Source organism: Heterodontus francisci, chromosome 7 (genome assembly GCF_036365525.1).
Source record: "Heterodontus francisci isolate sHetFra1 chromosome 7, sHetFra1.hap1, whole genome shotgun sequence".
Classification (NCBI taxonomy): domain Eukaryota; kingdom Metazoa; phylum Chordata; class Chondrichthyes; order Heterodontiformes; family Heterodontidae; genus Heterodontus; species Heterodontus francisci.
In genome coordinates this window covers 71,700,823-71,989,180 of record NC_090377.1, presented here as the reverse complement: position 1 = coordinate 71,989,180, position 288,358 = coordinate 71,700,823, and the positions used below count along the sequence as shown (strand labels likewise).

The 288,358-nt window shown below is 43.4% G+C and overlaps 1 protein-coding gene across 1 annotated transcript; it reads left to right on the top strand.

Moving 5' to 3' along the window:
* The first annotated feature begins 166,446 nt into the window (after positions 1 to 166,446).
* col28a2a (collagen, type XXVIII, alpha 2a) lies at positions 166,447 to 283,830 on the top strand. Its single transcript, XM_068036274.1, has 35 exons — positions 166,447 to 166,600; positions 167,028 to 167,596; positions 177,672 to 177,692; positions 181,142 to 181,201; positions 186,498 to 186,551; positions 186,677 to 186,721; positions 188,924 to 188,950; positions 190,866 to 190,910; positions 191,120 to 191,164; positions 196,482 to 196,535; positions 212,177 to 212,245; positions 215,526 to 215,594; positions 217,024 to 217,092; positions 222,930 to 222,998; positions 230,077 to 230,145; positions 235,336 to 235,404; positions 240,395 to 240,463; positions 241,783 to 241,854; positions 244,533 to 244,601; positions 244,887 to 244,958; positions 250,251 to 250,319; positions 251,127 to 251,195; positions 255,449 to 255,517; positions 257,414 to 257,482; positions 258,422 to 258,490; positions 259,034 to 259,102; positions 259,259 to 259,327; positions 260,519 to 260,599; positions 263,957 to 263,992; positions 274,382 to 274,418; positions 274,895 to 275,452; positions 276,219 to 276,484; positions 276,760 to 276,949; positions 277,687 to 277,863; positions 283,717 to 283,830. The coding sequence occupies exons 1-35, from the start codon at positions 166,447 to 166,449 to the stop codon at positions 283,722 to 283,724; spliced, it is 3,606 nt and encodes a 1,201-aa protein (XP_067892375.1). The 3' UTR covers positions 283,725 to 283,830.
* Positions 283,831 to 288,358: the final 4,528 nt, after the last annotated feature.

Genomic DNA, 288,358 nt, shown 5'->3' with positions numbered 1-288,358 from the left:
ACAACTAACTGCAGGGGGTGGCTCCACAAATATCCCCTTCCTCGATGATGGGGGAGCCCTGCACATCAGTGCGAAAGATAAGGCCGAAGCATTTGCAACAATCTTCAGCCAGAAGTGCCGAGTTGATGATCCAACTCGGCCTCCTCCTGAAGTCCCCAGCATCACAGATGCCAGACTTCAGCCAATTCAATTCACTCCGCGTGATATCAAGAAACGACTGAAGGCACTGGATACTGAAAAAGCTATGGGCCCTGACAATATTCCGGCAATAGTACTGAAGACCTGTGCTCCAGAACTTGCCGCGCCCCTAGCCAAGCTGTTCCAGTACAGTTACAACACTGGCATCTACCCTGTAATGTGGAAAATTGCCCAGGTATGTCCTGTACACAAAAAGCAGGACAAACCCAACCCGGCCAATTATCGCCCCATCAGCATACTCTCAATCATCAGTAAAGTGATGGAAGGTGTCATCAACAGTGCCATCAAGCAGCACTTGCTTAGCAATAACCTGCTCATTGACGCTCAGTTTGGGTTCCGCCAGGGCAACTCAGCTCCTGACCTTATTACAGCCTTGGTTCAAACATGGACAGAAGAGCTGAACTCGCGAGGTGAGGTGAGAGTGACTGCCCTTGACATCAAGGCAGCATTTGACCGAGTATGGCATCAAGGAGCCCTAGCAAAACTGAGGTCAATGGGAATCAGGGGGAAAACTCTCCGCTGGCTGGAGTCATACCTAGTGCAAAGGAAGATGGTTGTGGTTGTTGGAAGTCAATCATCTGAGCTCCAGGACATCACTGCAGGAGTACCTCAAGGTAGTGTTCTAGGCCCAACCATCTTCAGCTGCTTCATCAATGACCTTCCTTCAATCATAAGGTCAGAAGTGGGGATGTTCGCTGATTGCACAATGTTCAGTACCATTCGTGACTCCTCATACTGAAGCAGTCCGTGTAGAAATGCAGCAAGACCTGGACAACATCCAGGCTTGGGCTGAAAAGTGGCAAGTAACATTCGTGCCACACAAGTGCCAGGCAATGACCATCTCCAACAAGAGAAAATCTAACCATCTCCCCTTGACATTCAATGGCATTACCATCGCTGAATCCCCCACTATCAACATCCTAGGGGCTACCATTGACCAGAAACTGAATTGGAGTAGCCATATAAATACCATGGCTACAAGAGCAGGTCAGAGGCTAGGAATCCTGAGGCGAGTAACTCACCACCTGACTCCCCAAAGCCTGTCCACCATCTACAAGGCACAAGTCAGGAGTGTGATGGAATACTCTCCACTTGCCTGGATGGGTGCAGCTCCAACAACACTCAAGAAGCTTGACACCATCCAGGACAAAGCAGCCCGCTTGATTGGCACCCCATCTACAAACCTTCACTCCCTCCACCACCAACGCACAGTGGCAGCAGTATGTACCATCTACAAGATGCACTGCAACAATGCACCAAGGCTCCTTATACAGCACCTTCCAAACCCACGATCTCTACCAACAAGAAGGACAAGGGCAGCAAATACGTGGGAAGACCACCACCTGCAAGTCCCCCTCCAAGTCTCACACCATCCTGTTTGGAACTATATCACCGTTCCTTCACTGTCGCTGGGTCAAAATCCTGGAACTCCCTTCCTAACAGCACTGTTGGTCTACCTACCCCAAATGGACTGCAGCGGTTCAAGAAGGCAGCTCACCACCACCTTCTCGAGGGAAATTAGGGATGGGCAATAAATGCTGGCCTGGCCAGTGACGCCCACATCCCATGAATGAATAAAAAAAATACACTCCAACCACCTTGCAGAACCATGGACAGTTTCCCCCCCTTCTCTCACCTAGGTACACCAAACTAGTTTTCCTGCCCAAAATATCACCCTTGCTGATCTTGGTTAACTCGGTCAAACTAGGAACAGGATCTAGGCTCAGACTAATCTGCATCGCTCAGCTAATCACTCACTTAAGTGTCATGCAGACCCCCACCTGCCAAAACGGAGGCATATTAATTTTTTCATATGAATATTGATTTCAAGCTGTTGCTGGAGTGGAGAAATGACTTGTTTGACGATCACCAGACACTGGGCTGGAAGGATATTTGCATATTAAGAGACGCTGCTTGTGGAGACAAAGGACTTTTCCCTGCTCTAATTAACCCAAATGGATTTTGATCACCAGACATTGAAGGTGTAAGGAAGAGCATTCCAGAGACTGCTAAGGTAATCCAATCCACAAACCTCACAGGAGAGATTGTTCCAAATAAGGAGCTAGTCACATGACTAACCTGCTGGGCAACCTGGGGTTTTTGGAATTGTGCCACAGAGAAAGGGGCAGAAGGCAGTTCGGAACTGAAGCTGGAACAAGCAAGTCTCTCGCCTTGCTGTCTCTCTCTATCTCTCTTTCTCGCAAGCCACTGGACCCACGGAAGACACGTAAACCTCAAGAGAGAAGAGACTCCGACATCTAAACAATTTTTAGTGTGAACGAGGCCCCAATGAATAGCAGGACTGACCGGCAACCAAAGACTCTAAATTGAACTTAAAGGACAGTAAATATCTGACAGATATTGCCTTAAATTGTTCCCCTTTATTCTTTTCTACTTTTTCTGCCTCTATCTGCATGTGTGTTTATCGCATATGTATGCTAGCATGGTTGGGTCGCATATTGTTAGTTGTTAACCGGATTAGAGTTTAAGATGAATAAACTTCCACCTTTTCTTGTTTCTAAGGAAACCTGTCTGATTTCTTTACCTTACAATTGGGGTAGTGAATAGTCCTCACTGAAGGGGGAACTAAAACAGGTGTTTCTAAATTTAAATGGTCTCATGGCTAAACCAGGCAAAGGCTGAGAGGGAATCCCTAAACCCCCTTCTCACCTGCTGGTAACATAACCAACTAAGCCATGGGAGCCAAATGTTCAGTGTGATTGTATGCTGTGTCATTGAAATGCTGTCCTTTACTTGAGATTTCCAGCAAGGGATAAAAGTTTTCTCTCTCTGTGGCAATTCCAACTCACTTCCCAGTGAGCACCACAGTTCATTAATTAGTATTAGTTGGGCAATCTCACTTGCAGGGCTGCTGTGAGAAATAGATGTATTATACTGATACTTTACCAGGTGGTGTTTGGAGATGCATTTAGAGTATTAGAAACTTTAACAAATTTGAATAGCATTACATTTGCACAAGGGGATGTTTTCACGCCAATTGATATTGTGATCATTGAGATAAGGGTGCATGAAGCAGTCACTTGGATGCATAATTATTTTTAAAATCATTTTATTAGCATTGTTTTGTTATATAACAAATACATTTTGTTATCCTGAGCATTCTGGTACAGCAAGTCTAAAATGGGGTTCAAGTGACAGCAATCAATTTGTTGAAATGTTAGCAATAATAGCTTGACATTCTGAAATGTTACTTGCCTAACTAATAACTTTCCATTTTATTATGTCAATTATCTGAGGCTTATATTTTGGAATGTAAAAAAATGTTGCTAATGTGAAGTTGAATTCAAGCTATTGGTTAAGATAAATCTTTAGCAACAGTAAATTTAAGTTATCTTATACTCCATTCTAATAGTTTGATAGGGTCTTGATGCAAACTAGACTTTTGATTAATTCACATTATTAAAGCTTTCTGTGTGTTAATACTCTTTAAAAATACATTTCTAAAAATTAAACATTTAGTAGGTATTTTAAGATGTAATGATTAAGATTACTGTGCAAGTCATACAAAAATATACTTCCAACGGGTGTTCAAAGCCCAGAATATTGAAATGCTGGAGTTTAGGGGCTCTATTTTCAGCAAGGTTCCTGCAGTCAAACTTAATATGGCATGGCTCATTACAATAAAGAAGGTAGGCTCCTGGTATTATTAATACTATCAATGGAGAATTTATCTTTGGTAGGGAAAGGAGACAGGAAATCTAGTACTGCTACCACTACTTAAATGCTGCAGCAGTTTAAAGGAAGAAGCAAAATTTTGAAAAATAAGATGTCATTGGACCCTAATTTGCATATTAAAAGATCCTACCATTCAAATCAAGCAGGAGCTCCATCAGTCCCGCCCCTTTCAGGATGGCAGTTGCAGGAGCACCAGCACAAACTGGGTGGTAAGTACTGCACAGATATATTAATGCAACTATCACCCTGCATATGTGCTGGGCAACCCAAGTTTAAATTTGCCCCAGTGACTCAACTTCAATATTAATTCACTCACCGCACATTGTTATGAGAGTGCTTCTATTTTTTGTAAAATATGTTTTTTAAGGACTTGTAGTTGAATTATGGACGTTGATTCATCTGGGAGCTTGAAGAGGTGCTGAACTTTCTGCTTTTTTTAAAAGAAATCACCAGAAGGTTCCTGAACATGGCTTGTAAACAAGCCTTTACTGAAAGGCACCTGTTTTCAGATAAAATACCAGCAGGGAGCTTATTGTTTTGACTTGGAAAAGATGTTTACAGAGAAGTGACAGGTCAAGATTTATAGAGGTCAGGAGGCTTGTCTCTTGTGGCATTGTTTATGGTTTCACTTTGGACAGTGAGTTGGAATGTAAACTGCTTGGAAGATGGTTGGTTTTTGCCTGCCAAGGAAACCCAGTTCATTTCTTTCTCTCTCTTGGAAAGAAACCCTGCGTATGCAAAGTGTCAGTCTCCATTTTCCTCCTGTACTTGAAGAAACCCTGCATATCGAATGTGTGGGAACTGAAACCCCTATAGCCATGTTTCTGCTGTAAGGCCTGTCTGAAGCCTCTGTAGCTGCATTTCTTGGAAAGCCTACCCAAACTGATCTTCAACATTGCCTGGAAAGAACTGTTCTAGGAAATTTCCAGTGACAGCCATCTATACGCAATTGGGACACCAAACCAAAACAAAGGACATCTTTCCATATCCTTTCTCTTTTCTTCAAGAATGAGTGCTGACTTGGGTTGCATTAGAGTGCTGAAGTGTGAGTTTTGTGACTGAGTGAGTTCGGTGAGGAGGGAGCGAGGAGCTCTTTTCATTTCCTACCAATCCTCAAAGAGCGTGAGGGGAGCCGAGAGTTTCCACAGAGCACAGCTGACTGGTGAATAAGTCCTGGTGGGTATTTTTCAAGCCGGATTGAATTGTAAGTCATTGTTTTAGCAAGACTTAGTTGATTTATTTTTATTATAATACTCTTCTAAAGTTTTAAATTTAAAGGGTTTAGTCATGGCAGGAGAGCTTAAAGCCGTGGTTTGCTCCTCTTGCTGCATGTGGGAATCCGGGAACATTTCCAGTCCTGGGACCAGCATGTGTGCAGGAAGTGTGTCCAGCTGCAGCTCCTGGAAGCTCGGGTTTCAGAGCTGGAACGGCAGCTGGAAACACTATGGAGCATCCTTGAGTCTGAGCAGCGTAGATAGCACGTATAGAGAGGTGGTCACACCGCAGCTGAAGGGACTTGAGGAAGGAAGGTGACCACCAGGCAGTCCAAGAAAATCAGGCAGGTAGTTCAGGAGTCCCCTGGGGTCCCGCTTGCAAATCGGTATTCTATTTTGGAGGCTGATGAGGCTGGTTCCTCCAGGGAGTGCGGACAGAGCCAAGCTTCTGGCACCACAAGCAGCCTGTCTGCACAGGAAGGGAGAAAGAGAGGAAGAGCAATAGTAATAGGGGATTCTATATTCAGGGGAACAGATAGGCGCTACTGTGGATGTCAACGTGATTCCAGGATGGTGTGTTGCCTCCCTGGTGCCAGGATCCGGGATGTCACTGAATGACTGCAGGGCATCCTGAAGGGGGAGGGTGATAAGGCAGAGGTCATGGTACATGTTGATACCAATGACATGGTTAGAAAGAGGAATGAGGTCTTGCATCAAGAATTCAGGGAGTTAGGCAGCAGACTAAAAAGGAAGACCTCTCGGGTTGTAATCTCTGGATTACTCCCAGTGCCACGTGCTAGCGAGTATAGAAATAGGAGAATAGCACAGATGAATGCGTGGCTTAAGAGTTGGTGCAGGAGGGAGAGTTTTAGATTCCTGGACCACTGGGACCGTTTCTGGGGAAGGTGGGACCTGTACAAGCGGGACGGTCTACATCTGAACCAGAGGGGGACTAACATCCTTGCTGGTGGGTTTGCTAGTGCTGTTGGGAGGACTTTAAACTAATTTGGCAGGGGGAGGAGACGCAGACTCCTAGCAGAATAGGGACACAGCTAAACACAGGAAAGCAAACAAGTCAGAGGGAATACAGCGGAAGTAAGTTTCAAGGGAGTAAGACCAGGATGGATAGCCTCTACTTTAATGCCAGGAGTATTACAGGTAAAACGGATGAGTTGAGGGCAAGGATTGACATGTGGGATTGTGATATAGTAGCCATCACGGAGACATGGTTGAGGGAGGGGCAGGATTGGCAGCTCAATATCCCGGGATATAGAATCTTCAGGCGAGACAGAGGAGGGGGTAAAAGAGGAGGGGGCATTACAATATTAGTTGAGGAATCAGTTACTGCAGTAAGGAGAGATGATATCTTGGAGGGGGTATCAAATAAAGCTTTATTGGTAGAGTTTAGGAATAAAAAAGGGACAGCCACATTGCTAGGTGTTTATTATAGACCCCCAGATAGTCAGCGGGAAATTGAGGAGCAAATATGTCGCAATTCGCAAAGGTGCGTAAAAATAATAATAGGGTAATTATATTAGGTGGTTTCAACTTTCCCAACATTAATTGGGATAGTCATCGTGTTAAGGGCTTAGATGGAGTGGAATTCTTAAAATGTATACAGGAGAACTTTTTAGCTCAATATGTAGAGGATCCAACAAGGGAGGGTGCAGTGCTGGACCTAATTCTGGGGAATGAAGCTGGACAGGTGGTTGATGTGTTGGTGGGGGAGCATTTTGGTGATAGCGACCACAACATGGACAATTTAAGCTTGTTATGGAGAAAGAAATAGACAAGTTGCAAAAAAGGTTTTGGATTGGGGAGAGCAAATTTTAGTAAAATAAGGCAGGATCTGGCCAAGGTAGACTGGAAAGAGTTACTTGTCGGGAAATCTACAGAAGAGCAGTGGGGGGCATTCAAAAAGGAAATAGGGAGGGTACAGGCCCAACATGTTCCCTCTAGGGTAATAGGTAGGAGCAACAAGCCAGAGAACCATGGGTGACCAGAAACATTCAGGGTACGGTGAGTAGGAAAAGAGAGGCTTTTAGCAAATACAAAGAGAGCAAATCAATGGAAGCATCAGTGGAGTACAGAAAGTGTAGGATGGAGCTTAAGAAAGCAATTAGAAGAGCAAAGAGGGGATATGAGAAAGCTCTGGCTAGTAAAAGTAGGGAAAATCCCAAGATATTCTATAAGTATATCAATGGGAAGAGGATAACCAGGGAAAGAGTAGGACCCATTAGGGACCAAGGGGGAAATCTGTGGGTGGAGCCAGAGGACATTGGTAGGGTGTTGAATGAATACTTCACATCTGTCTTCACCCAAAAGAATGAGGAAGTAGATATGGAACTCAGAGAGAGAGAGAGACTGAGGTTCTTGAGCAAATTGTCATAGGGAGTGACAAGGTATTGGAGGTTTTAGCAGGCTTAAAAGTGGACAAATCTCCAAGTCCAGACGATTTGTGTCCCAGGATGCTGTGGGAGGCAAGGATGGAGATTGCAGGGGCTCTGACCCAAATTTTTAATTCCTCTCTGGCTACGGGGGAGGTGCCAGAGGACTGGAGAACAGCCAATGTGGTCCCACTATTTAAGAAAGGTTGTAGAGATAAGCCAGAGAACTATAGACCAGTGAGTCTCACATCAGTGGTAGGGAAACTATTGGAGAAAATTCTGAAGGAGAGAATCTATCTCCACTTGGAGAGGCAAAATTTGATTAGGAATAGTCAGCATGGCTTTGTCAGAGGGAGGTCATGCCGAACAAATTTGATTGAATTTTTTGAGCATGTGACCAGGTGTGTAGGTGAGGGTAGTGCAGTTGATGTAGTTTACATGGATTTCAGCAAAGCCTTTGACAAGGTCCCACATGGGAGACTTATCAAGAAAGCAAATGCACATGGGATACAGGGTAACTTGATAAGGTGGATTCAAAATTGGCTTAGCTGTAGGAGACAGAGTGATGACAGAAGGCTGTTTTAGTGACTGGAAGCCAGTGTCCAGTGGCGTACCACAGGGATCTGTACTGGGTCCCCTATTGCTTGTCACTTATATAAATGACATAGATGACTATGTGGAGGGTAGGATCAGTAAGTTCGCGGATGACGCAAAGATTGGCCAAGTGGTTAACAGTGAGGTTGAGTGTCTTGGGTTACAGGAAGATATAGATGGAATGGTCAAATGGGCAGAAAAGTGGCAGATGGAATTTAACGCTGAAAAGTATGAGGTGATAACACTTTGGAAGGAGTAATGTGACATAGAAGTATTCAATGAATGGCCTGACACTGGGAAGTTGCGAGGAACAAAGGGACCTTGCCGTGTTTGTCCATAGATCCTTGGAGGCAGAAGGGCAGGTTAATAGGGTGGTGAGAAAGGCATATGGGACACTTGCCTTTATCAATCGAGGCATAGATTACAAAAGCACGGAGGTCATGTTGGAGCTGTATAGAACTTTGGTAAGGCCACAGCTGGAGTACTGTGTGCAATTCTGGTCGCCACATTATAGGAAGGATGTGATTACACTGGAGGGGGTGCAGAGGCGATTCACCAGGATGTTGCCTGGGATGGAACGTTTAAGCTATGAAGAGAGGTTTGGATAGGCTTGGGTTGTTTTCGCTGGAGCAGAGAAGACTGAGGGGTGACCTGATCGAGGTGTACAAGATTATGAGGGGCATGGACAGGGTGGATAGGGAGCAGCTGTTTCCCTTAGTTGAAGGGTCAGTTACTAGGGGACACAAGTTTTAAGGTGAGGGGCAGGAGGTTTAAGGGGGATTTGAGGAAGAACCTTTTTACCCAGAGGGTGGTGACAGTCTGGAATGCACTACCTGGGAGGATGGTAGAGGCGGGTTGCCTCACATTCTTTAAAAAGTACCTGGGTGAGCACTTGGCACGTCATAACATTCAAGGCTATGGGCCAAGTGCTGGCAAATGGGATTAGGCAGACAGGTCAGGTGTCTTTAATGCATCGGTGCAGACTCGATGGACTGAAGGGCCTCTTCTGCGCTGTATTATTCTGTGATTCTGTGAATGAGCAAGTATTCAGCCTAATTGTTTTTTCTTTTCTTTTTTTGTAACAGAGCTTTAAAACCAAAATCCCTTTTTTCCAGGTGTGTTGTGTGTGTGTTTTGTGTGTGTCTAATGTAAAAAGGGAATTGTTATACTTTAATCTGTGTGTTAATGCTTTGCTTCATTACTGGTTAAGACTTGTTTTATAATAAACTGATAATTTGGTTGTTTATTAAAAAAACCTGGTTGGTGTGTTTTATTCTGGGGAAAAATAGAATATATGATTTATCGGTAAGTGGGAAAATTTAAATATATGTTGTGACTTGTGGAGAAATGGAACTGGAATAAACAGTGCACTCCTCCCACCTCAGTCATAACAACATCCAGAGGAAGATATGTAAATAAATTTATATACATTTTGGCAAATGACAGTTGAATTGCACTTATTTGACTACTTCCTTACCAGATTCCTTTGTTCTTCCTTTTCATACATTGATTGCAGTCAAGATGGAGAACTGGCAATCTGTACATTGTTTCTGACTAACACCGTTAGGGAACAACAATCAGGAAATGCATGAAAGCAGTTAAAAGGCAGTAATCTCTGCATGGTATAGAATGCTGGTTAGACCACACTTCGAGTAAAGTGAACTACTCTGGTCTCCATATTGTAAAGAAGATATGGAGGCACTGGAGAAGGTACAATAAATATTTACTGGAATGATAAGAGAATGGAGCGGCTATATCTATCGGGAGAGACTGAGCAGGCTGGGGCTCTTTTCTCTCAAAGATAAGACAGAAGGGTGACCTAATAAGAGGTCTTCAAGATTGTGAAAGGGTTTGATAGGATGTAGAGAAGATGTTTCCACTTTCAGGGAAACTAGAACTAGGGGCCAGAACTGTAAGATAGTCACTAATAAACCCTGTAGTGAATTCCGAAGCCCAGAGAGTGGTTAAAATGTGGAATAGTTGAGGCAATTAGCATAGATGCATTTAAGGGGAAATGAGATAATCATGATGGAGAAAGGAATAAACTGATATGTTAATGAGGTTAGCTGAAGAGAGCTGGGGGGGGGGGGGGTGGTGGTGGCTTATGTGGAGCATTAACACTAGCATGGAACTATTGAACCCAATGACCTGATTCTGTGCTGTTAAGTACTACGTAATATGTAAATACAAGTTCGTTCTTTTATGTTAATAATTACAGTGCAGAGAATAATCTTGATCTTCTAGGATCCATTAAGACATTTGTATTTCTGATGGATACAGTATTGGGATGGGGGACTGCTTCAGAATAAAAACAGCGGCTGCCAACGGTTGAAGACAGTGCTGATGGTTTAGTTCAATTTTCTCAGGTAGAAGAGTAGTTTTTACAGAGGCACTCTCTTGTCTATGCTGTAGCTGGCTTCCAATTGTCTCAGCAGGGTTCAACTATGTTGGCTGGAACTGGTCTCTCTCTCTCTCTCTCTCTCTCACACAGCCTTGCTGGAATTCAAGATGGCTTTAAATATTTACCGTGTGGCTGAGGAGAGAATAGTCTAATCTTGACGTCTGAATTTCTGTACTGGCAAGACCCTCTTTGTTCCTCAAAATGATTACCATTTAAGGTGAACTTATAAGTTAGTTTTGCCCATGTGACTTTAGGTTTCAGTTCTTGCTTGAAAATATTCCCTCTGGCGGCCTGAAATGATCATGTAGCATCAAAATTGAAAAAGGTGGTGACCTTTACAGCCACTGACGTTGCAGTGCCGATAATGGAGGTGTTCTCTACATCCAGTACCAACATAAGGTGCAATTCATAATGACTTCACAACTGAAACACACCCTTTACATGAACTGGTCTTTGCTCAGATGGACATAGGGCACACTGATTGATGTATGTGGGTGTAAGAGTACCTGTAGGTGGAGGAAGCTTCCTGTGTTGTCCAGTGAGCCTGGTCTCCTTATGTTCCTCCTCATCATCTTTATCTTCTTCTCTGTAACAGAGATAGAAGGAGATTGCTCATAAGAAAACTATTGACTGCTCAGTGGAATGTGTGAAATACAGCCCAGAAGATAAGGCAGAAAGGTGCACATTGAAGCAGAACTTTTGAAGGGGAAAATATTGCTCCAAATAGTTGCAACACAAGGAAGTTCAGAAATTTGTAGCTTCGCGTCAGTAATTCTTTAAGTTTACTTCTGTCTCTTGACTAGTATCTAGCAGCAGTGGCCATCTCTTTTATCATGGCATTGTTAGCATCGGGTAAAACAAAAGTGGAAATGCAACTTGAATGCAATTTAAATACAGCCACCCCTTTGTTTATATTCTTACTTGGGATGTGGGCATCGCTGCTAAGGCCAATATTTTTTGCCCATTCCTAATTGCCCTTGACAACTTAGGCCATTGCAGAGGCCAGTTAAGAGTCAACTACAATCCTGTGGGTCCAGAGACACATGTAGGCCAGACAAGGTTAGGATGGTAGATTTCCTTCCCTGAGGGACATTAATGAACCAGATGGGCTTTTGTAACAAGCGATGGTAGTTTCATGGCATCATTACTGCGACTAGCTTTCAATTTCAGATATTTTGTATTAATTAATTGAATTTATTAATTAAATGAATTTAAATTAAAGCAGCTTCCATGGTGGGATTTGAATCTGTATCCCCAGGGCATTAGTCTGGGCCCCTGGATTACTAGTCCAGTGACATTACCACTCTGCCATCGCCTGGTTTTTGACTGCCACTGTTACTTCAAGCGAGAAACGTACTTCTGTGTGGAGATATGGTGTTACGTGTCCCTGCCTCATTTTGCACCCTGGCCATCCATACATGGGTATCAGGAGAACCTCATCGAAAACCGGGCTTAAGAATTTTGTCAAAGCCGATAGAATTTGAATCATGATGTAACTGCAATTTTAATTGATGGACTTAGCAGGAAACAGCAGTGGCTTTCCTGCCAGTTAAAGACAGCAGGGAAGAGGATCAGGGCCAGATGATGCCCAAACAGGTAATTGTTTTACTTTCCTTGTGGGGTCAGGAGAAACAAAAATGATCCTACTGAGTACACTAAGGAAAATTAAACCTCCCCTGCCGCAGACACGGTCCTCCTTCCAACTTCCGATTGCGAGATCCCCGTGAGATGGTCCCATAGCTGATCCCATCACCTACCTGCTGTTAGCAGGCGGCCTCTGAGCCACATGATTTTCTGTTGCTTCCAGCAGGATTTAAATGAGATCTGGCTGTTAAAATCAAGTGGCTATCATTCTGCAGTGGGCGAGTGGGAAATTAAGTCACCAGCATAGTTTCTTGGAAGAACTACATTGGGAATTAAAATCCAAGCCTTCGACGTTTTTTGCTGAAAAATCGATGGCACATCTTCAGAGGACTGTATCAAATATTTAGAAAAAAACCTTTGATGGCTCGCAGCTTCTGCTCCACATGTGGCTTTGTGAAAAAAATTAAACAGTTAAACAATTTACCATTCATTGATTGAATGACGACTGCCAGAAACTAACAGTCTATAGTCTTGATATTAATTGTAGTTTTGTAATAGTTCTTGTTATCTGAAAAGAATGAATAAGCGTTAAACATTAAGAACCTGGAACATTTAGAGTGATATATTAATGGCAATATTTGTAAGTTTTAGCACACTGAGGCCAAATAAAACTCTGGATTAAGGAACACTTTGTAATTACTTTTTGTTTCCTTAAACCACATAAGGACACAAACAAAACCATTATAATTAAAACATTTTTGATATGTTTTTGAATTTATTTTCCTACTAGTAAACTCATAACATCTAAATACAAAAAAAGCCTATTTTCACATACGTACAAAATTTGCCTCAGGAAATCAGTATTTTGATCCCAGAGAATCAGAGAAAAGGAGCCGTAATGACTACATACCTAATATATGCCAGCATTTTCCTTTGGAGTAGTGTATGCTGAACTTAGATTTCTGCTTGTCTTCATATATTAAATAGAATATTTGTACAACTCATGCCATGTGAAAACCTTCTATATAGGGTCAATCAAAGTCCTCCATGCTTTTGAAATAAAATACTTACTTGAAACAGAAAACAATAAATAATTTTCACAAAGTATGATTTTAAAAACCTTTACGTTCTTTGAATTTTGTTCATAAAATCTAACTTAAATATACTAGAACATTTCATTTAATTCAAATGTGCTCTGTAAAGAAGAATAATTTTGTAATATAATATTGTCACAAATGTTGCCCTACATTTATTAGTTTCCATTCCCTGTTAGTCCTTCTCTATGAAGTTGATCCTGTAATTAACCTTGTAGACTACAGCTTTCCGGAGAGCAGATTGCTTGCAGCACAATTCTGAGTGAACAGTAAAACATTTCCAGATGTGCTTATGGTAACAAATTACACGACCCCTAGATATACTTCACATGGAAAACATCACAACGCTACATTTACTCGCAAAACAGTCTTCAGGATCTGAGAAAAGTAAGGATGCTTAAAAATCTCTATAACTATTCTACTCCAGTCGAATTCTTTTACAACAATGGGTTCGCAAAAAGGACAAAAAAGAGGCACTGAGGATTGCGCTGTCAGTTTGAACTATTTTCAACATTGAAAAATATTTATTATTTTATTCATAAAACTGTTACAATACCTTAAAATAAATATAAAAAAGCAAACAGAATCATTTATGATACATCGTCCCAATTTTATGAGGTGCCTGACTTCATACATCGAAATTGCATCTTGGCCGATTTTCCAGTGAATGATTTGAAGTAAGAAAATGAGGCTACAATACGGACATGTATGGGCCTCATTTATGTTTAAATCAGCAAAAGAGGGTCCTTGCTGAATTTCACAAAGTTTATCAAAATTCCAGTCCCCGTCTGCCGATATAAGCCTAGAAACGGAGAGGGGACTGTTCTGCTTTGAAGTGTTTCTTCAAGCTAGTTTGTTATTATTATTGGATTCAATATTAAAATTTAGATGCTAGATTTGCCTGTACCCTGACATGAAACCAGAGAAGCACTGCCTTTGTCCAGATCCAGGAGCACTGGGATTTTTTGTTCCGGGTAATTATCTTTGCCCCCTCATCACTGGTCCACCCCTTGGCAGGGCTGAGCGTTGATGGGGGAGGCAGGAAAATATAACACCTGAAGCTCAGGTCACATCATAGGCACTTTCCAGCTGCTGATGCAGATGGAGATCAGAAATCAGAAACCTTCCATCACACCTGCACATCCTTGAATGGGAGGGTGGGGGGGGGGAGTCTATTGGGAAGCTGGCATCATGTATGTTGAAAAAGAAAAGTATTAATCCTGTTACTGGGAACTCCTCAGACCCTCCAGTTGTTGGAGAATTGGTGACAGTCCACAGCGTCACATCTTTTAGTCACCCCTGTGCTGGGGCACCCACTGAGCACCTTTTCCAACAATTCAGATGGGGAGATGAGAACCCTCTCTACAACCTCATGTGGGCCTGCATCTACTGGGAACTCCAGCTAGATGCCTTGCAATTTCATGGAGACCAGTCCTTTACAGTCCATAAAAAGTCCTATGCCACAATTCTTTTCAAACAATCTCCAAGTCGGTGCAATCCAACAGTGGCAAACTCCTGTAAGTGGCTGTCCACGGTCTCAGTCATGCATTCCCGCACTCATGAGGGAACATTGGTTTGAGTTAGTTCCCTTTCTGCTTTGGGGGTCTTTTGCTGATGGCTGCAAAGATATTATTCATTCCATGATACACTGTGGCTGAATTTACCGAGCTGCCCAGAAATGGGCACCCATTTCCATTTGCCACATGGACGGCCGTCCCACCACAATCGTGTGGCCAGTAGCCATTTTGTATACTAGAGGCACGGGACACCCCCAATCATGCAGCCGGGGTGTGGGGCAGGGGGTGGGAGATGAGACACTGAATACAGCGTCAGATGACTCTGGAGCAGGTCCAGACACCTTATTTAAAGGCCTGCTAGCCCTACATTCACTCCTGCCTGTTTTGAAAGAGTGCCTTCCTAAGTCCGCTGCTGCCCCAGGACCCCTTTCTGCTGCCTCTGTTTCTTGAACCCAAGCCTGCGGCAACCGAGCTGAAGGAAGACATCTGGTGGCCCCACGTTTAGCCTCTCAATATTCTCCTCCAGGCTTCAAGGGAAAGACAGAAGGGTCTCTTCCCCAGCGATGGTAAGAAGAGGTCCTCCTGCCTGACCAAGCAAGGCTGGACAGTGATTGCAGAGGAGGTCAACAGTCATGGGATCATTACCCCCAAACACAGATATAGTGCCGCAAGAGGGTCAACGACCTCACTCGTTCTGCCAAGGTGATTGTTCCATACCTCCCTCCATTTTAGGAATTGCATGTGGCTGCACAGGAGGAAATGGTACATGGGGAGGGAGGCACCACAGAAGCGCTGGCAAAGTGAGTTTAGCATCACCTCATCCTAACAGATGCATGGCAACACCTCGGCCACAGGCCACCTTCTTTCGCAGCTCACCCCCATTAACTCCCCTGAGAGCTGATGGGAGGATGAGCTATATAGGAAACCCCAGTAGAGGATGAGGGGCAGCCAAGAGCAGAGCTGTCATATCGATCCCTCTGGTACGTATCACTATCTTCCTCTTTCCATTTGTAGGACAAGAGGGCCCATAACAGCAGGGAGACATCATGGACTGGTGAAGGCATCCCAGATATCAGGCCTCTCTCCACAGCTGAGGAGGAGGCACTTGAACTAGCTGGGATCTAGGGCGGCTGCTTAATAGTGAATGGTGAGTTTGGAGTCTCCATGCAAGAGAGTGAGGATTGTCTTCTATCGACATACAGATCACTTGTGCAGACCCACATTACATATGGTTGGCATGATGTAATTTGCTCACATGTTTTTGTTCTATCATGCAGGTCAGAGTCTGCGGGAGACTCTAGTGGAAGAGGAACATAATTCTACCTCTGAGGAGGATCTGCAGTTAGAGGATGCACCTTCCACCAGTGCAGATACTTATACCTTTGTGGATTTCTGCTCAGCTGGTGAGAGCACTGTTGGTAAGTATCTAGTAAGTGATTAAGGTCCATTCTAATCCTAACATTTAAAATAGTAAAGGAACTACTAGTAAATTTAATAAAATATATTTTAAAAAAAAAGGAAAATAAAATAAATAATTGAATAAAATAATTAAATAGTCAATTAAAGCACATTAAAGATGGCAGGTCAGGTGATGCATCATGGCTGCATCATGTGGGAGTTCCTGGATGCCAGTGTGATGTAGGGTAAACACGTCTGCAGTAAGTGTTTGCGGCTTGAAGAGCTCCGGCTCAAAGTCATTGAACTGGAGGCCGAGCTGCAGACACTGCGACACATCAGGGAGGGGGAATTTTGCACCAGGAAACGGTCACACACCTTAGGATAGGGTCTTCTATTTGATCAGTGGTCAGGGGCAGGAGAGTGTGGCTGCAGCTGAGGCTAGTAAGGGGACCCAGAGGGCAGGAGTGCAGGAGCCTCAGCCTTTGCGATTGTCCAACAAGTTTGAGGTTCTTTCAGCTTGTTTGGATGAGAGTGGGGGCTGCAGGGTGGATGAGCAAACTGACCATGGCACCATGGTACAGGAAGCCATTCAAGTGGAGGGAGAAAAAAGGAATGTAGTGGTCTTTAATATATTTAGGGGGATTGACACTGTTCTCTGCAGCAAAGAGCGAGAGTCCAGACGGCTGTCTGCCTGGTGCCAGGGTTCGGGACATCTGCTCAGGGCTGGAGAGAAATTTACAGTGGGAGGGGGAGGATCCGGTTGTCGTGGTCCATGTAGGTGCCAATGACATAAGGAGGGCAAGGAAAGAGTTTCTGCATAGTTAGTATGAGGAGCTAGGCACCAAATTAAGAAGCAGAACCTCAAAGGTAATAATCTCTGGATTATTACCTGAGCCACATGCAAATTGGCACAGGGCAAATAAGATTAGAGAAATGAATGCATGTCTCAAAAACTGGTGTGGTAAAAGTGGGTTCCGGTTCGTGGGGCACTGGCACCAGTACTGGGGAAAGTGGTGGCTGTACCGTTGGGACGGTCTACACCTGAACCCTGCTGGGGCCGGTGTTCTAATGAGCCGCATAACTTGGGACGTAGAGAGGGTTTTAAACTGAGTAGTGGCGGCAAGGGATCAAATTTGAGAAGATGTGTTAAATCAAGGAGTAGAGATAAGGCAAGAGAGAAAGGTATTAATATGTGAAATGATAAACAGACGGTGACAGGAAGGGACAGAGCATACAAATCTAAGAGTAAATCAACAGATAAGGCTAGAGGTTACAAAAATAATAAAAGGACACAACTAAAGGCGCTGTATCTGAATACACGTAGCATTCGAAACAAAACCGATGAATTGAGAGCGCAAATAGAAATGAATAAGTACAATCTGATAGCCATTACAGAGACATGGCTGCAGGATGACATAGATTGGGACCTGAATATTGAAGGATACATGGAATTTAGGAAGGACAGGAAGCTAGGAAAAGGTGGAGGGGTAGCTCTGTTAATTAATGATGGTATTAGCGCAATAGAGAGGGATGACCTAAGTTCAGAAGATCAGGATGTTGAAGCAGTTTGGGTAGAGATGAGAAATCATAAAGGCAAGAAGTCACTTGTGGGCGTGGTGTACAGGCCACCTAACATTAACTACACTGTGGGACTGGGTATAAAGGAAGAAATAATGGCAGCTTTTCAGAAAGGTACAGCGAGAATTATGGGGGATTTTAACTTACATATGGACTGGAAAAATCAGATGGGCAGAAATAGCCTAGATGAGGATTACATAGAATCTTTTCAGGATAATTTCTTGGAACAGTACTTTCTGGAGCCAACCAGAGAGCAGGCTATACTAGACTTGGTATTGTGCAATGAGATAGGAATAATTAATGACTTCATAGTTAAGGCGCCCCTAGGTAGCAGCAATCATAATATGATTGAATTTTGCATTCAGTTTGAGGGAGAGAAGTGTGGGTCTAAGACTAGTATTTTAAACTTAAGTAAGGGAAATTATGAGGGCCTGAAAGCAGAGCTAGCTAAAGTGAACTGGCAAATCAGGTTAAGAGATAGGTCAATAGAGATGCAGTGGCAGACATTTAAGGGGATATTTCAGAATACACAAAATAGATACATTTCAACAAGAAAGAAAAATTCCAAGGGTGGGATCCGCCATCCGTGGTTAACTAAAACAGTTAAAGATAGTATCAAACTTAAAGAAAAAGACTATAATTGCACAAAGATGGGAGGCAGGTCAGAAGATTGGACAGAATATAAAAAACAGCAAAGAAAGACTAAAAGCTTGATAAGGAAGGTAAAATTAGAGTATGGGAGAAAGCCACCTAGAAATATAAAGACAGATAGTAAGAGTTTCTATAGATATTTAAAAAAGAAAAGAGTTAACAAAGTGAGAATTAGTCCTATAAAAAGTGAGTCTGGGGAATTAATAATGTATAATAAGGAGATAGCAGATGAATTGAACAGATATTTTGCATCAGTCTTCACTATTGAGGATACAAGTAACATCCCAGTATTAGCTGCAAGTCAGGAAATGGAAGGGAGGGAGGAACTCAAGAAAATTACAATCACTAGAGAAGTGGTACTGAAAAAATTGTTGGAGCTGTGGGCTAACAAGTCCCTGGGTCCTGATGGACTTCATCCTAGGGTGTTAAAAGAAGTGGCTAGTGAGATAGTTGATGCGTTAGTTTTGATCTTCAAAAATTCCCTAGATTCGGGGAAGGTTCCTTTAGATTGGAAAATAGTAAATGTAACTCTTTTATTCAAAAAGGAAGGGAGACTGAAAGCAGGAAACTACAGGCCAGTTACCTTAACATCTGTCTCAGGGAAAATGTTAGAAGCTATTATTAAAGATGTTATAGCAGGGCATTTAGACAAATTCAAGGCAATTAGGCAGAGGCAACATGGTTTTGTGAAAGGGAAATCATGTTTAACCAATTTATTGGAGTTCTTTGAGGCAGTTACATGTGCTGTGGATAAAGGGGAACCAGTGGATGTTTTGTCCTTAGATTTCCAGAAGGCATCGAAGGTTATTGCAGAAAATAAAAGCTCATGGTGTAGGGGGGTAACATATTGGCATGGATAGAAGATTGGTTGGCTAACAGCAAACAGAGAGTACACCTAAATAGGTCATTTTCTGGTTATAATGAGTGGTGTGCCACAGGGATCTGTGCTGGGGCCTCAACTTTTTACAATTTATATAAATAACTTAGATGAAGGGACCGAAGGTATGGTTGCTAAATTTGCTGATAACACCAAGATAGCTAGGAAAGTAACTTGTGAAGAAGACATAAGGAGGCTACAAAGAGATATAGATAGGTTAAGTGAGTGGCCAAAGACCAGGCAAATGGAGTATAATGTGGGAAAGTGGGAAATTGTTCACTTTGGCAGGAAGTATAAAAGAGAAGCATATTATCTAAATGGTGAGAGATTGCAGAGCTCTGAGATGCAGAGTGATCTGGATGTCCTAGTGCATGAATTACAAATGGTTAGTATACAGGTACAGCACGTAATTAGGAAAGCTAATAGAATGTTATCATTTATTGCGAGGGGAATTGAATACAAAAGTAGGGAGGTTATGCTTCAGCTATACAGGGCATTGGTGAGACCACATCTGAAGTACTATCTACAGTACTGGTCTCCTTATTTAAGGAAGGATGTAAATGCATTGGAGGCAGTACAGAGAAGGTTTGCTTGACTAATACCTGGAATGGGTGGTCTGTCTTACGAGGAAAGATTGGACAGGCTAGGTTTGCATCTGCTGGAATTTAGAAGAGTAAGAGGCCACTTGATTTGAAATATATAAGATCTGAGGAATCTTGACAGGGTGAATGCGGAAAGGATGTTTCCCCTTGTGGGAGAATCTCTAACTAGGGGCCACTGTTTAAAAGTAAGGGGTCACCCATTTAAGACACAGATGAGGAGAATTTTTTTCTCTCAGAGGGTCGTGAGTCTTTGGAATTCTCTTCCTCAAAAGGCAGTGGAAGCAGAGTCTTTTGAATATTTTTAAGGTAGAGGTAGATAAGCAAAGGGGTGGAAGCTTATCGGAAGTAGGTGGAAATGTGAAGTAATCCGTTCAACCATGAACTTATTGAATGGGGGAGTAGGCTCGAGGGGTTGAGTGACCTACTCCTGCTCCTAATTCGTATGTTCGTATGTACACACACCCGAGGAGCTGGCTGAAGCTGAGACAGTCAAGGCCTCTGACAGTCAGAGGACTGTGGGTGGCCAGGCCCAAGCTGAGCCCCAGGCTGATAACACGCCTCTAGTGTTGACAGCACAGGGCATGCTGGAGTTGCAGAGAAAGGTAAGGTAACATCTGGCGGAGATGCCAGAGGCAATGTGTAGCCATGAGCGGACGATGGAGGAGTGCATCCATGCCATAAGTGTTGCCATGTCTCAGGCACAGGAGCGCATGGTTTCCTTCATCAAGAGGCTGGCAACCCTCATAGAGTGCCTGATCCCACAGATGCACACAGACCTGCACACCATCACCTTGGCCATGAGCTTGACACAGCAAGGGCAAGGCGAGAAAAGGACAAAGCACCTGGGACTTCTCCAGCTCCTTGTCCTTCTCTGGTGAACAGGGAGAATCAGGTGAGCCTTGAAAGGGTGGAGGAGAGGTTGACCTTCACAGTTGTGGCTCCCCTCAGGGCACTCTGAGTGTGGGCACCGGCCCCTCAGCCCCTCCATCAGTGAGCCTAGCTCCAGCAACCGCAATGCCTGAGGAGAGTCCGGCACCAGTACAGGAAAACCTCAGGCTGCTGGGGCCTTCCAGGCCTCAGGCAACTGGAGGAAAGCCACCAAAGTCATCACAGGCCAAGGGTCATCCTGATCAGCAGCCTACCTCCAGCTGGCGATGGGTTCACATCTCATAGAAGTACTCGCAAATGTAGAAAGAAAAGCACCTAGACAACTTGGGGGTTCACGGGTGTTTGCTTTATGAAATGTGATGCTTCAGATAAAGTTCTTTTTTTCAAGCCATTAATGTTCATTGTGTACAAATGATTATTCTATTATGCCCTAATTGTGAGCTGCTGACTTCCTCCTTCCTCCTTAGTGGGATGCCAACATAACACCCTCATTAAATATGGTCTCCCATGGGCACTAGCATGTGTTTCAGCTGGGCGCTAGGCACGGAACACAAATGGAAAGGAGGTGACAGACTACATACTTTGAGGTCAGTCTTTATTGTTTTCTCTGTGATAGGCCATCAGGATGACTGGTAAGTAAGATTGTCTCTTGCCTCCTTGGCCTGTTGTTCAATGTGCAAGGGCTTCAACATCCACTGCTGCCTGTTCATCACCCTCCTCCAATGGCCCGCTCGATGGTCACTCGGGTGCAGTCCTGGCAAATATTGTACCTCTCGTCTGCTGCATTGCGACGGTTCCTCACAAGTGCCAGTGGCCGTTTCTTCAACAGGTAGCCCTTGTCCCTGAAAATCTGTCTCTGAAGGCGAGCAGGGGGGCCTGAAAAGCCGTGGCACCTTGGACTGTCAATATATGTAGGGGTGGTGGCTGCTTCCTGCAGAAAACACTTTCAGTGGTCGCAGACCAGTTGAACATTGATTGAATGGAAGTTCTTCCTGTTGATTAAGGTTGCTGGCTGACCCGTTGGAGCCTTGATAGCCCCATGCGTGCAGTCTATCACACCTTGTACCTGAGCGAATGCTGCAACGGCCCAGAATCCGATGGCCCTCTCAGCCTGACTGTCAGGGTCAGTCCATTAGCACACATAGTCACCAGCCCTCTTGAACAGGGCACTGGTCACCTCCTTGATGCAGCGGCAGGCTGTTGCCTGGGTGAAAGCACACATGTCTCCAGTGGATCCTTGGAATGATCCAGAAGTGTAAAAGTTCAGTGCCACAGTGATCTTCAAGGCCACGGGCATAGGTTTTCCACCAAATCCCATAGGTTGCAACTCGTCCTGCAGCAGGTCACATAAGTCGGTGACAGCCTCCCTGGAGCACCATAGTCATTGCTGACAATGTCGCATGAACATTTAGAGGTAGCTGACTCGAGTCCAGCACACTCTCTAGTGCAGGTGGGTCCTTCTTGGCATGGCCGGCTGCTGTTGTTCTTTTTGTTGAGCTTCACGGGCAGGCACAGTTGTCACCTGGCCCTCCCTCCATTGGAGGCACTGCATCATGCCACGGCATCCAAAAAGATAGATTGCATGAGACCCATGCCAGGTGATCAGTAGGCCTCTAAAGCGCGGTCCTTGCAGAGATTAACCTTCTTTGGCAGCTTTCCCTTTGCTATTTCTCCCACCAGACTGCCTAATGACCTTCAATGCCCACCCTTGCTGAATGCTGACCCTCCCCCTACAGCAGCATCAGCAGCATGGGCACCTGATACTGCCACCGAAAGCCAAGACCCCATTTCACAACACCCAACACTCAGCACCCCTTTGCAGACCACCGGAGAACCTGTCGACCCTTGCTCAACATCTGAGACCTTGCCAACCCCTGCTCAATACCCAAGACCCTGCCGACCAGGGTTAATAGGGGACCAAGAGGCTAATAAAAGTGGGCAACTTAACCTAATTACTATCACACAAGATCCTTCCCACCCATGCTGAGTGTGAGCACAGTAGACCGACAATGGCCTCCGCTTCCCACCCCTCAGCCCCTATGCAGTGCTGCTCATGGCTGCTGACCCATCGTGGCACTGAGGCCTTGCTTCAGTGAGAGATTTAGAAATCTAGGGCTGCATTTGAAGAACCTGCCGCCAATCTCAAAAACTCAGCAAAAAAGATCCATCTGTGGCTTATTAGAGAAGTTAAGAATAGTATTAGATTAAAAGAAGAGACTTAAAATGTTGTAAAGAATCATAGTTAACCTGGGATTGGGAGTGTTTTAGAAACCAGCAAAGAGCATCCAAAAAGTCGATAAAAAGGGTAAAAATAAAATATGAGAGTAAACTCGCCAGGAATATAAAATCAGACAGTCAGAGCTTTTACAAGTATATAGAAAGGAGAGTAGCTAAACTAAATGTTGGTCTCTTAGAGGCAGAGAATGAGGAATGAGGAAATGGCAGAGATGTTGAACAAATATTTTGCATCTGACTTCACAGTAGAAGGGAGATATTACATACAAGAGATGGAGGTTAACCAAGGGGCTAATAAAAGTGGGGGACTTAACCTAATTAATATCAGTAAAGAAAAAGTATTGGAGAAGCTTAAAGAACCAAAATCTGACAGATCCCCAGAACCTGATAGCCTAAATCCAAGGATTCTAAGAGAGTTAGCTGCAGAGATAGTGGATGCAGTGGTTATGATTTTGCAAAATTTCCTAGATTCTAGAATGGTCACAGCAGAATGAAAGTTAGCAAATGTAATACCGCTATTCAAGAAAGGAGGGAGAGATAAAACAGGGAACTGAAATGCTGGAATCCATTATTAAGGAAGTCCTAACAACGCACTTTGGAAATCATAGCATGATCAGACAAAGTCAACAAGGTTTTATGAAATGGAAATCATGTTTGACAAATTTATTGGAGTTTTTTTGAGGATGTAACTAGTAGGATAGATAAAGGGGAACCAGTAGATGTAGTATACCTGGATTTCCAAAGGGCATTCGATAAGGTGCCGCACAAAAGGTTAATAGGAAAGGTAAGGGCACATGAGGTTGGGGGTAATATATTAGTTTTGATAGAGAATTTAGTTAACAGACAGGAAGCAAAGAGTGGGCATAAATGGGGCATTTTCAAATTGGCAGACAATAAATAGTGGAGTGCCGCAAGGATCGCTGCTGGGTCCTCAGCTATTTGCAATCTATATTAATGACTTAGATGAAGAAGAGACAGAGAGTAATGTATCTACGTTTGCTGATGATACAAAGCTAGGTGGAAAGGTAAGATGTGGGAGGACACAGAGGCTGCAAAGAGATACAGACAGGTTAGGTGAGTCGGCAACAAGATGGCAGATGGAGTATAATGTGGGGAAGTGTAAAGTTATTCATGTTGGTAGTAAGAACAGAAAAGCAGAATATTTTTTTAAAGGTGTGACACTTGTCAACGTTGCTGTTCAGAGGGACTTAGGTGTACTCGTACAGGATCACAGAAAGTTAGCATGCAAGTACAGCAAGCAATTAGGAAGGCAAAAGTCATGTTAGCCTTTATTGCAAGGGGACTGGAGTACAAGAATAAGAAAGTCTTGCTACAATTGTACAGAGCTTTGGTGAGATCACACCTGGAGTACCGTGTCAAGTTTTGGTCTCCATATCTAAGGAACGACATACTTGCAATGGAGGCATTACAGCAAAGGTTCATTGGATTGGTTACTGGGATGAGAGGGTTGTCCTATGATGAGAGTCTGAGTAAATTATTCCTCTACTTTCTGGAGTTTAGAAGAGTGAGAGGTGATCTCATTGAAACATACAAGAATTTGAAGGTGCTTGACAGGGTGACACTGACTCTTGACAACCTCCGTAGCAGGCCTCCTCACATTAGTTTGCTTGGTGTTTTTTCTGACATGACTCTTTTGCTGATGATCTATGAAGTGCTATGTTACAACTATTATTCTCCCCACTTCAAATGTGTCATTCAGTTTCTGTTAAATGAAAGAGCATTGGAAAAGGGATAATGTTCTGTGCATGCATTGCAGATTATCTCCCTGATGCAACAGATAAATGTTTACATTGGGCCCATGCTTTGTAGGAAGGAATAGCACCCACATATACAAAGTTGCCTATAATTACCTTAGTATTTCTCTTTCTCATTTGTTCTCAGATGTGGTGGACATGAGACACCATTAATTTTGTTACGGTCAAGTGAGGAGGGGTCGAAGGGCTTCCCTCTTTTCCCTCTCCTTGTTTGACCACAACAGGTTTAATTCTTACTTAAAGTAGATGTACGGGACAATTCAATAGGTATTTGATTACTTACTTGCTATGATCATAATAAGAACCAATCGGACAGGTTTTCTTGAGTTGACAAAGAGGTTAACTTTATTGTACCTAAACTGAACTAATAAAAATAATAAACAACCGCCAACTTTCACTCTGACACTCATACTGGAGGTTTACACACACGCAAATAGGTTACAGAGTGGGGAAGGGTAGATTGGCTAAGTTAGAGTCCATAAAAAAAAGTATACAGTCTGTGGAGTTTGGTAATTCAGCTGGCTTCTAGCTGAATTCAGTGGTCCTGAGACTTTTAGTTTGAAGAGGTAGATGACTGGTTCGGTAGGTCCCTTGGAGATAGTGATGCTGATGATTTCCTCCAACAGGGTTTTGGTTTGTAGCCAGAGTATGCAAAGGTGGTCAGTCAACAATCAGGATTTGAAAGCTTTCAAGCTGGAATGGACAAAGAGAAAAGGACTCCTACTTAGGGTCTACTCATGTCAGAGTCCAGTTGCTTCTCCTCTGCTGCGGAGAAAAACACCAGCTTAAAAAAACTATAGATGGGGAGGGGCCTGTCACATGACAGTCACTCAGCGATTCAAACATAGCAGTTAGCAGTATTTCTCAGCTTGCTGAAAAGAACAGGTAGTTCTTTTAAACTTTCTGGGTCTTGATTCTTGCTGGGAAATGCACAGACATTTTGTTTCCCTCAACACAATCCTTTGCAAAGTAGGATACAGTGTAGCAACCTCGGTGATCATCTTAAGCTGCCAGCAGTCATCCTGTTTTAAATGTTCTTTTTCAAAAGGTCTTTTAAAAAAAAAAAATACAAATTCAGAACTCCAGTCAGTGGATTGAAGAAAATTATCATTCAACAAAACACATTGGCGTAACAATTTATTCTATTCCTATCACCACCTTTCTTGCATTAGCACTTTCAAGGAGTCATTAATGAAAGCTAGGTTCTTTCAGGCCACCCTCAATGCATGCATGCTCTATGTGAATTCCCTCAAACACAACAATTGCATCCAAACTCTTTGGCCTTAAAGACCTGCGGGTTTACTAAATTTCTGAACTGCGGTTGAGCACATTGTAGGTCTGATTCCCTGTGGACATTTTCTGTGTGCCAATGGTCTACTCGAATAAAGAGGAGGAGCTCACCTCTGAAAGTTTGGCACTGCCCACTCTACCTACTTCTGTCAGGTGTACTTACACCATGCTGGAGCTTGGTCCCAATTTTGTTGGCACAGCTCTTGTTTCTTTGCTGACCCACATCCTGCACAAATCGATCCCCAGGGTCATCACTATCTAGTTGCACCAGGGCCTGTAGACGTAGTTAGTGAGATCTTAGCAAGTGCAGCCAATCATGTTACACTTGACCAACATAACATGCCTTCTTTCACACAGTGCCACTGAAAGTATAACATAGCGATTGGAGTGATGCCAACCAAGTAGCCAACATTACAGTTAGTCAAGCATTCATGTATTTTAGTGATGCAAACGAGCCTGTTGTCTCTGTTTAATTTGGGAAGAGGAGCCTCCATTTGGAGAAATCATCATCCAAAGCAAGATCTGACTACCTCTGTATATGGCAGATAGGGACACAGCATGTCACGTACAATGTGACTCACCTGAGTTCCCTTTGCAGTTTACTGTTCTCTTATTCTAACACCTCTTTAAGGACGAGTGCAACTGGTCAGTGCTGAGAGTTTTTTGGTTCTACATGTTGCCTAAAGACTAGTATTTCTTTAAACCTTACCTTTATGTGGAGCTGGGGGCCATGGGGTTCAGGAATATCCTCCTGGTTCCACAGCCTTCATGAAGACTGATACCAACCCAAGATCACCTCTCAATGCGCTCCCAACGCAGTGCCTGCTTCAGGCCCAATAATGGACTGAAACTAATTTCCATCCCCACTGCTGTGAACAACTATCGTTCTATGCCAGAAAGCAAGTTGCTGAAGGATGATACCGGAGCCAATCTTTACTCAGTCGTACATTTATTTACAAGGTGAAACATTACAAGCATACACCTCATCACTCAACTCCATCACAATTTCAGTAAGTTCTCTTTATACGTCCACAAGTGAAACCCCAATTAATGCCCTCCACCTACATTTAATTAAACACAATTGATGTACGATGAACAAATGTCCTTCTTTCTCTTTAAAGAAAATGCACAAACAAATCAAAAAACTTTCATACTCTGCACAAAGCAATACATTGCAAGACCCATAACAATTTCTTCGTGCATGTCTTCTTTTTCTAAAACAGACAGTTGATGACTTGCATCCACCCATTTCATTTGAGATTTCCTTTCTCTCCAGCATTTGTTTCAAGCCCGCAAGGTCAAGCAGTAACCTTTTCTTACTCACATTTTTGTAGAGTGTACATTATCCCACAATGAATAATTAGATGCATAACATTCAATTGGTATACTGTCTTCATTAAGTCCATTATACAGAACCTCTCAAAATTTTTGACAAATAAAATCGCATATCCACTGCCACCACCAGAGCCAGCGTTGCAGCAGCTAAAGGACTTTTAACAAACCTTTTTATATTCTTAGCTTCCCAAACTAAAGGACAGCATTTCCCACTTTCACCCATCAGAAATATTATGATACTAGCTGCACTCAAATACCTATCAAGAAGATTAGTATGTGAAGCATTGCTAAATATGACTAGTTTCATGTTCCTTGGGTCACCCAAGGATAGGAACTTGACTACACATCTCTCCAGATTTAATTTTTTTAATGTTTTGTTTTAAGGGCAAATATTCTCGATTTAAGGATGTCTCATTGTAGTACTTAACTCCAGCACATCAAAAATAACATCTGGTCCAGTCTAACTGCCCAATCAGTTCAACTGTCCAATCAAGCTTTGCAATTGCTCTGTCTCTTTCGATATAACATCATCTTTCTGTGAGGACCTAGTACGATTAACGTGGATGGGAATAACACTCTCTAAATGAATTGTTTATTTAATTTAATTTTGATTTAGATTTAATTTTAATTTTTTTAGTTTTGATATACAGCACTGAAACAGGCCCTTTCGGCCCACCGAGTCTGCGCCGACCATCAACCACCCACCTATACTAATCCTACACTAATCCCATATTCCTACCACATCCCCACCTGTTCCCATATTCCCCTACCACCTACCTATACTAGGGGCAATTTACAATGGCCAATTTACCTATCAACCTGCAAGTCTTTTGGCTGTGGGAGGAAACCGGAGCACACGGAGGAAACCCACGCAGACACAGGGAGAACTTGCAAACTCCACACAGGCAGTACCCAGAATTAAACCTGGGTCGCTGGAGCTGTGAGGCTGCGGTGCTAACCACTGCGCCACTGTGCCGTTTATTCCAGTTATTCCAGACCTACTCTGCTTAATATCTAAACGAGTATATTTAAAGGCCCTAGAAGCCTGACTTCCTATTTAAATTCTACTTTAATTTTATTAATAACACATTTCTCAAATTCTGCAGTACCACCCCATAAGAAATCATCAACATGCATCATGACAATGCCTGAAAGTTTTCCTTTATGATACCGACAAAACATGGTTAGATTTGCTTTTAGTTGAACACAACCTATTTTCATCAAATCCGATCTCACCAAAAAATACCACATCCTGGAAGCATCATTCAAGCCACTGACACATTTGTTTAGTTTCCATAGTTTTCCTTCTGCATCTACTGCCTCTTTGGGTGGTTTCAGGAATATATCTCTGAAAAGTATCAGCCTGCAGAATGCAGCTTTTGTGTCAATATTCCCATGAAAATGTGACCGAAAGAGCTAAAAGATTTTCAAGATTACTTATCCAGCTGTGGGAGAGTCCACTCTAACATATGTGTCACCCAGTAACAAAAGCCCTAGCAAATAGCCTCACTTTAGCCTTATAAGTCCCTTCTGCAAGGATTTTTTCCAATACAAATCCAGATATGTGACAAGGCTGGCTGTCCCTTATCCGGTACCTCAAATAAACTCCAAACTCTCTCCAACTATCTAATTCCTTTTGTTTTGCCTCTCTCATTTATCCTCAATTTATTGGCAGCCACCAAAACTTCACAGTCATGAGGATGTCTGTTTCTAGTTGTGTTCTGAGACAGTTTTGTAGCTTTCATTTTATTGTGTAAGCTATTCAAGCTGTGGTCTCTACTTGCACTTTGATGTCTGTCAGGACCACTACTGTGAATGTGAAAGGGAGATCTATTGGAAGCACTTTTTCCAGTACGTGATTGTCTTCTGACAAGAGAGTCACTTCCATACCCATGATCAGAACTTGCACTGCACTTTCGTACTCTTCACTCTTTCACCACATTCTGCCAGTCCATGGACTTCGCTTCTTGGCCTTCACTCAGAGAATACAACCAATATATAAATTTGCCAGTAGATTTTCCTGCATGTCCCACAATTGTCTCATCCCTCCATTCGTTCATGGGATGTGGGTGTCGCTGGCTAGGCCAGCATTTATTGCCCATCCCTAATTGCCCATGAGAATTACAATTCTCTTTAGTGACCTCAATATGTTGGCATCACCAAACCTAAAGCAAGTAGTACTTTTCTACTCCTTAACCTTGCATTGATCTTCACTGTTTAGTGAATCTAGATAACATTTTAACCAATCTGTTCCACATACTGTCGAAGTGCAAGCATTATCCAGCACAGCACAGTTGAATGTGCCCACAACTAACACATTCTTCACAGGACCAAAACGCCATGTGGCTAGTACAATTCATTTGAATTCATAATTTTCTTCATCTTCCACCTCTTCATCATGTGTCACTTCAAGGACCCTGCCTCTCCACTTTGGATAGTTCTTTGCATAATGATATTTTGAGTCACACCTCAAGCATCAATTAACTGCTCCTTGGGCATTCCTGGGATTCATCTGCCTATTATTGCTGTTCCAATTGTGTCTTGTCATCACCAGATCTGCTAAAGGTGCTTCCATCCTCATTCCACCTGTCTGTAACCCTTTCATTGACTGATGCCTATGTCCTGTATCGGGACCATTTCGAAAGCCAGCAATCAATGAGTTCTCTATTCTTTATGTCACTGCAGAGTGTCCCATTTGTTCCACTATGGCTGCAGGAAATGACTGTTTCCCCATGACTTTTATCAAGGCAGCAGACATCTGATCCAATAGGGAGTCTCTCTCCAAGAACCAAATGCCAGATAGAACTAGGAGCCTGTCCTATATGATGCCTGAGCATAATCCAGCAATTTATATGCTAGCACTGAACCAGGGATCTCTAAATTGAATTTCCTCAGTCTTTTATACAGTCTCATAGAGTCCATGATATATTTCTTCATTGAATAACCAATGGTTTTCTGAAATCTATCAAAGTTTGACCGTGCCTCATAGGCATTTAATAGATCATCTTTCTTGTAAATTTTATCTGAGAACTCTAATAGAAGATCCAAACCTTCATCAATATCCCACTGATGGGCATCCAGCTCACAAAATACTTTATTTCTGATTTTTCTTCACGTAGGAAGCGACAATGCCAAGACCATGCCTTGTTTGCTCTTTGATAGTGACATAAACCATGTCCACTTCATTCTTCTACTGGTCATATGGTTCAGACTCCAAGAACATCAGAGAGTAATCATACCCTGACAATTTACACTTGGCTTTCTGCCATTTGTTACAATGACGACTAGGAATACAGTCGTCTTTTTGAATTTTTTTTTTTAGCTTCCAATCTTCACCTTTAGGCAACCATTTTCTGTTATCATATTATATTCTGGAAAGCCAATTCATGAAAGATGATAGTGGAGCCAATCTTTTCTCATTCTTACATTTATTTACAGTGTGAAATATTACAAGCATACACCTCCTCACTCAAACACAACAGTTTCATGAAGTGTCTTTATATGTGCTCAAGTGAAACCTCAATTAATGCTCCACCTGCATGTAATTACACACAATTGATATACAATTAACAACTATAATATTTACCTTTTATAACTGTCAATGAAACACAGGTGAGAAAATTAGTTGATTTCAAAATTCAGCTGTTGTCATTTTTGAAAATAGAACTCACATTAGCATGAGAGAGGGCTTTCTCTACACCTTAGCAAGCAGTGAAAGCCTGTAGAGCTCAAAGCAGAAGTTTCAACAAGCATGTAACCAGTAGTTTCAACAAGCATGTAACCAGTATGCTGTAAATCTTTCCCTTTCTTTCATACTGAAATACAGACACACCACACATGCAAAACACAAAATCAAAAACAGTCAATGTAACTTTAGGTGATTAAGTTCTGAAATTTGTCCTCTAGCTTTTCTTCGAAAAACTTTGAAAAACAAACAAGCTCCTGCTAGAATCCAAACAAAAATGTTATAATTATAGTGAACCAAACAGCATTGAGATACTGCGCATGATCAGATGTCACAATCCAAATTCAGCTCATGGCGTTATGGCCCTGGGAAAAAATATCAAATCCAGCCTAAGCTATTGGGAAAGGCTTCAGACTGCAAACAACTTTATGCAAAGCATCGAAAGACACCATTTTTTAGTGGATAGATTTATTCATGTTATTATGAAATATGCATTTTTAAAAAATGTTTAAATTCTTATTTTCAACATGAGAAATTTCAGTTACTGAGAAGACTAGTGGTTGAAATTTTTTCAGAAAGAATTTTGTGGGGATGTGCTAATATAGCACCACCCAGTGGACAGATTGTACAATTACAGAGTGACAAGCATCTGGTTGTTCTGTGCAGATGCAAATGTTTTGTCAGTGAATATGATCTCCCTCTTTCCTGTCTCTGCTATTTTCCTGTTGCTATTTCTCTGTTGCTCCTCTTTTGCTTCTATTTTAGTTTTTTATTTAGAGATACAGCACTGAAACAGGCCCTTTGGCCCACCGAGTCTGTGCCGACCATCAACCACCCATTTATACTAATCCTACATTAATCCCATATTCCTATCACATCCCCACCTGTCCCTATATTTCCCTACCACCTACCTATACTAGGGGCAATTTATAATGGCCAATTTACCTATCAACCTGCAAGTCTTTGGCATGTGGGAGGAAACAGGAGCACCCGGAGCAAACCCACGCAGACACAGGGAGAACTTGCAAACTCCACACAGGCAGTACCCAGAATTGAACCCGGGTCCCTGGAACTGTGAGGCTGCGGTGCTAACCACTGCGCCACTGTGCCGCCCCAGCTCCCAGCTCTTTTTGTTTATCTCTTTTTTCCCCTTTTTTTTGGGAGATAAGTGTTGCATCGGGCTGGATTTTCTGGGAGGTGTCAAGACACCTTGTCTTGTATATGTCAGCCCATATAAGGGGCACGAGCCCATCCATGTCAGCAGCATGCTTGCAAACACAACCTTCCAGTAGGTGGCCTCCTAATTGGCTGCCTCTGCGCTTGCTGTCCTTTTAAGAACGGCGGGCAGGCTCCTGAAGCTGCAGGCCCAATCAGAGGGCCCGCAGCAATGGCAGACTAGCAGCTCCACCAGGAGAGGTGGGTATTGCCGAGGCAGGCAAGTGAGTGTGAGGCCGTGATGTTGTGCATGCGGTTGTATGTGCATGTATTTGTGTGTGCTGAGGGTGAGAGTAACTTTGGCCTCTTGCCATCCATAAGGGAAGTGACTGGGATTGGGGGATGTGAAGGGAATGTTAAAGGTAAATTGAGCAGCATGAAGAGATGGGGAGGATACAGGGGATAAGCAAAGGACTGCAGTGGTACAAGAAGGTGGCTCACCACTACCTTCACAAGGGCAGTTAGAGATGGGCAATAAATGCCATCCTTGTCAGCAATGCCCATTTCCCATGAATGAATACATTTTTTTTAAAAACAGGTAGTTCAACAGGGAAGCAGTGATGGGAGTAAGGGAGTGGTAGGAAGTGAAGGAGTTAGTGTGAAGGGCGAGGAGAAATATTGGGAGGCAGAATGGGGAAAGCAGAAGTAACTGGGGTAGGCGTTAGGAAGAGAGCACCGGTGGGCCATATTTTTCGTACAACCCCCAGTCCAAAGACTTCCTTCAGGCCTTTTTGGCATCTTTTCCTGCTGCAACACAGACGATGGGGAAAAGAACCTTAATGGATTTCAAGAAGGAACCAGATAGGTTCTTGTCAACGAATGGGATTCAGTGTTGTTACGATTTCACCTATGGAATACTGTGGATAGATGGGCGAGATGTCCAAGTGTCGTCTTCTGCCTGAAACTATTACTATGGGCTGGATTTTCCCAGTTCTGTGGAGACGAAGAAAACTTAATCTAAATTTTACTTTGTTAAAGCTCATGAAACTTGATCTCTTTTCCTTCAAAAAATGTTGAAAAATGAATCATTAGAATCGAACAAAAATATTTAATCAGTACAGTTGACACTGCTACTTCTTGGGAAAATTAAGTATACTGTTAAAGTGGGCTAAATGATCCAAACTCAGCTCACAGTGTCACAGATTTGTGGGGATATATTATTGGAATAGGTGGCGGCCTTCAAGTAAATATTTTAATGAAGACAATAAAAAGAGTTCAATGGATAAAGTTTAACATATTACTAAATATTTAATTTTTTAAAAATCTTTTAAATTTTGTTTAAACCCTTATTTTGGACACAGAAATTTCAATTTGTGAGAAAGGAAATGGCAGTTGAAAAATTTTCAAAGGGGATATTACTTGAAAGCATTTTGAGCAATTTGTGGAGAAAAAACCCCTGCCAGCTGGTGGTCAGATTGTGTAATACAGGTTGAAAAGTTTATATTGGCCGTTTCAATTATAAATGTGACTATAAGAATTTATAATGATAAAAGTTGACACAAAAATGTACTGGAAAGAGAAGTTAGATTCTGCAGCCATAAAGGATAGAATTTCCATAGAATTCTTATAATCTCATGCTGTAATTTCATTGGATGATCGGTGGAAATCTGTGAAATCAGCTGTTTACACCATTTTTCCTGAGTTACAGTGTGAAATCAGGATAAGCTCTGTGAAAGTTCCAGACAAAGATTTTGAATAAGTATAGATTCCCTCCCCCATTTTCTTCCTCCTTCAAATCCACCACATTACTCCTGTCAGACATCTTTGCTGAAGAAACATCTGTAATTATGGGTGACTTTAATCTGCAAAGAGATTGGGCAAATCAAATTAGTCACAATACCATAGAGGAGGAGTTCTTGGAGTGAATACGGGATGGTTTTCTGGACCAATACATTGAGGAACCAACTAGAGAACAGGTCGTCCTAGACTGGGTTTTGTGTAATGAGAGAGGAATAATTGATAATCTAGTTGTGCGAGACCCCTTGGGGATGAGCGACCATAATATGATAGAATTCTTCATCAAGATGGAGAGTGACGTAGATCGCCAGAAATAACAACAGACCTGAGGATTGGAAGCAGTTTAGAATTCAGCAAAGAAGGACCAAGGGATTGATTAAGAAGGGGAAAATTGACTACGAGTGTAAGCTTGCGGGGAACATAAAAACTGACTGTAAAAGTTTCTATAGGTATGTGAAGAGAAAAAGATTGGTGAAGACAAATGTAGGTCCCTTACAGTCAGAAACAGGGGACTTTATGATGGCAAACAGAGAAATGGCTGACCAACTAAATGTATACTTTGGTTCTGTCTTCACAAAGGAGGACACAAATATCATACCAGAAATGTTGGGGAACACAGGGCTTAGTGAGAGAGAGGAGCTGAAGGAAATCAGTATTAGGAGATAAATGGTGTTGGGGAAATTGATGGGATTGAAGGCCAATAAATTCCCAGGGCCTGATGGTATGCATCCCAGAGTACTTAAGGAAGTGACCTTAGAAATAGTGGATGCATTGGTGCTCATCTTCCAAGATTCTATAGACTCTGGAACGGTTTCTACAGATTGGAGGGTAGCTAATGTAACCCCACTATTTAAAAAGGGAAGTAGAGAGAAAACAGGGAATTATAGACCAGTCAGCCTGATGTCGGTAGTGGGGAAAATTCTAGAGTCCATTATCAAAGATTTATAGCAGAGCACTTAGAGAACAGTGGTAGAATCGGGCAGAGTCAGCATGGATTTACGAAAGGGAAATCATGCTTAACAAATCTACTAGAATTCTTCGAGGATGTAACTAGTAGAGTTGATGAGGGGGAGCCAGTAGATGTGGTTTATTTGGACTTTCAGAAGGCTTTCGACAAAGTCCCACATAAGAAATTAGCATATAAAATTAAAGCGCATGGGATTGGGGGTAGTGTATTGCGATGGATAGAAAATTGGCAGACAGGAAACAAAGACTACGAATAAATGTTTTTTTTTCCAAATGGCAGACAGTGACTAGTGGGGTACCGCAGGGATCGGTGCTAGGACCCCAGCTATTCGCAATATATATTAATGATTTAGATGAGGGAACTAAATGTAATATTTCCAAATTTGCAGATAACACAAAACTGGGTGGGAGGGTGATTTGTGAAGAGGATGCAGAGAGGCTTCAGGGTGATTTGGACAAGTTGAGTAAGTGGGCTAATGCATGGCAGATGCAGTATAATGTGGATAAATGTGAGGTTATCCACTTTGGTAGCAAAAACAGGAAAGCAGATTATTATCTGAATGGCTATAAACTGAGAGAGAGGAATATGCAACGAGACCTGGGTGTTTTCGTACACCAGTTGCTGAAGGTAAGCATGCAGGTGCAACAGGCAGTAAAAAAGACAAATGGTATGTTGGCCTTCATAGCGAGAGGATTTGAGTACAGGAGCAGGGATGTCTTGCTGCAGTTATACAGGGCTTTGGTGAGGCCACACCTGGAATATTGTGTGCAGTTTTGGTCTCCTTATCTGAGGAAGGATGTTTTTGCTATAGAGGAAGTGCAGCGAAGGTTTACCAGACTGATTCCTGGGATAGTGGGACTGACGTATGAGGAGAGATGGAGTCGGTTAGGATTATATTTGCTGGAATTCAGAAGAGTGAGGGGGGATCGCATAGAAAACTATAAAATTCTAACAGGACTTGACAGGGTAGATGCAAGATGTTCCCGATGGTGGGGGGTGTCCAGAACCAAGGGTCATAGTCTAAGGATATGGGGTAAACCTTTCAGGACTGAGATGAGGAGAAATTTCTTCACCCAGAGAGTGGTGAGCCTGTGGAATTCACTACCACAGAAAGCAGTTGAGGCCAAAACATTGTATGTTTTCAAGAAGGAGTTAGATATAGCTCTTGGGTCTAAAGGAATCAAAGGGTATGGGGCGAAAACTGAGTTGGATGATCAGCCATCATCATAATGAATGGCGGAGCAGGCTCGAAGGGCCAAATGGCCTACTCCTGCTCCTATTTTCTATGTTTCTATGTTTCAAACAATGATAGTCTGCAACTTGCCATTTGAAGGTGTATGAAAGCAACCAGGAGTTCATTATCTAACTGTCAACCTTGACTTTCTGTCAGGAAGTGCACATGGTCCATTTACCATCTCTTTCTGAAGGCCTGGCTAAAATCAGAAACTTATCTTGTTAGGAACTGTTGGCATGACCTTACATATTAGCATTCTGAATCAATACAGTGACAGACTGCATATCTGGCCTATCTGTGAAGGAAAACTTAACTCAAAGAGCAAACACATTTGACCTCTTGTAATTAAAACCATAAACCCCTAAAACACGGTGCTGGACGTCAGAGACGATAATGGGGGGTAAATTGTTTTGTGATTTAGAGTTAACTGACACACTAATTTTATGTTAGCATTAAACACGAGTGCCCTTTTGCCCATGCTTCCAATATTCCTCTTAGATCAAGCCACCTCATACACATTAAAACAGTTATGATACCCGTGGAGATCAACAAACAAAAAAAACCCGAATTTACCAAACGGCCCCAATAAAAATCCCAATGGACAAGATTTCACTTTTATAACTTTAATCCAACAATCAAACCAAAATCAACATAAATTAAACATGAAATAACAGACAAATCACGGTCAATATATATAGTTTACAGATTACACGTTAATTATCAGATGCAACAAAAATAGATCTCAGGGTTTACTGGGCAGTCCTCTCAAAGATGCCACCAAACAGCCACAAAGTTCTTTCAAACTCAGAACTTCTTCAGGTAGATTTCAGACTCCTGTCCTCCAAGATGCAGACACAGATGTAATGCCTCTCATGGATGGCAAGTGTTGCAGTCCTCCTGTCAATGTTTCGGTCTTGCTGCCTCTCAGATATCCTTGGCCCTACTTATGACAGTTTTGATGGTGTGGTTCCACCAGTATTGCTTTAAGTCACTGAAAGCAGCTGCTGCAGCTCGTATTTGCCAGTAGAGAGCTCCCAGAATCAGCTTTCTCACTCTGTAGCTTGTCTGCCAAAAACCTGCAGCCTGCTTGAACTATGCAATCTTGAAATCTGAGCTTGGATAGCTCTGATCAAATGATTCTGTGTTTTACCTGATTCCAACCAGTTTTAGTTTCCACAGAAACCTGAAGTTTTTGGTTTCACTTTTAAGTTGCTTTCACTTTTAAGTTAGGGATTGTCTCTAAAAAAAGCTTTAAAACTAGAGTTAGTGCATTTAACAGAATTCAACAAGTCATCTGTTCCGAAAACAGTCTGTGCAAACTCCTCCACTGGTCTCGTGGACTCCATCTCAACACATCGAACTTGCATTAACGTCTTAAGTGCCAAAAGCAAAGGTACGAATTTTCACAAGCTTACATTTAGCTTACATCAAATTAATGATGCTGTCTAAAAAGTTACTATTTAAGAGGGGAAAGATCTGATAGGGGTTCAGCTGGAGTAGAGGAGATATTGTAGAGGAGATACTGTACAGAGACTTAAGTGTTAAATCCACACAGTAGCAGTAGCGCATTTGAAAGTTATGCTTTAATGGAAAAGGACAATAGCGAGAGGAAGGCCAGGAAAATATGAAGTCACAGAAGGAGAAAGACTCAAACAATAATCTGCCTCCTGTGATACAATTACCATGATCTTAATGAATAGTAATATTTGAGGAAATCAAGGAAGCCCATAGATGAATTGTGCTATTTCCTGGAACCTGGCTGGCAATCAAGAAACAGCGTGAACAAATAATGTCATCATAAGTAACAGTGGTATCCAACTTTTTTGCTACAACTTCCTTATCAGCAATGGCAGGAGACTTGGCAAGAATCAGTCAATTTACATTTCACCACTACATTACCTAGCTCACGAATGCCTTGTTTCAAAATGCAAATGGATATGCTAAGTCAGTACCTGCATGCAGCAACTGGAAAGACTGGCAGTGTTTTTCAAAAGCTGCGGCATATCTGGGATAAAACACTTTACTGACTGAATCCATTCAAGCATCTGTAAATCATCCTGCTGAAGAAAATATAACTCAATTAAAATCCAAATGCTCTTTTGCCACCAAGCAAAAAATTATGCAAATATATGCATGGATAGATTTTCTCCAGTGTGGGCATTGAGCACCTAGGTGGCAGAACACACTTGCTGACTGCCTGATAGTCCTGGCGAGAGCCCAGTCTATTTTTAGGGCTGCCCTCATTAGCATTTGGCTGGTGGGCTGCAGGCGGAAACCTAGCACTCAGTGTAGCCCTCCAGCTCCGTATGCCATAATATCCACCTGGACTCCAGGCCGGAAAACGTTAGGTTCATGGCTGGAAAAAGTTAGGTTCATGGCAGGGGAGAGAGGATCAGTTCTAGGGTGGGGAGTGGGTGGAACTCCTGCTTCTCCAGGCCTCACAAAAATACAATAAAAACCTACGTGTTCCTCTATGGCAGGACTACCTGCTTATACTAGGCGGTGTGTGCACAGTCCATGCTCTGCTCAGTCCTACAATGGAAAACAAGGCCTGATATAAGTCATATGACTTCAATTTCCAAAAGAGTAGGATAGGCACTCCGGCCATCCAAAGTAATGCTGCTGGACTAAGATTGCAGTGACCACAACGATGGAAATTGTGGCGGTAGGTCATTCCCCACCATTCAACCCTATTAACACTGTGAGGGAGGCCTCAAAAGTGCCCATGCTTTTCAGAGTATGCCCAGAACAACCATATATTAAGGAAATGATGGGTCTTTAATCAGAGTGCAAACAAGTTGGATGGTTGATTCCTTAGACATAGGGGATAGTGCTCCAAATGTGCTTCACGACCCCTGTATCCCCAGCAAAGACTCTATAATTATGCACATTTGAGAGATATAAAGATTATGAAGCAGACATCTGGTATGCTGTCTGCTGCACAGTACAGCCACCAACAAAATGTCAGATGTGTGTTTGTGGAAGATAAGGCCTAGGTGTTTTAATCCAGAAAGCCAGGTGGTGAAGCATAGAACTGGAGCCAATCTTTACACACTTTTATAAACTTTTATTTAGGGAGTTACACATTACAATGCACCATCTAAACCAACCACCACAGTTTCGGTCTCTTCCTATTTATAGGAGCACAATTGAATCCCCAGTTAATGCCCACTGCCTACATGCAATTAAACACCATCAATATACAATTAACAATTTTCCTCCTTTCTCTTTAAATAAAAAATAAGAGTTTATATGTACAACCAAAATTTCAAAACATATTAAACCAAAGTCCTCCATAATATGTACATAGCATTACACTGTGAGATTTTCCTCCTCTAGGAGCACTAACAATTTCTTCGTACATGCATTTCCTTTTGTAAAACAATAAAACAGTTGATGATTTGTATTCACCCACTTAATTTTTGAGATTTCTTTTCTCTTCAGCAATTGTTTCAAGCCTGCAAGGTCAATGCATATTCTTTTCTCACTCACACTTTTCGCAGAGTGTACATTATCCCTCAACAAATGGTTATCTATATGACGGGTATGCTATCTTCAGTACGACTATTGTACAAGATCTCACTTAAAATATTTGACAAGTAGAAGCTTATATCCACTGGATCTACAACAGCCAGTGTTTTGGCAGCCAGAGTATTTTCAACAGCACTTTTTATTTTCTGAGCTTTCCAAACTAAAGGACAACGTTTCCCATTCTCACTTATCAGAAATATTATGAAACTAGCTGCACTAGAATACTCATCAAGAAGATTAGCATGTGAAGCATCGTTAAAAATCACTAGCTTCATGTTCTTTGGATGGGAACTTGAGTATGCATTTAACCAGATTTAATTTTTTAAATGTTTTATTTGCCCTTAAAATATTCTCAACTTTGTAGTATTTAAATTCAGCACATCAAAACTAGCAGCTGGTCTAGTCTGAGTGCCCAACCACTTAAACTGACCAATCAAGCTTGGCAATTTTTCTGTCTTTGTTTTCGATATAACATCTTCTTTAAGTGATGACCTAGTATAATTAACTGGGATGGGATTAATACTCTTTAAATAGGATTGTTGATTTAAAGTTATTGCAGACCTACTCTACTCAATATCTAAACCAACATATTTAAAATCCCCACAAGCCTGACTTCCAATTTTAAATTCTACTCTAATCTTATTGATAACACATTTCTCAAATTCCACAGTACCACCGCATAAGAAATCATCAACTTGTATCATGAAGATTTTAGAATTAGAATTAGAATTAGAACATTACAGCGCAGTACAGGCCCTTCGGCCCTTGATGTTGCGCCGACCTGTGAAACCATCTGACCTACACTATTCCATTTTCATCCATGTGTCTATCCAATGTCCACTTAAATGCCCTTAAAGTTGGCGAGTCTACTACTGCTGCAGGCAGGGCGTTCCACGCCCTTACTACTCTCTGAGTAAAGAAACTACCTCTCACATCTGTCCTATATCTATCACCCCTCAACTTGAAGCTATGTCCCCTCGTGTTTGCCATCACCATCCGAGGAAAAAGACGCTCACTATCCACCCTATCTAACCCTCTGATTATCTTATATGTCTCTATTAAGTCACCTCTCCTCCTCCTTCTCTCCAACGAAAACAACCTCAAGTCCCTCAGCCTTTCCTCATAAGACCTTCCCTCCATACCAGGCAACATCCTAGTAAATCTCCTCTGCACCCTTTCCATAGCTTCCACATCCTTCCTATAATGCGGTGACCAGAACTGCACGCAATACTCCAGGTGCGGTCTCACCAGAGTTTTGTACAGCTGCAGCATGACCTCGTGGCTCCGAAACTCGACCCCCCTACTAATAAAAGCTAACACACCATATGCCTTCTTAACAGCCCTATTAACCTGGTTAGCAACCTTCAGGGATTTATGCACCTGGACACCAAGATCTCTCTGTTCATCTACACTACCAAGAATCTTCCCATTAGCCCAGTACTCTGCATTCCTGTTACTCCTTCCAAAGTGAATCACCTCACACTTTTCCGCATTAAACTCCATTTGCCATCTCTCAGCCCAGCTCTGCAGCCTATCTATGTCTCTCTGTACCCTACAACATCCTTCGGCACTATCCACAACTCCACCGACCTTAGTGTCATCTGCAAATTTACTAACCCACCCTTCTACACCCTCTTCCAGGTCATTTATAAAAATGACAAACAGCAGTGGCCCCAAAACAGATCCTTGCGGTACACCACTAGTAACTAAACTCCAGGATGAACATTTGCCATCAACCACCACCCTCTGTCTTCTTTCAGCTAGCCAATTTCTGATCCAAAGCTCTAAATCGCCTTCAACCCCATACTTCCGTATTTTCTGCAATAGCCTACCGTGGGGAACCTTATCAAACGCCTTACTGAAATCCATATACACCACATCCACTGCTTTACCCTCATCCACCTGTTTGGTCACCTTCTCGAAAAACTCAATAAGGTTTGTGAGGCACGACCTACCCGTCACAAAACCGTGCTGACTATCTCTAATGTACTTATTCTTTTCAAGATGATTATAAATCCTGTCTCTTATAACCTTTTCCAACATTTTACCCACAACCGAAGTAAGGCTCACAGGTCTATAATTACCAGGGCTGTCTCTACTCCCCTTCTTGAACAAGGGGACAACATTTGCAATCCTCCAGTCTTCCGGCACTATTCCTGTCGACAATGACGACATAAAGATCAAGGACAAAGGCTCTGCAATCTCCTCCCTAGCTTCCCAGAGAATCCTAGGATAAATCCCATCTGTCCCAGGGGACTTATCTATTTTCACACTTTCCAAAATTGCTAACACCTCCTCCTTGTGAACCTCAATCCCATCTAGCCTCGTAGCCTGAATCTCAGTATTCTCAACAACATTTTCTTTCTCTACTGTAAATACTGACGAAAAATATTCATTTAACACTTCCCCTATCTCCTCTGATTCCACACACAACTTCCCACTACTATCCTTGATTGGCCCTAATCTAACTCTAGTCATTCTTTTATTCCTGATATACCTATAGAAAGCCTTAGGGTTTTCCCTGATCCGATCCACCAATGACTTCTCGTGTCCTCTCCTTGCTCTTCTTAGCTCTCCCTTTAGATCCTTCCTGGCTAGCTTGTAGCTCTCAAGCGCCCTAACTGAGCCTTCACGTCTCATCCTAACATAAGCCTTCTTCTTCCTCTTGACAAGCGCTTCAACTCCTTTAGTAAACCACGGCTCCCTCGCACGACAACTTCCTCCCTGCCTCACAGGTACATACTTATCAAGGACACGCAGTAGCTGCTCCTTGAATAAGCTCCACATTTCGATTGTTCCCATCCCCTGCAGTTTCCTTCCCCATCCTACGCATCCTAAATCTTGCCTAATCGCATCATAATTTCCTTTCCCCCAGTTATAATTCTTGCCCTGCGGTATATACCTGTCCCTGCCCATCGCTAAGGTAAACCTAACCGAATTGTGATCACTATCACCAAAGTGCTCATCTCCATCTAAATCTAACACCTGGCCGGGTTCATTTCCCAGTACCAAATCCAATGTGGCATCACCCCTGGTTGGCCTGTCTACATACTGTGTCAGAAAACCCTCCTGCACACACTGGACAAAAACTGACCCATCTAAAGTACTCGAACTATAGTATTTCCAGTCGATATTTGGAAAGTTAAAGTCCCCCATAACAACTACCCTGTTACTCTCACCCCTGTCGAGAATCATCTTCGCTATCCTGAAAGTTTTCCTTTATGATACCAATAAAACATTACAGGATCTGCTTTTAGTTGAACACAACCTATTTTCAGCGAAACAGATCGCACTACAAAATACCATGCATCATTCAGGCCGCAGACGCATTTATTTAGTCTCCATGGGTTACCATCTACATCTGCTGCCTCTTTGGGCAGTTTAGCAAACACTTCTCTCTGAAAAGTACCTCTCTCCAGAAATGCAACTTTTCTGTCAATTGATCTACAGACCTATGAATATGTAGCCAAAAAAGCAAAAATAAATTTTAACATTTCTTTTCCAGCTGTGAGAGAATCCTTTCTAACATCTGTATCACCCAGTCACTCTTCAAAACCCCTAGCAACTAGCCTTGTTTTAGCCTGCTAAGTCCCATCTGCAAGGATTTTTCAGTGAAAATCCACCGATGCTTCCAATCCACCCAACTTCCCTTCCTGGTCCCTATGTTAGCTGATATTGTAAACGTTCTCTCTCTTCAGGTGTTGTCTCTCTCTCCTTTAAACCTGCCATTATCAACCCACTTCTCAAAATGCTAACCCTTGACCCCACTGTCCTAGCAAACTACCATACCATCTCAACCTACTCAATCTCAATCTCAAACTACCAACCTCCCTTTCCTCTCCAAAGTCCTTGAATATGTTGTCGCCTCCCAAATCCGTACCCATTTTTCCCAGAACTCCATGTTTGAATCCCTCCAATCAGATTTCTGTCCCACCACAGTACCAAAACAGCTTTTATTGAAGTCACAAATGACATCCTATGTGACTGTGACAAAGGTAAACTTTCCCTCCTCGTCCTTCTCGACATGTCTGCAGCCTTTGACATGGTTTACCACACCATCCTCCTCCAATGCTTCTCCACTGTCACCCAGCTGGGTGGGAATGCTCTCACCTGGGTCCATTCTTATCTATCTAATCATATCCAGAGTATCACTTGCAATAGCTTCTTTTTCTGCTCCTCACTGTTACCTCTGGTGTCCCTCAAGGATCTATCCTTGGCCCACTTCTATTTCTCATCTACATGCTACCCCTTAGCAACTTCATCTGAAAGCACAGCATTAGTTTTCACGTGTACGCTGACGACACCCAGCTCTACTTCACCACCAGTTCGCTCAACTCCTCAATCGTTGCTAAATTATCAGACTGCTTATCCAACATCCAGTACTGGATGAACAGAAATTTCCTTCAATTAAATTTAGGAAGATTAAAGCCTTTGTTTTCGGGCCTCATTCCAAACTTCATTCCCTCGCTACCTACTCCATCCCTCTCCCTGGCAACAGTCTAAGATTAAGCCAATCTGTTCACAACTTTGGTGTCACATTTGATCCTGAGATGAGCTTCCGACCTCATATTCATGCCATCACTAAGACTGTCTATTTCCACCTCTAACATTGCCCAACTGTCTCAGTCCATCTGCTGCTGAAACCCTTATTCATACCATTGTTTCCTCTAGACTTGAACAATTCCAACTCAATCGTGACTGGTCTCCCACATTCTACCCTCCATAAACTTGAGGTCATCCATCTCCCTGCTGCCTGTGTCTTAATTTGCACCAAATCCCATTCACCTATCACCCTTGTGCTCGCTGACTTACATTGGCTCCCAGTCAAGCAACAGATTGATTTTTAAATTCTCATCCTTGTTTTCAAATCTCTCGATGGCCTTGCCCCTCCCCATCTCTGCAATCTCCTCCAGCTTCACAACCCTCCAAGATATCTGCGCTCGTCTAATTCTGGCCTCTTGTGCATCCCTGATTTTAATCGCTCCACCATTGGTGGCCGTGCTTTCAGTTGCCCATGCCCTAAGCTCTGTACCTCTCCCTCCCTAGACCTCTCTGCCTCTCTACCTCACTTTCCTCCATTAAGACACTTCTTAAAACCTACCTCTTTGACCAAGCTTTTGGTCATCTGACCTAATCTCTCCTTATGTGGCCTGGTGTCATATTTTGTTTTATAATGCTCCTGTGAAGTTCCTTGGGATATTTTATTACGTTAAAGGCACCATATAAATATAAGGTGTTGTTTTGTTGTTTTTATGCTCAAAATGGGTTGACCCTTATCTGGTACCTCAGAATAAACTTCAAACTCTCTCCAGCTACCTAACTCCCTTTGTTTTGCCTCTGTTTTTAGTTTATCCTCAAGTTTATTGGCAGTCACCAAAACTTCGCAATCATGAGGACCTCTCCTTCAAGTTCCATTAGTTGACTGTTCTGTGGCCTTTATTTCATTGTGTAATCTATTCAAGCTACAGCCCCTACTTGCACTTTTATGTCTGTCAGGACTACTACTGCAAGATCTCCCTCTTGCGCTATTGGAGACTCTATCTCCAGTATGTGATTGTTTTCTGACACAAGAGTCACTTCTGGACTGACTATGATTACTTGCACTGCGCTCATTTCCTTCCAACATTTTCAGTTATTAATTCCTATGTCTACATTATAATGCAAACTGCTTATGTAAACTTATCACACTGTCATTAAACTTTCCACTGGTGACAGAGTTGTGCATGTTCCAGCTCCTCATAAACATCTATGCTCCAACTGACTCTACTTCCGTTTCTCAAATTGCCATACATTTGGCTTTTTAACTATAAATAATGTAAAATTGAAGTGTTATCTAAAAGTAAGGGTGGCAAGTGTGACTTCAAATTAGCAACTGAATTATGTCTGCACAGTCTGGGGTCCCGTTATCCCCAGCCTCGAACCTTGCTCCATGTGAGTGCAACACTTATTCTTGACTGACTGTATGCAATATCATGGGAGATCAGACACATCTTACATTTGCATGAACTTTCAATCTACAAAACCTTACTTTCTATTATCACTCTTTTTGTCACACACTTTTTCCATTATAAACTCTCATGTCCATGTTTATAATAGAAATCACCAATGTAAAATTGTCACTTTGCAACTGTGGAATTTGGCCACTGAGTAATGTTGCATTGTACTTTTCCTGCAAATTTGTCAAAATGCTTACTGATAGATTTTTATCTGAAACATTTTCACCCATCATTTTTTTCTCAGTAACTGTAATTGCTATTGTCCAAAATAAAGACTGAAACAAAATCAAATACATATTTCACAGTCAGATGATTGAATTTGTCTGTTGAACTTTCTTTTATGTCTTTCGATCCCTACATTAAAGATTTTACATGAACATTTCAAGCTGTCCCAAAAGCCTAGGCATGGGCTTGACACTTTTTATCCAGAGCTATAACACTGTGAGTTGAATTTGCATTGTACAGTCCAATCATGAGATGTATCAGTACCATTCAGTTGTTCTTGAAAATTATTTAAGAAAAGCTGGAAGATAAATTTCAAAAGCACAAAGTTTATAATTGACTGTTCTTTTTTAAAACAATGATGCTATGTGCATCTACACCGTGGGGCAGCGCAGTGGTTAGCACCGCAGCCTCACAGCTCCAGCGACCCGGGTTCAATTCTGGGTACTGCCTGTGTGGAGTTTGCAAGTTCTCCCTGTGTCTGCGTGGGTTTCCTCTGGGTGCTCCGGTTTCCTCCCACATGCCAAAGACTTGCAGGTTGATAGGTTAATTGGCTGTTGTAAATTGCCCCTAGTATAGGTAGGTAAGTGGTAGGGAAATATAGGGACAGGTGGGGATGTGGTAGGAATTTGGAATTAGTGTTGGATTAGTATAAATGGGTGGTTGATGGTCAGCACAGACTTGGTGGGCCGAAGGGCCTGTTTCAGTGCTGTATAACTAAACTAAACTACATAATAGTCTGCTGATTACATGAGTTTTGTACCTTTTGTTTAGCATTCTATTAACATCAGAAAGTGTATTAAACTGAGAGAGTACATTTGCTTATGTTGATGTTAGTTCAACTTTCAAGAAAATCAATTGATTTTGAAGCCAACTAAATATCTCACTTGTGTTTTGTTGATCATTTAAAAAGCATAGGGGCTGAATTTTACGCGGAGTTTGGGGATGGGAATGGAGGCAGGGACCACTAAATTGGGACAGGACAGACTGCAAGTCTGGTGACATGCCATCCCATCCTGATTTTATTGATGGTGGCAAGCATGGAGGGTGCAAAGCAGACATTGATGCGGAGGGCAGGCAATGAAGGTAGTTAAGAGGCCTATTGAGAGCAATTTTATTCTTAGTTTTCAATTTTATTAACAGCGCTCAGGAATCATGAGGCTTCAGAGTCTTGCCTAGTTGGGGAAGGCGACGTGGAGGTGGGAGCTCATTGCTGGCAGCAAAGGGAGGCCATCGGAAGAGGTAGCATCACCTGCAGGATGGGTGGAGAAGGGTGGGCATTGGGTATCGTTTGAGGAGTGGGGGCAAAGGTATCAGAACTGTGGGAGTGGGGGAAGGAGGGGCTGTTGGCAGTGAAGGCCTTGAACTCAGGGAGGCCACCTGTCATGGGCCTCATTCATCCAGACTTCAGGTACAGCAGAGCGGTAGGGAGGTTCAGGCACCTGCAGCAGCACCACAACGAGCTGTGAGCCCACAGGAGGGACAGCATTGGCCTCCAGACAGTGGAGAAGAGCGCAGAGGGGAAAGCCAGCTGCATCCTCAGCGCAGAAGAAGCTACCCTCCAGAAAGGGTCTATCGGTTGAGGCTCAACTCCATAGAGATGTCCACGAGGCAGTGCCAACAGACTCTACCTCTCCAGGAAAGCCATTACTGACCTAAACATATGATTCAGGACAAGCTGTGCCCCAGGGGACTTGGTGGAAATCCAATGCCAGTGGCACTGAAGGTCACGATGGCACTGAACTTCCGCGCCTCTGGATCATTCGAAGAACCCACTGGGGACATGTATGGGATCTCACGGTCAGCAGCCCATCGGTGCATTAAGGAGGTCAGGAATGCCCATTTCAGGAGGGCGGTGACTATGTGCGCTTCTGCACGGATCCCACCGGTCAAGCTGAGAGGTCTATAGGGTTCGGGCCATCACCAGGACTGCCCCAGGTGCAGGGTATCATCGACTGCATGCATCTGGCCATCAAGGCTCCAGAACACCAGCCAGCAGCCTTCATTAACAGGAAGGGCTTCCACTCCCCCAATATACAACTTTCCTGTAACCACCATAAATGAATCCTGCAGTTCTGTGCATGCTACTTGGAAGTTGCCACCATGCCTACATTTTGAGGCAGTCCCAGGTGCCAGAGATTTTCTGGCCTCCCACACTACAGAGGGGGGAGGCATTGAACAATGAGGATAGCGAGCAGCATGCTGCTTTCTCCAATGATGAGGATGTGGTCAAGCATCGCCACATAAAGGACCCCAGGGACAACAGAAGAGATACCATGAGATACCTGCAAGAGAGGCTCATGATGCCTTTATACATTCCATTACCTTTGATCCTTGCTGCCAGTTTTAGGTTGGTCAATAAAGATTTACATTTTTGCAGCCCTGTTGTCGCTTTCCTCTCTTGAGGAAGCATTCTCCCAGGGTCCGGGTGCATAGCGCTCAGCTGGCAAGACTCAAAACTTGACCCCTCACAGCAGGATCCCTCACCTTGAGCCCCTTGACAGAAGCAGGGTTAACATGAAGTGGTAAAGGCCATAAAAAATAGGAAGGAGGTCTTGTGTGTTAGAAAATTTATTTTTATTATCCCTGACAACAAATACTATCCTTTCTATCTACAATAAACATTCCCCATGTTTCTAGGTGCTCTTTATTCTTGTGCGTGCAGTCCTACGAGATGCTCCCACTGCACTGTAGGCTGAAGGGGAGGCAGGCTGCTGACTTTGCTGCCCCTTGGCTAGGGATAACTTTGGCAGTCGTCCTCTGGATGCCTTAGGCCTGGTGATCCTTGACATGTTGAGGGCTGCAGTGGTTCATTTGGTAGCACTCTTGTCTCTGAGTTACAAGGTCTGTGTTCAAGTCCCACTCCAGGGACTTGAAAATCAAAGCTGACACTCCACTGAGACAGTGCTGCACTGATGGAGTTGCCATCTTTTGGATGAGATGTTAAACCGAGGTCCCTAGCGCTTACTCAGATGGATGTAAATGATCTTAGGGCACTATTTCGAAGAAGAGCAGGGGAGTTATCCCCGATGTCCTGTACAATATTTACGCTCAATCAATCTCATAAAAACATATTATCTGGTCATTATCACATTGCTGTTTGTGGGAGTTTGCTGTGTTCAAATTGGCTGCCGTGTTTCCGACATTACAACAGTGACTACACTTCAAAAAGTACTTCATTGACTGTGAAGCACCTTGAGACATCAATACAAGTCTTTTTTTCTTTCTTTCGGTCATCAGGGATGAAGGAGGTTCTGGCATCCCAGGCAAAGGGGCAGAGGAACTGGTGCCAACACCAGGAGCACCCCGAGAGGAGCCCCCAGTTGCAGGGGACAGCTGCTCCTTCTCTTTTGTAATGCACACTTGTGCCTCCCTGCTTACCTGAGAGGATAGAGGACCTGGTGGTGATTCCAGGTCTCTCGTCCCCCTCTCATCTTGCCACGGCTGCCTTGAGATTTTTTTTAAATTTGTTTTGTGGGATGTGGGTTCTGCTGGCAAAGCCAGCATTTGATGCCCATCCCTAATTGCCCTGGAGAAGGTAGTGGTGAGCTGCCTTCTTGAACTGCAGCAGTACATCTGGTGCGGGTACACCCACAGTGCTGTAGGGAGAGAGTTTCAGGATTTTGATCCAGTGACAGTGAATGAACAGCGATATTTTTCCAAGTCAGGATGGTGTGTGGCTTGGAGGGGAACTTGCAAATGGTGGTGTTCCCTTGCATCTGTTGCCCTTGTCCTTCTAGATGGAAGAGGTTGCCAGTTTGGAAGGTGCTGGCGAAGGAGGTGTGGTGAGTTGCTGCAGTGTATCTTGTAGATGGTACACACTGCTGCCACTGCACGTCGGTGGTAAAGGGAGTGAATGTTTAAGGTAGTGAATGGGGTGCTGATCAAGGGGGCTGTTTTGTCCTGGATGGTGTCAAGCTTCCTGAGTGTTGTTGGAGCTGCACTCATCAGGCAAGTGGAAAGTGTTCCATCACACTCCTGACTTGTGCCTTGCTGATGGTGGACAGGCTTTGCGGAGTCAGGAGGTGGGTTACTCACTGCAGAATTCCCAGTCTTTGACCTGCTTTTGTAGTCACAGTAGTTTTGTGGCTGGTCCAGTTCAGTTTCTGGTCAATGGTAACCCCCAGGATGTTGATAGTGGGGGATTCAGCAATGTCAAGGGGAGATGGTCAGATTCTCTCTTGTTGGAGTTGGTTATTGCCTGGCACTTTTGTGGCATGAATGTTACTTGCCACTGATGAACCCAAGCCTGAATGTTGTGCTGGTCTTGCTGCATATGGACAAGGAGTGCTTCAGTATCTGAAGAGTTGTGAATGGTACTGAACATTTTACAATCATCAGCAACACTCCCACTTCTGACCTTATGATGGAGGGGAGGTCATTTTTGAAGGAGCTGAAGATGGTTGGGCCTCGGACACTACCCTGAGGATCTCCTGCAGCGATATCATGTGGCTGAGATAATTGGCCTCCAACAACCACAACCATCTTCCTTTGTGCTAGGTATGACTCCAACCAGTGGAGTGTTTTCCCTCTGATTCCCATTGTTTTCAATTTGGCTAGGGCTCCTTGATGCCATACTCTGTCAAATGTTGCCTTGATATCAAGGGCAATCACTCTCACCTCACCACTTGTCTTTCGTCCATGATTGAACCAAGGCTTTGAAGAGGTCAGGAGCTGAGTGGCCCTGGTGGATCACAAACTGAACATCAGTGAGCAGGTTGTTGCTGTTTAAGTGGCACTTGACAGCATTTTCAACAACGACCTCCATCACTTTGCTGATGATCGAGAATAGACCGATGAGGCAGTAATTGACCAGATTAACTTTGTCCAGCTTTTTGCGGACAGGACATACCTGGGCAATCTTCCACATTGTCAGGTAGATGCCAGTGTTGTAGTTGTACTGGAAGAGCTTGTCTAGGGGCATAACTAGTTCCGCAGCACAAGTTTTCAGTATTAAAACCGGGATGTTGTCAGGGCCCATGGCCTTTGCTGTACCCAGTGCCATCAGTTGTTTCTTGATATCACTCGAATGAATCGAATTGGCTGAATACTGGCATCTGTGATGCTGGGGACCTCAGGCGGAGGCCAAGATGGATCATTCGCTCGGCACTTCTGTCTGAAGATTGTTGCAAATACTTCTGCCTTATCTTTCGCACTGATGTGCAGGGCTCCTCCATCATTGAGGATGGGGATATTTGTGGAGCCACCTCCTCCAATTAGTTGTTTAATTATCCACCACTATTCATGATTGGACGTGGCAGGACTGCATACCTTAGATCTGATCCATTCATTATGGAATCACTTAGCTCTCTCTATTGCATGCTGCTTCTGCTGTTTGGCATGCAAGTAGTTCTGTGTTGTAGCTTCACTAGGTGGACACCTCATTTCTAGGTATGCCTGGTGCTGCTCCTGGCATGCTCTCCTGCACTCTTCATTGAACCAGAGTTTATCCCTTGGCTTGATGGTAATGATAGAGTCAGGGATATGCAGGGTCATGGGTTTACAGATTGTGGTTGAATACAATTCTGTTGCTGCTGATGGTTCACAGCACCTCATGGATGCACAGTTTTGAGCTGCTAGATATGTTCTGAACCTACCCCGTTTATCACAGTGGTAGTGCCACACAACACGATGGAGAATATGATCAGTATGAATACAGGACTTCATTTTCACAAGAATTGTGCAGTGGTCACTCCTACCAAAACTGTCATGGACAGATGCATTTGCAACAGGTAGTTTGGTGAGGACAAGGTCTAGTAGGTTTTTCCCCTCGTTATTTCTCTCACCACCTGCCGCAGGCCCAGTCTGGCAGATATGTCCTTCAGAACCCGGCTGGCTCGGTCAGTAGTGGTTCTACCGAGCCACTCTTGGTGATGAACACTGAAGTCCCCCACCCAGAGTACATTTTGTGCCCTTGCCACCCTCAGTACTTCTTCCAAGTGGTGTTAAACATGGAGGAGTACTGATGCATCAGCTGAGGAAGGGCAGTAGGTGGTTTCCTGGCCCATGTTTGACCTGATGCCATGAGATGTCATGCGGTCCAAAGTCAATGTTGAGGACTCCCAGGGAAACTCCTTCCTGACTTTATACCACTGTGCTGCTACCTTTAGTGAGTCTGTCCTGCCCGTGGGACAGGACATACCCAGGAATGATGATGGTGCTGTCTGGGACATTGGATGTAAGGTATGTTTCCATGAGTATGTCTATGTCAGGCTGTTGCTTGACTAGTCTGTGGGACAGCTCTGGCAATTTTTGCACAAGACCCCAGATGTTGGTCAGGAGAACTTTGCAGGGTCGACAGGACTAGGTTTGCCATTGTCGTTTCCAGTGCCTAGGTCGTTGCTGGGTATTCTGTCTGGTTATATTCCTTTTCAACTTTTTTTTGTAGCGGTTTTATACAACTAACTGGCTTGCTAGGCCATTTCAGAGGGCAGTTAAGAGTCAGCCATACTGGTCTTGAGTCACATGTAGGCCAGCAGATTTCCTTCCCTGAAGAGCATTAGTGAACCAGATGGGTTTTTATGACAATCGATAGTAGCTTCATGGTCATCATTACCAAATCTAGTTTTCAATTCCGGATTTTTTATTAATTAATTGGATTTAAATTCTTCCAGCTGCCATGGTGGAATTAGAACCAGTGTCCCCAGAGTATTATCCTGGATCTCTGGATTACTAGTACAGTGACATTACCATTTCGCCACCGTCTCCCCATCGTGGTCAAGATGAGGGTCTGCAGGTCTGCATGAATATCCTACAGACACTGAGTGCTCTGGTAGATGTGGCTCTCCAGGAGAGCTGCCAATCTCTCAACAGAGGACACCACACGTGCACCCGTCGGGAATCGTGCAACACTCAAGACCTGGATGGACTCCTCCATTGTTTGCACTTGGGTGTGCATTGCCTCTGGCATCTCTGCCAGATGTTACCTAACCTCTCGCTGCAGCTACAGCATTTCCCGTGATGTTGGCGACAACAGATGCATGTCATGAGCCTAGGGCTCAGCATGGACCTGACCTCCCAACTGTGCAAGGCCTGGACTGTCACTGCTTCCGTCAGTTGCTTGGGCGTCTATGCTGTGTTCACCAGGGTATGCCACCTACAGGGGTGGCAAGCTCTCCCACAGTCTTGGAGGCTGCATGTGAGAACAGAGACATTGAAGGGTCAAGGGTCTCCCTTCCTGACATAGAAAATATCCCTATGTTGGAGATTCCGATAGGCACTGGATGCCTGATGAGCAGCCTGGCTCCATTGCTGCAGATGCACCCTTGTGCCCCATGGCGACCTGATTCACTGTCTTAGGAAGGTGCCCTGTCTTTCCATCCACAATGCACCGTTCGTCCTGCAGCTTATGCCAGCTCCATGCCCTCCTCCTCCATCGGGCTCAAGACATGGGGAATTGGCAGTCTACCACCAGTCTTGGCCTGCTCTATGCAATTGTGTGCTACCTTTTCCTGCAGACACAAAGATGAATGTTGTTGGTCTCCCAGTGGAGACATGCCCAAGACTTATGCTGGTGGTTGTCCAGGGGGTAATGATGGGGACACACAGATGCCTCCTGCATGCACCCCCTTTCCAGGGACGTCGTGAGGATCTCCAATGACAAAAGGCCACCTTTCAGTGCCATTTAGCCATGCTCAGGCAGCTTGTCTGTATGCACTGATGCTTTGCCCATGTCTGGGTGGACACTCTCTCTCCACCCAACACACCCTCCACTGACAAATGGAAAGCCCAAAAGGTCAAGGTACTCACCTGCTGCCCAGGTGAGGTCATTGAGCATCCTGCAGCACTGGAACCAGGCCTTTAGTGTGACCCCACAGCTGCTGACCTTCTTCACTATTTGCAGCCAGGCTTGCTTGGTCAGGTGCCCCGATCTCCTCCTCCCAAATCTTGAGAAGAGCATCTCCTGCCTTTCCCTGGCAGCTGTAACAGAACCTGGAGGGAGGCATCACCAAAGGGTGGGGCCCCCTGGGGTCTTCCTTCTGTCATTGCTCTGCAGCCTTTCTCCCCTAAAGAAATCCTATACTTGGCAATGGAACATTGAATGCAAGTCTGGCAGCCCTTTAGATATGGTGCCTGCATCTGCTGCGGCATCAGCTGATATCAGCATCTCCACCTGCACCACCATCCACTGTATTGGATGGCCCCCATGCCCCATTCGCCTTAATTGGCCGGCTGCCATTTGATCAAATGGGGCCAGCTGCTCATGTCCCCAATGGAAGCTGCACCTGCTTCCAGTCCCAATGTTGGGATCTTTGGCTTCTGAATAAAATCTGGCCCTAGATGTCCTAATTGTTAATACTTGCATGACAGAATCTGACATAGAGCCACCAATAGAAACAGGACAGACAGAGTATCTTTCCTCATTCTAAATGATTTAAAAAAACACATATAGGTTGAATTTTGAAAGCAAACCAAGCATCTTTTACAAATAAGAAGGGAGGCTAGGACAGGGGAATGGAAGAGTGGCTTCTGGCCTATCATTATCCACTACTCGAGGCAGTGAATGAAGGGTTAAGGTAAGTTACAGCCAATGGGGAAGGAGGATACATGTTTAAGCAGAAAAATAAGAAGGACTAGTGGTGGGAGTGAGGGCATTGTGGCAAAGGATAAGTTAAGAGATAGGGGACATGATGGGATTCAGAGGGTGTTGGAAAAACATGAATGATTGTGGAGGGATGGGAAGAGAGAACCTCAGAGGCACATTTTCCCTGCAACGCTTATTCTTAATACAACTTACAGCCAATGGTAGTTCTTTTCCACACTGCACCATGCCACTGATCATCTCTCACACTAATGAGAAGAAAATAGAGGGAAAAAAGTTATGACGTGAGAAGCACAAAGGAAAAGGAATTGACAGAAGTTGAGAGATAAAATCAGAAACATGAAGACAAGAGAGACAGCTAAGAGAGAGACCACAGATGTAATTTTACTGACCTCCGGTGGCGGGCGAGGAGACAGGGGGCCGGTAAAATGCCGGAAAGGCGCATTAGGCTGGCACATGACAGAATCCCCAGCTGCTGGGAAAGTTTCCCAGCGGTGGGAATGGCGGCAGCTCAGCTGCCCACTGACCAGAGGTGGGCAGCCAATTTAGACAATTAAAGTCCATTTTCCCGTGCCGCTGGCATTTTGCTGGCAGCAGCGCTGCCCCTTGCTGTATGGGGAGGCCATCGGCTGCAAGGCTTCCCGGGGGTGGGTGGGGGGTGGGTGGAGGGGGTGTGGTGGTGTGGGCCATTAAAGCCAGAATCTCCATGGCCCAAGTATGGGGCCGCCAGCAGCAAAGGGCAGCCCTGCGGCCTCAATGCCGCCTCTGGAGGGGTTTCCCCTCCAATCACCGAGGCCTGCCTGTTTGGCCCCAGCAAAAAAAAACTCTCTGCCACCCCTGTGAAGGCACTTCAAAATGAAGTCACCCTCGCGATCCACTTGCTGCCTCAGCAGTGGCTACCTCTCTCCATGGCACTGACCAAGCTGCAGAGCTGCTGACTCTCTGATTGGGCCAGCAGCATGGAAGGCCAACCCGCCTTCCTTAATTCTGATGAAAGGTCACTGACCTGAAACGTTAACTCTGCTTCTTTCTCCACAGATGCTGAGTAGTTCCAGCACTTTTGGTTTTTATTTCAGATTTCCTGCATCTGCAGTATTTTGCTTTTATATCATTAATTGACTACCTCTCTCACCTGCTGGCTCTTGATTGCCTCCTCCTGGCAATATTGCAAGGGAGGTCCTGCCTCCCTCCCGAGCATGCTGACCACCAGAAAAACTCCCCGAAGACAGGACTTCCCCACTTCTGGGAAAATTCCACTCCATATTTTCTGACCTACTTTGTGTAATGCCATCGGAGACCGATGTTGACTTCATGTTAACTCTGCTGAATTTGGGAGGCCAATGGAAAGTCATCTCATTATAATTGGGCTTTAGACCAAGTGTTACATTGGGTGCATCATTATCACCCACCTGATCCATGCTTACCAAAACTCTGCTGTTGGTACATCCTGGGAGGCCTCCTGACCAGGCAATTATCCTCTCAATCCCCTGAGCGTGTGGGGTATGGGTGTGGGGGGGGGGGGGGGGGGGGGGGGGGTGGTCAGCAGGTGGCCCAGTTTAAAAAAAAATGTTTAAGTCTCCAGAGCTTTAAACCAGGTGAAGCCTCCACTCCCTTGATGTATCAGCCATCGCTACAATGCTCGGTCCCCATTGAGCCAGAGTGGGAATTCTTGACTTAGGTAGTCCTTACCTCTAGCTTTCCCCTGGCTTTCATTTGCTTTGTAAAACACAAACAAATGTTTTGCCCCTTAGAAGGGACTACTAATAATCACAGACATGGTGGGGATTTGGCGTAACTGAGTCACCACTGTTTTCCAAGGGTTCCACCTGTCTTCCACTGAAGTTTTGGTGGCAGATAAGCAGAACCCCTGTGGAATTTAATGGCCTGTAGTTTTTAATTCAAATTATCTGCATACTTAATTTTAAAAAAATATATTGGTTGGCCGTTCTTTATGGAATCAAAGTGAATTTTGATCACAATATATATTACTTAATTTTTTAAAAAATTAATATATATTGTGATCTAAATTCACTTTGATTCCATAAAGAATGGCCAACCAATATATTCTATATCATTTCCTATTAAAACTGTAAACACTCAGTATCTGTTTGCACTAAAACTGGCTTCAATTCTGGCAATAATGTTAATTAAAATGCTTCAATGAAAGTAATTTTTATGGGCTCAAATTTATGAAGGGCAATTCAAGCATTATAATACACTTTGTATGAAAGTCTTCTATTGTCATAAACATTCAATATATTACTTATTTACATGGGGGTTAACTATCTAATTAACTGTACTTTTAATTTAAAATTTTTAATTGAAAGCAAGTTTACAGGCTGCATGCAGCTTGAACACACAAAAAAATGTGACACCACAAATATAGTTTTGATTAAAATAATTTTACATCCTGCACATATTTGTAACATAAAAGAAAACTAAGCTGATAGACATAGTATAAGTTAATGTCTAAACCCTTCCCTGGGTTTAACCACTTCTGCTGATGTAATTAGACCCTTAAATTACATTTTTCTTCAAGTAATAAAACAGAACATTGTACATTTGCTATAAGGAAACAGCAGTCACAAATTATACATCAGCAACTTTATACATTGCACTGATTAAAAAAAGGATAAGCTTCTTTTGATGGGTCAGTGGGTTTACATGAGTAGTAACCACAGAATATCCCTGCCCACATCCTACCCTGTACTAAGTCCCACTCACATCCCACTCCCAACCTTGACGTCTTCCATTGCTCCCCCATCCTTCAGTGCATTGATATCAAAATTCTCTTTTTAATTTACAAGACCCTCCATGACCTCTCTCCATCGCTGATACTTTCTTGACTCACACATCCTAGCAATGCTGTGGTAACATCATTACTTACAGGTTCCTCTCCAACTCACACACCAACCTGACTTGGATGTATACTGCTGTTCCATCATTATCACTGGATGAATATCCTTAAATTCCTTAACCAGTATCATCATTGGGAGCATCATCACCACAAGGATATAGTAGTATAGCGGTTATATTAGTAGACTAATAATCAAGAGTCTGCATTAATAATCCAATGGGTTCAAATCCAGTTTTTAGAAATCTGGAAATAAATATTATCAGAAAAAAAAAGATGGTACCAATAAAAGTTACCATGAGCTGTTAGATTGTTATAAAAACCCAAATTGTTCACGAATGTCCTTTAAGGAAGGAATCCTGCCATCCTTACCTCATCTGGCCTATATGTAAGAACAGTTCCACACCAATGCAGTCAACTCTTAACTGCCCTATGAAGTCTGCTCGCAAGCCATGCTGTTAAAGGCAAATAGGGATGGGCAATAAATGCCAGCCTTGCTAGTGACGCCAACCTAAATCATAAATTGTTTTTAAAAAATCTGTTACTTAAAATACGAATTATATGAACGTACGAACGTACGAATTAGAAGCTGGAGTAGGCCGCTCGGCCCTTCGAGCCTGCTCCGCCATTCAATAAGTTCATGACTGAACTGATTACTCCACACTTCCAGCTACCTCCACAAGCAGGTCTACGCTGTACCCAGCATATGTGACTGAGAGTGCAGTCCTTTTTTTTATCAGCCCTGAAAACAACCCTCTAAACTTTTCCTTTCTAAAATGAGAACATGTTGTTCTCCAATGTACATGGAAATATTCAGTGCTACAAATGTTTAGTAACCAAAATATATTTGCCTTTATAGATGACTGACATAGAATCCAATCAAAACAACTGAGCTTCACAAGAGGTAGTAGTAATAAAATAACATGATCTGGTGCAGAAAACATGCTCCATTTGTCACATCAGAATATAACTTTTACATTAGGCATTCATGAAGCTTCTGTTTTTCAAGAGTCAGTTCTACTTATTTATTACTTACACTATCAATTATTATAAAACTCTTCTAAATTTTCTGGAGTCAAATAGTTATCTTCCAAATGAGCAACATGAAATCTTTCATATTATTTTGTTCACATTTTCTCAACTAATTCATCAAAAATATGGGTGTCTTTAAACCATAATTGCCCAGACAAGGTGATAGGAATATTGGGCTGAATTTTATCAGCCCTCTAGGGCCAGGCAGGGTGGTGTGGGGGCTCATAAAATTGCAAGGGAAAGAGGGGGTGGAGTGCCCGTCACCTTCCTGACGCCATTCAATTTAGTCAGGGGCGGGAACGCTGAGGATGGCCTTCCCGCCTAGTGGCCAATTGACATCCTTAAGTGGCCAATTAAGGGCCATATCTTGTGCCGCTGGCATTTTACCAGCAGCGGGGAGACCCTCTACCACATTAGGTGGCCACCGAGTAACACCAGGCGGCCTCCGTGTGGGTTGGTGGGGGGCCCTCCCACTTGGGCATGGAGGGTCCCCAGCAGCAAAGGCCACCCATGTGCCAACATCCACCCCACCCTCCCCAACCTCGCTGGGGCCTGCCTGACTGGCCCCAGCGGGTCTACCCCCCCTTACCTGCTCTCCAGGACTCCAGCAATGCCCTGATCCTGAGCCCACTCCAGTACCAGCACTGGCCACCACTCCCAGTGGCACTGCAGGGACTGCTGAGCTGCCAGCCCTCTGATTGGCCAGCAGCATTTGGCAGCAGGACCCCAGACCAGAAAGGGATGGGGACCCCAGTGCCTAGCAATTAATTGACTGTGCACTGCAAAATGCAGCTGGGGGGTTCCCCCAAACAGCATTTATATCTGCCAGTATAAATGTGACTTTTGTCAGTTTCCCTCCTTGCGACTATGTTGAATATTTTTCATTAACTGGGGCAAAATCAAAATGGAAGGTTAAATTGGGCTCCGTCCTCATGTCCTGATATATTCAAAGCTCTTGGTAATCAATCAAATAGCTATAGGCAAACATTCCAAATTCAACACTGCACCCCCACCACCACCCCCCACCTATCCCCTGGAAATGCTGTCTTTCCCCTGTACAAACCAGGAAGAAAAGAAACATAGAATGGGTACAGCACAGAAGGAGGTCATTCAGCCCATCATGTCCATGCTGGCTCTCTGCAAGAGCAACTCACCTGGTGCTATTCCCCACCTTTTTCCCATAGCCATGCAAATTACTTCTCTTCAGATAATTATCCAATTCTCTTTTGAAAGTCATGATTGCATCTGCCTCTACCACACTCTCAGGCAGTGCATTCCAGATCCTAACTACTCACCATTGATTCTTTTGTCAATCACCTTAAATTCCTCTGGTTCTCGTTCCTTCCGCCAACAGGAACAGTTTCTCCCTATCATTCTGTCTGGACCCATCATGAATTTGAACACCTCTATCAAATCTCCTCTTAATCCTCTCTTCTCCAAAGACAACAGCCCTAACTTCTCCAATCTATCCACATAACTGAAGTTTCTCATCACTAAAACTATTCCCGTGAATCTTTTCTGCACCTTCTTAAATACCTTCACATCCTTTCTAAAGGGTTGTTTCCCAGAACTGGACGCAATACTCCGGTTGAGGCCAAACCAGTGTTTTATACATCCTTGCTTTTGTACCTATGCCCCTATTAATAAAGCCCAGGATCCTATTTGCTTTATTAACGCCTTCGCAACCTGCTCTACAACCTTCAATGATTATGCATATATAGCCCCAGGTCCCTCTGCTCCTGCACCCCCTTTAGAATTGAACCCTTTATTTTATATTTCTTTCCGTATTCTTCCTACAAAAATGAATCACTTCACATTTCCCTGCATTAAATTCCACCTGCCATTTGTCTGCCCATTCCACCAGCCTGTCTATGTCCTCTTGAAGTTTATCATTATCCTCCTCAAAGTTCACAATACTTCCAAGTCCTCCTCGCAGTTCATAATTGAGGCAGACCTCAATATTATCCTCTGCATGTTAGCTTTAACTCGTTGTAAATTCATTGGGGGTGATTTTTTTTTATCAACCACCCCATTTGTGAGTGTCAACATGGTGATAGTGGGATGAAAATAGTAAAGATAAACTTACATCCAAGTTCTTGCCTGAGGTTCACCTGATGCAATTTTCGAGCAGACCTCGATTTAGGCAGCCAAAAGTCTCACCAGAAACTGTTGGGAGCCTCATAATTATATACAAATCGGGGTCTTGTGATATCTTTCAGATTCCACTACCATTTTTATTGTCACCTCCAAGGCACCTGATCAGCAGTAAACCCCCCCCCTGCTCATGGGTCTTGCAGGACAAGAAACAGTAGGCTCAGTGTAAATTAAGGGAATCACTGGATACAGGTCTGGGAATAATATTATTTACTGATTTGGCATTACCTAAATTGACCTGTGTGCCTTGATGCAAAGTCCTCAGTCCTTCAAATTATATCCTTTGCTACCCACCTCTCACCAATCTGTCCAGCCCTTCCCTTTAAGGTGCTGCTGCAGGCCTATGCTTAGTGGCTGCACTGATGGATTTCCTACTGTCCCAAATGGCAAACTGCCTGTCAGCACTTGAAACACATGGACAGGTGGTCAACCCATATAAATGAGGCCTGATGACCAAAATAGTTTGAGCCTCTCGCCAACGACATCAGCTGGGCAGTGTGATCACTCATGATATACAACAAAGATCAAAATCAAAGCTATTGTTTGTAAATGTGGTTATGAATTTGTTGAAACTACTAAATAGAAGATTTTTAGTACTAGACTTTTAGGTCAGTTCAAATATTAAGCAAAATCATACATTTAGACAATGTTCCTTAAGTTTTGTTTATCTCTTTGATGTACATTTATTTGTTATTGATTATTCACAGTTGATGATGTTGCCAGTAAATCTGATAAATGCATATCTCTGAAGGGAAATATAAAACCACAATTAGTTATTTCAGATTAGACCAGGCAGTTAGTTTTCAGCAAAAAACAGTCTCATTTGACAGTCACATCTGAGCTTGTCCCATGTAATGAGTTCCTGATTGTCTGGCGCACACCCAGTGCAGGCATCTCATTAAACTAACAGGAGGTCAGGAAATCAGTAATTTCATTTTATACTTTAGCAATCTTAACAGCTAACTAAAAAGCTTCATTTTTAAAAGCAATATACTTCTCTTCACAATACATAGATTGTCAGCCAGAAATCAAACTGCTTGTTCAGAGGATACAAAGAGAGTAAAATATATAAGACTGAGGTATATGATGCACACAGTACTTAAAATAAAGGACATTTAATAAGACAGATTCACTTTCATTTACTTTTCAAGAAGTGAAAATATGGTATACCATGGATGACATTAAGGTGAATAGATTTGGTAGCAAGAATTACTTCCCAACAAAGATCACATTTTCCAATAAAGTTGTCAAGTCATGTTATGTATCAATATTTAGTCACATTGATTACCTCCTTGTACACAGGAAGTGAGTCCAAAGTGTGATTGGTAATATACCACATTTAGCCAAATATGTCAAATCTAATTAGCTAATGAAATGTGTATTGCAAGTGCCAGCAAATTTTTAAATAAGGAATTGAAGAAAAAATTAACACATGAAACACATCTACACAGAAGTATTTAATGGGTGTGGAGCAGGTTTAAGGGGCTGAATGACCTAGTCCTGTTCTTATATTCCTCATATTCAAAGTGTTTTCTCATAGTTGTCGTCTTTTTGAACTCAAAAGGTCGCCCTTATGGGAATTTTTGACTTTACTGCAGTGACAACATAAGCACACCTTGATGAGCACAGGTCAGATACAGTTCAAAACTCCCTTATTATTGTGGCATAATCACAGGACAGCATCTAACCGACTGCCCGAAAGTGACATTTCTGCAACAGCCATCCTTTTCACTACTTGAAATGAGATGTACAAATATGAACAGAACTAGGGGAGACTGTTCCAGAACTAGGGGACACTGTTTTAAAATTAGGGGTCGCCCTTTCAGGACAGAGATATGGAGAAATTTTTTCTCTCAGAGGGTTGTGTGATTTTGGAACTCTCTGCCTCAGAAGGTAGTGGCGGCGAAGTCATTGAATAATTTTAAGGCGTGGATAAATAGATTCTTGTTAGGCAAGGGAATCAAAGGTTATCGGGGGTAGATGGGATTGTGGAATTCGAGACATAAACAGATCAGCCATGATCTTATTGAATGGTGGAGCAGGCTAGAGGGGCTGAATGGCCAACTCCTGCTCCTAATTTGTACGTTCATAACAGCTTTATACTGTAAACTACTGTTCATGAGATTCTGGGTTGAAACTATCGAGCGATTTTAACCCTGTCCGCTCAGCAGAAACTAGGTGGGTGGGCAGTTAAAATTGCCCAAGAAATTTGCCCCATTGACATCCCACTCGCATCCCACAGTCTTCTATTTTAATCTGGAAGAACACCCGCCAAAAAGCAAAGGAATCCTTTTTAAATATGCAGATCAGATTCCAGTGACGTAATCAGGCCACAACCGATATTTTAACGAGTGGCTTGAGTGGGGAAGTCAACCAAGAGGGCATCCAAACAGGTAAGTTTAAAAAAAAAATTCTTGTGGGTCCAAGAAGGGAAGGACTACTCCAGGCCCACAAGGGACGACTAGCTCTTTCGTGACCAAAGCTCCCTGCTCCCAGTTTCCTGATCACTAGCTCCTTCCAATACCCTCTCCCTGTGACTTATCTGAGTGCTGGGGACCATTCTTTCAGTCCTAGCCACCTGACATGCCACTCCCGTCCACCAACCAGCTCCCATTTCCTGCCGCTTTTGGGTGAGCAACTAACTGGGGGCTTGCAGATAAGGTCTTTCAGGCCTCTTGCTGCCAACCAGAGGACATTTTACCACCTTCTTTGGCCCCTGACTGCATAATTCCCATCCTGAATTCAAATCAGGAGAGATCTGACTAATTTTACTCACGAGCTTTAACAGCTATTATTGTGTAGATTTTATCCAAGTACTATTATCTGAATTTGAAGCCACATCTCAGAGGTGAAAGGATAATATTCCAACACATTGTGCCACCTATTTCCTTATATTCAATGATTTAATATCTTTTAACACTGACTCTTCCCAACCCAAGTCAATGCTTAAATCAATACACTTGAACCTTAAATTCAATAGTTTTGTTTACATTCTATAGTGACTCTGAGGCACATTCATTCCCTGCTGTATATTTTTTGACATGTATGTATCATCATGGCATGGATGCAAACATAAGGGTGATAAGAAATATTCTTACCAGCCACATTCCTTTAACGGTGTTCTTTCATTGCAAAACAAAAAGTGGTATTTAACTAATGCCAAAGGAGTGCAACTGGAGGGGAAACAACACCTTAAGAAGCTTCAGTCCCCACCTGGGCAAGTTTTGCAGCTTATTGGAAGACAAGCAAGAGTGGCTGTAGGAGATGGGAAGTTGGAGATAAAGTGCCAAGATCAGGTTGGTAAATGGTGGGCAAAGGAGAACACAGGAACTTTCAGCTTTATGTGGATTGTTAAAGGATAATTATAAGCATGCACTGAACCTTTGTTTCTTTAGGGAAACAAATACACACAGCTAAACAAGCTTTCGAAATTCTAGGTGATAATTTGGGAGAAGCGGCAAGCTGCTTAGATGAAGAGGTGGGCCCAAGATCCACAACCCCTGGCCTATCTTCAGCAACACCATCATGGTATCTTACCTGCCCCTGCACCAGCCCGGATTTTCCCATTTAGGAGGAAATAGTGAATTGGAAGGGTTTCATTGGGTGAAGAACAAGGTTCTAGTTAGCATGAGGACCTTGGAGTGGAAAAGAAGGAAGTGCAGTTCCTCCATGGAGGGTGGAAAAATGACTGCCCACAGCTGAAGAGCCTAGAGACTCAGATCTTAGAAGCTCAGAAGGACATTGGTAGTTTCTGGAATGGCAGCTACCACAGCTGCTGTAGATGATTTGAGGGCTAGATTGAACAAAACACATTCCCAGGGTTTACAAGACTTGATTAGGACAATTTGGTCTATAATAACATTACAGGTAAATCAGGGCTCTGTATCAATAATATGTTGCTGTCTCTCATGATAGTGACTGTGCTCCCTCTTTAAACTCCCCATACCCTACCACCCACCACCACCACCCCAACAATGCCTTCACCTGAGAGAGATTCAGATCTGCAAAACCTTGATAGCTACTGGAATAAAAACAAGAAATGCTGGAAATACTCAGCAAGTCTGGCAGCATCTGTGGAGAAAGAAGCAGAGTTAAAGTTTCAGGTCAGTGACCTTTCATAAGAACTGGCAAAGGTTAGAAATGTAATAGGTTTTAAGCAAATAAAGCAGGGGTGGGGCAAGAGATAACAAAAGGGAAGGTGTTGATAGGATAGGGTCACAGAGAATAACTGACAAGCAGGTCATGGAGCAAAGGCAAACGGTATTTTAATGGCGTGCTGAAAGATAAAGTGTTAGTGCAGAGCTACTGGAACTGTGCTCCTCATTGAAAGCAGCTTCACTGACACAAGAACCACTTCAGTTCACAAGGGCGCCAGAGGAATTTTCCCAGCCACCAACCTCTCAACCTTACATCACTCAAGCAGCATCTTGTAGAAATAGGAGATGAGGTGCTAGAACAATTAAGGGAGCTGTTATAAAGGGTACACATAATAATAAGTGTAATTCAGGTTGGAAATGGTGATAAGTGTAATTAGTGAAAGAAATTATTTGGAAACTTTTTGGTGAATTATGTTGTGGAAAGTATGACCAGATGGATTGCAGACTTAATTTCCATGCAAAACTGCAACTTAGTGGGCTTAACCGATGGTATGTGAGAATGTGGCTTGTGTATTATGGAAGCAAATTACAGAAGTCTCTGGCAATGCAAGTCTTTCTACGGTGGTTGGGGGTGGGAGAATGAACGAGAACAGGTGAAAATTTTATTTGGTTTCTCAACTTTTATTTGTTGGCAGCATTTGGTTCTAAGTCTCCTCTTGTTGCAGGCTGATGACTCACTTGCTCCTTCTCCTCTCCTTCCAGTGCACCCTCCTCTTGAAGTCAGGACGCAAAACCCTCTCCATCTTCTTCATCATCATCGTCTTCAGTTTTTGGAAGTAACAAACCTTTCTGCACTGTGATGTACAAAACATAGCAAGCTGCAACGATTCTGGAGACTCCGGCTGGACTGTATTTCAGGGCTGCACTAGATCTATTTGGGTGTTCAAAACAAACTTCAGAAAACCAATGGTCTGCTCTATCACAGATCCTGTAGCCCCATAGACCTCATTAAATTTGTTCTCCCCCTTTGTTTTGAAATTCTCTGATCACCAATCCACTACCCTGATATATGGTTTTGAGTCATCTGGGCTGGTATGGTGGACTGTTGCATGACAAAAGCACCATGACAGCTTCTAGGATAGCAAATATTAGCAATGAGTGGCACTAGCTGTACTTTAGATAAACCTTCTCCTGTCATATTCAGTGTGACATAAGTTTCATCACTTGTTTTTAGCACCTGTGAGAACCCTAACAATCAATAGAATTGGACTACAAACAGTTCTGATGAAAGGTCATCGACCTGAACTGGTAACTCTACTTTCCTCTCCACAGATGCTGCCTCATTTTCTGTTTTAGTTGGATAGAATTGGACTGCTCATCTTTGTTACAGAGAAGGCAATTAAGAAACTAATCAACTCAGAGTTGAATAACCATTGTGAAGTTTGTTTATAATGCTGAGCTACAGCCTGACTAACATGATAAAAATTATCAAAGGCTTCCTGCAAAGATACAGTGGCAACAAAAAAATCATAGCTTAATTTTTGTGGTCACTTTCATTGATGGAAACATAGGAACACAGGAACTGGAGAAGACCATTTAGTCCCTCAAGTCTATTCTGCCATTCAATGAGATCATGGCTGATCTGTAAACTAATTCCATATACCTGCCCTTGCCTCATATCCCTGAATACCTTTGGATAACAAAAACTATCAATCTCAGATTTAAAATTAACAACTGACCTAGCATTAATTGCCATTTGGAGAAGACAGTACCAAACTTCTAACACCTTTTTGCATGTAGAAGTCTTTCCTAATTTCACTCCTGTAAGGTCTGACTTTAATTTTTATGTTATCTTCCGTGGTCCTAGACTGTCAATCAGTGGAAGTAGTTTCTCCCTATCTACACTAACGGTTCCTGTTAATGACTTAAAAACTTTGATCAAATCACCCCTTAACCTTCTAAATTCCAGGGAATATAGTTTGTGTAATCGTTAACCCTTGGAGTCCATGTATCATTCAGTAAATCTAAGCTGCACTCCCTCCAAGCCAATACATCCTTCCTAAGGTGTGGTAGCCAGAATTGCTCACAGTACTCCAGGTGTGGTGTAACCAGGGCTTTATATAGCTGAATCATGACTTTTACCTATTGTGATATCAGTATAACAGTTTGAGTACTTCATACATCATCACCGGAAATGATGTCAACCAACATGTTGGAGTCATGTTAGTCACCTATTCACACATGTATGATAGAGCTGTCCTGTAAACTTGATACTTCACAATAAAGAACCCATTCAGCTCAATAATATAAAAGCAAAATACTGCAGATGCTGGAAATCTGAAATAAAAACAAGAAATGCTGGAAATACTATGAAGAAAGGTCACTGACCTGAAACATTAACTCTGCTTATCTCTCCACAGATGCTGCCTGACCTGCTGAGTATTTCCAGCATTTCTTGTTTCCATTCAGCTCAATATTGTTTGGTGCCTTATTGCTGAAGAAAACCATAATACAACACTACCCGTTTATATTCTAGTCCTGTAGATATAAAGGCCAACATACAATTAGTCTTTTCTTTTCCTGTGCATGTTCAGAACATTTTATGACCTATGTACATGGATCCCCAGTATGGATGTGGATGTGCTCCCGAGCAAGCTTTGTGCTTACTGATACCAACTCTAAATAAATCAGCGTGAAATCCAACACGAGTTGTGGGAAATCAGCCCGACTTGATGAAATATGGATCCCTGCCACTTTATAAAGTGGCCAATTGGGACCATCATTGGAGGCTCCTCCACAGCCCATTGAGGTGCACTGCAACTCCTGGTTTTCAGCTCAAGTGTGATCTCTGGAAGTAGCGGTGCCATTCCGACTCTCAATAGCAGCAAACGTCTCAGTGTTTGCCACTATTGGGATGGCAAAATCCGGGCCTATCAAATGCCTCTGGAAGTCCATATAAATAACATTCATAGACATTCCTCTGTCTACTACTTTAGTCACCTCTTCAAAAAAAAATGCAATTAGTTTCGTCTGGTATGACCTACCCCTTACAAATCCATGCTGGCTCTCTGATTAGCTGGAAAATTTCAAGATATTCAGTCGTGCTATCCTTATTTACAGACTCTAGCAATTTCCCAACAACAGATGTTATATAATATATAATTTCCTGGTTTTCCTCTCTCACTTTCTGCAATAGTGTAGTGGCATGTACAATTTTTCAATCTAAAGGAATGGTTCCTGAATCTAGAGAACATTGAATGATTATAGCACTGGAGAAATTAACGGGACTGAAAGTTGATAAATCCCCTGGACCTCATGATCTACGTCCCAGAGTGTTGAAAGAGGTGGCTATAGAGATAGTGGATGCATTGGTAGTCATTTTCCAATATTCTATAGATTCTGGAACAGTCCCTGAAGATTGAAAGGTAACTTCAGGTAAAGGTAAATGACAGACCTCAAACTAACTGCCTCCCCCCACTTCTTGAATAGAGGGGTTATATTTGCTACTTTCCAGTCTGATGGAACCTTTCCAGAATCTAGCGAATTTTGAAAAATTAGCACCAACGCATCTACTACTTCATTAGCCACCTCTTTTAAGACCCTCGGATGAAGTCCATCAGGACCCGGGGACTTGTCAGTCCGCAGCTCCATCAGTTTGGTCAGTACCACTTCCCTGGTGATTATAATTTCACCAAGTTCCTCTCTTCTTTCCACTTCCTGATTTACAGCTATTGCCGGAATGTTTTTTGTATCCTCTATAATGAAGACAGAAGCAAAATTCATTGCATCCACCATTTCCTTATTGCCTACTATTAGCTCCGCATTCTCACTCTCTAGAGGACCAACACTCACTTTACTTACTCTTTTCCAGCCTTGATTTTTGAGCTCAAGCCCTGGAGAGGGACTTGAACCTGGAACCATGTAACTCAAAGGTTTGAGTGCCACCAACGAAGCCACAGCTGACACTAAGCTGAGTGCAACATGAATAGATCTCAGTGAGAGGGATTTGAAAAATAAGGATGAGAAATTTAAAATCGAGGTGTTGCATATGTGGGAGCCAATGCAGGTCAGTGGCACAGGGTTGATGGGTGAATGGGATGTGGTGTGAGTTAGGACATGGGCAGTAAAGTTTTGCATGACCTTGAGTTTACACATGATAAAATATGGGAGGCTGGCCAGGAGTGCATTAGAATAGTCAATTCTAAAGGCAACAAGGGCATGGATGAGGGTTTCAGCACCAGATGAGCTGAGGCAGGGGTAGAAATTGGTGGTCTTAGCGATGGTGCAGATATGTGGTTGAAAGCTCATCTCAGGGTCAAATATGACACCAAGGTTGCAAACAGTCTGTTGTAGCCACAGATGGTTGCCAGGGAGAGGGATGGATTCGCTGGCTATGGAGCAAAGTTTTTGGCTGGAGCTGAAGACAATGGTTTCAGTTTTCCCAATATTAAATTATAGCAAATGCCTGCTCATCCAGGAGTGGATGTCGGAATAGCAGTCTGATAACTTAGAGATAGTGGAGTGTTGAGAAAGGTAGTGGTGAGGTAGAGCTGGTATCACTAGCATACACGTGGAAACTGACATTGCGTTTTCAGATGTGTTGTTATCAATCAATTTAATCAATCAATCAGGATCGACTGCAACCAATATGGTGGATATGTTGAGTTTAATTAGAGTTTAAGATGGTTATAACATACTGGTTATACAGCAAAAACATATGGCCATGCCAAGTAGCGAGTACTGGTCCAAGTTGGGCAGGAGTTTCCTTTCTTCTTCTTGAAAATTTTTCAAACTACCAAAGAATGTTAGACCAAAGTCAACATTGATCTACCCTGAGGAGCTCTCCAATCCACCAACTGCTGCGCTCGAAACTTTCAAAATCATTCTTAATGTAAACTTTTTTAGGGGGGGACCTGGGGTTCATTATTGACAAGACCTCATTGTCCTATAAAGGTTCACTTTAATACAAAATGCCCAATGGTATGTCAAATTCTTTATCTAAACCATGGCGTAAAAGCCTACCCTTACGTTATCTTCCACCACTCAAGAGTCCCCACTGCCCTTACACATTATTTTTGTTCTTAAGCATGTAGATGAGAAATAGGCCAGGGCCAAGGATAGATTCTTGAGGGACTCTGGGGGTAACTGTGCAGGAGCAGGGAAGAGAAGCCATTGCAGGTGATTCCCCGGCTATCATTAGAAAGATAAGAATGGAACCAGGCTGGACAACAGCAGAGAGGCATTGGAGGAGGATAGTGTGATTAACTGTGTCAAAGACTGCAGACAGGTCAAGAAGAAGGAGGGATATTGTTACATAGCATGTCATTTGTGGCTTTCATAGGAGCTGTTTCAATACTGGGGTGGAGCAGAAACCTGATTGGAGGGATTCAAACATGGAGTTCATAGCAACAATTGCAAATCTGGTGTTTATGATTCCTGCACCTGCATTTTTATAGCAACAGCCTGGTCCTTCCTTAGTGCTTTCAGTGAAAGTAAATGCAATTACAAGAACTTTAGTTCTTAGTTGATTTGCTAATGATTGTAGCTTATTGGAACAATAAAGGCATTCCTACAGTGAATATAGCTATTTTCAATATGATTTTGTAAACATAGATCTTTTGCAACTTATCATATCCACAAGGTATCTAAAATAATGTGTGAATAACAAAGAGGAATTGTGAGACCCAGGAAGCAAAGAGCATTAAGTTCCCGTGTCACTCTTATTTTTAAATACAGACAGCCTTTCTATATACCATAATATTACTATAATTTCTTCTTCTCCAGACGATGCTGTTATATAATGATTGATGACTCTTATTTAATCTGTCCAATTATAAAGTTCACGTCTTTCTATCGCACGGCTAATAGACAAATTAAAGAAACATGTTTTTTTTAAAAACCTTCATATCCAATGATTTAACATTAACCCCACATTGGTGGCAGTGATTAACTTTATTCAGCACAGAAAGACATGATACATTATAGTATCTGAGCAGTAGTTTACAGGATATAATTGAATGCTATATTATCTCATCATGCCTCGGGTAAAGGTCACTGCAACAAGTGCCTGCATCCTCTGGCCCAAATCTCTGGCTTGCCCTCTGAGTGTTGTTCAAATTCCCTGAATTCCTCTGAAGTCTTCTACACCTTTTGCCTGTTTGTGCCCCTTTCTGTAATTCAAAATCACAAAATTTCACCAAACCAATCACTGACTGAATCGTTCTGATGAAAGGTAACAGACCTGAAACATTAACTCTGTTTCTCTCTCTGCAGATGCTGCCAGACCTGCTGAGTATTTCCAGCACATTGTGTTTATTCCAAATACTTCACACTGATTTCTCTCGTAGAGTGCAGTTATACTATTAGTTTTCAAAAGTGACAGCATAACCCTTAAGTCAGATCTCATTATACTGTTAAAGTAGTCTACTCCATTGTCACATTAGGCCCCCACCTGCCAGGAATGAGGCACATCAACTTTGTCATGAACATTGATTTTTAACTGTTACTGGAGTGAAGAAAGGACTTGTTAATCAGATCAGCCATGGCTGGAAAGACATTTGCATATCAACAGTGTTTGAAAGGGCAAAGCAGCCATTCCCTGACACATTCAACCCACAATGGACTTTTGATCACCAGACTTTGAAGGTGGGGGAGCTCGCATTCCAGGTTGACTGCTAAGATGGCTGAATACACAAACAGACATGGTCAAACCAGCTAGTCACCTGCAGGGCAACCTGAGTTTTTTGAATTTATACAAACAGTTTGGGCAGATAGCCTGTTTGCTCCTGGACTGAGAAGACCTTTCTCCTATCTGCTCCCATATTTCTTTCTCACAAGCCTCTAAATCCACTGAAGACACATGAACTCCAAGAGAGAAAAGTCTCCTACAGCGAACAAGGTTTAAGAATAATACTGGGCCCCAACAAAAAGCAAGACCTACCTACAATCAAGGACTCTACAGTGAGCTTGAAGAACCATAACAACAACTCTTAAGATATTGCCTCAAATCTTTCCACTTTATTTTTCTTCTGTTCTTTTCTGTCTCTATTTGCATGTGTGTATTGCATATGCATGCTAGTGTGGGGCGTGCCATGTATCCATAGGCGTTAACCGAATTAGAGTTTAAGTTTACGTATAATAAATTTCAACTTTTCTTCTTTAAACCTAAGAAAGCCTGTTTGTGCTGGTTTCTTTGCCTTATAATTGGATTCACCAAGGGCGAGCTAAAAACACGGTGTGTTTAAAATTAAACCCTGTTACAATAAGACCAGGTAAAGGCTGAAAGGGAACCCTAGACCTCTTTCTCACCTGGTCGTAACACCATATTATACCTACTTGCATGGAACATAGCTGCAGTGTAGCTTCAGAGGTTGGAAAGTGCTCAGGCCATTCTGGACACTTCATCAACTTATTTAGACCTGATTTAAATCTTAGAAAGTAGACACTCTCTCCCAATTTCTCAAAGCATTTACATACCTGGAGTGGAAAACTGTATGTAAACATAATAGAGAGCACTCTCCTGGATGTGAAAACCTAAATCACGAACAAACTTTATCAACAAGGTACTGCAGACATGGAATTGATACTGCGAATTGAGGTTGGTAGCTACAGAATAACTGGACTCTAAATTGTTAACATCAGGACAGTTTCAATACAGTAAAAAATTAAAGCCTCTTACACAAGTTTATATGTGAGTCTCTTTTAAAGTAAGAGTAAATTAAATATAGAGATTACAAAGAACAAACACAAATTTTGGAAAGCTGAAATAAAAACAGAAAGGGCTGGAAATAAAAACAGAGATTGCACTATCTGCATGAAATACATTAACAATCATCTGGAATGGGACCCTTCAACTGTTCTGAAGAAGGATCACAACTGAAACATTAACCCATCTTTCTCTCACAGATGCTAACCCACCTGCATTCCCAGCCTTTTTTGTTTTATGTTAGTAGATTAAACAGCTATTCTTAAGGTTAACGTTGTTAAAGCAGTTGATAAGACAAACTCTTCAGAAATATTTGGTAATTGTCTGGACACAGCTACCAAGATAACAACAATACCAGATTACAGCTAACTTTTAACAGCAAAAGCAAGAAGCTTCTAGAATGTGTCAAAATGAATACATTGGACAAAAGCACATAGTTTGCCAATCATACAATAGTATATTCAAATTGGTAAAATGACATTTTTTTATATTTAACATCAGCAAATTGTACTTGAGATGTCTAAATGTTAAATTGTGACATAACTTTTGTTTCCATTATACAATATAATTCGTGAAACATCTAAACAAATGACACATTAGCGATTAGAAGTTTGATAATATTGTTTTAATTGAAATTTGCTGAGGATTATTGGTCCCCTATGAACTAATCCCTAAGGAAATGAATCGGAAATAGCATTATTGCGCCAGGATCACCAAGGTATCCGCATCCCATATTGGCGTGATGCAAGAAGATGCTCGTCAAAACAATCTCTGGCCCCTCCCAAGAAAATGATCCAAGACTATTTATACGTCTCCATCCGCCCCAAATTTCATTGAAATCTTCAGGTGAAATCGTACTTCCGAAAAGGTAACTGTATTACACATATTTGAATCTTTGAGTATTGCATTGAATTATACATTAATGCAAGAGTGTTTTATTTTTGTAAATACATGACTTTAGCAATCTTTCGTGCTCGGGAGAGTTTCCAAGATGATGAGGGCGATTGTGATTGCTGCTGTCATCTCTTTCCTAATAATGGAAGCAATGTGCTGGCGGGAGTCGTTAGAGAAGCAGGAAGACTCTGAACTGCCAAACCAGGTAAAAATAGGCCATAAATGGAAGAAAATGTTCAAGTTGACTAAGGGGATAAAAAGAGACTGAGTAGGGTTGTCTTTAAGGTATGATTAGAATTTTGTCAAAATGTTATTTATTTTTAACTTTAGAGAATCTTAGAGAACCAAATGGATGCATTTCCAAAAAAAGTTACATTTCGACAGTCACGTCAATTGGAAAATTCTGGCTCTGTTTTGTAATTTAGTTTCTCTCAACCCCAGCTTCTGCGTTGACAGAAATGTTAAATTTAAGGCTATGAAAGTAATGTTTTTCCTCGGGCCGGTGCAGTGCAGTCTGCTTTTTAGTTCCACTCTCAAACATAGCCCGTCCTCTTCTAGCCAAACAGTAAGACATCTAACTTCGGGAATCTTATAAAATATCAAGAAAACTAGAAATGTTGAAAGTGACAGCTGTAGGTCAGCAATGGCTAAACATACCCGATTGATGGTGTCAAGAAACTATGATGTGCCATCTCTACCTACCACTTTAAACAGGAATGTCCAGACTATTCTACTTACGGGTTGCCAAATGGCTTTGCTGGGTATTTTAAGACACACAAACCCCAAAGAACTCAAAAATCCAAATGAATGAACATTTTCGAAAAGTGCCGATAAACCCGTTGCATGAATTGTTCTACTGTAAAATTTGTCAGCATAAACCGGTGAACAATAATTGTTACCCTTGGTGGTTACTAACTAGCGTTTATAAACGTTAACGAACTTTATTAACCTCTCTGAACTCTGGAGAGTTCAGCTCCAAGGCCTCTTTGCGGTTCCCAGAGCGGCCACTGAACCAACTGGGGCTCCAGGCTGAACCTCTCGGCCAGTCTTTTCTCTCTGTGCCCCGTTATCCAAGCACGTGTTGATTTAATACACACACATACATTTATGTGTATGTTTCAATTTTTTCAAAATGTAAACAAATCTAACTTTAGGTAGATCCCACCTATTTTGCGCTTTTACACATGACAAGTATCACTGGTTATTTCAACAACACTTGCAAGTATTTGGAAAACGTCCCAAAGCGCTTCACATAGGCGTATTTCGATGTGAACATTCGCCTTTCATTTGCTTTGAAGGTAAATATTCCCACCCGGGTAAGGTCAGTGACAATAAGTTGCTTCTTGATTCTGTGATCAAGGTATCTTTCTGTCCTGTCAATATTCCCAATCCACGGTAATTGCAGTTTTCCTCGGTAACAATTGACAACAGCTTCTTGTTACATAGATTATTACGATTTCATGAATGAACCAGTTATGGAAGCTGCTTTCACTTTAAGTGCATTGATGCCATACACTTCTGTATGGCTGTCTTCCTGTAGATCACTGAAGACTTTGGGGAATGGTCGCCAGGAGCAGATAAATACGGAGCTTTGATAAAACGGTCTCAATCTGCCTCAAAATGTCCGGACGCTCCGGACTGTTTCGTGGCTCTAATGGGCAGAAGATCAATGAAAAGGACAGCAGGTAGATCTGGTAAGTTGCAAGGCGACTGGGGAACTTCGTGGTGATGATTATCATATTAAATAAAAAGTATGGCACAACCTGAGAGCTCCTGTGATAAACTAAAAAATAATCGTAATACTTTTTGAAAAACTGTTGGTCAAAATAAACCGTGATCCTTCAAAGAGTTACAGAACCGAGTGTTTTTCACAAAGAATGAATCAAGATGTCAACGCCAAGTTTAGCAATTATATGAGAGTATTTGTACTGACAATCTGAGTCACACCTGTATTATTATTATCTCGTAGGTCTTTCATACCGCAGTTTCTGGTTTTGAGACTGTCAGATGATTTAGATTAGTGTGAACCAGCAACACTGGGCTGGGTTTAGCAGAGGCACCAGGAGTCCCGCCATGGGGGCTGAAAGCAGGGAGCAATCCCGCTTTGGCAGGCGGCAGAATCCGGGGCCGCATTTTGTCAGCGGCAGCCAATTAGGTGGTTGCCATCCCTATTAAAGACAGCGGCTCGCCCCCAAGAGCTGCTGGCAGCTCAGTAGTACCATCACTTGTGGTGGCCACTGATGGGACTGCATCTGAGAATGAGGGTGCTTCAATGGCTATGCATCCTCAAAGTTGGGTAAGTGGGGTCTGGAGGCACTGGGGCCAGTCAGGCAGGCCCCGGAGAGGGTGACAGGGGGCGGGGGAGGGGAGTGGTTGGAGGGAGTCGCTGAGGGCAGGCAGTGCTGTTGCCATGGGAGCAGCCATTGCCACCAGAGGACTCTCCATGGGCCAAAGAGTGACTAAAAAGGGCAGCCCAAGCTTGCTGAGAGGCCACCAGGGTTTACCTGACAGTCTCCCCATACAGTGCGCCACCACCACCCCACCCCCCCCCCCCCCCCAGCTGCTGGTAAAATGCCAGCAGGTGTGGGAAAAGGCCCTTAATTGGCCTTCCCGCACCATTTTGCCAACCTTCCCGCTTCCCAGCCTGTCTCCAAAGGGTTGGTAAAATTCAGCCCAGTGAGTTACTTTGTTCAGTCTAACCCATACATCCTCTCCAGTATTGATTATAAACTAACAAAGGGGGTTATAATTTGTAGAATTTTTATTCAATGGCGAACACTAGCTTTAAAGCAGCATCAATGATAAATCAGTGCTTTTACGCCAGTGATTTTATCCAATATGATAATTTATTGGCCATGAATATAATCAGGGATTAGTTCCCCAGGTGTACTTAAACAGTGGGAGCTCTTAAGTGTGGAGACTTGAATCTTTGTGATCAATGCCTGAAAATACGATGCAACTACCAAAGCAAAATATCTAGGAACAGGGTTAATCTTAAATTCCTAATTCTGTGTGGTGGTCCTGCAATAGCAATTACGTTTCATACTACAATGCACAGGGTGAAGTATAATCTCTGAATTTAGTGTCCAGCTTCTTTTGTGTGACAGGAGACTTTATAGTGCAAAATAGATTAGAAACGTGGGTCACTGGTATCGGTGGCATTAAACAACTTATTAAAAAATCAAAATTCTCAATGTCTGGGGCATAATATTTGAGTGACTAAAGTACCTGAGTATCCTGGCCCAGACCCTTGAGAGGCTTAACCAGTGAAGATTTATTCTCTCCTTTAATTAGCATCCAATGATAAATTAGCTTTCAGATGTTTATTTATAAGCAGGTTCAACTTTGTGGCATATGCAAGAAGTGTACTGTTAACTGTTCTATAAATAGTGATTTGAGTAACAATATCTGAATGCAAAGCAACTTGCTTAGTAGGAAGGGCAATCAAAGTCTGTGGCAGGTTTGTGATTTTTGAAAAGAGGGGAGTACAGCAATCCATTGACCAACCAGCAAAGAAAGATGTTTCAGATAATTTCTTGACAGCGTGCTGATGGTGGCAATATTTTCTCGTCCTAAGCATACTTGCATTTAAAGTGGGTTTGTAAATATAGAAATGCAGTTAAGACGTTTGTCCTAATGTCAATTAATTATGCATCTATCAAGCATATTGCAAAATACTTTTTTTTTAAAGTGACAAACAAAAGGGAGTATTATGCAGCACAATATTGCCGAGAGTTTGGAAGTAAATTTGGAAATGTGATTAATTTATGACCATGAAAAAAATTATTGATTCCAGTTCATGAAGAAATGTGGGGCTGAAGTGACTGATCTTTTGATGCAGGGCAACAATAGTTGACTTAAAAAGTGTGCAGAATCCCAACTAAACACAAATAGTTGTTTTGGAAAAAAAGGCTAACAGTAGGTATTTAATGGTAAACCAGGTTGGTACATCAGTGTACTGGATCATAGAGGTGACACAAGGCTATTGTATAAATTTTCACACAATGCATCTTTCCCTGGCTGGATTGTCAGAGGAAGGTGCCTTATGGCGATTAGCTGCCCCTCCCAACCGACACCCCCAAAAGTTAATGAAAAATTATTTCCCCGATGTTTCTCTTTCACACTTCCTAGCTGCTGATTAGATTGATCTTGTCAGAGGATAAGAAGCAGGTCACTTACCTGCCCAAATGGTCAGGAAATGGTGTAGTAGCTCTACATGCCTAACCACACTCTGCACTCTCCCACCTATGACATTCTCCCTGACCTTCACTCTATCATCAATGACAGAATTCAGCCAAATTTCTCCACATTCTGGAGAACTCTCTCCCTAAACCCCTTTACCTTGCTTTATCTCTCCATACATATAGAAGCCTCGTTTAAACAGCCCTCTTCATCTGCACTTTTGTTCACCTCTTCTAACGACCTGTTATGTTGTTGGTTTCTTTTAACCTATTATCTCTAAATATATTCTGGCTCTGTATTATAAACTATTCTTGTAGATGAGCTCTCATTCCTTACATCACAAAAGAGTGTTTCAATTTGCTCTGCTATTTGGGTAGGAGATTGTGATTTGCCTGTGCTATTGAACAGAAGACATTTTTTAGATTACTCCAGTTACTGGTTCTATCCTGTCTCCTCAGAATTTTCCTTGTTTTCAAAAGTGGCAGAGGAACACTATATTGGATCTTGTTTTGGATTTAACTGTCAAGCAAATCTAAAAGCAGTAATAGAACAAGCCAATAATAACAATAAAAATGTTTTTAACAGTAGCATTTAAATGTTTCTAGCTATTCAGAACAGAAATTAATAAATAGTGATCAATGCTGTGTTTAACTAAATTTTTAGCATAGTGATTCTTTTTCCCTCTTTTCAACAACTATAGGAATTATTTACTTCAACTAATGCTCTTTGTAAGTTGCAGATAGACTGTCTTCAAAGCTCAGTGACCCAATCAGGCAGACTGAGAAGTCACTTTGAAACAACAACTAGAATTTGAATAATTCTCTGTTCAACTTAAAATGTTGCCAAACAGATACATACTGGAACAAATTAGGCAACATGTTTAAATTAGTTGGCTTAGCAGCTGCCGCAAGTAGTTACCCGGTGATCAGCTGACAAATTGATGCATAGTGTATTAGACTGTAAATGAAGCTTGCTTTCAAACCCCATGTACCCCATGACAGAATTAAAGAGGCTCATACAATGCTATATCTTAGATTTTAAAAAATCAATTTTGTCATAACCTTCTTCCAAGTCTCGCATGTGTCTGATGTCCATCTACATGCGAAACTACATTAAAGGCTTTGTAAGCATCAGTTATTGGGATAAGGTAGTCTTAGAAATACAGTTATCTTTGGCAGGTGTTAAAGGTGTGCTTGTAATAACCAATGCTCAAGTGTAATTAATATCATCCCTGCATGCAAAAAATTAGACTTTAAAAAGGGGACTCATTTCTACTGTGAAATAAAGATAATAAATGCTGGACACACTCAGCAGGTAAGGCTGCATCTGTGGAGAGAGAAGCTCAGTAATGTTTTGGGCCAATGATCTTGTGTCAGCATTTTCTATTTTTATTTCAGATTTCCAGCATCTGTAGTATCCTTTTTTCATATTACTGTGATGTGTGTTCAGATTTTCACCATTTGGATAGAATCAGAAAAAAAACATGTTACATAAACAGAGTTTCCAACAAACTACACCAAAGTTACACTGGCTAAGCAGGAAAAACTCAGGGGGAATTCAACCTCTGTTTCTTTTCATTTGTGGGAATGTTGGGGAATGTCATTTTTTAAAACTCAAAAGAAATTTTTGTTCAATCCATCAGCAAAGTGTTAGGCTGTGGCTAATTACTGATCAATCAATACATAATTGGTGACTCCCAATTAGCTAGTTAGAGTTGTTTTGTACATTCTATTACTTCATTCCCAATTTCATAATGTATTTTGCTATTCATTCTTTTTTTTTTAGAGATACAGCACTGAAACAGGCCCTTCGGCCCACCGAATCTGTGCCGACCAACAACCACCCATTTATACTAATCCTGCAGTAATCCCATATTCCCTACCACCTACCTACACGAGGGGCAATTTACAATGGCCAATTTACCTATCCCCTGCAAGTCTTTGGCTGTGGGAGGAAACCGGAGCACCCGGCGAAAACCCACGCGGTCACAGGGAGAACTTGCAAACTCCGCACAGGCAGTACCCAGAATCGAACCCGGGTCCCTGGAGCTGTGAGGCTGCGGTGCTAACCACTGCGCCACTGTGCCACCCAAACCTCTGCCTGGAAAGCAATCCTCCAATTCATAATGAACTACATGGTCATACCAAAACCAATTTATATTTTTCCAAAATCTATTATGGAAAATATTATCTCATGGAGTATTTGACACTGTGTTTCTTGCAAGGATTTATTGTTCATTACATGCTTTGTTAACATAATAAATAGTAATTGCAGAAATTGTTTTACCACAGATAAGAATAACAATACATGATTTATTACAAACTGCATTTAGTTAATTATTCACAAGATCTAACAAAATATACAGAAACAGAACTGCTCAACTATAAATGGAAGGTTACCATTTCAACTCTTCTCAATACAATATAAAAATGCTACACATCCTATATGTAATGAGTTTCTATGTGGGCCTCATTTAAACCTCAAATTCTGATTAAACATGCCACTAAAAACTGTTAATAAACTGTTTAAACATTACTCATCCATACTTCTTTATTAAAATATATTTGGTTCAAGTCCTGATTTGGTATTTAGTGTTGCATAACATTTGGCCTCTTTTCAATAGATTTGAATGTTTTATAAAGTGCTTCTATGTAGCAAAGGCATTGGAAACTGCAATAAACGAAAATGCACTTGATCTTCACTAGGGGACTCCACCAACCTAAATCAAAAGAGTTGAAAAGTGATCTTGCTGATGCTGTATAGTGGCTGAAGAAAAATAATTTCAGATGTTTACCTCGTTTTAAAAATTATTTCCATTCAGCTAGCTTCTGATCGGCACATTCTCTTGTTTTTCTTTTAGGTTTAAACATAGCAAAGTTTTTAAGAGGTCTACAGAACTACAACTTGAACCCACAATATGTTGAATAACATGATACTGACTACCCTGGAATGACTGCATCAGAAAAAGATGTAAACTAAGTTCAGTCTAGATTTTATATGATACAGAATTAGATTTGTAACAAGTAAAATTGCTTATTGCATACAGCAGACTTTTAGATTAAAACTGTATGGTTGATCCGCTTTCACTTTTTCTTGATATACTAAGGCTTTAATGTGAAACTACCATAAAAATACGTTAAATTTATTCATTATTTCATTTAACCACACTATATTTGAAACAATTTCCATGATATAGTTACCTAAAGTATTCTGGACTAATAATAAAGAAGACGCCTAATTTGTACAACATAATTCTGTGGCTGTATTTTAAAATATTTTAACAATGACATTAAAAATAGTGCTGTGTAGGTTCACCCTATACTATTCAGTCCAGACCATTTATGAATTAGGTTGGACTAGATTTATGATGCCTTCTTTTCTGTGTACTTTTAAATTCAAGTTATTAGTATGCAAAATTATGTATACATTGCATGATGATGTAATTAGAATTCAAAATTATACATTGAACATTAAATGTGGACTTGATCTAATAATAGTGGCTCTAATTACTCAGTGCATTTAAAATAGATTTCAATGTTTTACATCTTGCATAAAAACATAAGAAATAGGAGCAGGAGTAGGCCATTTGGCCCCTTGAGCTTACTCCACCATTCAATAAGATAATGGCTGATCTGATTGTTGCCTTTATTCCACGTTCCTGCCTGCCCCTCCATAAGCTTGGACTTCTTATCAATCAAAAATATGTCTAACTCAGTCTTGAATATATTCAATGACCCAGCCTCCACTGCTTTCTGGGGAAGAGAATTCCAAACACTAATGACTCTCTGAGAGAAGAACTTCCTCCTCAAATCCGTCTTCAATGGGACAGCCTTTAATTTGAAACTGTGCCCCCAATTTTAGATTTCCCCCATGACGGGAAACATCCTCTCAGCATCCCAGGTTGTAAATATTGCTATTCTGAAGAAAATGTGTGCAAGTTTAAAACACAACTTTTAATCAATTCTGTTAACCGGGACAGCCACCTTAAAAAAAAAAATTCTGTTAAAAAAGGTCATCAGATTAGTCTGTAAACTTTAAAACTGTTAGGAGATATTTACACCTTCCATCAATGTCCAATGTATGTATCAATGGAATAAAGCTATCTTCACTTGGTATGAAATTTGCAGTGACTGTTTTGTCAAAGACTTATGAAACTCGATTGAAATAAATTGTTTTGCAAAATCTAAACTTTTTTTGCAATATTCACAAAGTGAACATGATGTAGTGAGAATTTTGCTCATGCTTCATGATAACATTTTTAACAAAGCAATATTTGTACATGCAGTTTCTTAGTAGTAAACAAAAACCGAATCTTGAATCTCACTGCCTTTCTCATCATGTGGTGTGATACACCTAAAGACTTTCCTCATAATCTTGGCTGCTCTTATTGTACGATACAAATGATATCATATTCAAAAGACTGTTAATAGCCACAAACCTTTACTTAAATCTATATAAAAAGATGATAACACACAGCAAAATATTAATAACCTGGTAACGGCTTCTGAAAATGCTGTAATCATTTCTGAAAATGCTGCATAAACATTACAACTACAATATGTATTCACTTAACAAAATGCACTGATGCAGGAAGAATTACAAGTGTAAAAATGTTTCTAAATGCATTATTGCCTAAAATACTCATGAAATAAAACAGCAGATTGAAGTGTGCACCAGACTGCAACACAATCTTGAGTTAATGATGATTTAGTACCTGATACTATTAAAATTCACATGTATTATGCTGAACAATATACACAAAATATGTGATTGCCATGTACCAGTCATGGCTACAGCTCAGCTATTTACTCAACAGAGGCAGAATATGTCAAGAGGTTCAGATATCGTAAACTACTGATATTTATTAACATTTCAGTCTGAGCCATTTGGTAGACTTGGTGTGTTCTGTCAATGCAAATTGAGCCACCAGGAGTTTACTGTTCTGAGTATTAACTACATAATTCTTCATCGGTGAAGTGTATTCATATACATATATTAGCATATTACCAGCAATATTGCACATGATAAATTAGAGATTATGGGGTTGATATTAACACCTCTATGAGGGTCAGGCTAGGGTTAAAAATCAACAATCGTGGAACTCAATCCCACTCTCCCATGCTCCTGCCACCATTTTTACAGAGGCAGGTTGAGTGTGTGCCTGTGTCCATTTTGAAGAGACAGGACTCTTCATTATAATATTTAAATCAGGCTCCCATAGTGCAATTGCCAATCAAGTTCCCCAGGGCTCATGAAACCAGGCAGAGCTGTTGTCTGTAGCAGGAATGCTCCCCCTGGATCTTCAAGCACACTTTCTGTTGATTGCGACCTTTCCTTGCTGCTGCCATCAACCGACCCCTTCCTTTCCCTCCCTGCAATTTGCCAACTATCCCAAACCCGCAATCCCGAGCCTCCTTCCCCATAATTGTCCATCAAAACCTGTAATCCTGAGCATCCCTCCCTCCCTCCCTGCAATTATCTTCCCAAACCGTGATGCTGTGCCACCCTCCCTGTGATCCTCCCCCAACACCACAATCCCGCACAACCCTCCCTGCAATTTCTCAACATACCCCAAACCTGCGATCCTGAGCCTCCCTCCCTGCGATTGTCCCCCTCAAACCTGCAATCCAGTGTCTCCCTCTGATCTGCCACCTCCTCAACCCATGATCTTGCCCACCTTCCTTTCTGATTGCCAGTGTGACCTGCTCTCCATGCACAACAAACCACACCCCGCGCCCCCCCCCTGCCCCACCCACACAGCGATCGTTCCTGATTGTACAGGGAACTATCCCCAGTGGGTCCTGGTCTGCGTCTTTCTTCCACTGGCTTTCCCACCCAGCTGTTGGCCAGCCTGTCAATCTGGTTGACTGCCAAGTTGGAAATGGAATAGAAGAATGAATCCTTGGGATTTCTGGGTTTCACTCCTGAAACCATGCTTCCCCCTCCTTCCCTGCCTCCCTGTAAATATCAGTGCCTATATTCTCTTCCTTGACTGTCTCTGTTGTCTTTAAGGCTGATTTGAATCTGTCATGCACAATGGTAATGGGGTAGATGGGTGATTAAATTAGCTGTGGAGCTTGTTCACTCCATTCCTGACACACTCCTGCCCACCACCATCTCAGTTTATGACTTTGCCAAGGTGCCCGTCAGAGGCAGCTAGGAGCCTCGGGTAAATCAGGGCCCCATGATGCAATTAGGACCCCATTGCCATTTTTACATTAAATCATGGAGGTCACACCCAGTGCCCAATCCACCAGTAAATCCTTTGGGACTGGACACTCAGAGTTACAGAAATAGCATTTAAATGGGCACTCAGTTTCAGGTAATGGGATCAAAGGATCTTTGTGCTGTTTGGATTCCTAGGAGAGTTTCCAGCTTTCAGATCACTTCTTCCTATTACTTTTTGCCTTAAACTTTATCAGCGCATTATGGAGGCTAATATTGCTAGTTTCATTTGGATGAAGCAATATAGGGACATTAGGCTACTCAGCTCTTCAAGCCTGTTTCACCATTCAATTTGGTCATGACTGACTGAGTAGCTCCATTTACACACCTTGGTTCCATAATCCCTTAATTTACCCTTGCTTAACAAAAATCGATAAATCTCAGTTTTGAAACTTTCAATTGACCTAGACTCAATAGTTTTTAGGGGGAGAGAGTACCAGATTTTCACAAGCTTTTGCGTGAAGAAGGGCTTCCTGACCTCCCCTGTGTACAGCCCTGGACTCTCCCAATTGGAATTGGAATAGTTGGAGGAAAGAAACATAGGAACAGAAATAGGTCATTTAGCCCCTCAAGCCTGCTCTGCTATTCAATGAGATCATGGCTGATCTGCAACCTAACTCCATATACCCACCATTGTCCCATATCCCGTAATATCTTTGGTTAACAAAAATATATCAATCTCAGATTTAAAATTAACAACTGATTTAGTATCAACTGCTGTTTGCGGAAGAGAGTTCCAAACTTCTACCACCCTTTGGGCTGGATTTTGTGCTGGAGGTGGGGCTCCTGGCACCAGGCCAAAATGGCAGGGGGAACCCCGCCTGTGCCTTTTCGTGCCAGCCCCGGAGCGATCCTCTGGTTTTTTTGAATCAAAGTTGTAGGAGGCAGGATCCCCGTCCCTGCCTCCAAGAGTTGTTGGCCAATCAGAGTGCTGGCAGCTCAGCAGTATCGGCAGCGCCACTGGGAGTGGTGGCCACTGCCAGTACTGCAGAGGACTCAAATCCAGGCCCAGCGGTGGAAACCTGGACCAGAGGTAGATGAGGCAGGGTTGCCGAGGCCAGTCCGGAAGGCTCGGTGAAGGGGAGTGGGGGGTTGATCATGCAGTCCAGAGGGAGAGCGGATCCAGGGAGGTAAAGTTGTTCCTGGTGGTCCTCTGTGGGCCGCAAATTGCCCGCAAAGGAGGGACACCCCCCCAAGCTCGCAGGGAGGGTGCCTTGTATTACAAAGATCCCAGCGGCTGTGGGAACAGCCCTTACTTGGCTATTAATAGGCCACTTAAGGGCCTCAATTGGCCTCAGGGTGGGATAGGCCGTTGGCTGAGTGACGGGGAGGCGATGGGCCCTCCGACTCACCACCCGTCGCGATACTCTGTGACACCACGGCTCCGATATCACTTCAGGGGCCTCACAAAATCCCAGAATAAAAGCAAAAACCTGCAGATGCTGGAAATCTGAAATAAAAACAGAAAGTGCTGGAAATATTCAGCAGGTCAGGCGGCATCTGTGGAGAGGGAAGCAGAGTTAATGTTTCAAGCCTTATTCCATTCTGATGAAAGGTCACAAACCTGAAAGGTTAACTCTGCTTCTCTCTCCACAATTGCTGCCAGACCTTCTGAGTGTTTCCAACACTTTCTGTTTTTATTTCACAAAATCCCAGCCTTTGTGTGTAAAAGTGTTTACTGATTTTACTCTTAAAAGCTCTGGCTCTAATGCCCCCTAGTCCTAGATTCTCCAAACAGCAGAACTAATTTCTCTCTGTCTACCTTATGGCTTCCCCTTAATATCTGGAAAACTTGGATCAAATCACCTTCTAAATTTTAGGGAATGTAACCCCAGTTTGTGTAACCACTCCTTGTAATTTAAACTTTGGAGTCCAGGTATCATTGTGGTAAACCTACGCTGCACTCACTCCAAGGCCACTATATCCTTCCTTAGATGTGGTACTCAGGACTGCTCACAGTACTCCAGGTGTGGTCTAACCAGAGCTTTGTATAGCTGAAGCATGACTTCTACCTCCTTGGATTCTAGTCCTCTGGATTAAAGGCCAGCATTCCAGTAGCCTTTTTGGTTATTTTCTACATCTGTTCCAATTTTAATGATCTGTGTACTTGGATACTCGAGTCTCTTTGGTCCTCCACTCTTTCTAGTTTTTCACCATTTAGAAAGTACCCAGTTCTATCCTTTTTAGGTTCAAAGTGAATGACCATACATTTGCCTACATTGAAATCCATTTATCACAGTTTTGCCCATTAACTTAATCTATCAATATCTCTTTGTAATCTAGTGCTTCCATCTACATTGCTTAAAATGCCACCTATCTTTGAGTTATCGACAAATTTGGATATGTGGCTTTCTATCATCAAGGGATATGGGGATAGCGCAGGGAAGTGGCGTTGAGTTAAATGATTAGCCATAATCTAATTGAATGGCAGAGCAAGCTCGACGGGCTGAATGGCCTATTCCTGCTCCTATGTTCCTTTCCCATCATCTAAGTCGTTAATAAATATGGTGAATAATTGAGGCCCCAAGAGATCTTTGCAGGATACCACTAGTCACATCTTACCAGTTAGAGTACCTGCCCATTATCCCTACTCTCTGTCTCCTGCGCTCAGCCAATCGCTTAACCAGATCAATAATTTGCCTTCAATTCCAAGAGCTTCAACTTTAGCTAACAGTCTTTTATGAGGGACTTTACCAAATGCCTCTGGAAGTCCATAGAAATAACATCCATAGAAAATTCCTCTTTCCACAACTTCAGCCAGCCAGTTCAAAAATGAAATCAGGTTTGTCTGGCATGATCTACGCTTTACAAATTCATGTAGATGCTCTCTGATCAGCTGAAAATTTTCAAGGTGTTCCGTTACTCTATCCTTAATTATAGACTCTAGCAATTTTCTGACAACAGATAATAATAGGCTAACTTGTCTATAATTCCCTGGTTTCCCTCTTAAATACTGTAGTGGCATGCACAATTTTCCAATTTAAAGGAATGGCTCCTGAATCAAGCAGCAGCAGTGGCAGAAGCCTCAGCAACTTGCACTCACAGGATCTGGGCCAAACAGAAGACAGAAGTGAGGGGACTGCTTGTAGAAGGTCATACCCAGCCTACAGGGTGTACAGGCCAAGAGTCACTTTCATGGATCCTTCAACTGCACCTTCCAAACCTGCAACCTCTACCACCTAGAAGCTCAAGGGCAGCAGACGCATGGGAAACCCACCTCCTGCAAGATCCCCTTCAAGTCACACACCATCCTGACTTGGAAATATAAAGTGCCATTCCTTCACTGTCGCTGGGTCAAAATCCTGGAACTCCCTTCCTAACAGCACTATGGGTGTACCCGCGCCAGATGGACTGCAGCAGTTCAAGAAGGCAGCTCACCACCACCTTCTCAAGGGCAATTAGGGATGGGCAATAAATGCTGGCCTTGCAGCGATGCCCACATTCCATGGAAGAATAAAAATAAATTGCATGGATACCTTGCAGAAACTTGTATGATTATGTTTGTGATCCACCTGGATATTAATATGTGCTGGCTGGTTTTCTCATGCTCTGATGGCAAGATTTGTGCAGTCAATGATACTCTCGATGTGAGGGAAGTCAGCCACTGCTGTAAATCTCTGAACTCTCTCGTGTTGACTGTTGAGTTCAATGGGAGAGGTGATATACTGGCTAGCCTTGGCGAAGAGAACAATCGGCAACCTGCTTAATACGGCTGGGTACGGCAGACTGGGAGATGCAGGTGATGCCCCTTTCATGGACTGGAAGGAATCAGTGGCAAAGGAGTTAAGGGCTGTGTTGACTTTGACAGCTACTAGTCTACCAAGCAGCTGATCCTGTTGTAGGAGGCTGCAGAGGTCTGCAACAGCCAGCCTGGAGAAGTGCTGATGCACTGCTCATTGAATAGTGATGTCGTTAAAGATCAACTGGTCCTGAAAATGTGTATGCATAGATTGCCATCTTCCTTGCAATTTTTCTCTGCATTGGTTTCACTCTGCAAGTGTCATAATTTAGAGAGTCACACCTGATATATCTGATAAAAGCAAATTCTGTACTTAAATCGTTGACAGAAATTTCTGAAAAATATTTAAAACAGGAGTTATTTTGTACTAAAAATCAAAAATAAACTTTAAAAATGCACTTTATCAAAGTCAGCAATTGGGAGACAAATTTATGATTTCTTATGACAACATTCACCTTTGTGGCTCGCAACAGTTCATTCCGAAGATGCCTATTACTATTTATAGCCGACTGATGTATCACAAATGAACACAATTATTAGAAATGTTGCTTTGTTGCTTTTTTGTAAATAAAACCATAGTTTGAAAATTAAATTGCCAATTGATAGTCAATGTATTTGTCAGCTTGGTTTACTTGGTTGTTATATTCTCTCCTGTAAAACAAAGTCTTGTCTTATTCAAAACAATAATTAATACAAAGTTTGCTTTGTTCTGTTTGACTGCCTGAAAATAATCAGCTTTCCACAATATGATGCCCTGCTTAAATTTGTAATTGCCTTTATTGAAGCTTTGGAAATTTCCATTGCCATTATAATTCTATGTTTAGAATATCAAGCTGCCAGGTTAAATCTGCATCAACATTTATTCTCCAAGGCCATTGCATTTGTCCTGTTTGCACCATGGCATCCAAAAGGAAACATTTATATGACATTAATTTAACATTAAATGTCAAATCTGCTTGGGTAGTTTAATGTGGTAAAAATAAATTAAAACAAAATGTTTAGAAATGTTTAAAAGCAACTGTTTGTAAAACTTGCAGAAGACAGATAAAAGTTTATAATTTGGCTTTTTACTAGATAGCACACATCAGTGAATTCTTTAACTTTTCTTTTGCAGGCCAAGTCCTTCGTACTCAGCAAAGTTGTACTATAAATTGATTATTTTGGCTTGTCAGCAATAGTTAATTTTAAAAATTCAGTTCCAGAGTCTGCGTTGTCTCATAGCTGCAAATAGGATGCTCAGTTGTAAAACTTCATAAATCCTGTTATTTAACCATCACGCTGGGATCCTGATATCAGCTGTACTGCTGAAAGGTATACTATGTGAAAGTCAGGCAGTTTGAAATGTGGAGTTGGTTAGGAGCAGAGGTGAGGAAAGAACTGGCACAGCGCCTTTACTTGGATTCTGTTGTGCGTCTTCTAGTGCAAGATTCAAATTAACATCCGTAGAAGCATGGTAGCATGTCATTAGCCTGCCCTTTTAGTCACCACTGTAACTTGGGGATACCAAAGGGATAACAAAATAGTAAAATGTCAAATTCTCATAAAAATGCAAATTCATTCCTTTACAATTTAACACTTACAACTTAATTTCCGATTCTATCCTATTATTTCTTCACCTTCTGCTGCTGGTAAATTTTCTTTACTGTCTTGTAACATCATTGACTTCCCTTTAATTTCTGCTGCTATCTGTTTCTTCTTACTTCCTGCTGTCAGTTTTTCTCTACGTTTTACTGTTTACCATATCTTTTCCCTACTTCCAGCTGGTGTTTTCCTTCTTTCTTCTTCTGCTACCAGCAACCTGCTGGTAATTGCTTCTGCTTCTGTCTATACGTGTGAGTCTGGATCCTGTACTTCTAGTGGAGAAACCATCATTACAGGGAGCAGATTTGAGGTAGGTCAAGAACATTGTAGGCCTGACTATCCGACCTGCCCTTGCTGTGACTGCAGGTTCCCATGGGAAACATGGGATTGTGGATTGCCTTCTCCATTGCTTCTCCTTTTGCTGGTGTCTTCTCATAGCCACAAGCTTCTTTTTCACTCCTATGTTAAGTAAATTGATTTTTGGCCCATTACAAAATGTTTTCATCTGCATCAAAAGCAACAACCTTCAGGAATAAAGTTACCATATTAACTAGGTCTGTTATCACTAACTATAGTAATGATACTATGGAACAGAAATTAACTTTTGAAAATTTGAGTTCCAGTTTCAGCAGCAATACCTGAAATGCTTTCCTCAGTAATCACTTACAATCCCTTCAATGGCTATAAACTGAGACCTCAATGTGGCAGTAATTGCATTCAAATTTTTTTCAAGGGACAAGAGTTTACTTCTATAAAATCATACAATCAATCTGCACAATACAGTTACCACTGATGCTATTATTTTGTTAACACTAAAAACAGTTCGTGATTATAAAATTAATCTCTTTTACTTAATCATAGTCTTCTCAAATGAATAGTGGATTTTGTGAGACCTTGGGCTGGATTGTAAGAGCCTGCCGCCAAGCTCAAAAAATGGCAGCCCCCATGCCATGGCAATCTCCCGCGTGGCAGCTCATTTAAATAGCTGGCATGGCCCAACCCCCAGAATCATGTGGAGGGGGTGGGCTGTCCATCGCCGGCAATGGTGGCAGGCGCTGGTGCCAGTATTAAAGGGCAGCCAGCCCTGCCGGTACATATAAATTTTTAAAGATATACCCCCCAAAATTTACCAAATAAATTTCTAACGCCCCTTTCCCAACCCCCAAAAACAATTACATTAAGTATTTTCCCTTTCCCCCCCCAAAAGACTTACCTTTTAAATCTGACCTTCCCTCCACAGACTGCATTAAGTTTAAAGTTCACCCCTTCCCAACATCCTCTACACCCATTACGTTTATTTGACCCCGTTGCCCCCAGTCCCACACTGAAAATCCTAACTCCTCCACCCTCCCCACTAGTGTCACGCCGGCTTTCCCTGGATGCGGAATTGAAAGCGCGGGAGTGACGGCCGCCACGCTGAAGATCGCGGCGGGCCTGGAAGATTCCAGGTAAGTATATTTAAATTTATTTAAGTAATTTATTTAAATATTTAGATTCAGTTCCTGTCGCCTAGCAGCAGGGGGGCCGCCATGGAGCCTTGCCACCACTGGGAGGATTGGGCCGGACCCTCCTGTGTCGGCCTCCGTGGCGGGCTGCTGCCGGACCCATATTCCGGCAACCCCCCACCCCCACCAAAGAGCCCGATGTTGTGGGCTTGGTAAAATCCAGCCCCTCTTTAATTCATTCAAGATGTTGTATAGGAAGCAAATCGAGAAAATGAAACTCAACAACTGAGATTATCAGACTGATTAATGAGACATTGGGGTTGCTAATAGAAATCTGTCTACTAAGAGGTCAACTGTTCAGATGAAACAACTGATAAACCTGGCTACTAACAGAAGACTCAGACTAGCACTTCTGTGTTAAGGATACTGTGATCTTTCCGGCAATTAATTCTACTACCATGGGAAGTGATTGCAGATAATAATGAGATTATTACATGTTTATAAATGGCAAGGTTTTCCCCCCATCAATATCACAAAGAACAGTCACAAAATTACAATGTTTCCCTTTATTTAATTTGCTCGAATAAATTTGTAAACATGACCTAAGTGACGTCAAATATTTCATCTTGAAGTTAATGGGGAACAGTCCTGTCAGTTGCAATAATAGATAGAATAGAATATAGATGGCATTTAAAAAAGCAAAAAATATAACATGTGCTTTATGCATGCATTAATAATAAGGCAGACATTGATCTAAATAACAGGATATGTGTGCTTCAGTAAGCCAATTTCTTATGTAAGCTTTCATTTAATGCATTTCCCAAAGTTTTGTTCTTAAATCTCAGTACACTATGTTGAAAAAGATGAGCTGCACTATATATGGTTAATACCTGGAAACAGTTTTATGTAATTTATGGCGATTGCACAGTTTGTGACAAAATATTAACTCACTAATTGCTTGTTTTTAATGTCATGAAGTGTTTAATGAAAGAGCTTGTTGCCTGTTTTGTAACATTTATTAAAGTTCATTTTGTACTGGAGCATATGGTCTCAGTAGTTTACTGTCTGTAAAGCAACTTTTAGAAAATAAAGCTTTCAATAAATTTGTTGTTTATCAAGGATTAAAAAGAAGAATTTATGTACAAGGTAATGCTATCCTGAGTTGTTTTGTGCTACTTATTTGATTGACATAACTTATAGTTGTAACAGGGAGTTACAACTATGAAGAAATCCAAAGCAGTCAGTTTAGACACTGCTATGCTATCCAGAACATCTCCTGTGTAGCTATAAAGCAGAATTCTAAGACCTTCTATGTTCATGGATCTGCTGATCTAATCTCCTATGATATTAGTTAGCTTTATTATAATACTCTCTGCATATTTTACAAATATCTATTGAACACACTATTGTTTGAGATGCATTTTGACACCATTTTTGTAGATCAAGTACAATCTCCTACTTCAAACTTCATAACTAATTGTATGTATTTCCAACTTAACATTTGACTAAAATTTTAAAATTAGAGATTTTTTTCTTTGAGAATGGAAGGCTAATAAATAGGTGTGCAGACATCCTGCTTCTGACTAAACCTGGTCTTTCAGGCTGTGACTCTTATTCTCCTCCATAACCCAGTGTCTAATATTTAAATCTTTTGAATTTTTATGAATTTATTTAGAGAGCCTCAAATCAAAATATTTTAAATTTGTAACAACCTGCAATGGAATGGTTATGTCTGTTGTAATGGTTAACACTTATAGTGAAATTGGTTTTACCACTATAATCTTCCATACCTAGACTGTTAGCTTCTACAATGAATTAAACAGAGCCATAATGAATCACAGAAAATATTTTGAAAAACTGAACTAATTTGAGTTAGACTAAAATAAATTAGCCAACGACTCCTTCAATTTAGGGATGCGTCATACATGTCCAATTTTTAATAGATTTGAAATAGGGTCCAGTCACAATGAAAATGCTTAATCACAAAGCTGCTGTGTATATTGCAATATCATGTGATTTTATTATATTATATCATAAATATTATAATTTAATTTCATTAAGTGAATATGAAGATGATCAAAAAGCATTTTCAATGTCATCTAACCCTCAATCATTCCTTAGGGTGTGAAGCGGAGGAAGTTAGTGTTGATGGGGAAACATTAGGGGCAGGATTTTCAGTTTGGTGTCGGGAGCCTGATATCCAGATCAAATGCGGGTCCAGACCCTGCACCGTGTCGGGAATAGTCACCCGACAATGATTTTTACAGGATTAGCCAGTTAAAGGCCCAAGTGGGCACCTGAAGTTGGGGGGCCAATAGGAGACCCTCCAGTGATGCCACATCGGCAGCCCCATTGGCCGAGGTGAGGGTTGTCGATTCCTACATAGACAGAGAAGGTGTCTCAAGCTGGAGGCGCCCTCTGAAGACCAGGTAATAACATTTCAAGTAAAACAGGCCACTGCTGCCTGCCCGTGATCATGGCCCAGCAGCCATGATGGGTGCACGGGGCACTAGCGGGATGAAGCGTGGACCCCTCCTGCCGGGAGGATGCCTCGTTTAACTGGCCATGTTTCAGCTGCAGTATGGAGCCTGCCTGCCTGCTGACTAGAAAATTCCAGTCAGCAGATTAAGACCCCTTCATGACCTCAATTGGCTATCCTCCGCTTGCAGGCTGGTAGCTGTTGCGCTCCAACCTGTCATTCTCAAAAATGTCTCAGGGGCGGGAGCTGGAAAAACGGCATGCCGACCAGCAGTGGGAAATACCTGGTCCACCCACCTCTGGTCCCGCCCCTTCCAGGCCTCGAAAATCCTGCCCTAGATCTTTTTGACTGATGGATTGTTTCATGATTTTAATGAAAGTAAAACCAATTTTTTTGCCCTTCGAGGTAACTTTATGACAGATCTTGTAAATAAGGTGGATTCCTTTGCAGAAACAGCTTGTGCATGTATAGCACCTTTAACATAGTAAAACATCCCAAGATGCTTCATAGACTCTTATTCAGACAAAAATTGACACCTGGCTAAAGAAGGAGACATCAGGACAGGTAGGTTTTAAGCAGCATCTTAAAGGGATGGAGTTGGATAGACAGAGAAGTTTAGGGAGGTAATTCATGAACTAAGCACCTAAGACAGCTCAAGGCACTGTTACGAATTGTGAGGCAAAGGAAATCAGGGATGCACAAGAGGCCAGAAGTAGAGGAATGTTGAGTTATTGGAGGGTTATAGTGCTGGTGAAAGTTACAGAGATAGGATGGGGCAAGGCCATGAAGGGATTTGCACACAAAGATGAAACATTTAAAAGACTGGAGGTGACAAACTTAAGAGAACCTTAAGGCGCAAAAGTTTCAGAAATAATAAAATGTAATTTCCAGACCAGCTTCCAGCTTTACCTGACTGCAGCTTATGATCCCTTTATGCAAATTGTTGCCTTCCAACCTGTACCATCCATATTTTGAGGCCAGATTGAACAGGTAGGCAGTGACAGTGCTGATTAACACAAAAATAGGGCAGAATTTTCAACTGTCAGTCCCTGCCAATTTGGCAGGACCTGTAGTGGGTCGGGTACCCACTTCCTGCAGGAGCAGGCTTCGCCATGGCTGTTTTACTCAGTCACGGCAATATCATCCTGCTTCCTATTTCCTGGCCAATCAGAGAGGACAGGCAGGATCTCACGCTGGATCTGCAATGAAGGCTCTCTATTTAAAGGGACCCTGGTAGGTGGTGAATGGCTGTAGGAATTTGTGCCTGGGAAAAAAACAGATCACTGCATAATGGAAGAAAGATGTAGGGAGGCTGCACCCCCCCCCACCTCCACCCCATTCTCAGTCTCATCCCTAGAGGTCATGATGGAGGTGGTGAGGGTCAGGAAAAGGGCATTCTTCCCTGAGGATGGGAAGAGAAGGCCAGCCAGCCTAACAAAGCAGGCAGAGCTGAAGATAGCAGAAGATAGGAGTGTGGTACCAAGGACTTGGATCCAGTGATGTAAAAGATTCAACGCCTCATGAGTTCCAACAAGGTGAGTGTCATACCACTCTCAGCCAGCAGCCATTACTCTCTCACCTTACTAGCATCGCCCGCACAGCACTCCTCTGACCAACAGACATTGCTGTCATACACATTCCATTCCCTCCAGCTGCCTCCTCAAATCTCCATCTCAACAGGCAATACTCACACTCAACCTCATCCTTTGGCCCTGTCACACCCATTCCTCACAGTGACCCACCTCACATCATGTCATTCCATCCTCAATAAATATTCCACTTCTCACACTCATGATTCTCTGCTTTCTCTCAACACAGGAGAAGAGAGTCCACAACTCAAGGGAGAGGCAGAGAACCAGGGCATACCTGCAGCCATGGACACCTTGACAGTGATGGAGAGGACGCCCTGGAGTTTGGCAGGGTGGCACAAGTACTGGGCATTGGTAATGGAGAGATGGGGATGGCCCAGAAACCTGGTGACTGCATTAGATGATGCACTGCCACTTGGCACCTAACAGTCACTCATGTTGAATTGATATCCACAATAACTGAACTGTCATGATATGCACTATGCTGAGTTTGTACCCTTTTTCAATGTCAGCAGTAATTCATGCCTTTCATCTCTCACTGGTCCTTCATGGGTGATAATGGAGACGATGAAGGACCAGGTCAAGGAGTACTCAGAATAGGGCGAGCACTCTGAGGATGCATCATCACATGACTCCTGCCCACCCTCCACCAGTGCAGATACACACAGCTCAGTGGGTCCTGCATTAGAGCTAGGGTGGCACATGGTGAGGAGCACATCATATGTGAGCAAGAGCAGGTATTGCAGACAGGGTCAGCAGTGGCGAGTCACAGAGGCTGCAGAACTCTCCAAGCTCTGCTCTGCTGGATGTAGATGCTGAACCTCAGAGGTCATCAACAGAAATGGAACTTTTGGATGAGTAACAGAAAATGTGTGTGCTTCTGTCGGCATTTTCAGAGGCAGTGCGCACCCTTGCAAAGAGATTGGAGGAATATTTCAGGCATTTGCATTGATGTCCGCCTCATGGAAAGAGTGGCTGTCCTCATGGAGACTCTGAGACGGCAGGCCATGAGTGCATGCTGGCCCAGACCAATGGCCTTCACACATTAGCTGCCACTTTACAGAAGATGGAGCAAAGCCTTGTCTTGGTGACTCAATGTCTCACTGACGCGCAACCAAGTGCTCTCCCACTTTTGGCTAGCAGGGAAGTGCAGGTGGACCATGAGAGCAATGATGAAGAAAAGAGACATGGCAGTGGGAGCTCTTGCCAATTTCTCAACCCTTGCCCAGCCTCCCAGACAGAGCTGCACAAATTGCTTCCTGCCCCAGTGACCAAGTCTGCTCCTGCACAGGTGCATGTGGGGCAGTCTTTGACAGGGCCCTCACAGGCTCCAAAACCAAGAGGGCATCTGCCATGGGCATCTCATGTATCAGAGCAGGGAAATGAGCTTTGTGTCTCCACCTCAGCTGAAGCTACAGGGGTAGCAATACATATGAGGTTGGGGGTGGGGAGGTGTAGGAGGCACAGGGTTTCTGAATACATATGAAGTGAAATATGTCTGGATATGTCCGTCACAGGCTTCTCTGGCAGCCAGGTGTGCAGTTGCCAGAGCCATTGTCACATCTAGCTCCTTCTATTCCTCTCCCTCCTCCTCCTCCTCGGATGCCGGCTGCTCGCCACCTTCCTCTTGCTGCAGCTGCATTTATCTCTACAGCGTGAGGTTGTGAAGGGCACAGCAGACCACAATAATCCTGGTGACCCTTGCTGGGGCATACTGAAGAGCACCTCCAGATCTATGTCAGCATCTGAATTGCATCTTGAGCAACCCAATTGCTTGCTCTGTTATTGCTCTGGTGATGATATGGTTTCCATTATATCTCTCCTGTGGCTCAGTGGTAGTGTTCCTCACAGGAGTCAGCAGCCAGGTCTTCAGTGGGTAGCCCTTGTCTCCCAGGAGTTAGCCACTGAGGCTGTGTGGTGGAGAGAAAACCTGCAGTACATGGGACTGCTGAAAGATGAAGGAGTCATGGCAGCTGCCAGGATCTGGTAGAAATACATGATCACCTTCCTGTGGTCACAAACTAGCTGGACATTAAAGGAGTGAAAGCTCTTCTGATTCATGAAGGCTTCTGGCTGATCTGAGGGCGCCTTGATTGCCACATGCATACAATCACCTCCAGGGCCTGTGAAAATCAAGACACTGTAGCAAAGCTGACAGCCCTCTGGGTTTGAGTGCTCTCATCTGTGGCAAAGTTGATATAATACCCTCCCCCTTGAATGTTGTCAAGGTGAGTGAGTTCATCTTTAACCGGTATATCCAAACAACTGTCCCACCAGCCTCAGCCACTGCTCAATTCACCACAGCCCCCATCACTCACCTAACAACAATCTCTATCAATCAGTACTCTACCCTACCATTTACAGTTTTTACGTCACCCTCACATACTTAGCACTGTACAGCTCACACACACTGGCAGCTATTCAACCACGACAGCCTTATCACTCAAGCATATTGCATGGCACTCACTGACACACCTTTAAATGGATACAGACTATCTTTAATTAATGGCCCCTGCACTGGTTTCCCACCTTCCCAATTGGCAAGTTGCTACAAGAGTGTAATTAACACTGAAGAATGGCCAGCAGCCACAAAACCTTACTGCAGCACTCATGGCTGCACAAAGTTTTGTCGTCTGTTTTCTTCGGCTGTTAAAATCGTGCTGGCTTTCCTGAGGCATTATAGTTAGTGTAATGTAAGATCAGGAGAAAGGGAAGAGAAGGGTCCAAAATTTGTCTTTTAGTGATTAATGGGAAACTGCCTGCTTTTCTATGAAATAAGCAAACCACAAAATGCATTTTCATAAATTGAATACTTCCAAACATGACATTCTGTTATACCCCTGACAATCTTTTCACTGACTGACTGTAAACTGTGACCTCAATATAGCAGTGATTGCATTCAAATATGCTTCAAGAGACATGAGGTTCCTTTTCTTTACTTCCATAAAGTCATACAATCAAACTGCACAACATGATCACCAATTATGTTATTATTTTGTTAACACCAAAAGCAGTTTGTAGTTATCAAATGAATCACTTTTTCTTGATCACAACTATCTCAAATGACAAGTAGATTATGTGAGTCCTCTTCTCTAACTCATTCAAGATGTTGTGTAGGAAGCAGATAGAGGACATGCAACTCAACAACTGAGATTATCAGACTGATTAATGAGACATTGGGGTTGCTAATAGAAACCTGTTTATGGAGAGGTCAACCTGGCTACTAACATAATACTCAGACTAGCATTTCTGTGTTAAGAATATTATGATCTTTCCAGTAATTAATTCTACTTCCACAGGAAGTGATTGCAGATGGTAATGGGATTATCCCATGTTTATAAATGGCAAGCTTTTTCTCCTGTCAATATCATAAGGACAATCACAAAATTACAATGTTTGGCTTTGTTTAATTTAATATTTGCTACATTTGTTCCAATAAATTTGCAAACAAAACCTAAGCGAAGTCACTTGTTTCATCTTGAAGTTAATGGGGAACAGTCCTGTCAGTTGCAATACTAGATAGAACAGAATATAGATGGCATTTAAAAAATCAAAAAAAGGGAGTTATGCATGCATTAATAATAAAGCATACATTGATCTAAATATCAGGGTGTGTGCGCTTCAGTAAGCCAGTTTCTTATGTAAAGCTTTCATTTAATGCATTTCCCAAGAATTTGTTCTTAAATTTCAGCACAATGTGTTCATAAAATCAGCAACATCAAAAGATGAGCTGCATTATATATAATTACTAACTGGAAGCAATTATATATGATATATGACAAAATATTAACTCACAAATTGTTTGTTTGACTATAGTGAAGTGTTTAATGAAAGAGTTTGTTGCATGTTTTGTACTGTGTTAATTTTGTACTGGGTCATACGGTCTCAGTAGTTTTTTTTAGTTTTAGTTTTTAGTTTAGAGATACAGCACTGAAACAGACCCTTCGGCCCACCGAGTCTGTGCCGACCATCAACCACCCATTTATACTAATCCTATACTAATTCCATATTCCTACCACATCCCCACCTGTCCCTATATTTCCCTACCACCTACCTATACTAGGGGCAATTGCTAACGGCCAATTTACCTATCAACCTGCAAGTCTTTGGCATGTGGGAGGAAACCGGAGCACCCGGAGGAAACCCAGGCAGACACAGGGAGAACTTGCAAACTCCACACAGGCAGTACCCAGAAGTGAACCCAGGTCGCTGGAGCTGTGAGGCTGCGGTGCTAACCACTGCGCCACTGTGCAGCCCTAGTGTCACTAAAAGCAACATTTAATTGTACCTTGTACTACTTAATTGATTAGTATAACTTACAGTTGTAACAAGGAGTTACAACTATGAAGACATCCAAAGCAGTCAGTTTAGACACTGCTGTGCTATCCAGAACATCTCCTGTGTAGTTATAAAGAACTCTAACCTTCTATATTCATGGATCTGCTGATCTGATCTCGTGAGTTTTGTTAGAATTATTATACTTTCTGCATATTTTACAAATATCTATTGAACACACAATTGTTTGAAAGATATTTTCACACCAATTTTTGTAGATCAAGCACATCTCGTACTTCAAACTTTATAACAAATCCTATGCATTTCCAACTTAATCTTTGACTAACATTTGAACAATTACAGAAGATTTTTCTTTGATAATGGAAGGCTTTATAAATAGGTGCGTGTATAATCTGCTTCTGACTAAACTTGATCTTTCAGGCTGTAACTATTATTCTCCTCCATAATCCAGTGTCTAATATTTAAATCTTTTGACTCTTTATAAATTAACATAGAAAGCCTCAAATTAAAATATATTAAATTTGTAACAACCTGCAATGGAATGGTTTTGACTGTTGTAATGGTTAATACTTATAGTGGACTTGGTTTTACAACTATGATCTTCCATCTATTATTGCTACCTAGACTGTTAGTCCCCACAATGAATGAAACACAGGCATAAGAATCACTGAAAATTAAAAAAAAAACAACTAAACTAATTTAACTTGGACGAAAACAAATTAGCCTACAATTCCTTCAATTTATGAATGGGTTTTGCATGTACAGTGGTTAGTAAATTTTAAATAGTGTCCAGTAACAATGAAAATGCTTAATCACAAAGCTGTTGGATATATTCAGGTATCTATGAAGTTCATGTGATTTTATCATATTATCATATAATAAGTATTATAATTCAATTTCATTAAATAAATATGTAGATGATCGAAAATGATTTTCAATGTCCTCCAACCCTCAATTATTCCTCAGGGTGTGGAGCAAAGAAGGTTAGGGTTGATGGGGAAACGTTAGGCCTTTCTGACTGATTGATTGTTTCATGATTTTAATGAAAGTAAAATTTATTTTTTGCCTTCATGAGGTAACTTAAAGAAAGGTCTTGCCCTGTACAACAACAACTTATATTTATGCAACACCTTTAACAGAGTAAAAATTCCAAGGTGCTTCACAGAAGCTTAAATCAGACAGAATATTGACACTGAGCCAAAGAATGAGACATTGGGACAGGTGGCCAAAAGCTTGGTCAGATAGGTATGTTTTAAGGAGTGTCTTAAAGGAGAAGACTGAGGTGGAGGAGGCAGAGAGGTTTAGGGAGGTAATTCCAGAACTTAGGTCGTAGACAGCTGAAGACACTGTTGCCAATTATGATGTGAAGGAAATCAGGAATTCACAAGAGACCAGAGTTGGAGCAATGCTGAATATTCAGAGGGTTGTAGTGCTGGTAAAGGTTACAGTGATATGGTGGGGCAAAGGAGTGATTTGCACATAAGGATGAAAATTTTAAAAACCTGGAGGTGACAAAGAAATGGAGAAATGATAGCATAGAGGTGAAGGCAGGCAATGTAATGAAGGTGGAAGTAGGCAATCTTTGTAATTGAGAGGATATGAGGTTAGAAGCTTAACTCAGAGTTGCTAGCAGTTTGCTTTGTAAGACAGTAACAAAGTACCTTAAAGGAATAACATCAAAACTCGACCAAACTAACCAGCATGCCATGAGAAAGCAATGCTGATGGGAGAACTGCTTGTCTTTCCATCTTTTAAAATGAAACTTGCTAAGCTGGGGTAAATCATTGAAAACCAAACAAATGCTATCTGGAAGGAACAAAGAGATTGCAGTTGAGGGGAGACATCTATGTAAATAATGAGGAAGCAGACCTTGCAGAAATGAGGTGAAACAGAAGTTAATGGTCTGCTGCCCCTTGTGCAAAGACCTTATCTTGGAGTTTGCTGACTTAATTGTTGAGTCATAAGTAAGTTGTCCAATCAATCCATGACCCACAACTGTTACAACAAATGGTTAAAGGCACCCCCAATGTCTGGAAAATTACTTGAGGAAGTTTAAGGAAGATAGACAGCATCAGGGCAGGTTTTAACTCCATGGTTTAGACAAAAAGGTCAGCATACTATTGGACATTGTGGTGTAAGGCAATTGTTAATAGGTCAATAAGACCATGTCGATGTAACATCCTGTCCACTATTGAAAGAAAAAGCTATAAAAGAAACTGTTAAGGTAACCATGCAGCTGCAGTCAAAGGGAAGAGTGAATTGGTCAATCACTGGAAGACTACAATCAAAATAAAATTGACCGCTTATGTGTGATTGTTTAAATATGAAGCAAACAGAAATACCTACAATTTATTGTAAGTTCTAATTAGTCCGAAGTAGAGTAGAGCATTGTATTGCATGTTGAATGATTTTTCGATATTCAATGTAACTTAATAAAGTTTGATATCTAACTTGGAGCCTTGAGTGGATTCCATTACTCTCGCAATTCTTGTGTCAGAGCTAGAATGAATAAATAGACATAAAGTCTTACAGCTTTAGCATGAGACAGTGACTGGGCAGGAAGTATGGAGTTTGTGGTGGGGCCGAAGGCAATCGTTTTTGTCTTCCCAGTATTAAATTCACTACAATGGTTTAGAATTCCTTGGTCTAGCTCCTGATTTTTTTTAAATATCAGGACTGCATAAGAGACTTTCCAATCCTCATGTGCAGAAATAGTATTTATGAAGCACCTGAAAACATAAGCCAGAGCTTTTCTTTGAGAATTCCAGAATGTTTTCTCTGCAAGGTATTATACAGACATTTAATGCTCTGAGTTTCTTCATAAAGCATTCATTACTGACATCTACATTTATTATAAATTCCACAGATAGTTTTACTGCATCTGGAATCTGTCCACTCATTTCAGGTATATCATATCAAGATGCTTTTAACACTTCAACCTTCTCTGATGTTCCATGATATTTTTATTAAAACTATCTCTTAAAAGTTGCAGCTGATCTTTAAAATTCTGGCTATAGAACAAATATAAATGTATTGATCCCTATAGCTGCTGCAGATGATCCATCTTTTAATTTCTCTCTTACCCCATCTAATTTTAATAATTCTAAGAATCAACTCACTTTAATCTGACTCTCAAATGTCATTATTTTCAGCTACTTTTCTATCTATCTATATAATTCAAGGCCTGAAAGTACATTCACTTGCATTACGAGCTTAGGTGCAGATGGAGGGGAAACTCTAGAATTTCATCCCCGTACCAGTTCTGCGTTTGACTCAGACTTTTCAGTAGGGACTCTAAAGGCTTGCTGTGGTCCATGGTCAAGCTTCATTCCAATTTGGATTAGGGAACAGCAGATTGTAGTGGCAGGAAAATATAAAGAGCAAACCTAGCAGAAAGTAGTTGTACTTAAGAGAAGCTTAAAAGTTTCAGAAATAATAAAGAAAATGTCATTGCTAGACGTGCATCCAGCTTTACCCAACTGCAGCTTATGATCCCTTTAGCTAGTGCCATAAATGGCTGCCTTCCAAACTTTGAGATCAGGTTGAGGACATAGGCAATGACCACACAGATTGACATGAAAATAGTGTCTGGGTCCTAACGACATCATAGGACCCTCATTTTGATATGTTAAGGTGCCCTCACTAGTTTCAGGAATGACTTCTGACTGTCAAGATCAAGGCCCATTTGAAAATTGCAACCAATGGGCCTCCAGTGATAAGCTGGCAATTTCTTTTTGCGATATTGGTTTGTCCCATTACACCTTGTTCACAACGAGAAACGAAGCCATAGGGATATAAAAATCAACCCCATGGGCGGAATTTTATCTAAACAGACCCGTATGCACCGGGGATGCTGGTAGTAGGTTGGGAACCCGTTTGTTCTGTCAGCAGGCTTTGCTGTGGCTCTTTAACTCAGCCACGACATTAGCATCACACTTCCAGGTTTCCCAACCAATCAGAAAGGGCAGGTGGGACAATGTCCTGAATCTAGTTAAAGGGACCCAGCAGTGGTCAGAATGGTTGAACTGTACATTGATTCCTGAGGCTTCAGCAACCACAGGAATGGAAAGGAGACCTGGGAAGGTTTCTTCCCAGGCCTCAGACTCTTACCTGGAGGTCCTGCTGCAGGATCTGAAGGGCTGAAGTGAGGTGATGTTTGCCAAGGATGGGAGGAAGAGGCCAGCCTCTCAAACCAAGTAGATAGAGATGGATTTTTTTAACTATGTGCCTGTTTTTCATAGGACAGAGCTACTCGTTATTCCACTATTAACACTCTCTCTGGACTAATGTTTTGTCTTTCACCACAAACATTAACACACTCTTTGCCTTTGTCCCATGACAGCTTTGTTATTTAATCTCTCCTGTCCTCTGCCCTATCAGACACCTTCCCTTTTGTTCTATTCCGAACCACCACCCCCCACCCCCTTCACTTGCTTAAAACCTAATTCTTTTCTAACCTTTGCCAGTTCTGGTGAAAGCTCACAGACCTGAAACGTTAACTCTGCTTCTCTCTCCACTGATGCTGCCAAATCTGCTGAGTATTTCCAGCACTTTCTGTTTTTATTATAGACAGGGATGGAAGTGGCCAAGGAAGTCAGCAGCAGGAGTGTGGTCCTTTGAACCTGGAGACAGTGGCCCAAGAAGCTCAAGGACCTCAGGACGGCAGAAAAGGTGAGTGGCATAACATTTTCAGGTGCCAAGGCCCACACTCTGATTTTCCCAGTATTCTCCTATGCAACACTCCTCAGACCAACACACCTTGCAGCTCCACTCCTTCCTCTCTCCCATGGCACATCCCATCTGAACAGCTAACATTCACACTCACGCTTTGTGCCATTTCATACCCATGCCTCACAGTCATCCTCCACAGCGTTGTCCTTCCCTCCACTTCACGCAATCCATTTCTCACACACAGCTGTCTGCTTTCTCTCTTTGCAGGAGAAGAGAGTGCAGAACTCCAGGGAAAGACACAGGGGGTTAGGGGGCAGGGTGTGTGGGGTTGTGGGTGGAGAGGGGGCCCTCCAGTGAGAGCCACTTTGACAGACTCGTTGACAGCCACTGACAATACGTGCCCAATTGGCCCACTGGGAAGGAGGTCTTGTTCCAGGAGGCTGCAGATGTCAGCAGTGACCTGCCATGAAAGCCTGAGCCTCTTGAGGCATTGGTGCTCAGACATGTCAAGAAAGTTGATCCTCTGCTTGTAGACCCTTTGTTGAGGATTTCACCACTTGAGCTGGATCTCTGTGTGCATCCCCTGTCACCTCCATCAGCACACCTATGGAACCCAGCATGATGCAGAATCTGATGTCCAAAGTCTCAGTTTCCATTGCAGTACAGGCAGTTTCCTCCAAAGATCTAAATATTGCAGTGGAAGCTCAGACTGCTGCCATCATGACTCTGGATACTAGTGTTCAAAGGGACTTCCAGGCCATTACAGCAATCCACCAATCTGTTCTCCAACAGATATCTAGAATTACTGAGCTGCCGGCCTGGGGGAGTGGCAGTGGCTTCACAGAGTACAGAACTGTTGTCCTCTCTCAGGATGACAGCACTCATGCTCCCACCCTTGCCAATTCACCAGTGCCCAGACAGCTGCAGCCCACACTGAGATGGTGCAGTCAGAAGGCAGGAGTTCTAGGCCCAGAGATGCTTGAAGTTGCCTTCAAGGGCACCTACAGGCTCCTCAATTGAAGATTCGCAGCCTTGCACTATCCATGCTGCAGCCACTGAGAAAGTACCTCGTAAGAGCCCTAAGTAAGGCAAAAGCACATCAAAGAGATACTAAGGGAATGAATAAGGATGGTTAGTTTATTTTTGAGTGCATTTTGTTATGATTTAATTGATTTTTGTGTTGTCAATAAGATGTGATGGTCAGTGTTAGAGGAAAGGCAATTGAGAGTTGTGGTTTAGGTTACTGTCATCTCTCATGAGTTACTTGATCATATAGAGCCTGGGCAGAAACAGGCTCCCTGTTCCTTCTCCTCTTCCTCGTGCTCCTGCTTCTCAACTTCTTGCCTAATAGGTGGTGGCAAGGGCTGTTCCCTTATAATATCCAGGCTGCGTAGCATGCAGTACTCTACCACAAATCTTAATATCTGGAGTCCTGCAGGGCTCCTCCAGGCAACGGAAGCATGCTTCTGGGTGCCGATGGTGTGCTGTATAATGTTCTATGTGGCAGCATGGCTTGCATTGTAGGCTGTGGGTTCCAACCAGAGTCATGAGCCATGACATGAGAGGTTAACTGATACGGAGGACTGCCACAGGTTGAAGGAATCATGACTCTTGTAGGATAACAGTCATTCACCTGCATGATGTGCTGCTTGTGATGGCACATTGAGGGAGTGGAATCCTTTTTGATTCAGGAAAATGGCGGAGTTATCATGGGGCACATGCAAAGCAATGTGCATACAGTCAATGGCATCCTGCACCATGGGGAAGTCTGCAACATGTAACACCTTGTGCTCGCTCTGCCTGCTTGTCTTTGGCAAAAAGGAATGAGATGAAGCTGTCTCTCTTTGTGTAGAGAGCCTCGGTGACCTCCCTTAAGCAGCAGTGTACTGCAAACTGTGAGATGTTGCTTATATCTCCAGCAGCAGGCTAGAAGGAGCCAGATGCATAACGGTTAAGAGCCACAGTCCCCTTGATAGCCACAGGCAATGCAGTCTTTGCCCTGATTTGAGCTTGCAGTTGTGGCTGTAGGAGTTGGGAGATTTCAATCTCCACTTCCTTAGTGAAGCAAGGATGTCTCAAGCATTGGTCATCGCTGAATATGAGGTAAAAGGTTGCTCCCTAAAGACCCTCGGCAGATATGGCCTCCTGCTGAGAGTTCCTCTCCCCCTCCTCCTCCTGCTTTTTAGATTAGATTTAGAGATACAGCACTGAAACAGGCCTTTCGGCCCACCGAGTCTGTGCCGACCATTAACCACCCATTTATACTAATCCTACACTAATCCCATATTCCTGCCCCATCCTCACCTGTCCCTATATTCCCCTACCACTTTCCTATACTAAGGGCAATTTATAATGGCCAATTTACCTATCAACCTGCAAGTCTTTTTTTGGCTGTGGGAGGAAACTGGAGCACCCGGAGGAAACCCACGCAGACACAGGGAGAAATTGCAAACTCCACACAGGCAGTACCCGGAATTGAACCCGGGTCACTGGAGCTGTGAGGCTGCGGTGCTAACCACTGCGCCACTGTGCCGCCTTAATAATAGATTGCAGCATTTTCCCGACTGGCCTGTAGCTCTCGGTTACCTCTCTTCCTTCTGTGAATAGTGGTGTTAGCAAAGATTTGCTAACTTCCAATCCACTGGGATCGTTCTAGCATCTTGTCCTGCTACGCGTGGCCTCTCTTCACTTTCTCAGTCATGCTCAATTCCAAGAGGAAGGCATATCCAGTTTCCCATGTCTGGAAATAAATTGTTTCAGCAGAAGCCTTTAAAGCACCACAAAGTAATAATCTGTCTGCTCAACATGTTGCTGGCGGTCATTATGTGCGCTTGGTAGCTTGGATAGCGTCCAGAGCACATCCCAGCAAAAGAATGCACGCGCATCTTGGATGCCATTTTTGAGCATTAGGAGGCCATGTGGAGTCTAAAAATTGGGAGCTACAAAGCCTAATTTAGCTCCCGATATCTCCGTCCAGCACATGCAACTGCCTGAACCCCCAAATTTGTGAATGGTTGCAGCAGTATTTTGGGCTGGTGAGAGACATCAACATCTGTTTTATCAGTGGTGACTTTATCAACCTCTGAAATTGTGATGGCCTTCTACATTGATTCAATACTAGGTACATTGTGCTCATTTGTATTCATGTTAGAAATAATTTACATTAGACTTTGAAAATTGTATGGACTTCTGGTTGTTCTCTTGTAACATTGTTGCTGAAGGCAGAAATCAAGTAACAAAATGATTTATTTGCAACATAAATTATTGTCTTTCATGTCTTCATCTTGCTGGCATGGATATCACAATTACATTAATGGTTACAAGCAACAGCCTCAGAATCATTATTACACCTGACTTGTAATATTTATACACTTCTTTTCTCTTAGCCACCTTCTTTTGTAACTGGATGGTATAGTTTTGAAATTTCCAATATGTTCCAAATTGCAGCTTGAAAATATTTAACATCTCGTGAGTTTTAAGCAACAACTTAACTTGCTAACATTTTCAAAACCTTCCCAAGTTAGATGCAGTTTTCACAACTTGTGATTTCAGCATTCATGCATGCCTTAATTCTCTTATAGGATTCTTAAGAACATAAGAAATAGGAGCAGGAGTAGACCATCCGGCCCCTGAGCTTGCTCCGCCATTCAATACAATCATGGCTGATCTTTCTTGCCCTATCCCCATATCCCTTGATTCCATGAGACACCAAAAATCTGTCTATCTCACTCTTAAATCTACTCAATGATGGAGCATCCATAACTCTCTGTGGCCGACAATTTTCAAAGATTCACAACATTAAGTGAAGAAATTTCTCCTCACCTCAGTCCTAAATCATCAATCCCTTAGAGTCATAGGCCGGAATTTAGTTGGGGGCCACAACGATAGGCCCGAAAGCCGGAGGAAACCCTGCCTTGGCCGTTTGTGGGACCCATCGTTGTGGCCAGTCCCTTTAAAGGATGGGTCCTTGGCCCCAGGAGCTGCTGGCCCATCGGAGGGCCAGCAGCTCAGCAGTCTGATCAGTGCCACTGGGACTGCAGCTAGCAGAGAGGACGTCATGTGAGCATGTTAAATTTGGGGTTGCCGGGGTCAGTCAGGCAGGCCCTGGTGAGGGGTGGGTGGTGGATAGAGAGCAGTGGCAGGTGAGTTGCCGCAGGGGCAGCCATTGCACGAGGAACCCCATACGTGGGCCACAGAGTGCACTGAGCCCACAGGAAGGCCACCCAACGTTGGAAGAGACCCTTAATTGGCCACTTAATTAGCCTCTGGGTGAGAGGGCCATCTTCCATCTTCTCTGCTGTTGGTAAAATGCCATGGTGGCAGGAAGTTAGTGGGCTGTATATCCCAGCCTTCCCTCACCATTTTACAGCCCCTTCAGCCTCCCAGCCCATCCCTAGAGGGCTGGAATCCCATCCTTAGAGTCATGGAGTTGTGATGGCACAGAAGGAGGCCATTCGGCCCACTGAGTCCATGCCAGCTCTCTGTAGAGCAATCCAATCAGTCCCATTCCCCCACTCAATCCTGCAGCCCTACAAGTTTATTTCCCTCAAGGGCCCATCCAATTTCCTTTTGAAATCATCCATTGTCTCCGCTTCCACCACCCTTATAGTGAGACTGTGCCCTCATGTTCTAGATTCGTCAGCCAGGAGAAACAACCTCTCAGTCCTGTCTTTTCATCATTCAGGTCTGCCATATTCGTGACTGCACAAAGTTTTGTCATCTGTTTGTTTACTTCTGCTGCTAAAATCATGCTGGCTTTCTTGAGCTATCATAGGTAGTGTAATGTAAGGTCAGGAGAAAGGGAAGAGAAGGGTCCAAAATTTGTCTTTTAGTGATTAATGCAAAACTGTCTGCTTTTCTGTGAAATTGGCAAACCACAAAATGCATTTTCATAAATTGAACACTTTAAACTATGGAATTCTGTTATACTATCAGTAGGCTGTTAATTTCAGACAAAAGTGAGCACTCTTCATTTCTATCACAAGAATTTGGGGCCAAAAGTTACTTCTTGTAATACAACCCTCAGATTTTAATAACTTATGTACACCTGTTTTGCTAATACATCTTGATGGAACAATACTAACTATAATCAAATCCATATATGCAATTAATGGTTCCTTAAGTATTAATTCTAAAGAAAACCCATTCAAGTGTGGTACAGGGCTGGATTTTAAGAGCCTGCCATCGCTCCCAGCAGTGAGCTCAAAAGCCGCTGCGATGTCCCGGCTCATTTAAATAGTTGGGGCGGCCCGCCCCCCCAATCACATGGAAGGGGCGGGCTGTCCAACACCAGCAAAGGCGTCAGCTGTCTGTGCGTAGGCGTAGCACCATTTTTAAAGGTCAGCCAGCCCTACCGGCATATTTACATTTTAAAAATACAACCCCCCAAAATTTATCAAATAAAATTCTAATGCCCCCTTCCCACCCCCCCTACCACAAATACATTAACAATTTGCCCTATACCCCCAAAACACCTACCTTTTAAATCTGACCTTCCACCGTGCCCCCCTCCCAGACTGCACAAAATTTAAAGTTCACCCCTTCCCATCATCCCCTACAACTCATTACAATTATTTGACCCCGTCCTCCCCCCCAACCCCCAGCCCACACTGGAAATCTTCACCCCCTCCCCCCCCCCTCCCCACCAGTGTCACGCCAGCTTTCCCCAGATGGGGAATTGAAGGTACAGGAGTGCCGGCTGCCGCACTGAGGATCGCAGCGGGCCCGGTAGATTGTGGGTAAGTTCATTTAAATTTATTCACTTCATTGATTTAAATATTTAGATGCAGGTCCCATCGCCCAGCGGCGAGGGAGCTGCCACCGAGTCTTGCCGCCACCAGGAGGATTGGGCCAGGCCCTCCCGGCACCGAGCTCCGTGGCGGAAATCTGCCGCAACCACCCCCACCCCCCCAACCATAGAGCCCGATGTTGTTGGCTTGGTAAAATGCAGCCTATAATTTCATCTACAGCAAAGCAACATCTATTCAACTTTTCACCTGGATCACCCTTATAGTACTGTCAGTTCACAGCAGGCCGCCAACAGCTACATGTTATAAAGAGGGCATGCCAGAGCTTGTAGCAACAGTTTCAGTGACAAAGCAACTAGCAGAACAGTTAATGTAGTGAAGCAGAAAGGTATTTAGAGAAATATGGGCTGAGGCGGTGAAATTCTTGTGAGCTCTTTTTGTACTGTTTTGCTTGATAAAGAAGTTAAAATTGGTTTGAATAAACATTACTCATTACTTTTTCTTTATTTGGAGATTTTTTTTTTTGCTCTTCACTTTAGGCCCCTTGTCACCAACTATCTCCCTTGCCTGCTGTGACGAGGGAAGGTTATTACTTCATTAATGTCCAGGTAGCGTCCAATCACAGAAACAGGATCATGCCAGGCAGCTATCATGATGCTTTTATTTTGTACCACTTAATTATTCCCCCAAATTTGACCCTTCCACCAATGTTATGGAATTGCTGCTAGGGTACAAGGAAAACCCCCTACACATGGCTTATGACATCCCTCTGTTACACCACCATGCCTGAGCAAGACAGGTATAATATAAGCCAAGAGGCCAGAACATGATTACTGAACACACGATATGGTTGCTGAAATAAAGGGCTGGATTTTCTGCAGGTGGCAGGGGTCCCAAAGCTGGGCCAGAAAGGTGAGAGGAATCCCGCCTCTGTCGTTTTGGAGACCCCGGCTGCATTTCTCAGTGCTCAAGCAGTTAACTGCCCAGCACCAGGGGCTGCAACCTTTTGAGGACGGGGATCCTGCCTCCGAGATGTCAGCCAATCAGAGGGCTGACAGCTCAGCAGTCCTAGCAATGCTACCAAGAGCGTTGGTCACTGCTGGTACTGCAGTAGGCTAGGGACAAGGAGCAACCATGGAACTCCAGAGTGCAGGTAAGTGGGGCGGGCTCACCAGGGCCAGTTGGCAGGCCCTGGCAAGGGGTGGGGTGGGGGGGGCTGTTTGGGCAGGGGAGGGGGGATATTGGTGCAGAAGCGGCCTTTGCCGCTGGGGGCTCTTAGTAGGCCACAGATAGCCCAAGAAGGAGGGCCCCACCCAGACTGCAGGGAGGCCGTCTGGTGTACTGGATGACCTCCCTACATGGCGGAGGGTCTCCATTGCTGGTAAAATGCCAGCAATGGCGGGAAGAGGCCCTTAAGTGACCATTAATTGGCCATTTAAGGGCCTCAATTGGTCTATGGGCAGGAAGGCCATCCTCGGCCTTCCCCATACCTGACAAATGTGAATGGCATCAGGAAGGCAATGAGCACTCCACCCCTTACCTTCCCTTGCTATGTTATGGGCCCCCCTCCACCTCCCTGTCCATCTCTAGAGGGCTGATAAAATTCAGCCCAAAGGTTTCAGTGTCTGGACAATACTAAGGCTTCCCTACAGTGTGCTCCACACAGAGTCCCCCACATCATAGTGGTGTGCTGCATCCTGCACAACTTAGCTATCCAGTATGTCCTGCATTTGGAGGAGGCACAGCAGCAGCAGTAGTCCTCATCAGATGAAGAAGACTGCGAGGATGCTTTGAAGTAGCAGAAGGAGGGCCACCTCAACACCCTGCAGCAAAAGATGTGAAGGATGAGTTAATTGCTCAGTGATTCTTGTGACCTGATCATTCCGCTGCCCTGAAAACTTACAAAAAGCTTCTCTGCATTAACAGTCCTTGTTACATCCATCACCACCCCCTTTATCCTACATTAAAGAAAAATGAAACCATTCAGCCAACTTCTGCAGCAATGACGTACTGACAATATAGACTCAGAAGTTGCTATAGTCCACACTGCAGACCAAAGTGCCAAATGTGACAAAGATGATGATATTATTTCCTGACAATAATTACCTCCGTTCATTTCTTGACCAAGTGTCAACCCATAGTTCCTAGCTCTATAACTCCTACAAGGTGCTCCCCTCGTGGTCTCAGTTAAGCTAGTGGAAGGCTGCTGTTGCTCATCTAGGAAGCCCTGAAATGCTCAGAGCCAGTGACCTCTGTATCCTCGGGCCTGTGAGGGCCCAGCTGCAAACTGCCACGCCTTGTGGCTTTTTAACTCAGTCACCTCATTATAATTATACTTCCGGGTTTCCTGTTTAATCAGTGGCAGTGAGCATGATGTGAACCCACATGACGTTCTCTCAACTCCAGTATTTAATGGGACACTCCAAACATGCAGTTTGAGGGAGTTTGGAGTTGGAAACAAAAGAGAAACAAGTGGTATAGTGAAGTCCTGACGGGCAACGGCTGTACCTCGTTTTAGTGACGCTTCCCTAGGATGCTGTGGCCTGTGATGAGTCAGAGAGAGATACTCTTCCCTACCAACGAGAAGAAGAAGCCTGCAATGGAGATCAAGAAGACATGATTGGAGGTAATGGAAGAGGAAAGCAGCAGGATCGTGGTGGCACGCTCCTGGATTCAGTGTAGAAAGTGCTTTAATGACCTAAGCAGGTCAGGAAAGGTGAGTACAATGGGACATTAGCCAACATCCTGCTATGTGCATCACTCTACCCCCTTCCTCTGCCTTGTCAAGCCTACTCCAGCACATCACTCCTCCCACCAACTTACCTTGCAGGTGCCCCCATCCTTCTCTTTCTATGCACTTGCTCACATCCCCATCTGACCATCCACCACGCCACTCACTCTCATCCTTATGCAATGTCATCCCTCTCCATCACAGTCACCCTCAACAATGCACCCCATCCCTCAGATGAACACATCCTATTATATTCACTTATACGTCTCTTTCCTTCTTTGCAGGAGAGCGCAGAACACCAGGGATAAAAAGAGAACTGAAGTGGGGCCTCCAAATATCTCACAGCTGACAGATGAAGAGGAGGAGACACTGGAAATCGGTTGAGTTCCGGCATCCCTGGCTGTTGGCCCTGGCTCATGCAGACCTGCATCAGTTCAGATACTCACACTTTGGTGGGACCAGTAAAGCAGATAAAAACAGAAAGTGCTGGAAATACTCAGCAGGTCAGGTATCATCTGTGGGGCGAGAAGCCAAGTTAACATTTCAGGTCTGTGACCTTTCATCAGAAATCTTCTTCTCTCCCCATAAATACTGCCTGACCTGCAGATGATTTCCAACACTTTGTTTTTATTTCAGATTTCCAGTATCTGCAGTATTTTGTTTTATTTATTCCAGTAAAGCAGATAGTTGGGTTTTCACCAGACAACTCATATTTCACAAATGAGCAAGAGCAGATGGTGGAGTCAGGGACAGCAGTGGAGAGTCCGTGTTGGAGAGTGCAGCCCTCTCCAAGCTCTGCTCATCTGGATACAGATGCTGTTCCTTAGCGGCTGTTGATGAAGAGGACAATCATTGAGCAGCAGCAGACAGCGTGTAATGCTTTCAAAGTGGAATCACTTTGATTGCAGAGAGATTGGAGGGTCTACTGCAAGCCATGAGGGGGATAATTTCACAGGTCACTGAGATGCTGTCTTCTTCCATAGACATCACCATGGGCCATCATACACTCCAATTAGATGAGTCCATGCAAGCTTTCAATATCACCGCACAGACTCTGGATGCCCACATGTCTGCCAGCTTAACTAGGTTGACAGATAGCTTAGCTTTGGCCTTATAGAGCCACATTGATCAGCATCAAAGTATTCTCCAGCACTGTGGTAGCAGTGAAGTTAGGTGCAGCTGGTCCATTAGAGAGATGATGGTGAAAGGTGTCATGGAAGTAAGGATTCAGCTCAAAGGAAGAGGGGACTTCTCACCCACAGCACACTTCTCAGTCAGTAGCCCACATGCTCCCTCATCTCCTGATGGCTAATACTGCCCCTCATGGGTTCCAAAAGTGGGGGACGGCGGCCAAGAGCATCTCAGCACTCAGAGTAGGAATCAGAACAGCCTGTCTCTATCTCTGCTGAAGCTGCACATATTGCACCACGTAGCAGTGGCACAAAAGAGAAGGGTTAGGTTTTGTAGTTGCCCAAGGGTATGCACATGGATGTCTGAGAAAATGTTGTTTTGCTAAGTTTTTGTTCTTTATTTAGCTCACATAAATGTTATTTTTTCACCACATTCCCTTCTTGTCCATTTTTGGGGGTGCTTGGGTGGTAAGTGACCTTCTAACTTGTTTGTTGATGAAGGTGAGAACATGAGTTCATGGGGACCAATGGGGGATGTTGAAGGGGTAGTTGGTTGGTTGCAGAACTGTTTTGTGTCATTGGCATGGTGGGGAGGGGGAAAGGGAACAGTGGCCATTGTATTTTGTGGTCACATGGCTGCACTGCTGCAATCTAAGTGAACCTTGCATCCCTGCATGGGCATCTTTTTGTGGTTACGCACAAGCTGCACATTGATGGGTTCAAAACTTAAGGGACTAGCATCCCCAGGACCTGATGGCCTACATCCTAGGGTTCTAAAAGAGGTACATAGAGTGGATGAGCTGGATATGATTTTTTCCAAAATTACCTAGATTCTGGAATGGTCCTAGCAGATTGGAAGTCTGCAAATGTAACTCACTATTCAAGAAAGGAGGGAGAGAGAAAACGGGGAACTACAGGCCTGTTAGCCTGACATCACTCATCAGAAAAATGCTGGAATCTTTTTTTATTCATTCGGGGGATGTGGATATTGCTGGCTAGGCCAGTATTTATTGCCCATCCCTATTTGCCCTTGTGAAGGTGGTGGTGAGCTGCTTTCTTGAACACTGTAGTCCTTGGGGTGTAGGCAGTCCACTAGTGCTGTTAGGGAGTTTCAGAATTTTGTCCCAGTGACAATGAAGGAATGGTGATGAATTTCCAAGTCAGGATAGTGTGTGACTTGGAGGGGGACTTGCAGGTGGTGGTGTTCCCATGCATCTGCTGCCCTTGTCCTTCTAGGTGGTAGGGTCACGGGTTTGGAAGATGCTGGCGAAGGAGCCTTAGTGAGTAAGGCTGAGATAGACAGGGCCTCTTAGGGAATCACGGGATATGGGGAGCAGGTGGGAGAGCAGAGTTGAGGCCGAGGATCAACCATGATTGTATTGAATGGCAGAGCAGGCTCAATGAGCCGTATGGTCTACTCCTGCTCCTATTTCTGATGTTCTTAGAAGCCCTTGTGGTTCACAATTAATTCTAGTTATTGTGGGGGTGCCCAGATTGCTGCATGTGTGAGGTTGATGGTGCACTGCACCTTTGGAAGCCAACCAGAGCCACAAAGTCGGGCGCCTGCTCATTCTGACCATCATCATCAGTGGCAAAGTTGACATAATTCAAGCAACCCAACCATCACCTGTCTTATGCCATTGTACGCGGTCAGCTGGGAGATCCTGCATATGTCTGCGGCAGAGGCCTGGAAGAATCCAGAAGCCAAAAGGTTGAGGGCAGTGGTAACTTTGACAGCCACTGGTAATGCATGGCCACCAAGTCCAGGAGGCAGCAAGCCTTCTTCTAGGAGGCTGCATATGTCTGACACCACTTGATGTGACATCTGCAGCCTCCTTAGACAATGGTGTACAGACATATCAAAGAAGCTGAGTCTCTGCCTTTGAACCTGTTTCATGGGTAGTGCCTCCTGTAGGCTGCTAGACCCCTCTCTTGGTTCCCTTTCTGCTGGTCTACTCTCTGTTCTGCAGCTACAGGTCTGTGATCAGCAGGTTGCTGCAGATGCTGTTGCTGGTCATCTTGGTCTTCAGCTGAGGTCCAATCTAAGGCAGCATAAGTGGCACCCATCCTGATGTGATAGAGCAAACATCCAAAGTGTAGAAAGTAACCTCTAAATTGTACAAAGTAACCTCTCAGCAAAAGAACAATGAACAAAGCTTCTCCCACTAACAGGTAAGAAAGCAGCTGTGAATACGGAGTATTTATTGACATCGTGCCTGAGGTTGCTTCAGCTTCCTCAATTACAGCTGTGTACTCGTCTTGGTTTCACTGGTGTGTTTCAGGAAGCCCGGGAAACCTGTGGACATGAGGTTAAAGTGAAAACAGTGTGTTGATATCACACTAATTGAGTGATTAGTAGATGTTAATTGACAATCCACCTGTCTTGAGGGCAGGGGTGTTGCATGCAGGCAGCCCTAACATGCTGGAGTCAAATACAGAAGTCAACTGGTTGGACCTGGCTTCCTATTGCATTGCCAATTACGTCAGTTTTAAACCCTCACCCAAACCCAAACCCATGCACTCTTCTACATTAAAATTCAGCACTATGTGTCCCATGGCAATTGTCCACCCTTGATCTTAACCTTCCCTTCCTATTGTTGCTCCTCTCCCATTACCTACATCTAGTCCTCCCCACTGGCGCTGACTGCTTTGCCTGATGCTTCTTCCTGTCTCCTCTTATCTAACTCATCCAAAGTGAATGTGTCTGGGCTGATGCTTGCAGCTTCTGGAGTGTTTGGCTGATACTGATGTGACAGCGGCTTTCTCCTTCTCTTGCTCCATGGTGCCATATTCCTGATTTTGGGAGAACCAGATGAAAAGGAGAAAGGGAACATATATGCAATCAATGACTGTGCACACAGTAGCAAGGCCAAATGGTGCTTTGCAGCAGAGAGGCATGTGAGAATTCCTGTTCGTCACTGATTGAGTTTCAAGCGGTCGGGAGAAGACAAGATGGCAGTGAACTGCCCCAATGGTTCCAATGACATTTATTTGGAGGGCATGCTCCTCATCGTGGCTGAGGTGTTGCAGGTTGGCCGATCCAATACTAGTGAGGGTTCTTCCCTGCTGGTTACACACTGTCTTCTTTTTTGAAAAGAGAACAGAGGCCCTTTGAGCATTTAAAGGTAACACGAGGTAACATAAAATCCTAAATTCTACCTGATGTAAAAAAATGAGTAGAAAGCATGCAAGTGGTTATAGGAGCCAAATACTGAGTTAGTGAGAAAACATGGCAGAGTTATGACTGAAAGGAAGCCTACCCATCCGGCAGCCATCAAGTTAGAGATACAGCTTCTGATATTCAGGAGATTGAAGAAGTGAAATATGGAAATAGTGCACTGCAAGACGTAGTGCATATGTGGCAGCATAGTATGAGTGGAGTTCTTGATGTAGGCTTAAGTCCAATGTATCTCCTGCTTTAAGTGGACACCTTCCTTATCATGGCACTCTTCCTCAGTCTGAAGAACCTTTTTCTCATCTTCTCCCATGACTGCTGCACTGAGGAGATAGTATTTACTTGATTGCTATATATATATTTGGAGGATATCCCTCAGCCTCAAAACTGCAATTTTCTTTTGGGCAACTTCCAGTAATGACACCTCCAGGCTCTTTTCACTGAGTGGAACTCCTCTCACCATTCTGTCCCGTTAGTCAGCTTGACAAAAAAAAAATTTCCTGCCTCCTTTTATAAGTGCTGCAACCCATTAGGAACTGAGCCACTGACATTCTGCATGCACCCCCTCCCCCCACCCCCATTTCCAGGTAACTGAAGCCTCTTTGCACATAGGAAAACTGTAAAGACAGATTATTTAAATAATCCAAATTAACAGACTCCACAATATTCCATTGATTCGGGTTGCCACTCAACTGCTGCAAGTGAGCATTGTTATTAATTGACCGAACTGTACAATTGACAAAATGATATTTTTGTTTCCACTGATGTGGTCAATGTAATCAATGAAAACATTGAACTGCTAAAGTACTGACCGTGTTTTTGAGGCTGAAGCTTAAGCAGGCTTTGAACAATCTCAAAAGATATTGATTTGAAAACTGGTGTAAACAGCAGCATGGAAGCACAAGGAGCAGTTATAAAAGCCATATGGTTCAAACTTTTTCTTTAAAAAATTCACTTATCTTAAAACAGCAAAAATCTATGATTAAAAACTAAAAAGTGTTATTTTACATGTATTATCAAAACAGTCAAAGCAAATATTTTTGGAGGCAGGCTGGGGACTGGCAGGGCTGCCCACCCCCATGTCGTGGGTTGCCAATTAGGCTCATTAAGGGTCCAATTAAGGCCACTTAAAGGAGGCTGACTGGAATTCTCCAGTTTCCTGCACCGGCGGGGGCCAATTTAGGTGCCTGGAGGTGGGCATCCAGCGGCAGGCCAGGACTGGGAGGTGCCAGTGTTCCAGGCAGGCCTAGAGGCTAATCCCCTTCCCCTACCCTGCCCACAGTGATGGCCTGGCTGTTTATCTATTTTTTACTTAAAGATTTAAAAACATTGGAGAGGCGGCATATTCATGTTGAAGCACCCTCTCTGTTACTTACCATTCTTTACAGACTCCTGTTCCTCACTAGCTGGAAGGCCTCAGACTGGCCTTCCAGCTTTGAAAGCCCACTCACTGCCCTTAATTAGATGGAGAACCTGTCTCCAAGCCAATTAAGGGGACTCCCATGTAAAAATCCCAGGTCAGTAACTGTTTCTCCCAGGGGTAGGTTCGGGACCCGGAAACAGTCCTGATTTCTGATTCCTGCCCTGGGAGGGAAAATCCAGCCCCATATTGGTTTGGGTACTGCAGATGTGTCTCTGGTAGCCATCTAAAATAGCTGTTAGACCCTGTGAATATGCTAATATGGGGTATAAAGCCTCTTTTAGGATCCAAACCAGAAACTGATTTGGTCTGAATGCAACAAGTGTTGGGCCAGCTGCATTGAGGACTATCTGGTCCCTATGTGGCCTAGCCAGCGATCCTTAATGTGCTCCTCCTGACTCCACATTAACACTGTGGGCAGTTGCCAGCCACCACTTGCCATTACCACCCCCACCTCACCCCCTTCCCCTACTCAGACTCACCTTAGGTCCCCTGTTGGTGACTCAGCCAGCAAATATTTCTGTCCACTCATGATTTACGAGCTGCTTCTGTGGCCTTAATAGATACCCACCATGTAATAATATAGTACTATATTAATTAAGCCAGAGGACCAATTTTCTATGGCCTTCCCACCAGCCCCAATAGGTTTGTGCCCCAATTCTGGTGCAGCACAATTCCTAGACCAATATGTTCATCATAAAAATATCCCAACATTTCTCTTCTTTAAAATATAATACTGTATCTACATATGGTTGATTCATTTTTCATTCTGAGAGAACTGAGACACAGAAACTTTTTCAAAAAATTGAGAGGATCTCTGTATGTTTTAAGATTTTATCAATGTGGGGAAGCAAAAACTTTAAAATATTATAATACTTATTTTGGATCAGACCAATCTTTGAAAAATAGTATTAGACATCCAACACTGCCATTCTTTAAGCTGTGTGATTTTCCCATCGTCTTTTATATACAAATTACAGAAGCTTTTCATTTGAGGGTCACACAAAATTTGAACTTGTTTTGTACAATCTAGTCTTCTAGCACATTTTCTTGACAGCAAGAAACCTTTGACTAACCTATGGGTTGAACATGTGGCCTTAAAGGCTTTGCATAATACCCTATAAGTAAAGAATAGCTCCCTAAAGGGCATATAGATCAGGTAAGAATAAAGTATTTTAATCAATAATGTGAACACCTGGAATATTAATGTGAAAAATAATTGCAGGAATTTATTTATTCATATTTAAGAAGTTTATCAATTAGCTACCTGTTAGGTCTCCTGGGAATTTACCAACATAATTTTTTTGATATGTTTTCTAGATTCTATAGATAAAGAAGTGAAATAAGTGAAGTTCAAGACACACCTTAAAAAGTCTTAAACTGTCCCAAATGAGATATTTGTTTATCGTTGCAATGTTTTAACATGAGTTTTGTCATTTTTACAACTTTCTCCCCAAAGTAAGCCTATTTCTAGAATGCTCTTCTTGGTCCTTAAAGCAGTGCGGTCTTTTCTATGGATACCATCAATGCAACTCGAGTCAGCTCACCAGGAAGTATGACTAATATAAAAGAGGCAGGCATTTTCCCCACCTTCCCCCTCGGCAGTTGGGCTAAAAATGGCAAATGCATGACAGTCAGAGTATGAAGGATTGCAAATCAAATCTGATTCTTACTGTTAAAAATCCTGCACTCTAGTACTACTAGGCTGTCTATAATAAAGACTAACAATGGCAAAATTATTATACCTGCATGATTGTTTAGATCACAGGAAAAAAGTGGCTTATTGCTAAATTTGATGCTGGGCTGATATTAGGAATTTAAAAAAAAATCTGACTTACAAAGTATTTACCATTGTTCAGGTCAAGCTGAAGTACATCAATTATACAAAAGGAATAATAATTACATAATCATATACTTCATCCATAGTGAATGAAGCCACACTACATTATACAGTCTCTTATTACAGTGGCAGCATGGCATTTCGTCAGTGAAAACTGGTGTTTTTCATGATTTTTCACAGCATGCCAGCAATTCCATTCTGATGAAAGACCCCTGCAGTTTTTTTTACATTTCACTTGGTAAGCTTATAGTTTCCAAAGCTGAAAGGATGCACCACCCGAGATCATTCCAAAAATGTTATCTCTTTGAGCTGGATGGAAATTTGTTTTCCGGCATGAAGAAATGCAATAAGGTTAATGAAGCATACAGTATCCTGGGCTTTCTTAATAGGGGCATAGAGTACAAGAGCAAGGAAGTTATGTTGAACTTGTATAAGACACTAGTTCAGCCTCAGCTGGAGTATTGCGTCTAGTTCTGGGCACTGCAATTTCGGAAAGACGTGAGGACATTGGAGAGAGTACAGAAAAGATTCACAAGAATGGTTACAGGGATGAGGAACTTCAGTTATGAAGATAGATTGAAGAAGTTAGGACAGTTTTCCTTGGAGAGAAGGCTGAGAGGCAATTTGATGGAGGTATTCAAAATCATGAGGGGTCTGGACAGAGTAGATAGAGAGAAACTGTTCCCATTCGTGAAAGGATCGAGAACGAGAGGGCACAGATTTAAAGGATTTGGTAAGAGAAGTCAAAGTGACATGAGGAAAAACTTTTCACGCAGAGAGTAGTTAAGGTCTGGAATGCACTGCCTGAGAGTGTGGTGGAGACAGGTTCAACTGAAGCATTCAAAAGAGAATTAGACTGTTATATGAAAAGGAAGAATGTGTAGGGTTACAGGGAGAAGACGGGGGAATGGGACTGAGTGAATTGCTCTTTCGGATTGCTGGTGCGGACATGATGGGCCGAATGGCCTCCTTCTGCACTGCAACAATTCTGTGATTCTGTGATTCTCTGTGATCACGCCACAGGGATCCACAAAGACAGGGTGTATGAGAACGATGCCAGGTGATCAGCAGGCCTCCAGAGCACGGTCCTTTGCCTTTGCTATACGCTAATGGCCCTCAGTAGCCACGCTCGCTACTTGAGAGGCAACCCTCTCACCCGATAGTATGGCCTCACCCGTCAAGATCACCCAGCAGTATGGCCACCCAGTACTGCCACCCGGTAACACACCCACCCAGTAGTGCCACCCGAGACTACGCCCATACACACAATACTACCACCCAGCAACACACCCACCCGTGCAGAGTTCGCAGCACTACAGGCTGACAATAGCCTCCGTTCTCTCCTCTTCCCTATCGAATGCTGGTCATGGCTGCCTTTCCATCACGGCACTGAGGCCTTCCCACTCCGCCGCCACATTTCAATGGCCGGGAATTCAAAGGCATGTGAGGGCCGCCCATTGTCCACTTAATTCCCAGACCCCCATTGAATGACTTTCAATTACATGCAAATGTATTGTAACTACCTGTTTAGTAAATTAAATAGGAGTCCCATCAAGTCAGGGCACACTGTCACCTCGGAGCTTTCTCGCCACTGACTAAGTCTGCAACCGATGTCACGATGTCGGATTTCTGGATGGATGCATCCAATGCTAGTCTCCAGCCCCCCGCCCCCCCTCCACCATGCCTCCATTCCTGCTCCAAACGGCCTCACTAAATTCAGCCCAGAATCATAGGGTTATAATGGGGGAGTGTGTCTTTCACATGCAAAGAGCAGGCTCAAGTGCGATTGTTAATAAATCATTTCTGTTAAGCATAGACTAACTCCCTTTCTCTTCCATCAAGCCTTTGGCCCTGTGCTGCAACCCAGCCTCTGAAGATGCTGGAGGCAATAAAACATGCTGGGGGGGGGCGAGTTCAACACTGGAAACTGACCAGCTCTGTGCCAATGCATTCTTAAGGAAGGAGGCCTACAATATGTCTGCATAAAGGTAGATCTTTATTTGTCAAGCTACAACTGGCAGTACAGCTCAAAGGAAACGACAATGTATATGGACATCGCGAGCCTCCCTTGCATGTATCTCATGGGCACTCTCCTGTTGCCCCTGGGATCCTTCATCTGGCCTGGCTTGCCCATCTTGCCCCTCCGCATCCTCATCATCCAAAGAGGCAGTATGCTCCTCGCTATGCTCGGCATCATCGGCTCTCCCCTGTGCAGGGCCAGGTTGTGCAATGCATAGCAGACCACGACGTTACGTGAGACCCTCATGGGGGCATACTGAAGTCTCCATTTAGGCATCTAAATCTCATCTTCAGCAGACCAATGACCTACTCAATGGTAGCTCGTGTTGTCCCGTGGCAGGCATTGTATCTCTCCTCTGTATCTGTGTGTGGGCTCCTCACAGGCCTCAGCAGCCATGTTCTCAGTGGGTAGCCCTTGTTTCCAAGGATCCATCCCTGAGGGGGAGAGGTCGGAAAAGTTCTGGCATCTGGGACTGCCTCAAAATGTAGGCATCGTGACAACTTCCTGGGAAGCGTGCATAGATCTGCAGCATCCGTTTATGGTGGTTGCAGACAAGTTGTACATTGAGCGAGTGGAAGATCTTCCTGTTAATGAAGGCCACTGGCCAGTGCTTCTAAACCTTGATGGCCACTTGCGTGCAGCCGATGACCCCTTGCACCTAGGGAAATCCAATGATGGCCCGATCCTGATGGCTGTCTCGGTGGAAGCACACATAGTTGCCTGCCCTCTTGAAAAGGATATAGTGACTTCCTTGATGTACCAATGGGCCACTGACTGTGAGATCCCACATGTCCCCTCTGAATCCCTGGTATGATCCAGAGGCATAGAAGTTCAGCACCACAATGACCTTCAAGGTCACTGGCATCAGATTCTCACCAAGTTCCCTGGGGCACAGCTCATTCTGCTTCATGGGACAAAGGTTTGCGATGGCCTTCCTGAAGAGGTGGAGTCTTCTTTGGCACTGCCTCTCAGACATCTGCTGGTAGTTGAGCATCGACCTGCAGACCTTCTCTGGAGGATACCTCCTTCTGCTTGCGGCAGCTCCCTCTCTCTCCTCTGTGCCCTTGTCCACCATCTGGAGGCCGCTGCCGACCCTCCTGTGGGCTCATAGATCATTGCAGTGCCACTGCAGGTGCCTGGCCTGCCCTCCCACTCTGCTGCACCTCTTCTTCAACAGGGTCCCCAAAGCCTGGACGAATGAGGCACAGGATAGGTGGCCTCTCCCTGAATGCAAGTCCTTCCCTGCCAGCGGCACCCCTCCCTTTGTTGCCCCCATTTGTGAGCCTCACCCAGATGTTACTTGCCTATTATCCCCCTTGCAATGGCCCATCCACATTTCAAACAATCTTCCCCTCACTCTTCACGCAATGCGCGATGCCCTCGCTTCATAACCTTGTTAGGCCCTCGACTGTTGCTCTCCCAATGGCGTCCCATAGCAGCCAGCCATGCTCTCCCACCTCCAAGGAGGCGAGCCTCTGAAGCCCCGTGAAACCCATTAACCATTTCAAAAATCTCCAATCCGGACCATAAAAATCACTTTTAGTTGGCCTCTAAAGTATCTTAATTAACAGCCCGCCGCGTCGCTCTTAAAACTCTGCCCTCCATCTTTGCCACCATGGACAAAATCGGGATGGGATGTCACATTGTCAGACTTCCTCTCCAATATGTCCCATCCCAATTTTATGTTCCCCCAGTCCTCCATTCCCATCTACTTTGTTCCCTTAAAATTCAGCCCTATGCTGTAGGTATGCTCTCCAAATTAATCCAGAAATTACTATAGGCAGTACTAAGAGACAAATGGTTAAGATGTTCACATAAAATTCCTGTTGGCTTTTTTAATGCCTATGGTATCCCATTTATTTAAAATAGCGAATAACATCAAAGGACGTTATATTCTGTTGTGTTATTTAACTGTTGTTTCATAATTCTAAATCATTTTTGTCAGTATTTTAATCTGCCATAAATAAGAGACACACTTTGACACATCTGGCTCACCTTTGTTATCTGATGTACTTTCTTGAACCTCAACCCTGACCTATTGTGCAGTTCAGAAGAGGAATGTGAAAGGTAAAATGCACCAGAAGCTGTTAGTGTAGAAAGGTAGCATACGACTGCTGAACAAGGCAAGCTATGCATTAGGAAATATTTTCTAGTTGATAAAACTGTACAGAAATATAAATGGAAGTATTGAGTTTCTGAGGTCCACATAACATTTAAGTATGAGTGGAAGAAAGATGAGTTCTATGTGTGGATAAACAATATTTTGCTTCTTCTGGGGAGAATTGTGTGATTGTTGGTAATGTAAATATAAATTAATAAAATGGTAATATCTGACTGATGTGGGAATTGTCAAATTAAAATTGGCATTACTTAGGTTATTTTATGGGAGCTACTTTACCAATAATATTGCCATAGCAATTTAGAGAACAGTCATATTTTTGTTTCACATACCAAATTCTTATACTGACCTTTAGCGTGCGGCATCTTGTTCAGTTCTGGCTTGTCAGATTGATTTACACCAGAAATCATTTGGGTTCAGATCACCCACAAACGAGCAAAACTATACATAACTGGTAGGTTATCTTCCCCACTGCTGCAGCAGGAAGCTAAGGAAGTCAAGTAGAGTTTATAAGCTATAGGAATGATTGAACAATTTCATACTCCCAAAGAAGAAGCTGCTTTTGACTAGAGCACTGGTCAGCAATAGGGCAACGAGTTTGTAGCACTCTTTCTCCAACCTTTAAATTATAACTAGGCTGTTCAAGGTGATGGTAGGAATCACTTCTTCACACATCTCCCCAACAAAGCTGTTTCAGCTAGGTCAACTAAAAATTTCAAAACTGAGTGATAGATTTTTGTGAGGCAAGGGGATTAAGGATTATGGAACCAAGGGTAGTAGATGGAGTTAAGATACAGAGCAGCCCTCATTTAATTGCATGGTGAAACAGGCTAGAGGGGCTGAATGGCCTACTGTTCTTATGTCTCTTCCTATGTGCTTGTGCTCCCTGCAAGTGTGGCTCCCTGCTGGGAGTACAGTATCACAAAATTATCCTCAAATTTCAGCAATAATATATTTGTTCTAGCATGTTAAGGCCATCTATCATAATCAAGTGCAAAAAAAGCAACAGTTATAATAACTGATATTTTCTAATTCTTATCATGCAGTTGCATGGAAAATACACAAGGATTGTTACATCTAAGTAAGTGATAAGTTAATTAACAAAGCATAACTTATTCACTGGGAAGAGACAAGCTACAGCATCCAAAATCAAATTCCATACTCTCGCCACTGATTCAATTCTATTCGCAAGTCATTGTCTTAGGCTGAACCAGACTATTTGTAACTTTGGTGTCTTATTCAACTCCAACCTGTGTTTCCATCCTCATATCCTCTCCCTCACAAAGAAAGTCTACTTCCACCTCTGGAACATCACTTGCCTCCATCCTACCTCAGCTCATCTGCTGGTAAAACCCTTTTCTATGCCTTTGTAACCTCCAGTACTCTCCTATTCAGCGTCCAATTTACAACTTCTATAAACTTTAGCTCATCGAAAGCTTTGCAGCCCATATCCTATTCTACCCTAAGCCCCACTCACCCATCACCCCAATCCTTACTGACCTCCATTGGCCCCTGGTCCAACAACACCTCAAATTTAATTTCCTTCAAGGCTCTGCCCCTCCCTATCTCTGTAACTAAGCTTTCACTCATTTTTGTTGTTCATTATTCTGCCATGAGCACTCTCTCTGGACGAATGCTTTGTCTTTTACTACAGCTATTTAGCACTCCATTTGTCTTTTGTCCATGACATCTCTGTCATTTAATCTCTCCTGCCCTCCATCCTATCACAGATCTTCCCTTTTGTTCTTCTCCCACCCCCCCCCCCCCCGCCCTTTCACTTGCACAAAGGCTGTTACATTTCTAATCTTTGCCAGGTCTGATGAAAGGTCATAGACTTGAAATGCTAACTCTGTTTCTCTCTCCACAGGTGCTGCCAGACCTGCTGAGTATTTCTGGCACTTTCTGTTCTTATTTCAGACTTCCACCATGAGTATTTTGCTCTTATTTCGCTCATTTTTGTCTGATTACGCCGCTGTGAAATGCCTTGGGACATTTTAAAGGTGCTAAAGTGTTGTTGTACTGTTGTTTACAAATAATATGTTTGACACAAGAATACTAGTAAACTTCATTGGTAGCAAGATGCAATGTACTCACTGTTTTCTTTATATAACGTTATTGGGCTGGATTTTATGCAGCTGTGGGGGTCCCGATGACAGGCCCAAAAGGCGAGGGGAACCCTGCCTCGGCCCTTTGGAGGACCCCTTGCTGAATTTAATGGCACTATGGCAATTAACTGCCCAACGCCGGGGTCCCCATCCCTTTAAGGACAGGGGTCGCGCCTCCAAGAGCTGCTGGCCAGTCAGAGAAATTGCAACAGTTACTTGAAGAAAAGCAGCCATGTTGCCTCAACAATAGGTAAGCGGGGGCAGGCTTGCCAGGGTCACTCAGGTAGGCCCTGGAGAGGGACAGCGGGGTTGTATGTTACTGAGGGCAGGGGGGTAGTTGATGCCACAGAGATGGCCTTTGCCACCGGGAGCCCTCCATGGGCCACAGATTGCCCATGGTGGAGGGCCCGCCCCCACCAAGCCCACTTGGAGGTGGCCTTGAGTTACAGGGTAACCTCCTCACGTGGTGGGAATCCCACCAGCCACTGGTAAAATACCAACAGCAGCAGGTAGAGGCCCTTAAGTGGCCCTTAAGAGGCCTTCCCTGCCTTGGATTAAATTTGGAGGAATCGGGATGGCGACAGGCACTCTACCCTCACCTTCCTATGCAATTTTATCGGTTGCCCCGCTTCTATTCCTTCCCTAGGGGGCCCATAAAATTCAGCCCATTATTACAGTGTTCAATTCTAGCTTATAAATGCACAGCACTTCCGGCATCAAATGGAACAATGATTTGATCTTATTATTGTACATGGGACACAAAATACACTAATGGCAAATTAAATTTGACAATTAGCCTACATGTTGTAAGAGGTTCCATTCCCACTTCCCCTTATGATGGTTCTTGGACTTCAGGAATTACAAAAACAAAATGCACATGACACAGGGTTTGGCTCAACCACAAATTTGTTGTTTTATTGAACCCACTAATATCCCTAATACAGACACCTCTATGGTTAGTTGAAAAGAAATAAACAAAACTGTCCCCAGTACAAAACCTTCTGCAGTTTGTTACAACAACACACTGTTAATTCAGTCCTGCCACTTCACAGATCGTCTAACGTATCACTTTAAACTTTCCAAATTAAAGAAAACCACAGCCGAATTGAACCATCTATTAACCTGCAAATGAAGTGAACCAAACCAGGTGTCTTTAGATCAACAAATTAACTGTTTATTAGAGAAAACTAAACTAAATTCTTAAACACCACTATGATAAAAACAACATTTAAAATAGAAAAATTGGTGTCCTTGCAGATTTACGCTCCTGCCGAAATGGAATCTTCCAATGTGGAACTGTTCAAGGTTGCTTGAAATCCTCGCAGCCGTCTGATGGGAAAAAAAACAAGTTCCTCAACCACAGGAAATCCAGTCGCCCTGTTCAGCAGCCCAAGTGCCACTCTTTCTTTTCCAACAATGGACACCTATCAATAAATTTTGTTTTTAAAGAATTAATCTGGCTTGACTTTTCAGAATTCAGAGTGTATAATAAATAAGGTTTAAATAAACCGAGGGAGAGCTCTCCCAATTTCCTTGAGTACATGCTGGCAGCACAGTCTGTGTGTTAGAACAACCTGTCTCAATTAAAACCAGTTCAAAATTTAATCGCAACATTGTATAATTGATTCTCAGTCTCTGAGTGGCTATGCCAAGGCAACCAGAATGCACCTTCTGAAATTGGTAGGTTCCCTCTCTTTAGGGTTGTATCTAATGGCAACCAGAATGCACCTTCTCGATAACTCCTGATGCTTGCTTGTTCTTAAAGCAGTACTGATCCTTTGCTGACTTAAAGACACACCGCATTTTCCAGAGAAAAAACTACAGGATCATAACAAGTTACCTCAAATTGACACCTCCAAATCCCAGCTGGACCCTTCTGTGACTTGACTGCTGTTCCCAATTACCCAAACAAAGTCACTACAACTTGGTTTAAACTTACAAATCACATGCAAAAACACTATGCTTTTGTCCAAAAACCTCACAAAACCCTCAGACCAATATCACTACAATTTGGCTGAAACATTTACAAATTACAGGCAAAAACACTATGCTTTTGTCCCAAAACCTTATAAAACCCTCAGACCAATATCACTACAATTTGGCTGAAACACTTACAAATTACAAACAAAAACACTACGCTTTTGTCTTAAAACCTTACAAAACCCTCAGACCAATATCACTACGATTTGGCTGAAACACATACAATCCCCAACACGGCTGGTCATTACTGATGCTGATTGTAGGCCTGGATCTAGAGATGACCAGTCCCCATCCTTCTTCACCTGACTGCAGCACAGTCACTCTTATCTGCTTTCTGTTTATAATAAAATGACTCGGAACATATCAGACATAATTCCTGCTGTTCAGCGCCCAGCAGGTAACACCTTTTAGTTTATTCTATGCATAGTTCAGACGAATATGATCAGCTCATATTGGGTGCAACATTACAGTCCTTCCATGGAAGAAATAACCCAGATGAATCTACTCAGCTCCCACTTTGTTTAAACAGTCCTCCTGCTGTTTGAGGTAATACAGTATAAAAGCACTTGGCTCCGAGGTTGATGAAGATGTGAATGTCGCATCTCTCTCCTCGAGAGGAATTAATCATAGTTACAACAGCCAGATTCCAGTACCATTGTCTATGATGGTGGCCTTATTATCATATCACTGGCATGTCCCTTGTACCATTGTGCAGGGCAATCAGTCTCTGACGGGCATGACAGGCCCCCCATTTTACTTTTATTTTTAGTTATTTTTTCTTTTTTACAATTTTTTTAAAATGTTTATTTCATTTCATCTTAGTTTGTTCAGTTTGCTTACCCACTGTTTTTTTTTCATGTTTGTGCTTGCTGCTGTTCAATCTTCAGTCCGTTAACACCCTATCTGTACTAATGCTTTGTCTTTCAACACACCATTAACATATTGTTTGCCTTTGCTCCATGACCTTTCGGTCAGCTATGTGGCCTTGTCCAATCTACACCTTCTCCTTTGTTGTCTCTTGTTCCACCCTGCCTCACTTGCTTATAACCTTTGACATTTCTAATATTTGCCAGTTCCGAAGAAGGGTCACTGACCCAAAATGTTAACTCTGCTTCTCTTTCCACAGATGCTGCCAGACCTGCTGAGTGGTTCCAGCATTTCTTGTTTTTACTTCAGATTTCCAGCATCCACAGTATTTTGCTTTTAATCAGTCACTTAATTGCATTAGCCAATGGCATGTAATGGCTTTACTCTGGTATCATTGTTCCATGATTGCACTCAGTCAATGTCAGAATCCTTTTTGATGAGCTACTGTCTTTTACTAAATGTCCAAATTAACCCCTTGCTGCCCAGCCCTGTGCTGCTGGCTGCAGCTTGGTTTTTGTATTCTATAGTTCAAACATGAGGTCAAAACATGTCTGTGGGCCTGTATTCTAATATTTCATAAATTCCCCAGTTGGAGGGGATTCTGATCCTACATCTCCTCCCTCTAATATCTCTTTCACACTAGAGATATTACTTCCGATAAATCTTCTGCCATGAGTGTATTGCAGGTTCCAGCCAAATCATACATTTCTTAATACTGTCTATACATTCGAATCCATCACCCCAAATCCCTCCTTGAACAATCTTTCTGATTTTTCCCTTTTGACTTTATGTTTTAGCTTACATGATAACTTTAACACATAGAATATCACAATCAATTGTGCAATTACTAGCATATATGAAGCAATTCAAATCCAGGAAGGGATTTCAATATTAAACCCAATATCCCACCGAGGTGGTGTAGTTATTTCCCTGATCTCCCCTACCGTGTCCCTGTTTTTCTGTTTGACAGTATAATAATGCTTTTGGGAAAGCACCACTTCCTTTACCAGTTTTATCAAATGCTCAGGTAATGATGGAATATCATACCCAAAATTGGCTATGTAATCGTGGAGGTTTGGTAAAGCATCAGTCACCGTGAGATTTACTGAGGTGTGGTCCAAGGTGGGGATTCTTGTGAAATTTGAACTTCTTTCTGGGGTGTTAAACAAAAGGTTGAGTGGTAAACTGGGCACCATGTGTCATTGTGTACCCTATCCTAATTTGTACTAGTAGTGACACAGTAGGTTCCCTTACTCTCATATGCAACTTGGGGAGGGACATGGTTCTGAACCATCACCTCCATAGTACAGTTGATGGGCTGTGCACTTTGAGACTCACACCCACATACCAATCGGTCAAACTCATTTAGGTGATATGAACATGTGTGTCCTTTCCCCAACATTTACATTCCGACCCTCTCACACACACATAAACTCCCAGCTCCTTTTTCCACCACTTGTCCCAACACTATTTCACTCCCCCCTTAGTCCCCATAATCCATCTGTGTGAGTCGTTCCCCAATCTTTCCCAATCCGTGAATTCACCATCCTTAGCCTTGTCTGTGCACTGCAACTACCAGCAGCATCCCATGGAGATGCTGACATTCTAGTCACTTGTCTTCCCTCCTTCACCTGTACCTTGCTGGCCATGATACTTAATTTTGGGCAAGGCATTGATGCTTCACCGAATTTGTACCCAGTGTGATTAGAATACTTAGTGGAATTTGACCCCAACCAAGCCAGCCACTTTCCTTCATGGAAGTATATAGCTATCCCGCCAGTACCCCGTGTCTTACCACGTACTGTGTTACGGTGGGCCCGGCTCCTCCCATACACCCAAAGTAAATAAAAATCTCGATGTCCCCTCGGTCCATCTGTCCTGCTCCAATCAGCATTATCACCACACTCAGCCACAGGGTACATCCCATCTTGTGTCCTTGGTTCAACTTGCTTCGGTAGAAAGGAAAGAAAATAGCACCACTCTGTGAGAGGTCTTCCCTCCACAGGTCAGACTTAGGTTATGTACAAATTTACACTACCTGAGAGGTCTTCCCTCCACAGGTCAGACTTCCTGTCATATTAATTTACACTGTGTGCCGCAATTACCGCGTCCCCTATTCCTTTCTTCGAGGTTGCGACTTCTTGCAGTTTGGGGTTGGTATGCTAGGAGGTATCCAGGGCACCCTGGGCCGGGGTGTCTGATTACTCCTTCTTACCAACCCGCTCTCTGGGTCTTGCTTTTAAACAAAGCAAACTCCCTTTTCCAAAATTAAAACACCTTTATTTAAAAAAAAAAACGTTTTCCCCAAATTGTCTTATTTCGCCCTTTAAATTCCTTTTGTCAAATGATCCTTTGTTCTTCCTGCAGTCTGAGCTTAAAACACACAGTTTGAGTGTTTATTTTAAATCTCTAACTCGCATGTGTGTATTTCTGTCTGGAATAAAATCCCCACATGTTTAACAAAACAGAATTCCATACGAATTGAAATTTTGATCAGAAATTCCAACTTGAATTTATAACTTTGAACATTTACTTATTTCCATTATTTTCCCCCTTTAACTAGGTCACAATTCCCATTGTGAAATCCCCTTTAACCCAAAAGCAGTAAAACTTACTACTACAAAATCACAATTTCAGAAACAAACTAAGCACATACATCCTCCACACAAAACCTTTATCACATATACACATTCTCTTGCTGGAAGCTTCTCACTTGCATTCTCCATGCACGTATTTTAACCTTTATCAATTTAAATCAATTAACATAGCACATGTTTTAATTTAATTTTAATTTAGAGATACAGCACTGAAACAGGCCCTTCAGCCCACCGAGTCTGTGCCAACCATTAACCACCCATTTATACTAATCCTACACTAATCCCATATTCCTACCACATCCGCACCTGTCCCCATATTCCCCTACCACCTACCTATACTAGGGGCAATTTATGATGGCCAATTTACCTATCAACCTGCAAGTCTTTTGGCTGTGGGAGGAAACCGGAGCACCCGGAGAAAACCCACGCAGACACAGGGAGAACTTGCAAACTCCACACAGGCAGTACCCGGAATCGAACCCGGGTCCCTGGAACTGTGAGGCTGCGGTGCCAACCACTGCACCACTGTGCCGCCCTTAAGCTTGTTACTATTCATGGGATCAACAAGGTGCAAGTGGGGAACCAGATATCAAGAACAACCCCATTGAATCAGTTGAAACAAAAGAAAATAACTTAAGTCCTGGGTTCTCTGGTCTTCTGTCTTCAAGGTACCCTCGGAAGCAACTGTAAGTAGGAACTCAAGAAAATAATGGTGAATTTTCACAGTACAACATCAGACAAAATTTAAACCTAACAGCAGCCTCACACAGCATGGGAGAGGACCCCCTATATCTCTTTCTCAGAACAATGAACACAATTTTTTTTTGCAGTCCAATATCCATGTTATCATAACTTCTTTCTCACTTACCTAATTTAAAAAAATACAGCTACTGAAACACATTAAACAACCAACTGTTTTAAAATCACATACAAAAACAGTCCACAAGGGTTTGCAAACTCAGAGAAATCAGAGAGATATGGGTCACTCTCTCTCTGTCTCAGCACAAGAGCACAGCACAGTTGGATTTGAACATTTCCAACATCCACTCAGTGACAGACACTGAATACTGAAGCACAGACACACAAAATCAAACAGGATACTCCAATAAAACACACAAACAGAAACTGAACCCACTCACATACACACAAGATTTCCTTTTACCGTTCACACAGCATTTTAAAACCTACCATGTGAATCTTCCAATTAACTTCCTCTAACCATTATCTTTCAATCTGTGCACCTTTCCCTTTTGTTTATTCTCTTCCCCCCAGTCTGACTTAAAAGGCAGAGTCAGTTTCCTCAACACACCTGCCTCTGTATTTGTCACATCACCAGGTTCAAACCATGATTCCGTCCTTGCCCGATCCGTGGCAAGCAGTTAGCTACTAGGGTCCTCAACCAATGATTATACTGAGTCCCATCATCGGGCTCCTTTCTCTCCACATCCCAATCTACCCCAACTTCCCCCGACGCCATAAGACAAACCATACCCCCAGCCCTGGATAATGCTCGGGTCAGCTTACAAATTTTCCCATTACATGGCCCGTGATTGGCCTCTTCATGTACCCGATTTGGAGCTACTCTGTACGCCACCTTGATATCCTTCAGTTGTCCCTCAGCCTTGTCAGCTCTCTCCAAGTTCCAGGCACTTTCCTCGCGCTGATACTCCCTTTTACTCTCAGTAACCTGTCCTTGTAGGTATTTTATCATATTCCTAGAAGTTTTTTCTTGTGCCTTCCTCTCCTGTCTTTCATTTCTTAGATCTTCCATCAGCTGATTCACTAGGCCTCTCTGTTGCTTGCCCTGTTCTGATTCCCTTTTCTCCTCTTCGAACTGCTTAACTCTCTCCGTGAGAATTTGAATTTGTTTATGCATACACAGTAACCAAATTGCCTTTCTCTTTGATTGCTTATACTTGCTACTACCCGTCCACTCTGCTGCCTTCTCCTGCGGACAGTCAGAGTTCATCATTCCCAGCACCCAAGGCTCGGAAAGGTTTACCTTGCCACACACATATGCGGATATTCTATACTCCATTGAGGGTTTCTTGCCCTTGACCTTATCCATAATTTTGTTCTTAAACTTAGAGTCTGTTCGTGGTCACCAAGATTCTGTAAGAGGTTCCATTTCCATTTCCCCTTACAATAGCTCTTGGACTTCAGGAATTACAAGAACAAAATGCACATGACACAGGGTTTGGCTCAACCATAAATTTGTTGTTTTATTGAACCCACTAATATCCCTAATACAGACACCTCTATGGTTAGTTGAAAAGAAATAAACAAAACTGTCCCCAGTCCAAAACCTTCTGCAGTTTGTTACAACAGCACATTGTTAATTCAGTCTGGCCATTTCACAGATCGTCTAACATATCACTTTAAATTTTCCAAATTAAAGAAAACCACAGCCGGATTGAACCATCTATTAACCCGCAAATGAGGTGAACCATACCAGGTGTCTTTAGATCAACAAATTAACTGTTTATTAGAGAAAACTAAATTCTTAAACACCACTAAGATAAAAACAACATTTAAATAGAAAAATTGATGTCCTAGCAGATTTACACTCCTGCCGAAGTGGGAACTTCCAATGTGGAACAGTCCAAGGTTGCTTGAAGTCCTCGTAGCCATCCGATGGGAAAACAAACAAGTTCCTCAACCAAAGGAAATCCAGTCGTCTAGTTCAGCAGCCCAAGTGCCACTCTTTCTTTTCCAACGATTGACCTATCAATAATTTTTTTTTAAAGAATTAATCTGGCTTGACTTTTCAGAATTCTGAGTGTATAATAAATAGGGTTTAAATAAACCGAGGAAGAGCTCTCCCAATTTCCTTGAGTCCATGCTGGCAGCACAGTCTGTGTGTTAGAACAATCTGTCTCAATTAAAACCAATTCAAAATTTAATTGCAAAATTGTATAATTGATTCTCAGTTTCTGAGTGGTTGTATCCAAGGCAACCAGAATGCACCTTCTGAAATTGTTGGTTCCCTCTCTTTAGGGTTGTATCCAACGGCAACCAGAATGCTCCTTCTCGATAACTCCTGATGCTCGCTTGTTCTTAAAGCAGTACTGAACCTTTGCTGACTTAAAGACACACCGCATTTTCCAGAAAAAAAGACTACAGGATCATAACAAGTTACCTCAAATTGACACCTCCAATTCCCAGCTGGACCCTTCTGCGATTTGACCGCTTTTTCCCAGTTACCCAAACAAAGTCACTACAACTTGGTTTAAACTTACCAATTACAGGCAAAAACACTATGCTTTTGTCCCAAAACCTCACAAAACCCTAAGACCAAAATCACTACAATTTGGCTGAAACACATACAATCCCCAACATGGCTGGTCTGTCTGGTGTTGATTGTAGGTCCTGAGTCAAAATGACCAATCCTGACCCTTCTTCCAATTGCAGCCCCCACAGTACAAACCCCTTCAAGATTTAACTGAAAACTTACAATCACCCACACGGCTGGCCATTACTGATGCTGATTGTAGGCCTGGATCTAGAGATGACCAGTCCCCGTCCTTCTTCACCTGACTGCAGCACAGTCACTTTTATCTGCTTTCTTTTTACAATAAAATGACTCAGAACATCTCAGACATATTTCCTGTTGTTCATGCTGTTCAGTGTCCAGCATGTAACAACTTTTAGTTTAGGCTGCGTTTGTTGACAACACTACCACTAGGTGGCGCTGCAGTGGCACATGCACAAATGCAGCCTGTGCCACTAAAACGTCAGTCTGCGATGTCAGCAGCTGCCAGGACTAAAGATGGCACTGTTCAAATAATCACACGAAGGCAACATAAACACATGGCAGCACACAATGGCAGGAGGGAGAGAGCAAGCGAGTGGGCAGGCCGAGAGCGAGCGAGCAGTTGGGCCGGGGGTGGGGGGAGGGAGGGAGTGAGCAGGCGGATCGGGGAGGTGCGAGTGAGTGAGCGGGCTGGGGTGGTGGTGAGAGCGAGCGTGCGGGCTGGGGGGAGGAGGAGAGCGCACCCGCAGCCGCCACCAAGGTCTTCGGCCGCGCTCTGCCTGCTTCCCCCACTCCTGCTCTCTCCCCGGTTCCCCCACCCCCGCCCTCTCCCCGCTTCCTCCACCCCCACTCGCTCCCCGCTTCCCCCACCCCCACTCTCTCCCCGCTTCCCCCACCCCTGCTCTCTCCCTGCTTCCCCCACCCCGCTCTCACCCCGCTCCCCCCACCCCCACTCTCACCCCGCTTCCCCCACCTCTGCGCATGTGCGCAGATTGGCGCAGTCTGATGACGTCAGCTACCTGCTGCGTTGTCAATAATCACTTTGATTCTAATATTCCATAAATTTCCCAGTTGGAGGGGCTTCTGATTCTACAATGTGGACTTTAGCTTTCGCTAGTCAGCAGGAATGCTAAGGTGGGTAAGCTTGCTGGAAGTTTCACACTGCACTCCTGACACATTCCAGCCCCACACCAATTTTATTTACCACATTATACCTGTAGTTTTCTGGTGTCTACAGATGCCACAAAAGTGTCATGACCTATGTGTCCAGAAACCATACTGAGTCTTGCCTTTCTGGGGTTGATTTACTATGAATTGCCTTAAATGATGAGCTATTTCAAGAAATCTGGATAATAGTCAATAACTGCACGATCCCTTTGTCCACTGAACTCTCACAAATCCTCAGCAATCGTCTGCCAGTGTAATTCCAGTAATAGTATTACCATTAAAGCTTCTTTCCTCTGAGTTGGCAAAGCTCACATGGAGGCAATTTTGCTTTAATATCCTGGCTGATGCCAGGCCATGATATGGCTATGTTAACCTGTTCTGGCCGTCATTCCTTGATCCTCGTCATAGACTCATTCAAGATTGCCACTCCTCATTGTTGCAGGATTGTAGTCCTACCATAGTAGACAAATAATCAGTCATTAATGAGAGATCTACTTGTATAATGTAATATTCTCTCATTTCATCAGGAATAATTGGAACATATTTAGGCCAATCTCCTTTAGAGTATTTGAGGGGAATTTGAGGTTTTCTAGTCTGCAATAGTTGCTTCCCTTAATTGTATAAATTTCTCGCTAAAAATTGGCTTGCTTTGACATTAGTTCAAATCTTATTAGCAATATCAGATCTACCTGTAAGTTGAATCAGAATCATAGGGCTGGATTTTGTTCCCAGCTCAACGTCGAGTTTCGTGGCGGTGGGTGAGGTGGGGCGGTGGGTAGAGGCCTGCTCCCGACCCGAACCTGATGGGACCCGACGACATGTGTCGGGTTCGGGTCGGATCGGGTCTATCTTCAGGGTACGACATTCAGGCTCGAGTCAGGTCGGGCCAAGTTCAGGTCTGGCCAAGTCGGGTCTGGCCGGACACACACAGTAAGTGCTCTGCTGGTAAGTATTGAAATTAAAAAACTTACCTGAGCTGGGAGTCCGGGACGAAACTGATTCTATGCGGTGAGCGAGTGACGTCACAATGACATCATCACACATGCGCTGCAGCTTCGTGGAGATTCCGAGTCCGAAGGTGAGTAAAGGGATGGTCAGGTTGGGTCGAGGCAGGGCTCGGGGCAAAATCGAAGGGACTAGGGCGGGGTCAGGCTTGGGTCCGCGGTGGTTCAGTCGGGTTCGGGTCGGGTTCTTTTTTCCTGACCTGAGCAGGCTTCTAGGGGTAGGGGGATGGGCGCCGGAGAATGAGAGCAGCAGCAGCCGCCACAGAACCCAACATTGGGATTTCTGGGCCCGATCTTTCTGGTGGCAGGGAAGCTCTGTGGCGGTGTGGCGGCACCTGTGCCACTCTGTGACAGGCCCCTGGTTTAAATATTTAAAATACCTCTCTGCATGCATTACCAGGTCATCTGCCATGATCTTCCCATCCGTTCCCGATCCTCAGTGGAGGTGCAGCCCTCATGCACCTTTGTTTTCACATCCAGGAGAAGCTGGCGTCACCGAGGAGGGGAAGGGGTCTCCATTGCATTCAGAGTATAGATGGGGAGGATGCAGGGGTCAATTCTGCATTCTGAGTTTAGATGGGGGGGAAGGGCAACTCTGCATCTTGTGTAAGGATAAAGGGGGGACGGGGCAACTCTGCAATATTTTGTGGATATGGGGATGGAATGGGGTCAATACTGCATTATTTAGTGTCTTCTTCTTCTTTGGCCTCCTTATCTCGAGAGACAATGGGTAAGCGCCTGGAGGTGGTCAGTGGTTTGTGGAGCAGTGCCTGGAGTGGCTATAAAGGCCAATTCTAGAGTGACAGGCTCTTCCAAAGGTGCTGCAGAAAGTTGTTTGTCGGGGCTGTTACACAGTTGGCTCTCCCCTTGCGCTTCTGTCTTTTTCCTGCCAACTGCTAAGTCTCTTCGACTCGCCACACTTTAGCCCCACCTTTATGGCTGCCCGCCAGCTCTGGCAAACGCTGGCAACTGACTCCCACGACTTGTGATCAATGTCACAGGACTTCATGTCGCGTTTGCGGACGTCTTTAAAGCGGAGACGTGGACGGCCGGTGGGTCTGATACCAGTGGCGAGCTCACTGTACAATATGTCTGTGGGGATCCTGCCATCTTCCATGCCGCTCACATGGCCAAGCCATCTCAAGCGCCGCTGACTCAGTAGTGTGTATATGCTGGGGATGTTGACCGCCTCGAGGACTTCTGTGTTGGAGATACGGTCCTGCCACCTGATGCCAAGTATTCTCCAGAGGCAGCGAAGATGGAATGAATTGAGACGTTGCTCTTGGCTGACATACGTTGTCCAGGCCTAGCTGCCATAGAGCAAGGTACTGAGGACACAGGCTTGATACACTCGGACCTTTGTGTTCCGTGTCAGTGCGCCATTTTGCCACACTCACTTGGCCAGTCTGGACATAGCAGTGGAAGCCTTTCCCATGCGCTTGTTGATTTCAGCATCTAGAGACAGGTTACTGGTGATAGTTGAGCCTAGGTAGGTGAACTCTTGAACCACTTCCAGAGCGTGGTTGCCAATATTGATGGATGGAGCATTTCTGACGTCCTGTCCCATGATGTTCGTTTTCTTGAGGCCGATGGTTAGGCCAAATTCATTGCAGGCAGCCGCAAACCTGTAGATGAGACTCTGCAGACACTCTTCAGTGTGAGATGTTAAAGCAGCATCATCAGCAAAGAGGAGTTCCCTGATGAGGACTTTCCGTACTTTGGACTTCGCTCTTAGACGGGCAAGGTTTAACAACCTGCCCCCTGATCTTGTGCGGAGGAAAATTCCTTCTTCAGAAGACTTGAACGCTTGTGAGAGCAGCAGGGAGAAGAAAATCCCAAAAAGTGTGGGTGTGAGAACACAGCCCTGTTTCACGCCGCTCAGGATAGGAAAGTGATCCGATGAGGTGCCGCGATGTTGAATTGTGCCTTTCATATTGTCATGGAATGAGGTGATGATACTTAGTAGCTTTGGTGGACATCCAATCTTATATAGTAGTCTGAAGAGACCACGTCTGCTGATGAGGTCAAAGGCTTTGGTGAGATCAATGAAAGCAATGTAGAGGGGCATCTGTTGTTCGCGGCATTTCTCCTGTATCTAACGAAGGGAGAACAGCATGTTAATGGTCGACCTCTCTGCACGAAAGCCACACTGTGTTATTTAGTGTACGGGTTGGGGAAGTGGTCAACTCTACATTGAACTATTTGCAGGGCTGCCAGTCTTTTAAAAATGGTGCCAACACCTGCTCCGGTATCAGGTGACGCCATAAACAGCGTCACCGATGCCGACCCCGCCACGTGTTTAGGGGGGCAGCTGCCGTCAATATGTTACGTGGTCGCCCACCGCGTAATGACAGTGGCACAGCGGCCAGGCTCCCATGTGGGACGGCCGCCATTTTCTGCACGCACGGCCACTCCCGATGGCGGAAGAACAAAATCCAGGCCATACTGTTTCATCTGCAAATAACTCTTTTCCTTGAACATATTCACTCTTTATATTAAATCACGTAAAACCCACCAGAAGACTGACATCTTAGGGCAGCTTTACTCAAATTTTGGCTTTTGATTAGTGGTTTTTAAAAATTTCCAAAATATACTTTATTCATAAAAATCTGTAAAAAATACATTACCAAACAGTTCCAAACAGCACCAAGTCAAAAAATACAAACAGTGCAAAGGAGATCAGTTTCCTTCAATACAGCAGTGAGTTGCCTTACCACCCTTCCATTTCATTTTTCATGCCATATACATTTTACAGCAAACAAAAATTTTCCGGATACAGTTCGAGGGGTTTTCCATGGATCCAGCCCCTCAATTCAGCTTGGTGGGGGGACCTTACACAGTGGTCTTTGCCTATTGAGCCTTTGCTGCGGCTGCCCCAAGCTTTAGTGCGTCCCTCAGCACGTAGTCCTGGACCTTGGAATGTGCCATTCTGCAACATTCGGTCGTGGACAACTCTTTGTGCTGAAAGACCAGCAAGTTTCGGGCAGACCAAAGGGCGTCTTTCACCGAGTTGATAGTCCTCCAGCAGCAGTTGATGTTTATCTTGGTGTGCGTCCCTGGGAAGAGCCCGTAGAGCACAGACTCCTGTGTTTCAGAGCTCCTTGGGTTGAACCTCGACAAAAACCACTGCATCTCTTTCCACACCTGCTTTGCAAAGACACATTCCAGAAGGAGGTGGACAACCCGTCTCTTCCCCACCACAGCCACCTCGAGGGCATTGTGCGGAGGGGGTGAGACTTCGGACGTGCAGGAAGGATCTGACGGGGAGGGCTCTTTTCACCACCAGCCAAGCTATATCTTGGTGCTTGTTTGAAAGTTCTGGTGATGAGGCATTCCGCCAAATGGCTTTGGCAGTCTGCTCGGGGAACCATCCGACAGGATCCACCATCTCCTTTTCCCGTAGGGCCTTGAGGACATTCCGTGCAGACCACTGCCTGATGGATTGGTGGTCAAAGGTGTTTTTCCGCAGAAACTTTTCCATGAAGGATAGGTGGTACGGCACAGTCCAACTGGATGGAGCATTCTGCGGCAATGTGACCAGGCCCATCCTTTGCAACACCGGGGACAGATAGAACCTCAGCATGTAGTGACACTTGGAGTTTGCGTACTGGAGGTCTACACACAGCTTGATGCAGCCGCACACAAAGATAGTCATGAAGATGAGGGCCATGTTGGGTACATGTTTCCCGCCCTTATCCAGAGGTTTGAACATAGTGTCCCTCCGGACCCGGTCCATTTTGGATCCCCAGATGAAGCAGAAAATGGCTTGGGTGACCGCCACAGTGCAGGAGTGGGATATGGGCCAGACTTGCGCCACGTACAGCAACAACGTGAGTGCCTCGCACATGATAACCAGGTTCTTACCCACAATGGAGAGAAATCGCTGCTCCCACATGCTCAGCTTGTGTTGTACCCTGGCTACCCGCTCCTTGCAGGTTTTGGTGCACGCCCCGGCCCTTCCAAACCATATCCCCAGCACCTTCAGGTAGTCTAATCTAACGGTGAAGGGGACAAAAGATCAGTCAGCCCTTTGATTAGTGGTATCAAGAGTCCGTATACCGTAAATAACATGGAGGATCTCTAATCCATACAAGTATCTGGCAAACCGCTCACAAGTCCTTACACCTGAAAGTCGCTCTCTCAATTTCAGTATGCCTTTTTCCACTGCTTTCAAAGTTTTGGAACGAAATGCAGCTGTTAAAAATTTACCTCTATGTTGCTGCAATATGCAAACCATAATTGCTTGTACTTGCACTCACCATAAAGAAGTGATGCTAAACTTGTAGAGGCATTGGAGATGGTGCAAAAAAGATTTACAAGGATGATACCAGAGCAGCCAGGTTATACCTACCAGGAAAGGATGAAAAGACTGGTTTCTTTTCTCTTGCATAGAGAAGACTGGAGGGTGACCTCACAGTGTTCTTTAGTGTCAAGAATGTGGAACTGGCTACAACAGGGAGTCGTTGAAGCAAATATTATAGATGCATTTACAGAGAAGCTGGATAAGCAGAGGTACAAGAAAATAGATGGTTATGTTGATCGAATTAGATGAGGAAGGATGTGAGGAGGTTCAAGTGGAGTGTAATCATTGGCATGTATTGGTTGGACCATGTGGCCTGTTCCTGTGCTGTATATTCTATATAATCCTATATCTGCCTTAGTAAGCCAGCCATTGGATACATAGTAGATGACATATCTGGTAGAAATCCTTAAAACATGGTCTAATACAGCAAGTTCTTGAGGCAGGAAGCTCTGTAATAGCTTAATCTGGATCCAGTTTAATCCTATCTCCAATAATAAAATTTCCAAAATACTCTGGCTAGAGCCCATTCAGTCACAATCCTTACTTCAGAACATTGCTCAATCTTATTTTCAGAGCTGAGCTATGGTCTGTATCTGATTCTCCAAACATAAGGATATCATTCACAATGGCTATAGTATCTTCCAGTCACTTTGAAACTTCAATCAATTTACTCTGAAATATTACTGATACTGAAATGGGACTCGGTAAAACCAAAACCTAATAATGCGGTGCGAAAAATTGTGAATAAAGAACTGCTCCCTGCCACACTCCCACCTGTGTTGTGATGAAGGCCTGCACACTTCAATTCTGAAGTAATTTTGGAAATAGTTCCCACCTCCAAGGAAATCTTAGTTGAAGCTGAGGTACAAAGTGCCCAGTATATGGAAGCAAGCTCCAGGAATATTGTATAAATGATTACTGCTAAATTAGCCTTCATAATAAGTTATAAAATGATCCTCTTCGACTCTTCGATACCAATAATTGTAGGTAGCAGCACACAATACAAATATTCTTCAGTTTCTCTTAAACCACACCTTCAATCATGTTTTAGTATTAATTCCTTATTCCCATTAATTGACATCTATTATATGAGTCCTGTTGTATAGTAGCTTGCCAGTTTGATTGTTGAGAATGAATGTAAACATGGCTCTCATAAAAATCCTCAACTATTATCCTAAGCGTATTTTAGAGTTAAATTATTAAAAACATGGTGACGTGATTACAAGTAACTACTGACAATGTTAGTAACCATTACTGATAAAGCACTTTCAGAATGTGATCCCAGGTCAAATGACAACCCTGGAGTTATAATAAACTACATGCCTCAGATCGTTCCAGTTGAAGAAATGTGAATGAAAATGCAAGGAATGCTGAAGGAGCTTGGAAGGGCCATTAACTCCAAGGTTTTTTCTCTTTGGGAATCAATGATAGCAGAAGCTCATATTCTTCCCCGGACACTATAGTTTGATTCCTGATTCTTATTTCTGGAGTGACAGATTCAGATAGCAAGTATCCTTATTTGTGACCATGTTCCTCAGATCATTTAAAGAAACAAGATTGAGGTCTTATACCTCAAGTTGCTATTTATAAAATTAGCAAATTAGCATAGCCCGAAAACAATAAGACACCTTCTGTTTTATCCTGATCCATAGAACCATAGGAAAGTTACGGCACAGAAGAAGGCCATTCAGCCCATCGTGTCTGCGCTGGCTGAGAAAACCAGCCGCCCAATCTAATCCCACCTTCCAGCACCTGGTCTGTAGCCTTGCAGGTTACAGCACTTCAGGTGCATGTCCAGGTACCTGTTAACTGAGTTAAGGGTTTCTGTCTCCACCACCAATCCGGGCACTGAATTCCAGACACCCACCATCGTCTGGGTGAAAAAGTTTTTCCTCATGTCCCCTCTAATCCTTCTACCAATCAATCACCTCAAATTTGTGCCCCCTGGTAATTGACCTCTCTGCTAGGGGAAACAGGTCCTTCCTGTCTACTCTATCTAGGCCCTTCATAATTTTGTACACCTCAATTAAGTCACCCCTCAGCTTCCTCTGTTCTAAGGAAAACAACTCTAACCTATCCAATCTTTCCTCATAGCTGAAACTTTCAAGCCCTGGCAACATTCTTGTAAATCTCCTCTGTACTCTCTGCAGAGCAATTATGTCCTTCCTGTAATGTGGTGACCAAAACTGTACGCAATACTCCAGCTGTGGCCTAGCCAGCATTTTATACAGTTCCAGCATTACATCCCTGCTTTTGTATTCTATACCTCGGCCATTAAAGGAAAGCATTCCGTATGCCTTCTTCACCACTTTATCTACCTGTCCTGCCACCTTGACCTGTGGATATGCACTCCAAGGTTTAGAGATTAGAGATACAGCACTGAAACAGGCCCTTCGGCCCACCGAGTCCGTGCCGAACATCAACCACCCATTTATACTAATCCTACACTAATCCCATATTCCTACCAAACATCCTCACCTGTCCCTATATTTCCCTACCACCTACCTAAACTAGTGACAATTTATAATGGCCAATTTACCTATCAACCTGCAAGTCTTTTGGCTTGTGGGAGGAAACCGGAGCACCCGGAGAAAACCCACGCAGACACAGGGAGAACTTGCAAACTCCACACAGGCAGTACCCGGAATCGAACCCGGGTCCCTGGAGCTGTGAGGCTGCGGTGCTAACCACTGCGCCACTGTGCCGCCCTAAAAGTGAGAAGGTATCTCACTTCTTCTACCCCTCTAATATCCTCCCTTTTATTGTGTATTCCCTTGCTTTGTTTGCCCTCCCCAAATGCATTACCTACTTGTGTGGCATTTCAAACTATATTATTGTATACATATTTATTATAGACCCCTTAAAAATAACCAGGTGTTGTCTTTGTTCTCCATACTCAGCTAAGTGGCTGCGAGGAGTTTTGGGAGGGCCTCGCAATTGGAGAATGGGGAGAGGCCAGGGCAGTGGAGGCCAAACTTTCCACAACGTCATCGCGTAGGCCTCTGGTTAAAATTGCGGTTATGCCCTGATGATGTCATCAGAGCCCGATCTGCATATTTAAAGAAGGATCCCACCACCAAGTTCCATGGGTTTCCCTGTCATCTGCTCAGCAGGGCAGGCTGAAATCAGAACCTGGGGGAAGACAGTGGGACCTCGATGGGGAAGTCCCTAGGCTGAATTTAACTGCCCACCCATCCAGCTTCTACCATGCAGGCAAGGTTAATATCATTCCTAAATATTACATAAACACTGCGACCAGAGAATTCTGTGTTTGTGCTCAGCAACCCACAATTTTCCTATTCATTAAAATGAAGTCACGGGGGGAATTTTATCCTGGTGGTGGGGATCTCGAAGCTCAGAGAAACCAGCACCGAGATCCTTGCATCGCTTCTTTTCTGGAAGGCCCATTGAATTTAGTGCCAGTCAGGCACTGAATTGGACAGCAGCGGGCCTTCCATAGGATCTAGGACCCCATCGCCGGAAGTTCTGCCCTTGGAGAGCTGCTGGCCAATCAGAGGCCGGCAGTTGCAGCACCACCGCGTTGGTGGTGGCTGCTGCTGGAGCTGAACATACCAGAGGCCAAGGAGTATCGCAGGAACCAGACCTTACGTGGGTCAGGGCGGGAGGGGTCTTGCAGGGTGGGAGTCGCAGAGTGGGGGGGGTTGGCACTAAGGGCAGGGGGGGTGGCCCTCAGCAGGCCCCCCCAATCCCTCGTTCAGTTACTAAGTGCCGCCCCAACACCCAACCACAACCCTCCCGCCCACCCCCCCCAGAACCGGGAAGCAGCCCACACGGTTTTCCGTGCCATGCTTTCCATGCAGCAACAGGGCCACCCACCACACCAATAATTAGGGGAGGCGGTGGCGCAGTGGTAATGTCACTGGACTAGTAATCCAGATGCCTCGGCTAAGGGTCTGGGGACATGGGTTCGAATCGCACCAGGGCAGATGGTGAAATTTGAATTCAATTAATAAATCTGGAATTAAAAGCCAGTTCAATGGTGACCATGAAACCACTGTCGATTGTTGTAAAAACCCATTTGGTTCACTAATGTCCTTTAGGGAAGGAAATCTGCTGTCCTTACCTAGTCTGGCCTATATGTGACTCCAGACCCACAGCAATGCCCTCTGAAATGGCCTAGCAAGCCACTCAGTTCTATTAAACTGCTACAAAGTCTAAGAAAAGGAATGAAACCGGACAGACCACCTGGCATCGACCTAGGCACTGGAAATGACAATGGTAAACCCAGCCCTGTCGACCCTGCAAAGTTCTCCTTACTGAGGGCTTGTGCCAAAGTTGGGGGAGCTATCCCACAGAGTAGTCAAGAAACAGACTGACATAGTCATACTCACGGAATCATACTTTACAGACAATGTCCCTGAAAGCACTATCATTATCCCTGGGTATGTCCTGTCCTACCGGAAAAACAGACCCACCAGCGGTGGCAGCACAGTGGTATAAAGTTGGGAGGGAGTTGCCCTGGGAGTCCTCAACATTGACTCCAGACCCCAGGTCTCCAAAGTCTCATGGCATCAGGTCAAACATGGGCAAGGAAACCTCCTGCTGATTATCACCTACCGCACCCACTTTCCACCCCCCTCAGCTGATGAATCAGTACTTCTCAATATTGAACATCAAATGGAAGAAGCACTGAGGGTAGCAAGGGCACAGAATGTACTCTGGGTGGGGACTTCAATGTCTATCACCAAGAGTGACTGGGTAGCACCACTACTGACCAAGCTGGCCGAGTCCTAAAGGACATAGCTGCTAGACTGGGTCTGCGGCAGGTAGTGAGTGAACCAACTAAAGGTAAGAACCTACTTGACCTCGTCCTCACAAATCTACCTGTTGCTGATGCATCTATCCATGACAGTATTGGTAGGAGTGATCACCGCATAGTCCTTGTGGAGACAGAGTACCGTCTTCACATTAAGAATACCCACCATCTTGTTTTGTGGCACTACCACCGTGCTAAATGGGATAGTTTTAGAACAGATCTAGCAACTCAAAACTGGGCATCCATGAGGCACTATTGGCCATCAGCAGCAGCAGAATTGTATTCAAACACAATCTGTAACCTCATGGCCCGGCATATCCCCCACGCTACAATTACCATCAAGCCAAGGGACCAACCCTGGTTCAATGAAGAGTGCAGGAGGACATGCCAGGAGCAGCACCAGGCATACCTAAAAAGGTGTCAGCCTGGTGAAGCTACAACACAGCACTACTTGCATGCCAAACAGCAAAAGCAGCATGCGATAGACAGAGCTAAACGACTCCACAACCAACGGATCAGATCTAAGCTCTACAATCCTGCCACATCCAGTCGTGAATGGTGGTGTACAATTAAACAACTAACTGGAGGAGGTGGCTCCACAAATATCCCCATCCTCAATGATGTGGGAGCCCAGCACATCAGTGCAAAAGATAAAGCTGAAGCATTTGCATCCATCTTCAGCCAGAAGTGCCAAGTGGTTGATCCATCTCTACCTCCACCTGAGGTCCCCAGCATCACAGATGCCAGTTTTCAGCCAATCTGATTCACTCCACATGATATCAAGAAACGGCTGAAGTCACTGGATATTGCGAAGGCTATGAGCCCTGACAACATTCCAGCAATGGTACCGAAGACTTGTGTTCCAGAACTTGCCACACCCCTAGCCAAGCTGTTCCAGCACAGCGACAACACTGGCATCTAGCCGACAATGTTGAAAATTGCCCAAGTATGTCCGATACACAAAAAGGACAAATCCAAACCGGCCAATTACTGCCCCATCAGTCTACACTCAATCATCAGCAAAGTGATGGAAGCGGTCGTCAACAGTGCTATCAAGCAGCACTTGCTCAGCAATAACCTGATCACTGACACTCAGTTTGGGTTCCACCAGGGCCACTCAGCTCCTGACCTCATTACAGCCTTGGTTCAAACATGGACAAAAGAGCTGAACTCAAGAGGTGAGGTGAGAGTGACTACCCTTGACATCTAGGCAACATTTGACCGAGTATGGCATCAAGGAGCCTTAGTAAAACTGGAGTCAATGAGAATTAGGGAGGAAACTCTGTGCTGGTTGGAGTCATACCTAGCACAAAGGAAGATGGTTGTGGTTGTTGGAGATCAATCATCAGTCCCAGGACATCACTGCAGGAGTTCCTCAGGATAGTGTTCTAGGTCCAACCATTTTCAGCTGCTTCATTAAAGACCTTCCCTCCATCATAAGGTCAGGGATGTTCACTGATGATTGCACAATGTTCAGCACCATTCGCGACGCCACAGATACTGAAGCAGCCTGTGTCCAGATGCAGCAAGGCCTGGAAAACATCCAGGCTTGGGCTGATAAGTAGCAAGTAACATTCACACCACAAAAGTGCCAGGCAATGACCATCTCAAACAAGAGAGAATCTAACCATCTCCCCTTGATGGCATTACCATTGCTGAATCCCCCGCTATCAACATCTTGGGGGTTATCATTGACCAGAATCTGAACTAGATCAGCCACATAAACACTGTGGCTACATGAGCAGGTCACAGGCTGGGAATTCTGTGGCGAGTAACTCACCTCCTGACTCCCAATGCCTGTCCACCATCTACAAGGCACAAGTAAGGATGCGATGGAATACTCTCCACTTGCCTGGATGAGTGCAGCTCCAACAACACTCATGAAGCTCGACACCATCCAGGACAAAGCAGCCTGCCTGATTGGCACCCCATCCACCATCTTCAACTTTCACTCCCTTCACCACCGATGCACAGTGACAGCAGTGTGTACCATCCGCAGGATGCATTGCAGCCAACTCACCAAAACTCCTTCGACAGCACCTTCCAAACCCGCAATCTCTACCACCTAGGACAAGGGCAGCAGATGCATGGGAACACCACTACCTGCAAGTTCCCCTCCAAGCCACAAACGAATATACTAATTAGGAGCAGAAGTAGGCCATTCGGCTCTTCTAGCCTGCTCCGCCATTCACTAAGATTATGGCTGATCTGTTTGTGTTTCAAATTCCACACTCCCATCTACCCCGATAACCTTTGATTCCCTTGCCTAACAAGAATCTATCTAACCATGCCTTAAAATTATTAAATGACCCCGCCTCCACCACCTTCTGAGGCAGAGAGTTCCAAAGTCACAGAATTCCTCTGAGAGAAAAAAATGACTCCTCATCTCTGTCCTGAAAGGGCGATCCCTAATTTCAAAACAGTGTCCCCTAGTTCTGGACTGGGAACTATATCGTTGTTCCTTCACTGTCGCTGGGTTAAAATTCCTGGAACTCCATTCCTAACAGCACTGTGAGTGTACCTACACCCCAAAGACTGTAGTTGTTTGGGATAGAAATGCAATACTGTATTAATGTGCCTCCTGGCTTGCCATAGTCATGCGACCTCTACCATGAGGCACTCACCGCAGGTTCAATAAAGACACAGTACAAGCAAGACTGTTGTCCTGTGAGCTCATAACATGGTATTAGAGTGGAGCTGAGATTGAGTATTGAACAGCTGTATAGAAGTACAGCTGCTTAAAAGAGGATCACAGGAATGTTCAGAGCTGCTAAAAGCTGTTAAAATCCACAGGAAGCCACAGAAAATGAACAAAGAAACAGGTCATAGCTCAAAGCACTGGGTAAGACACAATGGCTGCAAAATTTTCTCTCCCAGCGCCAGTCGAAATGAAAGGTGATATGAAGCAGAGCTGGCAGTTTTTCTATTGCAATGGCAAAATTATGAAATTGCGACAGATTTAATTGACAAACCAGAGTTGCTACACTTTTATCACTGTTGGGGAGAGACTGTTACAAAACGTATTCCACCCTAAATCTCTTCGAAGAACAAAAAATCGAACAGCAGAAATTTTGAAAGCCTTGAAGGCACGCTTTGAACCCCAAGTGAATGTAACTTAAGAATGGTATGTGTTCAATATTCTGGCACAAGGTGAAAAAGAGTCCATTGATCAATATGTGACTGCATTAACACAGCTCACAGAATCCTGTGAATTTGTGCAACTAAAAGGTGATCTAATTAAAGACAGGATTGCATTAGGCATAAGAGATCCCGCTGTGAGTGCACGTCTACTGAGAGAGGAAAAACTTACTCTCAGGAAAGCTATCGACATGTCAGAAGTGCTGAGGTTGTAAATCAACAGCTAGAGCATATTCATGGCAGAACAGACCAGGCCTTGCATTATGCTGAAAGACATTCCAGGCCGAAAGGGCAGAAAGATCACGGGTAAAGGGCAGGATGCATATACTGCAGGAGACATCACACAAGGAAAAAGATGGCATGTCTAGCATGGGGAAAGCAGTCTTCTCACTGCAAGAAGCTGAATCATTTTACACACAAAGTGTTTGCATAGAAGGAAGCACAACAAGCAGGTACAGATGGCCACTGGAGAGATATCAGCCAAAGATTCTGGCGAATCAGTATACACCATACAACAGGTTGGTCCAGTCAGGTCAATAGGTGATAAATGGTTTGTAACTGTTGGAATGATGACTGCAGAAGGAGAATATCAAGTCAACATAAAGTGTCAGATAGACACCGGTGCGTCATGCAGCATCATGACCTTTACAGACCTGTGCGAAGTGGATCAACATGGCGATCCAAAAATGAAGCCCTCAAAAGTAAGGTTGAGACTATATGATGGCACCATACTAGTACCAAGAGGACAAATTTCTCTGCGAGCCCAATGCACTGAGAAAAACAAAAATCTGGAGTTCCAGATCAAAGACGGCAAGCAAAAGCCATTCATCTCAGCCAGAGCAAGTCTAAAGCTTGGACTGGTAACTTTCAACATGCAAAAAGAGATTTGCAACTTGTCGTAGCACACTAAACCACTGATCGCAGAACTGATCCTCGAGCAGTACACCAATGTGTTTACAGGTTTAGGATGTCTTCCTGGAGAATATCATCTCGAAGTAGATGAGAGGGTAAGACTAATTCAGCATCTGCCGAGGAAAGTTCCAGCTGCCCTCAAGGCAAGCCTGAAAGCCAAGATAGAAGAGCTGGAAAAGAAGCAAGTAATCACAGAATGGTAGCAGTAGCAACACGGTAGCAGTGAAACAACCTGGAAAACTGAGACTATGCATTGACCCAAAGGATCTAAATGAAGCTCTGAAGAGATCTCACTACCCCATGCAACCTTCAAAGGAATTGTGCCACAACTTTCAATGGCAAAAATCTTCACTACCCTAGATGTGAAGGATGGTTACTGGCAAGTAAAGCTGGGTGAAAGCAGCAGTTTTCTAACTACATTCTGGATGCAGCTCGGGAGATACAGCTGGTTATGCATGCCGTTTGGTATTTCCACGGCTCCAGAGGAACAGACAGACCTTCCTGGAGTGGAAGCTATAGTGGATGATCTGCTCGTTTATGGATGCGGAGACCCAATAGAAGAAGCCAATGCTGATTATGATCAAAATCTAGTGTGACTGCTAGACAGAGCTCGCCAGATAAACTTGAAGCCGAACAAGAAAAAATTGCAATTAAAGATGCCCGAAGTCAAGTACATAGGTTATGTACTGACAGCAAAAGGTCTTTGCCTGGATCCTGAAAAGTTGAGAGTGGTAGCAGCGATGCGGCGACCAACAGATGTAAAAGCAGCGCAACTATTTGTTGGATTCATCAACTATTTAGCAAAATACTTGCCCAATTTGTCATCGGAGTGTGAACCATTATGCTAACTCACTGCCAAGGACATGCAGTGGTATTGGGGCACAGAACAAAAAGCAGCCTTCACTAAAGTCAAGCAACTAATGACGGCAACGCCAGTGCTGAAATACTATGACATAAATGATGAAGTCACCCTGCAGTGTGATGCCAGGGAAACAGGACTTGGAGCAATCCTCATGCAGCAAGAACAACCAGCTGCATTTGCATCCAGGGCGTTAACACAAATGGAACAAAGCTACACTCAGATTTTTTAAAATTCATTCATGGGATGTGGGCGACGCTGGCCAGGCCAGCATTTATTGCCCATCCCTAATTGTCCTTGAGAAGGTGGTGGTGAGCTGCCTTCTTGAACCGCTGCATTCCATTTGGGGTAGGTATACCCACAGTGCTGTTAGGAAGGGAGTTCCAGGATTTTGACCCTGCGACAGTGAAGGAAAGGCGATATAGTTCCAAGTCAGAATGGTGTGTGACTTGGAGGGGAACTTGCAGGTGGTGGTGTTCCCATGTATTTGCTGCCCTTGTCCTTCTAGTTTGTAGAGGTCCCGTGTTTGGAAGGTTGAGAAAGAGTGCATGGCTATTGTCTTTGCTTATGAACATTTTCGTCAATACCTACTTGGAAGAGACAAAGTGACAATCGAGTCCAACCACAAGCCACTTCAAAGCATTTTCCTTAAGCCACTACTATCTGCTCCAAAGCGTCTGCAAAGATATTACTCTGGTTACAGAGATATCATCTGGATGTGACATATAAGCAAGGGAAACAGATGTACATTGCTGACATGCTGTCGAGAGCAGCACTCCCTATGAAGAAAGTAGAGGATGCTACGACAGAGTGTAAAATCTTCCGGATACAACATGAAGCTGCAGCTCAACATGCTCTGGAAGTCATCAACCCAGCAGAGACTTGAATCTGACTGCTCAAATCTAGTGAACTACCCAACAAGATTGCAACTCTTCAAGTGTTGCAAGAAGTAGTGATGAAAGGATGACCTGAAAGCATCAAGGACATTTCTGTGGTCACAAGAGCGTATTGGGCATACAGAGATGTATTGACAGCGCAAGATGGCATGTTGTACAAAGGAAATAGAGCGATGATCCTTAAGGTGTTGAGAGGAGAGATGCTAAAGTGCATCCATGCACGCCACCAAGGAATTGAGTCGAGTCTGAGGAAGGCAAAAGACGTGCTCTACTGGCCAAACATGAGCAATGAAATCAAGGACCACATCAGCCAGTGCAGTGCGTGTAACGAATACCAAGCTAAGCAAGCTAAAGAGCCGCTGAAGACACATGATATCCCAGACAGACCATGGATGAAGCTGGGAGTAGAGCTCTTCGCTCTTGCAGGAACTGATTATCTTGTCACCATAAATCACTATTCTGACTACTGGGAAGTACACCAGCTGACTTCGACGACTACCAGTCAGATTGTAGAATGCCTGAAAGCACACTTCAGTCGTTACAGCATTCCAGACATCGTGATGAGCGACAATGGCCCTCGGTTCACGAGAGAAGAATTCAGCCGCTTCACAAAGGATTGGGAAATTCAACACCATACATCATTTCCACCCCATCCCCAGTCAAATGGAAAGGCTGAGACGGCAGTGAAAATCGCCAAAGGAATCATAAAGAAAGCAAGCAAATCCAGTACAGATGTATACAAGGTAATCCTCGAGTGGAGAAACACACTTACTGAAGGCATGGAAAGTAGTCCAGTACAAAGACTAATGTCACGCTGCACCCAAACTACTCCTCCAATAGCAAAAAAGCTACTGAAGCCAGAAGTAGTAACAGGCATGAGTGACAATATCAAGGTGAAATGGCAGAAAGCCAAATTTCATTTTGACAAAACTGCCAAACCATTACCAGAATTGAGCATTGGAAAACCAGTAAGGGTGCCTGCGATGGTGGATGTAAAAGATCCCACGGCAGTATTTCGAAGAAGAGCAGGAAAGTTAGCCCCAGTGTTCTGGCTAATATTTATCCCTCAATCAACATCACAAAAACTGACATTCTGGTCATTATCACATTGCTGTTTGCGGGAGCTTGCTGTGTGCAAATTGGCTGCTGGGTTTCCCACATGACAACAGTGACTAGACTTCAAAAGTACTTAATTGGCTATAAATCGCGTTGAGGTGTCTGGTGGTCATGGAAAGCGCTATATAAATGCAAGTCTTTCTTTCTATAGAAACATTTACAATCTGTTTTATGTCTGTTGCTAGTCCACTCTCATATTCGCTTTTTTCATTCCTTATCAATTCCTTGGACCTCCTTTGCCTAATTCTAAAATCCTCCCAATCCTCAGGCTTACTGCTCTCTTTGGCAACATTATGAGCTTCTTCCTTTGATCTAATACTATCTTTAACTCCTCTTGTTAGCCACTTTTTCCATGGGGTTTTCTTTTGCCTTAAAGGAGTGCATATTTGTTGCAAATCATGTATTAATTCTTTAAATGCTAGCCATAGTCTACTATCATATCTTTTAATGTCATTTTCCAATCTACCTTAGCCAACTCGCCCCTCATACTTATGTAGTTTGTTTAGATTTAAGACCCTAGTTTTGGACTTAACTGGATCACTTTCAAACTCAATATAAAATTCTATCATATTATGGTCACTCTTCTCTAGAGGCCCCTTTACTACAAGTTACGAATTAAATCTTTCTCAATGCAAAATACAGAATCCAAAATAGCCTGTTCCCTAGTTGGTTCCTTGACATACTGATCTAGAAAGTTATCTTGTATACATTTCATGAACTCATTCTCCATGCTATTACTGCATATTTGGTTTGCCCAATCAATAAGAAGATTAAAGTCCCTCATGATTACTGTATTACCCTTGTTACATGTGCCTCTAATTTTCTGATTATTACTCTGCCCTACACTACTAGGAGGGCCTATAAACAACTCCCACCAATGTTTTCTGCCCCTTGCTGTTTGTTAGCTGCACCCAAACTGATTACGTTTCTTGATTCTCCAAGCCAAGATCCTTTCTCTCGACTGTCTTTATCCTGTCCTTTATTTTCAGGGCTACCTCTCGTCCTTTTTTTCCTTTTGCCTATCCCTTCTAAAAGTATCCTGGAATATTTAGTTCTCAACCTTGGTCACTCTGCAATCATGTCTCCTTAATGGCTATTAAATCAAACTATTAATTTCTAACCGTGTTATTAATTCATCTAATTTGTTGCGAATGATTTGCACATTGATATAATGCCTTTAGTTTAGACATTTTTCTAATTTTCCCTGATGTCACCTTAGTCACTAATGCTTTATTACCTTTCTTAATTTCACTGTCCCTCCTGACCCACTTCTGCTTATTTTTACCCAAAACGCAACTCCTCGGCCTTGACATTTCCCTTGCTGTTTTTGAATTTTTCCCTTTCCTAAATCCTCCCACTTGCCCTTTATTAGTTTTAAGCCCTGACTACCACCCTAGTTATTTGATTCTCCAGGACACTGGGCCCAGCTGGTTAAAGTGGAACCCATTCCATCGTTCCTGATAGAATGTCATGAGGAACATGCAGAAAGTAGCCAACTGTGCAACCCACCCCAGCATAGCAGTGCTAGGCCTCCGTGGTTACACTTCCAGTGGTGCTATGGCAATCATTTTCACACCCCAGCTGTCTTTTTCTCCTTCTCATTCTTACTCTACTTGTTTCAGTGCAGTACAATGTGTTTTACACTCTGACTTGAGTAAATACTTACACAGCTGGAAGCATTTGAATTAAAATATCCCAGCTGTCAAAATTTTATCTATTTTTCCTGTTAAATGTTTTGTTAACCTGAAGGATTCAAACTGTATTTATAACTACTTCTTAACACTGGGCTGGATTTTGTTGTTCTGCTGCGATGAGCGGCAGTGGATGCAGGAAATGGTGCTCACACCACACGGGACCTGCGCTGCCGTGCCACTGCGATTATGTGGCGGGGGGCTTGTTAACATATTGACGACGACCGCACCACTTCCCCCCCCCCGCCAATCATGTGACAGGGGCGGCATTGGCAATGCCATTCACAGCGTCATCTGATGCAGGAGCAGGTGCTGGCGCCATTTTTAAAAGACTGCCAGCCTGCAAACAGTTCAACATAATACAGAGTTGACCCCTTCCCCATACAAATCATGCAGAGTTGACCCTTCCACTTCAGTGGCACCAGCTTCTCCTGGATGGGAAAATGAAGGCGCTTGAGTGCCGCACGACAAGCTCAAGATTGAGAACTGAAGGTAAGATCGTGGCGAATTAAATTTAAATTTATGCAGAGAGGTATTTTAAACATTTAAAGTAGAGTCCCGTCACAGAGCAACGGAGGTGCCGCCACAGAGCCTCGCCACCACTGGGAAGATTGGGCTCCTTGGTGGCCGCTGCTGCTCCGATTCTCCGGCACCGCCCCCAACCCTCCGTCATGAAACCCGACATCAGGCTGAGAACAAAATCCAGCCCACTATGTGTACTCTTTATGACAGCTTTCTTGCTCAAACCCCTCACCTGCTACTTCTATGAGGTGATCCCTGAAGGAAACAAAGCTGAGCAGTGGGTGGCTGAGAACATTAGAAGTCTGAAGTGACTTTTGCCTCAGGAAATCAGCTGTCCCAAAACGACCAGTTTCTGTTAGGCTTTCACTTGTGTTGTCAAGGGATGCTGGGCCCACGTCAGAAACACCCTCGCGTGTAGGCATTTCAGGGATACATGGTCATCTCCACTTTCTGGAGAGACAGTAACATCTGTAACCATGCGACTTTTAGCAGGAGCATTATTTATTTATTTTAAACAAGTTATTCCCTATGTTAGAAAAGTGGGCAGAGAAGTATCACACAGGGATTAAATGTTCTCCTGCCAATATCATCAGTAGCAATTTCCAGTCTATTTTGTGCATTGACCTTTCATGTAGGCTTCAGGAGATTTCTCTAGCAATTATGTCATTAAAGAATATACCACCATTCTGTGCTTATCATTTTGTGCTGCAAAGGAATGAGTCTTCCAACAAAAAGGGCCAAAAATGATGGCGCTTTCATAAACATTTTAACCAAAGGGGCAAGAAAATGGAAAGAGAAAAACATCCGGAAGAATTATTTTAATAACACAAACCATGTCACTGCACCAGGCTGACTTAAAAGGTTTGGAGGTGCTCTGCAATAACTCTTTGTGGGACTTGCAACTCAACCAGACTGTGGTAGTTAAGCACTGAAAAAGTGAACTGTATTTCTAGGAGAGCTGGTCAGGTGTAGGCATGCCCTGGGAAATTGAGAAGTTAACATATCAACTCGTCCTATCTGGTGAGTTTTCCTATTTTATCTTTCAGAGGTACAATTTAGCATATAAGGCAAGGCTTTCAATTTGCATTCAGACAAGATCACTTACCTTATTTCATCAATTTTCTCGAGAAATGATTGAACATAACTTCAATCATAAATTTTACTGGGATCAATAAAAGTATGTTACTGTTACCCTCCCTGTCTGTGGTATTACGCTCTCCCTCTCTGTTACTTGTCCTGTCTCTTTGCTATTTCTTCCCTGTCTTTCTGTGTCTCTTTCTACCACTCTTCCCCTGTGTCTCTGTTTCTCACACTTATGTCTCTGTGTATCTTTTTTCTCTCTCTTATTCTCTCACTGCTCCTTGTACATTCTGAGTTGCTCCAGTGATCACTCCCAATTGCTGCATTTTCCTCCAATGATCTCTCTCAACTCTACCCTCCCAAACCTATCCATCCTTGAATGACTAATTTCTATATAAAACACAAATCAGCTGCTTAGGAGTTTGAGCAGTGGAGGAGTTTTCCATACAGCGCATTGATCAGTTCCTTGAACAGCCAGTCAGTGCTTAATATAAGATGCTCCTTCACACTCAGGACTCTTGAAGAGTTGGTCTGGATGAAATTTTATTGAGCAATTTTGCAAGATCACAAAGATAAATTAGAGTTGCATCAGATTAATATTGCTTGGTGTTGGATATCCTTTACGACAAGGACCCCTGTAACTGTAGGATTTAAAGATGACATTAGCCAGTCCTGTCACTAAATTGGAATTGTGTCATTGTGTTGTATGCTAATCAAAAATAGGAATAACATTTTCCTTCTAACTTTAAAGTGGTAACAAAGCCCCATAACATACTATGAAAAGTGTATACATTCTGTGAAATAACAAACATAAATACTGAATTCAAGGTTATAGTCAAATAAATAGTTTAGGTAATATTCATGAAATATGAGACCAAAGCCCTCATGATTTATATCACCATTTGAAGAACATAACTGTCGACAAGTAGTCATTATTCTATATATCTTAAATCGACCACAAGCATATAGAAGATTATAAAATTTGAATCGGAGGGCCGGAGGCAGATATTGATTTTCAGTCATAACTTTTCAGTTTATCATTCCTATCTGACAGCTTCATTATACCGATTGCTCCAAGCCTACAGGAGGTAATGAAACTCTACAGCCCAGAACACAGCTGTTTAAGGTAATAGTGACACTCAGAATTTTTTCTAGACAGACAGTAATATTCTAACCAAACACACATCATATCATATACACATGACCACAACTTATATGTTGATTAACCTCTGACCCAGCAGATGTTCACTTTAAACAAGATTGTAACCTGTAATACTAGCTAGAATGCAGTGCTAAATTCCACATGGCAAATGGTTTCAGGTAACCAGTTATTAGATAAATAACAACCCCAATTAGACCTGTCTTTACAAGTTTGAAGAACTGAACAGTGCAGTTCTATTGCTGCAACTACAGAAATTAATCACTAACTTATTTTCTCCAGATTTACACTGAAAAATTACATATAAGTTTGATCGTCATAGATAAAGGATATACACATCATAAATATTGACTGCAGTTGAAGGCAATAATTTAACAATAATTAAAATACTATAGGTTACATTTATTTTGTTAATGCCTACCTCACAAATGCCTTTATTGTGAATTTTGTGCTCATCACTTATGAATATTAATGCCTGGAAAGGAAGCACTCTTCTTTTCAAGCACTCAATGTCAGCATCAATCATTCTAGGTCTGGTATTGTACAGTTAGGTCCAGAGTCAGCTTCACCTTAAGAGCAACCATACTGTACCAGTTAACGTTTTCCTATTCCCCATGGTGTGGCTTTTGTGACTGAAGTTGCACATTTTGTGCAAATTAGTAGCTGTTCTGAGTTGGGAGCTCAAGCTCACGATGGACTGAATTGAAACGGTCCAAACTAATTCCAGATAGATCTCTTATGTCCAGCAGGCAGATAAGATTTGCACCCTGCATCGGATTTGAACTCAAGAGTCCTACCTAGTGCACCACCAAACCCCTTATAAAATTTCCATTTGTTACGACCAGGTGGGAAAGGTGTCTAGGGGTCCCTTTCAGCCTTCACCTGTTCTTACTGTAACAGGATTTAATTTTAAACACACCGTGTTTTGAGCTCCCCCCTTGGTGAATCCCAGTTCACCGCTTTCCAATTATAAGGCAAAGAAATGAGCACAAACAGGCTTTCTTAGGTTGAAAGAAGAAAAGTGAAATTTATTAAAACTTAAACTCTAATTCAGCTAACGCCTACAGATACACGCCGCATGCATACGTGATGCACACATGCAAATAGAGACAGAAAAGAGCAGAAGAAAAATAAAGTGAAGAGGTTTGAGGCAGTATCTAAAGAGTTTTTTGTTACTGTGCTTCGAGCTCACTGTAGTCCTTTTATAGGTAGTGCTTGCTTGTAGGTAATTCTTGTTTTTCGTTGGGGCCCAGTATTCTTCTTAAACCTTGTTCACTGTAGGACACTTTTCTCTCTTGGGGTTCCTGTGCCTTCAATGGATTCCAAAGCTGGTGAGAAAGAGTTGAGCAGAAGGAGAGAGATGTTCTCAATCCAGGAGCCAGGAGCTTTCTGCCAGTTCAAAACTCTGTGGCAAGTTCAAATTCCTGCAAAAGCTAGTTAGTCATGTGACTAGACTGGTTTGACCACGTCTTCTGTGTATTCAGCCATCTTAGCAGTTAACCTGGAATGCGAGCTCCTCCACCCTCGACGTCTGGTAATCAAAAGTCCATTATGGATTAAATTGGAGCAGGGAGTAGCCCCTTTGTCCTTTCCAAGTACTGTCTGTTAATATGCAAAACGCCTCTCCAGCCAAGGATCTATTGTGGGTTTTTTTTAACCAGTTCTTTCTTCACTCCAGTAACAGTTTAAAATTAATGTTCATGTGGCGAAATTAATATTCCTCATTCTTGGCAGGTGGGGACCTGCATGACACATTTAAAGGCTCAATTACAGAGAAGGTCAGCCATAAGAAATGGACGCATTGGCAATGAATAGAGTGTACCTTCTTGGAAAGTGTGTGTTGCTTTCAGTATTTCTTTTAAATTAAAACTTATATTGATTGCTCTGTAAAAATGCCAATTATATAGCAATCTATATTGGTGAGCAGTTTGCTGAAAAACAATGGCATTTGAACAATGAACACCATTATTAATATGCAAACTGGCCAGTGACTTGTACTGAGGAAGCAATACCTTGTGAATTGTGAATCACCACAACTTGCTGGCTGCTTTGCACAGCTCCACCATTACCGTCTCAATAATGTAACTCAGCTTTACCACCCTGTGAGTTCCATGAAGTTGCTGCATTTGCACATTAATTGCCCATTAAACATGCCACAGAAAATTAGGTCTAGCAATTAACAGCATAGTACCTCGTGATGATTGTCAATGACCGTGAATCAACCTCTCTGGCTCAGAAAGTGAACTATTATAAGTGTGGAATCTCATTCTTTCAGGTTATGAATTATTTTAGGAGATTTAAACATTTTAATTCAACATTTAATTAAACAAATTTTACATATTTTCTTATTTTTCTGTCTTTTTTTCCCTCTCTTTGGATGGAATCTTCCCAGTACCGTGGGGACAGGCTTGAAGGCAGGACTGGGAGGAAATTCAAACATTCTGGCCTTGGGTCAGTGGTCCGACGTGTTCCTGCCTCCAGGCGATTTTCCCGGAGGTGGGTCATCACTGGTAGAGGATACCCGCCTGGCAGTGGCGGGTAGCCAATATGAATAATTAACTGCCCATTTATGAACTGATTGGGGACACCACTGGATGGGCCCCCCACTGAAGGCCAAGCCCAGCAGGTGCCTGGAGGCAGCTTGCTGCCAGCTGGCTGGGGGGACCTGCAAGGCTTCCTATACTTACCATCATGGCTGATCTTGAGCTTCAATTCCAATTTCCACTTAAATTGGGCCTATATTCTCTGGAGTTTAGAAGAATGAAAGGCAATCTAATTGAGACATACAAGATTCTGAAAGGGCTTGATAGGGTAGAAGCTGAGAGATTGTTCCCACTGGTCAGGGAATCTAGAACACGGGGACAAAGTCTCAGGATAAGGGGACAATCATTCAGGACTGAGATGAAGAGAAATTACATCACTCAAAGGGTTGTGAATCTTTGGAATTCTCTATCCCAGAGGGATGTGGATGCTCCATCATTGAATACATTTAAGGCTTGGATAGATAGATTTTTGGTCTCGCAGGGAATCAAGGGATATGGAGAGCGGGCAGGCAAGTGGAATTGAAGCCCAAGATGGTATTGAATGGTGGAGCAGGCTCGATGGGCCATATGGTCTATTTCTGCTCCTATTTCTTGTGTGTTCTTATGTTCTTGTGAGCCACCCTCCACTGCTCTCCTCTTCATCTCCCTCTTAAATGGGAGAGGGGAAACATCCTCTCAACATCTATCCTGTCAAGTCCACTCAGAATCTTATACGTTTCAATAAGATCACTTCTCACTCTTCTAAACTCCAATGAGTATCTGCCTAACCTGCTCAACCTTTTCTCATAAGACAAACCCTTTATCCCAGGAATCAGCCTAATGAACCTTCTCTGAACTGCTTACAATGCAAGTATGTCCCTCTTTATTTAAAGATGACCAAAAACGTACACAGTGCTCTAGGTCCGGTCTCACCAATGCCCTGTACAATTATAGCAAGACTTCGATACTTGTATACTCTGTCCACCTTGCAATAAAGGCCAACATTCCACTTGCCTTCCTAATTGCTTGCTGTACCTGCTTGTTGACTTTTGTGATTCATGTACAAGGACACCCAGGTCACTCTGTACCACAGCATTCTGGAATATCTCTCCATTTAAATAACATTCTGTTTTTCTATTCTTCCTGCCAAAGCAGACAACCTCACATTTTCCCACATTATACTCCATCTGCCAAATTTTTGCCCATTCACTTAACCTATCTACATCCCTTTACAAACCCTTTGTATTCTCCTCACAACTTGCTTTCCTACCTATCTTCGTATCATCAGCAAATTTGGCTACAATACAGTCGGTCCCTTCATCTAAGTCATTGATATAGATCGTAAATAGTTAAGGCCCCCACATTGATCCCTGTGGCACCCCACTAGTTAGAGTTTTGCCAACCTGAAAATGCCCTATTTATCCCGACTTTCTGTTTCCTGTTAGTTAGGCAATCCTCTATCCATGGTGATATATCACCCCCAACACCGTAAGCTTGTGTAGTAACCTTTTATGTGTGACCTTATCGAATGCCTTTTTGGAAATGCAAATACACTCCATCGACTGGTTCCTCTTTATCCACCCTGCTTGTTACATCCTCAAAGAACTCTAATAAATTTGTCAAAAATGATTTCCTTTTCACAAAACCACGTTGACTCTGCCTGATTGTATTGTGATTTTCTAAATGTCCTGCTACTACCTCTTTAACAATGGATTCTAGCATTTTCCCAATGACAGACGTTAGGCTAACTGGCCTATAATTTCCTGTTTTCTGTCTCCCTCCTTTCTTGAACAGTTACATATGCGGTTTTCCAATCCGCTGGAACCTTTCCATAATCTAGGGAATTTGGAAGATTACAACCAATGCATCTACTATCTGTGCAGTCATTTCCTTTAAGACCCTTGGATGCAGGCCATCAGGTCCAGGGGACTTGTCAGTCTTTAGTCCCATTAGTGTTCCCATTACTTTTTCTCTAGTGATAATGATTGTTTTAAGTTCCTCTCTCCCTTTTGCCTCCTGATTTTCTATTATTCTTGGGATGCTTTTTGTGTCTTCTACTGTGAAGACGGATGCAAAATAATTGTTCAAAGTCTCTGCCATTTCCTCGTTTCCCATTATTAATTCCCCAGTCTCACCCTCGAGGGGACCAATGCTCACTTTAGCTACTCTTTTCCTTTTTATATATTTGTGGAAGCTTTTACTGTCTGTTTTTATATTTCTTGCTAGTTTTCTCTCATACTCTAATTTATCCCTTTTTAGTCACCCTCTGCTGTTTTCTAAAATTTTCCTAATCTTCTGGCCTACCACTAATCTTCGCAGTATTGTACGTCTTTTCTTTCAATTTGATACAACTGTTACCTTCCTTAGTTAGCCATGGTTGGTGCATCCTTCTGGTAGAGTCTTTCTTCCTCAATGGAATATATCTTTGTTGAGAGTTATGAAATATCTCCTAAAATGTCTGCCACTGCTTCTCTACTGTCTTACCTTTTAACATATTTTCTCAGTTCACTTTGGCCAACTCTGTCTTCATAAATAAAAACAAGAAATGCTGGAGATACTCAGCAGGTCTGGCAGCATCTGTGGAAAGAGAAGCAGAGTTAACGTTTCGGGTCAGTGACCCTTCTTCGGAACCTGTCTTCAGACACTTGTAATTGCCTTTATTGAAGTTTAAGAAATTAGTTATGGACCCATATTTCTCTCCCTCAAACTGAATGTGAAATTCTATCATGATCACTCCAGCCTAGAGGATCCTTTACTATGAGAGGTCTTTAATTAATCCTGTCTCATCACACATTACCAGGTTCAAAATAGCCTAGTCCCTATAGGTTCTAGAACATATTCTTCTAAGAAACTGTCCCGAATACACTCTATGAACTCATCCTCCAGGCTTCCTTTGCCAATTTGATTTGTCCAATCGAAGTGAAGATTAAAATTGCCCACAATTATTGCAGTACCTTTCTTGCAAGCCCCTAAAATTTCTTGATGTATATTCTGTCCTACTTTGTAGCTACTATTAGGGGGGCCTATAAACTACTCCCACCACTGACTTCTTTCCTTTGCTGTTTTTTCTCCACCCAAACTGATTCTACATCTTGATCTTCTAAACCAAGATCCTTTCTCACTATTGTACTGATCTCATCCTTTAACAGAGCCTCCTTTTCCTTTCTTCCCGTCCTTCTGAAATGTCAAATACCCTTGAATATTCAGTTCTCAGTCTTGGTCACCGTGCAACTATGTCTGGCTATCATTCACTCATTTATTTGTATTTGTCCTATCAATTCATCCATTCTGTTACGAATCCTGCAAGCATTCAGATAAAAAGCCTTTAATTCTGTCTTTTTTTTTAGAACATTACAGCGCAGTACAGGCCCTTCGGCCCTCGATGTTGCGCCGACCTGTGAAACCATCTGACCTACACTATTCCATTTTTATCCATATGTCTATCCAATGACCACTTAAATGCCCTTAAAGTTGGCGAGTCTACTACTGTTGCAGGCAGGGCGTTCCACGCCCCTACTACTCTCTGAGTAAAGAAACTACCTCTGACATCTGTCCTATATCTATCACCACTCAACTTAAAGCTATGTCCCCTCGTGTTTGCCATCACCATCCGAGGAAAAAGACTCTCACTATCCACCCTATCTAACCCTCTGATTATCTTGTATGTCTCTATTAAGCCACCTCTCCTCCTCCTTCTCTCTAACGAAAACAACCTCAAGTCCCTCAGCCTTTCCTCGTAAGACCTTCCCTCCATACCAGGCAACATCCTAGTAAATCTCCTCTGCACCCTTTCCAAAGCTTCCACATCCTTCCTATAATGCGGTGACCAGAACTGCACGCAATACTCCAGGTGCGGCCGCACCAGAGTTTTGTACAGCTGCAGCATGACCTCGTGGCTCCGAAACTCGATCCCCCTACTAATAAAAGCTAACACACCATATGCCTTCTTAACAGCCCTATTAACCTGGGTGGCAACTTTCAGGGATTTATGTACCTGGACACCAAGATCTCTCTGCTCATCTACACTACCAAGAATCTTCCCATTAGCCCAGTACTCTGCATTCCTGTTACTCCTTCCAAAGTGAATCACCTCACACTTCTCCGCATTAAACTCCATTTGCCAACTCTCAGCCCAGCTCTGCAGCCTATCTATGTCCCTCTGTAACCTACAACATCCTTCGGCACTATCCACAACTCCACCGACCTTAGTGTCATCCGCAAATTTACTAACCCACCCTTCTACACCCTCATCCAGGTCATTTATAAAAATGACAAACAGCAGTGGCCCCAAAACAGATCCTTGCGGTACACCACTAGTAACTAAACTCCAGGATGAACATTTGCCATCAACCACCACCCTCTGTCTTCTTTCAGCTAGCCAATTTCTGATCCGAAGCACTAAATTACCTTCAATCCCATACTTCCGTATTTTCTGCAATAGCCTACCATGGGGAACCTTATCAAACGCCTTACTGAAATCCATATACACCACATCCACGGCTTTACCCTCATCCACCTGTTTGGTCACCTTCTCAAAAAACTCAATAAGGTTTGTGAGGCACGACCTACCCTTCACAAAACCATGCTGACTATCTCTAATGAACTTATTCTTTTCAAGATGATTATAAATTCTATCTCTTATAACCTTTTCCAACATTTTACCCACAACCGAAGTAAGGCTCACGGGTCTATAATTACCAGGGCTGTCTCTACTCCCCTTCTTGAACAAGGGGACAACATTTGCTATCCTCCAGTCTTCCGGCACTATTCCTGTCGACAATGACGACATAAAGATCAAGGACAAAGGCTCTGCAATCTCCTCCCTAGCTTCCCAGAGAATCCTAGGATAAATCCCATCTGGCCCAGGGGACTTATGTATTTTCACACTTTCCAAAATTGCTAACACCTCCTCCTTGTGAACCTCAATCCCATCTAGCCTAGTAGTCTGTATCTCAGTATTCTCCTCGACAATATTTTCTTTCTCTACTGTAAATACTGACGAAAAATATTCATTTAACGCTTCCCCTATCTCCTCTGATTCCACACACAACTTCCCACTATTATCCTTGATTGGCCCTAATCTAACTCTAGTCATTCTTTTATTCCTGATATACCTATAGAAAGCCTTAGGGTTTTCCTTGATCCTATCCGCCAATGACTTCTCGTGTCCTCTCCTTGCTCTTCTTAGCTCTCCCTTTAGATCCTTCCTGGCTAGCTTGTAACTCTCAAGCGCCGTAACTGAGCCTTCACGTCTCATCCTAACATAAGCCTTCTTCTTCCTCTTGACAAGCGCTTCAACTTCTTTAGTAAACCATGGCTCCCTCGCTCGACAACTTCCTCCCTGCCTGATAGGTACATACTTATCAAGGACACGCAGTAGCTGCTCCCTGAATAAGCTCCACATTTCGATTGTGCCCATCCCCTGCAGTTTCCTTCCCCATCCTACGCATCCTAAATCTTGCCTAATCGCATCATAATTTCCTTTCCCCCAGCTATAATTCTTGCCCTGTGGTTCTTCTTACCATTTTGCCTACTCTGACATTTGCTTGGCAACTCATGTTCATGTATTTGTCACACTCTGGTTCTCATTAACTGTATCATTATCCTGCACTATTTCCTTGTCCTTTCTCTTTAACTTTCAAAATCTCCCCCCTCATGAACCCTCCCCTCCAACCAACTCCAACCCCCCCCCCAACCCCCATCCCCACCCCAATTTAGTTTAAAGCCTGAAATAAAAACAAGAAATGCTGGAACCACTCAGCAGGTCTGGCAGCATCTGTGGAAAGAGAAGCAGAGTTAACATCACTAACCCGAAACGTTAACTCTGCTTCTCTTTCCACAGATGCTGCCAGACCTGCTGAGTGGTTCCAGCATTTCTTGTTTTTATTTCAGATTTCCAGCATCCGCAGTATTTTATTTTTATTTTAGTTTAAAGCCTCTCCACTGCCCTACTGATATGATTCACCAGGACACTGATTCCAGCGCTCTTCAGGTGAAGGCCATTCCAACAGTACAGCTACCGTTTTCCCCAGTACTGGTGCCAGTGCCCCATGAATTGAAACCCATTTCTCACACACCAATCTTCGAGCCATGATCTCACTGCAACATTGGGGTGAAGGAAAACAAAAATAATCCAATTTTTCAATAATTTCTCTTGGCTTCACTTTGCATTTCCTCCACAGAAAGACAAGCCGTTTGATAGCAAACGTTTACACGATACTTTTAACTCTATTCTCCCCTCCCGTCGTCTTCCCCCGCCGTATTGCCAGCCCTCCCGCTGGGTGCCATTTTTCTTTATTAAGTGAATAATTACCGCAATTCAATTTCATAATACCTGGATCTTCTTTGTTCTTCCTTCCCTTTTCCATTTATTTTCAAATTAAATTGCAGTTCCACGTTGCAGCCAATTGTCTTCGTCATTCCAGTACCATCCTCGGGCTGTTCCGCCTTCATTTATAAAGCGGGAGAAGTTTAACCGCTCGATTTAAAAAAAGAGACAGATTGCTCAGAGAATGAACTGACACTCGACCAGTTATCCTGCTGATGCTTGTTTCTAGTGGAGAGAAAGGTAGTTGAGAACTCCACACAGGTAAATTTTACTTTGTATAATGTCCTATCTCCTGTAACTTTCAGTTAATTGAACTTTATTTCCAAAGTCATAGCAGCCTACGATATTTCGGTTGTGCACTTTGTAGTATTTTGACATTTTTACAGCGGGTTTCTTCAGCGCTGTCCCTAAAGTTAACTTCATAGTAGTTAGAATCTACCTCTAATCCATCAGAGTATGTTAATCTGTTCATTGAATGTGGCAAACCGTAATTTGCAATACAGCTACATCATTTCATATATCAAATCGGACAATAAATGGATTCGTGAACTTGATAAGTTGTGTAAGGACACTTCTAAATGCAGTTTATTATTATAGGGAGAATGAAAGCATTCTGTCAGCTCTGGTGGCTCCTGGTATGGACAGGATACCAACACGTTTTCTCACAAGACTATGAAGAACGTGGGGACGGACATTTGTTTCGAAGGCAAAAAATTAAGTATCTCTCATCCAATGCACCAGGAGAAAATGAACAAGGTCATATCAAACTTTTATTTAACTTTGTTGTTTATTTGACACCTTCTCGCACTCGTTGCTTTCAGTCGCTTTTTGCCCATTTTTCTTCATTCATAACTTCTGCTCTGTGTTTAACTGTGCACTGACTGGGTGTCGGGTAAACCCTGAGGCTGCTAATACAGAACTTTATACAATGCACCTGGCGCAATGTAAACTTGTGGGCAGTAACGACACAAGAAATGCTCAAAAGCCACTTTAAAATATGGTATAAACATTTGGCTGACAAACTGCTTGTCTTTCTGTGGAGCAAATGCAAAGTGAAGCCAAGAGAAATTATTGAAAAATTGGATTATTTTTGTTTCCCTTCACCCCAATGTTGCAATTCCTCGGGTCACAAAATAGGTTAACAGTTCCAAAAATTAATCCATTTTCCTTTCCCGCTTTTCAGAGGAGGACTGCAATTTGGAGATTGCATTCCTTTTGGACAGTTCAGAAAGCGCCAAAGACTTCAACCACAACCGGGAGAAGAGCTTCGTGTTGGATTTCGTGGACCGGCTACAGAAGCTTCGGGTGTCCAGCGGCCGGCGGCTGGTGCCCAGAGTGGCGCTGCTCCAGTACAGCAGCACGGTGCTCATCGAGCAGACCTTCCGCGACTGGAGCGGCCCGGCCGCATTCAGGGACCGCATCGCCCCCATCGGCTACATCGGGCACGGCACCTACACCACGTATGCCATCACCAACCTGACCCAGCTCTACCTGAACGAGGCGGCCCCAGGCAGCGTCCGGGTCGCCGTGCTCATGACCGACGGCGTAGACCACCCCAGGAACCCGGATATCTACGCAGCAACGGCCGAGGCCAAGAACCAAGGCATCAAGTTCTTCACGGTGGGCATGTCGCCCGTGGCCACCGAGCCGCCCAACGCGGCAAAACTGCGCCTTTTAGCCAGCCCGCCGGCCTCCCGCTTCGTGCACAACCTACAGGACAGCAGCGCCCTGGGGAAACTCGTCCTAGAAGTGGTAAAGAACATAGAATATGCCCGCGTACTCAGAATAACACACGCTGACAGGAACACACACTCAGGAACACACACTCAACCCCTCATCAACACACTCAGGAACACACACTCAACCTCACATCAACACACTCACTCACAGGAACACACACTCAACCTCACATCAACACACTCAGGAACACACACTCAACCTTAAATCAACACACTCACAGGAACACACTATCAACCTCACATCAACACACACTCAACCTCACATCAACACACTCACTCACAGGAACACACACTCAACCTCACATCAACACACTCAGAAACACACACTCAACCTCACATCAACACCCTCACAGAAACACACACTCAACCTCACATCAACATACTCACAGGAAGACACACTCAACCCCTCATCAACACACTCAGGAACACACACTCAACCTTAAATCAACACACTCACAGGAACACACTATCAACCTCACATCAACACACTATCAACCTCACATCAACACACTATCAACCTCACATCAACACACTATCAACCTCACATCAACACACTCACTCACAGGAACACACACTCAACCTCACATCAACACACTCAGAAACACACACTCAACCTCACAGAAACACACACTCAACCTCACATCAACATACTCACAGGAAGACACACTCAACCCCTCATCAACATGAACACCCTCACAGGAACACACACTCAACCTTAAATCAACACACTCAAAGGAACACACTATCAACCTTTCATCAACACACACAGGAACACACACTCAACCTTAAATCAACACACTCACAGGAACACATTATCAACCTCACATCAACACACTCACTCACAGGAACACACACTCAACCTCACATCAACACACTCAACCTCACATCAACACCCTCACAGGAACACACACTCAACCTCACATCAACACACTCACAGAAACACACACTCAACCTCACATCAACACACTCACAGGAAGACACACTCAACCCCTCATCAACATGAACACCCTCACAGGAACACACACTCAACCTTAAATCAACACACTCAAAGGAACACAATATCAACCTCACAACAACACACTCACAGGAACACACACTCAACCTTAAATCAACACACTCACAGGAACACACTATTAACCTCACATCAAAACACTCACTCACAGAAACACACACTCAACCTCACATCAACACACTCACAGAAACACACACTCAACCTCACATCAACACACTCACAGAAACACACACTCAACCTCACATCAACACACTCACAGAAACACACACTCAACCTCACATCAACACCCTCACAGAAACACACACTCAACCTCACATCAACATACTCACAGGAAGACACACTCAACCCCTCATCAACACACTCAGGAACACACACTCAACCTTAAATCAACACACTCACAGGAACACACTATCAACCTCACATCAACACACTATCAACCTCACATCAACACACTCACTCACAGGAACACACACTCAACCTCACATCAACACACTCAGAAACACACACTCAACCTCACAGAAACACACACTCAACCTCACATCAACATACTCACAGGAAGACACACTCAACCCCTCATCAACATGAACACCCTCACAGGAACACACACTCAACCTTAAATCAACACACTCAAAGGAACACACTATCAACCTTTCATCAACACACACAGGAACACACACTCAACCTTAAATCAACACACTCACAGGAACACATTATCAACCTCACATCAACACACTCACTCACAGGAACACACACTCAACCTCACATCAACACACTCAACCTCACATCAACACCCTCACAGGAACACACACTCAACCTCACATCAACACACTCACAGAAACACACACTCAACCTCACATCAACACACTCACAGGAAGACACACTCAACCCCTCATCAACATGAACACCCTCACAGGAACACACACTCAACCTTAAATCAACACACTCAAAGGAACACAATATCAACCTCACAACAACACACTCACAGGAACACACACTCAACCTTAAATCAACACACTCACAGGAACACACTATTAACCTCACATCAAAACACTCACTCACAGAAACACACACTCAACCTCACATCAACACACTCACAGAAACACACACTCAACCTCACATCAACACACTCACAGAAACACACACTCAACCTCACATCAACACACTCACAGAAACACACACTCAACCTCACATCAACACACTCACAGAAACACACACTCAACCTCACATCAACACACTCACAGGAACACACACTCAGCCCCACATCAACACTTAAAGGAACACACACTCAACCTCACATCAACGCACTCACAGGAAGACACACTCAACCCCTCATCAACATGAATACCCTCACAGGAACACACACTCAACCTTAAATCAACACACTCAAAGGAACACACTATCAACCTCACATCAACACACTCACAGGAACACACACTCAACCTCACATCAACACACTCACAGGAACACACACTCAACCTCACATCAACACTCACAGGAACTCACACTCAACCTCACATCAACACACTCACAGGAACACACACTCAACCTCACATCAACACACTCACAGGAACACACACTCAACCCCACATCAACACACTCACAGGAACACACACTCAACCCCACATCAACACACTCATAGGAACACACACTCAACCTCACATCAACACACTCCCAGGAACATACACTCAACCTCACATCAACACTTACAGGAACACACTCTCAACCTCACATCAACCTCACAGCATCACACTCTCAAAACTAACACACTCACTGGGAGACACACTCAGAGGAGCACACACTGACTCCACAACAACACACTCACATTCACAGGAACACACGCCCACCACCACGTCAACATATTCACACTGACAAGATCACACACCCATCAACATGTTCACACTCGCAGGAACACACACTTAAGACTAATGCACAATCATAGGAGGACACCGCACCTCCACATCAAGCCATTCACACTCACAGGAACACAAACTCAAGACTAACACAGACTCAAGACTAACACAGGCTGAAGACTACAGCTACTCACACTAACACACACTCACAGAAACACACCCTCACCCCCACATCAACACATTCACACTCACAGGGCTGAACTTTATGGCCCCCCCAAGACGGGGTTTTAGAGCCCGATGCCTCCCCATGACCAAACGGCTTTCCTAGGAGCAGGGTAGGCCAATGACAGCCTTCCCACCCAGGGGCCAATTGAGGCCCTTAAGTGGCCTATTAATGGGGTGGGGTGTCCCGTCTTCTTGGGCAATCTATGGCCCACAGAGGAACCCCGCTGGCAAAACCTACAACTTCATAGAACCACCCCCACCCCCTGCCAAGACTTCACGCCGATTCCACCTCACTGGGGCCTTCCAGACTGGCCCCGGCAATCCAGCCTCACTTACCCGAGGTCCTGGGTTCCAGCGCTGTGCCTGGGTCCAACACGCCTGCAGTACTGACAGTAGCCACCACACCAGGTGGTGCTGTCAATACTGCTGAGCTGCTGGCCCTCTGATTGACTGGCAGCTCCCGTTGCAGGATCCCCATCTTTAAAGGGACGGAGACCCCAGCGCCGGTAACCGCCTCTGGAACAATGGAGTATCATATGTAGAGGGCACATAAAGGCTGAACCTGCCTCATTGGCCCGACGCTGGGAGCCTCGCCTCCTCCACAAAATCCAGCCCACAGTGACACATAATCAAGACTAACACAAAGTCACAAAGGAATACACACCCTCTCCCACATCAACAGATTCACACTCACAGTGACACACATCCACCCCCCACATCACCACATTCACACTCACAGTGACACACACCCACTCCCACATTCACACTGACAGTGACACATACTCAAGACTAACATGCACTCACCCCACATCAACACCTTCGCACTCACAGGAATACATACTCACCCTAAGTCAACGCTCATGGAAACACACTCACTCACTTCCATATTAACAACCACTTGCACATAAGCACATTCACACTCACAGGAACACACATTTGTACCTCCACGTGCACAGATTCACACTCACAGAATAAATCCTTCATATTCACTTCTCTACATTAGCACACTCCTATTCGTACATCCTCTCTTATTCAGACACCTGCATCCACACACACCCTTACAGGAACACACTGCAACACACACATTTACATGTTCACACACTATCAGTACTCGCATTTATTGGGACTGATTGTCATACTCACAACTTCAGACACCTGGAGGCCTGCACATATTCACAATATGCACACTCATGCATTCACACCTGTAGGAACAAAGCCATGTCTGGAACTGCGCATCTATACACTCTCACTCATATCTTCACACATATGTGCATAATCATACCTATAGAAGTCTCACACCACCAATGTGGTTATGCACGCTTTTTTTAATATACACTGACTCTGCACAAGGCCCTGCCTATGGCATGAAGCTTCATAAAATGTATCCCTATAAATGTAACACCTCTGTGAAAGGAAACCATATGCATCCTCACTACAGTTGTAGTGTAAATGCACCCGAGGGTCACACATCTATACTTACAATAAAGCAGACACAATCATTTGAACATTATTTGCAGACTTACACTAAAGGGATAAGCATCGAGTTGATCGTCAGTTTTACATTCCTCTGATTTTACTCTCCATTGACTTCAAAAGAAAGTGAAATAGGGTGTGAAACTGATGTTTGACACGATCCCATCAGTTTTCTGTCAGGCGCATTAGGTTAAAATGATCTCTTGAGTTTTGGACCATCGCACTGATGCACAGAAAGATCTGTACTCATGCCTGAAGAGTCATAAAAATGTTCCCAAGCACACCTCGTCTACACACTTAATGTTCAGACCATCGAGTGGAAAGTACATCTGTTCTTGCTGGGTACATGATTTTAAAATTGTGGCCATACTTTCAGACAGATATTTACACTTATTTATGCTCTCATTCACACATTTACTTGGCACTTACAAATCTTTCTGGATCTCTTACATTTTACTGTTTTGTTCATTTTGTGAATGTTTTCAGAGATTCCTCATATCACTTTTTACTTAACTTTGATACTCCCAACATTTACTGTATCATTTCCATAGATAACCTGAAATTCTGTCGAAAGTTGTCCAGCTGGTGTCCGAGGTGCAGGCATTGCTGGGCATCAGGGAGAGGGAGAGGAAGAGTTACCTGGACACTTTAATTCAGGAAACAGTCATGCCCCTTAGGTTAGGTCGTGGTACAGGTCTGGTTAGTGGTCAGGGATGGCCAGGTGTGACTACAAGCCAGGTGCAGTGCTGGAGGAGCCCCAGCCTTTTCCCTTATCCAACAGATACAAGGTTCTTGCTGTCTGAATGAGGGAGAAGTCTTCAGGGTGGATGAGCAAACTGAGCACAGTACCATGGTACGGGGCCTTCCAAGTGGGGGGAGTGAAAATGAATGCAGTGGTGGTAGGGGACAGTATAGTCAGGGAGATAGATAGTGTTCTCTGCACCTGCGACCAGGAGTTCCAAAGGTTGTGTTGCCTGCCTGGTCCCGGGGTTAGAGAAATCTCTTCTCAGTTGGAGAACAATTGGAGTGGTTGGGGGGTGGGGGGCTGGGGGGGGAGAATCTAATTGTTGTGTTGCACATAGGAACCAACTCCATAGGTCGAACTAGGGATGCGGTTCTGCAGAGAGAGTTTGAGGAGCTAGAGTTCAAATTAAAAAGCAGGACCTCATCGGTAATAATCTCTAGCTTGTTACCTGAACCATGTACAAATTGGCGTTGGAGTATACAGATTATAATGTTAGATGTGTGGCTGTAAGAGTGGTGTGGTAGGCAGGAATTTTGATTCATGGGTCACTGGCACCAGTTCTGGGAAAACAGGGAGCTGTTCCTTTGGGACGGGCTCCACTTAAACTGGGCTGGGACCAGTGTCCTGGCGAATTAAATGACTGGTGCAGTAGCTAGGGCTTTAAACTAATGAAGGGTGGAGGGGGTAGGAGGTTTCAGGAAAGGGTAAATGTAAAAGCAGTAAGAGAAAAATCAAGGCTGTAGAGCAGAGTAGCGATTTGGGTAAAAATAAGCAGAGTGGGTCAGGAAGGAACAGAGAGCTTAACAAAGGTAATAGGGCATTAGTGACTAAGTTGACATCAGGGAAACATAGAAAAAGTTAAAGCTAAAGTCATTGGGCTGGATTCTATAGGCCCACCGCCAAAATTGGGAGGGGGAGAGAAAAATGGCGGCCCGCACACTCGGGCTGCACGTTTTGGAGCCACCGCAATCCTAAACGCGGCGGCTCATTAGCATGCCTGGGTTGGGCCACCACCCCCCTCCCCCCATCCCAACGCTGTGGAGGAGGCGGACGAGCCATCCCTGGCAACGGGGCATTGCCGTCATTTTTAAAGGGCTTAGAGCCCCAAATGACCGTTTCAAATCGTAAAGGCAAATTGCATTTAAAAGTATTAAAAATAATTTTAAAAAAATCTTTCCATCCCCTCTCTGACCCCCCCCCCCAATAGCCTTCTATTTAATTCCTTGCCCACTCACCCCGCAAAATACTTGACTATGTGACCTTCCGCCCCGCCCCCCACTCAAAGTTCATAAACTCTAACCCTCAAACCCTTCCCTCAATCTCCCCAACCAATCCAAAGAGTTTGACCCTGCTCCCCCACTCACGCACTGAGAAAAGTACATCCTTCCCCCTCCCCACAGGAGTCGCGCCTCGTTTCCCAGAACGATCCAAAGGCGCGTCGATGCCAGGATGAAGAGCTCAACCTGCTGCCTGAATCGCAGCGGCCTGCATGTTAATGAATGGTAATTGCCTATCTGCATATTGTAATGTGAGTCCTGTCGCCAAGTGGCAGGGGGGCCAACACAAGGCCTCGCCGTTGAGATCGGGATGGGCCCTGTCGGGGTCGGTGGCGGGCCTCATGCGGAGCAATCTTCATGCCCCCCCCGCCACCGTTCCTGACGTCGAGGACTCTATAAAATTCAGCCCATTACATCTAAATGCACAAAGCATTCACAATAATAAATATTGATGAATAAATATCACAGAAATAAATGGTTTTGATCTAATAGCCATTATGGAGATGAGGTTGCAGAGTGACCAAGGACTTTTAGAAGAGATAGATAAAATGGAAGAGGTGGGGGCAGTGGGTGGGTATCCTGATAACATGATATAAAGTAGAGAGAAAGGTTCTTAGATTGGTAAATCAAGATCTAGAATCAGTTTGGATGGAGCTAAAAACAACATGGGGCAGAAAACACTGGTTGGAGTAGTGTATAGGCTCCAAGTAGTTGTCGTGCCTGGCAGAGTATAAATGAGGAAATAGGTGAATGTAACAAGAGTAATACAGTAGTCATGGGGGACTTGGCAAACCAAATTTGCTGTAATCGTTGGGAGGACGAGTTCATGGAATGTATTCAAGATAGTTTTCTACTTCAGTATGTCAAGGAATCAAATGGCGAACAGGCTATTTTAGAGCTAGTGTTGTACAGAGACGGGATTAATTAATAACCTTGCAGTAAAGGGGCCCCTGGGATAGAGTAATCATAATATGATAGAATTTATATTGTGTATGAGAGTGAGTTTAGTATGAAACTGGAGTCTTAAAATCTGAACCAAGCAATCTACATAGGTATGGGGGATGAGCTGGCTAAGGTAGATTGGGAAACTAGAGTAAAAGATATGACAGTAGATAAGCAATGGCAAACATTTAAAGGTATAACTCATAAGTCACAATGTATATACATTGCCTTAAGGAATAAATACCACACTGGAAAAGTTGTCCAACTGTGGCTAACAAGAGAAGTTAAAGCTACTATTAGATTAAAGGAAGAGGCTTCTAATGTTGCTAAAAAGAGTAGTAAGCCTGGGAATTGGGAGAATTTGAGAATTCAACAAAGGATGATCAAGAAATTGATAAAGAGGGAGAAAATACAATCTGAGAATAAACAAGCAAGAGACATAAAAACAGGTTGTAAAAGCTTCTATAGGTATGTAGAAAGGGAGAGATTAGCAAATGTTAATGTGAGCCCATTAGCGGCAGAGACAAGTGAAATTATAATGAGGAATAAGGAAATGGCAGAGATATTAGACAAATAATTTGTATCTGTCTTCACGATAAAAGACCCAAAACACATTCTGGAAATAGTGGGGAACGAAAGGTCTAATGGGAATAAGGAACTTAAAAAAATTTGTATTAACAAAGAAAGTATACTGGAGAAATGAATGGGACTAAAAGCCGAAAAATCCCATGGACCTGATGGCCTACATCATAATGTTATAAGAGAGATGGCTACAGAGATAGTAGATGCATTGTTTTCATCTTAAGATTTCCCTAGATTTTAGAAAAGTCCCCATGGATGGAAAGGTAGCAAATATAAACCCGCTATCCAAGAAAGGAGGGAGAGAAAAAATAGGGAACTATAGGCTAGTTCACCTGACACCAGTAGTAGGGAAAATGCTCGAATTTATTATTAGGGACATGGTAGCAAGGACTTAGAAAATCAGAATATGATTTGACGGAGTCAACACGGATTTAAGAAAGTAAATCATGTTTGACTAAAGTTAACTAAATGTAATATACTTGGATTTTCAAAAAGCATTCGATAAGGTGCCACACAAGAGGTTATTACACAAAATTAAGGCTTATGGGATTGGTGGTAACATATTAGCATGGATTGAGGATTGGTTGGCAGACAGAAAACAGAAAGTAGGAGTAAAGAGGTCATTTTCAGGTTGACAGGCTTTAACTAGTGGGGTACCACAAGCATCAGTATTTGGGCCTCAGCTATTTAAATCTGTATCAAAGACTTATATGAGGGGATTGAGTGTAATGTATCCAACTTTGCTGCTGATAAAAAGTTAGGTGGAAAGTAAGCTGTGAGGATGACACAAAGAGGCTGCAAAGGAATACAGTGAAGTTAAGTGAGTGGGCAAGAATATGGCAAATGTGGCAAATGGAATATAATATGGAGAAATATGAAGATATTCACTTCAGCAGGAAAATAGAAAAGCAGAATATTTTTACCTTTTTATATTTTATAAATTTACCTTAACTGGCCTCTTAAGGGCCTCAATTAGCCTCTGGGCCAGAAAGCCATCCTCAACCCTCCCTGCTGCTGATAGAATTCCATGGCATCGGGAAGGTGACGGGCACTCCACCCCTCGCCTTCCCTCACCATTTTATAGCTCCTCCCCACCTCCCAACCCTCTCTCTCAGGCCCCATTAAATTCCGCCCCAACCTCTAACCCGATCCTCTTCTTGCAGTATCTGTATTTGATTACTAGTTGAGAAAGCATGGTAAAGTGCAGTTATGATGGTCCTCATTGTTGAATAGCCTGTTGCCACTTATTGTTCAGCCTCTCAGATGAAAAATGGTCAGTTTGGCAAGGAGCTGAGCAGAAATCCTTAACCACAATAAACTTACCCACGATAAACTATCTTCAGCAGAGGAGGGATAAGTGGAGAAAATCGGAGGGAGAATAATATGTTTGCTCTAGAATCTTTTAGTTACTTAAACAAATAATTTTGTGTAATGCTGTAAAATGGACAATATCGATTCAGCCGCCCATTATACATCTCTTTGAAATTGGGAGAAATGTATAAAGGGTGGCTGAATTGATATTGTCCATTTTACACAACCACCTAAAGTCAAAAATTTTCCCAACTGCACCCAAATTAAGTGCAAGCATTTTTTCTCCAAAGTCCTTTGTGGGTTCTGTTCAGATAGGCTGCTCCCAGGCTATGGCTGTGCAGCAGAGCTTATATCAAGAATGAAGCAATGTCAGTGAATTAAATCTGCCTCATTACACTTCATGGAATCATACATTGGTGTCGCAGCACACAGTCAGTGTAGCTTGCCACTCTGCCAGCTTTAAATTACTTTGTATTAAATGTATCATTCAGGTAAATACAGTGCCAAAAGTAATGAAATAGCAAATGTAGTTTTTTAAAGGTAAACTTCCCGATCCCGTGCTCCCAGCAGGAGTGCTATAGCCTTGATTCCACTGGGAGTGTGGAATCTGGTAGTGATGTTCTATATTGCAATTCCATTGAAGAAATTGTTTTTTTACTTTATCTTTTCAGGCAGAGTTGGCTGATGAAGGGGTAAGTACATTTATTTCCCCAAAAAATTAATTTGTAATTTTTAGATACTGTAGATGTCACAGGGAAATGTTATATATAATATTCTCTTGATAGAAGTTGATCATTCAATTGTTATCAACTTTTCACATGATTGAGATAGTAATGCAAGGACTGTAGAATGAGCGGGCTTATCTTATGGTACATGTTATTCTCAGGATGAGAAATGGTCATAAAGCTAGCCCCACTTCTTATTGTACGCATCCCTATATCCCTCATACCTACCTTCTACCTGCACCCTCACCTCCTGGAAGAAGCAAAGAATAGAAGACCCATGTCCAATTAAGAAATTCACTATCAGAGTTTCTTTCTGATTCCTCAAGGGCGATCAGGGTAAACCAGGAGGTCCAAAGTGTTGGTTATTATGCAAAATCTTACCTTTTGATGTGATCTTGTAGTTCTCCAAAATTGTGTCTAATGTCTTAGAGTCATGGAGTCACTATGGCACAGAAGGAGCCATTTGGCCCATCCAATCCATGCTGATTCTCTGTAGAGCAATTCATTCAGTCTCTTTCCCCTGCTCTAACCCTGTAGCCCTGCAAGTTTATTTTCCTCAAGTGCCCATCCAATTTCCTTTTGAAACCATTCATCGTCTCCACTTCCACAACCCTTGTAGGCAGTGAGTTCCAGGTCATTACCAATCACAGTGTTAAAAAAAGTTCTTCCTCACATTCTCCCTGCATTTCTTACCAAAAACCTTAAATCTGTGTCCTTGAATCCTTTTACCATCAGCTGATGGGAATAGCTTCTTTTTGTCTACCTTATCTAAATCTGTCATAATCCTGTACACCTCTGTCAAATCCCCTCAATCTCCTTTGCTTCAAGGAGAACAACCCCAGCTTCTCCAATCTAACCTTATAGCTAAAACCCCACCTCTGCATCCTCTCAAGGGTCCTCACATCCTTCCTAAAGTGTGGTGACCAGAATTGGATACAGTACTCTAGTTGTGGCCTAACCAGTGCTTTATAAAGGTTCAGCATAATATCCCTACTTTTGTACTCAATATCTCTATTTATGAAGCCAAAGATGCCATACACTTTTCTAATTACACTCTCAGTATGTCCTGCCACCTTCACAGGTTGATGCGCATGAACCACCCTCTGCCCCACATTTTAGAACTGTGCCATTAAATTTATATTGCCTCTCGCTATCCCTTCTGCCAAAATGCATCACCTCACACTTCTCTGTATTAAATTCCATCTGCCCATTCTGCTAGCCTATCTAGGTCCTGTTGCAATCAATTGGTATCATCCTCACTGTCTGCCACACTTCCAATTTTAGTATCATTGGCAAATTTTGAAATTTTACTCTGTATTCCAATATCCAAGTGACTTACATATATCAGTCTTCTTGAAAGTCTGTAAGAAATCAGTCCTCACTACCACTTCTGGAATCCTGATCTACAGGGTGATCACCCTCTCAGAAAAATAAAAGTTCTGAACATCCAGCCGTACTGTCTCAATTTTTGTGGCCTCTAGTTCTATCTGGCCTCATCACCTCAAACACTCGTGTGTTATTGATGTCCCTAATTATTTTAAATACCTGATTAATATCCCTCTGCTTGTGCCTCTCCACAGTACTTCAGTCGACCAAATCTTTATATACCCCTATTATCATGGCCCCGGTTTTATATTGAACAGTCCGAACAATTAGGGATCGGCAATGTGTCCGAACACGGACACCAGTGTCCGTGGTAAAGATTTTGAGGTGCGTGACTAGTAATTTCAGGGATGAGAAATGTCCCATTGGCTTCTTTTCTCAACTAGATGTTTTTTTTTAATCGTAGCCATCAGTTTTGAAGCTGACAGGTGTTCAGAACAGAGACGGAGTTTAACTTCGGACAAGTTCAGGGTTTTCCAGCAGGTTCCAATTTTTTTTTTTTTAAAGACCACCGGAAAACCACAAACTTGTCCAAATTGGAAGCGCTGTTTTTTTATTTATTTAGAGATACAGCACTGAAACAGGCCCTTCGAGTCTGTGCCGACCAACAACCACACATTTATACTAACCCTGCAGTAATCCCATATTCCCTATCACCTACTTACACTGGGGGCAATTTACAATGGCCAATTTACCTATCAACCTGCAAGTCTTTGGCTGTGGGAGGAAACCGGAGCACCCGGCGAAAACCCACGCAGTCACAGGGAGAACTTGCAAACTCCGCACACGCAGTGCCCAGAATCGAACCCGGGTCCTTGGAGCTGTGAGGCTGCAGTGCTAACCACTGCGCCATTGTGCCACCCTGCTCTAAACACCTGTCAGCTGTGAAACTGACAGCTGCGATTTAAAAAAAAATGGACCAATCACAAAGCTGAGAGTTCCCGCTCTCTGCACCTGTCAGAGAGAGAGAGAGAGACGGGGGGGGAGAGAGAGAGAGAGAGAGACGGGGAGAGAGAGAGAGACGGGGCGAGAAGCGGGGGAGATAGAGAGAGGGGGAGGGAAAGGGGGGCAAAAGAGAGGGGGATAGAGAAGGGGAGGGAGAGAGAAGGAAGAGAGAGGGAGGAAGAGAGAAGGAAGGGGGGAAGAGAGAGAGAGAGGGAAGGGGAGAGGGAGAGAGAAGGAAGGGGGGAAGAGAGAGAGAGGGGGAAGGGGAGAGGGAGGGATAGAGAGGGAAGAGAGAGAGGGAGAGGGAAGAGAGAGAGGACGGGGAGAGAGAGGGACAAGTGAGGAAAAAAGAGCGGGAGAGAGAGAGGGACAGGGAGAGAGAGAGGGGGCAGAGAGAGAGAAAGGGGCAGAGAGCAAGGGGGACGATGGGGGGGCGACATAGAGGGGGAGACGACACGGGGGGACAACACAGTGGGGGGGGGGTGCGAAACGGGGGGGGTTGGCACAGAGGGGGGGGGGGAAATGACACAGAGTGGGACGACACCGAGAGGGAGGGGGAGAGAGCGACACACAGAAAGAGAGAGACAGACAGACACCGAGAGAGAAGTGGGCTAGAGAACGGTCAAGATCACTCCTGACAATGGACATTTATCCGGAATACCCCGCATCGCTACAAGAAGTGTTCAGGCAAACATTGACTTCTTGAGCAAGCAAAAGAATGCCAGGTATCTCACTAAATCAGTGTCCAACATTGTAAGTCAATAAATTAGTCTTCTCATTTAAAGCTTCTTCACAAAAATGCACCTTTGTTGTTGTTTTGATTAATAGTAAGATAAATTTTAATGCCTTTATCTTTCCGAAATTGTCCCACCGGCCCCCCATGTTAAGACAAAAATTGTAATGTGGTCCCCCCCCACGTGAAAATATTGGGCACCCCTGCTTCAAGCCTTTAACCTTGTGTTTTAAAATAACCTAGCAGCAAAAGTAATTGCAAAAGTAATTTATATTGTCATTGCATACTGTTTTGCTTACTAGCTAGCAATGTGTGTGGGTAGATATATGTTTCTAATAATTTTTATTTATTTCAGTGCCCAAAAACACCAAAATGTATTTGTGAAAAAGGAGAAAGAGGTCCACCTGGTTCTTCTGTAAGTTTCTTGTTTTGAATAACATTTATTACCTCTGCTAACTCAATCTGAGGTTAATTTTATAGATTTGGCATTAATAGCAAGAAAGCAAGGGCCATGAGGTGCTGTGCATGGAGGGATATTACAGGATTATATATAGCCTGAATCCTGTTCATACAGAAAATATTTTCAATCCATTGAGAAAAAGCATTGAAAAGGAAGGAATTAAGAAAATTATTTTACATTCGTATTTTAAGCCTTCAGTTGTTATGGTGTCCCCATGTACACACCAGTTATTTGTTTTCCTATATATTCTCCAATATTACGTTTTCACGAATAAGATTTCCACCATTCATTTCTTGCAATTTTGACATGGAAATTGCTTCCAAATTTCTTTTGCATTTGTGTATTTGCATTTTTCCATTAGGCAGAGCCTACATTTATTTTGTTGGTGCAAGTTAGAGAACCTTTGTAATACTTTAATGCCATGACTAAACCATGTCCACCTTTGGAACAGTTGGTGTCATCGCTGACATAAAGGATCAGTTCTTCACCTGGCTAGTACAGCAAAAATTGTAAATTCAGCATGGTGAGCATTATTAGGAGAAGGTCATTTGACTCCCATCAGCTCCATCTCTTCGCTTCCTTCCAAAAGATAACCAGGCCGAGATATAGAATTTATCATAATGGCAGGCAAAATGACCTGCCCTACCACCAATAGTTTACCAACCTGTGAGAGATCATATTGTACCACCCTGTGACAGCATATTATAGAATCATGACCATTCAGCCAATCAAGTCTGTGCTGACTTTTTCAAAGAACAACCCAGTTAGTCCCATTTCCCCCTCTCTTGCCCCATATCCCTGCAATTTCTTCTCCTTCAATATTTATCCAACTCCCTTTTGAAGGCTACTATTGAATTTGTGTCCACCATCTTATTGGAGTTGGTGGGGGCGGTGGAGGAGAGGGGGAGAAACACGTTGGAGGCCTGGGGGGGGTGGCGGGGTTTGAAGTTGGGGAGATCGGAGGGGTTGGCGAGGTGTCCAATCATGGAGGCTTGGTGAGGCGAGGCATTTACCTCCTGGATTCAGCAGTCTTCAACTTCCTGTAGCTGCTAAGTTTCCCAAGAGCTGGGAAACTCAGCTGTCCAGAGTTAAATTATTGGAAATAGTGGATAAATATGAGGCACACAGCCTCATCATAATATTTAAATTGCCACCTGCCTCCTGGGAGCAGGTTGGCTGCCTGCCCATGCCCCCCCACTACCCCCCACCACCCCCCACCCTGCCCCATCCTGCCTCCATTAAAACTGGAAGTGGTTACATTGAGGTCGGGATTCAGATTTTTAACACTTTAACCTTCCATCCGCCCCAAACCTACCCATTTTTTGGAGGTTAAAATTTTCCCCTGTTCTATTTATAAAGCCTAGGATCCCACATGTTTTATTAACTGCTTTGTTAACCTGTCCTGTCACCTTCAAAGATTTTCCTTCAACAAATCATGAACAAATTCTTTATTAGGCCTTGCTTGTCCAAGTGACTGTCAATTTTCTCCTGGAGTATTGTTTCTATAAGCTTTCCCACCACTGATATTAAACTGACTGGCCTGTAATTGCCAGGTTTATCCTTCTCCCCTTTTTGATCAAGAGTGTAACAATGACAATTCTCGAGTAGTTTGGCACCTCCCTTGTATCTAAGTTGGATTTGAAGATTGTGGCCAGCACCTCTGCAATTTCTACCCTTACTTCCCTCAGCAACCTAGTGTGCATCACTTTCGGATTGGGTGACATCTACTGTACTGCCAGTCTTTCTAGTACCTGCTCTTTATTTTCATCTCATTCCATATCCCAGTTAACTCCTTGTTTACCAAAACTTTGGTAAAGTCCTCTTCTTTGGTAAACACCAATGCAATGTACTCATTTAGTACCTCAGCCATGTCTTCTTATTCCACCAACAAACATCCATTGTGGTCCCTAATGGGCACCACTGCTCCTCTAACAACCCTTTTCTGTTAACATGCCTATAGAGACCTTTGGATTCCCTTTTATGTTAGACAATCTATTGTCGTACTGGCTCTTAGAACTATAGAAAAGTTACGGCACAGAAGGAGGCCATTCAGCCCATCGTGTCTGCACCGGCTGAAAAAAAACTAGCCGCCCAATCTAATCTCACCTTCCAGCACCTGGTCAGTAGCCTTGCAGCTTACAGCACTTCAGGTGTATGTCCAGATACCTTTTAAATGAGTTGAGGGTTTCTGCCTCCATCACTGTTCCTGGCAGTGAATTCCAGACACTCACTGGGTGAAAAAGGTTTTCTTCATGTCCCCTCTGTTCCTTCCACCACTCACCTTAAATCTGTGCCTCCTGGTAATTGACCTCTCCACTAGGGGAAACAGGCCCTTCTTGTCTACTCTGTCTCGGCCCCTCATAATTTTGTACACATCAATTAAATCACCCATCAGCCTCCTCTGTTCTAAGGAAAACAACCCTAGCCTATCCAATCTTTCCTCATATCTGCAACTTTCAAGCCTGGCAACATTCTTGTAAATCTCCTCTGTATTCTCTTCAGAGCAATTATGTCCTTCCTCTCATTTCCTTTTCTACTTCTCCTCTATAATTTTTAGATTCAGGCTGATTCTCCCTTGTATTAACAAGCTGACATTAGTCATAAGACCCTTTTACTGCTTCATCCTACTCTCTATTTCTGGCTTTGATTTCCTTCCCTTTCCCCCTTGTGGGAATGCCTTGTCTGTACCCGAATCATTTCCTCTTTATAGGTTGCCCATTTCACCGTTACATTTCTGCCTGCCCGTCTTTGACTCCAGTTTACCTAGGCCAGATCCCTGCTCAGTTCACTGAAATTAGCTCTCCTCCAGTTAAGTATTTTTATTCTAGAATGCTCCATGTCCTTCTCCATAACTCATCTAAACCTTAACGATACTCTGATCACTATTCCCAAGATGCTCCCCAGCTGTGTGGGGAAATGGTGGTTTAGTGGTGTCACTAAGCTAATAATCCAGAACTCCAGTCTGGTGACACAGGTTCAAATTACAGCAGCTTTAAATTTAAATTCAATTAACTAATTAATTAAAAATATCTGGAATTGAAAGCTAGTCTCAGTAATGGTGCCATGAAACTATCATTGATTGTCGTAAAAACCCATCTCGTTCACTAATGCCCTTTAGGGAAGGAAATCTGCTATCCTTGTCTGGCCTATACGTGACTCCAAACCCACCACCCAGCAAGCCACTCAGTTATCAAGGGCAATTAGGGATGGGCAACAAATGCTGGCCTTGCCAAATGATGCCCACATCCCATAAAAGAATAAAAATAAAATTCTCCACCTGACCCATTCCATTCCCCAGCCTCAACTAGCTTGCTACATAGCATGCTGTACCAGCCTATGACATAGCACATTGTGTCACCCTGTCACAGTGCATTGTACCAACCTGTGACATGGCACATTGATCACTTTGTGACACAGCATATTGTATCACCCTGTAACAGTGCATTGTATCAGCCTGTAGCAAAGCATACTGTGCAGCCCTGTGACAGCACATTCTACCATCTTGTTACATGGTACATTGGTTGATCCTCTAACACAGCATATTGATCACTTTGTGACACAGTATGCTGTACATCCTGTGACACAGCATATTATACACCATGTGACGCAGCATATCGTACCTCCCTGTCACAAATAGAATTTTGTACTGGTCACTGATGGAGGACATCAATCCATTCTGTGACACAATGCATTGTATCACCCTGTGCCAGAATGCCTTTTACCAGTCTGTGGCACATTATTTTGTGCCACCCTGTTTTATACCACACTGTGCCACAGCACACTGCGCCAGCATTACATTACTTTACCCTACCACATACTATACATGGTATGACCCTGGTATTCCCTTTACACACATTTCGTTTGTAAAAAGTGATTTATCGCTTTATAACTTGAAAGAAACACTGCTCTATTTTTCCAGACCTTACAAGTGTCTTCTGTTCATCAAAGACTGGATTTCTTTCAAAGTGGACAGGTCGTGTGCCCTTTTAGGTTCCTGTAAAAAGTAATAAATCATCTCAGTAACTTAAAATGCTTCATCAGATTTTAATCAAAATTCTCAAGTATTCTGTCTTCACCAGCCAGGCTCCCTTTGAAAATGTTGTTCAACAGTTCAAAAAATGCCATTAAATATTTTCTGTTGATAATGATATTCCCTGTGCATTATTTTAACACATTCAAATTTATATTTCCACTGTTTGCTAATTTTAGCTAAGAAGTATATGCAAGGATAATGCTGAAAAACCTTCTGTAGCTTGTTTCATTGATCTGAATAATGGCAAGTGCTACTTTACTCAGTTTATATTATATTTCACTAATCAGCGTGGAAGCTGTTTGCTGGCAGTAATACAAAGGACTCAAGTTGAGACTTGCATTTGCTTTGAATAGTAAATACCAATGATTCTGTTCCAAATCATTCAATACTATCAAGTTAACTGCTGTTTGAGGAAAAAGGCAGCTGCAGTGCTGTAAAACAGGTGTTTGACAGTGAGATTCCTGAAATTCTCTCACATGTAATTTGAAGTATTTTACAATTAGAATGTCATCTGTTTAATGGCCAGAAAAAACTTCTAACTGCTATAAGACAACATTTACAACTTAACCCGGGTGTTTGTAAATTATTTTCTTATTAATTATCACTTCATCTTGAGAAGTGTGATGTGCTAGTAGGGAAACACAGGCCACACGGGACTGGGCAATTCCATCGTATTAGACTATTGGATATACATTATAGGTTCCCACCAGACACTGCTGTGAAAGACAGGCTGTTTCCACCTAACCAACATAAAAATGGGCCTGGCATTATTTAAGAATATTTCCTACCAAAGGTGATACTAGTTGAATTATAGGTTTTCGTGATAAAATATGATGAACTTTAGTTATTAATGGAATGGTAAACTGTTATAAATTGTTGATAATGGTCTTTCTGAGTCATAGGTTAAAGCAAACATGTGCTGATTAAATCTGTACACAAATTTATTCTTTCTTTCCCGGAGTTTATGCATGTGTTGCTGACACATGGTTGCTGGGCGGTGATATATCTCACTCAATAGTAAATTGTACAATATTAATAATAAATATGTCTCGTAGTGTTGGTCATTCACATGCACAGTTCATTAACCTATATTTATTAAGTGACATTAGTCATGATAAATAGAAAATTTATCATTTTCGTAACTGAATCATGGAATTTTGAAAGTTGGCCAGGATGATTGGTTTCTACTTTTTAAAAATGCTTATGTTAATTTTTTAGGGGAAAAAAGGGCGTCCCGGTGATGATGGTGCCCCAGGTCTAAAAGGACAAAAGGTAGGGATCTATTTAACTAATTGCACTAAATGAAGTAAATTGACAATCTGCCTTTTTGTACTACATTTATTATAATATGCTTCTAGCAACTTTTTAGCTGATATTTTTTAAATTGTGTTTAACAGGGAGAATCGGGCCTTAGTGGAATTCCAGGAAGGGATGGAATGGAGGTATAATTGATACTGTTTGAAAATATTACCTCGTCGCTGTGTCATTCTGTCAAGTTTGTGAGCATGAACATAAACTGGTCGGGATTAAGCTGCTCCCAAATAACACGCAAAAGAAGACACTTCAGAAATCTGTACAATCTGCTTGAATGAGGGATAAGAGAGAGAAAGGTGCTGTCATAACAAAGCTGTCAATGATTGGGGTGTAGCGACTCTGTCTTCATTTGAATTACAGCGTTATTTGCATTTCTTGGAGAAAGTCTGAAAGTACATGTGGAATAAAATATATGTTATTATCGTAATCCATAAGGTAAATTTTACAAATTCGTACTTCTGGCGATCAAAACTCCACACTGGGAATGCAAATTCATATAATTACCCTTAATGTCATTAATTAGAACAAAAGATTTCCAAAACTTTGCTTCAGTAATACAAAATGTATGTTGCAATAAATTTTTGTTCAATTTGATTAACTTACATGCAAGGTTCTACTAATCTAAATTAATATTATATAAGAAGCTATTACATTGTGGGGGTACTGTTTGAAAACTTATGGAAAAACAAGTACTTTGGGATAATTTTTGCCTTAAACACCTGGATAATAATCTGATGGAACAGATGGTCTATCCTTTGTCAACTCTGCCCGATTTTTGTTCATCCCATCAACTGGAAGGGCTTCCACTTGCTGAATGTGCAGATTGTGCGTGACAATATGTAAAGAATCCTACACATCTTTGCAAAATATGCTGGAAGTTGCCATGATGCAGTTCTATGACATCTTCAAGGAATAAAATCATGTCAACAGACGGCTTGTGGGTAGCAAAGCCTACCCATGCTACTGTGGGTAATAGCCCCAACACAAGTGGCCTGAACATTAGCAGACCTTAAAGGAAGCTTTCACTGCCTAGAAAGGCTGGGAGGGGCTCTGCAATAAACTTCAGATCGTGCGTCATGCATAGTTGTCTCGTGCTGTGTCCTGCAAAATTTTGGCAGACTAATATGTCTGAACTGTGACATTGCTAGGGAGGTAGCCATAGCTTCACTGGAAGCAGAACTATATGGAAAAGAACATCATGATTCAGAGAATTCCTCAGTGACTGCTGCAAGGGGCATCAGAAGACCTCTGAACATTGATGTTTTCTCGTCTGTGTAATGCAGCCTACCTTTGATACCAGAGCCTCCCTTTCTTGCTGCCCACTTTCAAACATTCCCCCAATCCGGTCGCCACACTAGAACATGAGATTGCGTCTGGCCTTTTTGCCCCGACTTGATCATGCCAATAATCACCACCTGATTGAATAAGTCAGTACCAAATAAATTTACCTGCTATGATATGACTCTAAAGTCTAGCATAACAAAGCGTGACATCAATTCACATTCTATATTATTACAAAAAGTCCAAAGTGAACAGGTTGCCACACTATAGGAAGGATGTGATTGCAATGGAGAGGGTGCAGAGGAGATTCACCAGGATGTTGCCTGGGCTGGAGCATTTCAGTTGTGAAAACAGACTCGATAGGCTGCATCTGGCAGCACAGATGCTGCCAGACCTGCTGAGTGAATCCAGCATTTCTTGTTTTTGTTTCAGATTTCCAGCATCCGCAGTATTTTGCTTTTATCTCGATAGGCTGGGGTTGTTTTCCTTGGAGCGGAGAAGGCTGAGGGGGGACATAATTGAGGTATACAAAATTATGAGGGGCATAGATAGGATAGATAAGAAGAAACTTTTTCCCTTAGCGGAGAGGTTAATAACTAGGGGGCATAGATTTAAGGTAAGGGGCAGGAGGTTTAGAGGGGAGTTGAGGAGGAATTTTTTCACCCAGAGGGTGGTTGGAATCTGGAGCACACTGCCTGAAGGGGTGGTAGAGGCAGGAACACTCATGACATTACAATGTATTTAGATGAGCACTTGAAAAGCCATAACATACAAGGCTACGGGCCAAGTGCGGAGAAATGGGATTAGTTAGGACGGGTGCTTGATGGTCAGGGCAGGTGTGTTGAGCCGAAGGGCCTGTTTCTGTGCTGTAAAACTTCATGACTATAAGTTAACCTGCTTTTTCCTAACACCTTGCTTACCCTTGGTGGCTACACTTGATTAATGAATCTGTTTTCATAACCTAATGCTTTTTTTAACTTTACTGATAGCAGTGTTTTTGTTGGTAAATATCTAAATTGCTGAAGTTTTTACTTTATTTTCAATTCTAGGGAAGAGCTGGTTACAAAGGTGAACAGGTATGTAGAATGATTGAAGGACTGTTTTGAGAAAGCTGAATGTCCTAGGCCCATAATGCAAAGCAGCAATAGCATTGAATAAAGTAAGAGATCAAGATAAATCCGGAAATAGCAATTATGTGACATTAAATTTATGCTTCCGAAGTCTGAAGATTTATTAAGTTATCTGATTAAAATAAAGTATGGTGATTAAAAATTAACCAACGTTTTCTTCAGTACAATTTGGAGATGAAATTGGATAAGAATGGGAACGTAAAGCAGACGGTTTTGCATTGGTTGCCCATTATCTGCCCCACCTGATAGTCAGTTATCGGGTGTGTTGTATAACGGTCAGCAAATGTGATTTTTTTGCTATCCCACCTATGTCAAAGTTCACCCCTTAATTGAAATGAACGTTAGTCAATGCAACAACATGCATCTATTTATGATAGGAAATAAATATTGTCATGACCCCTTATAAGAATATTCCAATTTTTCTCCTATTAGCCTCACATTATATATTTATTAAAATATTAATTTTAGTAAAATAGAGTGTTCTTTCAAGAAATTCACTATGGCAGTTTTAATCTAAAGGAAGATCAATCTGAAAAATGTATTTACTTTCTGAGGAAGTAACAATCAAAGTGGACTATGGAAAGTCCTGTGATGTGGTATACCTTGAGTTCCAGAAGACTTTTGGTCAAGTTCGACATGAAATTAAACTCAGTTTTGGGGATTCAGAGTAAACTGTGGGAATGGATAAGTAACTGTCTGGAGTAGGAAAGAACAACTATCCATTAGAGGAGTCATGTTGAGGTGGGGGAAAGTACAGATTGGAATGGCTCAGGGCTGTTTGTTGGTACTGCTGCAGTTTTGATTTTACATAAATGATCTGGATTCAAAAACTCATTGCAAAGTGGTCAAATTTGCAGATAATACCGATGGAGATGGGGCGGTGGAATTGAAAGAGGCAGCTCATAAACTGCAGAATGAGTTGGATGCATAATGTACATGGGTAGAACAGTGACAGATGAAAGTTAATGCTGACTAGTGTTGAATATTGGATGGAAAAATTGGTAACACACATTTTCCATAGCGTGTGTTGAAATAGCTAAGAATGGAACTTAAAGAAATCTAGAAATTTTAGTAGGCTTGGTGATGCACATGTCCAAACAATGCAGAGCAGGAATCAACAAATCAACTACATAGCCAAAAGTGTAGAATATGGACCCGATTTTAACTCATTTGAAACCCATCCACTTACACAGAGTTAAAATTAGGCCCGATTATAAGTTAGAGAAGGTAATAATCAAAATTTAGAGTGCTCTGATTGAACCATACCTCAAATACTGTGTTCAGTTCTGGTCACCAAGAAGCAAGAGAGACATTTAAGATCTGGAGGCAGTGCAGAGAAGAGATACGAGACTATCAGAGGTCTGAGATACAAGGAAACATTGGGATTTTCAGTCTGGAAAAGTGGCAAAAATGATAGTAAATGGAATGGAAAAGGCAAATTCAAAATGTTACTTTAAATTAAATTGTGGGAGTATAATAATGGTACATGCATTCAAATTAGCAAAAAGTATCCTTATTCTTAATATTGGGAAATTCTTTTTCCTACAAAGTATCAACACTCCGTATGGGCTTCCAGGAAGGGTAGTGGAGGTGAAAACCTTGGAATCACTTAAGAAACAACTCGGTGGTATAATGGGGCGGGGGGTATTTTGGAATCTTTTTGGATGGATGTATTAAAATGAGCTTAATGGCTTTCCTCATTCATAATTAGCTTGTGATCTCATATGTATTAGGAGAGCAATGCATTTTATAAAAAAAAAATGATTCTGCAATCGCTAAAGGAAATCTGGATAATTTAATTATCCTATATTGCTTTAGTAACAAATACTTTAAATTCTAACTTTGTTTTTTTAATTCTAAGGGTGAACAAGGCGAGTGTGGGCTTCCAGGAACAAAAGGTGATAGGGTATGTACCCTTTTTGCTCTTTTGTTTTTAGCTAGATTGTTAAAATTATTTACAGCACAACATAAAAATGTTGTGGAAAAAGATTAAATATTACTTACACATTTCACAGTTAATTGAAGCAGCCTCACAAATTTATTCACTTTTAAGTAACTATGGAATAAACCTCTATGCCCGTGCTGCAGTTCCAATGTTTTATCTTGTTTTTACAGGGCCCAGAAGGCCCAGTAGGCCCAAGGGGACTGAGAGGAATACAGGTAAAAAAAAGTTAAAACAAATTATTGATTGTATCTTAGTCTATATTATAAAGGTTACATGCTGACAATTAAAAACCTTAGTACCATGGGAATAGCTCATACTGTGTTATAGCATATGAAATGTTCAGAATAATAGCTTAGTGGTGTGGGGACAACTCAGTAGTTCAAGCAGTTGGATGCTTAAATCCTAAGCAAGTTTAATTATTCAATATCTCTTACTGCTAAATGAATGTGTGAGCATTATGTGATGAAAGCATCGGGTTGGCAGTGATGCACTCACTCTCAGTAGTCTGTAGCCATTCAACAGCTAGGTTCACACAGAAAGAACAACTGCCTGGGTGGGGTACCACCCAGGACCAATGGAATCAGAGGACAGTCCGAGACCGCGGACTCTGAGGACAGTCCGAGACCGCGGACTCTGAGGACAGTCCGAGACCGCGGACTCTGAGGACAGTCCGAGACCGCGGACTCTGAGGACAGTCAGAGACCGTTGACTCTGAGGACAGTCAGAGACCATGGAACTGTATTTAGACCTAAGTCAGTGCCTTGAGAACAGAAGAGAAAAAAGCACCTTGTCACTTAAAATACACCTTTTGCTAATTGATTATGAATGGCATAGAAAACCGACATGAAGAAATGATCATGCTAATATTGCGAAGTCGGCAGATATGGTAGATCCCAGAGCAGGAATGACACCACTTTGAGCTTTGATCAAAACTGCAAGAGTTGGTGACACAATACCATGTGAAGAGGATCTGACTGCCACTTGCCAGAATGCCACACATGCTGGAATTACACTCCTCAATATTCTCAGAAATGCTGTGGCAACTGCTAGGCAGGCTGTCCGATATCGCCAATAATTTCTGGTGCATATCAAGCAGTTTCCTTTGGAAGGATGGGACTCTGAAGTTGACATCTCTATCCTCCACAATAGAGCTAGGACCCGGGCTTGTCCTCTGGCGAGCTATCTCTTGAACTGTCCTTTAAATTAGCTCCTGCTCTGTTGTGCTCTGTGAATCACCTTGTGCTTCCCCTGCTAGCTCACTATCTATCCCAACAAGACTGCTGATTTCTATGCTTGGTAGTGATGGAGTGGGTGGTTGACTCCTCCTAAGACTTCTCTTGCAGGGTCCAAGTGATAGGACGTGCCTAGAGAAAAGGGATAAGTATCAGCATGACAGAAAAAAGATAGGCAGCAGCAGATGCTGGCAGTGCTAGGCAGCACAGGGATGCCACACTGCCTGTATGTACGATTGCTGGAGGAAACAGAGAAGGTAAAATAAAAAGACAGGAATCCTGCTGAGCCTTGCCTCTAGTCTTGCCATCATAGACAGTCCCATTATGGTCTTCACCAATGATGAGCATGGAAGGCCTCAAGGTGGAGGATTGACACCTCCAGAAGAATGCCTTTGGCCACTCCCGGACTGCTCTGAGCATTGCGTCCCCCTGATGCTGCCGATTAATTCAGCAACCTGACCTCTCAGCTGCATGAGGGCCAGGATGGAGATTGCAAGGTCCCCCCCTCCTCCCTATCCTAATCCGTTCCTTCTTATGTGCCAGCATGTCTTGCAAAAAGAGTTGAAGAAAGTTAGTGTGTGAATTTTGTAAAGTGTTTGACTATGTACATATTGCATGCTGAGGTGGCGCAGTTGGGAGAATGAGAGGGAGGTAATCATATGCAAGAGAATGGCTTCAGTGAGAAATGTGAATGCAGTTAGCAGAAGAGTGAAAGGTCTTTCAGTTGTGATCAATTGAACACAGACTGGTTTGTGCCTGTAATAAGGGCAGCAGCAGGTGAGTGTGTGATTGTAACAGGAGGAAAGATGATGTGATTGAATAGAGAGACATGTGAAGTTCTGAGAGACATGTTTGGAGTGCTGGGGAAGGGCAAAATCAGTTGTGACAAGGCCTAATGGAGAGAGATAGAGACAGTAAGACAATAATCTCACTCTTGCTGACCTGGCCAATTTGTTGAACCTCTTGTGGCACTGAATTCATGGGGCTGAATTTTCTCTGCCCCATGGAGACGTGTTTGTTGGGAGGAGCCCTCAAAAGCCGGAAAATCCAGCGGAACAGTTCCCTGATGCTGTACTGCGTCCAGGCTACTTTCCCTGGACAGGCTGCCACAGGAATCTGTAGCCGGCTCCATGGAGGTGGGCAGGCAATGAAGCCAGTTAAGGACCCAATCAAAGGCCATTTTCCCCCAGCACCGCAACTTTCCTGGCATCGCCTGGGCCCTCCCTCCCCACTGTGTTGGGAGCCCAGCAGCACTGTGGAGGCGGCCACTCACCCAGAGGTCATTGGGCCATGGGTGGCTGAATTAATTGGCTGCATCAGGGGGCTGCAATGCTCACAGGGGTCCAGCAGTTGTCAAAGGCACTCTTCTGGAAGCATCAACCCTCTGCCCTTAGGCTGCTGACAGTACTTTGTCATCTTCTTCACTACTAAAGAGGGAAGCCTTCGTGAGCACCTCCATTTTGAGGCCTCTTCCCCACCCCCAGCACTCTTTTCTCTAGCAGGGCTCACCTCTCCCAGTGGGGCTGCCGTCTGGACATTGTTGTGGGCCCAACTATTGGGCCTCCCACTTCCCTGCTCCTTAATTAGACGGCGAATCCAGAGGCTGCCAATTAGGAGGCTGCCTCATGTAAAGTTGCTCCAGTGGGCATGCTGAAGCCATGCATAGACTGGGGACCTATCTTCCCGACTTCGGAGTCCCGACGCCTGCACAAAAATTCAGCCCACGTCCTTGCAATGATGGTCTAGGTGTTTACTATTTCAACGCTCTCCAGGCTTGCTGTTTAGACATCTTTCTGCCCTCATCTGCTCCTTCCGGTTCTCCACCACTACATCACTGAACCTAGCGGCTCATGCCTTGACATTCTGCATTGAGTCTATAGCACAGAGCCAGGCCATTTGGCCCAACTGGTCTATGCCAGGATTTATGCTCCTCACCACTCTTTATCTAACCTTATCAGTATACCCTTCTCTTCCTTTCTTGTGCTTATTAAGCTTCCCCTTAAATGCATCTACGCTGTTTGCCTCAACTACTCCTTGTGAAAGCATGGCCCACATTCTTACCACTCTTCGGGTAAAGAACTTTCTCCTGAGATTCCCTATTGAATTTATTTGCAACTTTCTTATACTTATGGCCTCTAGCTTTGGACTCCTCCACAAGCCCTTAGCCTTCTCTTTTCTCGAAAAAAGAGCCCCAGCCTATTCAGTCTTTCTTGACAGTTCTAACCTCTCAGTTCTTGCATTATCCTTGCAAATCTTTTTTGCACCTTCGCCAATGCCCCATATCCTTTTTATAGTATAAGAGAAGGCTGAGGGGTGACCTAATAGAGGTCTTTGTGTTGATGAAAGGGTTTGATAGGGAAGATGTAGAGAAAATGTTTCCAGCTGTAGGGGAGACTGTAACCAGGGTCCATAAATACAAGATCGTCACTAATAAATCCAATATGGAATACAGGAGAAACTTCTTTACCCATGGAGTAGACAGAGTGTAAAATTTGCTACCACAAGAACTGGTTGAGGTGGATAGCACAGATGCATTTAAGGGGAAGCTAAATAAACTTGGGAAGAAAAGAATAAGAGATGTTGATCTGGTTAGATAAAGTAGGGTTGGAGGAGGCTTCTGTACAGCATAAATACCAACATAGATCATTTGGGCCGAATGGTGTGCTATATATTCTGTGCTATATATTGTATGTAATTCTATGTAATAATATGGAGAACAGAAGTGTTTGCAGTGATCCAAGTTTGTTCTGACCAAGATTCTATACAGGTTTAACATGACTTCCCTGCTTTTTAATTCTTAATTATCCTTCTTGAAATGAATTCCAGTGCTTGGTTTGTTTTTTTATGGCCTTGTTAACCTGCGTCGCTACTTTTAGTGATTAATATATCTGTATCCCTAGGTCCCATTTCTCCTCTATCCCATTTAGACTCTTATTATCTATGCAGTATGTGGCCTTCTCATTCTTCCTACTAAAATGTACTATCTCATATTATTGTTGCTAAGAAGAAATTCTTGCACCAGCCACAATTTTCAATTGATGAAATAACAGCTTTGTTTAAAATGTATGTTCACCCTTTAAATTTGTGCCAGGACCACAGGTAATCCCAGCTGCCAATCTGGTGGGCAACCCATCACAGCTGCAAACATATAAGTAACCCACCAATGAGATGCAAATTAGGCGTGGCCATCAAAATTGATCAGGCCTTGTGCTTGCGTGATCAGGCATCTGGTCTGATCGCCCAGCCCACCAGCAGCCAAAATCAAAATCCACCTCATCAATTTTTCATAATCAGCTACGTATTGCAGTAAGCTCACAGTGCTGGTGAAAAACAGACTCAAGCTAATGAAACCCCTTCCAGCAGCATGAATGCAGCACATCTCAACTTTCTGTGATTCGCTCTAATTTAGTGGAGGAATCAGTTTGTTTTAATTAAGGATAAAATAGAAACGTTGATGAAAACTAAATATTGTAATAAACATTTTCTAAGAAATATTAAATGGTAAAGTAAACCTCTCATTGATTAGTGGTTATACTGTTAATATTTCTCTTGGACAAGCCAACTAAGCAGATATTATAGGGAACAGATTGAAGTAGTATGTTTTGCCATTTTGGCTGATGTCACCTGTTAATGGCCGCAGTCTTAAGACACGGTGAAGAAAATCACCAGACTTCCTCAAAAGGATGAAAATGATATAAAATTGATTATTGTAAAATCACAGGGCTATTTTCACTCATATGGGGAACATTGCAACCCATATAATCTTGAGGTCATTGGCTCCAATTTTAAAAATGCTTTTGTCGTTTGTTACATTGTCTGCAGCCCTTCATTTGATGATCTCTTTCTAATCAGTCCCAGTTATACACTGTCACCTCTGCTACTTCCATTTACTCCCATTATATAACTGATGTAATTCAGCAAGCTTCAGGAATATATATTTGCTGTGTGAAAGTATGTAGCAATCAGTTTGTAAGTACTGACATGTGTCACTCAAAAGAACAAAATGCCATTGTTGAATTCTGCGATGAATAGTTTAATGCATTAATTATGTCTTTTCCTATTTAATTATTAAGCCATTCTTTGAAATTAGCATTGAATAAAACATCTGCTTAGTGTAATGGGAGGCTTGTTTGTTTGCTGTTAATTAAACTTGTGGCATGAATTATATATAATAATTATTTTATTTAAGTAAATATTCTCACTTGTTTCTATGGAACAAAACTGCTTCTGAAATAAACTCTGCAATATGTTGCACTAACATTCACAATATACTTTATTTTTATTTTGTGTTACATTTCAGGGTTACCCTGGATCCCCTGGGGACCAAGGACCTGAAGGTTTTCAAGGAAAAAAGGTAATTTTTTTTTTAGATTTTGTTACATTAAAACACAGAAAGAGGACATGGAATCTAAAACTTAGTGAGTGTTATTGGCAAAATACTGCATCCCAGCTCTGCCAAAGACTGAATTCATAGTAAGGTACCTAATTTCATTATTGCCTTTGAAATTTCCTGTTTTTAATTATGTTACCTTACGGTTTTATTGTAAAATAAGATTAGGACTGTGGCTATATTGTACAATGTATGTACAATGTCTAATCAGTGCCAGCAAAGAAAAAAATTGTTTAAAAATGCCAAAACATGATGGGCTGTTTGAATGCTTTGCATGGGTCAGAAGTTTATATGTACCAGGCTGAGAGGTCAAAGGATGTGGAGTGCATGCTTGCTTGTGCTACTTGGTATAGGGTACTCAATTCTGACAGCTTATTTCCCATTTGAATCCATATCTTGTGGTACTGAAGAATACATTCAAAATTGTGTTAACATCTTTCCATATATTAACAACTTTCGTCCGAGGTGTGTGCCCTAGTATCCCAAAGGGGGCACCTTTCCATCTTGCACATACCCTTTGTAGCAGGACCTCAGAATCTGGCAATTCCTCCATTCAAACTCTAATGCTGGAATTTTACGCCCCCCCCAAAGACCAGGCTGATGGCAGGGGCGGGGCAAAAAATGGAGTGGGAGGCTCGGGGAGCCCTTTCCGACCTACTCCCACCTCCACCGCCATTTTATCCAGGGTGGTGGCAGCAGGAAACAGTCTGCCCGCCCCAGGCCAATCAAGATCCTTAAATGGCCAGTTAAGGCCACGTATGGACCTCTGCCCTCCACCGCTGGGGATTTTACCGTTGGCAGGCGGGCGGCCCAGGCCCGAGAAAAGCCGCCTGTTAAAGGTAGGGGGCTTTCTGACGGCCTGGGGGGTGCCCTCCTGCTCAGGCACCCTGTACCCGACGGAGGGCCACCCCCGATGCCCAACCACCCCCAACGCCCAACAGGCCCCCCCCCCCCCCTCCGTTCCCCACCCCCGTCCCCACAATTGACCACACTTGCCATTTGCCTCGCCGGGGCCCAACAGATCATCCCCAGCGAGGCCCCAAAACCTTACCTTTTCCCAGGGCCGTCCTTCCTCTTCTTCTTAAAGCTGCTTGAAGCTGGGTTGCAGTCCCAGCAGTGGCTACCGGTCCCAGTGGTGCTGTTGGGACTAAGAACTGCCAGCCTGCTGATTGGCTGGCAGCTGCATTAGGTGGGAATTTCTGCTTCAGTGAGGTGGAAGTCCTGCCTAAGTCCTGGGGACTGTAAAATCCAGACTGAATCCCCAGGCCCAGTGGGAGGAAGGAGCATTACAGACTTTTCAGTCAGTAGACTGCTCCCGTCTGACAAGGGAAAAATTCCAGCCCATATTAGGTTGACTTGTTCTCCTTTCTCAAACAGACTCTGGTCCCCTTTAGTAGTTTTCTGGTGACATTTAAATACTTGTAGCAGTGCTCTGAAATGAGTATTTGGGTGGAAATAGATACCTAAAAGATAAGTCAGATAGCAGTCCTACCATCCATTGTTCTTACACTTGCTAACTCTGCCATCACAATTCTTTTGCCGCCTGTTTGAGATGTGCATTGGAAATTTCCATGGGTGTTTTCCAATCGGCCACGTAACTTCAGTGGAAACCCTATTTTTTGCGGTTTATTCGAAATTAAAGCAGCTGACGAGGAGAACCCCCCAAGGAAATTCCCGGCAGTGATAGTCAATCAGTTAAAATATTTTTGTTATTCAAAGTTGATCCACCTTTGAGATTCCAGGGATTGGAGGAAAATTTAGCATTCTATTTTACATTCTCTGATGATGCAGATACTGAACTAATGTGTTTGAATGAAAACGTCCCAACGCACTCCCAGTGGCTCAGTTCATAAACACACTGACAAGTATGGAGCTGAGCCATACAGTTTATAAAGACACCCAGCTTCAATTACCAGTCTGATGTCATCTGAGGTATCGATGGGGCCAGTACAATTGACCTCAGTGCTGCGGTTTAGGTAAAGGGAAAAAAATCAGCTTGTATTTCATTGCTGATAGTAATTAGATTAGATTAGAGATACAGCACTGAAACAGGCCCTTCGGCCCACCGAGTCTGTGCCGAACATCAACCACCCATTTATACTAATCCTACACTAATCCCATATTCCTACCAAACATCCCCACCTGTTCCTATATTTCCCTACCACCTACCTATACTAGTGACAATTTATAATGGCCAATTTACCTATCAACCTGCAAGTCTTTTGGCTTGTGGGAGGAAACCGGAGCACCCGGAGGAAACCCACGCAGACACAGGGAGAACTTGCAAACTCCACACAGGCAGTACCCGGAATCGAACCCGGGTCCCTGGAGCTGTGAGGCTGCGGTGCTAACCACTGCGCCACTATGCCGCCCGGTCAAGAAAATGCACAGTGGTTGTAGGGTGCATACAGGATCGGGTTTCACTGTGATTTCTCCTACTCCCATCTGCTGCACTTCAATAGCCTGCTTTCACCCACCACCCAGATTAACACATGAAGAATAAGACCTTAATCTTCTTGCAAAGCAGAAAGCAGCTAGTGTCCATAGAACAGTATGCCAATATGAGAGAAGAGAGCGAGAGAAGGAAAAAGGATCTTGTATTTTCTTTTTTTCTGTTTGTTTGGGGGATGTGGGCGTCGCTGGTTGGGCCAGCATTTATTGCCCATCCCTAATCGCCCTTGGAAGATGGTGAGCTGCCTTCGCGACCCGCCTCAGTCCTTGAGGTGAGGTACACCAACGGTGCTGTTAGGGAGGGGGTTCCAGGATTTTGACCCAGCGACAGTGAAGGAATAGCGATATAGTTCCAAGTCAGGATGGTGTGTGGCTTGGAGGAGAACTTGCAGGTGATGGTGTTCCCATGCATCTGCTGCATCTGTCCTTCTAGACGGTAAAGGTCATGGGTTTGGAAGGTGCTGTCAAAGGAGCCTTGGTGAGTTGCTGCAGTGCATCTTGTGGATGGTACACACTGCTGCAACTGTGTTTCAGTGGTGGAGGGAGTGAATCTTGAAGGTGGTGAATGGGGTGCCAATCAAGCGCGCTGCTTTGTCCTGGATGGTGTTGAGCTTCTTGAGTGTTGTTGGAGCTGCACCTATCCAGGCAAATGGAGAGTATTCATCACATGCCTGACTTGTGCCTTGCAGATGGTGGACAGACATTGGGGAGACAGGAGGTGAGTTACTTGCTATAAAATTCCCAGCCTCTGACCTGCTCTTGTAGCCACAGCATTTATGTGGCTGGTTCACTTCAGTTTATGGTTAATGGTGTCCCCCAGGATGCTGATAGTGGGGGAATCAGCAATGATAATGCCATTAAACATCAAGGGGAGATGGTTAAATTCTCTCTTGCTTGAGATAATCATTGCCTGGTGCTTGTGTGGCACGAATATTACTTGCCACTTATCAGCCCAAGCCTGGATGTTTTCCAAGTCTTGCTGCATATGGACCTGGGCTGCTTCAGTTTCTGAGGAGTCGCGAATGGTGCGAAACATTGTGCAATCATCAGCGAACATCCCCACTTCTGACCTTATGACAGAGAGAAGGTCTTTGATGAAGCAGCTGAAGATGGTTGGGCCTAGGACACTACCCTGAGGAACTCCTGCAGTGTTGTCCTGGGACGGAGATGATTGACCTTCAACAAGCACAATCACCTTCTTTTGTGCTCGGTATGACTCCAACAAATGGAGAGTTTTCCCCCTGATTTCCCTTGACTCCAATTTTGCTAGGGCTCCTTGATGCCATACTCGGTCAAATGGTGCCTTGATGTCAAGGGCAGTCACTCTCACCTCACTTCTGGAATTCAGCTCTTTTGTCCATGTTTGAACCATGACTGTAATGAGGTCAGGAGCTGAGTGGCCCTGGCGGAACCCAAACTGAGCGACAGTGAGTAGGTTATCGGTGAGCACTGATAGCTTGATAGCACTGTTAACGAACCCTTCCATCACTTTACTGATGATCGAGAGTAGACTGATAGGGCAGTAATTCTTCAGGTTGGATTTGACCTGCTTTTTGTGTACAGGACATACCTGGGTAATTTTCCATTTTGCTGGGTTGATGCCATTGTTGTAGCTGTACTGGAACACATCTAATTCTGGAGCACAAGTCTTCAGTACTATTGCCGGAATGTTGTCAGGGCCCATAGCTTTGCAGTATCCAGTGCCTTCAGCCGTTTCTTGATACCACATGGAGTGAATTGGATTGGTTGAAGACTGGCATCTGTGATGCTGGGAACCTCAGGAGGAGGCTGAGGTGGATCATCCTCTTGGCACTTCTGGCTGAAGATTGATGCAAATACTTCAGCCTTTTCTTTCGCACTGATGTGCTGGGCTCCCCCATCGTTGAGGATGGGGATATTTGTGGAGCATCCTCCACCTGTCAATTGTTTAATTGTCCACCACCATTCACGACTGGATGTGGCAGGACTACAGAGCTTACAGCTGATCCGTTGGTTGTGGGATCATTTAGCTCAGTCTGTCACATCTTGCTTCTGCTGTTTGGTATGCAAGTTGTCCTTTGTTGTAGCTTCACCAGGCTGACACCTCATTTTTAGGTATGCCTGGTGCTGCTCCTGGCATACCCTCCTGCATTCTTCTTTGAACCAGCATTGGTCCCTCAGCTTGATGGTAATGGTAGAGTGCAGGATATGCTGGGCTATGAGGTTACAGATCATGGTTGAGTACAATTCTGCTGCAGATGATGACCCAAAGCGCCTCATTGATGTCCAGTTTTGAGTTGTTAGATCTATTCAAAGTCTATCCCATTTAGCACGGTGGTAGTGCCACACAACACGATGGTAGGTACCCTTGTCGAAGTGAGCAGAAAGGCATGGCACTATGCTTAATGGGAAATATAGCCAAGTTAGGAATAGTAGCTTTGCTGAGCTTTGATTTTAAGTGGCAGAAACCACAATGAAATAGTTAAAAGTAAAGGCAGAGCGTGTGAGACTGTAAAGACTAGCCGACACCGGTAATTGCAAGGACATCTGTTCTTTATGGCCTGATTGTGTGACTCCCTGTGGTTTGGAACAAATGGACTCCTGTGAATCAAATGATGTCCATCCCTGTGTGAGTGATGAGGAGTGCTAGGCCCCTCTTATCTTCGTGAGCTGCCACTACTTGTAGCTGCAGACTGCACGAAACACTCAGGAATGTAAACCTAATAGAGATAGCAGGATGCAGAACTCATGATCCATGTAGGGAGTGAGACCAGCATGGTTATTGATGATTCCTATGCTCTTGCTAATTAGCTTGCTTGTCCGCTTTCTTTTATCTTGCTGGTACAAAACAATATTTTATTAGTAACAAGTATGTATTGAGAATGGAGTGTATTGTAACCTCAGTAACAGATGTACTGCATGTCACCACGTGGGTGAAGTCGAATTGTACCGCACTGATTGGTTAAACAAGGAGGTGTAGCATGAATCTTAATGTATAAACAGTAGTACCTGTATCAAAAACTTCACTTACTCTAGTGGACCAGACAGACTCTGGGTGGAGTCAGTGTCGTTGTGTTAGAGTAAGTCAGCCGGCTAATAAAGTAATTGATTTTACCTACACATCCTACTCAGTATATTTACTGAACCAGACTGAAGGCAAAAAGAACTCAGATTTACACCCTCAGTGTGAAGACTGGACTTCATCTGCACAAGGACTAAGCGGTGGTCACTCCTACCAATGCTGTCATGGATAGATGTATCTGCGACAGGTAGATTGGTGAGGATGAGCTCAAGTAGGTTTTTCCCTCTTGTTGGCTCCCTCAGAACCTGCTGCAGACCCAGTCTAGCAGCTATGTCCTTTAGGACTGAGCCAGCTCGGTCAATCGTGATGCATTGAAGTCCCCCACCCAGAGTACATTTTGTGCCCTTGCCACCCTCAGTGTTTCTTCCAATTGGTGTTCAACATGGTGCAGCACTGATTCATCAGTCGAGGGGTGGGGCAGTAGGTGGTAATCAGCAGGAGGTTTTCTTGCCATATCTGACCTGATGCCTTGAGACTTCATGGGTTCCGGAGTCAGTGTTGAGGGCTCCCAGGGCAACTCCTTCCTGCCTGTATATCACTGTGCCAACACCTATGGTGGGTCTGTCCTGCCGGTGGGACAGAACATGATGATGATGGTGTCTAGGACATTGCAAGGTATGATTCCGTGAGTCTGACTGTGTCAGGCTGTTGCTTGACTAGTCTGTGGGAGAGCTCTCCCAATTTTGGCACAAGCCCCCAGATGTTAGTAAGGAGGACTTTTCAGCGTCGACAGGGCTGGGTTTGCCGTTGTCATTTCCAGTGCCTACGTCAATGCCGGGTGGGGGGGGTTTGTCCAGTTTCATTCCTCCTCTTTGACTTTGTAGCTGTTTGATACAACTGAGTGGCTTGCTAGGCCATTTCAGAGGGCAGTTAAGAGTGTACCAGATTGCTGTGGTTCTGGAGTCACATGTGGGCCAGGCCAGGTAAGGACGGCAAATTTCCTTCCCAAAAGGGTATGAGTGAACCAGATGGGTTTTTAACAACAATCGACAACCATTTTATGGTCACAACTAGACTAGCCTTTTAATTCCAGATTTGTTAATTAAATTCAAATTCCACCATCTGCCCTGCTGGGATTCGAACCCATGTTCCCAGAGCATTAGCCTGGGGCTCTGGGTTACTAGTCTACTACCATTACCACTACACCACTGCCTCCCCACACTCTTCATTGAATAGGTATAATCTTTAGTAGATAGGCCTGCAAAAGTTGGCTTATTAGAAGCTAAATCTGTTGAGAAATGGGGTTCCATGCGGAAAACATGAGTTTCAGTTTCAGAGCAGTGTGCCACGTGAACTCGCTGACTTTGGTTGAGGTCTACTAGATATTGTCAAAAGGACAAAAGTTGCTCCATTTTAGAAAAGACAAACTGTCAGTGTGGGTAATTTTGATTTTGGGTGACAGTGTGAAACAGGCGACAGCGATTCAGCTGCCTGTTATTTGTCTCTTTTGATTTTCATTCAATGGAAATTATAATTGGGAGAGATGTGTAACAGGCGGCCAAATTGCTATCACACGTTAAACGCTTTCACTCCAAGTCAAGATTACCCCCAGTATGTTTGTTTGTTACTTTCATTGTGCCTCCTGTTGGCCTATCACTGATCTACACTGTCAGAGCTCTCAGAGTGTTCCATCCCACCCCTCTGATTGGAAGAGGGTGTATAATTGTGAATAATATCAAAGACAGAGTGTAGGGATATTTAATTTGCCAATTACAAAGTAAAATACTGCAGATGCTGTAAATCTAAAATAAAAACAGCAAACAGCAAAATGGGCACAATGAGGTCTAATTTCTAGTCCAAGGAGTTGTTAGATCTTTAGATGTGTTAATGATACTCAGTTAAAGAATGTTGGCTATGTTCTGTTGCCTGGAGCTACTCTGGCTAGACTATTTTCTCTAATGTTAACATTTTTGTTCCTTTCTCCATTTTTTTGAGTATTTAACAATATGTCCTTCAATAAAGTGTGCCAATTGGAAGTTACTTATCTACTTTATCTCTTCGTATAATTCTGTGCAAAGTTGGTGTTTGGAGTTGGGTACAAATTATTTTTTTTTGTTAAAATATTTAAAAATGATTTTAAAATGATTTAAAAGCCCAAACTTGTACCAGATTGACTGGGATGGGCTCCACTCTTATTTTATAAGTACATTATATCTATGTCATACTACAGTAAGCTCAAATTAAGGCAAACTAAAACAATCTTTTTTTTATTGAGACTCCAAGAAGTAGGGCTACAGTCTACAGTGCAGGACACCACTGAGTTTGAAAGAAGTTTAAAACAAAATATCATGAAGTAGTGATTAAGTGCAATTAAGCTTAGATTTTAAAAGCCTAAAAATTGCTAAAGGAAGGAAAGGTTGAGGGAAGTAAGTAATTCCATGATTTGAGGTTTTGGAAAGAAATTAGTTGGAATAGGAGACTATGATGAGTCTCAATGGGGGGCTCGTGGAGATGTTCAAACCATACTTAATAGATATTTGGAGTTTCGAAGGAACAGGCAAGAAGTGTTCAGAGGAGCTGTAATCACAGTATTATTAAGAAAATAAAGAGGCAGTGAGAGAGAGGTTGGAGAATGATATTGAGAAAACAATTGCCTATCATAGTACATAAACAGAAAATGCTGGAAACAATCAGCAGGTCTGGCAGCATCTGTGGAGAGAGAAACAGAATTAACATTTCAGGTCTGTGACCTTTCTTCAGAATTGATGAAAGCTGCTACCAGATTTGCTGAGTGTTTCCAGCATTTTCTGTTTTTATTTCAGATTTCCAGCGTCCACGGTGTTTTGCTTTTGTGTCATTGCCTATCATTGCCCTGTCAGGGTTTCAAGAGAGGTGCCAAGTAAGCTTCTAGGAAATTACTTCTAGTCGTCAATGACTGAAGGTTTAAAAAGAGTGAAGAGTTATTACAGGAAAAAGATGTGCTTGGCACAAAAGAGGTAACTGAGCTTGGAGTCTTTTAAGATAAGATGCTGGAATTTCATTTGAGGTCGGGGAGAAAAAAGTCAAGGATTTCAACAGATGAAGAATGACTTTAGGGCTGAATTTTATGACCCCCCCCCCCCCCCCCACCAATATGGGTTCTGAGGCAGGGGGCCCATAAAATTGTGGCAGAGGGTGAAGAGCACGTCGCCTCCCTGTCGCAATGCAGTTTTGTTGCGAGCGGGATAGGCCAACAACGGCCCTTGCGCTCAGAGGCCAATTGAGGCCCTTAAATAGCCTATTAGCAGCCACTTAAGGGCTGGCGGTGGGGGCAGAGGGGGAGGGGGCCTCCGCCACACAGGGAGGTCGCCCAGTGAAATGAGCCCTGCAGGCTTGGGAGGAGGGCCCTCCTCTGTGGGCAATCTGTGGCCCGTGGAAGGCCCTAGCCGGGAAAAGCTATACCAACCCAAACCCCCCTCCCTCAGCACTAAACACCCACCCTCCCATCCCTTCCCTCACCAGGGCCTGCCAGTCTGGCCCCAACGGCCCCACCTCACCTACCTTTGATCCGGGCTCCAGCGCTGGACCTGGATCCAAGGCCTCTTCCAGTACTGGCAGTGGCCACCACTCTCGGTGACTCTGCCAATACAGCTGAGCTGCCAGCCCTGTAATTGGCCAGCAGCTCTTGGAGGGGGGATCCCTGTCTTTAAAGTGATGGGGAACCTGGTGCCGGGCTGTTACATGGCCCGGCGCCGTAGAATCGAGGTGGGATTCACCCCGCCATTTTGGCCTGGCGGCAGGGGCCCCCTATGAGCACAAAATTCAGCCTTGAGTGTGGATCCATCAAAATTAAGCAGTGGTAGTTGTTGGTTAGACTTGGGGGAGAGATTAGACTTCGCCAAAAACGAGCACGAAGTCAGCAGTGCGCTGATGTTGACATGAGTCCAAAACCAAATTTTAGTTCAGGCCTCATTACCATTCTACAAGTGAGCTGCAGGATTCCTGGAAAAACATATGGCCCAGAGGCCTAACAGATCCACAGAAAGGTGGCTCACATTAATGTTGTGCCACCTCCTGCCCCCACAGCAATACTGTGGGCCACCTCTGCATTTGCTGACCTCCTGTTCACCTCCCCCCACCCTCAGGGCCTACCTGTGGACTGGCTCATTGTTTGGTTTTGAGAAGGCTCTGACTAGCAAATGTAGCATTGGGATATCCAGTTTCTAGCGCAAGATCAATTTCTTGGCAGTGGTGTATAAATGCAGTAAAACTTATTCAGTTATTTGCATTATGAATATTGTAGGATACTGCATCACAGCACATTGGGCCAAATTTTTAAAGTAATAATTAAATATCTGGGGTTCTTTTTTTAAAGGATTCAAATGGTAAACATCATTAAAACTGTTTTAAACCACTGAATCAATCATGGGTGTCACTTCACTACATGTGCTTGTATTTATAATTTTCAAATAAAAATGTATGTGCCTTCTTTTTCCTTAAGAAATGCAATGATTTATACTTCTCTTTGTCGGCAATGAGGGATGTCCTTGGCTCTTTTTATGTAGTGTAATTTCTTTGATCACCTACATGTCGAACATTTTAAGTAACGTGTACATTTCAAATGAATAGTGAGATAGACATTTTATCAGTGAAGGTAACATTCTCCTAAGGGATTTGAAATTCATTGGCAAGTTCAGGATCAGCATTTGCCTTCAGGCGTGGAATTCATAATTCAATGTTTCTAACTATCAACTTTACCAGACATTTTCAAGCATTGCCAAATATAATCTGTGGAGTATTTGCATTTCACTAAAACACCTTGGGGCAAAATTTGATGAACTGAATTATTACAGTTCCTGCCATAAGTGAGACTGATCAACTTTTGTGTAAATGTTAGAAAAAATTGTGGACTTGGCAGCACAGTGGAATTGAATGGGTTCAAATTTCAGTCCATCTCTCTTAGCTCCATCTCTCTTTTTCAGAAGTTGTGGTCCTCAGTGGCGCAGGTACCAACACGGCACTGTGTGAATAGCAAATCTGGAATTATGGCCGGGATTTTACCCTAGGTGGACGGGAACCGACCACCGACTGAAAAGTCGGTGGCAAACCCACTTCCGCCTTGCCTGGGGATCAGACCCATACTTTGAGGGTCGCCACGCTTCAATTGTTCCAAGGTGGGACTTCCACCCACTTGAGGTAGGGAATAGAGCATGGCTACCCGACCCGAACACGACAGGACCCGATGACAAGTCTCGGGTTCAGGTCAGGTTGGGTCGCTCTTTCGGGTCCAGCATTCGGGCTTGGGCCGGGTCGGACACAGTGACAGCCAGGACATCAAGGTGGGAAACACTCCGCACTAGTCTGCAGTGAGTGATTCCATCCAAGGTAGAGCACAACCTTTCAATAAAGTTGATTATATTCTGGTGGTCGGGTCAGGCGCGGGATAAAAAGAAAGGACTCGGGCCGGGTTGGGCTCGGGTCGGATGTGGTTCTGTTGGGCTCGTGTCGGGTTTCAATTGCAGACCCGAATAGGCCTTTAATAGGAAGTCCTGCCTAATGGAACTGCCGGCCAGTCCGCGGGCCAGCAGCTCCTAGACCCAGCAGCACCACCGGGAACGGTGGCCACTGCTGGGACTACAGCCCAGCTGGAAGTCAAGATGACGTGGAACCTGGACGGCAGGTATGTTTTGGTTGCCTCGCGGGAGGTATTCAGTCGGCCCGCAGTGAGGCAAGGGTGGTCGGTTGGGGGGACGGGGGGGCTTGTTGGGTGTTGGGGGTGATTGGGGTAGTGGGTGCGACCCTCCATCAGGCACAGGGTACCCGATCATAAGGGGGCCCCCCCCCCCGGGACGTTCGAGACCCGCCTGGTTTTATCAGGCGGCTTCTCTCGGGTCCAGGACACCTGCTTGCCATGTGTAAAATTTGCGAGGAGGCGGGCGAAGGCCCTTCAGTGGCTGATAAATGGCCACTTAAGGGCCTTGATTGGCCTGGAACGGGTAGGCCGTTTTTTGCCGGGGGCGGGAGCAGGTCGGGAAGGTCTCCCAGAGCCTCCCACTCCATTTTATGCCACCACCACCGCCCCCCACCACCATCCCGGTCGTCGGGGTGGCATAAAATTCAGCCCTATATCTCTGTGCATCGAGACATACTGGGGGAGGGTTTTATGCTTTTTCAAAAATTGCACTGCTTTGTGAAATAGTCACAGTGCCATCCTGGCGCGTTAAATAAAGCTGTAGCAGAGATCTGTGGAGCAATTGCAGTAGTCCTGGGACATCTTAAAGGTGAATTAATTGGGGTAATTTTAACCCCTACCAGCCCCTCCAACCGCCCCCCCTTCCCCCAGGGAAATGTGAAACCTGACCCCCAACCTATTTCTGGTTTAACCACAGCAGGTTTGGGGTTGGCTGAGTAACCTGCTCTGGAGAGATGGGCCGGTGTTCATAATATTTAAATGAGACTCCATTCATTAGATTTTGGAAGGCATTTAAGCTGAAGGGAGACGAAAGCTGCCAGATCCACCAGGCAAGTTCTTTTCCAGCAGTGCTTGTGGGCCAGGAGGAGAAGGAGTACTTCCCCATCCACCTCCCCACCACAGCCCTTCAAGCAAACCTACTGCTGAGATCACTACCTCCCTGCAATCAGCTGACCCCTCTCCACCAGCAGTCCCTGCCAGTGGCTTTGTACTGCAGGTTCTCCTGCCCAGCACCCAGCCAGCCTTTAATCAAAAATTCTAATGAGGTCCCACAGTTAAATTATTTCCCAGCATTTCTAGATTTCCCGGTCGCAAACATGTTCCCTTCCTGTAAATATCGGGGCTATTGAGTCAATGCAAATAACAATCAGGAGAGATATGCAAAGAGCAGCTGAATCACTATAGCCCATTTGGCACAATTGCCCAAAACAAAATTATCCCCTCATCTTCATGTTCTTTGTCTGCCAGTTTTATTTTTATTTTTGTGACTTGAGTTTCTGTGTACATTTTTAATGTGAAGTGGAGCAGAAATTTAGGGATGTTTGATCTTTAATCTAAAGATTCCAGACGTTTTTCATGGCCACACCAGCCTTCAGCACCCTTCTGCTGCGATCTTGCCTCTAACTTCATACAGACTCTCCAGAATTTGGAGAGCTTTTTCATCTTGTGGATGATTCCCCCAGTGATATTTCTCCGGTGCTATTTGTAGGCCAGCTTTTTCCTTTGATAGGAGAGAAGACAGTGTTATAGGCCTGTGAGTGTCATGGCCTCTTATCTCATGCGTGCATCCCATGATGATGAGAATTGGAGCTATCTTGTTCCTATAAATGAAATGTCCTTGAAGATTAGCAGTAGCCTTTGTGGCAGGCAAAATGAGTCATGAGAGCACGGGTGAGTGTGAATGGTATTTGGAGATGTTGCCCTTTGCATTAGTGAGTTCTGCTGACACCTAGGTGCTGAGAGAAAGGGTATGAGAGTCAAGAGATGAGTTGTGAGCAGGTGGTTGGGTGCTGTGACTTAAATACATTTTAAATCCTTAGTCATTTCACTTCCTCCAATGGCAGCAAAGATGGGCTTTGTGCACTAGGCTCATAATGAAAGATGAGATTAACCTTTTCTGTGACTCCTGCAGGGTAGACTGTGCCCCAAATAAACCAACTTTCCTATGCTGCACCTCTTTCAGAAGATCCTACAAGAATGAATCCAAAATGAGGGACTGTCCTACCTCTTGGTCTAGACCTCCTTCCATCTTAAACTATCCTTGAATTGTCATGAACAAATTTCAGCCTCCCAATACAACAAAACTCATTTTAATGGCATCATTGTTACAACTCAGAGCCAGGCAGTGAACGATAGAACTAGAGCCTAGTCTTCATACACTTACAAATCTTTATTTACAGGGACACGCATTATATATTGTCCACTTCAAGATTCATTCACCATAGTTTCAACCTGCTCCTATATATGAGCACAGGTGAATCCCCGGTTAATGCCCACCACCCGAACACAATCAAACACCCAATTAATGTACAATTAACAAGCAACAGTCCCTTATAAATTGCTGTTGCGTTGGATCTGCTACACTAGAGAGGCAATTTAAACTTCCTCTGGCTGGTAGAAATGGGGCAGTAGTGGATTTAAAATTGAGGTGGTCGACTTACTGCCTGTTCCCATACCATTGCCAATTTAACTCAGGTCTTGCACAGGATGGTTCAGGTACCTACCTGAATCAAGTGGGAGCCTTATTAATTAATAAAAATTAAGGTCCTAAGATGTTCATAGGATCCCATTGCAATTTAGAGTTTGCTGTGTCTTCTGTAGTTGTTCCACTCAGTAACACCTGGCGGTGGGAAAAAAGCTAAGTGCAAAATTATTTTTGGTGGGACCAGGGGGAGCAGAAGTGCTTCTTGGCAACCCACAAATATACTGATGCCCCCAAACCACAACGTTTGCCTTCCCTCTGACTTAAATTTCATCTGGCAAATACAGCATTCAAGCCACACAGTATTGTACCAGCCTGAAGTCAGTGAGCTGGAGCGGAATATTCATTCAGAGAGTGCTGCCCACCCATGGTATGTTATTGAGGCCCAGGCATGGAAATGGTTCACTCCTCCCAGCAGAGGTCCACTGGTATCATGCTTCTGCTGCCAACCTGCTCCCTGCACAGGTCCAAATCAGCCTAAGAACCATGAACAATGATGTAATTGAGCATGGGTGGAATATTACAGAAAGTCCACTTCTTGGGCTGTCATTGTGAGCTACGCTTGCAGAGTTCTGGTCCTCACTGTTAGAATCAGAAAATCTATCCTGTAGGTTTTCCTTCTAACAATATCTGGGTATAGTAGGGTGGCACAGTGGCGCAGTGGTTAGCACCGCAGCCTCACAGCTCCAGCGACCCGGGTCCAATTCTGGGTACTGCCTGTGCAGAGTTTGCAAGTTCTCCCTGTGACCGCGTGGGTTTCCTCCGGGTGCTCCGGTTTCCTCCCACAGCCAAAGACTTGCAGGTTGATAGGTAAATTGGCCATTATAAATTGCTCCTAGTATAGGTAGGGGAATATAGGGACAGGTGGGGATGTGGTAGGAATATGGGATTAGTGTAGGATTAGTATAAATGGGTGGTTGATGGTCGGCACCAACTCGGTGGGCCGAAGGGCCTGTTTTAGTGCTGTATCTCTAAATAAATAAATAATTCACATGATATTTGTTCCATATTTCAGGTCAAAACATCGTAATTGTAGATTACCTTTATTACATTTTCTGTCATACTAGAAAAATTGTGCAATGCAAGTATATGTTAATCATAAATTCGTAATAGACAATTTGGTGTTCAACTCACAATTTAAAATCACTATGCGCTGAATTTTACAGAACCCCCGATGTCGGGGTTCGTGGCGGTGGTGGGGAGGGGGGCGGGGGTTGGGTGTGGGTGGGGGGGAGCTGGAAAATGCCTCCAGGAGAGGGCTGCCACTCACCCTGACGCCAGGAGGGTCCGACCCAATATTGCCGTTGGCAGCAAGGCTTCGTGGCAGCCCCCCTGCCACTCACCGACTACACCGCCATTTAAATATTTAAATCAATTAAAATTAATGAATGAATTATACTGGCGCCACTGCCTTCCGTCCCGCTGCAATCTTCCTGCTGCTGGCCGGCACTCCCGCGCCTTCGGATCCCCGTCCGAGGAAACGAGGCAGAACACATGTTGGGAGAGGGGAGGAGGTAAGTTTCTCAGTGCGGGGTGGGGGGGTCTTTGCTGTAGGGGATGGTGGGAAGAGTTTTGGGTTAAAGTTTATGCACTTTCTTGGGGGGGGGGAAGGTCAGGTGGACAAGATAAGTGCTTTGGACGGGGAGAGGGCAGGTAATTCATTTTATGGTTATTGGGGGGGATGGGAGAGGGGCAAAATAAATGTTTTTTTTAACTGCATCTTTAACTACTTAAATTTAACAGTAGGGCTCAAAGTCCTTTAAAAATGGTGTCAGTGCCTGCGCACAGGCAGCCATTGCTGGGGACGAATAGCCCGCCCCCTCCACGTGGTCAGCTGAGCTTAGGATCGCGGCAGTTCTGCGATGTGTGGCCACATTGTTTTCACCCGTCGCTGATTTCAGTGGCGGACTTGTAAAATTCAGCCCTATTTTTCTCTTTTTAGAATTCACTAATCAACATTTCTTTGCGTAAGAAAATAATCAAGTGTTCTGCTTTATTAGGGTGAACGTGGACTTCCTGGACCACCTGGACTAACTGGTGAAACTGGAATCGGCTTTCCAGGTCCAAAGGTGAAGAAATATGTTTACAACTACACAATTACAGGTCTCTAAAACAAAAATTGAGTTATTCATTTACTGGAATTAATATTTACCAAGAACAGAGCAATATCAATATTATTACTCTTTCTTGGTTTTGGAAGTATGGGGAGATATGTTTATAACCCCATACTTTTAAATAGACGCAGAGTACAAAAGCAAGGAAATTTGATGAACCTTAAAAATGATGAACCTGAACAGGTTTGGCTTCAACTGGAGCATTATGTCCAAATTTGGGCACCACACTTTAGGAGGGATTTGAAGGCTATAGAGAGGGTGCAGCAAAGGTTTAGGAGAATGGTTCCAGGGATGAGAGACTTCAGTTATGAGGATAGATTGGAGAAGCTGGGGATGTTCTCCTTGATGAAGAGAAAATTGGGAGGAGATTTTATGGAGGTATTCAAAATCGTGAGGGGTCTAGACAGAGTAGATGGAGAGAAACTTTTCCCATTGGTGGTATGGTCGAGAACCGGTTTAAGGTGATTAGCTAAAGAAGCAACGGTGACATGAGGAACACCTTTTTTATGCAGTGACTGCTAAGGATCGGGAATGCACTGCCTGAGAGTTTGGTGGAGGCAAATTTAATTGTGGCTTTCAAAAGGGAATTGGATAGCACCTGAAGAGAAAAATTTGCTGGGCTACAGGAAAAGGGCAGGGAGTGGGACTAGGTGAGTTGCTCTTGCAGAGAGACAGCACGGACATGACAGGCTGAATGTCCTCCTGTTCTATAACCATTCTATGATACTTTAGTTGTTTATGTTTCAAGACAAACAGACTTTTAAAAATTACTTAAAATCTACCCCAATGTGTGGAATTTAACTTTTCCCACCAGACGGTAAACTTGGTGTTGTCGATCAACAACCTCTTATACACCCTGTCTGATATTTCTTTCCATTGACTTCAGTCCCTGTAAATAGTGGCACCATATCGTATGCAATCAATCTCCTCAGTATCAACTTCTTTAAAGGGAACAGAAGTATAGTCCTAAAGTCAAGCCAGTGAACAAAGCATGAGTTGGAGAAAAATACAAAATTATAATGCCATATATGTAGCAACAAACTTTGAAAAGTACCAAATGCTAGTGTTTTCCCCTGTTTACTAATATGGATATGTGGAGTCTGAATTGCATTCAAAGAATAAGGAAGACAGTATCTCTGGTAGGTAATCTAATTTTTTAACCTTGGGAATGCTTACAGGTAGATTTTACAAACTCCCACTTCCAATATAGAGTTCTGTGCCCCAAGAGCACATATTAGGAATTTGGGCTCAGAGGTCAGTGGGCCCCAAAGGATTTTCCATTAATTAAAATTAATGGTGCAAAATGCTGCAAGGCCTGTTGACCTCCATCTGAATTCCTGATATGCACTCATAGCACATGAAGCTCTTCACCGGAGGTACAGATTTGTAAAGCGTACCCTTTAGTGTTCATTCACAGTTTTAGTATTACTGTAATAGAAGGCAATTCTGTGTTCAATTACAGTAGCAAAGCTACTCTTAACATTTGAGTAGCACTGGCAGTACAATGTAAAGTGTCTTTTCAAAATCATGATTTGTGAAATGAAACGTTTACAACATTGCCTTACGCAGGGAGTTAAGGATTCCCTGGAGTTGCTGGTTGTCTATTGATTAATGGCTGCTTCTCAGTTTTCCTTTATCATGGTGTAGATTGACAACCTGGATGCTGTAAATACAAGAGACTGGCAATAGCTGAAGTGTAAAATCACTTCAAACCCATAATAAAATCAGCTACAAAAGGACTTTGAATACCTTGCAGCAATGGTGCTATCACTTAGATGATATTCACCTTAAGAGAACACACTCCAAATGTTATTTACAGATATGACTTTTGATTTACTAAGAGGTTGAGCAGTCACTGGAAATGTTGCAACAAATGTTCTCTATATTGGAAGTGTTGTTTTGTAAAATCTACCTGTGAGCATTCCCAAGACTATAACATTCGATTACCTACCAGAGATACTGTCTCCCTTACTCTGCAATTCAGTCTCCACATATCCATATTGGCAAACAGGAGAAAACACTAGCACTTTTGTTGTAGAGAGCCATAAGTGAAGACAAAGATAAGGACTGAGTTGTATTTAATGTGAAAATAGATTTTTTTTAAACTTTTTGAAATAATCTCGTGTTGAAAATCAATGTGAGAATTTGCTCTTTAGTAAAGTGCATTGATAAAAGATTTAAAGCATGTTACGACCTCAGTAAAACCGTTAATGTTAAAAATGTGAGATATGAACCCCCCAGACCAATTTAAAGAATTACATGACAAGATTTCATGTTTTAAGACTTTGATTATAACAACTAACCTAAAAGAAATCCCCATTGATAGCATTTTGTAAGTAGCTGATACCCCAAATTACAAAGAAAGGTGTTTTCTTATTAAAATACTTGAAAACCTGATACCACACTTATACATTATACAGTCCTTTTTGCGGGCGAAATCTTTGAGTTAAAAGCCCCAAACTCCTCCCAGTTGCAATGGTTTTGATATCTCAAATCTTTTCAAAATCATTGACCTCTTCACTCACTTCTCTGAGCACTTTCGACCTGGACGTCTGTGAATATGGTGATTCCTGGTGATCCTGTTGGGCTGCTACTTTTCCCCAAACTTCAGCTTTCAAAATGGGTTCAAGTCTTCACAACCTTTCGCTGTATCAGACCTCAGAGAGCAAGTGTTCTCTCTCTCTCTCTCTCTCGGCTGCCACCACTGGCCTTCGGTACAGCCTGCCCTGATTCAGAAATTCTGCGAAACCAAATTCCGATAGTGAATTGTCCTTTTCCATCTGGGCCTTCCATTGTTTCCAGGTGTTAACAGTTACCTGGTACATTTGCACCCTCAGAGCCAAGGACTCCTTGTTTACAATCTGAAAGTCTGGGAGAGTGAAATCCATTGTTCTTCAGACATTATACCCCCACAGACTCTGTTTTTTCAAAAAATTGTATTTGATCCGTGTTCTTTGTTGTCCTGGCAACCAAGATTTCTGTCTTGTCCTTCAGCAGAGTGGATGTGAGGTCACCTGACTTCTCATGCCATCTTAAACTTTTAAAAATCAGTTTTTAAATTTAAAATTCTAAAGTTTCTTTTACATTGCATGATACATTTGAATGCATATCAATTCTCTATTCAGTCACCTCAACAAGAGACGATTCAATTTTTAAGAGAAGTCAACAAGATTTTTGTCAAAACTTAAAGGGAACAAAATAGTATTTTGTACTTAATTCATCTTTCTTTCTTTAGGGTGACATTGGTTTCATAGGAAGGCCAGGGCCTGTTGGCCCACCTGGGATTGGTGAACCTGGATTACCAGTAAGTTCCATTATACTACAAAATAAAATACTGCAGATGCTGGAACTCTGAAATAAAAAAGAAAATTCTGGTAATACTCAGCAGGTCAGATGAACGTTCATTGACCTGAAATGTTAACTTTATTTCTCACTCCATTATGTTACAAATTGTGTTTGAAAGCCATGCCCAAAATTTAACATAGACAGTTGAATAGATAAAATGAAAATGTTCCCAACTGATTCAGACTGCAAAGGTACTGGATATTAACAATCAAATGTAGAGAAGTAAGATAAGGTAGGAACGATGGCAGGCTTATAATGGACTCTGCCCTATTTCCCCAATTTCATGACCCAAAGAAAATCAGTTGGGCTCCTTGATGGGCGCGAAATAGAAACACAGGAAATAGGAGCAGGAGTAGGCCATTCGGCCCATCGAGCCGACTGCTATTCAAACAGATCATGACTGATCAGCTACCACTTCCCCACATTAGTGCCCAGAAATCTACCGGTTTCTGTCTTGAACATGCTCAATGATTGAGCTTCCACAGCCTTCTGGAGTGGAGAATTCCAAAGATTCACCACCCTCTGAATAAAGAAATTCCTCCTCATCTCAGTCTTAAATGATCTACCCCTTATTTTGAGAATATGGCTGGAATTTTACCCCCCCCACCCCCCAAGCAAGCTGACGGGGCGGTGGTGGTGGTGGGCGGGTGGTCATAAAATTGAGTGAGGGGGGGGAGGGGGGCCATTCTCAACGCCTTCCTGCCCCACTGCAATTCTACACGGGGCGGCGGCGACAAGAAACGGCCCACCCGCTCCAGGCCAATCAACGCCTTTAAGTGGCCAATTAACTGCCACTTAAGGGCCTCCTCCCGCCACCCCTGGCAGCGGATGGCAAAGGCCCCAAAACACCACCAGGTAAAATCAGCATTTATTGTCCATCCCTAATTTCCCTTAAGAAGAATCCCTTAAGAGGATTGAAAATCCTCTGCTGCTGCCCACCACCACCCACCAGCTGTGCCCCTTTTGATGTGGGGGATTATGTTTGGGTCGACAAAGGTTCTGCCTCAAACAAGGCTTTGTATATGCTCGCATCAGAGGCTAGGACCTGGCACATTCAGATTCCAGCCTAATTTGCAAGCCTTCCACCACATGCCAGTTTGACTCACAGCAGAGTTTACCAGAAGGCTCTTCAATTTTCAGAACCAAACTTTATGGAAGGAACTGATGGGCAGCAGGTGAGTGACTATTATTTTCTGTTAAGCAGATTTTATGTGCCACAGTTCACCAAGTACTAGGTAATTTGGCTGTTTGCAAGTCCTATTCCAGTATATTGAACATTTCCCCCCATTGTTCAGCAGCAAATAACAGTTGTTATTGCAACTGTATAGTGGATCTAGGCATTTATTTTGTCATGGGTCATAAATTAATTTTCTGTTCATTTTGTACAGGGACCTCCAGGGCCTCAAGGTCTTCAGGGAGCTAGAGGTTTACCTGGAGAAGGTTGGCCTGGATTGAAGGTACGAGTAATTCTAAACACATCTTTACACACAGTATCTGTCTTCCCTGTAAAACATTCTCCTGAAATCATCTAAACATTGTTTCAACATGTAGGAAAGGAATTCCGCACCAGCAGGGTACACAAACATGATATGTTTTTGTTCAGGACATGTTGCCAATCTAACATTAATGCAAGGGTTGTTGAAAAAAGTAGGAAATCTACATTGTGCAATGCTGTAAACAAAAATGGACTGCGGATAAAGCTAAGAAAATGTGCTTCACCACATTGTAACTTGTTACTGGCTGTAGTGTCGCTAAGAATCCAACACACTGTACTCAATCAAACCCACTGTACACAATACAATCACACTTCACATTTCTAGTAATGTTTAAAATAGATACCGTGTATTTGTATAGGAATGTATTCTGAAGAGCTACAGCATGATAATTTTGTTAATTCTAATACACTATTAGATACTATAAAATGACTGCCTATTTACCTTAATATAGTTCAGCTATTGTTATTAATGTATATCCACATGATCCCTGTTTTCTGTGAGCTTGATGTTTGTATTGTTTTGCACTTTACCTGTTTCTTTTTTTCACCTCATAATCTATTAATGAGGCCGATTACGCTATCACATTGCTTTAGCAGAGTGATTGCCCTGCATTGGCACAGATGGCATAAAGTAACAGAACTGCTGACCTTGCACTGTTTTGCAAAGTTGTCTCATTTTAATAATTTCCACCGCTCAGGTTGACTGATGTGCAGGGAACACACTGGGGTTGATTTTTTAATTCTGGGTGGCTTGTTGAAGGATCCAGCCGGTCAAATGCCCGTACCTGTACCCATGACCATGTCCCCATGATTTTGAGGCCTGGGCCTCATTTAAATCAGGCCAGCAAACAGTGGGCGCCAAACGGGAATACCAAGGCAGCTCATTAGCCTTGTCCTACAAGAATGTTGGCCAGCTGGGATGCTGTATGTATGGCCTGGGAAGAAGGGTGGAGCTGAAGCTCAGGGGGGCAAGTCCAGACCGGAGGTGGCTTGCAGTATTTTTGCGAGGTGTGTGAGAGCAAAAGTGCCTCTCAGGGCCACACAAAAATATCCTCACCAATACTGTCTTATCCCACATCCGGTGAAAGTATCTAAGCTGGTGCATGGAAGTAAAGAAGCAAGTAATTCAGGGGTGAGTTCAAGGGGATTGAGGCAGAGGCACATGGGGTAGAAGGCCTGTGCAAGAACTTTTGGCAGTCCTAGAGTCTGACTTCAACTCTCTTTCAACATCATTGTCCTCACTTTCCTCATCATCATAGTTCATAAGGAGATAATTGTGTCTCTGTTTCTGCTCCTTCTCATCATCCTCTTCCTCCTCTTGTATTTCCACTGGTTACTGTGGTAGATCTGCTGGAAATAACAGTACAAGCTATGGATAGTTGAGCATTACCCCCTTGGCTTCAGAGAAGGTAGCGAGGGTGGGGGATTTGGAACCTTGTGGCTGTGTAGTTCTTCCAGGGATGCCACAATGACATTGCAGGCATTCAGTCACTGACCTATGCTTGAATCTTGCCATCTCTCATGGGAAGAGCAAAGCCTCCCCACAAGCTCCATTGCCTGCTTCTTGTGCACCCTCTGGGTTGCCTCTCACAGGCATTATGCACCATTTTCTCCTGCAGCAAGATTGAGCACATAAGGCAAAGGCTGGTATGAAGAGCATGTGCCAAGGGGTGTGCAAGAACTGAAATAAAAGATGTGATGTTCTAACCCTGTTGAAGTGGAGGAACAGGTTTTAGGCTTATGCAGGCAAGGAATTGCTGTTAGGAGAAATGACAACCATACTGTAAGGTCCTCTGTCAGTGTCCCCCTTATTCAGAGTATATTGTAAAGGGTTAGTTGTACAGCTACTGCTTTTAAAAGATGAACAATGTGCCGGTGTCTAAGAAAGAAAGGGAAGATTGGCCAGTGTTATCATCTTGCTTGCCCTGGTCAGGTCATTGAACTTTTTGCAGCATTGGTCTGGAGTCCTGAGGGTGAGAGATTTGGCACTCCGTTCTGTCTCTCCTGGGTTCAGTTTTAACCAGGAGGGTTTCAGGACCAGAGTAAAATTGAGGCATCTTCTTCTCTGCCTCTGTGCCCTGCCCTGGTCCCTTTTTTTGCCCCCATGATCTAAGTGAGGGCAAGCTCATAATACACTTGCCCATTTATGATGGGATGCAATGAGGGAAATGTATTAAGTAACACATTTTCTGCCATTTGTGCCCCAGTAATGCTGAGCACAAGGGATATCAGGCCTTGACAAGACCTGAAGGTGGATTTGCACTTTCAATGGCTGGATTCCCAAAGGAGATCAAATGCAGAACAATCAGCTGCTTTCAGGAAACTCAAGCTACAGCAGCAGCAGGATTTTCTTTGAATATCTTGAGCCAGTAATCTAGATGGATTTGTATTGGAGACAGGCTCTGCAGCATGTGTTGGTGCCATTAATGGCACAAGCACTTATATGCAAATACTCTTGACCCTGGGATTTGGGATGGAGTCAGGAATGAAGCCAAGGGTGGGTGGACATTCCACTCCCAAATCTGCCCTCCAGAATGCTTGCAGTTTCAGTTACTGTGATACTAAGGCCAGGATTTTACACCCTCCAATCGAGCGTGCTGGTGGTGGGTGGCGCGGAGGGTGCGGGGTGGGGGGGGATGCGGTAGGGGCATAAAATTGAATGGGAGGCGGGGGGGCCGTTCCCAACCCCTTCCCGCCCCCGCTGCAATTTTTATGCGGGGCAGCAGCAATGGCCTGCCTGCCCCAAGCCAATTAAGGCCTTTAAGTGGCCAATTAACTGGCACTTAAGGGCCTCCGTCCACCACCGCAAGTTTTTTATCCTTGGCAGCCGGACGGCAGAAGCCTCAAAAAGCCCATATGGTGAAACCAGGCAGCCTCCTTGCGGGCTGGTGTGAGGCCTTCCAGATCAGGCACCCTGTGCCCCACGGAGGGCCGCCCCCAAAGTCCCAACCTCCCTCAATGCAAAACACTCTCCCCACCTCACCCCTAATGAACCCCCCTTGCCTTACCGGGTTCCGTCCGATTGTCCCTGGCGAGGCCCTAAAAACTTACCTTAGTTCCAGTGCCATCCTTCATCTTGCTTCCAATGGCTGGGTGTAGTCTCAGCAGTGGCCACCGCTCCCAGTGAGACTAAGAGCTGCCAGCCCGCTGATTAGCTGGCAGCTCCATCTGGTGGGACTTCCTGCCTCAAGAAAATTTAAGTCTCGCCCAAGACCAAGTAAGAGCCTGGGGAGTGAAAAATCCCAGTCTGGCTCCCCAAGCCCAGCAGAGGTGGGCTCGCCACTGACTTTTTGGCCGGTGAGCAGGGTCTCCCGCCCATGAAAAATTCTGGCCTAAAAATCTATTCCAAGCATGAAGTGAAATTTAGTGCCAGCAACTCAATATTCAATTCATTTGAATGTGTTCCAAGCACATTTTCAGAGTGATGCATAAACATTACACCAGTGGGCTGATATTTGTGGTGCAATATAGCACAAGGTGTTCACTGCCCACTCCCTGTCCCTACCCTATCCTAATCATAGCATGATGACCAAACAGAACCACTGCCCTAGCATTGGCTGCACAGCACGACTGGTACACAAACCTCTCGATACCTGTATTGGCAGTTGTGTTACTGTGAGAAGATCCAACAGCACCACATGGGGAAGGAGAAATGATCAGAGGGTCAGTCACCACCGATCACCTTTTTGCATCGCATAGTTTTCTGTGATTTCTATTAGTGCAGGAAGGTGGAATTAGGCTGGGTAGCTGTTCATCGACTGACATGGACATGATGGATTGAATGGTCTCCTGTGCCATAAATGTTCTATGATTTCTAGCAGCAGATCCAGTCTCAGGCACTGTGATCTAGAACATAGAACAGTACAGCACAGTACAGGCCCTTCGGCCCACGATGTTGTGCCGAACCTTTAACCTACTCTAAGATCAAACTAACTACCTACCCTTAATTCTACTATCATCCATGTACCTATCCGAGTCGCTTAAATGCCCCTAACGTATCTGCTTCTACTACCACCGCTGGCAGCGCATTCCATGCACCCACCACTCTCTGTGTAAAGAACCTACCTCTGACATCTCCCCGAAACCTTCCTGCAATCACCTTAAAATTATGCCCCCTGGTGATAGCCCTTTCCACCCTGGGAAAAAGTCTCTCACTATCCACTCTATCTATGCCTCTCATCATCTTGTACCCCTCTATCAAGTCACCTCTCATCCTTCTTCGCTCCAATGAGAAAAGCCCGAGCTCCCTCAGTCTTTCTTCGTAGGACATGCCCTCCAGTCCAGGCAGCATCCTGGTAAATCTCCTCTGCACCCTCTCTAAAGCTTCCACATCCTTCCTATAATGAAGCGACCAGAACTGAACACAATATTCCAAGTGTGGTCGAACCAGGGCCTTCTAGAGCTGCAGCATAACCTCGCGGCTCTTAAACTCAATCCCCCTGTTAATGAAAGCCAACACACCATACGCCTTCTTACCAACCCTATCAACTTGGGTGGCAACTTTGAGGGATCTATGGACATGGACCCCAAGATCCCTCTGTTCCTCCACACTACCAAGAATCCTGTCTTTAAGCCTGTATTCCGCATTCAAATTCGACCTTCCAAAATGAATCACTTCACACTTTTCCAGGTTGAACTCCATCTGCCACTTCTCAGCCCAGCTCTGCATCCTGTCAATGTCCCGTTGCAATCTACAACAGCTTTCCACACTATCCACAACTCCAGCAACCTTTGTGTCATCGGCAAACTTGCTAACCCAGCCTTCCACTTCCTCATCCAAGTCATTTATAAAAATCACAAAGAGCAGAGGTCCCAGAACAGATCCTTGTGGAACACCACTGGTCACCGAGCTCCATGCTCCATACACGGCTTTGTTCTGTGCTGTATCATTTTTTGTGTCATTTTATCATCTGAAGTGGCAGTAACAGAGACCTGGAGAGAGGTTACCAGCCAAGGAAGTTACATGGTTCAGATCAAGGTCATGCAAAATATTGTTATGCATCATAGTTACAGTAATAATACAGCAATAGATTTCTACTAACATCATAATCTATTTCCAAATTTAATTCGGTTATGTCAAATACTTAGACAACATGCAGCAGGGTCTCTATACTTCTCAGGAAATTCTTGCATATTAATACTGCACCCCGATTAACAGCTCCACATTGGAGTTCTGTGATTTCTGAGCACCTTTCGCTTTTTACTGCAGCTTTTTGGCACCAGCCACTATTGGCTGGCCAGAAGGAAAGGCTCTCGGGTCCTATGGATTGGAAGGGTGGACCCTGTTGAAAGCATTGAGTTCACCTCCTTAATACCGATAATGTTTCGTTAGCTGCAGGAGAAACATGCCTGCTGCTAACAGTGTGCTATTGATATAAAATTGCCCAGAGATATGGAAATAACAGTTCTTTGTGTACAATCTGATCGGTGCTAAATTTACAGTAGCTGCCCCAGGTCTCTGTGTGAAACCTTCTGACAACATGCCAGTCTTCTGTCTTCACTCTTGAACAAAACTGAAACAATACTCAGTTTGCACTGCATGGAATCTTTCTAGCCTCAGGCACTGCACAGCTGCACAGTTTGGGCTACCACAAAACATAATACCATTTCTTCTAATCCAGTTTCTCTGATTTTTACACACTGCTGCTATCTGGGTGACTTTCTTGTGGTTACTGCTCCTTTAAGCATCAATTGGTGATCTCATATTTCTCATAACAAGCTTTATCAAGGTTTTTTTAAAGATTAGGAATAACATTGGAAAATAGCACAGGCGCTACAATGTTTTATATTGTGCTACAGGGTGATCGTGGATATGAAGGACCAAAGGGACCTCGTGGAGCTCCAGGCGTTGGTGTTAAGGGTGAGAAGGTAAGGCGTTGGTATGCCAGATTTATAATGTAACACTGCTTGTGACTGCAGCAGGTGATTAAATGAACTGATGCAAACCTTTTAAGAACAAAAAGGCTGATTGAGACTAGTTGGACTTTGTCATATATTTCTTCCAAGTTGACATAGTGGAAGCTGCTCAGTATGAAATGACTCTGTAGGACATGGAATGTTCATGCTGTTTTTAGGAAGAAATGAAAACAATGTGAAAAGGCTTGTACAACATAAGAATATTTATTTAAAGGTACATATTTAAGAAGCAGTAGGTTCTACTGGCTGCAGTGACAATCTGCAATCACTAAATGGCTGCCACAAGTTATATATATGTATAATGCTAGATTGTAAGTCGACCTGACCATAGTTGGAGGAATTTTACCAATTGTCTCAGGGACCCAGAAACAATAAGAAGATGGCAGTTAAACATGGAAAGATGTGGGCCTAAATTTTTCTTTGGATCCCCAATGCATTTGGAAATGTGGTAGGTCACGAGTTTCAACCACCTATCATATCAGTTCTGATTCCCTGGCTCAGGGTCATTTTTTTATTAAGCGTGGGTGCCAGCACCATTTATGGCACTGCTGAGGTGCCCACCTCAAGTGGTTGGGTGGGAAATTGCTTCAGTGTCATGTCAGAGCTTAATGTAGCTGGCAGTGCCAGCTGAAGAGAAACGTTTTTTAATTTTAAAATCTTAATGATTTTCAATCAGTTGTCTTTGTCAAGAGGAACATTTAAATTTTAAATCCTTTTCTCTAGTCCTTAGCTGTACAGGAATGCAAAAATCTATTTTCCTCCTCTGATTTTGGCCATATGTCCATTCTAAGGGGTGTTCCTGGTTTTGGGGCAGATCCACACTATGCTGATGACTGGTTCAGAACCTGAGTATATTCCAGATTCAGTTATGTGGAAGTGCATGGAGATATTGAGATGGAAGCTTTCCTCCCTTGCCTAAATTCAACATAGAGGAACACAGATGCTGCCTCTATGCAAAAGAAATAAATACCTTGGTTCAATTAAGTAAAAACTTGCATTGTTGTCAAGAAGAGGTTATTTTGAACTTTAATATATAGAGATATCCAGATAATGACGTAAACTATTCTATTCTCTGCACACCAAACCATTAACGAAACGATTCTAGGGGAAGCTCTGTTCGAGAAATCTGGGAAATTAACTGTAGTTTCCAGATATTAACACTTCACCTTACAAGGTGTAATGATTGTTAACCTCTCAGATTCTCTATTTATTTCAAAGGTATTATACAAGATATTATACAAGAAATCCTAGCGCATCAGGCATAGCCCTAAACCTTAGGGGTTAGTTCCGGCAAAGCAATCCAACCTTTATGTACAACAGCAACACATGCAACATCTTTTGAAGATCAACTGAGATACAAACTTGCCTCATTATTTCAAATATTCTGGAGCAAACACCATTCTTTAAAAGGTTATATTAACCCCTTGTGGATTGATTCCAGCTTCAATGTTTTTAAGTATTGTGCCGTTGGGATTCTTGCGATGTCTTTTGGCATCTGTATATTATTTAGTGTGAGCAAATCCGGTAGTCTTAGCATGTATGCATTGGTCTGGTGGTGTTATTTTCCACCTTTCAGGAGTGATGGTAGGTAGTCCAAGTGGGCTCGGGAAAAAGCTCAAGCTTCAACAACTTGAAATAAAATTGATAGCCTTGACTTTTCATACACATTGAACAGTTTGAGGGTGCACTCCAGTTTCATGAACAGCTAATTAAATTTTATCCATGGATTACAAACAGGATTTCAATAAAGCGACCTAAATATTTTTCTATATATATTTGAGAAAATGTTTGCTGAATGTTGAAATTATCAGGTAATTCTGTTCAAACCAGTTATATTAAACATAAGAACTTATAAAATAGGAGCAGCAGTAGACCATTCGGCCCCTTGAGCCTGCTCTGCCATTCAGTATGATCATGGATGATATTCTAACTCAAATCTGCTTCCCAGATTCCTTGACTCCCTGAGAGATCAAAATCTATCAATCTCAGTCTTGAATATACTCAACGATGAGGCATCCACAACTCTCCGGGGTAGAGAATTTCAAAGATTTGCAACCTTCTGAGTGAAGAAATTTCTGCTCATCTCAATCCTAAATGATTGACCTCTTATCCTGAGATTGTGCTCCCATGTACTGGAATCATCAGCCAGGAGAAATAACCTCTATGTCTACCCTATCAAGTCTCTACAGAATCTTGTATGCTTCAGTGAGATCACCCTTATTCTTCTAAACTCCAGAGAGTATAGGCCCCAAATACTTAGCCTCTCATCATAGGACAGCCCTCCCATCCCAGGAACCAATCTAATGAACCTTTGCTGTACCACCTCCAAGACATGTCTATCCTTCCTTAGATATGTAGATCAAAACTGTGCACAGTACTCCAGGTGGTCTCACCAAAGCCCTATATAATTGTAGCAAACGGCTTTCTTATTCTCATACTCCAATCCCCTTGCAATAAAGTCTAAATGCCATTTGCTTTCCTAATTGCTTGCTATACCTGCTGTTGTGGGATGACCTTAAGAGCCGACCACCTTAAAGGCTGTAAGTGAAGATCACCGGAGGAAGTGATGTTGCATCACACATGATCAGTTAGTTGTGGGTGTGGCCCAACAGAGTGAGAGTACAGCTTTCATTGTTTACACAGCTGTTCGTTTCTTTTTTAAACTCAGAGCTGTTTTTAAACAGAGTTTTTTTAAAAGAGAGCTGCAGCTTGTTGTATCAGCAACTGCCACAGCAAGTCTTTTACTTTGCGCTGGACTTCCAGTGACACTGTCGAGTTCTTCCCACTCATTTCGGCTTAGACCCCACCCATGAAGCAAAAAACAGGAAAAGTAACACCATAATGGCTGTAGCTACTGCTTTTCAAATTCCTTGACCCACTGCCAGATTAGTTGGAAGCTCTAATCTCCTGTCAAATTGCCTGCTGTACTCAGAGTTCCAACACCTCCTGGGGTCCTGTCTGTGGTCCTAACATGCTGCAGTCTTGTGGAGTCTCCTGCTAACTGCTCTCCTGCTGGATCCTTAGCCAGTCTTGGTAAGCAACCTGCTGTTCCTTATTCTTCAGGAACAATGAAATGTTGCCACAATGTAATATTTGGTGGTCTTCAGATAAAATGTATCCTACCACTGCCACCATATAATACTACTTGTTCTTTTGGTGTCTCAACTATTGTAAGGCTCACAGGACTCCAAGTAATATCCAAAGAAAATGTGGGTTTTTATTAGTTATTAACTAGAACATATATATACAAACAGTTACTGCACGAGCACATCTAAACACATCTCACTTTGTCGGACCACATCCACAACTAACTGGTCATGTGTGACACACATCACTTCCTCTGGTGATCTTCACTTACAGATCTTACGGTGGTCTGCTCTTAAGGTCGTCCCACAACACCTGAATGCTAACCTTGTGTTCCTTGTACAAGTTCACCCAAGTCTTTTTGAACATCAACATTTAAAAGTTTCACGCCTTTTAAAAAACATTCTGCTTTTCTATTCTTGATACCAAAGTGAATAACCTTGCACTTCTCCACATTTATACTCCATCTGCCCACTCACTTAACCTGACTATATCTCTTTGCAGCCTCCTTGTGTCCTCTTCACAGCTTACATTCCCATCTAACTTTGTATCATCAGCAAACTTAGATGCATTGCTCTCTGGATCTTCATCTAAGTCATTAAGATAGATTGTAAATAACTCCTTGCAGCACTCCACTAGTTACAACTGCCAACTTGAAAATGCCCCATTTATCCCCACTCTCTGCTTCCTGTCCATTAACCAATCCTTTATCCAGGCTAATATATTTCCCCAACACCATGAGTTGCATATTAACCTTTTGTGTGGCACTTTATTGAATGGCTTTTGGAAATCCAAGTATACTACACCTAATGGTTCCTCTTTATCTACCCTACTAGTTATAGCCAGTGGTGCAGTGGTTAGCACCGCAGCCTCACAGCTCCAGCGACCCGGGTTCAATTCTGGGTCCTGCCTGTGTGGAGTTTGCAAGTTCTCCCTGTGTCTGCGTGGGTTTTCTCCGGGTGCTCCGGTTTCCTCCCACAAGCCAAAAGACTTGCAGGTTGGTAGGTAAATTGGCCATTATAAATTGCCCCTAGTATAGGTAGGTGGTAGGGAAATATAGGGACAGGTGGGGATGTGGTAGGAATATGGGATTAGTGTAGGATTAGTATAAATGGGTGGTTGATGGTCGGCACAGACTCGGTGGGCCGAAGGGCCTGTTTAAATGCTGTATCTCTAAACTAAAACCTGAAATAAATTTGTCAAACACAATTTCCCTTCAGTAAAGCCATGTTGACTTTGATCATACTATGATTTTCTAAGTGCATTTTTACTTCCTTAATAATAGATTCCACCATTTTCAGACAACTCATAACTGGCCTATAGTTCCCTGTTTTCTCTCTTCCTCCTTTCTTGAATAGTATTACATTTGCTAACTTTCAATCTGCTGGGACTGTTCTAGAATCTAGGGAATTTTGGAAAATCATAACCAGCATATCCACTATCTCTGCAGCTACCTCTTTTAGAATCCTAGGATATAGGCCATCAGGTCCTGGGGGTTTATTGGCTTTTAATCCCTTAAGCTTCTCCAATACTTTTTCTCTGCTGATAGTCATTACCTTAACTTCCTTACTCTTACTAGCCTCTTGGTTACCCTCTATTTCTGGTATGCCTTCTAACTGTGAAGACAAAATATTTGTTCAGCATCTCTGTCATTTCCTCATTCCCCATGATGTCTCCTGTCTCTGCCTCTTAGAGACCAACATTTAGCGATTCACCTCCTTTTTATATACTTGTAAAAGCTCTTACAATCTGTTTTTATATTCCTGGCTAGTTTACTCTCATTCTAATTTACTCTATTTATCAACTTTTTGGTTGCCCTTTACTTGTTTCTAAAACACTCCCAATCCTCAGGCTTACTACTATTCTTTACAACATTAGACGCCTCTTTTAATCTTATACTATCCTTAAATTCCCTGGTAAGACACAGATGGATCTTTCTTGCTGAGTTTTTGCTTCTTAATGAAATGTACTTCTGTTGAACATTTTGAATTGTTTCTTTAAATGTTTCCCACTTGTTAGTTACCGCCATACCTTTTAGTCTACTTACCCAATCAAACTTAACTAGCTGTTCTTTCATACCTATGTAATTGGCTTTGTTTAAGTTTAAGATTCCTGTTTGGGACTGGTGTATGTCACTTTCAAAATTAATATGGAATTCACTTGTATTATGATCAGTTTTTCCTAGAGGATCTTTTACTATGAGATTTCGAATTAACACTGCCTCATACACCGTACTAGATCTAAAATAGCTGTATCCCTGGTTGGTTCTACTATAGTTCCAGGAAACTGTCACAAAAACATTCTACAAACTCATTTTCCAGACTGCCTTTGCCAATTTGATTTGTCCAGTCTATACGATTAAAGTCCCCCAAGATTAGTACATTGCCTTTGTTACGAGCTCCAATTATTTCTTGCTTAATGCTCATATAACCACTGTTGGCTGGCCTATAAACTACTCCCACCAGTGTTTTCAGAACCTTGTTATTCCTAATCTCTACCCATACCGATTCTACTTCCTGACCATCTGAGCCAAGATCCTTTCTCACTACTGTCCTTATGTCATCCTTTATTAGCAGGGCTATTTCTCTTCCTTTTACATTGTGCTTGCCTTTTTGAAATGCTGTGTACCCTGGAATATATATTTCGCAACCTTGGTCACCTTGTAACCATGGGCTCGATTTTGTTCTCCCACAGGCATCAGGGTCCGTGAGGAGGGGGGGTGGGGGTGAAGGTGCCTCCGGGAGAGGGTCGCCACGCATCCCGAGGCCAGGAGGGCCCGGCCTGATATTACTAGTGGCGGCGAGGCCTCGTGGCAGCCCCGCCCCGTCGCTCAGCGACGGGACCCCAATTTGAATATTTAAATAAATTAAAATGAATGAGTAAATGATACTTACGCCGCCGCCTGATGTCCTGCTGCAATCTTCGGGCCGCTGGCCGGCACTCCCGTGCCTTCAGATTCTGGTCTGGGGAAACGAGGTGCCACACTGGTGGGGAGGGCGGAGGAGGTAAGTTTATCAATGCAGGAGAGCGTGGGGGAGCAGGGGGAAGGGGTCAAATTAATGACATGGGTGTAGGGGATGGTGGGAAGGGTTGCAGTTGACAGTTTGGGGGGTGGGGGGGGAGAAGGTCAGATGGTAAAGGTTTGGCAAGGTGGGGGAGGGAAAATAATTAATTTAGTTGTTATGGGGGTGGGAGAGGGGCAGATGAAATGTATTTATTTGTTTCAATTCACTTTACTTTTCAATATTTAAATTAGCCAGTAGGGCTAACAGCCCTTTAAAAATGGCGTCAGCGCCCGCATAGGCAGCTGACGCCATTGCCGAAGACGGACAGTTAGCCTTCTCCATGTGATCGGGGGGGGGGGGGGCACCCACCCCGGCTATTTAAATGAGCTGCCGCATGGAAGATTGCAGTGGCTCCGTGACATGTTTGCCCCCCACTGACATTGGCGGTGGGCACAGCAGATTCAGCCCCATGTGTCTGTAATATGAGTAGATCTAAACTATTTGTCTCCATTTGTGCTGCGAGTTCATCTATTTTATTACAAATGTTTTGTGCATTCAGATAAAGAGCCTTTAATTTTTACTGCTATTGTTTACTACTATTTTTGCATGGACGTTATTCACTGATGCAATATTACCATTAAACTCTCTGTCCTATCCTGTTCCACTCTGCTTGTCTTTACCCAAATTGCTACATTGACTTTTCTCTTCAGACTTCTAAATTTAAAATAACAGCAAATGCTGTGCATGTAATGTCTGACTGCAAATAGGACATTAAGGCATTTGGATAGTTTAAGATTATTCAAGAATAAATATCAAGAACAGAAGACAGAACTAGCATGTGAAATCTGTTTGGCATACAAAAAGAATTTCAGATGTTTAAAACTTTTTTATTGTGTTGTGTTAATGTGCTTTCAGTTTTATTGTCTTTTGTACTACATCAGGGTGAAGTAGGTTTCCCTGGATTACCCGGCCCTATTGGTCCATCTGGCGTTGGATTCCAAGGTGAAAAGGTAAATATTTGACTTGTGTTTTCAGTGCTAACAGCCAAGAATTCCCCACACTGCGCAAAGCTCCATACACACGTGACATCCAACTCAAGCAAAATTGTAATTCTGGGTAAATATTTTAGGTAATATCAGACCACTTAGGCATCCGCTGGGAAGCAGAAAGATGTGACACTGGACAGCCACATAGGAAGGCCCTCTCTCTTCTCTCAAAAGAACACAAGAAATAGGAGCGGGATTAGGCCATACAGCCCCTCGAGCCTGCTCTGCCATTCAATGTTATCAAATCTGATCTTCTACCTCAGTTACACTTTCTGGCCCTATCCTCATATCGTTGATTCCCTTAGGTGCAAAGATGCTCTGCTGGGTGTAAAGTGGGCAGCTGATCTGAACCTGTTAATTTCCTTCCGGGCTTAAATTTAGATTAAAATTACCTCCTAGGGGCCAGATTTTATTTTGGCGATGGAGGTTCCGATGATGGACAGGGAGGTGTGGGGAGATCCCACCTCAGACCTCGGTTGGACCTCCGTTGCTATCTCACAGCGGGCAGTCAATAAATTGCCCACCATCTCTTTAATGGACGAGCTCCTGCCTCCAGAGCTGCCGCCAGTTAGAAGGCCAGCAGGTTTTCAGTACCAGCAGTGCTACTGGGAGCAGTGGCCACTGCCAATACTGCTGTAGGCCCTGCAGTACCGAAGAAGAAGACCCTGGGGACAGGTAAGTGGAGTCAGGGTCGCTGGGGTGAGTGAGGCTGGCCCCGGTGACAGGTTGGTCAGGATTGGGGGGAGGCAGCTTTTTGCTACTTGGTTGCCCTCTGGAGGCCCTGAATTGCCCCGAAAGGAGGGACTCCCCGACTCCACGGTGGTGGCCCCTCTGCCTTCAACAAAATTGAAGTGGAGGTAGGAAGAGGTCCTTAAGTGGCCATTAATTAGCCACTTGAGGGCCTCAATTGGCCTGGGGCGAGAAGGCCGTCCTCTGCCTTCCCAGCCCCGGACAAAATGGTAGGCCTGGGCAATGTGGGGAACAGCACCCCATGCCATTTTGTTTGCCTCCCTGCCACAATGCCCGTCTCGATTATTTCCTGCCCTTGGTGTTTCCATGTCCTGGCCAAGTTTTCTCCACCGACCAAATGTCTTGCATCCACTTTATCCTCTCCTTCCACCATGTCCCAGGCCCTGGAGTGGTGTTTGTTTGAAAACTGTTCATGTCTTTATCATGATTTAACTATATTAGCATTTCAGGAACATAGTAGGCCTTTCAGCCCCTTAAGCCTGTTCCACCACTACCTCAACTTTATTTACCTTCAGTCCTTTTCCCTTGATCTGTTAAAAATCTGCCAGTCTCATCCTTGGAATTTCTATTGACCCAGCATCCACAACCTTTTAGAGGAGAGAATTCCAAATGTTCACTACCCTTTGTGTGAAAAAGTGTTTCCTGGTAGATTTTCTCCACCATCCAATGTTCCCAGAGATGGCCTGCTCCTAATGTTGCCAACTGTCTAGGATTTCCCTAAGTATTAATTATTTAATGGTATTCAGGTGGTGGGCGTGAACTGGGTGATTTTACTCCTGAGTGGCCTGGGTCTAATTTTAAAATTGTGCTTTATTCTGGATTCCCCCACCAAAAGAAACAGGTTCTGAATATGATGCTTGAAGCCCTGAAGCAAATGGCAAAGCTGGGAAGTTTGGAGACGTGGAGGCTCAGCCAGTTTTAATGGCCGGTCCTCATTTCCATAAATGTTTCCAGAGTCCTGCCCAAACAGGGCCAAATCCATGACCTGAGCAGCAGTCAGGAGGAAGAATTCAGCAGCAGTCAGCTGCAGCTGGGGAGTTGTGGGAACGCTCTATGGCAGTCAATTGACAGAGGATGGACTCTGAAGCAATCGGAGGAAGGGGAGTGTCCAGACTAAAGGAGGTCTCAGGCTTCTTCATGAGGCCTGGAGGAGCATTTCGGCTCCTTCTGGCCCACAAGGAAACCCAAAATAATATTTTAAAACTTATCTGCCTGGACCTCTTCTGGCCCACAATCTACCTCCCAGCAGGTCTGGCCTGGCAGAAAAACTGTCATTGCTCCCCCACTCTGGCCTCCAACTAACGTTGGGGAGTAGGTCCTCATGACATAATCGAAAGCCAAACTGCATATTTAAAGAAGGACACTACTTCCTTCCTGCAGTTGTCCCGCTTGCATGCTCAAAAGAGCAGGTTAACATTGGGACACGACGGGAAAACAGCAGGATCAGAGGGGCCTTGTGATTGCCCTCATTTTAACTGCCGTCTCAGTCTGTGCCAAATGGTGAGAGTTAAAATTGGGCCTTTATATCTACCCTATCAAATCCTTGGATCATTCTAAATACCTTGATTAGATCACCCCTCTATCTTCTAAACTCAAGAAAATATAAACTACGTTTAGACAACCTCTCCTCGTAATTTGACCCTGTAAACTCTGGTATCATCCAGGTGAAAATCTGCGGTACACCCGCAAGGGCAATTATATCTCTCCTGATGTTTGGTGTCCAAAACTGAACACAGTACTCCAAATGAATTCAATGGAAATAATAGTCTAGAAAGATGTAAACAGGCGGTCATTTCGTTATGCTTTACACTATCACACAAAGTCAAAATTATTCTTAAATATATTAATAAAAACTTTTAGCTTTGATTTCCCTTGCAAGTCTTATTCACATTCCCTGTTGCACTTTTTATTACTTTACTTGTGTTCCTTTGCTGTTTTTTATAGCTCTCCTGGTCTGCTGGATTTCCATTCTCCCTTACATTTGTGTAAGCCTTTACTTTTAGCTTGCTACTGTCTCTTGTTCATTGACCAAAGTTGTTTTAACAGCACAAGTATAGCTTTTGCCTTTTATGGGTTGTGTGTTGTACCAAAAGCTTTCCCACTGTTTCTCTGTAGATTTGTTTACACATTACCAGCTCAGCTCAGTTTAAAGAGACAAATTTATTTCTCATCCATTCAAAGTTTGCCTTTCTTAAATTTAACCCCAAGGTTTTAAATATTCGCCATGGCAGCAGGAAATAGGAGCTGGGTTTGAAACTCGCCTCTGGTGTGAAACTGATGAAAGTTAAGATTTTCACGTGGGGAAGCCTTTAATTGGTATGGAGACGGGTTTCCTGCCCACTTAGAGCCAGAGGGGCTGGAACAGAGGCAGGTCAGATGAAGTGTTCCACTGATTTAGACTCCCACAGCAGCCATCACTGAGGCTACTTTTTGTCTTAAAGGAGAGATCTGCTGATTGTGCCAAAGCCTTCCACAGCACCAGAGGAAAGCGAGATGTCATAAGAGAGACAGAGACCTGGCACCCAGGGCAGGCAGACCCTTGCTTCATCAATGCAGACCTGGATCTAATGTTGGATGCTATGAGGGAGAGGAGGGAGGTCCTCTTCCCGGAGGGTAACAGGAGGAGGCCACCTTGTTTTGAGCAGGCACACCTCTCTATTCAGCATCATTTCCCTTTGCCTTCTCTTCCTCCTCCTCTCTCACCTCCTGCTCCTCTCCCGATGAGCTGTCACCTTCCAGGGCCTCATTGTTCTTAGGGTTCACACCTCTCTGGAGGGCCAGGTAATGGAGGGTGCAGCAGACCACCACAATGACTGAGACCCTTGCAGGAGGGTATTGTAGGATGCCACCGGGTCATCCCAGGCACTGGAATCGTCTTCAAAAGCCCAGTGGCCTGTTCAATGGTTGTCCTACTGAGCAGTTGGTATTGGTTGTAGTGCCTCTGTCTGGGACTCCAATAGATGGGTGAGTAGCCATGTCTTCAAGTGATATCCCTTGTCCCTAGGATCCATCCACACATTTTGGGGGTTGGAGTGAGGATCTGAGGCAGCATGGACTGCTGGAGGATGCAGGAGCCATGGCAGTTGCCAGGAAAGCAAGCGCACACCTGGAGGAAGCTTTTGTTGTGGTCGCAGACCAGTTGGACATTGAGGGAGTGGAAGCCCTTCTTGCTGATGGATTTGAGTGGCCAGTCACTGTGTGCCTTGATGGCCTGTAACTGGGGATTTCCAGCAGTGGAGGCAAAAGGCAATGCCCTCTGATCGAGCAAGGCCTTGTCTGTCGTCACATGAATGTGCTCTCCAATTCTGGAAAAGAAGGCATCAGTGACATGTGGGATGCAGAGGTGTGCAACCGTTTGCAAAATGCCACCAAGGTACACAGGTGATCCTAGGAAGGAGCCAAAAGTGAAGAAGTTCAAGGCCACAGTGACTTTGACGGCCATTGGTAGGGCATAGCGAGCAGTGCTGTAAGGACTTCGGTGGCGAGGGAACAGTTATCTGTGACCATCTGCCTGGAGAGTCACAGTCCCCTGCTGCACTGGGTTTTGTCCATATCAAGGTAACTCCATCTTTGGTGGTAGATCCTCTGTTGAGGGTATGGCCTCCGTTGCCTTGCTGCCCCTCTTTCCTCTCCCATGCCCTCCTGCTGCTCGGGGTTCTCCTGCCCGTGGAGGGTGTTGCCCCTCAATGACACTGGGTCCAAAATCTGACAGTCATGCCCCCATTGCCAGCTGCAACCTCCCTTTTGGACAGGGGACCACGCTATTGTGATTGGCAGCCTTGTCCCTGCTGTACTGCCTCTGCGATCCCAGGGATGTGACAACCCCATTCGATGCCTGAGCGCCGAGTGCCTACTCTCCCTACCACCTGCACAGTGCCAAGGGCACCTCCTTACCAAATGCCAAGCTTCTTTTTGCCCTTGTATGGGGCCAGGATGATGCCAGACTCCCCCACGCTGTACCCATCTCCTTTCAGCTGATCAGAAACTGACAGCTCCTGAAACCCATTTGCCCCTTTAAATATTCCACCCTCCCTCTCCAACAAGCACTTAATGATCTTTTTAATTGGCCTCAATTGGTAGGCGAGCAGTATTGCTGTCCCACTCTCACCCGCCCTGCACCACCACCGCCCCCTCCCCCCGGCCCTGGTTAACATTCCAGACACCGGGAATGGTGTCCTTAACTGACACCCTGGCCAGCACCAGTATTTTTGGGGACCTCCCCCCCCACCCCCCCCCCCCCACCCTCCCCACCTCCATTCCCACGTTTGGTGGGGGGGGAACCACTGTGAAAATTCAGCCCTTGGTTTGTGGCTCCCACTTCTGCTTCTCAAAGCTACTTAATGTATTATAGAATTACACTAATGGAATTACATTGAATTATGGCATCTTTGCATAAATCAACAGGGAGTACTGGGTCCAAGAGGACCACCTGGCCCAAAAGGACCTCCCGGTGAAGGCTTGCCTGGATCAAAGGTAAGGACATCCTCAAGGTGTTAAAGAAATTCATTATTTTTACTAACTTAAAAGCAAGCTCTGAATTGAACTGTAACTGGTTATTTTTAGACAGCATTTGACGATCAATTCAATAGATCTTCAATATGTTTAATTTCACAACAACCACTGAGGCCCAGGAAAACAAAGACATGAAGAAAGTCTATTAAAATCAACAGTTCCATCATGTCCTTCCAGAAGCAAATTCATTAACTCCATGCAAGTGGGTGGGTTTTGAATGGATTAAAATCAGGCCCATGGAATCTGCCTAATTCATTTAATCTCCTGAGTGAAGATTCTGCTAAGTTTCTCGCTGCTGCCGGTAATAGTGAAGCAAATGTCCAGACATTGCACTTCAACTTACCTCGCATATTATTCATCCTTGTCTGGTTGTCTTCCTTGCCATGACATTGCTATCCCAACATCTCACATAGTAGTGAATGGTTGTTTTTTGGACTGGAGGAAGGTATATAGTGAGCTTTCCCCTGGGTCAGTATTCGGACCACTGCTTTGCTTTATCTATATTGATGACTTAGATTTGGGAGTGCAGGGCACAATTTCAAAATTTGCAGATGACACAAAACTTGGAAGTACTGTGAACTGTATATAGAATAGTGATAAACTTCAAGAGGGCATAGACAGGCTGGTGGAATGGGCAGACATGTGGCAGATGAAATTTATTGCAGAGAAGTGTGAAGTGATACAGTTTGGTAGGAAGAATGAAGAAAGGCAATATAAGCTAAAAGGTACAATTCTAATGGGGGTGTAGCAGCAGAGGGACCTTGGGGTAAATGTTCTCAAATCATTGAAGTTGGCATGACAGGTTGAGAAAGAAGTTAATAAGGCATATGCGATCCTGCGCTTTATAAATTGGGACATAGAGTGCAAAAGCAAGGAAGTTATGGTGATCCTTTATAAAACATTGGTTTGGCCTCAACTGGTGTATTGTATCAAATTCTGGGCACCACACTTTAAGAAGAATATGAAGGTGTTAGAGCGGGTGCAGAAAAGATTCATGAGAATGGTTCTGGAGATGAGAGACTTCAGTTATGTGGATAGATTGGAGAAGCTGGGGTTGTTCTCCTTAAAGAAGAGAAGGTTGAGAGGAGATTTGGTAGAGGTGTTCAAAATCATGAGGGGTCTAGACAGAGTAGATAGTGAAGGGTTGAGAACTAGAGGACTGTACTAGAGGAAGCTAGTTATGGTTGTTGGAGGCCAAACATCTAAGCCCCAGGACATTGCTGCAGGAGTTCCTCAGGGTTGTGTCCTGGGCCCAAGCATCTTCAGCTGCTTCATCAATGACCTTCCCTCCATCATAGGTTCAGAAGTGGGGATGTTTGCTGATGATTGCACAATGTTCAGCATCATTTGCAACTCCTCAGGTCCTGAAGCAGCCCATGCCCTCATGCAGCAAGACCTGGACAACATTCAGGCATGGGCTGATGAGCGGCAAGTAACATTCACACCACACAAATGCCAGGCAATGACCATCTCCAATGAAAGAAAATCTAGCCATCTCCCCTTGACATTCAACAGCATTACCTTCACCGAATCCCCCCCATCAACATCCTGGGGGTTATCATTGACCAGAAACTGAAATGAACCAGCCATATAAATGCTATGGCTACAAGAGCAAGTCAGAGGCTGGGAATTCTGCAGCAAGTAACTCATTTCCTGACTCCCCAAAGTACATCCACCATCTGCAAGGCACAAGTCAAAAGTGTGATGGAATACTCTCCACTTCCCTGGATGGTGTCAAGCTTCTTGAGTGTTGTTGGAACTGCACTCATCCAGAATAAAGCAGCCCACTTGATCGGCAACCCATCACCACTTTAAACATTCACTCCCTCCACCACCAGCGCTCAGTGACAGCAGTGTGTACCATATGCAAGATGCACTGCAGCAACTCATCATGCCTCCTTCGACCGCACCTTCCAAACTCGCAACCTCTACCACCTAGAAGGACAAGGGCAGCAGATGTGTGGGAATACCACCACCTGCAAGTTCCCTTCCAAGTCACACACCATCCTGACTTGGAACTATATCGCCGTTATTTCACTGTCGCTGGGTCAAAATCCTGGAACTCCCTTCCTAACAGCACTGTGAGTGTACCTACACCATATGGACTGCAGTGGTTCAAGAAAGCAGCTCACCAACACCTTCTCCAGGGCAATTAGGGATGGGCAGTAAATTCTGGCCTAGCCAGCGATGCTCACATCTCAAGAAATAATTTTTTTTAAACCGATTTAAGATAAGTGGCAAAAGGACCAAAGACAACCTGAGACAAAACTTTTTTATGCAGCGAGTAGTTATAATCTGGAATGCACTGCCTGAGAGTGTGGTGGAGGCAGATTCAATCGTGTCTTTCAAAAGAGAATGGATAACTATCTGTAGAGAAAAAATTTGCAGGGTTATAGGGAAAGGACAGGGGTGTGAGACTAGCTGAGTTGCTCTTGCGGAGAGCTGACACTGACACAAAGGACTGAGTAGCCGTCTTCTGTGAGAGTATCATACAATGGTTACGTCATCTCCAATGTACAGATTATTTTATAATCTCCAATCTTTAACTAGATGCTTGGTCAGTTACTTTTAAAGATGTTAATAATTCATTTGCAGTTCGTAGATGTTGACAATTCATATCAGCACATATTTATTGCATCAAAACCCATTTTCACACTCTGGCCCTGAAATATTTAGAGGGAGCAGAAAGCCCAATTCCTCCCTGTGATAGCCAGGTATTTGAGACAGAACTTAGTTCCACCTGGAATTCTGACCCTTTGACGTTCAATGGGTGAGAGGGGACTATGGGCAGATCTCTTGCCCACACTCCCTACATCAAGGGGATATGTGTGGGGAAGTTCCTGAGCTTCCTTGAAAAATTCCAGTTTGACACCCTTCATAGGCATCAGTGGAACCCATGCCAGATGACAACTGGTGTGAATATCACTGAGGCCCCAGTTTCGGCTCCAGAACTCCTGAGATAAAGGTGATCAATCTCAAAAGTATCGTTTTTTTTAAAATGGTGTTTAGCTTCTCTCAGAACTGAAGATATTCTTAGTTATTTTCCCTTTGACTCCAAGATTGAGCTCATGCCTGCCTCCAGCAAAATGGCTTTAGGCCACTCCACTTACTGTCAAGTCGATTGGGTCAGTCGCTGCTGAAGTGCCATTGCAGACAAGATATACTACTCTAGTTATGTAAACGACCCTGTCCCAGGGATTGAGGATTATGTCTCTTGCTCAGGGTTAGGATTAATGGGGGTGCCGATTCATTGCACTTGTGCTGGTGGGCCAGGCCCCCGAAAAATCAAGGGCTCCAATACAACTTCTACCAGGGAGATTTTATTGGTGCTTATTGATATGAAGTGTGTAATTGCAGTGATGTGTGCATCAGCTATGAACAGTTTTAGTGCACAAGATTCTCTGAAAGCATATGTGCACTGTCACTCCTCTTAAGACTTACTCCTGTTGATTAATGTTACAGCAGAAAAGCAGATCATTGTTAACTGAATTGGTGTATAATGTAGATAATTGTAAATAATGTTAAACTTTGTTGAGCTTGCCAAGTTTCTAGTTAATTATAGCCCTGGAGCCTATCAGTCTAAATTGTTTTATTTTAGAGTCATAGAGAGATACAGCACTGAAACAGGCCCTTCAGCCCACCGAGTCTGTGCTGACCAACGACCACCCATTTATACTAATCCTACATTAATCCCACATTCCCTACCACCTACCTACACTAGGGGCAATTTACAATGGCCAATTTACCTATTAACCTGCAAGTCTTTGGCTGTGGGAGGAAACCGGAGCACCCGGCAGAAACCCACACGGTCACAGGGAGAACTTGCAAACTCCACACAAGTGGTACCCAGAACTGAACCCGGGTTGCTGGAGCTGTGAGGCTTCAGTGCTAGCCACTGCACCACTATGCTGCCCCTGCACCACTATGCTGCCCCAATTATTCCACATGATGTAAGGTTGATCCATAAGTGTGCTCTCTTTCTGATTTGATATTAGTTCATTCCATGTGAATGTAATTGTTCCTTGTGATGCAAAGAAGCTGTAATTTGGGGTAGAAGCCAGATACACCATGTTTCTGTCCCGTTGATAAAGAAATTACAATCAAAGAGGACGTGTGCTTCTTCTGCCTTGCCCCCAGTATGTCGCAACTGCAGATTTAGGCATTTCTAGCGACATTCCTAGGCTTTATCACAAATTCACCCAAAGTGACCCAATAGATTCAGTGGGACCTTGGCTGCTGAGAGCAGCTGTAGGTTCTGTTCTGGACATAAACTGGGCCTGAAACTGGAAAGGCAGGCATTGCCTGAAAGATCAATTGCTGCTGTTTTGGAACTATTGAAGGGCTCAATAAAAAGTAGTAAAAATTGTTAAGCCATTGTCTTCAGCCCAGTCGAAGCTGTAGGCTTCCATCTGTTGGAGTGGTGTGATGTTCCTCTGCAATAAAATGCTTCCACGGGGCTGGCGCCTCTGCTGCTACAGACCAAGGTGCCCAATTCGATTATTTAAATGATCCCATCCCATCCCTAGGATCTGGGACAGGGTCATGGGCTTGTGAAAGTGGCAGACTGATATCACGTCCCACCATACTGAAATTAGGTGCTCTCTTCCATGTAGCTCCTGTGGCTGCATTCACGTCCCCGCCCCTTTCCAATGCTATCACTGATGACACTTCCCCTTTCAGATGCGTACACCTTTAAGTCTATGGCAGTTTCCCCGTTTCCATGACCATTATCTCCCCCACCACTTGTGCCCAATCACTAGTAGTTTGAGACTAACATGAGTGCACCTCGGGAAATTTGGTCCCGTTTCGGAAAATCAAGCTAATTCAGTCTTAAGAATGTGGAATTGAATTTTGTTTATATATTTGTTGCATCATGTTGTGCTCAGGTTATTTGAACAAGGCATGTATTTTCAGTGGATTTAAACATAATTCCCAAAACTGATTTCTGTAGGGTGATCAAGGTTTGCCTGGAGAAGTTGGAGCTCCAGGAGAAAGAGGAATTGGAGAACCAGGACCAAAAGTACGTGCCTGAAGAGCAAATCATTATAATGATAGAGTGCAGTCATGAATGCTTTATTAATAGTGGATATATAATACCTGTGAGAAATACGGTTGGAATCATTTGTCCATTAACTCTATTTCAATCATGCAATGCAATACAATACAAAACTGTTGACAGGTATGAACTCTCGAAGCTGAAATACCTGTCTTTGCTAATTTTAGCAAAAAAAAAAGTTTTTGACTTGCTACTTTTTCCTTTCTCTGTGTTTGCTAAAATTAGCATGGTGAATTTCAGCCAATTAAATTCTTGCGCTCCCGGGCAGTGTGCACTTGCAACCTGCATCAGCCTTTGCTTTTACATATTGTTCCATCTACTGGCTATTTACAGGAACTGCACCTCTGATTTTTCTGTGGATCCTAAAGGAGTGACTAGTATTTCTGCAACACATTTTCACAATTAAAATATGTTTTCATTACATCTTACATTTTGCAATCCGTACAAAAATGCTTTTTGAATATATATATTTACAAGGACCAGCATTAAACCATTGAATACTGAATGACCTTTGTGTATTCAACAAATGCATATTTTCATTAATGTATCACCTTAAAAATGATCACCTGTAAATTTCTGACAGGTTTATTATTTCATGAACACGGGAGGTTGTCACCTGAAATTTGCACTCCTATCATTTATTTACCCCCAATCACATGACAGGAAGTTGAATTTCTCCCCTGAGAAATATTGCAAACTTTAGAGTTTACTCTTTTCCCTATCTCACATAGTTTTATTACTTTTTGCTTTCCTTCTCCTCATTCATTTTATTTCTTCCAATTTTCTTTGGTCGGCTAATATTTTATTTATTATTTTTAATAAGTGGGTAGAGTTTAGGAGCCTTTTCGATGCAGATGACTGCATACTTGAATTTATTCCTCAAAGAAAACCCTCCATAAAAATCAAAACAATATTTGGACACCCTTGACTTCTGCGCCTTCTTGTGTATAGCATTTCCTATGTCTCTTGCACCTGGTGCTACTCGCTCCCCCCTCTTGGGAAAGCACCTGGTACATAACACACAGTCACATGCCCTTCTCTGGTTGCTGATGCCCAAAAATATGATGCCGGTTTTGCCAGCATTTCATTAGAGACATCCCCTGAACGGCAGTAAATTATCCCAAATGGCTGACCTCACTTTATCCACCATTTTTGCCTTGAAGCATGCAGTGCCATTGTGATGCTGGTGCCACTGGGGTAACGTCATACACCAAATGACAGAATGTTTGGCCCCAGTATGTTCTGCTGTTTTCCATGAAGGTGTTGATTTTTGTGTTTGTTAGGGTGAACCTGGATCCTCGGGATTGGCAGGTCTCCCCGGTCTTCCAGGAGAAGATGGAGCTCCAGGACAAAAGGTAATTCTAAGGCTGCACTAATTTTGCTTAAAATGGCTTCTGATGGTCTCTAAAATGGTAGCCAGACTTATGACAGTTCAAAAAAATGTAAGTTTAAAAAAACTAAATATTATGAAAACTGACACTGATGCAAATCAGTGTGAACTAATAGTTGCATTCTTTCCATAACTTCCACAACTCTGGTCACAAGAGTTAACTCTTAATGTGGGATGAAACATGTTTCGTGTTTAAGCACATCAGGATAATTTCAGTGCCGCCACTCTCCCAGTGGGCAGTTGCTCAAATGGTGTGTGAGACTACAATACTACAACTGCTACAATATTGTAAACCTATCTCTGACCTTTGTTCCATTCAAGCGACTCAATCAGAGAAAGTATTAAATTTATCCTATATTTTGCTCAATAAAAATCTTCTTGTTGCAAAACTGCTGTTGAAAACTAGTCAGAGGTGGTGGTTGCATTAATACAGTTCTACAAATGTCAGTAACATGACTTTAGCAAGAAGTTGTATTGACACATGAGCTTTGGATGTGGGAGCGGGTTCTTTGCTAAATTACTAAATTCGCAGGCTTGGAAGTTGGTTCAAACAGGTGCTGGGATCAACTTCTGCGGCAGAATGGTTGGCTGAAGACCTACACGATATGGAGCTCGGGCCTCATTTCCATCAGCTTGCTGGGCATTCCCAGGCAGGTTGCTGGCGAAGGCCATTTGAATTTTGGGCCACTGCAAATCTAGCAGTGACGCTCAGGTAGGTCTTATAAGAGGGGGGAGCGATTGGGAGTGGGGGGGGAACAACTGGGAGGCAGACAAAGAGACTGAGGCCTAGAAATGCCTGTTTTACAGCTTAAAATGGGCGCTGAATAATGTAATATGATGGGCGGTATGTGTCTGAACATTCTGAACAAGAGCTGTGCTCCCCATCGTACTGGTACAAGCATCAAAACTGGTGGCCTGTGCCTGAAACAGGCAGTCATCTATTTACATATGCAAATAAGGGGCCTCATGTGGTTTTGATGCCCTTAGGCTGTCAATCTGGGCATGTGCCAGGATCCAGCCGCCAAGAATCTCCACTCTTGGCCCCACCACAGAATGTGGGATCAGGGGCAGGTTCCCTGTTTAAATATTTAAGGCAGCCACCTGTACTACTATAGTGAATCTCGGATGTCTATCATTGCAGGGCTGCGTTCAGGTAAACCAAATCTACATGGTCCTTAAAAAGTAAATTCTTTAAAAATACTTACAGGAGTACTCCTTCCAGCTCCACATTAAAACCACAGGCCACTGCCAGTCACTGCTCGTACCAACTCCCCCAACAGCTGATCGCTGCCTTGCTCCCCTCCCAATCGCTGCCTGTCCTCCCCAACGATTGCTGTCTCGCTTGCCTCAAAATTGCTGCCTTACCTCCCCTACCAATCACTGCCTCGCCTCAACTGCCTCACCCACAATCATTCAATTGTTATCACTTCTCCTCTTGCCCCTACCAATCACTGCCTCACCTCAACCGCCTCACCCACAATCATTCAATTGTTATCACTTCTCCTCTTGCCCCCACCAATCACTGCCTCACCTCAACCGCCTCACCCACAATCATTCAATTGTTATCACTTCTCCTCTTGCCCCCACCCCCCACCACCAGAGACCAGTCAAAAAAACCCACAACTTCCAGGAATATGGTATTTGTGGAGTCCACAGGATGAGAAGTGGTTTCCTGGCTCCACAAGTCAACTGCAGGCCACTGTCTGTCCACCCTCACTGTTCAATAGATTTTCTAAACTGGACCCAGGTCCTGGGGATGATGCTACAGATAGTGATCCTCTTAGCCATGTCGATGAAACGGTACCTTCCTCCCTGACCTGACTTCCTCCACAAGGACCTCCAGGGAGCCATCAGAAATCCTAGGAGCAGCCCTCCATCTCATTACTGCCAAGATAATTGTCTCCATGCTGTTTGAACGAAATGTAAAAGGAATGCAACCTCAATTTAAAGAATTTAAAGTGCATTCCCACTTTAAATAGGCAGCGAGCAGTTCATTGGAAATCATGCAGAGAAAAGGGGTGGGCTGCCCGTTTCCCAACACAATTGTGGAAATGTGGACCAGCAGTTAAAATCACCTGGGCCTCATGCTGGCAATGTCCAGGGATAGGTGGGGGGGTGGGGGTGGGGTTTGCCATTGGGGTAATGTTGGAGTCCCTTTTAACATTGCAAGAGGTAGTAGTTGTGCTATCATCTCACTTTATTAATGTTGCACTTCAAAAACTGCCAGGGGCAGAATTCTTGAGGTGTCTGCTCCTGACATCTGAAACACAGAAAAATGAAGCAAATCACTTTTTAAGTGGGAATGCACTTTTGCATGATCATACTACCCACAGGATATTCAGTCAACTCACTTGTTGAATATTGTTGCCATTCAATGAGTCTGAAAGAGAGTCCACATACAGATAAAATGTTAATTTGATTGATTATTCCTTACTAACATACTGACAGTTTTATCGATGTACAATGGTGTTATAGTTATGATAATCTCAAGTGATCTTAATTGTTCCTTCCATTTTCTGATAACAGATGGCTGACGTCCAAATGGTATTTGAACAATCAGCAGTGCGATCTCTGAAATAAGTGATCTTAAGATTATTACAGGAATCATTCACCATCTAGATTTTTCCTTTATTACCGTTATAGGGTGAACCAGGATTGTCAGGTCCTCGAGGGGCTGAAGGTGCCCCAGGCATAGGAATTCAAGGAGAGAAGGTAAACAGAACATGTCATTTGTACTGAGATATGGGGATAAGTTTCTTTCTTCACCGCTTAGATGGTAATCTGGCACAGTAGTTCCCCCCCCCCTCCCCACCCCCACCTCCCATTGGTTGTAGGACACACAGGATTTACATTCCATCATGGAAAAAAAATTGTGTAGGTTCTACAAAAGGCGGGCGATCTGTTCCATTGGATTACCACCAAGATTGTAATTCGGTAATACAAAACGAAAAAGCTGTGGCTCTTTCTCGACAATGTTTGTCTTCTTGTTTTCTGTAGGGTGATGTAGGTCAGAGGGGGCTGCGAGGTTTGGCTGGTCCACCTGGAGTAACAGGACCAATGGGACCGAAGGCAAGTTAACTTCTGTACTGAGTTGTAGTACATATCGGCATTTTTGAATTACATCAAGCTCTGCCATCTGGTAACTTTTGATGCTTTTGTGTACAATGTTTCTTCACTCCTTTCAAAATGCAGAAATTTACGTTCTGGAATAAATCTACAACATTAAGTTCCATTTATACAATAACTTTTAACATAACATATGTCACCAGTGCTTCACAAGCTGGACATAAATGCGAAACTAAATACTCACTGATACAACAAATATATATTCTAAGACGCAAGAACCCAATAGGAAAAATGATTCAATGTGGCTAACAAAAGAAGTAAAAGATTGCATTAGGTCAAAGAAGTGGCTTATAAAGTTGCCCGAAAAAGTGGCAAGCCCGAGGATTGGGAGCAATTTAGAATCTAGCAAAGGATGACCAAGAAACTGATAAAGAAAGGGAAAAGGGAATATGAATGCAAGCTAGTGAGAAACATAAAGGTGGACCGTAATAGCTTCTTTAGGTATGTGAAAAGGAAAAGATTAGCAAGGACAAATGGTGGAGAAGGGGGAGGAGGTACGTTACAGGTGGAGACAGGATAATTTATAATGGGAAATAGGGAAATGGCAGAGAAACGAAACAATTACTTTGGGCTGGATTTTACAACTCGCTGCTGATCTTGGCGGCAAGCTTCAAAATTGGCAGGGCGCATGCGCGAGATCTCTGTGGAGCCGCAGCGATATTTAGCGCGGTGGCTCATTTACGTGGTCGGGGCAGTCCGCCCACCCCCGATGATGTGGAGAGGGCGGGTGCTTCGTCCCTGTGCAGGTACCAGCACCATTTTTAAAGGGCTTCCAGCCCTTCAGTGTAATTAAAAAATTTTAAAGTTACAGTAGTTTAAAAATTAAAGTGAGAAATTTATTAAAAATTTCAATCTCCTTGCCCACCCACTCCCTCCCCCCCCCCCGCCCCATGACTAACCAATTTATTAATTGCTCTCTCCCCCAAAAAAACTAACTTTGCAATCCCGACCACCCACCCCCGCCAAAGCCTATAACCTTTTACCTTCAATACCTCCCCACCATCCCTTCCATCCCTTCTACCAGTTTTCCCCACTCCACCCCCAGCACCCATGATGTTCATTTGACCCCGATTCACACCCACCCACCCGCCCCCCGGTCACTGATAAACGTACCTCCTCCCCCTTCTCCACCAGTGTTGTGCCTTGTTTCCCCAGACGGGGATCTGAAGGCACGACAGTGCCGGTCACCGGGAGGAAGTTCGTGGCAGCACTTCAGGAGGTGACGGGAAAGTTATTAATGCAGTTAAGTAAATTTATTTGAATATTTAAAGTACAGTCCCATCTCCGAGCGTCAGGGGGAAGCTGCCACGAGGCATAGCCACTATCGGCAATATGGGGATGAGCCCTGCTGGCATCGAAGTTCGTGGCGGGCCTCATCCGGGGCAATCTTCATGACCTTCCCCCCCCCACCTCCACCATGGATGCTGACTTCAAGGCCTCAATAAAATCGAGCCAATAGTTTTTAAATCTTAAGGGTCCACATGTGTGTTGTCGTTGGCTGTTCATCTGGGTGATTTTCCTTCTCTGAGGAGTGTCGTCACTTGTTGTTGCTGCGGTAACTGTTGTTCCATTTCCGTTGTTGGGGTGCTACGGAATTCTGGGACTGGTGGTTGTGTGGTCTGTGCCATAGTGAGTTCACATCTTCCTGATCGGGCGCCTGTAGTTATCGCATTCATGGAATTTGAGCATCGTTGGCTAGGCCAGCATTTATTGCCCATCCCTAACTGCCCTTGAGAAGGTAGTGGTGAGCTGCCTTCTTGAGCTGCTGCAGTCCATGTGGGGTAAGTACAGTCAAAGTGCTGTTAGGAAGGGAGTTCCAGGATTTTGACCCAGCAACGGCGATATAGTTCCAAGTCAGGATGGTGTGTGGCTTGGAGGGGAACTGCGGTTGTGATGGTATATCTGGTCATTCACTTCCACTGTGTATCGTGACAACTGCTCTCTGCAGGTCCCAAGTTACCACTTTGGCTGACTCTTGTTAAGAATATTGAAGGTTTGTACCCTGACTGGTTCTCCAATGCTCAATTCTAGCAATGGTTTGGCAGTTTTGTCAAAATGAAATTTGGCTTTCTGCCGTTTCACCTTGATTTTGTCACTCACACCTGTTACTTCTGGCTTCAGTAGCTTTTTTGCGATTGGAGGAGTAGTTTGGGTGTGGCGTGACATTAGTCTTTGTACTGGACTACTTTCCATGCCTTCAGTAGGTGTGTTTCTCCACTCGAGGATTACCTTGTATACATCTGTGCTGGATTTGCTCGCTTTCTTTATGATTCCTTTGGTGATTTTCACTGCCGTCTCAGCCTTTCCATTTGACTGGGGATAGTGTGGAGATGATGTATGATGTTGAATTTCCCAATCATTTGTGAAGCGGCTGAATTCTTCACTCATGAACTGAGGGCCATTGTCGCTCATCACAATGTCTGGAATGCTGTAACGACTGAAGTGTGCTTTCAAGCATTCTACAATTTCACCAGTAGTCGTTGAGGTTAGCTAGTCTACTTCCCAGTAGTCAGAATAGTCAGTTGCTGCAAGAGTGAAGAGGCCTATTCCAAGCTTCATCCATGGTCTGTCTGGGATGTCTATTAGCATAATTTGAGGCCTGGTCTGTTCTGCCATGAATATACTCTAGCTGCTGATTTACAACCTCAGCGCTTCTGCACATGTCGATCGCTTTCCTGAGAGTACATTTGTCTTCTCTCAGTAGACGTGCTCCCTCTGTGGGATCTCTTATGCCTAATACAATCCTGTCTTTAATTAGATCATCTTTTAGTTGTGCAAACTCACAGGATTCTGCGAGCTGTGTTAATGCAGTCACATACTGATCAATGCACTCTTTTTCACCTGGGGCCCTAATATTGAATACATACCATTCATAAGTTACATTCACTTGGGGTTCAAAGTGTGCCTCCAAGACTTTCAAAATTTCTGTCTTTGTTTTGTTCTTTGGAGAGAGTTAGGGTGGAATACACTTTGTAACAGTCTCCCCAACAGTGATAAAAGTGTAGCCACTCCTAGCTGCTCTGGGTTGTTAATTAAATCTGTCACAATTTCGTAATTTTGTCATTGCAAGTGGAAAAACTGCCAGTTCTGCTTCATATCACCTTTCATTTCAACTGGCGCTGGGAGAGGAAGATTTGCAGCCAGTGCTTTCAGTGCTTCTTTGTTCCTTTTCGGTGGCTTCCTGTGGCTTTTAGCAGCTCTGAACATTCCTGTGTTCCTAATTCAGTAGCTGTGCTTCTATACAGCTGTTCAACACTCACCTCAGCTACACTCTGACACCATGTTATGAGCTTACAGGACAACAGTTTTACTTGTACAGTGTTTTTATTGAACTGAACTTGTTATGGCTGCCTGCAGTGAGTGCCTCATGGTAGAGGTCACATGACTCCTTAGATAGCACCTTCCAAATACGCGACCTCCTTAGAAAGCACCTTCCAAACCCGCGACCTCTCCCACCTAGAAGGAGAAGGGCATCAGTTACATGGGAACACCACCACCTGCAAGTTCCCCTCCAAGCCACACACCATCCTGACTTGGAACTATATCGCCGTTCCTTCACTGTTGCTGGGCTAAAATCCTGGAACTCCCTTCCTAACAGCACTTTGACTGTACCTACCCACACATGGACTGCAGCAGTTCAAGAAGGCGGCTCACCACCACCTTCTCAAGGGCAGTTAGGGAAGGGCAATAAATGCTGGCCTAGCCAACGATTCCCAAATCCCATGAACGAGATAAAAAAACTACGGCAAGCCAGGAGGCACATTAGTACAGTTTTGGATTTCTGTCCCAAACAGCCGTCATTGCAAGGGGGTTTGAATACAGGAGTAAAGAATTCTTGCCGCAATTGTATAGAGCCTTGGTGAGACCGCACTTCGAGTGTTGTGTACAGTTTTGGTCTCCTTATCTAAGGAAGGATATGCTTGCCATAGAGGGAGTACAACAGAGGTTCGCCAGACTAATCCCTGGGATGGTGGGATTGTCTTATGAGGAGAGATTGAGCAAACTGGGCCTGTATTCTCTAGAGTTTCGAAGAATGAGAGGTGATCTCATTGAAAAGTTACAAATTTGTGACGGGGTGTATGTAGATAGGATTGTATCCCCTGGCTGGTGAGTCTTGAACCAGGGGACATAGTCTCAGAATAAGGGGTAGGCCATTTAAGACTGAGATGAGAAGGAATTTCTTCACTCAGAGTGTGGTGAATCTTTGGAATTCTCTACCCCAGAGGGCTGTGGAACCTCAATCATTGAGCATGTTCAAACAAAAATCAATAGATATCTGGATACGAATGACATTAAGGGATATGGGGATAGCGTGGGAAAGTGACATTGAGGTAGATGATCAGCCATGATCTGATGAAATGGTGGCGCAGGTTCGATGGGCTGAATGGCCTACTCCTGCTCCTATGTCCCTAAAAGAAAGGAGAGCTTTAGGGTGGGTGACTGACAGCTTGATTGAAAAGAAATTTAAGAAAGAGAGAGATGGAAGGGTTTAGGGAAGAAGTTCCAGAAAGAAGAGCAAAGGTAGCTGAAGACTTTGCCATCAGAAGTGGGGCATAGATGGGTGAGGCAAGGAAGTCCTGTGTCAGAACTGGAACAAGCAGGAGGGGGCATAGGGCTAGAGGATATTGTGGAGTTAGTTAGGCAAGCCATCAAGAGCTTTGAAAGCAAAGATGAGGATTTTAGATTTAATGCATTGAGGATGGAGATTGGTCAGTGAGGCCAGCATATTGAACACTGTCTTACACCATGCATGTGGTTAAGGAGGCGAAAGTCGTGGTGAAAAGGGAGAGCTTGGCGTCATCATCTATTACAGAATTGTGAAAAGTGATATATTGCCGTGTTAAAATGCTGTGATCATAACTTTTTTATCCATGTTAAAATAAAATGTAAGTTGTGATATTTTGAAAGATCAGCAGAAGCAAGCTCACATCAACAGTTTGATATTGACACTGAAAGATGTTTCCAGGAAAAATTACCAGGTCAACTCTTTCTGCCATTAGTAGGGCAGAAGTGAACATAACTGCCATTAGCAATGTCATTCCTATAGTGGAAAATGGCTACAAGAATTCTTGCAGCCAATAACAACACTTTACAACTGCCTCCATGTCAAACCGTATTTGAACTTGAAGTTTTTTTATCAAAGGAAATGGAACAAAATTTGAAGGGATTACACATGAAAGCCATTGTTCATTATATTTTGCTTGTTGACAAACTGTTTTCTGATACAATTTGCAGGGTGAACTGGGTGCTGTGGGTCGCCTAGGAATGCCAGGCCTTCCAGGCCGTGGCATTATGGGACATAAGGTATGCACAAATGTTTAGCCTTATTTTAGTAGCCTATTAAAATTCCTCTTTTGTGAAATCAAGTTGGTGAACAAATGTGAAGTCAGTTGTTTTCTAACACTCTATACAAGTCAGCTTTGAAATATTTGGTTTTGCATATTGTCCTCCCCTATATGTTAAAATGCTGGGCTAAATCTTACAACAGACAGCAGATAAAATGGCTTAACATTAATTAATTCCTGACACCAGGAAGATTGATCAAAATTATTGACAGCTTAGCAAGTTCATCATTTTAGTTAATCTGAACTGTAATTTAAATAATTATGTGGTTTTGTCCATTCAGTTTTATTATTTACATTTATTGTATACAGAATTAAGAAGTCAATTTTAGTTAATTTTCTAAAGTAAGTTACAAACAACAAACCAGAATATATGAAAACTATCGTAAATAATAGTCAAAATAATGTGAACGTAAAATAAAAACAAAATAAGAATGAGATTTTTTTCCATTGTGAAATGATCATTGATGGATCAGATTTTCCTGATAACTACAACAAAATAGGTCCACAAACTGAAGTTGGGCGTTTAGGCATTTTTGTATCATTAAAATGAGAGTTACTATATTAGTTTCTTTCCTTCCAAAACACACATTAAAGGGCCGACTTGCTCGGATTCCTTCTGCCTCATTTAAATGGATTTGTTGGTCCTGCCAGAAAAGTCCTGAAAAGGTCTTGTTTCCTTTTCTTCATCTTTCCCACCAGGGAACAGAACTTAAATCTTTTATTTTATATTTAATAATAATTTATTGATGAATGTTTGTTTTTGTAGGGTGATCCAGGTCCCCTTGGTCCCACTGGCCCTGTAGGTGAAACTGGAATAGGAATTCCTGGTCCCAAGGTGAGAGTTATTTAATTTTTTTTTAAAGAGTATTGCAAATGAGCAGAAAATCTCATGGTTTTCTGATTTCTGTGGAAAAATGTTGTACAATTCAGTGAACGATTCAAGAGTTTCTGGTTACCTCTCAGGCTGTAAGTTTTACTTGTGCACATATGTTGATTTCCACTAGAATTGGGAACCAACTGATCACTGAATAACATTCCAATTGGAATTATTGCTGCTAGATCAGTCATGATCTCATTGATTGGCTGAGCAGACTGGAGGGGCTAAACGGCCTACTCCTGTTCCTATTGTACTTCATAGGATGAAGATAAGCGCCAAAAATCCACAGGGCCATTTATACCATTTGGTGTGCACCCCAGAGGTGGTACTTCCACCCAACGATCCTCTCCAGTGCTGACCCTATAGCAAATCAAAGGGCCAGCTCATGTGCACATCTGGGAGTCCTGCACTAGAGGAATGAAAATTGCCAGAGGAGGCTTTTAAAAGGCCTAGAGTGGCTGAATGTTGCTACAATCTGCTGGAAAGCAGCAGGTAAGTAAGAAAGCATCTCACTTTGTGACTTAAGTTGCCATGACAACACTATAAAGCAGCATACAACCGTAAGCTTCTGAACTCTTATCTGTCTCCTTAATCCTAAAGGGGTAATTCTCCTACCTGAGCCACAGTGAGGAATAATGTGTGAGATGTCTCTGCTTCAGTAAGGACATCCTCACTGAAATTTGTCGCCTGCTGCAGCCACAACTGCAATTTGAGCCACCACGGCAAACCAAAGGGTGGCTACTGAGTGACTAGTGCCATCCGCTGACGACATGATTAATGAATCCAGTGTGTTATACATACAAACGTACACAGTATGCATACAATGAAAGCCTGACAGCCACATGAAATGTGATAGAGTAGACCATTGGCATGCTGAAACAACCCTTCCACTGTGTGGACCCCTTTGGAGGACCCCTGCAGTACTGGACAGAGCAGGTGTCATTATTGTGGAAGTCTGCTTCATGCTGCAAAACCTCACCATGAGGGGACAGCCCTTACCACCAGCTATACTGCAAGCACCTTAGGAACTGAAGCATGAGGAGGAGGAAGAGGAAATGAGGAGGCAGCCTAGGCTGTCCCTTTCTGGCCAGGCTGTCTATGACGAGGTCAACCAAGTGTGACGCCAGTAACTGTAACCCCAATTTCCCCATTCACCAACTGTCCCACACCTTGCCTTCCCTCTCACAGACCATCATAGCTTCCACTTGGTCACAATGCAAAAATAAATGCCACCACAAAATAAGCATTCCAAAACAAATTTATAAATGAAATGATTCCATATTGCATACAAAGGTTAACTAATAACCTTTGTGCATTCCATAAGAGTCTGCCTTTCATTTGCTTTTGCCTGGCCTAGTGCTGCTACGCAGTGCTACCCAGTGGCTGCAGCATGGTTGATAGAAGGCTGCTGACTTTCAGTGGGAGAGACTGCAGATTAAAGGCCTGCTCGGGTCTGTAAATGAGACCCGACCCAAGCCCGACAGAACCCCATCCAAGCCTGTGCCCAACCCCGCCTGAGTCCTTCCATTTTATCCCGTGCCCGACCCGACCCAACCATCAGTTAACCTACCTTCCGTTTTTCACTTTGTTCCTTACGTGCACAAGCTTGAAATAACTGTAGCAAAACTACCTTTAAAGTCCAGAAAGTAAATTAACATTAAAGTCACTTATCTGAGGTGGTGATAGAGCATGTCTGATCTGGCCCGACCCGACCCGAGCCTGAATGCCGGACCCAGAAGTGCGACCCCACCCGACCCAAACCCGACACATGTTGTCGGGTCCCATCGGGTTTGGGTCGGGTAGCAGGCCTTTACTGCAGATGGCTTTAGAGGACAACCGCGAGCAGCTCTGAGCCAAGACGGCCCAAATGCAGGCTGTACCTTCTCAGCATGGGCAGCAGCAGTCTGTGCTGGCTGGCTGACAGGCAATAGAAAGCGCACTGGAGGAGTAGCAAGGTTCAGAGAACAAGTGCTGACTTCCTGAGAGGACAGCAGGTTCATGCTCCTTGGAGTCTCTCCCACTGCCCCAGGGCAGTGCCTCAGCAACACTAGTAATCTGTTGAAGGACAGATTTCAGGACTGCTGTGACACCCTGCAAGCCCCTTTGAATACTGTAATTCACAGCCATGATGGCAGCAGTCTGAGCTTTCATGGCAGCAGACTGAACTTGCATAACAGCATGCTCAGATTTTGGGTGGCTGCTGCTTGTGCTGCAATGGAAGCTACAACATCGGTCATCAGACAGTGCATCTTGGATGGGTCCAAAAGTATGCCCATGGAGTTGGCTGCCACTTTCACACTGGAAAGAATGGGCTCTAAGCTCTGTGCAAATTCCTGGGCCAAATTGGCACTGATCTCCTCCAAGCCCCTTGACATTGGCCGCAGACTTTCTGGCAGGCTTCCCAATGCACCAAGCATTTTGTTGTGCGTACCTACCAGCTTTCTTCTGTAGGCTGTCCCATCAGAGGCATCTTCAGCGGAACTCGTGTATGACATCTCCCTCCAGCAAACTGGCACCTGTACTATCCTTGCCCCCTGCCCTGGCTGCAGGCCACTCATGCCTGGTGTCTCACCACATGCAGATCCTGCCTCAGTGCGAACCTCTAAGTTATGTGCAGTATCAGTATCTGAACTGGTGGCTGCAATTGTGAAATCAGATGCTGTGTCTTCATCATCAATGTTTTCTTGCTTTTCCGCCACTGTCTGGTCAGGTTTCATTTCTTGGGTATCTGAATGGGGGAAAAAAAGTACAAAACAGCAAACAAACAAATCCCCATTGGGAATCCCAGAACTGGTAATGCAGGTCCTCTGTGTGGATGGGCCAAAAGTATCCTCGTGGTCTTCTTAGACTGTCAAAGTCTCTATTCAGGTGCAAAGAACAGTTTAAAAGCTCTTTTGTAACTCCAGAAAACACTTTTCAAAGTTTAATACAAAAGCAAAATACTGCAGATGCTGGAAATCTGAAATAAAAAGAGATGTTGGGAATACTCAGAAGGTCTGGCAGCATCTGTGCAGAGAGAAAGAGAGTTAATGTCGATGGTTAAGCATTTCCATCATTTTCTGTTTTTACTTCTCAAAGTTTCATCAGGCTGCAGGCTCCAAAGTAAAGCGCTTTCTCTAATCTCTGCTGCTACTGGCTACAGGCATGGCTTATCTAACAATGGAGCACAAGTCATGGATTCTGAGCAGTCCAATGCGGCTATTCTTGTTTTAATGCATTTTGATGAGCTTCCAGCAACATCGGCAAACACACAAATGGAAAGCCCAAGATCGCAATGAAAATAGGGTGCTGTCATTATAGGGTAGAATCTGGGTGGAAATGTACCCCACCCTAGAATTGAGCCACAAGATTACCAGTATGCTGCTCTTTGGCCCCAAACTTGACCAAAATGGTGAGTCAGTTTGGAGCTGTATTTTTTTAATTATTGGAATAATTAAAATGGCCTCATTGAGAGCTTCAGATTATGGAAAAGAGCAAAAGCTCAAGCAGTTTAAAACTGTTACCTTACAAGTACATGTTGTCTTGAAATGACAGAATGTTTGTGCATGTCCATGTGTGTTTAGTTTAGTTTAGTTTAGTTTAGCGATACAGCACTGAAACAGGCCCTTCGGCCCACCGAGTCTGTGCCGACCATCAACCACCCATTTATACTAATCCTACACTAATCCCATATTCCTACCACATCCCCACCTGTCCCTATATTCCCCTACCACCTACCTATACTAGGGGCAATTTATAATGGCCAATTTACCTACCAACCTGCAAGTCTTTTGGCTTGTGGGAGGAAACCGGAGCACCCGGAGGAAACCCACACAGACACAGGGAGAACTTGCAAACTCCACACAGGCAGTGCCCAGAATTGAACCCGGGTCGCTGGAGCTGTGAGGCTGCGGTGCTAACCACTGCGCAGCCCCCACACTGTGTCTGTACTAATGTATAATGCTAATTTACTGGAGTTGTTTTCAGAGCTTTATCTTTGTCGAACTTTTACTTATGAATAGGGTGGATAGAATCCATGTTGGGGCAAATTGAATCTGGCCTAGAGAAGGAACAGGATTTTCTGATTCTGCTTTTAATTTTCTTCTCACACTTGGAGTATAAAAGACCATCAACTCGAAATGACAAAACCTGGTCTATTTTACAAAAAAGTCTGTGCAATCTGTTGCCGTCTAGTACGTGAAGTCATTTTTCTCTATGGTATTCAATATTAGGGTGAACGTGGCTTCCCAGGACCACCAGGGCCATTTGGACAAAAAGGAGACGGCTATCCAGGAGCACCTGTAAGTATTTGTACTTCAAGACCTAATGTTGCAAAATTAAGTTTTGGTTCACACACATCTTTTCCATTTGCCATAACAATTTCTTTTAATATTATGGCAGTTTTATGTCAGAATGGATGAATAAAGTACTTTCACCATAACGTAAAATATTTTTATAATAACTGCAAAAATAAGTTACTGAGTTGTGATTTACTGAATTACTGAATAAATGTGACAGAATTTCTTAAAATTGTAATGCAAAAAGTAGCCATGTTTAAACATTTACATCTAATTACTTCAAAAACAGAAAAACTAATTCCACTCAATATTACATTACTTCTTTAAAAAGCCTACTTCTCTGTGCTAGACCAGTTGAAAAGTTTCCGATTTATTTTCTCTTAGTAGATCTTGCTACAATTCTATGGAACTTTGATGAGACCAATGGTCTCCACATTCAAGGAAGGATATATTTGCATTGGAGGCAGTAGAGTGAAGGTTCACTAGATTGGTTCCTAGGATGAGAGGGTTGTCCTGTGATGAGAGATTGAGGAGACTGGGCCTGTATTTTCCGGAGTTTAAAAGAATGAAAGGCGATCTTACAGAAACATACAAAATTCTTAAAGCAATAGACAGGGTGGATGCAGAAAGGATGTTTCCCCTGGCTGTGGGGTCTAGAACCAGGGGACACAATCTCAGAATAAAGAGCAAGGACTGAGATGAAGAGAAACTTCTTCACTCAGAGGGTGGTGAATCTTTGGAATTCTGTGCCTCAGAGGGTGGTGGAAGCTCAGTTACTGAGTAAATTTAAGACAGAGATCGATAGATTTCTAGTTGCTAATGACATCAAGGGATATGGGGATGGTCGGGAATATGGCATTGAGGTAGACGATCAGCCATGATCTAGAATGGCAGAGCAGGCTTGGAGGACTGAATAGCCTACTCCTGCTTCTGTGTTCCTATGTTCCTAAATTGGACCTTTACTCACTGGAGTTTAGAAGAATGAGAGATGATTGCATTGAAACATACAGGATTCTGAAGGGGCTTGACAGGGTGACACTGAGAGGTTGTTTCCCCTGACTGGGGATTCTAGAACACGGGGCACAGTCTTGGGATAAGGGTTTGATCATTTAGGACTAAGATGAGGAGAAATTTCTTCTCTAAGAGGATTGTAAATCTTTGGAATTGTCTACCTCAGAGGTTGTGGATGTTGCATCATTGAGTATATTCAAGGTTGAGATAGATTGTTGGTCTCTCAGGGAATCAAGGGATTATGGGGAGTGGGCAGGAAAGTGGAGTTGAAGCAGAAGATCAGCCATGATCATGTTGAATGGCAGAACAGGCTCTTTTTTTTTAATCATTCATGGGATGTGGGTGTCACTTGCCAGGCCAGCATTTATTGCCCATCCCTAATTGCCCTTGAGAAGGTGGTGGTGAGCTGCCTTCTTAAACCGCTGCCGTCCATGTGGGGTAGGTATACCCACAGTGCTGTCAGGAAGGGAGTTCCAGGATTTTGACCCAGCGACAGTGAAGGAACGGCGATATAGTTCCAAGCCAGGATGGTGTGTGACTTGGAGGGGAACTTGCAGGTGATGGTGTTCCCATGCATTTGCTGCCCTTGTCCTTCTAGCTGGCAGAGGTCGTGGGTTTGAAAGCTGCTGTCTAAGGAACCTTGGTGCCTTTCTGCAGTGCATCTTGTAGATGGTACACACTGCTGACACGGTGCGTCGGTGGTGGTGGAAGTGAATGTTTGTAGATGGGGTGCCATATGATCTACTCCTGCTCCTCATTCCTATGTTCCTATGTCCTTATCAAAAAATCACTTTTGTGGATATCTGGCAGAGTTATAAGTTCTTAGTGAAAATGTAATGGTGATTGGTGGAGAAAACCTAAATATATTTTATATGTTCTAATTGGAAGGGCTTGCCAGGCCTTCCAGGCCCGACAGGTGAACAAGGACTTACAGGAATTGGATTCCCAGGGCCTAAGGTATGTTAACCTACTTGTTTATTTATTAGTATTGAAAGGAATTTATTTTAGCATTTTCCTGACAAATTATACAAATCTAACTAGCTACATGTAATTACAGAGGCATCCTCCTAATTAAGAGTACTAATTATTTATTTTGCCATTAAAGCTGCATGACAGTTCAAAATATGACTAACCAAAGTAAGTAGCTTCAGCAAAAAAATGCATAATTGTTCAATATTAAAATGAAAACATTGGAAGTTATATTAAAATGATTTTTGTTTTATGTGGTGTGTACCTTGCCCTCCATCAATTGTGGCATAATGTCAAGGTGAGTGGAAATAAAATCTGTTTATTTCCTGAGTATGATCACGTTGTAAATTTTGTCTGGATCTAAAACGACAATGAAAAACCATTAATGGTCAATTTTAATCCACCCCCACCTGGCAGGAACGGGCCAAGGTGGTGGCTTTAAAATACCATACTGCCCCATCTCCGCTGGAATTCCATTGCCAACCATTTAAACTGGTCACTAGTTAGCTGAAGCAGATGCCAGAAGCAGATGGGAGCCTCATAAATTTATGCAAGTCGGATTCCAATTATGTCAGTGGGATCCTGATTGCATAATAACCCAGACTCAAGAGGGGAAGCTGCAGGTGAAGGCAGTCATTGGAAGGATGAAGAGGCTCCCAAGGTAAGTGGAAAACTTTCCATTGTGGTAAGGCTAGGCAGAGCTTTTCTGGGCCCCACAGATGATAACAGATGATCCCGCCAGTAGAAAAACCTATTTCTGCCTTCTGAATGAATTTCTTAAACTTCTAGTGCAAAAATTAACCACATTTAAACACTCATATCATTATTACAAAATATTTTGCATTTATTCGTAATAATCACTGAGCATTCCGTATTCATTCTGCTGTTTGAATTTATGTATTCTCACTGATAAATTTTATGTTTTAGGGAAATCCAGGAGCAAGAGGGCCAAATGGTGTAGCTGGACCTCCAGGGGAAGGACTTCAAGGTCAGAAGGTACCGCAAGTTGTCTTTACAGTTTATCCTTTATTTCCTCATCAAAATCTCTTGCATTGACAGACCCTCTAGCTTGGAGATTACAGCAGTCATGGCTATGACTTCTCAGCAGTCAGAAAACTACTTGAGGATTAATTAACAGGAGTTGCACTTAATGCAGGATAAGAAGACAGTGTAACGTTTTATGCTTTTATTTTTGTGGCTTTCCCTTTTGCTTAGCTATTCCTTTCATTTCCCCCTGTACTTCAACTCCCGACATGGCCTCATATTGCCAATACTAAGGATAGCTCAGTCCGACTCTAATATACATTAGAGCCACAGAGATTAGGATGGACCCTGCATCGATCTCTGAGTTGCCTGATCTCAACTGAACCAAGATAGGTGGTCAATCAACAAAATAGATTTCAAAAGGAAGGAAGCATCCAAGTAAACAAACAAATCACACTAATACAACTGCAGTTGAACATGCGTGAATCGGTTGTACAGCAAGTGTTAATTATGCTTATGTGAAACAAATTTATTAACGTCTTCCTTACAATTTAGGGAATAGCGGGGAGACAAGGACCACCTGGTCCTCAAGGCCCTCCAGGTGAAGGCATTCAGGGACCTAAGGTATGTAGAATAAATGATGTAAATAAAATTACATGTCTTATATTGAATTTATAATTACATTGGATATTGTAATTGATCTTTACAGTAAATTGATGGTGTTATTAACATTATATCATTGTTGAATACAGAATCAAAACTAACATTATTACCTAACAGGGTGACCAAGGTGTTCAAGGATTGCCAGGACCTCGTGGGCCACCAGGAGAAGGGCTTATGGGACCTAAGGTATGTGGACAATTTAGGGCCTTGTGTTAAATTCCTCTTGATCCATAGCCAGAATTGCCACCTCCCTACTGGCAAGCAAAGCCCTCTCCTTTCACCACCCCGATGCAGTTTGAAGGAACTGTCACTGCTATCTGTGATGATGCATACCCCCAACAGTGGTGGAGTTCAGCCTCTCCCACAGCAAATTTGTGAGTGAAACATCTGTGAGATATATTCCAGTCAGATAGAGCGATGTATAGTCACCACCTGTACCTCAGGAAGTACTAAGCAGCTGGAGAGTTTTCCAAGAAAGCTACAGGTCCTGCACTCCCCAGCCACCCCCACCCCCACTGCCATTGCTTCAAAGAGGGGAAACTCTGCTTCTTCCTCTGCCAGTCACGTCAGAAGCAATCAGTTGAGAGCCAAACATACTTAGCCTCTGGGAGCAAGGTGTTAGTGCCAGCTCAGGATCCTCACTCTGCTGCAGAGCAAGTCAATATTAACTAGTAGTCCAAGAGCAGCAGGAACACGACACAAAACAGAGAAAAAGCATTGAAATGTTCAAGTGGTCAATCCTGGTATGACATCCCCGCCCTAGTGCCGTGGTGTTAACAGTGCCTTGAGATGTTTGCCCGACAAAAGTATCGATCCAGGTGCATTAGCCTCACGCTGAACATGGCCATTCCTCCAAACTGAGGGCCAACATCATACAGATCTTTAAAATAATGAAAAGTAGAAATAATGTGATAATAAATTATCTAACTTAAACAATGAATATAAGATAAGAAGACCTGAGCAAAAAAATTACAAGATTAGAGTTTAGAAAGAAGTTTTTTTCTAGTTAGCGGGTATGTGGAACAGAGTAAAGCAATTGGTTCAAGGGTCAATTGGCACTTTTAAAAGCGAGCTGAAACAATATATGTTGAGAATGGGAAATAAGGGTTCTAGCGATATTAATTCATCTTACATGAACTCTAGTTGGATTTGGCTTTGTGAGGCAAATAGCCTTTTCTCACTTCGGACATTTTTGTTCTTAATGAGGTAGAACTTTCCTGGAAAATGTAGATCTTTCAGCTATTTCTAATAATACAATGTCTAACTTAAATAAAAAAGACTGTTAAATTTAGCCAATATATTGTAATTCATTATGTAAAATTGTAGAATCAAAGCAAATGATCTTAAATCAACATTATATTTTGCTTTATATTACAGGGTGACCGTGGTCTAACGAGTGAAAGAGGTCAGAAGGGAGGTAAAGGAGATGTGGGTGATTCTGGTTCACCTGGTACACCTGTAAGTGTAGAATTGTTCCTGTTTTGAATGAATCATTTTTGTTGTTTCATACCAACATTTTCCTGAAAATGAAAAGTCGTAGCAATCAATCTGTTACACCAATAGTGTAGCATTTGGTGTTCATATTGAAATCTGTATTTCATTCATTTACACACGTCCACCCTTATCAGGGACTTCTTTCATGGTTTCTGAAAAGATGCTTTAAATCTCTTCTACCATGTTATGCATTACTGAGCAACACCTGTTTGTTAAACTGAAGAAACCAGGGTGAAACCAAAAGTAGTATAAAAAAAAAATAGGCTGGAAGGGGAGTACACTTCCCTTTAATTTTAAAGCTTATTTTCTATCTCTCTTCCCACTGCCCTTCATTTTCTGGAGTTGGATTTTTCTGAGCCATGATCCATCTTGAGATTGGAGTAACAACTTGTCCCCAGAGTCCTACCAACACCAATCTTTAGTCAGCATCAGTGTGATGATTTGCATAGCAATTTCTTTGGAATTCCACTCTTCCCATGGGGATGGGAGTTAATTCCCAACCTCTGTCTGTCACCTCATGCAGGATTAAGATTGAGAACACAATGGAGTGGGAAATGGAGCAAAGGGTAGGTTTTCTGATGAGCTACACTGGCTGCATAGGCACAGAGAGCTTGAGAACTGGGTGAGCACAGAAGTTAGGGTGGATTTTCCTCCACTCAATGGAAATGGAGAGGAGCCAGCTGTGCCTTCCTAGAGGATGGAGAAATAATTGCCCTCACATGAGGACTCTAGGAACGTGAACGTTCGAGGCCCAGTTTTCAAGGGACGAATGATCAATGAGCATTGATCTCATGGTTTTCACACATTTGTTGGAAATGATGGATAAGTTGGAGAGTCCACTATATGGATCAGTTTACTTTTAAAGATAAATTGCAACTCCAGGTGCAACTGCAGGGGGTATGGTAGTTCTGGAACACTGCATCAGGAAAAATGCTCTCGGGCACCTAATAGGAGTGGAGGTCGGGACTATCAGGATTTCCTTAGTGATCCAGTTCTCTTTTTATTTGATGATAAAGGTTGGACTGACCCTTTCCCTAAGAGAATAAAAAATATATTGCTAGTTTCAATAATGGTTAGCAGTGAGCCATGCAAATGGTTATCAATTAGATTCTCTGGAAATGAACTGCTTCATATTGACAAGATATTAGTTGGTGATTTTTTTTCCTGCCCATCTGTTACTGCTAACAGCAATTTAATGTACCACCTCCTCTTCCATTTGGGCTCACATGTGGTGGAGTAGGTTCAGAGCACGCCATTGTAGTCTCGTTCATAAGGGGGTAGAGGAAGATTCTGGCAGGCATTTTTGGGGTAGTGTTTTCTGGCATTTGTGACACAATTGGGCTTTTTTCCCTTCATTTGGAATGAGCTCAAGAGAAGCTTCATGTTCAGTAGAGTTCTTAAATGGGAACAGGCTTTGTATGTTTCTTTGTTGTAATACTTACTGTATTTTTTTGGCAACATGTTGTTTTATTAGAAATAGCAATATTTCTAAAAATGTTTAATTAATTTTTGGGAGACAATTTTTATTTACTTATCATGTTAAGTTTGTTTCTAAATATCCTGAAAAATAATTAATTAATATCTACTTTAATCACTGGAAAGCAGACTGCAAGTGAAGCGTGAACAGGAAAATGGGGAGCTGGATTTCATGTAGGAGGCGGGGCTCCCAACGCTGGGCCCGAAAATAAAGGCAGTCATTGGCTTATCTTGCCCCCAGGAAGGTGGGGAGCCGATGGGCACTCTACCCCTCCCGACACCCGTCAGGATTCTCCATGCCCCTCCCCCCCCGCCTCCAGCCCTGCCTCAGGGGGCCCATAAAATTCAGCCCAGAGTTTTCCAATACCAATTTTCTTGGGAGATCAGGAAGCAGGAAGGCAACTAGATGCAAGCTGCAAAGTCCCATAGCAGGCACATGAAAGCCAAGTAAATGGGTTCATTTGGATGAACCCAAGAACCCAAGATACAATGAGTTAAATTTTCATCTTCACCACATGGACAGTAATCTGACAGAGTATAGAATCCATCCGATTTTCATTCTATTCTTGGGCAATAACAGCTGGTTATCTGCTTCACCAGATTACTGCCCGTGTAGTGAAGATGAAAATTTATTAGAAAAGAAAGGCATGTTAAGGAAATCCGTAGGCACCACAGTCAGACTGGCAAAAACCAAATCCGCAGACTCCAGTGCACATATATGGCAATAACCATGAGGAACTATGGAGCCCAACCATTATGAGCATATAATCTAAGCTGGCACCCCAATGCAGTGCTGAGGGAGTGTTTTCAAATGTGACGTTAAAACTGAGTCTTCTACCAGTTGGAGCAGACAATAAAGGTCTCATGGTATTAATCAATGTAGAGTTCTTCTGGTGCTTGAGTAAACATCTCTCACTGAACCAAATGAAGCGTAACTGGTTATTTATTTCAGTACTTTTTGAGATGTTATTGTGTATAAAAGTCTTACTATGCTTTGCCCATATAACAACCTCTGATATTGATTGTGAAGTGCTTTGATAGATAAATATATTCAAGTCTTCCTTTGTAGACAATTTTAACCCATCCTGCCGAACAGAATCAAAATGTGTGGGGGAAGTTAAAATCTTGAGTTTGCTTACTGACCCGATGCCACACCATTCCCGCCTAGCGTCATTTTAACTGTCAGGTTTCTGGCATCAGGTGTGGGTGGGCTGTTGCCACAAATCACAGGCAGACAGAGATCTTACCAATATTTAAGCGCTGAGGTCCGATGATGTAATTCAGACCCTGATGCAATTTTAACTGCCAATCGAGACAGTGACGCCATGCCAAAGTCACTTGTGAAAACTGGCAGCAAGCTGGAGAGGCCCAAGTAAGTCGTTTACATTATTTTTAGGTTTTTTCATTGGTTGGGAGAAGCAGGAGTGTTCCTCCAGGTCCCAGAAAGAAACCTTGGATCTCCCCTTCCCCAGACCTCCCTTGATTGCAATCGCCTCTGGCTCTGCACCCCTCACCGCTTCGCTTATACCAGGGACTGTTCCCTCCGGGCTCCAGTGGTGGTTTCATCCACGAACCACCTTGTCATTCCTGCGGGAGTCTGCACTGCTACATAATATTGAAGCAAATCAGCCGGCTCACTCCGATTTCTTATTCCAGGTCTGCCACACCTGTCAACCCGCTTCACACATTGATCCCAATCAGAGTTAAAATTGCCCTCAACATCTTTGCAGTATTTTGTTGCAATTGTATTTCTAGGTAATATGTTGAAATAATTCATGGCATTATCGTCTTGTTAAATTATTGTGCTTATTCTAACTATTTTTGCCATGATTTACAATTGCTTAGGGGCGACCTGGAGTAAAGGGTGATCCTGGCTTAACAGTGAGTAACTGGTGTTTTCACTTATAGTTATATAATTATGTCTATATCAAAAGGCTTTTCACAAAGTATCATGTAATAGACATTCGCAAAATTAAAGCCTATACGATTAAAGGGACAGTGGCAGTGTGGTTACGAAATTGACGATGGGACAGAAAGCAGGGGCTAAATTTTATGAGCCCTCCGGCGTCGGGGGTCATGGTGGGGTGGCCGGAAAATTCTTCCGGAGAGGCCTGCCATGACCTCCAACTCTGAGAAGGCCCTGCCGCATTTTACCGGCGGCGGCCTCGGTGCAGCCCCCCGCTGCTCGGTGGCAGGGCCTTCATTTAAATATTAAAATCAATGAAAAAACATGCAAATCAATTTATCTTGTCCCAGTGACCGTCCCAAGCCAATATTACGGCCGCTGGCCGCAATTCGCATGCCTTCGGAACTCCATTCGGAGTTCAGAGGCCTGATACTGGTGGGGAGGGGGGAGGAGTGAAAATTTCAGGGTGGGGGGGAAAGGGAAATACTGCTCCGATTGGTTGCGGGGATGGTGGGAAGGGGTTTAGGGTGAAAGGGAATAAAGTTCGGGGGAGAGCGGTTGTGAGTGAAAACTCACTTTTTTGGGGGGGGAATAAGACAAAAAAATCAACAGATTATCCATCGGGGGTGTGGGACAGGGAATTGAAAATGTGAATAAATGTATGTTGGCAATTTTAAGCATTCTGTCACTTTCAAACTTTTAATGAGACTGAAGGGCCTGAACCCTTTAAAAATGGCGCTGGACGCCGGTGTAGTGGATGGAATGGCTGCCCCCCTCTATGTCAACGGGGGCAACCGCTCTGCCCCGTCCATTTAAATGACCCTCACGCGAAGTATCGGGGGGCTCAGCGACAGTGCATGCGCGCCTGAAGGCCGCCGACTTCAAAGCATGCCACCGCGATGTGTGGTCTGCTCATAAAATTCAGCCTCAGAAATTAGTGGGAATGTATGTTTCTCAGCCTGGAGGGAAGTATACAGTGATGTTCCCCAGAGGTTGGTGCTAGAGCCACTACTTTTTTTGATATATATTAATGACCTGAACTTGGGGATAGAGGAAATATGCGGATGACACGAAACTCTGAAATGTGATTAACAATGAAAAAGATAATAACAGACTTCAGAAGAACATTGTTACGACCAGGTGAGAGAGGTCTACGGGTTCCCTCTCAGCCTTTGCCTGGTTTAACCATAACAGGGTTTAATTTTAGAAACACCGTGTTTTTAGCTCCCCCTTAGTGAATCCTTGTTCACTGCTCCAATTGTAAGGCAAATAAATCAAACAGGCTTCCTTAGATTTAAGCAAGAAAGGTAGAAGTTTATTAATCTTAAACTCTAACCTGGTTACTGACTACGAATATGTGACGCGACCACACTAGCATGCATACATGATAAACACGCATGCAGGTAGGGAAAGAAAAAGTAGAAGGAATAAAGGGGAAAAGTTTGAGGTAATATCTGGTAGTTACAGTCCTTCAAGTTCAATGAGGAGTCTTTGGTTGCCGGTCAGTCCTGCTGTTTGTTGGGGCCCAGTTCACGCTTCAACTTATTTCAATGTCGGAGTCTTTTCTATTTTGAGGTTTACGTATCTTCCGTGAGGCCAGTGGCTTGGGGAGAAAGCGAGAGAGAGAGAGAGTGAGAGAGAGGCTTCCTTGTTCCAGGTTCCAGTTCAAACAGCCTTCTGAGTCTTTCTCTGTGGCACAATTCAAAAAAAACCCAGATTGCCCAGTGGGTTAGTCATGTGACTAGCTGGTTTGACCACTTCATTTTGTGGATTCTGCCATCTTAGCAGTCATCCTGAAATGTGAGTTGCCTCACCTTCAATGTCTGGTTATCAAAGTCCATTGTGGGTTAAGTGAACCAGGGAATAGTCCTTTGTCTCCACAAGCACTGTCTGTTAGTATGCAAATGTCCTTCCAGCCAAGCGTTTGGTGATTTTTTTTTAACAAGTCCTTTTTTCGCTCCAGCAACAGTTTAAAGTCAATATTCATATGACAAAATTAATATGTCTCATTCTTCGCAGGTGGGAGTCTGCATTACACCTCCACACCCGGTGGAATGAAATGCAATTTTTAAAAAAGAGCATTTCATTAAAAGGCACTAGAGAGAAGATAAGGACAGGAACACAAACTCTCTCATTCATTCAGAACCCTAACAATTGTTACAGCCTGTCTTTACTTGGTGACAGTGCTGCTTTAAATGGCCCTTTCTGGCATCCCAATAAACATGAGGTTTTTGGGGCAGTTTTTTTCAGTTTGCACATTTCCATGACTGCCTAAAGGCTTTTGTTCTTTTTGAGGTTTGCAGGGGGAGGATTATATTTAATTAGCCCTAGGTTGGAGTTCTGTTCAGGGGCGGCAGCAGTGGGCGGTTCCCCTCTGAACTCTCTTTCAGTGTCTTGAGTCATGCAAGGGCTTTTCACTTCAGGGGATGGCTGGTTCCCTTTTTTCCTGACTGTGGGGGCGGATTCTTTGGTAATCTTCCCTTTGTCCTCTGGGACACTCCTGCTTGCAGGTATTTGTCCAGTTTTTCTGCCCTTTTGAGGACTTTCTTTGTCTCTGCAGGTGCCTGTAAATGCTGTTAACAACTCTGGTGGGGCGATTCTAGCGTCTGCATTTACATAGGAGGATGTGGGAACTAATCTTTCCAACATTTCAGGGTTGGCTGATCAGACAGTAGGAGTTTTCATCCGGGATTCCTCTCGGACTTCCTTTAACCTGCCCTTTTGGTTCCCTTTTCCCTTTCCTTTCTAACCTGTTGCTAGCCATGTGCTTGCCTGTCCCCTTTTGTTCTCGGCAGGGGTCCCTCACAGTTCACCAGCCCTCTGCTGGAGGGTCCTCCAAACACCAATACAGGACTTAGGGGTTCTGATTTCACTGTAGGTTGGGGTTTCCCCTCAACCAGGCACATGTGGCAACTCCTACAGTACTCCACCACATCTTTGGCAAGTCAAACGGCTGTCTTATGTGAGCTTTGGTTTTTCATATACCGACGTATACAGCCACTGCAATCTCATGGGCCATTCTTACTATTTCTCTCCGGTATCTCTGCGGCACCACTAACTGGTGAACCACTATCCATTCCCTGCTGTCAGGTATGAGAGTAGAACTCCATTTCCTTATCAGTACCCCATTCTTTAAATAGTATAAATCAGGGACTCCCTCTGCTTCAATTTCAGACTGGGCAGCCTGTGCTAACCCTTTCAATATTGAGTCCGCTCGCTGAGCCTCAGCTAGGGAAGATCCATTTAACTCATTCCCTGGGTCTTCTAACTTTACAAAGAAAGTCTCAGATAGACAAGCCTCATGGCCATCTGCCTGCAGTGCCAATGCAGTCTCCTCTGGGGGAGCTGGTTTGATCATGGCCTTACTCATTACACATTCAGGGAAACTGCAAGGGACCGTCTTCTGCCACTGCGCTGTCTCTCTGACCTCCTGCGGGCTCTCTTTCACTGCTGAGGAAGCTACTACCTTCATCCCTGCCAGATCATTACCTAGGAGCAGGTCAACACTGCCCACAGGCAAACTAGAGACAATCCCTACGGTCACAGGTCCCGAAACTAGGTTGCACTCCAGGTGCATCAGGTGTACAGGTACAGGCATACACTGCCCTCCAATACCATTCACCACCATTCAGGAGTTTACTGCACTCTCTGGGGGAAAGGTCAGACCTTTTCCCAGTAAAAGTGATCTAGTGGCCCCCGTGTCCCTGAGGATTACTACGGGCTTGCTTGCCCCACTCGAGGGATATGGGGTTACTCTCCCTTCAGACACAAAACCCTGATAACCCTCAGGAATCCTATTAAATTTTCCTGCATTTGCAGCCGTGTGCTTCCTGGGTCTCACTCATTCTGCACTTAAAGCCGCAGCTTCTTCTACTGTTCTTTTCATCAGGGTCCCTTCTTCACTGAGTGGGTGTGCCCTGATTAACCCTGCAGGTTTTCCCTTTAGTTTCCAGCAGTCAGCTCTTAAATGCCCTGCTTTATTACAGTGGAAGCACACAGGTCTCTAGGTCTCACTCCTACTCACAGCATCTTCCTTTTTGTCTAGAGGAGGGCCCCCTGTGTCTCCTGCTTTTCATTCCCTCCCAGGACTGCTTGGGCTTCTATTAGCTTCACACCCTTTGTCCTTTTCGGATTTGTGGGGGTGATTACGAAAGGTTTTGCCCTGGGAAACCACTTATAAATTAGAGCAAACTCATCAGCCAGGACTGCTGCCTGCCAGGCTTTATGAGCCTTTTGTTCCTTCACATGTGTCTTTATGGAGAGTAGGAGAGAGTTTTTAAATTCCTCTAACAAAATTACTTCTCTGAGATTTTCATAGCTGAGCTGTACTTTAAGAGCCCTCAGCCACTGCTCAAAAGCCAGCTGCTGATTTCTTTCAAACTCCAGGTAAGTTTGATCAGCTTGCTTTTTGAGGTTTCTAAACGTTTGGCGATAGGCTTCCGGTACTAACTCATATGTCCCAAGGTAGCATTTTTTTGTCAGTTCATAATCTGATGAACTCTCATCTGGCAACATGGAATAAACCTCATGGGCTTTTCCTACTAATTTACTTTGTAACAGCAAAGTCCAAGCCTCAGCTGGCCACTTTAACTGCCTTGCCAGTTTTTCAAAAGACACAAAAAACACTTCCACATCTCCCTCATTGAATTTTGGGATCAGTTGGGAGAGTTTTAACAATTCTGTAGCCAGCCCTGAATTACGCTCCTCCATATTGGCCATGCTCTGTCACCCCCTAGTTAACTCAAGGTGTCTCAGTTCTCTTTCTTCGTATTCTTTCTGGAAGGTTCTTTCTCTTTCTCTGTCTTCTAATTCAAATTTCCTGTGTTCCAGTTGTATCTTTGCTAACAATACCCTGTCAGAGTCTATTTCTAACCCTGTTTCTGCTTCTTCAGATTCAAGGGAAAAATGGTTGGCCACTAGTCTTAGGAGTTCAGACTTCCTAGCCTTGCCACGTACAGTGATCCCACACTGCTCAGCCATTTTCCTCAACTCCTCCATAGACAGTGCTTTTAACTTATCCCAAGTTACTTCACCCTGGTTTGGGGAGCTACTAGCTTCAGTCGCAGGCATGTTAGTATTCTAGCACACACAACCACAAGAAAACCTAAATTGAAATCTTTTCTCTTTTGTTTGGGATCAATTTGGCTTCTCATATCCAGTTTTCTCATTTGTGGGTAAAATTCTGGATGGTAACCCCCAAATTTCTGTCTTATAGAGTCATAGAGTTATACAGCACAGAAAAAAAATAATATGCCTCATTCTTGGCAGGTGGAGATCTGCATGACAAACATAGACTTGTGCAGTGGGCAGACGAAAGTTAATGCAGAGAAGTATGAAGTGATACATTTTGATCGCAGGAGAGGCAATAATAAATAAGAAGAAATTTTTTCCAGTGGCAGATGGGCCAGTAACTTGAGGACACAGATTTAAGGTGATTGGCAAAAGAACCAGAGGTTACATGAGAGAATATTCTTTTACACAGAGAATTGTTGTGATCCAGAATGTATTGCTTCAAAGGGTGGTGGAAGCAGATTCGATAGTACATTCAAAGCGAATTGGATAATAGCCCCTTGGACAGCCGGCATGGATTCGATGGGCTGAATGGCCTCCTTCTGTCCCGTAAATGACTCTATGACTCTAAATACTTGAAGCAAAGAAAGCAGGTCTATAGTGCAAGAGCAGATGAGTAGGAAGAATTGGATAGTTCTGCCAAAGTGCCAGAACAGGCACAATGAGCTGAATGGCTTTTTTCTATGATTCGATGATATCATATGACATTTAATTACATCAACTTAATTGCAACTACGAGGAATAGTGAGTTACAAATACAGTTGTAGATTGTAAAATAGCCACAATCCCAACAGTTACCCGGGGTCATACCCACTGGTATCCTCTAGCACTCTCCTCATTGGAGTTTGTGCAGTCTTCAGGAGGGCTCCTAATTTACATGGGACCATAACAGGCACCCAACTTTCCCATGCATCCAGAAAAACTGGAACCTCGCTGCCTTCTGAGGCTGGCAAGGGCTGCCCAGGCCTCCTCCAGACTCTATGGAGCCTCTCTTGGCCTTCTGTATAAGGGGGACAATGCCGATTTTTAAATAAAACATTTAAGGGCTCCAGGCCATTTCTATTGCAAGGCAGCTTGGAAAATTCTAGAAATGGCGAGGACCTAATGCAGCTGGGGCATTGCCTTTTTCCAGCAGATGGTATGAGATTCCCTGCTGAAGTTATGACAGCAGTCCAGCAGAACCCCCAAGGAAATTCATTTATCCTTAGAACAAAATGACTATATACAGCATACTGGGCAAAATATTATTTGCTCAGAACTAGTACTGTGTAGATACTGTACTTTTATTCAACACATTCGGTAAACTGTGTACCCAGCATATGAGTGCATTGGGCGACTGATTATGATACTAGACTAGCAACCCCGAGATTGCAAGTTCAAATCCCACCTCAGCAAGTTGTAAAATTGGTTATGTGTAGGCTAATGTTAGAAAATACTGAATGGTTAGTAAAATCTGATGGTTCACTAATGTACTTCAGAGAAGGTAACCAACCACCCCTACCTGGACTAGCCGACATGTGACTACACCCAGACTTTCACTGAATACCCTCAGGGGCAATAAATATTGCCTTCCTAATGTTGCCTACAAAACAATACACAGAAGATGAAATTTGAGAACAGATTAGTTTATGTTAGTAATATATGACTCTCACAATTTTAAGGTATTGCCTCAGCTATTCTGTCAGATACTGTGGTGCTAGACACTGCTGTAAGCTGTCTGAGCATTTTAAATTTATGGGTGTGCCCATTGTAATCAATATCTAAAATATACAATAGTGAACCCAGGGATGTAACAATAGTACCCCCTTGTAATCTGAATTGAATATTTGTGTCATTCACACGTTTGTTTTCAATCTCTCTGAAGGCAGACTGAGCAAATAATTGGTGAAATGAGCCCAGATACAAATCATTAAGCTGCTTTATTTCACAGCGAGTGAACATACTTGACCTCGTCCTCACTAATCTGCCTGCCGCAGATGCATCTATCCATGACAGTATTGGTAGGAGTGACCACCGCACAGTCCTTGTGGAGACGAAGTCCCGCCTTCGCATTGAGGATACCCTCTATCGTGTTGTGTGGCACTACCACTGTGCTAAATGGGATAGATTTCGAACAGATCTAGCAATACAAAACTGGGATCCATGAGGCACTGTGGGCCATCAGCAGCAGCAGAATTTTACTCGGCCACAATTTGTAACCTCATGGCCTGGCATATCCCCCCCTCTACCATTACCATCAAGCCGGGAGAGCAGCCCTGGTTCAATGAAGACTGCAGGAGGGCATGCCAGGGGCAGCACCAGGCATACCTCAAAATGAGGTGTCAACCTGGTGAAGCTACAAGCCAGGACTACTTGAGTGCCAACCTGCGTAAGCAGCATGCGATAGACAGAGCTAAGCAGTCCCATAACCAACGGATCAGATCTAAGCTCTGCAGTCCTGCCACATCCAGACGGGAATGGTGGTGGACAATTAAACAACTAACTGGAGGAGGTGGCACCACAAATATCTCCATCCTCAACGATGGGGGAGCCCAGCACAACAGTGCAAATGATAAGGCTGAAGCATTTGCAACAATCTTCAGCCAGAAGTGCCGAGTTGATGATCCATCTCAGCCTCCTCCTGAAGTCCCCAGCATCACAGATGCCAGTCTTCAGCAAATTCGATTCACTCCGCATGAAATCAAGAAACGACTGAAGGCACTGAATACTGCAAAGGCGATGGGCCCTGACAATATTCCGGCAATAGTACTGAAGACCTGTGCTCCAGAACTTGCTGCACCCCTAGCCAACCTGTTCCAGTACAGCTATAATACTGGTATGTACCCGGCAATGTGGAAAATTGCCCAGGTATGTCCTGTACACAAAAAGCAGGATAAGTCCAACCCAGCCAATTACTGCCCCATCAGTCTACTCTCGATCGTCAGTAAAGTGATGGAAGGTGTCGTCAACAGTGCTATTAAGCTGTATTTGCTTAGCAATAACCTGCTCAATGATGCTCAGTTTGGGTTCCGCCATAGCCACTCAGCTCCTGACCTCATTACAGCCTTGGTTCAAACATGGACAAAAGAGCTGAAATCAAGAGATGGGGTGAGAGTGACTGCCCTTGACATCAAGGCAGCATTTGACTGAGTATGGCATCAAGGAGCCTGGGCAAAACTGAAATCAGTGGGAATCGGGGAAAATGCTCCGCTGGTTGGAGTCATATCTAGCGCAAAGGAAGATGGTTGTTGTTGTTGGAGGTCAATCATCTCAGCTGCAGGACATCACTGCAGGAGTTCCTCAGGGTAGTGTCCTAGGCCCAACCATCTTCAATTGCTTCATCAATGACCTTCCTTCAATCATAACGTCAGAAGTGGGGATGTTCGCTGATGATTGCACAATGTTCAGCACCATTCGCGACTCCTCAGATACTGAAGCAGTCCATGTAGAAATGCAGCAAGACCTGGACAAGATCCAGGCTTGGGCTGATAAGTGGCAAGTAACATTTGCACCACACAAGTGCCAGGCAATGACCATCTCCAACAAAAGAAAATCTAACCATCTCTCCTTGACATTCAATGGCATTACCATCGCTGAATCCCCCACTATCAACATCCCGGGGGTTACCATTGACCAGAAACTGAACTAGAGTAGCCATATAAATACCATAGTTACAAGAGCAGGTCAGTGGCTAGGAATCCTGCAGCGAGTAATTCACCTCCTGACTCCCCAAGGCCTGTCTACCATCTACAAGGCACAAGTCAGGAGTGTAATGGAATACTCTCCACTTGCCTGGATGGGTGCAGCTCCAACAACACTCAAGAAGCGTGACACCATCCAGGACAAAGCAGCCTGCTTGATTGGCACCCCATCTACAAACATTCACTCCCTCCACCACCGACACACAGTGCCAGCAGTGTGTACCATCTACAAGATGCACTGCAGCATTGCACCAAGGCTTCTTATTAAGCACCTTCCAAACCCACGACCTCTACCACCTAGAAGGACAAGGGCAGCAAATAGTTGGGAACACCACCACCTGCAAGTACCCCGCCAAGCCACACACCATCCTGACTTGGAACTATATCATTGTTCCTTCACTGTCGCTGAGTCAAAATCCTGGATCTCCCTTCCTAACAACACTGTGGGTGTACCTCCCCCACATGGACTGCAGCAGTTCAAGAAGGCAACTCACCACCACTTCTCAAGGGCAATTAGGGATGGGCAATAAATGCTGGCCTAGCCAGCGACGCCCACATCCCATGAATGAATTTTTAAAAAGCGATGTTCCAGATTAACTTAGTTCTTCAATTGTTTTCGCATAATAATATAAAATAATGAATATGCTGTGTTTCCCCACATCAGCAGGTCATGTTTGACATCAACAAAAGAATTTTTAACTGGACCCCTGTATTCAGGTGCAGAGTTTGCTGAACTTGATTGACTTTGTAACCTTTGCTGCACCTGAGTTACCTGCCTTTTTATCTCCCTTTGTTCATGGCTGAAAAAGAAGACCTGTCAAACCCCTTGACTGGTGCCCAGGACTTCCCAACACAATAACTTTCTAATTTGTTTACAGTTTTTAGAAAGAACAACTTAATTAGCATATTAATCACCTATCATCTCAGTACCTTTTTTCTAACTTGTGTGAATATACTTTGCTTTGAAACATAGCATTTAAAAGTTTTTTCCAAAGCACTTTTGAGGAAAATGATCCAAAAAAATCATGGAACATAACAATGGCATTATATATTCACCTTTTTATTTATTTTGGGTGACATGTACATCAAGTGGAGGGATGCTGGTGCTACAGTTTCTACTTCCCACATCTGTTGTGAGCATTAAATACTCCCAAGTAAGATATAGCACTGAGATCGTATGCAGATTAAAATACACTCCACTCTGCCCCCATTGTATAGCTCAATAATGAAATGTATTGCAGGAAGCATCTCGCACATGCTACACCCCACCTTTAAGTACATAATGTTATAAGTGTGTCGAGAGATGGAAAATAGTCAGTTTCTCAGCATCATCAATCTTCACTTTTATTATCACAATTCACAAACTGCATTAAAAGAAAACTGGTTCAAGGATTAACTTGTGAATATTTTTTCATCTTGTAACTTTCCAAGTACAGTTTCCCCAGCAATGTTCACACATGTCAGTAGAGAGGTTGTTAAAAAAAAATCACTCCAAAACTTTTCTGTTCATGACATATACGACTAATATTTATATGCATGCCTGATATTAACAAAAGAAAATAGTATGCAAATATATTAATTATTTTCATATTTCATTTATAAAAATATTATTAGAGGGAGGACATCATCAGAATGATAAAGGAAATCTGTGGTAAGTTACTTGTCATCTTGTGGCCTACTGATTATTTTATGTTTTCAGAGTACTATCCTAAGTAGTTAGAGCTGGTAAAACCAGATGAGCCTTAACAGGTGACTAAATAGAAACTTAAGATATTGTTCCAGATTTTACTTCTTAGATATTCAAATCCAGAAGTAGATTCGATTTTTTTAAAAATTATTATTCTTGTGTACCTGCACATTCTTTTGAACTGCATTAATGATAAATGTACTCAATGTATAGCCACTTCTACTATCGAAATTGTTGCCTGACTTTCAGCAATGACAGGAAGTTTATATGGAGGTTGTTCAGTACAAACGTTAATCTGTCATTTCTAAAAGCACCACCCTCATTATCAAAAATTTGATTGTACTTTAATATTTTAAATACAACTTTGATACACTGACACTGTTTAAATACTATCTTTTCAGGTTTAGTCAATGTATTATTTCAATTATTTTTCTTAACAGGTTGTGGAATTAAATGTAAAGAAAGACCAATGGAACTCGTCTTTGTGATTGATAGCTCAGAGAGTGTCGGACCAGATAATTTTGAAATCATAAAAGATTTTGTCACTGCACTTGTTGACAAAGTAACAGTTGGTAGAAATGCCACCCGAATTGGTCTTGTGCTCTACAGCTTGGAAGTACGATTAGAGTTTGGTCTAAGTCGATACTTGACACAGCAAGATGTCAAACAGGCAATTAGGAAAATGCTGTACATGGGAGAAGGCACATACACAGGAACCGCTATCCGCAAAGCAACGCAAGAGGGATTCTATGGAGCTCGGCCTGGTGTGAAGAAAGTTGCTATAGTATTAACAGATGGACAGGCAGACAGAAGGGAGACTGTTAAACTGGATGTTGCTGTGCGCGAGGCTCATGCTGCAAACATTGAGATGTTTGCAATTGGAATTGTAAATACCACAGACTCAACTCAAGCTGAATTCTTACGTGAACTGAACCTAATTGCTTCAGATCCTGATACCGAGCACATGTACCTCATTGATGATTTCAATACTCTTGCAGGTTTGTGCCATGTCTGTTGTATCATCACTTGCCTTTTCCAACTGTGAGGATACTAAGAAGAAAATGTTACTGTGTGCACACTTCGGCGGGAGCAGGGTAAATAGAACAAATTATTGCTTAGCTAAGAAATCAACAGTAATCACACTTTCGTATTGGACTCTAAAACTAGAGATCAAGCTTGAACTTTAGTCTCCATTATTTTAGAGTTATTATAAGGCATAATATTTCTCATCTTTGTCAAGTCAGATATGTGCATTTGCAAAACTTAGAGGAGGTCTCTTTTACATCACATCAAACACATCAAAAAATTGGAATATCATGACTTCCAGCTCATAAGAATAATATGATTGGAGGGGGATAACTTGGGCAAAGCAAAGTGGAGAAATTGTGATATGAGGCAGTTAGATTATTAAAATATATTAACAGTTGCTATGTTCATTTCTAATTACTCCACAATTTTTTAAATCTTATTAGAAATGTAAGTTTTAGAATTTGCTAAATGAGTTAGCTAAACACTGGGTGGGGCAACTTGCCAAATTAATTTTTTTACCTCAGGAAACAGGAAACTGAATGGTTAGTTATCCTGCAATGCATGTGTCCTCCAATTGCCCAGTCATGTTTGTAATGCGGCTGTAGCTGTGATTATAGCTTTGGGCTGCACTGGGTAAAAGGGATTGTTACAGGGTTAGGTGGCTTTCATGAAAATAAAGAGAATGCAGTGTGAATTACAAAAAAATAGTTTTTTTTTCCTTTCTCCTATTTCTAGCTCTGGAGTCGAAATTGGTCAGACAGTTCTGTGAAGATGAAAATGGTGCTTTGATTTACAATCGAATTAGAAATGGAGTAATAACAAGCAGAAGCCCGTTATATTCAGTAGTTCCAAGTTCTACACATACCAGAAATAAAATTGAATTAAGTTCTTCAAAACCTAGGCAAACAATTGTATCTGGAAAGATGAAAGTAACGGCACAAGTGAAGCCATTTCCATCTGGATCCATCTCTGTCAGAAAAACTTCAAAGATCAATGAACAGGTATCAGTTGGTCTTGTCAATTCTTCATGAAATTTTATTTGATATTGTTATACATTATTCATCAACATGCCTCTGTTCAGCAAGTGGAGTTATTGCATATATTTTAAATGTATGAAGTCATAGTTAAAAACATAAGTAAATCAACTAAGATTGAGGATGAAAGATTTTTAAAAGACTAAAATGAATAGTAGAATTATTGCCAACAATAATTATGATTATAATTGAAATGCTTTCTTCAAATACATTATCAGTGGTTGACATCTCATGTCACACAGGTGAACCAAAGTCCAGAAACAGATGATAAGGAAGAAGAGGACCTGAAACTTGTAACCCCGTCATCTCATTCAAAGGGCAGTAGCTTTCTATCAATCAGTAAACACGTTCCAGGTCTACACTCACAATCCGTTAAGTCAGTGAAAGAATCCACATTGTCAGTCTCCCCAACAGTAAAAATTCCAGTTTCAGGTAGGATCTTAATTTTGTATCTGTAGCATGGTTGATGGATAAAGTCTGACAACTGGATTCATTAAGTGACATGGTAGATTACCTCTGAGACGGGTTTGAATTTCAGCCATGATTACTAGAATAATTGAAGGATGCTGGTTTAATTGATTTGGGCTGGTCTCAAAGGACTACAATAAACAAATTGCCATCATTCAACACGAAGTTGGCAACTTCACTTAGATGTCAAATGGCAAAAGAAAGGCCGATATGAGTATTGCAGTGTGAAAATATCTTTGAGTGGGCATTATTAGTCCAACGAGAGAGGCAGTGTTTCTCTACATCAGAAAACACATATTAGACACATATAAAATCCTGACTAACATTTACCTTCAACTAAATACCAGCAAAAGAGGCAGATTCACCTCATTGCTGTTTAGGGGTGTTACTACAAACAAAATGCCAAGTTTGTCTACATAAGAAAAGTCATTGCATTTCATACATTTCTGAGAGATGTGACAAGGCCTTTATAAATGCTGGTCGTTCTTTGACAGTAGGTAGGAATGTTACACAGCGCCCTTCATCCTTATTACCTTATTTGAATTTTATAAAACATGATTCCGAATATAAAATCTACAATAAATTTTCATTGCTAAATAATTATTTTTCAAACATATCACAGTTATTTCAGTAGATGAATTCATATAGTTGACCTATTTTTCAACGTATGATGCAATTTTGCTAATTACATTTTTTTCTAGATCCCCTCTGTCACCTCCGTTTAGACCAAGGGACATGTCGTGACTATATAATTAAATGGTATTATGACAAACAGGCCAATGCTTGTGCACAATTTTGGTACGGTGGCTGCAGTGGAAATGCTAATCGTTTTGACACTGAAGACAACTGCAGGAAAACCTGTGTAGTTTCAAGTGCAGGTATGATCTTTAGTCTTTAAATTACATTTTTATGTATCCATTTTAAAAATCCCTTACTTCCAACATCAGGGTATAACGGTGAAGCCATTACAAAAATAAAATGCAACATAAAAGAACAATTCCTTTTATCATCAGAGTATCATAAGGTTTAGATTAGCTATGGAAAAAAAGAAGCAATCTAGAGTTAAAATACTTAATTGGAGGGGGGCCAATTTCCGTGTGTTGAGAACTGACCGATCCTGGGTAAATTGGAATGAAAGATTGGCAGCAACAATGTTTGTAACGGAACAATGGGTTGCCTTTAAAGAGGAGATGGTTTGGGTACATTCCAGGTGCATTCTTACAAAGGGGAAAGGTAAGGCAACCAAAGCCAGAGCTCCCTGAAGTAAGATGAAGCAGAAAAAGGGGAGGGAGTAATGACAGATGTCAGATTGATAATACGTGAGAACCAGGCTGAAAAAAGAAAGTTCAGAAAAAGGAAATAAGAGGCAAAGAGTGAGTATGAGAGGAGACTGGCAGCTAACATAAAGGGGAAACCAAAAGTATTCTATAGGTATATAAATAGTAAAAGGATAGTCAGAGGAAGGGTGGGGCTGATTAGGGACCAAAAAGGGGAATCTATACATGGAGGCACAAGGCATGACTGACGTACTAAATGAGTACTTTGCAACTGTCTTTACCAAGGAAGAAGCTGAAGGAGAGGTAATTAAGATACAGGATGGTCTAAAAATTGATAAAGAGGCAATATTAAAAAGGCTGGCTGTACTTAAAGTTGGTAAGTCACCAGGACTAGATGGGATGCATTTGAAGGTGCTGGGAGAAGTAAGGGCAGGAATTGTGGAGTGTTACAACCGCAGAGAGATTGTTAATGTGAAAAATACGAGACCTTGTACCCCCAGACGAATTACATAAGACTTCACTTTTTAAGATTTTTATTCTAATAAATCAACAAAAAGGAATCCCCAATGAACTAAATAGTACTTTGTAAGTACTAAATTACAAACAAAGGTATTTTCTTTACTTATTCAACATTTGAAAATCTCACACCACACGTATACATTACACATTCCTTTTTGATGACTAATTCCTTTGTGGTTAAAAATCCCAAACTCTTCCCAATTGTAATGAGTTCGATCTCCCAGACTTTTCAAAAATCAATATTCTCTTTACTCCATTCCCCGAGCACTTCCAACCTGGACATTTGTGGATAATGTGATTTCCGGTGATCCTTTGGGTCCATTACTCCTTTGCAAACTTCGACTCTCAAAACGGGTTCAAGTCTTCACAGCCTTTCTCTGTATATCTCCAGAGAGCAGGCGTTCTCTCTCTGACACTCTCTCTCTCTCTCTTTTCCCTCTCGCTGTCTTGGCTGGATTTTAAAGCCCCTATGCCATCGGGGACGTCTGCGGAGGAGCAATGAAGATCGGTGCGGCGGAGGCCTGTCACCGACAGCAACAGGCCCCATGCTGATCTCAGCGACGGAGGCAAGGCCTCGTGGCGGCTGCTCCGCCACTCAGCGACGGGACCTCTATTTAAATATGTAAACTAACTTACATACCTGATTTAATGAGGGTCTCATCGCCTCCTAAATCGCCGCACCGATCCTCATTTGGGTGGCCGACAATGCTATGCCTTCGAATCCCCGTTCTGGGAAATGTGGCGCCACACCTGTGGGGAGGAGGATTTTTTCTCTGTGTGAGGAGGGTGGAGCAAGGTTAAAACGATGCAGATTGGTCAGGGGTTGATGGGAAGGGGTAAAGGGCAAAGTTGCCCAACTTTGGAGGGGGGAAAAGCGCAAATTCTAAGTATTCACATTCTGTGGGGAGGAAAAGGGCATGAATGGCTGGAAATGCGATGGGGGGGAGGAGGTGTGAAAATGAATTTAATGGTAAGTTATTTCTTTTTTTTTGGTCATTGAACTGACCTGCCCCATTAATTTTAAAATCTCCATTAAGGGCTGTAAGCCCTATAAAAATGGTGCTGGTGCCTGCACATTGGCGCTGGATGCCGTTGCCTGTGGTGGCTCGCCCGGCCCCTCCACGTCATCATGGAGGGTGGGCGCCATAGCCATGCAAATGAGCCGCCGCATTTGAAATCGCGGCTGCTCCATGACGTGGTGCCCTTGTGGGCGGGCAGAATAATTTTACATCCGTTGCCTACTTCACCGGCAGTCTCTTAGAATCCAGCTCGATAAGTCTGAGTTCACAAAGGCACTCGGACTTTAATGCAGAGAAATGTGAATGTGTGCAAATCGTTGAAAATAGCAGGTTGACAAAGTGGTTAAAAAGGCATATGGGATCCCGGGCTTTATAAATTAACATATAGAGTGCAAAAACAAGGAAGTTATGATGAACGTTTATAAAACACTGGTTTGGCCTCAACTGGAGTATTGTGTCCCATTCTGGGCACTGCACTTCAGGAAGGATGCAAAGTCTTTAGAGAGGGTGCAGAAAAGATTTACAAGAATGGTTCCAGGGAAGAGGGACTTTAGTTATGAGGATAAATTGTAGAAGCTGGAGTTATTCTCCTCTGAGAAGAGAAAGTTGAAAGAAGGTATGATAGAGTTGTTCAAAATCTTGAGGGATCTAGACAGAGTAAATAGAGGGAAACTGTTCCATTTGGCAAAGGGGTCGAGAACCAGAGGACACAGATTTAAGGTGAATGGAAAAGACCCAAAGCCAACTTGAAGAAACATGTTTTTTAATACAGCGAGTGATTAGGATCTGAAATGCACTGCCTGAGAGGGTGGTGGAGGCAAATTCAATTGTGGCTTTCAAAAGAGAATTGGACAAGCACCTGAGGATAAAAAAATTTGCAGGGTTATGGGGAAGGTGCAGAGGAGTGGGACTAGCTGAATTACACTTGTGCAGGAGGTCCTCAATATGGCAGGGCCCTCCAGGCCTCAGGTAGCTAGAGGGCAGCCACCAAGCCGCCATGGGGCAGCAAGATCAGCAGCGTGCCTCCATCACAGCTGACTGCACAGGGGAAGCATCACCTAGGAGCACACAAGAGATTTAAGAGCATCTAACTGCACTTGGGATTCACTGGTTTAAATTTTGTTCATGCATGCTGCCTTACAATATTTTTGTTTTCCAATAAATGTGGAATGTTGCAAGCCAAAAGGAATCCTTCCATTTCTTGTGGGCCGTTGGACCTTCAGCAGTACCCTGGCTCCCACAAAGAGTGTAATGGGCTGGACCACACTATGTGAGCTCAATGCATTCCCCATGCCGCAGTCTTATGTCTTAATGCTTACAGGTAAATGGTAAGGGCATTAAGGAGCATCTGAAACATTCCATATTAGCGCGTCACGAACCTCCCTTGCATGTATCTCATTGCCCATTGCTTGTGGTCCCTGGGGTTCTTCATTTTGCTCCATATCCTCTTCGGAGGAGGAGACATCGTGCTCAATGAAATCTTCATTGTTCAAAGCCTCTCCCCACTATAGCACCAGGTTGTGCACAGCACAGCACACCACCACGATACGTTTGACTCTTGCTGGGGCATACTGAAGGACTCCACCGGATTAAACTAGCATCTGAACTGTCTCATGGCAGGTGTTGTATGTCTCCTCTGCATCAGTGCTTGGGTTCCTCAAAGCATCAGTAGCCATGTCTTCAGTGGGTACCCCTTACACCCAGTATCATCCCTGAAGGCACGGGTTGGGGGTGGGCATCTGAAAATGTCTGAAACCTGGAACTGCCTTAGTATGTAGGTGTCGTGGCTACTTCCCGGGAACCTTGCACAGACCTGAAGGAACCATTTGCGGTGGTCGCAGACCAGTAGTACATTGAGTGGTACCCCTTCCTGTTGATGAAGGCTGCTTCCTGGTCCGTGGAAGCCTTGATTGCCGCATGTGTGCAGTCGATGACACCTTGCACCTGGGGGAATCCAGCGATGGCCCTGAACCCTGTGGCCCTCTTAACTTGACTGTCTGGATCATAATGAAAGCACATGTATTGATTGGCCCTCCTGAAGATGGCATTGGTGATCATCTTGATGCAGGGAAGAGCAGATCCCACACATATCTCTAGAAGATCCCTGGAATGATCCTGAGGGATAGAAATTCAGCACCACAGGCACTAGGTGGCTACTAATTGCTGTAGGGCTCAGCTCGTCCTCCATCATGGCGCAGAACTCTGTGCCAGCCTCCCTGGAGAGGCACAGCCTTCAGCGACAGTGCTGCTCCAACATTTGCAGGAAGCTGAGCCTCTGACGGTAGACGCTTTCTGGTGGGTAACCTCTTCTGCACGCAAAAGGCTGGTTGCGTGCTCTTCCGAGGTTGAAGCTCCTGTTGGCCCTCTGATTGCTGCTGGCCCGCTGTCTGTAGCTGCAGCTCTCCCTTTCTGATGCCCCTCCTCACTGGAGGTCTCGAAGCCTGAATGAGGCCCATTGCAGATAGCTGCTCTCAGTTTCCAGGGCCTCTAACCCCCACCCAGCCCCCTGGCTTTACCACTTTCCAGATGACACAAGTGGTATGCCCCCACTGTGCTGGCAATTTATCCCTGCCCCCGACTGCCATTGCCTTTGCCCACACTGTTCCACCCTCCCTGCCAAGCCACGCCAATGCTTGCGGCCAGCACTAACCACCTGCTAATCCGCCACCTCTTTATACCTGCCGAGGCTCTGAAGCCCCGTTGTTCCCATGTAGTATTTATAAAATTCAATATCCCTGGTAAAATTGCAGTTAATTGCCTGTTAAACAGGCTTAATTACCTTCACACCAAGTTTCAGCTTGAGACCCTCCCGCCATGCCAGCCACCTTTTGGAATATCTGTAGCTGCAGCTCTCCCTTTCTGATGCCCTTCCTCACTGGAGGTCTCGAAGCCTGAATGAGGCTCATTGCAGATAGCTGCTCTCAGTTTCCAGGGCCTCTGACCCCCACCCAGCCCCCTGGCTTTATTCACACTACTGCCACTTTCCAGATGGTATGCCCGCACTATGCTGGCAAGTTTATCCCTGCCCCCGACTGCCATTGCCTTTGCCCATACTGTTTGGAGTAAAGATGTTGGGCTTCCCTCCTTTCATCATGATATTCCAACTCCTCCTGCCCTCTAGCCAGTCAGAATAGGGCTGGTAAAATTCAGCCCAGGGTTAACGTTTCAGGTCAGTGACCTTTTATCAGAACTCTTAAATTTAGCCATCTCATTCAGAGAAGCTACAAGGATGGCAATTGTGGGGAATGGAGACTATTAGTGCAGGATGAGATGCTGTTTCCAAAGTTTGAATCTAAGTCACATTGTTGGGGCAGACTAGAGTAAGCTTTCCTGTATCTGAACTGATTTCTGAGTGGTCAATGGTGCCACTGAAAGCCTTCAGGGAATAGCATTCCAATCCCAATGCTAACACCTCTCAGCTTGATAAACGCAAAAGATTTGAAATAAAACTGTGTTGGAAGAGCCCACGGATAAAACAGATTTTACATAATCCATGAAAAGAACGGACTTGATGGGCCAAATGGAATTTCTTCATTTCATGATTTCTTATCCATATGCTGTTTAAAAAATCTTAACCATAATCTTTCTAAATGAGTAAGCTTCTATGTTCCCTGTAAAATTTAGTTTTTGTGTGCAGCCAGTTTTTTCAATGCGCTTTACTTTTACATCTTTTTGTGCAGGTGCGATATTTAAAATAGAACAAGGCCTGCGTGGTACCTTCCAGGTTGCCACGCATGTGCACAGCTTAGTGGGAACATTGGTAACCTCATGTTAGTTCAATGTACTAAAAAGATTATATCCTGTTTTGATGCCATATGGTACTGTCAGTGTTTTGGTTTGATGGTTATACCATTTAAAAAGTACGACACATGAAATAGTTTTACATTTTAATAATTGTATCTCCTTTTAACAACAGAATCCTGATGTGGAACCCAGGAAAACTGTATTTCAGTAAATCATAATGCGATACAGGAAGAAGACAGAAAAATGTCTTTGTGCATTTGATACATTATGAACAATATTTTTATATTTTAGTAGCTATTCATTTAATTCAATTTGTATAAAGATGTTAAAACAGATGCTTGCCTTTTTTGGTAATTTGTCTATATAAATGCAATTCTCAGGGGTGAAAACGAAAAATTGAAATATTTTACTGTGTCTGAAAGACTGTCTGCAATAATTGCAGGACAAGATTAGGAAAGATATTTTTGTTTGCTTTCAAGTTTTTTATTCTGTACTATGCTGAGAGCATTAACTTGACTCGTTGCAAAGAATGAACATTTATGTAATTACAGCTGGGAAGATGGAGATTTGTGCAAGAATTCTAGCTTTACAAATTCTGATTTGTTTCTCTTCTGAAGTTTCTAAAATGGTGTAGACTATGAAGTTTAAAATGGTAATGACATGTTTTTTTATGTGGTTGCCTGATAAAGATGAAAATCACAGGACTGTTTTTCTTTTATTGTGTGCCACAGTAGTTTGCACAATTGATGAAATGCTATGAAATCTGTCCAGTTTATGTATTAGAGCTTTGTTTGGTTGGTTGCAAGTGCAATAATTGGAAACTAACTACAAAGCAGGTCAACATAACTGATTGCTTTGACTCATAGTAATAGGTCTTTGGTGCTTAACACATCAGTTAAATGGGAGATGACACCATTCACATGTTGCAGGAGATACTGTGAGCATTGAAATTTTCTCCAGTGACATTGTGATATCTGATTTGTTAAATAAATTACAAATGTTTATATGTTTTGCAGTGCTACACATGTGAACAAATGAATTTATAGTGACACTTTTTATTATTGATATCTCAAATGTACCATACATATATATTTTATAAAGTAACTATCCATTTTGATTGCATAGTGCTCATTGGAAGATTGTTTTGATACATCCACATGTGATGCCATGACTGTGCTGATGCTGGGAGCAACACTGGTCAAGGGATTGAGACAACTTGTTTTTGGTTTCTGCAGATTATTTACACTTGGGAACAGGGAGGGAGAAACCCTGACTACTAATGGTCATGTCATTGCCTTCATGCTCAATGGTGAGTTACTGTGCAGTGGGTAAGGCAGCTTCAATTGAGTGAACATCCAAGAATATAATCCAGGCTGCTTCGTCTTTCTCTAGTTCCACTTACTCTGATTAAGATATAACCCTCAATGTGCTTCAGCCAGTGTTTGTTGCATGGAAGACTGTACTTTGCACACAGAGAGAATGCACCTTCTTGCAGCTAATTGTGAGAGTTGTACTAGCCTGGGGGAGAGGTTGGGGTTGTAGTGCCTTGCTCTCTAGTAAGCTAGCCCAGCAAACACTGAGATAGATCCTCTGAAATTGCAGAACAGATCATAATTCTTATGGTCTTCCAGACTGCTATCCAGAATGAATGAATTCAGGGATGTAACTGGAATATGAGTAGGAAGGTGACCATAATCCCTCCATGAATTATCTGGTATGGAGAGATCATGTTTATGTAGTTTGTGTGGGGCTCTATACATGCAATATATGATCTTAAATATCCTTCAGAATGTCTTGCCACAACCCCAATTCGTCAACGGTCCCACACCTTACCTTCTCTCTGTCACTGACCATCACAGCATCCATTTGGCTACAATGCAACAATAAAAGCCATCACAAAATAAACATTTCAAAACAACATTATAAATGAAATCATTCCATATTTCATATATAAGTCAACTAATCACCCTTGTGCATTCCCTTAGTGAGTGTCTTCCGTGTGCCTTTTCCTGTCCTAGTGCTCCTACATGGTGCTACCCCAGTGGCTGTAGCATAGCTGGTGGAAGGCTGCTGACTTTCAGTAGAGGAGACTGCAGATGGTTTTGGAGGATGACCTCAAGGAGCTCTAGGTTTAGAAGGCCCAGCTACGGATTGTATCATCTTGGTGGGGCAGCAGTCTCAGCAATCCTAGTAATCTGTTGGAGGACAGTTTGCTGCGCTAATGTAACATCCTGCAAACCCCTTTGCACACTGTAATCCACAGCTATGATGGCAACAGTCTGAACTTGCATGGCAGCAAGCTGACCTTGCATGACTTCAGTCTGAGCTTCCACTGCAGGACTCAGATATGGGTGGCTGCTGCTTGTGCTGCAACAGAAGTTGCAACTTCGGTCATCAGATAGTGCATTGCAGTTAGGTTGACAAGTGTGCCCATGGAATGGATCACCACTTCCATGCTTGAAAGGATGGTCTACAAGCTCTGCGCAAAGTTCTATGCCAAGTTGGCGCTGGACTCCTCAATGCTCCTTGACATTGACTGCAGGCTTTCTCACAGGCTTCCCAAATACACCAAGCATTGTGCTGTGGATACCCATGAACCTTCTTATGTAGGCTGCCCCAATGAAATCCTCATCTGAGTCCTCTGCAGCAGAACCCACATGCAATCTTGCCCACCCACAAGCTGGTAACTGCGTTACCCTTAACTCCTGCCCTGGCTGTAGGCCATGCTTACCTGGTGTCTCACCACGTGCAGATCCTACCTCTATACTATCGTTCAAATTACGTACAGTGTCAGCAACTGAGCTGGTCTCTGCGAGTGTGAAATCAGGTTAGGGTGCCGTGTCTTCATCAGTACTATCTTGTTGTTCCTTACTGCCTGGCCAGATTGCACTTCTTGGATATCTGAAAGGAGAAAGGCACAAGGGCAAGATTATGGTGTGGGGAGGAGCAGAAGGAAAGCAAGAGGTGTATTTTACACCATTTGTAGCTTGTAAATCAGAAGAGAGTGTGAGATGAGGAACTGGTGGAATGTGAGAAGGAGGATTAGATATGAGGATATCATCATCTTCAATGGTTTCACCCCCACTGATGGCCACAGTCTCAGCAATGGCTATTTCAATCTGGCCAGCACCATCTCCTCCATGAGGTTAGAGCATGCAGGTATGCCTGTCCTCCTCTGGTTAGATCCTTCTGCCTTTGGTTATGTGCCAGATTGTCACGCAAGGAAGAGGCAAGTGTGTCAGTGAGTATTGTGTAATCTGTTTGGATGATATGATTGCCATGGTTGGGTAGCTGACTGTGTGTGCAAGCTGTGAGATGTGGGTGTGAGGTTTGCAGCAGTGCTAAGTGTGTGAGAGTGCAGTAGAGCATATGAATATCAGGTATGAGTCAAGACTGATAGAGTTTGTTGGTAGGAGAGTGATGGGTTTGTGGTGATTTGAGCAGCATTTAAGGCTAGTGGTGCAGTTGGTAGGAAATGGCTTTTGAAGATGCATTCACTGGCCTTGACCATTCATGTCAGGCCATTAAACTTCTTGCAGCACTGCATTCAGATCCTTGGGGCTAGACTCCTGGAATTGACCTCCATGGCTATCTGCAGAGCATAAGGCAGAGAGCAAGGGAGCTGCATGGACACAGTGCTGGCATACCTTCCACTGTGTATTTCCAAAATAAAAGCAAGGAGTGATGTCACAGGACAGCGGGTAGGTGATTGATTCGTGAAAATTAAGGTAAACTAGGGCAGTGGTTTAGACTAGGACTAGGAAACTATAAAGTACTGTATTAAATTTATAGTTAAACTAATATAACCACAAATAATCATTGAATAAAGACTTAGAGTAGTTTTACTTTATTTATTTAATTAGTTAAAGATATGGCAAAGCAGGTTGTGTGTCTGGACTGCAGAATGTGGGAGTTTATGGATGGTGAGACTGCCCCAAGCAAATATGTCTGCAGGAGATGTCTCCATCTCGAATCTCTCTGGCTGAGGGTTATTGAGCTAGGGTGTGAGTTGGATACACTCACATAAGGGAGGGGGAAGAATTTCTGGACAGTTTTATCATGAATACAATTGCAGCCCAGAGGAGACATGGGTTCAGGAAAGGGAGGGTGTGACCGATAGGGAGCTGGGTAGCAGGGATTTAAGAGAGGTTGAGAGGAAGGTCCCGCAGACACTGGTTCTGTCCAACAGGTGCAATGCACTCGCTACCTGTGAGGACAAGGAAAAAGACGACAGGGAAGATGGCCACAATGCAGACCAAGGCATCCTGGCTCAGAAGACTGTCCAAGGTGGGGGGGAAAGAGCAGAATAGAAATGTAGTAGTAATAGGGGACTCCACAATTAGGGGATAGATAGCATCCTCCAGAGGCAATAACGAGAATCCCGAAGGGCATGTTGCTTACCTGTCCAGAAATTCTTCCCCCTCCCTTGTGTAAGTGTATCCAACTCACACTCCAGCTCAATGACCCTGAGTTTGAGAGATTCGAGATGGAGACATCTCCTGCAGACGTTGCTTATCTGTCACCATGTAAGAGATATCTCTTGGCAGTTGAAGAGGAACTTGGAAGGGAGAAATCTAGTTGTTGTGGTCCATATTGGAACAAATGGCATAGGTAGGAACATGGAGGAGGTCCTGCTGAAAGAATATCAAGAGTTAGGCACTAAATTAAAATGCAGGGCCTCAAGAATATTAATCTCAGGATTATTGCTTGAGTTGCGTTCAAATTGGCATAGGAGAATTAACATGTGCCTAAAGGGCTTGTGTAGGAAAGCGGGGTTCCTTTTCATGGGACACTGGCATCAGTTTTTGGGGCAA

Bases quoted from the DNA above. Each gene is read 5' to 3' on its own strand.
- col28a2a (XM_068036274.1), top strand. From the start codon at position 166,447: ATGAAAGCATTCTGTCAGCTCTGGTGGCTCCTGGTATGGACAGGATAC. The intron at 177,693-181,141 runs GTAAGTACATTT...TATTTATTTCAG, and splicing joins CAGAGTTGGCTGATGAAGGG to TGCCCAAAAACACCAAAATG. The intron at 274,419-274,894 runs GTAAGTTACTTG...TTTTCTTAACAG, and splicing joins AATGATAAAGGAAATCTGTG to GTTGTGGAATTAAATGTAAA.